The 236,330-nt window shown below is 39.6% G+C and overlaps 6 protein-coding genes across 13 annotated transcripts; 2 read left to right on the top strand and 4 right to left on the bottom strand.

Annotated features, from left to right (window-relative positions):
* Positions 1–13,575: 13,575 nt before the first annotated feature.
* ATM (ATM serine/threonine kinase) lies at positions 13,576–69,888 on the bottom strand. Of its 3 annotated transcripts, none has more exons than XM_088159440.1 (63): positions 69,797–69,888; positions 67,904–68,004; positions 67,699–67,811; positions 66,353–66,498; positions 65,754–65,918; positions 65,147–65,312; positions 64,625–64,863; positions 63,694–63,857; positions 63,294–63,463; positions 62,374–62,745; positions 61,637–61,831; positions 61,200–61,295; positions 60,486–60,711; positions 60,226–60,357; positions 59,501–59,626; positions 59,291–59,380; positions 58,177–58,345; positions 57,340–57,539; positions 56,728–56,810; positions 56,481–56,639; positions 55,964–56,039; positions 55,699–55,829; positions 55,217–55,337; positions 53,972–54,148; positions 53,060–53,229; positions 52,517–52,763; positions 51,818–51,936; positions 50,422–50,548; positions 49,013–49,212; positions 47,626–47,800; positions 45,906–46,070; positions 45,517–45,649; positions 43,548–43,643; positions 42,670–42,841; positions 42,120–42,261; positions 41,311–41,487; positions 40,791–40,959; positions 38,184–38,271; positions 37,667–37,825; positions 36,794–36,902; positions 35,942–36,030; positions 35,744–35,846; positions 34,571–34,719; positions 33,468–33,572; positions 32,854–32,973; positions 32,080–32,314; positions 30,534–30,701; positions 28,494–28,613; positions 26,919–27,136; positions 25,983–26,190; positions 25,340–25,453; positions 24,734–24,892; positions 23,450–23,588; positions 22,984–23,066; positions 21,579–21,719; positions 20,602–20,718; positions 19,310–19,459; positions 18,429–18,594; positions 17,088–17,174; positions 16,896–17,010; positions 15,354–15,417; positions 14,540–14,676; positions 13,576–14,410 (listed from the first exon to the last, which is right to left on the bottom strand). In XM_088159440.1, exons 2-63 carry the CDS (start codon positions 67,973–67,975, stop codon positions 14,227–14,229), a joined length of 9,207 nt encoding a protein of 3,068 aa, XP_088015566.1. In that variant the 5' UTR covers positions 67,976–68,004; positions 69,797–69,888; the 3' UTR covers positions 13,576–14,226. The 3 variants fall into 3 exon arrangements, 2 of the variants coding, with proteins under 2 accessions (XP_088015566.1, XP_014733085.2); XM_014877599.2 differs by having other exon boundaries at positions 13,576–14,407; XR_015801352.1 differs by lacking the exons at positions 13,576–14,410; positions 14,540–14,676; positions 15,354–15,417; ... (1 more) ...; positions 17,088–17,174; positions 18,429–18,594 and having other exon boundaries at positions 19,427–19,459; positions 20,602–21,440; positions 21,496–21,719.
* Positions 69,889–69,899: 11 nt separating this feature from the next.
* On the top strand, positions 69,900–93,071 carry NPAT (nuclear protein, coactivator of histone transcription). Of its 5 annotated transcripts, none has more exons than XM_014877643.2 (18): positions 69,900–70,077; positions 73,146–73,264; positions 74,838–74,898; positions 76,329–76,401; positions 76,883–76,926; positions 77,619–77,849; positions 78,345–78,429; positions 79,476–79,608; positions 80,106–80,197; positions 80,280–80,367; positions 82,062–82,158; positions 82,579–82,710; positions 83,471–85,174; positions 86,444–86,559; positions 86,653–86,818; positions 87,819–87,876; positions 89,932–91,093; positions 91,803–93,071. In XM_014877643.2, exons 1-18 carry the CDS (start codon positions 69,900–69,902, stop codon positions 91,878–91,880), a joined length of 4,617 nt encoding a protein of 1,538 aa, XP_014733129.2. In that variant the 3' UTR covers positions 91,881–93,071. The 5 variants fall into 5 exon arrangements, with proteins under 5 accessions (XP_014733129.2, XP_088015562.1, XP_014733130.2 ...); XM_088159436.1 differs by having other exon boundaries at positions 69,947–70,077; positions 78,348–78,429; positions 86,653–86,761; XM_014877644.2 differs by having other exon boundaries at positions 69,947–70,077; positions 78,348–78,429.
* Positions 93,072–93,525: 454 nt separating this feature from the next.
* Positions 93,526–107,260, bottom strand: ACAT1 (acetyl-CoA acetyltransferase 1). Of its 2 annotated transcripts, none has more exons than XM_014877646.2 (12): positions 107,194–107,260; positions 105,266–105,313; positions 102,617–102,734; positions 101,639–101,734; positions 100,752–100,852; positions 98,878–99,021; positions 96,954–97,104; positions 96,346–96,441; positions 95,556–95,669; positions 95,125–95,189; positions 94,320–94,477; positions 93,526–93,899 (listed from the first exon to the last, which is right to left on the bottom strand). In XM_014877646.2, exons 1-12 carry the CDS (start codon positions 107,251–107,253, stop codon positions 93,779–93,781), a joined length of 1,272 nt encoding a protein of 423 aa, XP_014733132.2. In that variant the 5' UTR covers positions 107,254–107,260; the 3' UTR covers positions 93,526–93,778. The 2 variants fall into 2 exon arrangements, with proteins under 2 accessions (XP_014733132.2, XP_088015564.1); XM_088159438.1 differs by lacking the exon at positions 107,194–107,260 and adding an exon at positions 105,468–105,521.
* Positions 107,261–112,529: 5,269 nt separating this feature from the next.
* Positions 112,530–143,092, bottom strand: CUL5 (cullin 5). The gene is made up of 19 exons (XM_014877640.2): positions 142,758–143,092; positions 135,218–135,327; positions 132,808–132,907; positions 131,260–131,436; positions 130,358–130,499; positions 129,168–129,313; positions 129,010–129,090; positions 127,727–127,820; positions 124,325–124,455; positions 123,473–123,580; positions 122,810–122,874; positions 120,670–120,802; positions 120,022–120,153; positions 119,236–119,359; positions 118,321–118,496; positions 118,042–118,203; positions 117,253–117,371; positions 115,819–115,942; positions 112,530–114,688 (listed from the first exon to the last, which is right to left on the bottom strand). The coding sequence occupies exons 1-19, from the start codon at positions 142,779–142,781 to the stop codon at positions 114,494–114,496; spliced, it is 2,343 nt and encodes a 780-aa protein (XP_014733126.1). The 5' UTR covers positions 142,782–143,092; the 3' UTR covers positions 112,530–114,493.
* Positions 143,093–149,247: 6,155 nt separating this feature from the next.
* On the bottom strand, positions 149,248–159,284 carry RAB39A (RAB39A, member RAS oncogene family). Its single transcript, XM_014877642.2, has 2 exons — positions 158,962–159,284; positions 149,248–152,877 (listed from the first exon to the last, which is right to left on the bottom strand). Exons 1-2 carry the CDS (start codon positions 159,282–159,284, stop codon positions 152,451–152,453), a joined length of 750 nt encoding a protein of 249 aa, XP_014733128.2. The 3' UTR covers positions 149,248–152,450.
* A 22,147-nt stretch (positions 159,285–181,431) lies between these two features.
* On the top strand, positions 181,432–202,041 carry SLC35F2 (solute carrier family 35 member F2). Its single transcript, XM_014877581.2, has 8 exons — positions 181,432–181,592; positions 187,638–187,813; positions 188,334–188,461; positions 193,494–193,653; positions 195,201–195,357; positions 196,119–196,171; positions 196,766–196,920; positions 200,680–202,041. Exons 1-8 carry the CDS (start codon positions 181,447–181,449, stop codon positions 200,896–200,898), a joined length of 1,194 nt encoding a protein of 397 aa, XP_014733067.2. The 5' UTR covers positions 181,432–181,446; the 3' UTR covers positions 200,899–202,041.
* Positions 202,042–236,330: the final 34,289 nt, after the last annotated feature.

Genomic DNA, 236,330 nt, shown 5'->3' with positions numbered 1-236,330 from the left:
TAATTTTGGATTTTGCTGTGAGAATAAGGGAAAAATGATTATTTGCATGTTTGTTTGAAGTAGTTTTAAGACATGTGTAGCACATTCCTTAATTGAGTCCCATCCTGTGAGCAGGAGGTGTACTAGCACAAGGCAGGTGTTTCTTCCCACCTGCCAGGCAGTGGTGACACTGCAGCTGGAGTCCTGTATTCAGTTTTGGACTCCCCTGTACCAGAAATATGTTGGCACCTGACATGGACCACCAGGGTGATAAAGGCAGTGAGGCACCTGGTGTATGAGGACAAGCTGAGTGAGCAGAGTTAGGCCAGCCTTAGAACAAGAAGACTTCTCAGAGGAGCACAGCAGAAATCCTAACAACAGACACAAGCTGCATCATGGGAAATTCCAATTAGATAAGGGAAAAAGAATCCTAAACTGCTATCCCCAAGGAGATGAAGCTTGGTCTATGCAGTTTCCAGATGTGCATTATTCTGTGAAGTACATTTCAGTCACACAAGAAGCATTTATCTAGTCACATAGCAGAAGGATGAACCCAGATCTTGAGTGTCTCCAGGAGGCAATGTAGCCTTTCTGTGCTGACGCTTTTGACACTATTCATGGTTTTGTCTCCCTTGATAATATTCACAAAGTTTTGCATCTATTTTTGTGTTGTCTTGTAAGACTATAAAGTTATGTATTAATTACACTTTTATAACATTAATATGTATAATATAATAATTTACCTTACACATTATCACAATATATCCTGGTCATGAAGTACACAGAAGATTTGACAGAAGTGAGATACATGGATTTGGCATTACAGACCTGGACTGAAAGTACAAGACCTGCTCTTTCAAGAAACTGAATATATACTGCACAGGTATGAGACAATTGTACAATATTGTGAATACAGGTATGAACTATCAAAGTAATTGGTTTTAAGCAGTTAATGAGAATATGAATGTATTTGTAAGTTAAACATTTGCTTAAATGCCAGCATACTCTGTAGGCCACTGGTGAATGAGCATGACATATTCCTGTGTCACTCCCAGCACTAAAAAAATCGGTCAGGATCCATCTGCAGCACAGGTTCACAGTGTAGTGTGGAGAGACTCAGCAAAATGCCAGAAGGGCCCCTACCCATACAAGACTGTGGAAGTTGATAACCTTCCTGCTGAAACCCTACAAGGTACATTATCCTGGATGGAACCTGTCTGAAATTCAGACCATCAGTTCAAGCTGTGCTTGTCAGACCTTAACTTGCCTGAATGCAACTCAGAGAGGTTGTTTACCATTAGCAGATGGTTTTGCCTATCTGTGGGTCAACAGTAGCCAGACTTCCAGCTATTCTTTTTCTCCCAAAGTGCCCAGCCAAGCTGTTTCACCACTCCAGCTGCAGAGATCTGCCTTCTCATGACTGATACCCACGATAAACCAAAATGGTTGCTACCACATTAATATCCTGCAGGTCCAACACCTGATTTCATCTTGCATGTTACTCTCACCAAATTTTTCACTGTTGCAACAGAAAGGTATTTGAGTATCTTATTAACCTTAACATGGAAATCTGCTCTCAAAGTGAAATAGTTTAAAATGAAAACTGGGTTTGCTTCCAAATAATGATTTTTTTTTGCTTAGGACCATCAGCTTTTACCTCGGGAAGAAGGTAGTTTTGTCAGCACAATTCATTTTGTTAATGAATGAAAAAAAGAAACATTATTATCCCAAAACAAACGAAAACCACTCTGCAGGTAAAAGTTGTTATTCTTTTTTAAAAAGATGCCTGTTACAGATACATTGGTATGTTCTTTGTAGTGAAGGCAAAGCGTGAACTGACCTTTATAAGCAAAATGAGTTTGAAGGAATATTTCAGGAGCAGGCTATCCTATATCACTTTACACTGATAGTGAACTCCAAGATAATTCAAAACAATGAAAATAAGATCCTAGATTTACAGTAAGATTTATTTGCTAAAACATAAGATAGAGAAGAATCAAGAAGACGATTTATCTCTGACGTAAGCTACTCAAGCAAAATCCTGTTGTGAAGAGATTCAACTTCTTCTGCCAAATGTCCTTAAGCTTATTTAGGCTTTTTGGCAAGGTGAGTTATTTAGAAAATGTCAGGAATGTATGTGACTGATAGGAGATGCATCTCTGCCTTCTGCTTTCTTCTGCCTTAGGAACAGAGGTATTTTAAATGTGGACTAACCCTCATTGAAAAAATTCCAGCATGCCTTTTCACTCTACAACTGTTCCATATTGTTTAGACTTTGGTATTTCCTCTATTCCCTGAAAGATTTATTTGTGTCTGTAAAGTAACCAACAGTCACAATGATCCCAGACTTCCTGTTACTCAACCTGAAATGTAGGTGTGAATTTTGAATCCTGATTTGTACTAAATTAACTTTTGACTCTTTCAAAAACACAAGCATTTAAAGGTAGTAGAGATAGCATAGATTATGACTTTCTAACAGTTGTAAGTATTTGGCAATACTTAAATATAGGTAGTACATAGATAAGATGCAGAATATTTCTCAGTATTTCTTGTGAAATAGTTTCCAAATTCCGATTACCTGTAGGACGGCAAGTTTCCCTGTGATAAAATGTTGTCTCAAATCAAAATATTCCCAAAAAATATTCCCAGAAAAACTGTGACTTTTTCCTGAATATTAATAATAATATATGTATAGTGAACTGTTCACTGGAATCATTAATGGCTATTGCCATTTACTCTTTTGCAAGATATAGATATAGATATAGATGATACAGATATATTTCCCTCATTGCAGTTTGATTCCAGTCACAGAAACAGACACTATCAATTGGATCTTTTATTTCAAAATGGAGAGAGACATGGGAAAATTGGCTTTTCCCTGTAAAATTTGAACTGATCAACTCAGAACAGGCAATATGTTCACTTAAGATGCCATTTTGAATGAGGTCTCCTCTAGGTCTCCTCTACCATCACATGCCTGTCCTTTGAATGTGAAGAAATAAAATCTTCTGGAAGTCCTCCATGAACACACAGCTCTGAGTGCCATCCACAAACTCAAGCATGTACTTGAATCTAGTGATGATTGAACTACCCTCATATGCAGTAGGTGTTTTCTCCATTCCAGTCCCAAGCTGGTGTTACCCCAAAGCCAAACAATTCTGCTCAGAAGTCACCACCTTCAACCTTCTCAGGCAGCTGTGTACTGTCAAATGTGTTTGCTATATTTAATATTAAGCTACACCCTGCCTTGATGACATGCAGTAATGTGGAATTGTTGTCAAACTGGATCTGTTAAGTAGGTTACTAGGTGCAGTTGTCACCAGTTCTTTGATGGATTATCTTGTTAAGGAGGCCATTAAAAATCACTTTTGATGGGGAATACAAATTATGTTAACATAGGCCAGACTCTGGTCCCATTAGAGTAAACAGCATTGGATTTTTGCTGAGCACATTCAGATTTGTAACAATAGATAAGGTCTTGAAGCTACCTGATCCAATGAAAAAATTAAGGGAAAAGCACCTACTGTTCACTGACAAACGAAAAATTAGCTTGCTTACCTTTAGGTTTAAGACCCAGGACATCTAAATCTAGCTAAGTAGTCTGCTATTGCTAAGAACTTGATAGCTTAACAATTTGTCCCCTCAATCACTTCCCTTGAATTTGTCAAGACTAGCTAAAACCCTAAAGCAAATCAGAAATTACATGCATAACTGGCAAAAGCTATTAAGATGAAATTTAGTTCTTTGTCAGTTAGATTTATTTCTCCTGGTTACACCATCAAGGACAATTTCAACAACCTCTGCCCAGAGATGAAGAGCCCAATGAATGTTGAGGATAAACTGTCATTTTCAGGGTAACATCAACACCCTCTGAACTCATTAAACTTGCCTTTGAAACTTGCATCATATCAGATTGTAGTCTTCTACTTGTTTCTGAGGTCAAAATGGTCTGTTCCTGAAAAGTTCTGAATTCCGTAGAAAAAGTGAAAATATGTTATCACACTGGTCACTTTAGTAACCAAATATGATAAGTAAAAAAAAAATTAGACATTTTCTGGAGCTTCTCACTTAAAATGACTTTTACTGCAAAACTGTGCTAATTAAGCATATTATTAATCTTGGACTTCTTGAAGTGGATCGCTATGCTACGTTATCCCAAGTTAAGAAATAGTTAAAATTTTCCATACCATCAATTGCATGGGAAAGAAATATTTTCTGATTCGATTAATATATCCTAATAGTGCTTAAAGAGTTAAAAGTGGTTGCCTGAAAAGAAGACAGAATAAAACTAAGCTAAGGCTCTCTTTCACACAAAATAATTGTATATTGAGTTGAATCTCAACCTTTGAAGTTTCTCCTCTTCCCCTTCTTGAAAAAAATCATCAACTCATGAAGGATCAGTAGTTCACTAACTGCTGAGACAGATTTTCCTTTGGGAAAGAAAGCAAGGAAAGAAAACAAATCATGAGTTACAAAATCAGTGTTTCAACTTCCCAGGAACACTTGCTCCCGTCATGGAGCCAGCAGATATTCCCTTGGCTGGTATCTCAAGGTCTGAGAGCTGGGACAACTTTCCTGGCCCTTCCCCAGGATCAAGCAGTCACTCACAGTAGGGAAATCAGCCCCTGTATTTTCAGTTAAACCAATGTTTATTACAGGGTCCCCTCTCTTTTTCTATGGAACAATGCCATGTATTTATAGTTATAGCAGCCTTATTTGTATAATATTGCACCTACATTTGTACTCTCCCTATATTGTCAGACTAATACTTGTCTGGATTTAGCTTTGCATTTTAATTTAATGTTAAATTACATGTAATTGCTTTCTGTAATAAATCTTAATTTGGAGTACTGATGGGGATGAAGGCCTCTGGCAAGAGCTGGCTCTTAAAACTGGCCTGAGTAGTTTCAAAAGCCATCTTGTGAGTGTAGCTGGGCCTGCTTTCAAACAGGCTTTATATTACTTTCACAGCTTTTTGATCACTGTTTCAAAGTCTTTGAAATCAAGTTGCAATATCATCAGCAAATCTAGGGTGTGTTTTCTCTTGTGCTTTATGTCCTCTTCTTCAATCAAGGATTTTGAAACTCAGTGTTATATAAAAGGCAGAAGGTTTTCTGGAACAGTATCTCCTGCCTTAGTCAGTCCAGGCATTAGCCCCTTTTATTTGCCTGACTTTATCCATCTAGCTGATCTAACAGCACTAACCATATATAAGAGGTTTATTTTAAAATAAAAAACTTTAGGGTTTGGTTTGAGGTTTTTTTTTTACCTGTGATAAAGCAAATAATACAGGATAATATACTACATGATATGAAGGATTAATAAATTAAAATGAAATAAAGTTTCTTCTTTCTCTGATACATTTAAAAATTCCTGTTACCTGGGGCTGGGTCAACAATGTGAATACGATTATCATCTCTCAGGTTTTCACGTTATTGACAAAGGAAGTCAAAGTAGTACAAATGCTGCTACCATATCTAACTGGTCACAGGCTATCCAGAAATAAATGTATTTATTTGCTTATCTGGTAATCTGTGGTTTAAGAAAAGAGATTCTGCTTACTGACCAAACTGCTGGACATTACATAAAAATACAGATGGACACACACATCCATTTTAAAATTGACCTATTGGGATATTCAGTTGCATGTCTTCAACCGTCATTGAAATCAGTGACAAAATCTACTTTGCTGGCAGTAGGTATTATTTTCTTCTTCTATTATTCTTTAAATAATTGGATATTCTGACTGGGAGGATACTCACCAATGTTGTCCTTCCTGAATATTCTTGATGCAACGTTAAATTAACCTCTAGAACTATTCAGTAAGAGAAGTATCATACTAAACAAATATCAGGTTTTTTTTAAAAAATGACCGAGAGTCACTCCCTGGCAGCCACCAGACGCCCCAGGCCTGGAGCAGACAGGGCTTGCTGTGGGAGTGCCAGCTCCCTGTGAGTCACCCTCTCCTCCTGGCTTGATCCTCAAAGGAAAAGGCAGATTTCTCTGCTCATTCCCAGCTGGTGGGAAGCACATTTGTCAAGCCATGACACGAGTTTCAGCTTGTGTTGCAGCTCACACCTGAGTGTCAGGCTGAGGGGGAAACAAGCACTGGGGAGAGATTTATGGACTGAGAAATGTAAAATGGGGTAGTTCCATTGTTCAGGGATGGCTTTCTGTGATCTCAACAAAAGTTGTTCACAAAGAAGGGACCCAGAAGGATCATCGAGTCCAGCTCCTGGCCCTGCATAGGACAACCCCAAAAGTCACACCATGTGCCTTGAGAGCCCAAAATCGTGTGTATTTCAGCCTCAAGGATGATCACAGAACTATTCCAAACTTTCACTGGTATCCTGTTCAGCCTCAGGTTCACCTCTCATCTCCTTTCTGCTCTCTCATGGTACCCAACTCTGTTTTCTGGACCAGCTCTTGTGAAAGGCCATTCATAAACCTGCTCCTGCCTGCTTTGCCTTTCGATATTCCTGCTTTTTTCCTTCTGTGCATGTCCTTTGTTTTTAACTCAGGGTCATGTACTTACAGAGGTCACTCTTCCAGAAGTGAGGACCTGTCCTGCATGCTTGCTTGTCCATCACATGACTCTAATTCATCAATCATACATTTATCCTCTCTTATTATTCAAAAAGGAGGAGGGAAAGAATTCTTCAAGGGTCACAAGTAGTTACTAACAGCTAGAAAAGCATTCAAGAAAGGATTCGGATATGATGACCTAATTTTATTTAAATATGAATTTGTGTAGGACTAAAACATTATTTTTTCAGAGTATCTCTGTAGATTCTAAGCTGGAGAAAAAGAGCTGAGTTTCACACAGTGTTTTTTTTCAGGAAAAATAAATTTAGGGATCTAGATGTATTTCAACCTACCTTCTATGTAGTGAATGTGGGACTATATACTGATACATACTTACCTCTAAAAGCTCTTTCCCTATTAGCTTATTCTAATATAAAAATAAACTATTTCTTCTAAAAATGTGCTCAGTTTCTCTTACATTAATGTGATTTATTAGACCATTTCAAGTTCTTAAATTCTCTAAGGTTGGAACAGGAAAACCTGTTCACAGCTTTTTTCTAGGACTAAGTTATGAAGACTTTTTCTTGTGTATTTGCACTTCTCTACAGGATGCCCATATATTTCTTTATAACTAAGAACTTGCAGGTGTTAGAGGAACCGATCTTACTCTTCTGGTGGGGAGCATTTACCCTCAGGAGATGAGGGCTGTACAAGTGAGGGAGTGCAGTGCAAAGTAAGATAAATTCTACTAATGGCTTGTTGGTTTCCACTGCTGGCTGTCTCACTGCTTTAGAGTTGTGGCACAGGATTGTAAAATAAGGCTCATTACAGTAATTTAAATCAGACAGTTATTTTTGATCGCCCCCAGTCTTTTCTGGGTCCCACAGTTACGGATGCACTGTGGGGTTGAAAACATCTGAAACTGTGATCCAAGGGAAAACAAAACTGAACATCAAAGTAAAGACAAAACTAAAGGGAAGGAAGAACAGAAGAAATTAAGCACAGAGAAGGTAGCTGTCTTTGAGAATTAATTACGATGGACTAGAATTCATTTCTTACAAGCCACTTGAAAGCTGCTTGACAATTATAAAAATATTTATAGGCCAAGTTGACTTCCTTTGTTTATTCTTGGGAGACTGTAGATGGTGTATTCTTTAAGCAGCTTTTCCTGCCTGCTAGAAACCTCACTATGCTTTGCAAGTTTTCTAGTTTCTCTACTAAAGGGCCTAAACCTGATCAAGAGCCTGTTTCTTCAAGTACTGCCAAATAATTGAAACAGAATATTCACAGTAGTGTACTTTCTGACCTAATTTCTCTGTAGGATGCAAGCATTACAGATCATTATCTTTCCACTTGCAGACAGAGTTGCTAGGTGTTGCAGCAGACACTGTCATCAAAATCAGGGTAGGTACTGCAAGCATCACTTTACCATATGGGGTATTCTCTGTGGTATTCATTCTGGATGCACAAAATTGCCACTGCATGAAAGCCTAAGAATATTTGCTTTCACTAAATGTGTTCAGCAAAGCAAGTAAAAGTGGATAAAATTAGATTCTTAAATCCACAATAATCTCTGAAATGCTAACCATTGTCATTGACCTAGAGATTTGTGAGGGTTCTGCTCTTACTAAACCACAGATTTATTTTTTTTTTTTTTTTTTTTTTTTTTTTTTTTTTTTTTCCCAGCTGCATCTGATTCTTATGGCAGACTTTTAGTGGCCAGATTTATTCCACCTGTCTTTGGCCCCTTGGCAGAGATACATCAGCAAGGACCAAGAGTTGTTCAAGGTTCTTCTGTAATTAGTAGGAAGAAACTGGGATCTCTGCAGGGCAATTAATGTCTTGGCTGTTGTAAAATTGCTCTGGGGAAGTGCCTTGACAGCTCTGGTAGCTACAGAGGGAGCCTGTGGTGTGTAGGCTTCTGACTTGGGTGCTACAGGGAGACTGGAAAAAAGGTATGAAGTGCTTAAATGTTCTTTTTACTTGAAATATCTTAGTACATGTGTCTGCTTTGGTTTAGGCATAAAATGCTTGTCTCTTGACTTTTGGTGTGTTAATAACTTGAAAAATCATAGTCCTATGTAAATATCTAATGCTTTTGGGGTATTTAACTAAGCATTATGGCTACCTCACCTGGAATTGCTGGAAGGAAGCTACTTTATTGTCCAGATTTACTAAATTTCTGCTTTCCTTCTATAATGATTTAGTTTCTGTCTCAAACCTCTTCCTCATTTAACTTTGCTTTGTGCACACAATGTCATTGGTATACCTCAATTCAATTATACACAAGGAAAATGAAGCATTAGGCACATCTATACTTCTGAATTATTCTAAGGATTTAACTGGTTTTATTGTGTTTTATCGTTAGCATAGGGTTTTGTTAAGCAAGATTGTAACACCACTGCATGTGTACTTAATTATTTTAGAATTAAGTTTATTTTGGTTCTGACTTTGCTTTTTGAAGAGACAAAGTTCATCAATGGCTGCAAATGCAGTCCTTTGTAGCACTTTCTTTCTATTTAACACTTCCTATATCAGGAAATAGCATCTTCTTGTAAAAAAATCCAAACTGACAAAGGCTACACAATACATGGGAGTAGTATCATGAATCTTTCAAGAAAAACGTCTGGTTTCTATTAGTCCTTAAGGATAAATCACTTTCAGATCATAAAAAATTGAGCAATTCTACAAGGGAGCTCTGATTTTCTTCTTAGTGGATGACAGTACATTTTCAGTAAATTCTAGTTACCTCATAGAGAGACTTGGAAGACCAATATCAAAATAATGAGTTATTCATAAATTGGATATGTTGAAATGCATTGTGGCAGCCAGCAATAAAAGAAAATTACTTATTTTATATAGAGAACATGTTGTAACAGCCTCCTCCTCCAGTTAAGAAATCCATTAAACTCCTTGGTGTATAGTCAATTGGATCACTCCTGTACTGACATACTCATATTTCTAATAAAGAGTAACTGGAAAATGCAATAGAAATGTAAAAATATTTTTAATACAATCATATTAGTTTGTTAAAATGGTTTTATAGACCTGCGATTTCTTAAAGCATTATTTAACTTTAAAAGCTTCAAGCAATTAAGAGATGAGTAGCTCTTTCACAGCAATAAGCTCTAAAAAGACCCCTCAGCTACAACTGTAATGCAGATGCTGTAATGAAACCAGAAAACAATGAGAGAAGCAGGGGAGAGATGGGCTGAGAGCCACATTCAGTAAAGGCTTTTGAAATTTAAAAAAAAAAGTGTACTTTATAACCATTAGAACAAAGGCTCAAAAAATAGCGTAGGAGTGAGAAGAAAAGTAGTTGAGAAGAACAGTGAGAAACAGGGAGCCCACAGGCTGACTTCTATGTTTTACATAAAATAAAACTGGTAATTTGGAACTGAATGATGACAGGACACTTTTGCTTTAAGTAATCATTGCATATCCTGAGGAGAAGCAGAGGCTCAAAGGTCTGTGTTTATCTTTCTGCACATAATGCCTGCCTTAACACAATACCTGGTGCATTGTCAGTGCTTTATGAGACCTTGTGTGTAAAAGACAGAATTAAGGTGAACAGATAAGAGATAATTATAATGAGATGTGTGTCACATGGAGGTTTGCACCCATAGTGGTTTTCACAGACCTAAATAAATTGATTTAAAACTGGTTTTAATTACACTGGTAGGACAGCTGTGTACTGATAGGGCATCAGTTTCTGTGTTTTGACATAGCCAAGGGGCTCTTAGTGTATATGATCTACTTACACATTATGCAATGCATAGGTGTGTTAACATAATCAACTGATTAGGGTAGTGAGGCAAGTCTAAAAACCAAAACAAAGTCATATAGAGAGTCAGATTCTCTCTTCCTCTATACTGAAATGACTGAAATGGTTTGATGTAATTTAGGACTCACACTGCTGTCTAGAAAAAAAATTGGCCAACAAACTTATTTTGTGAGAAAAAAAATTGTATTTTAAACAACAGAACACTATGAAGTGGAAATTATTAAGTAAAAAAAAAAAAAGGAGACTCAAACCCCAGAGCATTGATATCAGATGTCTCATAATTACAGAAACTACGTTGTTAGATGTGCTATCTTATGGAGATAAAAGCAAATTAAATTTCCCTTTCTGCAGCACAAATAGAACTGTCTCTAGCTTTTATTTTTATTTGGTTGTTTTGAAAGTTTTCATTTAGTGTTATAAGGATTTGTAGCAAGTATACATATAATGTAATTTTAAAGATGTAAATTATATATTTACTCGCTTTCCTACTCTTGTTTAGACTTTCAGTTTATTAAGTTACAACATGATCCATATCCACATCATAATTTCAGTGGAACAGAGGCTTTTACTCCCTTTCAAGAAAGAGAAATAGATTTTGCATCAGGATCGGATTTAACACCACAAAGTTCAGTTTTTCTCTGAGAAGGACCTTTTTCCAATTGATACAAATCCTAAGTGGTCATTTGTTAGCATTAGTTTATATTTTATCTCCTCCATTGTGATGTGGAGTTGTAATTTCAGCAGAAAAGCTGACTAAACAAGCATGGCCCGACTGAAAAAACAAATGTCAGCTGCTTTTATAGTGGACTCAGTTTATAAATTCCAATGTCAACATTCTACTCAAAATGCACTTGCAGTAATTCAGTTTTTCAAAATGCATTTCTTCAGAGCACAGCACAAGGCTTCTACACAGTAGGTTGCAGAATTAATGCTCAAACTATACTGAAAGCTGAAGAAGTTGTTGCAGTGATCCTTTATTTTTAGCTCTTATTAATCTTTAACCTGTTTCAGTAACATTTACATAAACACATTTTGCCTGTCAACTTCTCCCCTCTAAAGTGTGATTGCGTTCTCTCTCTGTCCAAGGCTGTTTGCGTTGTGACCTGACAGAAGTAAAGCAGAAGTTCCTGTGGAGAGGATGTTGTGAGGGGACATTTTGTCACAGTCAGTATTGCTTTTAGGGAAGATGAAGCCAAGCCACAGAGCTTGTCTGTAGCATCAGCCCTAAGCCCTAAAGAGCCATGGAATTCACCTTGGATTTTGCTAAAGTCTTTGCCTTTATTGCTAAATAATAAAGGGGTGAGGGAGCCTGAGGGCCATGGGTCAAGCAAGCTGGATCCCCAGTGCTCCACACTGCTCAGTCATAACCTACTTTATGGGCTCAGCTTTGGGCAGCACCACTTGGCTTTTTCTCAGCTTTACTTTGTCAGAGAGCTCGTTTCAGAAACAGAGGTGCAAAAGAGACACTGGGGCTTGGCTCAACTGCCTTTATATACATTGGCCTGGGGGTGCAGTCTGGTAGAAAAAGGAAATGCAAACCAATGTGAAGACAAACAGAGCGAGAGATACTAAATGAGGTTGGCCAGACATTGCTTCCTTTTTTTTATGTCTGGTTAGAGTAACTGACTTAACTTTTAATTGTTGAATAAGGGGCTATTACTTTCCATTTAAAGACTTACATCATGTGTGAGCTATTTCAGGTATCTTGGCAAACTTTGTGGAATGATAATCATAACTAGGGAGTACAGTCTAGTCCTGGTGTGTCAGCTGCCTGAACACAGGCCACTCCAACAATCTCTCCTCTATAAAAACGTTTGTTTTGGGAGCTGCCCATGAAAAGTACTCATTTAAGCAAACCATCTTGATTATTGATAAGTGTTATCCAGAACTTCCATGGTATGTTGCAGGACTGGAGACTTGAAGAAGAAACATAAACTAACAATGTCTAACAATGACTGATTGCATTGATAAAATTTATGATTTGTGACCTTGCTGGTAAGAAGTTAAATTCCCTTGAAGAACAGGACAGTGGCTTGGGAAGGTATGCTGAGGAATGTGCACAGCACAGGTCTCAGCTACTGCTCAACTATGTAAGTTCAGGTTTTCCTTTGGCTTGATGGGCCCAAATCCAAACAGTAGTGTCCAGGCAAAGGTAAACTCAGGGGTGCAATGACTGGAAGGTGTCTGGAAAAGCCAGGTGAGTCATGAGAAGCACAACTGCCTTATTAGTTGTTTATTTTATATAGTCTGAACTCTGTATGGAGCACTTTTTGGATAAAGTTTCCAAAGCCATTATTTTCTCTGCAGTGGCTTGAGAAACACCTACAACTAAACATTTGGTCTTCTAGAAATCAGAATCTATCTCTGGGAAATCTCAAGGACTCTCTACCACAGACAGAGGTAGTTTGGGCAAAGTGTATGTGAAGGCAAAGCTGGGTTTTGTATGGAAGTGCTAACAACTTTGATGAGATTCTAAAAGATCTGTATCTAGATGGAAAAAAAAATCACATAAAAGCAGGATCTGCTCTCCCTTAACTGAGGATATAATGTACAAAAATATTACAATGATTAATAAGAGTAACAATTTTAAGGACTTTTTGTTTAGTCCTGTCCCATCTGCCATTGCTTGATAGGACATTTCTCCCTTTCCTAGGTGTCCTTTAAATTTCATATAAAGAGAGTGTGCTCTGTCAGTTACTTTAATTTTCAGAGAACAAAAGATCACTGTACCCCTGGACAGTATTTCCTCCCCACAAAAAAAGCGAGGCTGCACTTTTGTGATCAAACAGAAATTTATATCAGCTGCATGAAAACATACTACAACAGACTAATTTTGCTGTGTAGATAATATCTTATAAAATAAAGGCACAGCATAAAAATTGTGGGAACATGGTACAAATAAAAACCCATTAAATGCTGATTGGAATGGAAGTTCTTCATTTATACTGCTGTAAAAATGCATGAAATGTAAACTAAGATAATGTAAGGGTACACTAACCTTTATTCGTATTTTTAAATATGAAGATGATTTGGAAGATTTATTAACTATGCAAGTTAAACCATTATTTGAATGGATTCTCTGATTATCCATATTCACTGACTACCCAATCTTTTACTTCTAAGAAGGAGCAATGTAAAACCACGTGCACTCAGAGTGAGATTTTTGCACTCAGAATACAACTTCAGTGTTTCTGAGAGGTGTTTACTGCAGATGAAGTGATTTTGCTTTACAGGAATCTCCAATACACTAAGTTTCATTGTATAGTCAATATGTCTTGTCAAGGAAGTTAGAACAACAAAAGCTAAATATTTTTTATTGTTTTATGCTATTAGAGTAATATAAAGTAGCAGCATAATTTAATTTACATCAGGAAAAAAAAAACCAGCCATATTATACTTGACCTAAAGTTGTCAGCTATATACAGAAGTGTCCATTTAACTAAGCTTAAAAAACCCCAACCCAAAAACCCCTTGATTGATTACACATGAGGTTCTCTGGTTTTCTTTTCTTTCACTGTGGAATTAAAGTATAACCCCTTTGGGAAAAGCAATTTAGCTGGTTATATCATGAGTCCTGGTTTTGGGATCATCCATTCTACACCATCATGGTACCACTACCAGATACGAGAGTCCAGCATTTTAGCAGATACAGAACAGTGATGAATCTCATGTTTTAAGAACACAACACATCCAGTCTACCCAAGCAAAGTCCCTGTGGCTCACAAGGAACATCAAAGCAGTGCAAAACAAAAAATGCTTCTCAGTAACAGGTTATTGAAAAAAAACCCCAAACCATCCACCAAATGCTAATATGTATAAGGCATCATGGTTGCTCCTGATGTAAATTTTGTGAAATACCAGTTTGAAATGTTGAAATGCTTGGTGCAAAAAAAAAAAAAAAATAGATCTCTTCTAAAAGCATGCTGGATCCTTCCAAGTCACACCCAGGGTTTCCATCCGGGAAAGAGACGGCTCAGATTTTTCGGGTCCATGGCCTGCTGTATGAGGAGGTTCACCTGCCCTCCCACACTGAGCACTGTTCCCTCCTCAACACCTTTCAGCTTCTCCTGAAGTCTCATCAGAACACGCTCAGCCACCTTGTTAAAACTCTGGTCATCACTGCTGGCAGAATAAAAAAAGAAAAAGAGGTGCTCTAGGTATGGATCCTGAACAACATGAACAACATCCAGTGAGAAAACCATAAAGCAGGGCAACAGTGCAGTAAGAGGAGAGTAAGAAAAAATCTTGCACCTGGCTTTTCTTTTAGGTTCTTGTGGATCAGTACCAAGTGTAGAGCTCATGTCAGCCTCATCCTCTGGCCTCTGCTGCAAATACAAAGCTTTCAAGGGGTTCATGGTCCAGTCGAAAAGAGGATCATAGAGCAGCACCTACACAGTAAATAAACCTATTTTTAATTTCAGCTGTTAATTACAGCTAGTTCAGTGCCCTAGTACTGTTGGAAATGCTCACACTAACCACAGTAGTAGGAGGGTGAGTGTTTTGTTCTAGTTTTCTTTTTTTTTTTTTTTTTAATCAATAGAATTGGGCTAAATTGCTTAGTAAATGATCCAACAACAAAACTGCCTCTGATCACTTGCAGGTATTTGTGCTGTTCATACTTCACAAAGTTTTACATCAGTCCCACCTCAGCAGTGAATAGGTAATTTTTTAATACACTGCTAGGCACTAAAGAGAATCATTAGCTTTTAATGCACAGTATAACCTGCTTTCAAAAATCAGTTTAATTCTCTTCTTTGTGACTTATGCAAAGAGGATTTAATTCAATCAGGATTACTCCTGCTGGGAATGTTGCACTATGGCTAGAAGCATGTAGGTATTGAAGAGAGAGAACTGCCTGAAGGAAACAGTTCCCACAGAAAATGCAAACTGGTTATAACTTTATCAAAGATTAAATGAATTAACAAATCTGACCAACACCACTATGTTCTAATTTAGTACAAAACACCCTAAATGAGTATTTGGTGCAGTGATGCATATGAAGACAAAGGCAAGAAATTGAAGACATTCTGGCAAGTTCTGTACAAAAGAACAAAAAAATGCTTACCTCTACAATAGTCAACAAAGCTTCTTGAGAATTTCTCATAACAGCCATTGTTTTCTCACAGCATCTAGAAAATATTTTACAGTATTTTAGGTTTATTTGGTAAAATTAAATTATATTTTTGTAATTTAAACAATGGACATTTGTACTCTACCTAAAGTTTAATTTCTAACATAGAAGTAACCTGATATTTTCACTTGAGGAAAAAAAAAAAGATAAATTTAGACATTTAAAATGAAGAGAAGACTGTATAGTTCACTGATTATTATTTCTCTGTTTCCCTGTCTGAAGGATTTTGATCTGCAGAATTAACCACTGAGTTAACACTGCCTCTTAGGGTGTGCCATGATGGCAGAATTGCTTGGCTGGATGAAAACATTGGAGAATCTTAGTAGGGTTTTTCCATGAAATGAGCAGATCCAGCAATTTCTGAAATCTCCCCAATGAGTTTTGATACCATAGTGGTTACCCACATTCACTCCCAAGCAAATTAAGGTCCTGGAAGGAATTTGGGGACAGGTATTCCTGTGAAAGAGGGATTTGGCTTCTTGTTTCCCTCAGGATGAGAACACACATTCCAGCCAAGGACTTGTTTACCACTCCACCTGTACTGTTAAGCACAAATCAGGGTGGCTGAGGCAGAAACAGCATCTGCACCAGTGCCTTTGATACTCTTATTTACTTCAGCTGGAGCCCAACAATTCATGTGTTTCTGTATCATGGTTTCAGAAGTAATACCAAACTGTGAATTTGACAGCATCAACTTTAGATTAGAAGTGGCACTGACTGCTCCTTCACAGGACAAAGGTGTACTAGGAACTACTTATTAACCTTAACTGCTGCCTTAGAAAGACAGCATCTACACGATGTACTTTTTCAAAGATGTGAAATTTGTGGGTTGTAAATATTACTTCATGAACCCCATCCAAGTCCAGAATGAGAAATGTCCTGCTATTTAGGAACCCCTTGGATCCTTCTCAGAAGGTAGGATGGAGGTTGACAGAAACTCAACTCGTTTGGGATTCTTCTGTTTTGCAGTCCAGATCTATCATGGGATTTAGATTTTGCACTTGCAAAGTAATATAAAATATATGATCCAAAAAACTCCAGATTACATACATAAAACTAAACAGAAATTAGAGTCAAAACAAATTGGTTCAAAGACATTTAACAGCTCCAAATATATAGTATGGCTCTGAAAGAAATACACAGTTCTGAAGGAAAAAAAAAATCATTCTGAACCAACACTTAGCTGCAGAGCCTTTGGAAACACTGAGCCCTCCCTGAATTCCACAAGAGGGTGACAATAACCCATAAGCAAGTGAACAGTATGAAACACTGAGCAACAAAAATGAACTTGCAGTTGGTTATATAAATACAAACATAGGAGTTAAACGTTCAGCATTTAGGTTTAGGTGTTAGCAGCAGAAATCTGAGGCTGTTCTCAAGCATCAGAACTACTTAACATGTAACATTTAACATGTAATCCCAAAGCTGGAAGTACTCTGCTGCCTCCCTCTCCCTGTGCAGTTCGGGAGCACTCACCTTCTGAAGACCCCTTCCACGCCGGTGATACCCATTCCATCCACAATGTCCCTGGTTAACCTGAATGGAACAGTCTCTGGTGTGGGAAGGATTTTACCTTGCTCAAAAGCAACCCCTAAATAAAAGGATAATAAAAAGTTTCAAAAAAAAAAAGTTAAAGAAAAATTAAGGTTCTCTTGTTGTCCCACTTACCCAGATCTATATGTACCAGTTCTGCTGTTTGCTCATCTATCAAGATATTCTGAACATGTCTGTCTCCAAGTCCAAGAATGTAGCCAACTGAAAGAAAAAGGAAAAATGCTGAAACCACGTCATGAAAAGCACAGAAAGCCTAAGAAACATTATAATTGTAATTGTGTAATTGTGTAATTGTAACAGGTGAAAAAAAATTAGAAGTGAGAACATTTCTTCCTCCACAGATAGATATTGCCCAAGGAAAGAGCAAATGCCAGTCCACAAATCCAAAAAGAAAACGTTGACTGAATGAAATTGCAAAAAGGTTATTCTCATACAGATGTGCATTGTTTTATCTACTCCACAGATTTCTTCCCCATTTCTACTTGCAGATCAAAGTTTAGCAAATAATACTGGAGCTTTCAGAAAAAATTAAAAATTAAAAGCAAGTGCATCATAAAATCAGGTTATTGTTATTGTAATTGTTGTTATTACTATCATTAGCAAACCCCCCTAATAAAACACCTTTTAGTGTTTTAAAAGTTTTAAAAATCTCCAGTGGTCCAAATTATAAGATTTTTCATGTAAGCCTATTTCAGTGCTTTACTGTCCTTATATGTAGAAAAACTCCAAACTACATTTCCCTTAATGCAATTTACATCTGTTACTATTAGCTGATGGACATGGACAGTAGTAGCATTTCCTACAAAAATCTTTTATCTGAATTGTACTAAATTGCAGATTTACTTCTTTTTTTTTTTTCAGTAAAAAGGGAGTGCATGAACATGTTACCTTCTAAAATGGGATCTAGTGCAATGTATATAATCTACTAACAAATGTCTTCCAGAGACTCAGTACAGAACTGAGTCATCCAAAAAAATCCACAGTACTTAATATTTAAGTACTTCTTTATTATGACAGGAGAATCAAAGGAAATATCCCAGAGCTTAAATAACCATTTCAGCCATGGACAATAATGCCAGTACAAAGACAGTAAAGACTGAGCTTTTCAATTCACCTAAAGCATCAGAGGCTACAAATGAAATGAATAAATGTTAAACCAAAACAACAGAAATAAAGTCAGGTAAAAAACAAACTACCAGAATCTAAGAAAACAAACCATTATATAAACAAAGAAACACAGAAATTCGTTCTTCATTCTGCAGCAAAAATGGGGGTTGTGGTGGAACAAATTAGAAATCTTAAATCACAAAAATAATGCTGATGTTCTTGCTGGCCTTTTTTGCCCCCTACAATGCCTTTTCTGACATGTGACAAAAGCAGGAGAGCCAGCATGTCTGACATGGTATAAACTCTTTGTTTGGGTAACCTAAAAAGCCACTGTAAATAATCCAATACCTATAGAAGATGTAGCCACACTGCGAGTGTATGCCAACCGTTTTTCAAACCACACAGCTGGGTCAAGGAATTTCTCCATGCAGAAATACCGGAACACAGGTTGAAAACGCTCACAGATTTCCATGAAAATTCTGTATTTCTCTTCAGAATGTTTCTTTTGGGCATCCTTGAAACACATAAGAAATGTTTTACCCATGACTAACCGTTTCAGAAGGAAATTACCTCTTCCTTTCTTTCTACCCACCTCCCTTCCATCAAATAATGTTCTCACTTCTCCTTCTGAGCTAAGAATTATTGTCTTTGTTTGCAGCAATTATTAATGCACCTGTTTTACTAAACAATTCTATTTTCATACACAACTCAGAAGCTAAAAAACATGGCAAAACCCACATTCCTATTTCCTGATGCAGCAAGTGCATGTGTTTATTTTATAGGCATGTAAATGGATCTCGTTGGGAGACCCTTTCTTTGCACTCTGTTCTGGTACCTCTGCTTATATGATGGTCTCAATGTCACTGTGAGAAAGTCATTCTCACTCACTCCCATGCAAAAGCTCCACAAAGCCAAAATTAAATACACTTTTATCCTGTTACTACTATAGCAGTTTGAAAGGAAATAGATTCTTGCACCATTATGGGTATATAAATTAACAGGTATACTTGTCTGCAATTTTGTAAACTGATGGTGAGGTGATCTGTGGAACTGAACTTAAAAGTCTGAGTATCTCTTCATTCCATGTCACTGGTCATATTCATTATTAGATATATCAAAAGTATAGTACATAGTTTTCTGTAAATTCCACCCCCCCCCCCCCACCTCCAGTATATTCTATGAATCAGCTGGTTTTGGTTTTGGGGTTTTTTTTAATTATTTTGACTCACCAGCATTATTTTATGACACTGATAGCTGGAGTAATCCTGTGGCCTGTATCTCTTGTGAGCTCCTTCTTCAGCATTCACAAGGAATTCTCCTATGGGAGTTGTTCCTGCACACCACTCCAGAACTCCACTTCTCTGGGAAAGGGGAACCACCTGGAAAAGCAAAAGCATGGAGGGGAGGTTATACATGGGGGAGGGTTATACACACTGAACTATGAATACACACCTTACAGAGCAGGGAGCCATGTTTCTGTTTGTTTAAAAAGACGAAGAAGGTGAAACTATGCAGATGACCTCAATATATCTTCTAAATACACACATATACATATATAAAAATCCACTCACATTTTTTCTATCTAATAATGGCAGCTTTTTCCTAGCCCAGAGAACCTTCCACTAGACATTTCAGCACGACCTAATGATTATCTACTGCCTGTTTCCTTCAATTTTCTTTTCTTATGAAAGTCTCTTTATCTGCAACACCCATTCTGTTTTTCCCTGCTATTGCTCATCTTTGCACACACAGAAACCTGTTACTTGAAAATTATTCAAAAAATGAGACTTTAACTCCATCAGAGAATTCTTGAAGTCACGCTAGCAATTCAGATAAGCACCTTTAGAGATTCCAGAGTGGACATTTCTCATTTGTCAAAGAGAAGAGCTTATACTTCCAGAGTACTTGCTCAGAGGTCACCTTCACAGCTATTATTATAATCCCAAGTACATAAAAGAGATGGAGGAAGGAAAAGTTCCTGTTTAAATACATTTTCAGCATTCACAATAAGAATTTATTGAAATTCTTATTCCCAATTCCAATATGACTTGGAATCATATTCCCAATTCAAAAAAAATCCAGTTCAAATTTTGCATGAAAGACCCTAGATGGGACTTCTGAATTCAATTGTAAGGAATGTGGCGAGACTAGAATTAATTATTAATTAAGGAATATCACAAGACAAATTAATGAGAATTCATAAACAAACTTGTATGTTCAAGTTTAATAACTAGCAACTTAAAATTTAATGACAGTGCATTACCTAATTTCTTTTCAATTACAAGTTCATATAACGAAATTTTTGAAGAGTATTTAAATATATATTGGGCATCAAGAAATTATTTTAATGATTTGAAAAAAATTAAATTGTAATAAATATATTGTTTATTCCATGCCTTAAGGCACAGTGACTACTTTAATAGTACATAAATAAAAATCCTTTTATATTGCTTTTAGGTTAAAAAGAGGAGAAGGGGGAAATAGGCTTTATTTCTCTGCTGCCACAGCTGTTCAGGGTTACCTTGTATCTTCGGATATTTAATTTCCTCTTTCGTGTTTCAGTGTTTTGCTGGAGCAATGTATTGCACATCTGGAAAACTTGCTGCATGACAGCGTCTTGTCTCAGGTCATCACGCCCCTTCAGCATAAACAGAAAAAGCAGTTCAAAACCACTTCTCAGCATCCATTTCTTACTCAGCAAGTAAAAAAAAAAATTTAAAAATTGCACAAAACCCAAGTTACATTTCCACAGTAATCACTTGCAACAAAATGTAATTAACAGTTGTTTTTTCTCTGTATTTGGTTTTCTCTTAGTGCTCAGCTGCTTAAGCAGAACCATCATTAACTTAAATCATCACCTTTCTCTTTAGCAACCCAGCACACAGGTGAAGCAGCATCAGTTGGCACTGCAGCTCTGATTGCTGGATGCAGATCTAGTGATTCATGCTTCTCTTTAATGCTTTCAAAACTAACCCATACTTAGCAGCAAAACAGAATTCTCCCAGCAACTGCCCAATGTTTGCATTCAAAGAAATAATGAAATCAGCTGAGTCTAAGAAGAAATAATTTTTTTTAGAAATTTTTACTTCTATAAGCATGCTTTGATTGTCTCTGAATTGCAAGTATTTTTTGTATGGGGAAGAAGAAAGGAGGTATTTAACACAATATGTTGATGGTTTTCATTTACAGTACACTTCACCAGCTGAGACATGACCAGGCAAGTTTGGGAGTTGTCAGGTAAGCTACTTTTTACACGCACTGCTGAAAAATAATTAGAAACATATTAAATACCATTACTTATTATTTATATTATATTACTTTTTAATACTTCACAATTACATTTACTAAAGCATTCCTCAACTGAGAAAACTGACAGTGAAGTGTGAAAAGTCTGCTCAGGGTATAGAAATGATACATGAGAAAACTGACAGGAGAATTTAAAAAAAAAACTCTAGCATGCCAAGTCTCTGAGATGTCATTACAACTGACAGAACCCACCTTAACCAGCTGCCTCCTTTCTTTACCATCTGATCCTACACAATCTATTATTTTAGGCAGATTCATGCCTCCTGCTAAACGAAATTCTTGCTTGAAAGAACTTATTGTGACCAAATTTTCATATTGTCCTGTGGGATCCACCTGAAATTAAAAATATATTTAAAATGAATGTAAATATTACCTCCATTTCACTCAGACAAAGCACTAATAAGTTGTTTGCAAACTATATGCTAAATATTAATATGAGCACTCCATCACCTACAAGGATAATACCACAAAGGCCATGAAAATATGCTGAGCAAAGGATTTTGTTTTTATTCCTCCTTGTTCACCTCACTGGTAGAGGGGACGTGGTACTGCAGGCTTGCACTAAACAAGCTGTGACACAATGTTAGCCTGTCCCAGCTAGCACTGTCCCAAGAAACTGCTCACATATGGCTGGGGAGCATTAGGCTTAGACTAGGCTGCAAATGGATCCAATCTACAATCCCAAACCTGCTGCAGGGTACAGGATCTGTACCTCAGCCACTCCCTGTATCCTCCTGCCCCAGAGCAATACTGCCCCAGGAGGCTGCATCACAGACCTGCAGCCATCTCAGCCAGTCCGTACCGGAGGAGAAAGGCAAAGAAAAGAAGGATCCAGCTGTACAAAGGAGCAACACCTAGGGCCAACCGGAGCACTACTAACAGATGTTATTTAGCATGGGTGGCAACTTCTGGCCTCTGAAGTCAAACACCTTAAAGCATTCCCTTACTTATTCAGCTTTATAGACATAACCTGAGGGATTTCAACACAAGGAATTCTGGCTTTGCAACATTTAAATTTAGGTGCTGGCCCCAAAAGCAACTCCTGAAAGTTGCAAACTGCAGAGTTTCCCAGGTGGAGCATGTGGCATCAAGAGATGAGTGCCTATGCACCCATCCAGTCAACTGCTTATTCTAGTGGGAATGGATCATTCTCCATTACTGAATGGTAAAAGCAGAAGATGCAAGTCTATTGATTCTCACACCTTTTGTGACATTCAGTGCCCCCCTGAAACTGAGCTAGCACCTACAACACACATTTGGGATTTGGGAGATTCACACTTCCAAATCTCCCGTGTGCATCAAGTAGTTCACTATGATATCACCTTTTGATAATGAGAGACTACTCAGAGGTAACAGTGGCAAAGCTGTCTTTGTACAATAAACTATTTTCCAGCACACATAACACTTGGGATCAAGGTTTTCTAAGGAAACCATCTCACCCTGTGCTTCCCACCTGCCAAGAAAGTATCCCCACAGGTGCACCTGTAAAAACCATGGGAATTGGATGAAGAGATGACTGCCATTACAAAAGCTTAAAGATGATTCTATGATTCTCTGATGATGGTATCATAGTGTATATTTTTTCAAATTCAGTCACCTTAATTTCCATGGTAGGAACAGCAACATCCTCCAAGTTTTTCAGTTTAATAATTGGCTGGTCAGCTGGAATCCTTATTCCGTCTGTAATTAAGAGGAATTAATATTTTTAAATTCAGAGCTATAAAAATACACCTGAATTGACAAAATCCATCTTACATTGCCTTTGGGACCCAAAACCTCACTGCATACTTTTACTGAGCTGATAAAGATGACCAAAGGACAACTGGTGATTTTGGAGTTTCATACTAAGGGTCTGAGCCCTACAGTGCATGTAATTACTATGACTTTTAATTCAAACTTCATTTTATGTCTATCAAAAATAGCACAAGATGCTAATGTATACTCTTTTATCTAAATTAAAGTACCTTTTAACTGAATATCATTATTTAGAAATACACTTTTTAATCTGCAAAAATAAAAGCTATCTTCATTATTGAAACAAAAATAGTTTTCCCAAGACTTACTTTTTTGAGATTTCCATGGAGTAGAATCTAAATTTGCTAATGTGATGTAAGCATCACAAAGTGCTTCGATGTCCCTAACCATAGCAGGTCTTCTTTTCCTCACGATATTCATTATAGTTCTAGCAGCTTCCATTCTGTCCTAAAAAACCCCAATGGAAAACAAACATCAGATCTTGTAAACTACAATTTTTAATATTAAAGATGCATCATGACATGCAGTCAATTAAGTACAATTGAGATATGTCCTATGAAAACAGAGCAAACTGCAGCAATGGACAGCCCTTTGTGACATGACCTGAAATAATCATAAGAAAAAATTCTGTGCTGTCTAATCTGAGATAATGAGTAATGTAAAATATTATTGGTGATGGAGAGGGAGCAAACCTGTCCAGACAAAGTACAAAAGACATGCAAAAATTCTTCAGAAAAAAGGACAGGCAAGTTTTTAGATGTTCTTCAACCATCTGCCTGTTTCTGTTATTGCACCCCTGCTGAAGAAAAAAAATCTTGTATGCAAAAGACAGAAACCTGTCCATGCATTCCTTCTGTGCCTGGCTCTGAGAGACTTAGTTTAGCATAATCCCACTCCTAAGGAGGGAATCACTAAAGAACTACAAATGTGAAAGAAAAGCAAAAAAAATAAGCCACCTGAAAATGTGGTGAAAAAATGTATCAGTGTGGGGGGATAAGAGGACAATGACAACCAACCATGTCAGGCCTACAATGATGGGGAAAAGAAGGGGCAATACTTTAGATGGGGGATGATTCCAAAGACAGATTAAACAAAAATTAAGCAACAACAACATTAACATGAAACCACACTTCAGTATTGCTTATCAGCATGGCTTTTAACATATCAAGGACCAAAAGATATACTGCACAAGGCAAATTGCTTAGATGGAACAGAAAGAAAAAAAAAATACCCAAATCAGCTTTCAACAATAAAGCCACTCAAAACTTTCTTGCATCTAAAGTGCCTTTTACAGAATGACACATCAGGGACTTTTACCACAAGAGTCTGCAATAATCAGGGTTATTTGTGGCACAAAATGTTAACTGTATTTTGTTCAACCCTGTAATGATTTCTTTCAATAATAATTACCTATGTATGCACAAAAGGGGGGGTTTAATTACTAAAAGTACTGTTCCCCTCCTACTGCTTCTTAACAGAAGTCTGCTGATGAGCTCTATACTAAAATACGCCTTTACATGGTGGTTTTTTTCCATTTTTTAACAAAATTTAAGTATTGAATGTGATTAATAGAATAGAAGTTTTGTAGTCACCACATCAAGCTGGGAGATCTCTTTCGGTGCATTTTTAGTTAACTTAATTCTTCTTATTGCATCTGGTTTTGTGAGGAGTTCATCTTTGTTAGCATTAGCCAAAGCTAATATTATAAACAAAGTATGATGTGGATGATCCAGTGAAATTCGAGACATTAGCTGCCAACAAAAGAAAAAGATCCCATTATTGAAAACAGTATGGAAGGGAAAAAACAATACTTAATTAACATTATAAATTCTTTTGAACTACTAAGGTTCCTAAGATGAAGTAAAAGGTAAAGCATTCCCATAACTTGGAAAGCATTCCCATAACTTGGAAAGCATTCCCATAACTGAAAAAACATTCAAGGTAGATTTCTATAGCTGTATAAAACTACTCTAATACTACAAGAAAATCAATTAAGTTGATTTTTCAAGTTAAGGAATGAGAAAAGTCCCCAATCCTCTTCCCTCACCATACTGATTTGGCATCACTCATTTTTAATACACCCTTATCACCTATGTAACTTCTTTAGCTGTAACTGCTCAGAGGAAAGTGAATACTGTTTAGAAGCAGGCACTACCAAGCCCACCAAGATATCTTTAGATAAGAAAAGCAAAAATTACATTATTCAGAACTTCGTGAAATCCTAAACCACCCATCATCTTAGTTCCCATCCGAGCAGCCAGCTGGTACATCAGAGGCAAGAACTTGTATGAAGGGATCTTCTGTGCATTTTTCTGTAGCAGAGAAAACTCAGTTAGAGAGTTGTGCTAAACACCTAACAAAAATTGCAAAAATAAAACGTATTTTTTTTTTAATTAAGAAAAATCACAGCTACGTGACCAAGCAGCAATTCAGCGAGTATCACATCGTCTTGGCCCGTGTCTCCTAAATGCTGCAAGTCCTTCACAGGAGAAGTACTGCTTTCTATTCTATCTTTTATGGCTTTTCATCTAAAAGTATATATAATATGAACAAGAATAATGTACCTAAGGATGTTGAAGTAGATTCTAAGGTATGTGAAGAACAAGGTGACCACATGAGATAGGTTTAATCATACAGACATCAAATTAAAATGCTAATCAAAATGCATTGAGAACGACAGGTCTCACTGATGAAAAACTAATTGATAAGCAGTGAACTGAAAAAAGCAAGTTTCTGAGAGAAGTTAAGGAGCTACATAATTCATCTTCTAGAAATACAGGAGAAGAAAGATGGATATTTATTTGTCAAAGGCATTAGGAAAAAAATGGAGCAAACATATACCGTCATCATTTCATTGACTCTATCAACTCCAGAATTTTCAAGCCATAGGGAACAGAGCCGGAATATCCACATATCATGTTCTTCTCCACTTAGTAAACAGCTGATGTAGTTCTCCACTGCTTTACACAAGAAGCGTTTACGATCCTCGGTCAGGGCTTGTATTGCCCCTTCATCCAGCTCAAGTTCTCGCTGAACTTTCACTGTGTATCTACGTGAACAGATGTCATGTTTAAACAACACATTTTTTCTTAATGAACTTACAGCCAGGCTTCCCTAGGTCTCTCACTTACTAATTTAACATTTTTTAAGTTGCTCTGTATGTACAAGCACAGTAAAATAAACAACTAAGAAACTGTATTGTGGCAGCTACTCCCTTGCTGTATGTTCACAAAGACCCACTGCTCTAAGTAAACTTTCTGTCTTCTGCCTTCTTGATTTAATCTCAACATTGGTATAAATAAGAATATCCAGTACAGATCATTTGTGTAAAGACTTCAGTTTCCAGCAGCTGAAGTTAATCCTTTTCTGCTCACTTGCAACTGCTCTTACTAAACCTTTAAGAATGCTGTATTAAATTTAATTCTACTCTCTCACTAAATGTGCAATAGAGAAAAATCCCAACTCATTTATTTACACTACGTAACACTTCTGTCAAATAAACTGAACAGATCCAGAGAAGAAACATGAATTCCAGGCCATGATCATCCACATTGTGTCCCTGACTTACTTTTGGCTCACGCTGTCCATCACAGGCCCAGACCAAGTCCAGGCACAGTTGAGAAACCATTCACAACAAGCACTATGGATCTAGCCACTGCTTTGTGGAGAAGGGAAAATGCAGCTGTAGAGATGTGACCCACACTGCACCTGTTGCCCAGAGAGTAGAGCTGGAGCCTGTGACAGCTCCCTAGTATCCAGTCTCCACAGAATGCTCACCTGTTGGTCTGAACTCGACGCTCCCTGATGAGACCGACCTCCTCCTTGGCCTTCCTCAGCAGTGCCTGCTTATTTTCAAACTCTGAGGATTTCATGTAATTCTCAATTCGCTGGTACTGATTATCAGAGAAACGAGCCAAGGAGAGGAAAGCCTTCATCTTTCCTTTCTTCAGCTCATCACTGCTGTCTCCACTGTGGCTTGCAGCAATTTCCACAGCCTAAAGGAGAAATTACAGTAATGGTAAGATTAATAATCAGATAAATAGTGTTGTGTAACACCTGATGAAACTCTATTATCACAAAAAAACAGGCTGGAAGGGACATGGGGAGCTCATCTTTTTCAACTCCCTCCCTGCTCACGCAGGGTCATCTGCCTGAATAGATTATTTAATATTGCCTGTGATGCAATAAATATGCATACAAAATAAATATAACAGGCGGAATATTTTTCTCCTAAGTGAATTTAATCTTTGAGAAATGTTTTGGTGCAAACAATCAAAAAAGATTATCCTGTATGAACCAGCTTTACTAGCCATACAGGAATCTTCCACACTTATCTATTGTTTAAAGTAACGAGGCATGAAGTTTTAAAATAGTCTTACAGCCTTGTATCACAAGATGGTGTGAAAAAATGGAAGACAGTCCAAAAAAGTGCCAAAAGTAAAGGAAATTATATACGAAAGTCATGGATTCAAATCATCAGAGTGAAGAAAGCATACAGATAGCAACAGAGAAAAGCAATTATGTTGAGTTTCACAAATCAGCATGAAATAAAGAAATGCAGAGTGGAGAAACATTAATACAGACATTTCTATTACTGGCTAAGAGTTTAAAACAAAAAAATTACAGTACTTTGAAACACTAGAACAAGACGTTGCAGCATCTCAGGGGTGAGCTCATCACCGTCTACAACTCTCTGAAAGGAGGCTGTAGCCACGTGGGGGGGTCAGGCTCTTCTCCCAGGTAACAACTGGTAGGACAAAACCTGAACCTTAAGCTGCACCGGGGGGCCCAGGTTGGACATTAGGAAGCATTTTTTCACAGAAAGGGTAATCAGACACTGGAGTGGACTGTCCAGGGAGGTGCTGGAGTCACCATCCCTGGAGGTGTTTAAGGAAAGACTGGATGTGGCACTCAGTGGTCTGGTTGACATGGCAGTGTTGGGCAACAGGCTGGACTCAATGATCTCAGCAGTGTTTTCCAACCTGATTGATTCTGTGGTTCTGTGAAATACAATGGCCATACTGAAAAGCTGGTGAGTGAATAACCTGTCCTGAGAAGGAAGAAGTAGGGATAGGGAACAGGAAAGGGAAACTAGACTAGTAGCTGTAATCACTGCACTTCTAAGCCAATAAAAGACGTTTCACTGTGATTTCTTCTACAAAGCCATATTCTGAACATTTAACAAAGTTACAGTGTTACACAATACAATGTGAAACCTTTACATTTATATAAGAAAAAATATTTTCAATACAGAAAAATAAAGACTGCACTGAAAAATCTACTTGACATTTTAACACTGTATTTTAACACTGTATTATCTCAAAGATTGTACATTTCAAAGACTGGATGCACCTTTTCTAAGTATTTCTGCATGATGACTGTAGGGTTCTCCAAGCATGTTTCTGCTAACCAGCTTCCACAGAGCCTCAGGCACTCTGTATACATCAATTTCAGGTGAGGATCTTTCTCAACCTTTGAAAAAGCAAGTTTTGGGAAAAAAATTAAAGAGAGGGAGGCATCAAACAAAAATGTATTTTATATAGGAGGCAGGAAATTTCTAAAGCTTTCAAACCCTGAACAGAATTCAATCACTGAGGCCTATTACACATAATGCATCTAGAGTCATTTTCCATACAGTAGTCAATAACCTTAAATCACATTCACATTCAATGTAACGCTAAAGAAGAGTGCACATTTTAAAATACCTAATAGTTTGAACAATCAAAAGCAGAATAAACCAATGACAAAAGGTAATATAATTTCTTAAAATCCACAGCATGTTTTCAGAATTGTATTGCATAATATCCCCATTTAGTCTGAAGTACCACAGACAACTCCATAGATAACAGTCAGAAACTGCAATAAACATGTGTGATCATCAAATTCCTCAGACAGACTTCTACATGGAAACTTGATTAAAAGTATTTTGAGAAGATAATGGAGCAGGTTTCCAAAGGACTTATCTCCAGACTAGATGTTCAGCTTTAACTTTAGAGGAGGATAAGTTTGCAAAATACTTCTAATATAGGGTACATATTAAAGACCATGTGACCAAGATGGCAACACTGACTGTGAAATACCTATGTGAACATCATAGGCTGTGAAAATACAAATCCTCCTAACATGGACAATGTAAATACAAGGAAGGACTAAATTTTTGGAGACCCTCATCAACTGATTGATGAGATGACAAAAATCAAAAGAACAGCAACTCTTGACTTTGCCTTGGCATATACAGAGAACTTGGCCCAAAATAATCCAGCTTTTCTGAAGTGTGATATTCTTTAAGAACATACATTGATTCAAAGCAAATGTCTTATCCTCCAGAAATTCTCAAAGAACGCTATCACAGGTAAACGTAAAGATATGGACATAAAGGCATTTTTACCACAGTGGTACACAAAGTTCTAGTCAAGTACTTGTAGACAACATTTTTACATCCATGATCCTGAGGGATCTGTAATGGCTGGATTGATGGGCCAAGGTCAACTGTATGAGGTTCAACAAGGTAAGTGCCAGGTCACAGCAACGCCAGGCAGTTTCTGGGAAGCTGCTGGCAGAAAAGGGCCTGGGAGTGGTGGTCAGCAGTGACTAAGCATGATGCAGGGTGTGCCCAGGTGGCCAAGAAGGCCAATGGCATCCTGGCCTGGCTCAGCAATGGTGTGGCCAGCAGGAGCAGGGCAGTGACCGTCCCCCTGTACTGGGCACTGCTGAGGCCACAGCTCCAATCCTGTGTTCAGTTCTGGGCCCCTCCCTGCAAGAAAGACATGGAGGGGCTGGAGCGTGTCCAGAGAAGGGAACGGAGCTGGGGAAGGGTCTGGAGCACAAGTGCTGTGAGGAGCAGCTGAGGGAGCTGGGGGTGTTTGGTCTGGAGAAAAGGAGGCTCAGGGGAGACCTCATCACTCTAGAGCTGCCTGAAAGGAGGGGGTAGCCTGGTGGCGTTTGGTCTGTTCTCTCAGGCTACAAGTAGTAGCACAAGAGGATATGGCCTCAAACTGCACCAGGGGATGTTTAGATTGGATACTAATCACTAAAAGGATTGTCAAACATTGGAACAGGCTGCCCAAGTAAGTGGTGGAACCACCATCCCTATTTAAAAAGGATTTGAAAGACATGTACATGTGGTGCTTAAAGACATGTACATGTGGTGCTTAGGGACATGGTTTAGGGTGGACTAATAATGAATTCTTACATTCACCAGTCTTGAAAACCCGTAACAAGATTTGCTAACACAGTTTTTCTTGCTCTCATACATTTTGAGAGTACAAACCAGATTAGTATTTAATACTGCAGATGGGCTTTTAATTTTCTTCTACAGGAAAACTTCTGAAAGTGGAATTAGGATCTTAAATAATATAATTCCTGTAAGTTTATACATTATGTAACACGTACCTGAAACCAATCTGCATCTAATTTTTTAATCATCGTTTTAAGTATATTTAGTGCAAGACTCTCTTCCTTTTTAGCCCAGAAAACCTGAGCTTCTTCAAGTTGCCATTCAGAAACTCCATTTCCATTTGGATTGTGTTGTTTGATTTGAAACATAGCTCTTTCCGGAAGCTGAAATTGAAAAAATAATCATGAACAATTCTTTAAGTAAAGTATCTGTCTCTCACGGCAAGTTTTGGTTTAGATTCTGTCTCCATTTTCCGTATTTGTGCAGTATAGTCTGCCCATCCAATGCTAAGAATTTATTTGCAGCAAAGATACGGAATTGTTTTTCTATACACTTGCAGAAAATCCTGATTTGCAACAAAAGTAGACTGGAATCAAACCTCACAAATTCTAAAATAAAGTATCTATGTTTAACGTTTTAAATTGGAGGTAGAGAAATTATATAATCAGGACCTACTGAATTAATGGATTTATAGCTTAGCAATTATTATTACATTATTACAGACCACACTGTGTCTGTGCATCACTGTGTAATAATGTATGCATCACACACATTATTACAGACCACAGAAAAATAATTTTTAAGATGGTACCACCATACACTAATTGTTTTGCACGCCTGTATCTTCACACAGATGACTGGTAAAGTACCATCCTCACTACTTAGTATCACTATGACAGCACAAGGAGCAAATTATGTTTTTAGCAAACTTGAGGCTCTTGCAGGACACTCAATGCCACAGTGACGGTGGCTGGGCAGGCATGAGACAAAACTGGCTGAAATCATTCTCCCAAACAGCTTCAGAGGCAACTGAGGAAAGTGCCTCTGCAAATCCATGAAATCAAAGACAGCTATTCATAAAAAGACTTAGAACCTTCCTGAAATCAAAGTTTAATTCAGTTTTGCATATGTGAAGTGTTAAACACCTTTCCAGGGTCTATATTTAGCTGGAACGATTTTCTGTAGAAGTCCTTGGAGGATACTGTTACTCTGTGAATTCTTGTGGAGCTACTCATCCAGATACACCAAGGACAAGACAAGGCTGACTCTGGACCTTAAATGCATCAGCAACTGAAAAAAACACTGATACTGCACATCCCAGTAAGCTGCTCACTGAAAGAGATTTACCACAGTGCAATGGTGTTTTGAGAGTATGAAACTTTGAAGACCACACTAAATACAGAGATGCGATGAAGTTATCTCTGCAGTTTTACTCTGGAGCACTACAACATATGCTGCAAGTGAAAGTTGGATAAAACTGCAGCAAAATGAGAAATAGAGCTAGAAGAGCATTCTTCACTAAAAATGTCATTTTTGTATTATCTACGTCATTTAGTGGCTTATATTTATGTACAAAATTCAAAAAACATGCCCATAAATACAATTTATTAATAAATTCTACATCATTTAAGTATCAGATTAAATGATTTATTGTACAAACTTAGAATACAGTTAACCATTAATACTGTTAAAAAATGAAGTTCTTTTATAAACTAAAAAAAACCTAAATGTCTGTTTCTGATCTTTCCTGAAATTTATTACCTGAGTATTTTTAGCAGTTCTTGCCAATCTAGAGAGCTCCACTAGATGTTTGGTGAGGAGGTCTTTAATACATTCTCTTTTGGTATTTTCACTCTCCTTTTCAAGCAAGATTTCCAAAATTACAGTGCGCAGAGCCATGACAGGTTCCTGGAAATGGAAGTCACTGTCCTTGAGAAGCTGGGACTGTCTCTGCCATTTCAAATAAACGTCATTCAATTGTTGAGTAGTAACAGATCTGCAATTGTTCCCAAAAGAAAATATACTTGTTATTAATTCTCACTAAATATCAGTGAAATTCTGGATGAGTAAAAAGTAGTTAGGAACAATACTGATGGTAATAGAGGTCCATGAAGAAAATGATTCAAACTGAAACAGCTTTCAATAAAGCTATGGATGTTATTACAGAAATAGAAAACATTTTTAGAAAATAAACTAGGTCTCAGTTACTTGAGTAAACCAGAAGCTAGGAGATATTACTGCTACCTTGGAGTATGAGAGAACTCAATATAAAGGAAAGAAAACCATTATTTAAAACATAATATTGGCATGATATCAAATAACTCAAACTAGGCTGTGAATTAAGCCAGTCTGGAAATAAAAGAGAATCTAAAATTGTCTTAATGTAGTGAAGCTAAAACTCTTGTAATTTTCAATATGAAGTTTAAGATGTTGATGAATAAAATCTGTTGAGGTCATGTTAAGTTCTGTGCTATGCTTGATTACTAAAAATCCTGAAAACTGAGGAAGTGGTGTGAAACAACCTTAAGAAATCACCTGGAGAACAGTAGACCTGCATTTTCCAACTCTCCAATTAGCTGTAGTCTGCAAAGGGTTGGATATAACGAATAAACAGACTCAAGACTGCCCTTGCACAGCTCTTCTACTTCATTCACTCTATGGATTTAACAGAAAAATAGTAGATTATTTTATTTAATATCAGTAATTCCAAATATCCATAACACAGTTTCCATACAGTGAAGAGAATTTAAATAGCCAAATTCTTCAGTCTAGAGTTACTTTTTATTACCATTAAAATTAAAAAACATTAAGTTTGTCAATAAATGAAAACACAGCAAGCATGTAGAAACTCCAAAATCTATGTGATAGCTCAGCTGAAGAAGAGCACTCAGCACTGGAATCCACTTAAGAGGTCCACAAAGTAAGGGATGTGTTCAGGAAATGTATCTTCAACTAGCACACAATTACATATACACAGATGACACACTGAAGTTAAAAAACTTAGAGTTGCACTCTCTAAGTAGTTTTTATTCTATGCATGGGTCTATTTGAGCCCATGATAGTCTTTCATACATGACCTGTGACTACAAACACACACATTGTCTCCATCTCTCTCTTTAAAATCACAGTATTTGCATACAATTTGTTACCTGGCATCTTTAAGACTGTCATGGAAAGCAGAGAATTCCTTATCCCGTAAAGACTGAAGAGCATCATACAATGACTCATGGTACCCTGGACTTCCTGCTTCATCTCTAACAAATAAAACAAAAGGTAACATAAAATAAAATGAAAACTGTATTTCTCTATAAAGAAGTCAATTTTGTCTTTGTGACAAGTATTTTCAGTTGTACATTTTCTAGAGTTTGATAGGTTGCTGTTTTGCATTACAAAAACAATCATGTGATGCCTTACATTTTAAAATTAATTTACTGTTTTATAAATTCATCTAGCTCGCCTATACGAAGTTTGTTCTGATCACGGCATAGCATATGCCCTTCAACAGGCTGTTTGTGAAGTTCTCCAGGTGTGTCTAAACAATTATCTTAAGACCATACAGGAGAAAAGAAACAAGCACACAAAGAGTACATTCCCCATCCTGCTGTAAGAGTCTTAGGAGAAAAATTCTCCTGACTACTAAAAACTGATGTAGAAGGAATTACTGAAGATCCCATCACGTGAGGCTTTTTTGGGTTTTTTGGCTTTTGCCAAAACATAGTGAGTCCATTCTGTATTCTTCCTAAATTGTGCAATGATGCAGTGGCTCTAAGGAGGGACAGAGTTCACACTAGATCCCTGTCAGTCATATCAAGTAAGTGCTGCCAGGCATCCAGCAGTATCCTCTCTCTAGGATGGTGCTCCTTATGAGGGAGTAGCCACGAATCAATACTGGTGTTTGCTTATCCAGGCCTTGATAACCTCTCATGCTTACTGAGTGATATTTTCCCTATTTCCTTATAAATTAGATACTGAAAACTATCTATCCCTCTCTCATACTTAAGATACAACTACTATATGAGTCCAAAATGGAAAATTTCAGTTTAGCATTATGAACAATCAAAAAGAAGAATCACCTGTGTACAATTTCCCACGAAAACAAAAAGTGGTGAAAAACACTACCTTTCAATTCAACGATTAAGATAAATTAGGTGACCTGCTTCACAGAAACTATATCCTAATCTTGTCTTTTTTGGTTAGATCTGACCCTATTGCCTTTTGCTTAAAGAACTAGCAAAAAGATAAGGTGGTTTACTTGACAGAAGAGATGTGGCTCCACTGCATATTCCTCCATGCTGCCTGGTAGCGTATTTCCTGGAGTTCTGCACACCACTCAGTGTTTTCATGTTCCAGTCCTTTTAAGTACATGGAAAGAGTGTGGCAAAGCCCAAAATTCTGCAAAGCCTGGAATTAAGAAAATTACTCAGAATTGATCCTTCTACTTTATTAAACTGAACTGGTATTTTTAAGGGCTTTGTTTTACTTTTGGAAACAAAGAACCCTTTGCAGGAAAGACAGGACCATAACAATTTATAAACTCTACATGCAAAATGAAAATTTTTTAATAAGACTACCAATCACACTATTGATATCTGCAGCTCCAGGAATATTTTACTGTGCATTCTTTGAAATAAATTTTCACACTGTGCTTCAAATTAATTATCAGTTCACATTTCTCCATTCCATCATTCCTGGGTGTTAAGTCAAAATGAATTTTACTTCTTAATGAACTCATTCTCCTGATGAGGATTTGAAAAGATTTCCTATAACTCCGATCTGTTTGAAGGCCATAATTTCTTTATAATTGTGACCAATTAATTAGATTACATGTCAAGCCAAACATATGTCAAGGACAAACACGACGGAATTTTAACAGTGATACTAAATAATTTGTGGTAAGAAATAAAAAGTACCATAGGAAAATTAAATGAAGGGAAACACATATACATCTGTGCTACATTTTTATAGAACTGATAGAAACATTTTTAGTCTAAAAAGACAATGTATTTTTAACAGTCCAAAATAACATTAATTCTTTTTATCTACTGCATCAGAAAAAAACATGGTTTCATAATAGAGAGGTTTAAAGAAGAAGATAGCAAAAATAACCAATTACATCACTTTCTATATCCTGTCATTTTATGAGCTGGCCAAAATCTGGAATAATGTTGAATATACCTATTTTCAAGTATTTCACAAAATTCCTTACCCATGATGAGGATTATGGGTGAGTGATAAGAGGACTAAGAACCCTAATGTTTTCAGAACAAATACTGACTTGTCTTACATTACACAGTTTGGATGCCTATGACAATGGGCTAGAATTAATGAACAAAGAGATCCTAAAACAATTTTGGACTCACTACAAATGACTCAATATGATGAATATCACTTCTTACACTCATTTCCTCTTATAAAATAATATTACCTCTATTATTCCTGCCTGGCGAGTGGATGGAGAGAGGCTTGTCTCGAGGTCATATGTAACAAGGGCTTTCTCCCATACTGCTTCATGCTCATATGTTCTTATCCTGTTGTCAGTGAAAAAGAAGTCTTCAATTGAAGTTCCTTACTAGTAAATGAAAGCAATGCCTTAAAAGAACATAAGAACATGAATAAAATATACCGTGCCAATGGCTGTAACATTCTTCCTCCACCACAGCCATAAAGACTGTCAGGTTCTCCAATGCTTCTATAGATGTCCATGAGAAGGTCCTAGAACATGCACCACAAAACAAAGAACTATTTTTCTGGAACCAGCTCAAGTTAGTTTTATCAGTTTATCAATGTTTTTACAGGTAACATCACTGCTTTATTTTCCTTTATGTAGTATCTGAGCCTGCTATCATGACAGGGAAAAAAAGTTACGCAGTCTAACCAAACTCTTCAGGACTACTTTCAATGCTAATTTATTTTTAAAAGATACAGAACTGGGCCTTAAGTGGGCTAGTTGAAAAGCAAAAGGCAATAGTACTGAATGAGCATCAGACACACCAGCTAAACAGTGCATCTTAAAAATTACACAAGCAAAGTTCTGGAATAATGAACTATGGAAAGAACGAGAGAGTAGACAAGGCTACTGGATCAGATTTGATATATCAAATAAACCTGAGGGAGATAATACTAGTCTGGTTTTGATAATTACAACTTCTACATCACTTGCTGATTTTTAATGAATATATATCTGTTACAAAACAAACCGAAAAATATTTGGCTAGCTACCACCCTGAAGTCAGTTCTTTTGGGAAACAAAGCCTGCTTTGCTGTGATTTAAAACTTGCCAGTTAGTGTTTTAGGTGAACAAATACTCTATTTAATTTGTCTGGAAGGGAACTGAGTTCACTTTGAATTAAAGTATGAGAACTTTAAAACACATTTTTTGAATTCACCTAGATCTACCTCAGCTCAGATGAAATGTACTGTTAATTAGAATTATACGAGAAGATCTGCATTCAGATTAGGAAGCACACACATGTACCTGTAAACTTAGGCCAGTTTCTTCTTTACTTTTTTCATTCAAAGTAGAAATAGGTGTTCCTTGACTTTCCTCTTCAAATGTCAAACTCTTAGCTGCTTTAAAAGAAGATCTAAAAGAAATGTTTCACTATGAAATTTCATATAGAGAACTAAAATAATTCTGAGATAACACTCAAGAAATAAGGGACACAAACAATAAATGCAAGATGTCATATATCCAAGTTATTCAGTAGGACTCTACATCAGAATGAGGAAGTGATCAGTTGAGCTGGGAATATCAGCATCAAGGGATTTTAACATCAAAGTGTTTTTTCTGGAGAAGCCCCTACACACACCTTGTAATTTCTAATCTTTTATTAAATCAAATTGCTTTTGTGAATGCCTGAAGTGTTCTTTCCTCTAAAAAGAAAAGCAATTAGTTAACGTATGTGTGTACAACCAAACTTTTGTTATATTTTCACTACCTTACAGTGGTTTGTCCCAAAATGTAAACTAGTTCCATATTTTGATCTTGCTAGACCAGAAAACAAAGATAATTGTCTGTCATGGACGAAAGCTCCTACAAAGATCATTTAACCTTATTCATACAAATTCTGGTCATCACTCTGGGGTTTTCTCTCTCCTCTTGATTAACTTCTGGCTATAATTTAACCAACAGTACTAACAAAAGTTTCTGATTACAAGTCAACATGACACTATTTTGAGGCTTGGATCACATTCAAGGACTGGAAATATTTTCCATGTCCATATGCACACCTAATGGAATATTTTTAAAGCTTCCTTGACTTTTCATAAAGTAAAACCAGACTACTGCTGGGACTCACAAAACATGATCCATTTTACCACAACTGTCAGGAAACAGCACTCCTCCTACCTTTCTTGCTGCTGCTTGTCCCTATTTATCTTGTCTGCGTAGATTTCTGCGTAGAGCAAGGCTGTGAAATGAGCAGCACAAGACTGTGCTGCTATAGCAACCTCCAGATAATTCAGATCTAGCCAAAAGCTGTCGTCAAAAACTGTACCTGAAACAGATCTGATTAAATAAAGGCTTTAATACTGCTGTAATAGACTTTTTCTCTAGCATTAAACAAAATAAATCCAGTATTAACTACAAAGTTTTCCAAAGGCTAGCTTTATCTTAGCCCCTGGAAAACCCATACCACAAGAAGTTTATCACACAAAAGGGTTTTAGAAAACTCCTTCAGCATAGTTAGAACCCTTTAAGGGTAGCCATATCACTTCTGTAACAAATACAAGGTCACTACTATATTTTTTCTTTTAATCAATAGCAACCTTCTCTACCATGTTCTTTTTCTTTAATCTACAGCATTAACAGATCTTTGACCAGTCACAATTAAATTAAGGCAATGTTTTAAAAAGCTTGAATTCACCTCTTTTGTCTTCTCAAGTAATCAACAACAGCAAGCATGGCTCGTCGAGACACTTTATCCAAACTTCTAAAATTATGGGTTTCTTGCTCTGGGATGTATATTTCAAAGGAAAGAATATAATGAACTTTTGTCATAATGTATCCATTTACAAAATAAAAAGGTCTATTTTGCAGTCAAGAAAATAACTAAAAACTTCCTTGAATTGCATTTCCAAAATTAAATTACTACTTTGCCACAAAATGTATTTCTTCTCTTTACATGATGTTACTGACATCACAGCAGTTTGTACCACAATTTTATGAAATTATCTTTGTGTTATTAGTTTATGGATTCTGCTTTTTCTTACAGAATTCAGAGATGAACTAACGTCACTGTAAAAAGCTCTGTAACAGACCTCTCCCATTAGGCTTCCGCCATTATTCCAAAGTCACAGAAATACTTCTTATTAAATTATTTGATTGCAGATTTTAGAGTGTGTATGGTGACACAAAAGCCCCTACTTTCCACACATAGGCACACACTTTCAAAGAATCTATGTTTCCAAGTGTTGCTTCTGGATTAAAATAAAAATCAGATGGCTACAGGTCATGTTCTTGTGATTGTATTAAAAACTTCTTCTTTGCTCTGGTCATTTTTGAATTACCAATTACAAGAAGCAAGAAATAGGGAACACACAAGCAAAGGTTTGATCACTACTACATTACAGTAAGATGCAGAAGTAGTTATTTCCCCTAAAGAAAATAGAAGCCTGGGCAATTTGTGTGTTTCAACAAACAGAAATAAACCTGTTCAGGAGCATTTAATTCTCCCATGTCTAACTGCTTGGTTTTTTGAAGTTTGGATCCTGGTGGATTGGAATGAAATTAATCTAGGTCTTCTAGGAAGAGATTTCTCCTTGTTTTCACAGGGCAACAGTTTCTACTTGTAGAAAATGCTAGTTTCACACCAGATAATTAATTTTTTGCTTCTAAGACTGATGTTCTATGACTCAAATTTTGGAATTAACATATCTTTGCTCTGTTGGCTACTGCACCTCCAGTTTATCTGTAAATGATCACTCATACAGGGAGCTGCGTACCTCTTCATGTTTGGTTTTTGTTTTTTTGTTTTTTTTATCCTGTTACCAGGTCAGCTTTTCATCTGGAGAACTCCTCCATTTAAAGCTTCTAAATGTCTTTCCATTTTTTTTTTAAATTTGTATTTATTGTGTCAGTAAGTATCTCTTGCATAGAATTCTTTATGGGAAGAATTTTTACAGGCAGGGTGATTAGATATTGGAATGGGCTGCCCAGGGAGGTGGTGGAGTCACTTTCCCTGGAGGTGTTTGAGGAAAGGTTGGACATGGCACTCAGTGCCATGGTGTCATTGATGTGCTGGTGTTCGGCCACAGGTTGGACTCAATGATCTCAGAAGTCTTCTCCAAACTAAGTGATTGTGGATGTGTAAATCACAGTGTTTCAAAGGACCTGCATCATTTGTTCACTGGTACCATTGAACTAACTGCAAGTCTATAAAACTTGGAAAAATCCTTTTATATTTTTCATAGAATATTTTGTGTCACTGTGTACATCTCAGCATAAATTTGTGAGTTGTATAAAGAGCTTGTTACCTTTCAAAAATGTGAAAGAATACTGTTCTGGTCTTTCAGTCCAGGCCAGTCAGCATCCACAAAAAGTACCTTAAATACACCTAGCATCATTAGGGTTGTTTATACCACTCTCAGTAAAAAGTGCAATACTAAGGGCTCCTCTTATAGTCTAGCAAGCTGAAGCTTGCATGACTTGCCTGTAAAGAGGCTGCAAGACAATGTACAGACTCTTTCCTTTGGTGATTTGCCACTGAAGAAGGGAGTTAGAAGATACAGCACAGTAGCTACTGCACAAAAAAACCCCCAATCCAACCTAAACCCAACAAAAAGCCTATCCTAGCCTGAAGTTACTGTATTTGTTTCAGCTCCTGAAAAAAAGTACATGTACCATTCTCACTGTTTAACAACAAAGATTTTCCTTTTACACAGATTTCTACTAACTTCATAATCTAATTGGAAAGGACATGAATAGTTTGATTAAATGGTGCTTTTCTTTAAAATGAACTTATTGCCTTTCTCATACACTGCTGCAATTCTTTTGGTTACAACTTCCTTTTATTTTGCTGGAATGGAACAGGTCTTCTGAATGTATAGGAAGACCATTATCAATCTTAGGCAGTAGTTAAAGCAAGGGCTAGTCTTCTCCAAGGGGAAAATTCTGGTGAAAACTGCTTTTTATTGCTCTTGTTTGAGTAAGAGGAATTTAACTGCCAATCAGTCATTTTAAAAGACAATCTATGACTCAGTCTTGCAAGCGCTTGACACTGGATAACATGTAAATTCAGCAAGTACTAAACATTACCCAGTCATGAGTAAGAAAAGAGGTTAGAAGAAACTTCTTGGGTGCTACCAATGAATAGCTTCAAAATTACTGGTACCTCCATCAAAAAAGATCAGTTTGGCAGAAGCTTCTAAATTCTGCCTGCCTACAAGTGCACATCATACATTTGATATCAGAAAATAGTTTTTTCACAACCAGAATTCCTCTTTTAGCTGAAGCAAAAATATTATGGCATTACCTGAATCAAGATTTGGAGTAGATCTATTAGATGAGGCAAATTTGCAACAGGCTGTAAAAAACTTCTGGATGTGAAGTGACAAAAGATTTCGCCAAGATTCATCTGAGTCATGAAGAAGGATGTCATGAATCAGGTATGGAAGCAGAGTTTGACACAAGTCTGTTTTCACCTAGAAAACGATAATGCACAGCAGCTGCTAAGAAAGAAATGTTTTTTACTTGTCTTTCTCAGGTTACAACCAAACTCACAATTGGCCAAACAAACATGTAATGCTTGAGAAAGAACACGCAAACTACTCAACGGGGATATGCTGGCATTCACTTAAAAGCAGCCATATAAAGTTTGCAATTATCTCTCAAATCCTGTATTTTGAGAGTATATTTTATGGGTATCTGCAATATATGATCACAAGGCCTTAAATTATTTAATAGCAAAAATTACTACTTGCTATCAAGATGAGTAATCGTATTTTTTGTGCATCACAGCACACATAGAAGTACAAATGTATGATTTAGCTCACCTCACACAGTGGCTTCATTAACTGGAGAACTTCATTTTTCACACCTCCACTGTCCAGTATTGAACTAGTTAGGTGCTTGATCCAGGTCTCATGACTTTCTCCCAGAGGAATCCACAGGTTTGTGTCGTCTAATTTTTCTAAAGGAGCTTCTGTATCATTAGCAGATACTTCAAGAAACTACAAGGAAAACACACATATTGTAAATGAAAAAATTCGATGGCATTTTAAAAAGCCATACTGCAATACACATATTAAAACATATTAACTATTACTGGTCCTTCAGTTGATTAACAATATAAATTTTAACAACATAAATTTTGTTCATGCAAATGTAAAGTTTTCCAAGGAAATCTAAAAATATTAAAAATAAAATTTTACTGGTGACATCAACAAGGTCACATTAGGCATCACATTTGATTTACAAATAAAAAGATTGAAAATTAGGAAATGTCTGATTTATGGTTAATTATGTACTTTTTATGGCTTATTTTCCACCATTTTTTGTATCAAATAACACTGAGATGCTGAGAAAGAATGTATTACATTATTGATTAGGAAATAAAAAATTGCCTGTCAGAAAGCACACAGCTTTCTAATGTCAATTTAGTCACTTCCTATCTGAAGGGAAAGCTGCAACTGGTCAAACAGAAACAAGAAACAGAAGTACAAAGCAATCAGACTTGCAATTATATTGACACTAAGTTTGTCTTTTATCAAAGCCTATCTCAAATATATTTTCAAATTCACTTTTTAAAAAAGATACATATTTCTTTTTTCTCTACTCCATATGCCATGTATATCAGAAGCACCTTTTTCCTAGATGTTCTGAAAGGTTGTAGGTAGATTAACATGGGATCAGCTTTACTTTTATAAACTTCCCAAAATTCATTGCCAGACTTGGTGGCTAGTATGTTTTTCAAACAGGAAACAGCAGCAGCTCTAACATCAATACTGGAAAAAGAACATACACAACATTGTAATTGTTAATTACATTCAGGTATTTGATTATCAAAATCACCTTTGTAAGTACACAAGACAAGTAACTCCACAATCAGTGGTGCCATTGCATATTTTATTACAAACCAAAGCCTGAGTATTCACTCCACAGCACTGCTACCCTCTACAGCACAGAGGAGACTCTCTGGCTTGCATTCTACTACCTAATCTACATCCAACTATTAATTTTCCTAGAATTTCTAGGAAACATCTAAGATTGACTGGGTAAATAATCTTGCTGGACACTAACAGGTCCAACCTTTCTAACACTTCCAGAGAGTTACTCTGAGATGATCTGAACAACACAGAACTTAATGGCTCCGATTTTGCTTTTGAGTCAACTAAATAAGTAAGTGTACTCACCAATTATCTATCAAAGCAGTGTTTATTTGAATTAACATTATGAAGACACACTGAAGTTTTCTATCTTCAAGTAAGTCTGCTGCTCTAGAATCCAGTGCATTTTCAGCACGCTGAAGAGCTGTGGTGGAGAAATCCATGGGACCTATTTCTCCCAAGCAACTTCCAACAGCCTCTGCAAATGCATGTAATTTTATTGTCTTTCTGTAGTCTTATGCACACTAAAACAAGGTCTCACTCTACTTTTAAAACTGAGACTGTTATGGGGTAAAAAGCAGCAAACATTTATAAATAATCACTTAAGGAGCTTTATGATTAAAATTATATGTGAACAAATGTTGCATCTTAAGACTCGTAAATACTACAGTTATGCTTTTTAATCAAATTTCCAGGAGTGCCTATGGCTCTGGATTTTCCAGCTTATATCAGGTATGTATTTTATGTTTGCTTCTGCTAGAAACTGGCAAAAGCAAAAGGTTAGAATCACTCATTTTCAATCCCTAAAGGGTATGGTAAATACAAGCAGTAGCCTATGTGAGCCCAAACAGTAGGCTGCAAACTCAGAAAGAGTTAATCTACATTTTACATATAAATGTGTCCCTCATTTGCTTTCCAGACAAAAGTATTTTATTAAAACACACAACTACTGAAAAAAGATAAAATACAGCAAAACAAAATTGACTTTGAAAAGAATTTTTAACAAGGGATGTTAAATATTCATCAGAAAGAAAACGAATTTATTTCCTTGCTCTTTCCTTCATACTGTGTGTTGCTGTGTTGAAGTGGGAAGCACAGTGGGAAGTAACACTGAGAACAACCACAGTTTCAGTCTGGTGTTTGCAATGACAGCCATAATTTGCCTGTGGAACTAATTAACTTACCCAGCACTGCTTTTTCTCCTGTGTGGTTTACTGCCATCTTGGACAGCTGCAATAAGCTCACCACCAGTTTCACTACTGCAGAATCTTCTGGCTTTTCTATCATTCAGAAAGAAAAACAGATCCCAAGCATGACAGTATATTTAGAAGTATTATTAGAAGAAAACATTGCTTGTCTTCTACATACAAATATCAATATGCATTATTAATGTTGAAGCAAGATGGTATTAAAACAGTACATCAACTAAATTACTGATTTTCTTATTCATCGTGGCTTGGAAAAATGTCTGTGCATTTGAATAAGTCAAAGAATCCCTCAAACTAGAATGCATCTATACACTATTATTTTTCAGTGTTTTGATGCAAAAATGATCATTAAATACATGAAGTATTAACATAAGCTGGTGTAAGAATGCTGTTTGAAATAGTGAAGTCATACTATGTGGCTCCACTGACAGCCCTTAAGCTAATGTCATCATTCTGTTCTACATCTGAACCCAAGAAATAACTCAAAATTAGGTTTTCTGCCAGGAATTTCTAGGAATTTGATTTCAGTTGCCAAACTAACTTCGCCAAATTACAAACTCTCAAGAAGAGTATTTCCTTACATACTTGCTCTCTGCTTGAGGTCTTTTTTAAAAATACACATTCCATACAAAATGTTCTAGGAAAAAATATGATGATTTGTCAGTGTAAGGAAGAAAAAAACCCCAAGAAAGCAGTACTTTTAAAAAGAGTACTGACTGGAGTGCAAACCTGGAATCAGACTTAATGTTTGTTAACATCTTTAGAAAAATGAATACATAGAATAATATACTTGTAAGTGCTTAACAGAATTTTATTCTAAGGCAAAAGCCCTATCAAGCTTGCCAGTCATCTCCAGCAAAGCAAGAGAAAGCACCTCTCAGGTTTTGCATGAGTACATCTTCATACCTAATAATCTCTATAAAATATGTCCAACTCCTTTTAAGGTCAGTTATACTGTTAATCTCCATAGTAAGTAGTTGTAAGTGCAATGATGAATATATTTTGAAGAAATTACATAGTTTCTCTTGTATAACTGCTCCCAGATTATTTAATCTGTCTTTGTACTGTGATAGAAGTGGCAACTATGATTCATCATTCCATTCATCAGTTTATACTGCTCTATCTATTCCTATTCAATCTCTTTTCCAATCTCACAAGGCTCTCCTCTGATGGAAGTTGTTCCACAGAAGCTTGTTTCCCTTTCACTAAACTCTGTTCAAAGAAAGTTATTTCAAAAATTGTAAATGATATACAGGACGTGGGGGTCAAAGTGCATTTGCACTGTGGCCTTACATTTGACATGACAATTCTTTTCCAAATTTTACTTTGTACTTGTTTACAATTAATCACATCATCTCTTTTCATCTTCCTGCCATGCACACAAGCTGATGAAAACTTGATGTAGAGGAGAAAAGTGAAATGGTCTGGCGCAATTATCTGAAAACTAAACTAAGAATGAACTGAATCTGGACTGAGGGCTGAAACACAATCCTGGGATGTATCAAAATTCAACTACACTAAATCCTACTATTTATTCTGAGAGTTTTATTTTCTAACATGCCTTTAATAAATTGAAGCTTCGTTTCATTTAAAACAGTAGGGAGATTCGTGTATATGAAAGCACATTAAGCAACCAGAAATCAATATTCTTCTACATTATCCTGGTCACTCACAGTCATACATGACCCATATCAAAAGCTTGAAGGGTATTTTATTCTCTCTGACATGTAACACCTCATCTATTTATTTATAATGCACTTTGCTACGGATATTTTTGATGTTGCATGAATCATAAATGTCAATCTACTCTGCATGTCAAATTATAACATGATACATTGTTAAACATGCAAAAAATAAAACAGTCCACGTCAAATTAGAATAGAGTACATCACTAAACACCTAAAACCAGGTAGAAAAGAAATAAAACACAATCAGATATCAGTACCCTGGAAAATTTTCAGGAGATCCTTCATCTGATCTTTATATTGCTCCAACTTTTTGCGTAAATCATACAGTCCTTCAAGCCGTGTTAAGGGCAGTGAATCACAAACCCCAACCGAAAGAAAGTGATTAATTTCCTGCAAAACAGCATTGTATTAAGTACACATAGCATGCAGCTAAAGGCTTCAGGTAAAGAAGTGGCTCTCAGCAAGTTCACAATGTGGATGCAAAGTAAAAATGGACACCTACAAGTATCTCGGTGGCTGAAATATGCAATGAAAAGAAACCACATGTCACATTTAAACTTAAACTGCAGTTAGAAAATTATTCTTCTGTGGAAAGTTTACATTACACAAAACACTATGCCTGAGATGTATTTTAAAATGTAATTACCTCCAAAAGAGAATATGGTCCTTTACTGTATTTTATTTTCTGTTGAGTTGCTCGCAAATCTTTAAAAGGTGGGTATTCAGGAAAAGGATCTAAGCACTTGATGGCTTGGTACAGGCTTTCATTATCCTTATTATCTATCACCAGGTACTTCAACAAGCCTAGGACCTGAACATACAAGTAAATGAAAACCAAAAGACAGATGAACATTTCTGAGCCATATTTCTTATTCAGGTTATTAAGTCTGTATTTCTTAAAGTTTCATTAAACTAGTAAGGTAATTTATTTACACTGCTAAAAGTCGTAAGACTTTTAGAGGCTTGAGGAAATCACAGACATACTCTAAAATGGTGGGTCATTTTTGCTCTTCCTCCTCCCAAACAGATATCAAAGATTTTACTATTTCAGCCTATAGTTTTGTTCTGTCTTTTTGATGAAGTTGATTTCAAATGCTGGCCAATATAATGTCTATGATGTTCACAATGATTTAACAACACACTGCACCCAAGCAGCTCTGGTGTTATTAGGACTTCATTGTCCTCACTAAAGTGCTGGTAATTTGGAATTTAGACAAATGCTTATATATCATACCTTACTACCCAAATAACTGAACTCTGACAGATTTTTTATAACAACATATCTACAACTTGCATAAATGTCAAAGAGGTACCATACTTTCTTTGGAAAAACATTGTTTTCATGCTTTACTTAAAAATCATTGCAACTGGATATTCAATCCAAGCACCTTTGAGGTGTTTTAAATCTAAATTATGAGGGTTTTATATGAAGACTTGAAAATTATCAGCTGAGAATTATCAACTAGCCTCCATTCAATGCTAGAAGGAAAAATAAAAAAGAAGAAACTGAAAAGTGATCACTAGAGGGTGGGCATCCCTGAAGAAGTATGATATGAGAAGGTTTCACATTTGACATCAGTTCCAATTCAGAGAAATTTCTGTCCTCCCCACTTTGTTCCTGCCCAGGGATATCCAGACAGGTGGCCTTTGCAGATGTGCATATGCAACTGTTTGCATAGACATGCTGTAAATCTGAGCACATGAAGCTGTGAAACAAGACTGCCAGGTTGTTTTCAGCTGGGTCAGTGGACAGTGCAACCATGCAGATGCCGATGGTACAATGGAATCAGATTAAGCCAGAAGGCAACAGGAGGACTGAAGTGCAACAGGCACAGTCTTGTCACCTACAGCTACTAATTGCAAGTCTCTGAATCCTCTTGTATTTTCACTCCCAGCAGGATGCACATAAAAAACCAGAAATACCAGAGGGGAAACAATGCTTGCCACACAACAGAAACAGCTCTGTTTCCTTTTTAAGATCTATGTGCTACATTTAGTTTTAATGATCATTTATTAAATAAATAGCTGAACTACTGACATCTATTCTCTGCACGCACTTCCTCTTTGTCCTTTAGATACCATCTTGTACCAAAGGTTTTCATCATATTTCCCATTAAATCATCCAGAGAGTTTTTCAAGGAGTTGCTTAGCTACTTGATGTGCTATTTGGCAAAACAGTAGTACCAAAAGTGAAGTTGCATTTATTAAAGGCATAGTATTACATCCAAAATAATAGTTTTTATATAAATCTCCAAAGCATAGGGAAAACTAATTGAAATTGAACATGAGTATAGATAGAGCCTTTAGAACAGTGAACATGAACAGGAAAACTAACAGGTAAGGAATAAGCAGCACCACAAAACTACCTGTTCCTGAACCTGAGACTGGTCCATGGCAAGAGGGATCAGGGTTCCCACAATAACATGAAGGTGGGTCTCCAGAGCATCGCTGCAACATGTAACTGCTGTGTGGCACACATGCTGAAGAAGATCACAGCAGAGGGAAAAGCTGCGCACCGATATGTCTCTGACTATGATGGGTCTGTCAGAGGAAACAAAGTGAAATTAAAGAAATACAAATTGTCACTGTCTCAAGTATCAACATTTTATACATCAGAGAATAATAAGGGAAAAGGAAATCAGGAGGAATTGATTCTAAACTTTCAGATTTATCAACTCCATGAATCAGCTCTTAAAGACTTAGCTCAGGAAACACAGAGAAATTGAAACGCAGTGAATTTGACCGATCACTTTAGAAAATGGCACAAAATTTTGTTATAGCAAACAGAAAAAAAATCCTCAAAAGAGTTTTAGATTATTATTTGTCACGACAATCTTGACAGAAGCAGAACAAAATGGAATACATGTTCTCTGATTCCTCCTCTACCTAAAATTACTATTAGTTTAAAAAAAATTAGGTCATACAGGACACCTGGAGATTATCTAGTGTAGCTTCCTCCATGAAGCAGGATCAACTTCAAATTTAGATCAGGTGAATTCTGAGGTCCCTCTGAAAGGAAGTGTTGCTCTCAGCGAGAGCATCAGCATCAGCGGCCCCCACCCCAGTTCAGTGCTCAACATAACAGCAGTAACACCGTAATAATGGCATTTACTATAAAACCCACACATCTCTTCAACATCTCAGGGTATGAAATGCTTCAAACCAGCCAAGAAATCCATTATACATAAACTCAGAGACATGGAGGTTAATAACTGTCTGGGAAACCTAAAGTTAAAGCTCAAGTAAGAAAATATTTGTGGTCTTCTTACTTAAATTTTAACCTGATGAAGGGCCAGTTTTCTCAATCTAAAGGCAAGCTAAGACAATGTGTACCAATTCTCACTTTGTTATAGGCACTCAGTGGTGAGAATCTAAATGTCAACACTCTTACTAACTCAATAAGCACATTTTATTTCAGATGTGCTTACTTTGCACTTAACTCCATATTTTGAACCTTTCTCCCATATGCTATAAACTCCTAAACACCCTGTCATCAAAATCGCCTAACCCTGCTTATTTCTACAATCTGAAGCCTATTACAGATACAAAACCTGCACTACAGCAAGCATCTAAACACAAGGCTAGCACAAAACATTCCGTATTTTAGTTAGAATTCTAAGTTTAAATTCTGAGATTATAAAAGAATAGCAACTTAATTTTTAATTTTAGCAAATTGGAATTAATATTAGGATGTAAAGTTACAGGAGCAAGGGAGCTCAGACAGGAAGAACTAGAGATAATTACTTTGTTTACCTGCTATTGATGTGGTGAATCAGGGTGTAAATTACATCTCGAAGGACAAAAGCCCAGGCTCCTCCTAAACTGTCTTTGATCTCTTTAAGTAACAGACCAACAAACAAGTGATAGATTGTAAGAACTCTGTGTTTCTTATACATGTTTTTTGCATCTGATACATGCTTACAAAGAGCTAGAAGGATTTTCTGGAATGAATCCTAAAAATGAGTAAAATATGAGTAAAAAAATTATTCATAATGTCAATACAGATATCAAGAAAAAACTGTAAAAACTTAAAATCTAACATGGGCAAAAAAGCTTCATTATTTTTATTGCTTTAAACAAACAAAAGACCTACACAGAAACCAATTCTCCAATCAGGACTATAAGCCATATACTTCTTCATTTTCCTTTCTTTATTCCCCCCACATGAGAAATGCTATGCACATTTTTCAGAAAGCCAAACAGTTACACCAATGTCTATCAACAGAGAAATATAAATTAAAAACCATGAAAATATCAGGTATGAATTCAACCTGTATTTTTTCAGACATAATGTTCATGTGTGGGAGATGCACTATTTCACAGAACACAGCACTACAGGTTGCAACTGTTAAAACTGTAAACTTAAAAAACACTAGGCAGGTTGTGCAACATTTAAAAAAAACTTATTCCACTGCCTGGCAACATTAACTTTTACACTCCAAAGATTTAGACAAAACATAGTTCAGGAAAGTTTTTTTCCTATTTTTAGATTATTTGTAAGCAGGCAAATGAAGCTGTTGATAACATATGCAATAATACAGCATAACTTTAAACAGATACATTTCTAAGGAACAAAGTTAGAAGACAGTAGTACACTTATGATTTATTGCAAGGCTGTGTAATTTTCTATGTCTTCATATTTGCCTTTAACAAATGAAAATCAAGTGTCAAAAAACATGCCTGAGTATAAAATTTCACATTGTCAGTAAAAGTAAGTAAATTTTACATTTTAATTGTAGGCTGTATTTAGTTAAAATTGACCAAATGAAATTATTTTAGAACAGTCTTCAGACATGTGACAAATATGCCACATTCTAAACTGTGTCTGTACACAGAGATTTCCTCAACCTTTGTAATAATACTCTCTACTTTAGATGTATTCAATAATGCACATAATTACATAATTTACATACTTATATAAAACGTATTACACATATAATATAGTAATTAAAAGTAATATAATTATATAATGCACATAACTCTTCCTGAATTTAGGACATCTTCCATTTCAGAAGGCAAACAAATTAATAGAAAAAGGGCATAAGGTTGTTTATTTTCCTCATATAGAAATGATGAAAATGTCTAATTTAACTAAAGAGTATCATAATAATAATCAAAATTTCGCATTCTACATGAAAAGATAATCATCATTACATACTTACAGGGCTTTTAGAAAGAACTGCTACAATACTTTTTAATTTGCTTTTATGACAGTTGCTAATATAGTCCAAGGTTGCCTTAATCACATAAGATGGAAAATGAGGAGGATTAGGAGCAGGATCCAGTTCCCTAAATGAATAAAAAAGAGATTTATATTTTTCTTCTCTAAAATCAAACCACTTGTATTTAGTACAGTAATTCTTAATGAATAAACACATAAATTCCTTGAAAATATTTTCTGCTTTCACCAAGAAGCTTCAAAAGCATCCAGAAAAGTCACATGCATCATATCTTGTAGCTGCTTGTTCCTCCTCTGGTAGCTCTCAAAACTGTACTTTCGTAACATTCTTTTTTTTGAAAGACAATATTGTTAAAATCCCACATATTTGTCTCATCTAAGGTACTTAGTACAAAAATCTAATTACAATTCATGGATAAATCTTCTGCATTTTGTAATTGTGGGAACAATTTGGTTGAGGAAAAACAGGGTAGTGAACTTTTCTGGGACCTCAAAAAGAAAGGAAATGCATCACGGTAGTAATAAAAGTGCATAATCTAAGTTTCATCACTCTTATTCTTACCATTTCCTTCTTAAAAGTAAGAGCTTTGTTTACAAGTAGACACCACAGTTTGTTAATAAACTCACTGCAAAAAAAATCTTTAAAGAATTCTTAAATTCTAAGCCATTTAACTTTTGGCAGATTTTCAGAGAAATGCTTTGGATTCCTTCAACTTACTATTTTTACAATAAAGGTATCTTCTTCAAGAATTTTACAAAATGCAACGTTTTTCCAAAAAGTTTATATTTGAACATAAAAATCTGGAAAATTATTATGCAAATAGGAAAATTTTAGGACAACAACAAAGACTGAAAAGTTAATAAACATGAAGACATTTATGCCATTAGGCTATTTCTATTAATTAGGAATTTGTTTATTTGGCATTGCTTAACCAATCTCCTTACCAAAGACAAGAGCTGCCACCACTGCAAGAACCACTAAGAGACAGTTCACTTTAGCTGTCCGTGACTTCTAGTTATTAAAGATTATTAAAATAATCACTATAATTTAGAGACTAAAACCTGACCAATTTTACAGAGGGCAGTGCATCTAAATTTGAACTGCTCTCAACTGGCAGTGCCACAACAGTGCAGCTCATCAAAACACAAGAGCACTCCCTTGCCCACTGTTCATCCCTTCCATTAGCTGCAGTATTACAGAGCTTCTCCACTGATCTTGGGGAGTAACTACCTGAGAACGTGTGACTATGATATATCATTACTAGTAGCAATAAACCCTCTCAGCTTCAGGGTTACCTCTCCTTATGCCTGAAGGACACATTTCAATGCACAATGTTACACAAACACACTAAGCATTTAGAGAATCTGCAAGTACATACCTTATGTATTTACTTAGATGAGACCCTTCTTCCACTGTGGTACCAGCTGGTTCATGTAAGGTCATCAACAGTTCAACCACAATCTCTGGCAAGTTACTATGAGATAAATTGTCCATTTGCTACAAGAAGAAAAATAGTATTTTAATTAGAAAAAGGTATTTCAGCCAGAATTATTTCTTTGGCTTCTGAGAAACCTACTTCTTGTCTAGATTGTCTACTTGCTCCATCATCCATGACATACAATTAATTCATAAATTAAGCTTGGTTAAGCTTCTCTATGGCAGTCACAGGCAGAACAATCTGCTTTCCTAGAGTATATAGAAAAAAAATATTTCCTTTTACTACTAGTTCTGAACATAGAGTCTGCCTCCGGAGAATATGGCTACTCATAAAGCACTAAAAAAATATTTTAAGAGGATAATGTGACAGATATATGACAGAGAAACTCAGGGTTGTAAAAGGAATGGTAAAAAAAACCCGTATTGCATTATGAAAAAAATTATGCTTCAATCAACTGTCTGCCTGAAGGTTTCTATTGAATAGTGCCTTGAAATCCTTGGGGTAAAAACTTGGCTAGCTTGAATTTATTAAAATACTACTTTTGCATCTATAAATTTCAACTATTTATATAATATACAAATGTTTCTTTCTGATCTGCTAAACACCATAGAACTCAATTTGCACATTTTAAACGGATACCTGTTTTCCTAAGCAGTTTTCATCCTTAAGCATGTCATAGACTTTAGAAGCCATTTCTCTTTGCTCTGCTACTTCACTCTTTCCATGGCTTTGATAGGCAAAGTACGGGAGGATATTGACAAGTAACTTTGGAAAACAGTCTGCCAGAACTTGTCTCCAGTCTTTTCCAATCTTGTTGGCAAGTGTTTTCACATCTTCAAACTGATTTCTAATCACCAGGTGTGGAACCAAAACTTTGTAACAAGACCTACATGTAGTAAATACATTTCCAAAATGTCCTTAAATTACTTTTTAAGAAAAATCTTGAGTATCATATAGTAAATACCATTCCTTTACTGTAAAACCAAACTTACAATTATTGTTTAGCTACTGCTACACCAAAAAAAAAATATCTTACCTGCATAAATATAATACATTTCAGAAGTTCTCAATATATCAACTTACAACAAAATCCTGATGCAATACTACATTAAACAATTTGAGACCTCATGTCATAATTGTACATAAAATCTGAATAATACTTTCATCATATAGCAAACTTACCTGTAAAATTCCTCAAGGCTAGTATAGTTCAGAAGAACGTAAGGGAAAGCAGACAGGCTATATCCACTGTCATTTATTTTCAGCCACTCCATCACCAAGTAGTCTAAATGTGATGTCATGAAGTCTTCTATACTTTTATAGCCAAAAATGTCAGACACTTTTTTCAAAACCTGAAATGCATGAATTTAGATTGCAAAAACAGCATAAAGTGTACATGGTATTATGGCAAACTGACAATATCACACCACCATGTGTTCTCCCAGCCTTTTAATGAATATTTGTATAACTCAGCCTCTGTTTAGGGTAAGGAATTTTAGTATTTGTATTGCCATATCTCAGAAGAGTGCAATCAAGAAACTACAATTAACCCATGTAAATCAAGAAAGGAGGGCTAGTACCCATTTTGCAGGGTACAGACAGTGTGCAAGAACAGGAAGCAGTGAATAAAGGATAAAAGGAAAATGTGCACTTAAAAAACTACTGGCATGAAAGGGTGAAGTATAAACAGCAATCATTTCAGTACACCCTTGTGAACTTCAAAATAGAATTCCACAAATCACATACCATCTCCCAATACACTGCATTTATTTTACATATTTTCAACATAGGAAAACTTGCTTCCACTGGGTAGTATGATTTTTTAAAATAAGATTTGCAATATTGTATAAAAGTCTATTTGTATTTCAGATCTGTGCTTTGAACAGACAAGATTTACCATTAAAATTGCCTTTCATGGTTTCATTATTTTTATGTGACTCATTAAATATAAAGACAAATTGATTCAGTTATATAAGTACATTAGTCATACCTTTACAATATTTAACAAGTTTTGATACTGAGGAAAGCATTTTGTAGTCTTTCAATCTTAACCTTAATTTATAACCTAAATATCAAATGAAATGTCAGACTTGCCTTCTTCACTAGATGAGGTTCTAATCCATTCTCTTTCACAGACTGGCAAATAGCAAACAGAGCTTGCTTTTCACACACTGGGCTGCAGCACAGAACCATGGTTATAAGCATCAGCAAAACTGCTTTTCCATTACTCTGTTTGTCCAAAAGATCTTCAGGACTTGTATCACCCCTGACCTTCAATAAGAAAGGATGAAGACATTGAGCAAATATTCTGTTAAAGCTATTTCCTAGTTAATAAATCAGCATAAATAATTTAAAATTAAGGGCACTGACATAAATACTACTGAACAAATCAAGTCTCCTTTTTTTACTCCATGATGCATATAGGGAAGAACTGCCTTGCCATTTAAATGCAGTTCTCCCCCTATAAAGGCATTGTGTTGACAAGTAATGAGTTTAAATAAAGGTTACAAGAAACTGCAATGAAAGGGGATAAGCTAACAGACACCATCAAGCTGAGGGGACAGAACAAGGACTTAACACAGAAACCAGATGATGACAAAGAGCTGGAGGTGACAGTACAGAGGGATGAAAAAGATGGCAGAGATGAGGCCTCAGCAGCAAGGCCAGGCTACAACACAGCAAAGGGAAGGGAGATAACATGCAGGTGGGTAACAGCAGGAAACGTAGAGGAAGCAGATGAGTTAGCATGGTAACAAGGAAGGAGGAAAAGTGAAAGACACTAAAAGAAAAATTAAAGAAATTCCACAGTATTACACCACTGTTGTTATTTCCAGTCACTGCACTGAAGTGTAACTTTTCCCTCATTTCAAGCTTCTTCTGAATAGTTCAAATTCCTAAGCAAATCTCAGTTTTGTAAAACCACTGTTCTAATACCACCGGAAAAAATGATCTTTCCAAAACTTACATATCTGGTTTCATGCTGTATAAACACATCATACAATTTACATTGTACCTTATTATTTATATGATTTCTAGATTACTGAGGCTACGTTTTTCTATGATTCTTAAGTGTTACAGCACCAAACCTGCAACAACTAGTAGTATGATACAGAAGAGCAGTCTGAAACACAGTTTACAAATTTACAAACTTCTAATGAGCGCAAAACTGTGAGTGACTCAATATGAAAGGTATTTCCTGATAATCACTTTCTTTCACCAGCTCAGATTACCAGAAGTCCAGAAGAATTAATGTTTTCAGAAAACTAAATATGATCATGTTCAAGGTAATTTTATTGAAAAGATCAGAACTAGGCAAAACTAATGATTAGATGTTGGTACCAGATTGCTCATTCCTTCCTGAACTCTGAGGTATGCATTCTCAAAAGCCTTTTGCTGGAGCTTCAGGGGAAGAGGTCTTGACATTCCAGAAGAATCTCTCTGTTTCACATCTTGAAACAAACTTAAAAAAAAAGAGAGCAATAATTATTAGTATAACACCACAGAATTACTGTATGTTGTCCATATCAATAAGATTCTGATTTTTTGAATATAATTATTTTTGTCTTAAGCCCTTATATAGATTTTTCTTTATTTTCTTATAGAGCAGTTTCTCTCTCTATATTGATCTCTCACATCACAGAATAATTGAAATACAGACAAAGTTTGAACACTTCAACATAATTTGGTAGGCTTTTATATTCTGTCAAGACTGCAGTTCCAGAAGTATGGAAAAGAATAGCTATGCAGTAGCAGAGGTGACATCCAGTTAAGTGAAATTAAGCATTATTCTTACAAACAGAAAAAAATATCTACATTATCACCTGATAATTGACTTTGCAGCAAGAATGCGAACTTGATGGTGACTGTCTGCAAGGAAATGTGGGAAAGCATCACTCACAGGTAGATCTTTATTTTTCACATGAAGGATTGCCCACTTGCAATGAGGATCAACCTGAAGAAAATTAATATTGTGATTTAAAATGTATGGAAGATACACTGCAATATGCAAAAGATCTTAGACACTGTTTTTAAGTACATCAAATAAATATTTAGCATGCTAATAAATGTCAGAAAATCTGGGATTACCTCAAGTAGGGCTTTCATGCAATTTAAAAGGGCCACTCTTACTGATGCTGTGCATTTCCCTCCTTGAGATAAATGCCTAAAACAAAGAATACTCAATGAACAGAAGAAGCTGCCCACAGTTTTGAGAAACAGTCTAGCAAGTTAGTTTCTGCTGCTCACAGTTGACTTCTTTGTGCCTCATGGGCATGTTTAGGAGGATTTGACATTTTTGTTGGTAATTGCAAACAATATTCTTTTTGGGCTGCTGAAGTTATCACTTGTTATAATTACTGATGCAATTCAGCATAGAATCAGTCTTTGTTTATATACAAGAGTGTACTGTTTATTATGCTAGTACTACTTTAAGGATTAATTTTTTGCTACAAATATAGCATGACAGAAAATCTGAAAAGTTAAATGCATGAAGATTCCACAGCAGCAAGACACACAACAGCACTACAATCTTCTTACTGACAGCAAAGATAAAAACTAAAAATCAAAAATAATGCCCAACAGACTCCTGCATTAAATAACATACCAAAAGGCTTCGACAACTGTCAAAAACTGTCCTTTGGCAGTCCCTGCCTCTTCAGCAGCATGTTCATCGAACTGGGCCAACCCTACTGCTATAGGGAGCAAATTATTTAGGATTACTTTACAAACTTCTTGATCTCGACGATGCAGAGAACACACAGTACTGTAAAGAAAAGAAGAAAAAAATTATCGAAAAAGCCACCAAATCCCCTGAAATAGATGTAAAACATGCTGAATAGTTTCTTTCTTACGAAAGAGGCTTAAGTAGCATATCAACATCAACTGCAGGCAAGAGGTGTTCTTCAGCAGGGAGCTCCTTCAACAGGATCAAGTACTGTGGAATAAAAAAAACAGATGGAAGAAAAAACCCAAATAAAACCAAAATGGAAAACAGTACTTAGGAAAATAAGTAAACAAAAAGAAAAATTAGGCAACTTTTTTGTTAAGTCTGACACAAAACCATCATCAGCTATTGCGTGTTAGACTTGTCATCTTTCCATGCAATCACCATCGTACAGTAATAGAGATCATCAAACTTTTAGTTCTGGCAGTAAAAAATATTTCCTTTGTAAACTTAGCCACAGATATTATTCTAATACAGCAAGTATTTCTAGTTCTTTGACAAATAATTAATTATAAAAGCAAGATATGTATTTTTCTCAACTCTTCCTTTTCTGGCTTACAAATTTGAACTGCTGTTTTCCTGACTACAACACACTTCAAAAACCCCAAATGTAGCCATTTTAAGTCTTCCCAGGGGACTGATGAGAGGAGAAATACAATGTATAATCGAGAAGACTATGTAAATTTGCTAACACTACATTTACAGAAGTGGGTCTGCTGTAAAAACCCCTCATACTCACCATGTGCAGATGCAGTGGCTTAGCGCTGTCAAAGACGCTGCTTTCAGTCAGCATTAACAGCCTCCTCCTAATATCAGAAGCTCGGAAGCTCAGTGCCTGAACTTGGACTGTAGTTACACTAATACATAAGAACCTCACAATTTCAAGGAGAAGTAAATCCTGTTTTGTCAACTGTTCTTCAGCTAATGGGCTCAAAGCACCTGGAAATAAGATTTCCATGTAAGAAATGTCTTCTCCAAAGACAATAGAAGAGGTGGTAACATTTTAGGTCTTTACAAAACTAATGTAAGTTCTCAAAAAAGATAGAGTACCAGCAACTTTCATGTTCATTTGTTATTGAACAGTTAGGGCATTTTAAGTAAGAAGTTGAAACCAAAGGTAATATCAGTACTTGTAACTCCCAACAGGAATGAACAGACAGATTCATGCTCCTGTCCCTCTGAAGGTCCAGACATATTGTCAAGAATTATTAATCAGGAGAAGGAGAAAAGTTAAATAGGACTATTTTAAAGAAAATTAAGCACAATCTAATGAGAGACAAGTACTCTATAGACACATTTTCTAGTCTTTTCTTTGCCAAAACTTCTGACTTAGAAAAAATTAGTGTCTCTTCTTACATTATTTGATTTTTAAAATTAAACTGCTCCTTTCTAAATGATCTCAAACACTTCATTAACATTTTTATAACACTGATGAAATTTATGAATGCTTAAAAAGTACGTGGTTCAACCATTACCTGCTTTAACTACTAATAAAGCAGCACAATTTTGTACCTCAGTATCTTTCAAGCCAAGAGGTATTTGCAAAAACAAGCTTTTGGAGGTAGAGAAGACTTACCTGTTACAGTTTGCGTGTCACCAGATTCATTTGTATCACTGACGTCAGTCACTGAATGATCATCAAACAAATCATCAGATGCCAGGTTATCTACTTCCATTATACTCTCCTCAGGATCATTCCTCAGATCCATTTTTCCCAGTACACTTGGCTTTCCAGTAACTGTCATCTGATAAAAACACCATATACTTTTAAAGTTTGCTTCTAGGGACAGAAGAAACATCTCAGACATAGCACGAGGAGAGACACTGCAGTTTTCCAGTGAACTAGAACAGGTGAAGACATAAGGGTGACACAGAATTGACGAATTTCATCCCTTGTGATAAACCAGTTTTCTAAATATGGTCTGAACTGCTTTCTTCAGGACAGAAGCTTCCTCAGACAGATACTAATTTCTGCATTTTAGATTCTGCCAAGGACAGTGTTAGTTTCTAAAAACAGCTCTCTGTAAGACTCACCAACTTCTCACCATACTTCCTAATTACAGAGAAATAAAAAGGAGGCATGTGACTTTCTGAGGGCAAGCTAATCACTACTTTCCCTACCAGATGACAAGTTAACACATGGCAAAACCCCCAGCTCTTCCTCATCTGAAAAGCAGGAACTTGTCTGCCTAGACCCGACTACCAGCATCACATGCCAAAGAAAAGTTTTAAGAATTGTGCTAAACACAGTGATGTGCCATACTTCCACTTTTCACAGTGGGAAAGGAGCAATTTATAGATAATTTAATTCCCACATAATAAACACAAAAAACCATGCTCCTTTACAAGTGCATTACTGTTAAAGAGTCATGTGGTATAGATTTCTTTTGTATATACATCTACTGTAAGAAAATATTAAAACCACAAAAAACAGCATAAATTTGTTTATTAATTTGAGCCAGAATGCTAACCTTGATCAAATGTTATCCATCTGCTCTTCTTTTCACCCTAAGCCTGTGTTCAAATGCTAAACAGAAATGTTTCTGGATAGGAATTCTCTACAAAACTCAATGTATTTCAATTTATTTTTTCAGTAATATGTGTCTCGTTTGGTTTGCCTCCAGATCATTGTGCTGTAAAAACAATCCTCTCACAGAAGAGCACTGCATTTAAAAACAGAATGTACTCACCAGATTCTTGCAAATATCTATCAGATCGTTCATAAATTTTGAAGTTAACAAACGCAGGAATATATTAGACAGCATCTTATTAGCACTGTTCTGTAAGGAAGCAAGATGTACAGATAGGTTAATTAATTTTTTCAGGAATTAAAGGTTTGATACTCAATTTCCCGATCTCATTAATGAAGAAAGAGATTTAAAGTCCTTTGTAAACTTTACCTTGGTACAATTGCACAAACATTTTGTACACTGCATTATCAAAGTCCTCAGTGTGTGGATATGGGTATCTTCATTTAGCTTGTTTTTAGACTGGGAAATGCTTTCGCCGGCATAATGAATGAGAGACTAATAAAGTACAACATAGTTAGAAAACCTCAGTGAAATGCTCTTATACATTGGTACCTACACAGTACACACATAAAGACAAAAATAAATGGTTTTCATTCATACAGCTTTTTGATATTCATCAATACGCATCAATACAGCATATCTCCATAAAGCCTAAGTTTTGGGTTTCTGTATTTAAGCAAGGAATCACCTCAGGTAGTACTAAAAGTAAAAATAGTAGCAATAGCTGTCTTCATATTGGTTTGAACCATCAAATTATCTCAAATAAAAGACCTATAAATGAAAGGACTTGTTATCCTCTAATTAGTCCTTTGTATACATGTCCATGACTTCCATTTTTTTTAAAGGTGTGACTCAGAAATGCATCAATATTTTGAATAATCCCCAGTGCAAAACTCATACATTGGTATACTGACATAATTTCAGTGACTCCTCTCTTTCAGCAGCAGTAACATATTTAAACCTCTCTAAGCTGCCTTTTTCTGAGGAGATACCTGTGCTCTGAAAATGTGTCAAAATGAACAGAATTTTATGAATTAACTTATACTCAATGCTTTATTTAATTTTTAATAGGTCCCAAATGCATTACTACTTACCTTAGCATTCTGGAACAATACTGACTTACAGGCATCCTCCTCTTTAAAAGTACCAGTGTAGCAATAGCAACCCAGAACACCAACCAAGAGACTGACACATCGGACAAGGTGCTCAGCAGTAACAACCTTAGACTAAATCAAATACACAGTATAAATACCAGCAGTTCATCACCACAAAATATAGAATCCATAGACTTTGCCTTGGAAATAGATTGTTTGGGAGCATAAGTGTAAGGATGTAACAACAATTTTTAACTTACCGTAGGGCCGCAAGCGCTTAAAAGCTTTTCTGACATTGCTAAAAGGCAGTTCTCCAGTGTTTCCCTAAGATTTTGGTTGATGGCAAGTCTTGAACCAGTCACATTTTTATCTGCAATATTTGCTGCAAAGTTAGTGAAAATATCCATTTCATCAAATGTAGTCTGCAGGTACAGCTCTTCAACATCAGAAAAATTGTTTTCTTCTTTCCCTTGCACATGTTGCTCACTTGAAGAAGAGATATAATTTTTACTATAGCAGTGAGTATACAACTTACAAGTCTTAAATACTATTATTTAAATACAGGAAATATACAAAGGCAAAATAAAATATTTTATCTTTTTGTGTTTCCAAACCCTGGCTGACCTTTAGTTTCTGACATGACTTTACTGTGGAATAGACAACACCATTCTAGCTCTAACTGACCTGTAAGGAAACATGAAGCCTGCACACAGATCATACCTTCTCCTGCAGTTATGCAGCAGCATGTGCTTTGTGTTAGTGTCCCTGACCTCAGCCTACTTGACACAGCTGAAGCAGAAAGCCCCTCAAACTAGTATTTTTAACTTCTAGTGGGTAAGTCTTATCTTGCATCAGAGTAAGTTACACATATTTCAGTCTTATTAAGAGGAAACTGGATACAGTCCAAAGCATTGGTGGACGATGCAGCAGCATTCCTAGCTTAAGTACCTATAATGATTAATTTAAAAACATACCATTTAGCATCGTTTTGGAAAAAGATCATGGAAGCTCTGCAGTTCTTCATTGAAAGGCTCACAAGAATTTTTTGTAATACAAGATGAGGAAAATCACTGTAAAAAAGAAAATGTTTTTGTATTTTCTTGCAGTCAGACAAGCCCTTGGGATTCCTGCAGCACACCCAAACATTAACCAGATTATCAGTGTATCTTCAAAGAAATTTTAAGTTTTCACTGAAGATTTCTAATGCTTACGTCACATATCTGCTATGATATGGACAGATAACCAAATTACATCCCCAGAGTGACATTCTACAGGAAACTCAAAAACCCTACAGACTCTGCTTAAGCTTTATTATAAGAGAATTCTGCATTAATATAATACATTTTTCCCTGTAGAATGTTTTGTGTTACAGAATGAGCTTACATGTAAAGTTGCGCCACAAAAACTTTACCTGCAGAGCACAGGAGGCAACTCTGCACATTCTTCTATTTCTTCCTCCAAACAGCTGGACAGGAGCCATTTCATTATTGCCTCCCTTAACACAGAACCCAGATTTCTTTCAGAACTATTCTGTTCCATTCCTAGGTCCAAATTTTCTGGCACTGAATAGGCAGACATCACTAATGACAAACAACATGCAGCAGAACTGCAACAAAAATGGAACAGAGGATTTGTGAGAAACCATATGGTATTTGTTGATCAAAGCACAGGCAGTATTTCTGCATGCAAACGAAGCATAAGCAAGTACATAAGCAAGCTAACAAACATGCATACTGGTCAACTCCTTCATGAAAATCTGTGCATTTTCATTTTTCTTGGCTATTACAGACATTTCCTACCTCTCTTAGAGACTATGTCAGAGTATTTATTTCAGAAGAAAAATTCAGAGGAAAACATACTTCCTAACTTCAAAAAATCAACATTTGTCTGTCAGTCAGATCTTTAAATCTTTAGTCCATTTTAAATTTGAGTATATTCTAAATGCGAAGATGCTTGCCTCTTCTGCTTCTGCTTTCAGTCTTATTACATATTTATGATAATTTCAAATGCCTCGAACACAAATGTGTGCAGTTCTTAAATAGAAATACAGTCACAATAACAGTAATATTGAGTAACAGAGTGGTTTTGGTAGCACAGTAAGGAGAAGTGTGAATCAGACACAAGACACTATCCTTGATTCCATTTTACCTTGAAGGTTTGCATGCAGGTCCTGAAAATATCTTCCAAAGCTCTTTATCTGTTACAACAAGGTTCCCTTGAATCATAGCTCCAAGCAGCCCAAAGCTCTCCGCTTCAATTTGCTGAAGGCTTACACTGCGAATGGTAAGAGTCCAGATCTTTGCCCAAGTTCTCTGGAGCTCTAACTTCTGGGTGCTTTTCAAATCAGTTTTCTGACTTTGACATAAAGCCACCTCTGTGAGACACTTCAGCACGTACGGGGTCCTTTCTCCTCGGCGCTGCTGAGGCAGTAACTGGTGAAGGACATTCAGTAAGGCAGGCAGCTCACTGTTAGGAAGACTCATGGGATACTTGGATATTAGCTGACTTGTAACCTGTAACCTTGAAAACACAAAGTGAAGTGATTAATACCAAACATACTGAAATTTGCATTTTCAGAAGTAAATGAACAAACAAACAAAGCCTTCTTCAATTGCCATTTCTCATTTATACTTTCCAGTACTGAGCTCATTTCTTTACTATCAAAAGTTAAAGATTCAGTATTTCTACCATTTTCACTTGTAAAGATTGCTCATCTAGCCTCACTATCACTAACAATATCTTACAGTTCAGAGGTCCCTTGTGGCAAACAAAATACCCCTCAATCAAGGTCCAAGGTAAGAAGTCAGGCCTTGGAACAGTTTTCAGGAGAGGTATTACAGGCAACTGTATGAATTAGTCCAAAATGGCCAAACTCTTAATACTTACTGTACTATGATAGCCAGCTTAAAGCAACTTTCCACATGCTCTGACAATCTAAGTTCACTGCTTAGATATATAATTACAGTACATCCAGACACCCAACTTAAATGCACAACATATTCAGGAGAATGTTAAATGTTAAAAGATGTCTGGAGTGATATACTTCTTTCATGCAAAGATGCTATTACCAAGGTATGACATCAAAATCCTTCTGGGATCTTTGCAGGTTGTCTCGAATGACCCCCCAGCTCAGCTCAATCTTCCTGCGCTTGTTTGGCGCCATGTCCTCACAGGACTCTCTTTGTGAAACAGCATAAGACTGGGTAATTTCAAGGATTTTGGTACCCTCTGTAAAGACCTTTCACAAAGAGAAATTAAAAAGTATGCAAATTAAAAAAAAAAGCAGTATTTACAAGAAAACTGAAATGCTTATAGCCTAACAAGAAACACTAGTGAAGTACAGTATATTTTTAAACTGTAGAGAATTAACAAAACACAACAGAACACAGACAAAAGATATGAATACTTCAGCAAAGCATACAGCTCAGTAATTATACAGTCAATCTTATATTCAAATAAAAATGTTACCTGATGACAAATATCAGCCATTAACTCAATTAAATTTTCCTTTACAGCAATATTACGTGAGCCTGAAGAATACTTCCCTCTGGTATTGATGAGATTTATTTCATTCACCAGCAGATCATACAGGTTATGTAAGATGCTTTGCCACTTCGTTAAGTCACAAGCACCTGTACATGCAAAACCAATAAAAAGATATTATGTATCATCCACTTGTTACAATATGTATACCCATCTAGACAATGCAAAATACAGCCGAAATCTGAGTGTGGCACACGAAATTCAACAAGTGCAGGCCAGAAAAGCAAATTCCATAATGGAGAATGAATAAAGTAAAAAAGGGGAAAAGTTAAGAGAGAACTTAATCAGCATGTAGAAGTAATTAGGGTAGGAATTAAGTTTCTAATAAACAGTTCTTCATCTAACTGGAAAGAATACAGTTAAAGGTAATGGATAGATTTGTACAAAGTATAAATAAAAATTATGCTAGAACTAAAATAGGCCATGACAAACAAATATAATTACCGAGTTATATTCTCTGAGCAGTTTTATAGCTTAAGTCAGACTTAACTGACAGTAGTGATTTCTGGGTTTAAATAGACCTGGTAAGACACCAATACATGTGGCACTGTAAACCCAATCTAAATTATTATTTCTTTTCCCCAAAGACTTTGTATTTTCATTTTGCAATTAAAACTGCCTTTTGATTAAAAGATGTCCCAACTTTTAAAGGGCATAACACAATTAATATGCTCATAATGGATACAATTTGAAAACTCCTTTTCACTTTCTCTCAATATTAACCCATAGCATGAAACTACTGACAAATAATCACTATCATTAATGTTTCCAAGACTCGGTATCAAAATTCAGAGTTGGCACAATAACTTAAACAATCGCATGCAGAAAAAAAAAAAATAGAAGCTTTTTATTGTACCTCTTCCCTGAGTTTTTGCACCCTTTGGATGATGAATATGAACTTGGAGACGAAATAACTCAATTATTGATTCTTTCAGGGAATCCTTTGGTCTGTACTGAGTCCAAATGTAAAGCACTGTAGGCAGAATTTCTTCTCCTACTTTGCAAATCTGTATGCGACAGTTGTCCGCAAACTTGTTGCAGAAGATATTCATTGCTCCAACAATATGATCCAGGCCTGCAGCATTCTTCTCCTGCCTGCAACACAAACCTAACACTCAAACTTCCAAAATAAATAATCTTCTTTATTTTTGTAAGTATCCTTTAAATGTAAACACTAGCCAGAAACAACATTCAGAACAGCATTTGCCTAACAAATGCAGAAGTTATTAGTATTTTAGAGAAGTTCTTTAATAGACATTCAAAGACAGAAGAAAACATATCTGAAGAATTATTACCTGTTATCTCTCTAATAAGTCTAATCCCAAATACTTAATATTAAGTTATTTTCTAGCATACAAAAGGAGCACTTGCAACATACCTTGCAGACTGCATTGCCTTTGAAAAGAAGACAAGCATGTCAGAACTCAACCCATCAGTTTGGAAGCAGTACCCTCTTGTAAGTGTGTGAATTATCCTAGCCACTAAGACTCTATTAATGCTCCCAGAAGGTTTGAGGTATAAATGGCCATACAGGGTCAGCAACTCTGCAAATGTATGAAAAAAAAAAAAAAGTATAAACATATATATTACAGAGGATTACATTAAGAAATCTTTACACAAAATATTGCATTCAAGATACAAAGACCACCATTCTGTGGTCAATAGCTGGAATCCACGTTCTTCCTTTAAACAGCAACAGACCCCTGATTTTATAAATAAAAAACCTGACTCCTCTAATGCACCCCAAGAGTTATAAGCAAGCATTAGGGTGGAATCACTAGAAAAGGTTGTAGTAACTTTTAACATAGGTTATATACCCCTCCTTTAATAAAAGCAACTTGTTTCACTTAATGGACTAAAATCTGACTTCCTCTGATTTATTTGTGTACTACCTCACAGAGCAGGGCATCAAACAAATTAAAACACATCTAAAACATTCTTCTATAAAAGGAAAAGACATTTCTAAGAAGGCTCAAAAATGTTACCTGACCATTGCTGCTGGGATATCTCACACCAGTATTTCCTTACTGAGAGGATATCCTTTAGGAGTATACTACTACAGTCAGAACCATAAGCAGCACAACTTGTTGGATCTCTTATAACTTCCATGACATAAATCAGAAGTTCCTGACATTTCAGCCTGGGTCCCCCTAAATGAAGAAACAACATGAGACTATTTATTTAACTCAAATTCTACCAAATAAATCTGTAATTAATTTTTTGTAAATGTTACTTCATTAAAAAAAAACAAAACAACAAAACCCCAAAACCCCAAAACCTACAGTTCTGAAACGGTTCTATTAGGAAGTATTTTCTTAAACTGTTTCTAAAATATAAATTACCAGTGGGAGGATACATCAGTTATAGACACATCGAGTAATTACAAAAAGGCATTGTGAACATCAAAAAGGACAGAAAAGGAGGACAAATGACCAATTCACAATAAGATATTTAAATAGTAAACGTCTGGAAGCAAGTAAGATGAACCACACAGTGGTAACTTAACTTCTAAGTAAAAATTCAAAGTTGACAGCAAAGTACCAAACCAAACCAGTATCTCTATATGATAATGTGTATTACTGACGTTTATTAGCACATCTGATGAAATATTTAACCAAGCTTCCAAATTCTTGTATCTTTTTCTGTCTGGTAGTTTGGGTTGAAGCTGATGCATTTGGTTTTGTCTGCTGCAGGTTTTTAAGTTCTTTCTGGAAGTATTTCTGCAAAACACTTCAAAAATAAAAGAGAGATTAGCCAAGGATTTGCTCATTTATAACTGAAGTAAAAAAGGAAAATGTTGATTTAGCCTAAAATGCCATTTCCTGTTCTTCTCACAATTCTAATTATCAAAGACTAAAACCAACTGAAATACACTATGATGAAAACAGTATATAAAAGGACATGCAAGTTTTAAAGATAGCCTGGATGCAACGGAGTAGGAACCAAATTTTCCTTTAAACTTTGCACAATGCTAAACATACAACTTATAATTAGGACAAAAAGCATTTCTAAGTCTTTTTATTTATGCTGCAACATTATAAAACAAAATAATAAGAAGTACTTATCATTGCTTTTATTGGGAAAGCCCTCAAAAATCCGGTTTCATTATCATTCAAAGTTAATATATTGATTATATTTTAGATCTACTTATAAATTAAACTTTTCACTGTATTTGTCACTATATTGCTATAGATTTTCTGGCCTACTATTTGAATTCAGTTTAGAGGCTCTACTTTTGTATTCCTCCTGTGCATTTCTAATATATTACTGTCGCTAAAGCAACACATAAAATTTATCAGGTATTTTTTATGAAACTTTTGGTACCGTGAGACAAAAACTATTCCAATGCTGTCCAGCTAAAAAACATAATGGAAAGCTGACAGGACACCATTCAATGGAAAATAATAATTCACGTGAACTTTTACCACGAAATTTAACAGTCTGAAGCTGCTGTAAGAACTTATCACACTCATGCTTAGTCCAATCTTAAAGTACACCTGAAGCAGATTGTACCAAAGATTAGCCTCTACAAACATGCCACAGTCCTTCTACTGTGTCTTGAGAAATTCAGCAACACAAGAAACTTTAACAAAGCTACCTGTAATCCACATAAGAGCCATACAATGAAATTAAGAAGCAAAGAATAATTTTCCATAAAAGAAAGTAACTACAATTTTTGCAAGGAAACGCATCTACCCAATTCAGGATGAGTTTCCCATCAGTTTTCTGTAAGTGGTAAGTGTGGCACTTTTGCCCATTTTAAACTTACTTCCTTTGGAGACTAAGGTAAGTAATTACTTGTTTTGTAAGCTGACAAGAAGTCTAAATCAATATATATAAAGATAAGCATTAAACTAGACCTAACGAACAAAAGAATGTTGTCCCCTTTAAGAATATTGTGACCATTCATAAACAAAACCAAGAAACTACCGAAATACAGCATCCCAGTTGAGTTGCTTTCCTGGTTTAGAATCAGAATTCCGGTCCAGTTGGAGAACTATTTCAGAATCACGGAGAAGTCGCTTGAAATTTTCAATTTCCTTCTGAAAATATATTACAAGAAGAAGAATATCTTATGTTTTACGATTCCCTTCATTGTTATTTGAGGTACACCGCCCAAAAGAAAACTTGTTACCCTTCGTTCCACAGCTTTCTCATTTTCAAGGCGACGACAACAGTTGAGCAGATCGTGTAATGCAAGATTCATGGCTCAGCTTAAAGAAGTGTCATTTATATCTGCACACAGAAGAAATGGATAAAACAGTAATTATTGAACACACAGCCAAGTAAAAAAAAAAAAAGGGATTGCAGTATGCTGAAAGTCCAGTATCAAACAGAACCATTATGTTCAACGTTTCACTGAAAAGCGCATTTATGGCTAGGTCAGTCTTATTGGTTGCAAAACTGAAGCAGTTTCATGTCAAGAATGGGATCTGCTCCCACAGACAACAGTCACAGAATAACTCCAGAGAACCCCTTCACATAACTCTGATTTCCTCTCTTTCTATGACTGCTAACTGAGAAGAGCTGGGCAGACAATTGGGAGTGCAATTATAGTAAGAATGACAGAGCTAAATACATTCTGGCAAGCAGCACTAACCTTCAGTAGCTCTCTTAACCTGATACTGCCAGAAGGCAGCATTTGGAAAATGCTGTCTCACATTGTACATTTTCATAGGTATGCACTATCTATTGACAAATCCCCAGGGACTCAACATGTCAAGGAATGATTAAATATCAGTCATATGAAAAAACAACTTTTTCCTTCTGTGATCACTCAAAATTATGCTTCTTTGACAGAGGCTGGAAGTAGCTAGACCTTGCATTACATACGATTATGATGCTGCACATCACAACCATGATGTTCTATTTAACTTCCCTGTTTCTACTTTTACACCCTTAAAGCAGACCTAAGAAGAAACCTGTTTGGAAAGGACAGATCACACAGGCTGGAAGTAACTCCAAACATATGCTGCTGCTGTAATAAGCAAAGAAGAGTAGGCATTCATGATGCACAGCACTGCATCTTGAGTGCTTACATGAGAATATAAAAATAGCCATTCAAATAAGTAAAACTTTAAATAACTACTGTCTTAGACTGCATTTATTTCCTTTGCCTTCAATCAAGATGAGGCTGGGAACTAAGTATGATCAGAGATTTGCTGACTCATAGATGTGGATGAAAAAGAAAACATTTTAAGTGTGAAGGCTGCCTGTACTGTGCAACTGCACTTATGTAAATTAAGTGTTCCCTTACTAACTTCAAGAACCATGGAATATCCTGAGCTGAAAGGGACACATAAGGATCCCCTAAGTCCAATTCCCGACCCTATGCAGGACACAAGATTCACATCATGTGCCTGGAAGCGTTGTCCAAGCAGCTCTTGCACTCTGGCAGGTTGTGCTGTGAGTTCTTCCCTGGGGAGCCTGTGCCAATGCTCAACCACTCTCTGTCCCTCTGGTGGTTGGGCGATGGAACAAAAAAAAAAAAACAAAAACAAACCAACCCAGCAGACTTGCTGTTTGTGCTGGAAACGAAACAGAAAGAAACTTTTCAAACACCAGTGGTTTCTGAAGTGCTTGATCCAAAACTGTAGCAACAGAGGTGGCCTGCTGTCGGGCCTGGGCATTCATGAAGGCAGCCCCCGTTTGTACTTATTGGTATTTCAACAACCGTAACAGTGGCAGTGAAAAATTCCCAAGAATGAATCCCATGAATGAATCCAGGTAGTACTTCTCTTACTGATTACAGTTTTCCAAGTACCACACGACGGCCACCGTCACCCGCTATACAAACGGCACAGGGGAAGGCAGGCGCACCAAACACCATGGCTGGCGGAGGGCAGCTGGCTGAGGCGCTGCGAGGTGCCCCGGCACAGGCGGACACAGCGCCGAGCAGCAGCTCCGGCCCCGGCAACCCCGGGCCGCCACCGCCCCCCGCGCCGGCGCCCGCAGCCCGCGAGCCGCCCCTCAGCACCCGCAGCCGGGGCCGCCCCGCCCGGACCCGCACCCGAGCCCAGCCCCTCACCTCGGCCGGGGGGCACGCAGCCCCGCTCCCGGCGGCGCGGAGCGGAGCGGAGCGGAGCGGGGCTCACGTGTGGAAGCAGCGGTGCGGGCGGACCTGGAAGCGGATGAGCGGGCGCAGCGGGTTCCGGCGGAAGGGGCCGGGCGCGGCGCTGGCTGGCGGAGTTTCCGCGCCTTCGCCTGGGTGGCGGGGCGGCCGGCTGCACTCGGGGAGCTGCGCCCGCCCGTGCCCCGCTCCGCCTCGGGCCATGCTGCTGCCGTCCGACGTGGCCCGGCTGGTGCTGGGTGAGTGAGCCGGGAGGGACAGAGGGATGCGTGGGTGAGGCGCGGACCGCCGGCCGCGTCGGGAGGGCTCTGCCGGGCATTGTCAGCCGCCCGAGGCGCGGCGGGACACAGAGCCGGCTTCGCCCTTGACTCCCGGCAGCGTCTCTTGGTCCTCTCAGGCTGGGATTGTCACTGCCCGGGCTTATCCCGGGCAGCCCCTGGGCTGGCCACGCCGCCCCCTGCCCGGCCTCTGTCGGCCAGCGAACGCAGCTCGCTCCTGAGGGATTCGGGTCCTGAGGGACCAGGCCGCTCCCCGGCCGTGCCTTGGGCTCGGACTCTTCACGAATCCAAGGAAACGTGGTGGTCTCCGGTGCCCACTTGCAGACTGAGAGCTGCTGAGCGTGGCTTAAACAGGTCCTGATTGCAGGAGGAGTTCAAGGGTGACCCGAAATGCCAGGGAAGGCTGCGTTAAGGGTCAGATGGTTTTCTTTCCGGCCGCGTTTCACACTCACCTTTGAAGGTGCGCTAAAAGTTCAGGCGTGGTCGGAGTCTGTGGAAAGCACAGCGTAAGCGTGTTCAGGACAATGGCAGCAGACAGTGAATTTTTTTAATGACTTTATGCTTTGGGTTATTTGGATCCTGCCAAAGGTGAGAACAAATCGATGGTAAGCAAAAATATGACCCACGTATTTCAGTCCCACACGTAAGTACCTATTGGCACAGGTTGCCAAGATTTCCTGGCGGCTTGCCCTGTGAGATTCAGTTTTCAGTTGTTTACAGTTTTTTGAAATCCAAAGCCGTTAAAGCTGAATCTCTTTTTCAGTGTTCCCCGAGCACAATTTATTTTTAAATGCTACCTGAAATGTTATTTGCTACTGTCTTGAGAAAAAGGGCTATTAAGAGATGCAATTTTTTTATTATTGTGAAGTAACAGGACTTTTAGAAACTCCATGGACTGTAAAGGAAGATTTGAAATCATACAAGTGAAATATCTCATTGCACTCTTCCAGATAAGATTGGTGAGGTTACAAATTTCCAGGTAGAATGTTTATCTTGTGTGCTTGCCAGAGACTTGCAGAGGTAGTACACAATCTTGGCAACATCCTGTGTGCTGAGAATGATCCATCCTGTCCTGGGTCTGTTGTGGCGTGGAGCATGCATCATGTCTGGCAAACCTCTGAGCAACTTAAGGTTGTAGAACAGGATATTCCTTGTAACCATTTCTCTTCTCTAATAGGAATTCCTCTTCTGTGAGGCATCTCTGAATTTCAGTGGGTACACAGGCTTCCCAGTGCAGCTCTTTCATCTTTCTCCCCCAAGCCCCTTCCCAAATCTTTCTGGTGCTGTGAAGGCCGATGAATATTTGTTAAAGAAACAAAACTAAAATGATAAGCTGAGCTCGTGCACAGGAAAACGCATTAAAACATTTATCTTTTCCTAGTTGATAGAGTGAATGTGTACTATAAGTCAGACAGTTCTTAAGGTAGAACAAAATATTGAATAATTTCCATACATTCAAAACATACGTCACCTTTTGTGCCTTTAATTTGATTTTGGCAACCTTAGGGACCGCATGTCATTATACAGTGTGTGCACAAGGACTTTGGGTCAGCTGCACAGGCATTTTTAGCCTTTGGAATGCTTTATTACCCGGAAATTGGTGCATGTAAAACGTGCCTGTACGCAAGCATTCAGTCACCCCTTGTGATACTTGTGTAGTAGTAGGTTCAAGAAAGTAAAACTGCAACTTTTTGAGTAAGTGTTCAGGTAAGTTTGATTGTAAGAACAGTCATACCAGCACAGATCAGAGCTCCACTGAGCCTAGTACCCCATCTTCCAGCCTGGACAACAGTGAGAGGTAATCGTGTTTACCAGAAATATACTTTCAACCACTTGTGGCTTGAGATTTTTTTCCAGAAAAACACATTTGAAAAATTAAATAGGATATTCTTTCGTTAATGTTTTCTGTCAGATAGGGCCTGCTCATACATTGTGATTAAATTCATGGTGGTTATTCCCAGGCTGTGTTTAACTTTCAAGTTTGCCTGCTTGTTGAAGACATGAACATGGGCTTGAACATTGGAAATATGATTTGTTTTCTTTAGCTATACTCAGATCTGCTGAAAGATACTTGTTTTCATTTAAACTTAAAGGGCACATTTTTCTGCAGACATTCATGAACTGAAGTGTACTATTTTGGGGGTCCACAGATAGATATGTAAATATATCCTGCATTGTATAGCTAGGCACATGTTTTATCTTATCTTAGAAACGTTCCATGCTAAGCTCTGCTAAGAATGAGAAAGAAGAAACATTTTCTTTGTGGTTCTTTGTTCTAGAATCCTTCATTCAGATTGGTCTATTTCTATCTTTTCGTGTTTAAGGTGTTCGAAGATTAAAGCAGGGTTAAAAAGTTTGATTAAAACAGAACATATTTGATGAGGAATGGAATTTTGGAAAAGAAAACTTTGTCAGTACATTTTCTGTGATGGTAACTACTGAATGTTAGGGTGTAGAGAGCACAATTTGCATCTTAATCTATCCTAAAATAAAATTATTGTAAGGGAGGGGGTAAAAAGCATTTTCTGTTGTTAATTTTTGTACAATGCCAATATTTTTAATAAATCTTATTCATTCTGGCAGCAGCTGTACGAGTTCTATTTTGAAACAGTACAATGTGTGGAGAATTACTCCTACATAGCAATGCATTTTATTAACAAAATACCGTCAATTTCCATTTAAGTATTAAATAGAGTGGTTCAGCCTATATGAGAGTTTGTCAGCCTTCTGAGCCAAGAACTTTTATTTTCTTGTGTGTACTAAAGATAAACCAAAACTTGTTCATATTGCCTCACTTCCAGTCTCGAATACTTTGTAAATACAGTGTAATTCCAATCTTTATTTTTTGCTCTTCTGGGTTTTAACTGTTAAATATCTGGTAGGACCATATGTTTTATCAAAATAACATCACTTTCCTTTTCTTACGTAGAAAATTTTATCTAATTACTCCAACGCTGCATGTGGATTTGATACCTATTAAGCAGAAGTAATGAATGAAATAGTAAAATTTTCCATCTGATTTGTTGCAGGCTATTTGCAACAGGAAAATCTTCAAGCTACCTGCCATCAGTTTATTCTGGAAAGTTCAGATTTGAAAGAATATGCAGAGCACTGTACAGAAGATGGATTTATTCCAGCCTGCTTGCTGGTGAGTTTGTATTTGCAAAGCAGAAAGTTACATTGTCTTGCATCTATGGAAAACAATACTGGAGATTTCTCAGTGTAACAATTAATTCTCAAATGCTTAAAATATTTGATATTTGATTTGTTTCTTGTTTTTTCATCCTGTGATATTAGCAGTTATTTGGTTTCTAGTATTTAATCTTACTGAGAAACATTTATGTGTGAAATATACAAACTGTTTTTAGCATATTATGCTTAGTCTGCCTTTGAGGTTGATTTGAGGTTGATTTACAGTAGGATGTTGTCACAAGGGTTTTACTGATTTCAGGGCTGCTTTTGTAATCTACTGAAGCTCACTTTCCTATTCTAGACATTGCAGCCGACAATGTTCCATTTCAGGTACATTGTAAATATTTAGGTAAGGCACCTCACATTTATCTAAGTCTACCAAATTTTATTGACAAAAACTGTGTTCAGCCTCCTCTGTTTGGTATCATCTGCATTGTTCTGGATGAAGGGTGTAATTTTGGGTGTGTATAAGTAGTGTGTAGACACATCTGTAGATACATGTGTAGAGCTAGAGCATAATTGGATAGTTTGCATTTTTAACAAATGTATAAAATGGAATTTTTACTGTACTATGCAAATTACAGGGTTTAGGTATTGCTGTGTATCAAACTTTTCGTGTTTATGTGTGTGTCCTCTTCATGTTTCCTTTTTCCTTCTTCTAGTATATCAGTTAATTTCATGGTCTGGAATTTTGTCCACAGTATTCGAAATTTGTGGAAGTCTTTTCTGAGATCCAAGGTGCACCTTCTTGATGCACCTATTCAACACCTATAAACTAGTGAATTTATTTTGCTTACAAGTGTTTAGTCATCTGCCTTTTGTGGTAGGGAGTTGAGAGCCAAGCTATGGCCAGCAAAAAGTAGAAAACCCAAATGTAAATAGATTATCCAGATTAATAAAGCATTTTTGTAATCATCCTTTTCTCAATAGAAATGTTTTTCCTATTATTCACGTGAAAGTGTTGTCATAGTATCTAAGATAAAATTCTTACTGCAGCTCAAATACTTGCAATAAAGGGCTGTGTTTGTCATGTCTTGTAGAGTTCCCACTAGTAAACAAGACAGGAAGGTGCAGCAGATGATAGTGGTAACTTTAAAATCTTAATTGTCTTTCCATCACCTAAAATAACAGGACAAATAAACATGATAAGGTTTAATTTGTGCGAGTATCAAAAATTTTGCTTCAGACAGAGGTTACTTCACATCTGCATCTTAGTTTCCAATGTGATACATACTCATTAGTCTGTTACAGCTCTTTATCATCTAATTTTCATGGTTTTACCATAATAAAAAAGGTGAGTGAGGTCAGATAGCTGGAACTACCGGTGTTGTGCCTTGAGATAGAGTACTTCACATTTTGGGTACATAATAGGATTTTGCTCTATTGATTGCTCTCTACCAAGTACAGTCCCTTGTGCTGAGGGTCAGCATGGTGTGGGCTGCTAAAGAACTCCTTAAATATGATGGGATACAGCAGATGAAGTAGAAGTTATTAGTGAGGATTCTAAGATCAGTTGTTTTTTTTTCCAGTCGCTGTGTGGAAAAAACTTGACAACTATTCTGAATGAGTATGTAGCCATGAAAACAAAAGGTAAGCCTTTAGTATGAGTTGTTGTTTTATTTTTATTTATCTTTTGTGAACTCCTTGAGGAAGAGGTATATGATCTAAAGGTAATCCACCATTTAGGCTACAATTTGAAGGTTACTGTATTACACAGCCACTACATCTAGTGAGCAAAAGTAGTTGATTATCTTAGTTTGCATATGGCAGCATATATTTTCACTTCAAATGTGAGCATTTCTATATCTCAAAAGCATAGAGATATAATAAAATATGCAAAATGTATGGGTTTATGCTTGTAAAATTATACTGTTTATTGTTTATACTACCAATATGAGAGGAAGTGCTTATCTCTCTGGTGACCAGCAACAGAATGTGAGAAAATAAAATGCAGTGTCAGGGGAAGTTCACATTAGACCTTAGGAAAGGGTTCTTCACTGAGAAAGTGGTCAGTGACTGGAACAGGCTACCCAGGGAAGTGGTCATGGCACTGAGCCCTGTCAGAGTTCGAGGAGAGTCTGGACAATGCTTTTAGTCACATGGTAGCCCAGTGAGGAGCAGGGAGTTGGGCTTAATGATCTTTACAGATCCCTTCCAACCTAAGGTATTCTGTGATTCCATTAAATAATCAGGAGGAGTCCTATGGTATGGAATAGTTCTTGTCTCATTTTTAAGACTAACTAAAATAGTTTCAAAACTACTTAATATTTTGTATGAATACTATAGACAGAGTTGGAGCATTTGCTGTTTTTGAAAGCAGTTGTCAAGCTTCTGAATGTTGCCAAATCTTACAGGTTTTTGATATCTGTTGTATGATCATATTTTAGTGGTGCTTTGTTTTAAAAATCATATATGGAACATTCTGAACGTTTTTTTCCTTTCACACTAGATTTGACCGAAATGGTAACTAAGACGCAGATGTACTTCCTTCAAAATGCTTTGTACTTGGCATCTTGAAAACTTAGTAAATTGAACTGTTTATTTACCTTTTCCATCACTTTAAACTTCTGTGCTTCAAAAAGACCAAATGTTTTTACCTGTTTGGGTAATATCATAAAATAAACTATTACTTTTTAAGGGCCTGTCTGCCGGGTTATAATTTTCAAAGGCAGAAAAGTGACTTGGGAATATGAATACCATTTCCAGAAGTGAGTTGGGGGGTTAGCAAGGGTTAGGTTAACATGTGTTTGCTGAGGAGTCAACACCATGTGCAAATTCCTCCAAGAATTATAGTCATTAATTCAATTTCATCAAGGCTTCTAAACCAGAACTGTATCAATCAAAATTCTTTAAATTAGGAATTAGGGCTCTCAAATTAATAGAATATTAAGAAGGCAACTAGGCACCTAAAGTTAGATGATGTCTAAAACACTCCACAATAATTATTTTGCTTGTGACTTTACTTTTTTCTCAGCATATATCAGTTTTGGGCATCAATTTCTTTTTATGGTTCATTTTAGAAACAACAAATGAAGTTCCAGCAATGATGTCATCTCTGTGGAAAAAATTAGACTATACACTATCTCAGATCAGGTAATGTAGTTTTGAAAACCAGGAAGTAATATTTCAGTCTTAAGAGTGAGTCCCTATATTGACCAACTCCCCTTATCACTGGATGAGAATGGTTTAGCTCTCTTGTTTCTTCTGAGAGACAGTGAAAAAGATGGGTATGTGAGAGTTGATAGTTGAGCAGACATTTGAAGATTTTAAGGTGGGGCTAGCAGATAAAGAGGGCGTTAGTGTGAGCATGTGGCCTTCCTGTAATAAAACAATATACAATGACTCATTTAGAATCTGATACTTTTGTGGTTACTTGATCAAAAATGAAACAGTAAGCTTCATTTGAAGGACCTGTGACCATTGTTGGAAACAGTAAAAATAGCAATCAATAGATTTTTCTGAAGGAATGTGTGGTTAGGACCAGACTGACATTAACCATGTGATAAGTACTGTCACACTGCGTAGCTGCTTCCATTATGCTCCATTAATTTATGTCACTTGTTTTATTTTTTAGGAGCATGCAGAATTCAGATTTCAGATTTTCTTCTAATCAGAGGAGTAAGTAACTGAGTCCATTCTATGGGATCAGTAGGTTTTATGTTAAAATTATCTGTTTAGCGAAAAATAGGAGTCTTCTGCAGCCATCAGTAACACGTCTGTTGTCTTCACTGTGGTCTGTGGATTACTGTAATGTTCAGGAAAGGAAAATAAGAAAAGCTGAGCTTTTTGCAAGGGGCTTGAATTCTCTATTATAGCATTTTCTCTGCTGAAAGAAACTTTTTGGAAATTTACATGGTTAAAAGGTTTAAAAAGTGCTGCTTCACTCCTGAAACTGCTGACTTAAATTGTGGTTCATAGGTGAACTAAGAACATAGCCAGTCTAATTCTAATGCAGTTGGATTTCTCTAGAAGAGGAACATAAAAACATATTACAGTCTTATAGCATTTGTTATGTATACAAACATATATCCAGCCAAAATACTAAAACGTACTGGTTGTATCTAGAGTTGTCTCTTTCATTACAAAAGCTGAAAATGAGCTATCAACAAAGAAAATTTGGCTTGCTTAAAAACAAGTTTTTCTCTGTAGTATTTTTACTGTGAGATATAGCTAGTGATTGTTCCTAGATTAGAGATTCACTGGATTGAGTGGTGTTCTGTTTTTTAATTTTTTTTAACAGATTTTGTGTGAATATCATCGGTCTTTCAAAATTCCTTTGTCATATATTTTCATCTTGTCTTTATTTCCAGTACGTACAAGAAGTGGAATTGTAGAAATGAAAAGGCAGAGAATGCTTCAGCAGTCAGCTCCTGCAAACTCAGGACTGTTGTCAGTAGCTCATCAGTCAGGGCCACAGAATTCCTCGTCTGTTGTACCTCCTCAAGTAATTCACAGGCCAACAATAAATCAAAGCATGCCACAGACAAGACTGAATACACTGTTTGTGAACCAGTCACAAACTCAAGAAAACAAGATCAACGGTAAGTTGCAAAAATTTTTGAACTTTTTTTCAGTGAAAAATCTATGGCTGTCAGTGGAAGTTTTCTCAAATCAGGGCTAATCATCTTCCACCAAAAAGTTCCAGAAAATTCATGCTTTGTTGCCCAGCTCTCCAGACTGGTTCAAGTGATTAAAAGAAAATAAGTGCCCAAAAAAGAGATGGCTCTTGCATACTTGCGTGCCAATGTGAGTTCAGAGATAATTTATGGTTATTCTGTTCTCTGCTCTCAATCTCACCCAAATAACTTGTTTCATCAGATAAGGATGATCCAGATTAAGTGGGTATCTCTTTCAGCATATGTTTAAATGTTTTAATGGTCCTTATTTCCTTGATAGTACCAAATTAGTTTGTATGACTTTCCAGGAATTGGTTGGAAGATAGAAAGTAGTGTGTAGATCTCGTAGTCCTGTAATAGTGTCACTGGAAAAGGTATTGGCATCATGACTTCTTTTTTTGTTTGTTTCCCTCTGTAAAGCAGGAGGTCTCATACACATTCAAGTTCCAACATCACAAGAACGAAAGCTAAATTCAAACTTGCTTTCTCCGGGAAGGCGAAAAAGGTAAACAGGGATGTGGGTTTGGTTTTGGGTGGGTTTTTTGTTTAATTGTTTAGAAATTATACAGTGTTCTAACCTCTAGTGTAAATTTTCTTCATTGGTGAAGTATTTCAAACTCCACCTGTAAGATCTGCTGAGGGAGGCCAGTGTATGATGTTCCACAAAGGAAAGGAAAGTCGAAGAGTTTAATAGTAGATTGATAGGAGGCTACTTACGTTTCTTTGTGTACACTCTGTCTTTACTCCAGTATTAGACATAGGCAAATAATCTTGGAGCTGAGACTTGGTATTCCTTCCAAAAGGTCCTTTTCAGTTATGAAAATTCTTAGTATTGATAAAGATGTGTGTTTAACTTTGCAAAACGATTGAGTTGAGTACATTTTGTCAGAAAAATATAAATATTTGCACTGTAAGTTGTGTGAAAAACTTGTCTTACACTAGTTTTGCATTTTTTATTCTGTGATTCAAATGTCCATTTTTCCCCAAGTCTTTCCTAATCGGTTTTGATTTTTTTTTAATGTAAGTAATAGAAGTAATTATGTAAGTAATTTTAGTGCCACGGCTGATAGATGTTTTCAGAAGAGCCTACACTGTCTCCTATAAAAACATTACGTTTCCTATTTATCATCTAAATTCTTACAGAACCTAATATTTGTTTTCTTCTTTGAAAATAAGTGCTCCTTGTTTTCAGTGGTAATGCCGAAATCTGATTTTGAGTTGCAGTTAATTAGGGTCCATAAACTGGTACCACCAGTTAGAGTAACATGTAGTGGAGGGGTAGTAAATGCTGAATAGTGGGCATGGAATTCAGTTTGCCATTGGGCTGTTTACCTGCAATCTCTAAATTTATAACTTCTGTAAAGGCAGACACAGTAGATGCATAAGAGGTAATAAAACAGGTATCAGCATTTTCAATTTGTAGTTAATTTTCTGGCAATTAAGATCTTTTGTTTGCTAAGAAAGAAGAGAAGCACTTGATTTACTCACCATTATTTCTACTGTTTGCAATTTTCTCATTAACTGCATCATAAATTTCCTGGAATGTTTCAGTGAATCTCAGAAGAGGAAAAGTATTGCAACGTCTGGACCTCTTTCAGCAACTAGAAGTTCTCAAGACTCTGAAGAAGCAGTAATAGAAAAAGAAAGTGAGCCGCTAGAAGAATTAATTGATGGTAACTTCCCAGTGAGTATATGCCTACAGAAGGTATTTACATTTGAGAAACAAATTCAAACTCAAGAGAACTAGTCTTTAGCATATTTTTCATCTTGGATTTTACAGAAACTACCTTTAGAAGATAAATATATTGGTTTGAATTTGAACTAGCTCTTGTGTGTACTAAATGCATAAAGTTGACATGGCTATGTAGAGTTTTGTTTTTCTTGGTTTACTTGCTTTGCTGAAATACCTGTAGGCTGTCAGAATACAGTAATTCTTTAGAGAATGGAAACCAGAAGGCACAATAAGCCTTGCTATACTTTAGGAAAGCAGAAGTACAGGAATGTTTTGGGTTGGTTTTCAAAGCAATGTAATGCAGTGACATATGACTCTCAGTTTGAATTGACTCTCTCTCTGAATTGATTTTTTAAAAAATTATTTTTTTACCGATCAGTCAGAAATTCATGCTCCTTTTCTAGTGATGTTTAAAATAGGGACCTGACCACTTCAAAACTGTTTTCCAGCAACTGGTTATTGAAAATGCCAGAGAAAAAATCCTGAGCAACAAATCTCTTCAGGAGAAGCTCGCTGAAAACATTAACAAAATCCTGGGGAGGTAATAAAAGGACCTTCTAAACTTCATATGTATTCTTATTTGATTTATTTTGAGTTTTGAACTAATGACATACGTGTTGCAGTGATGGCAGTGTTGCTCAGGCCCCTAAACAGACAGACAGTGGTCCCACAGAACAGGAGACTTCAATTGATGAAATCCTTGGACTTCAGGTAGGTGTAGATTGCCCTGTTCACATTATTTTTAATACCAGACATGTGAGAATGATCAGTTATGGGAACTATGCTGAACCTCTGACATCTGAGGATATTCTCTCCTCTTCCTATCCTTTCTTTTTGTTTGTTTGCCAGCACAAACAGCTGAGCCTCCCTGATGCTCCCTTCTGTGCAGAGGCAGCTCTGCAGTTTCCCTTGCTGGCTGGACACTGGTTCTGCAGGAGCTCATTTTGTGCCTGTTTAGCATTCTGAATTCATTCCCAGTGCCTGTCTAAGGCAGCATAAGCATGCAGCAGGGTCAGAGCCAAGGGAGTGGGATTGCTTCTGGCAGTAATTAGGTGGTAACCTTACACTCAGACTGGATTTAAGGCACCCTGTCCCAGGCATCAGCTGCCTGCTTCTCACTCTATCTTTCATACCAGTAATTGGCTCCCAGCTTCAGACTGAGGATCTAATCAATAGCCTTAGAGAAGAAAAAATAATATAAAATACCTTTCTGTCTCCAAATAAGTTTAGTCTGATCTGATTCTGTGATTTGCTCCAAGATAATCATGGATCATTTAGTGTAGCAAGAGAAATTATTTTTGGAGCCTAAATAATGATGCTTTTTCTTCAAATTTAGTGTTTTCTTGCTTTTGGAGGAAATGCGCATTCTGCTTCTACAAACTAAACATAATTGTAGTGTTCTCCCTTCATTCTTCTATACGCCTCAAGCTGACAATCAGAGAATTAAAGAGAACTTTTGATGAGGGAAATGGCAATCTTCACAGCCCTCATGAAAAAGGCATGACAGTAGAGGTAGTTCCCTGTTTATGAAGTAGAGGTGTCTGGTTTATACATGCTGTTCTGCTGCTTGGGGATTTTAGGTCAATTGTCAAAATAGAGAGCTAAAAAGCTATATTCCATTCTTCTGAGCAGAAATAAGTCAAAGCAACTTCTTGGAGTTACTGAGATAAAATCAAGGATATAACATGGAATATCCACCCTTGAAACCACCCTACCAAAGGTTGGAGAGTGCTTAGAGGGTCTCCAGAAAGGCAGGAGAAACTTTGTATTTAATAGCTTGAGTATGTTCTGGATACTGATTTTATTCCTGGGCTGCCACAGAACAAGTCGGCTTTAATCAGGAACCTTAGAGCACTGTCCTATGTAGCTGGGCTTTCCAAATGCTTTCCACAAAGAAGTAGGTGGAGGCTATATTACAGACCTTGTACTGGGTGTATGAAATAAAACTCCCATTTGCTTAGTGTTGGCTTCTAGATACATTATATATTCAAACCTAAGAAATTAGGATTAATTTGGGGATTTTTTTTTTACATGTGGTTTGTTTGTACAAGATCACAGCATCCCTACCATGTGCATGAGCTTCCAGTGTAGCCCGAGATTTAGTCCTCCTTTTTGGTTAGTGCTGGCCATTATGCAGAAAATACTCCAGTACACACATGGTGGGGTAATGTCTGACAGACACATTTGGGTTTTGGAGAACCTTCTTTCTTAAACTTCAGTCACTAAGATTTTTTTAACAGACATTAAATTTGTGGCAGAAATGTTCCCAGCATTAGTCTTTATGTTTCTGTGCTGAGGAGCAGTAATTGAACTAAAAACAATCTGAAAGGAAAACAATTCTTGTCTTTCTTTTTAAGTTATGGAAGTAACTGTCTAACAGTTCTGTATATCATGTCTTTTCTCAGGGTGAAATTCATATGTCAGAAGAGGCTATCCAGGACATTCTGGAACAGACAGAATCAGATCCAGCTTTTCAGGCTCTGTTTGACTGGTTTGATTATGGTAGGCTATATTGTACTCAGTTGTACTGTTACTGTAAAGCATCCTCAATAATGAGCTTCCCCAAGAATTGCTTGACAAAGCACAGAAATTCAGCAGGCCTTTTGCAAGAGAAATGGCATTGGTATGCCTTAATACAGAATTAGATTCTTAGATACACTTATACACAGCTATAAATACAGCATTTTCCTGTGGCTGGTATTCTGGGTTTGTGCTCGCTCAGTGATTGTTTTATTGCTATTATTTTAGACTCTCTAGGTCTGAAGGATGATAGTTTATACTTCTTTGCTGTTGTAAAATTTTCAGGAGTAGCCTCACATTAACCATGAGATTTTTACACTGTGGTTCATTTAAAAGGTAGCGATGACATGTATGTGGTAAACTACGTATTTAACCATTCTTCATGCTTTATTTTGAAAATAGGAAAGAGCAAGGTAAACAAGAACTTACCAGCTGGTATTTCTGGTCGGAATGGAGTAGAAAATGAAATCATGGTGGGTGAGGATAGCCTGGAAACATTTGGAAGCTCTTTAGGAACAGAAGAAACTAACAGATGTAGGTTTTTGTTTTTTCTCTCTAAGATTTGTCTGTTTTTACTGTGAAAATATTTTCAGACAATTTATACATTTCAGAATTTTGTTTTTTCATTGGTAATATCCCTATGAACATTTGCATTGCATGAACAGACAGATACACCTGGTTTATTACAAAGTTTCAATCTGTTAAATTTACCGGCAGTTCCATCTGTGTACTTAAAAGTTTTACTTGATAAGCTCCTTAATGCAAGGAGACTATCAGTAAATGGATACTTTGCAGTATCCATTGTGGAACACATAAAGAGAATATTTTCCATCTAGCCATATTGATCTTTTATCTCTATTCTGTAATGTATCTGTTAATTAATACACAAAAAGAGTGTTACTCTGGACAAAAAGCATGTTAGTCTGTCTCCACCATTCTTAACAATAGTCCATGAGTATCAGGTATTTAGTGAAAGTGTATGAGAAGTAGAGCCAAGAGGTTTTTATCATGAGGTGGTTTTTGTGCTTCTGGAAATCTGATGTAGTGACCTGAACTATTTACATGTTATATGTGTATTTATTAGTAATGTACCAACTGATTCTCCAGATTATCTAGTATATGTATGCTTTATATATATATATTCCATTCAGCTTGAATATAAGGATGAGTAATATTATTCCCACTTAGTTTCATGTGAAACAGTTCTCCATTGAACTGATAGTTATTTCTAAAACACTCTAAAAGGATCAGCTATTCTAATAATTATTGGACTAGTTTATTCTGTCTTTTACAGGTGATAATTCTAGAGAACCACTATCCTGTAAAGGCTTTCAATTAGGAGAAGCATCATGTGCCTTGAAGACAAGCATTAATGATGATGATATGGTTAAGAAAAATCCAGAAAATCCAGCCAGTGAAGAGCTGCATGCAAACTGTAGACCAAGGAAGCAGACTGAAGTACTTACAGCCATTACCCCTGAACATATTAGAGAATTTGAAATTGCTTTTGACTCAGTGTCTGGTTTGACTGAGCCTAACAAGGGACCGAGTTCTGATAGCAAATGTAATGAACACTGTGCAGACACTTACATTACGAAAGAGTCATCTACATTAGTATCTGAAAGTGAGAGTGCTATGGAAATTGAAAAAGGCCCACCAAGTGATAATTCTCAAAGTAGTCCTAATTTAGAATATGTTCCTTCTGGTACTCCAGAGATTCCTTTGATTTCAGTGGCAGGGGATACTACAGCTGGTGAAAACAAAACTGATTCTGGAAGTAAATGTCCGTTATCACCAGATACATCACTGTCTGAAAAAAGACTTCCTGGAAGCCCTTCTCATGGGAGCCCTGGCCACAGTGCACTGCTGAGACAAAACAACTCATCCATTTCTAGCCCATCAGCAGATGCAGGAAAAGAACAGACTGTAACCAATGATCCAGCTGCCTTGCCTGGTGTTTCACAGGAGAACTCCAGCCACCCCTCTGTCCATCAGGACCAGAGCACACAGGCAGACTGTGCTGCGGGATCTGCGGTGGACATCACGGATCTTGACAAAACCGAGTTGCAGCTTGAAGTTGTTGACACTGCTAACAAAACTTACTCAGATGATCAGCATACACTTGATAAGCCTTGTAAGAAAGATTTTAACCTCCCTTCAGGACTGTCAAACACAGAGGGTACACAAGGAGAGATGCAAGAACCTTTATCTTCTACAAAAGGAGACACTGATAATTTATATTTCTCTTCTGGTGATAATGCATGTACAGACATTTCTATAGTGTCCACTGAAAACAACCTTACTACCTCTGAAATATGCCACTCTCCTCTCCCTGAAACTGCATCCTCAACAGATGAGGCAGGTACTGAGGCCAAAAGTATAACCAGTGTGTCTTCTGGTAGTCAACCAATGGATGTTGATCCTTCTAATATAATGTCCCTCAAGATCATCATCAGTGATGATCCATTTATTGCATCAGACACGGAGTTAAATAATGCTGTTTCCAGCATCACAGGAGAAAATTTGCCTACTATAATATTGTCATCTCCAGCCAAATCCCCAACCAAAACTACAGGCCTACCCAAATGTCTGACTTCAGAAGACACAGAAAAAAATGTGGATTCAGCTCTGGCAGAGCAGAATCTTCTTGTGCTTAGACCTAAGGATCCTGTGGTCACCTCAGTTAACACTCAGAATGAAGACTGCACTGGATTTTCAGTTGCAGGTTCAACTCCTCTTTCCAACGAAGGGGGGTTTATACAGTTGATGCCAGCCACAAGCACAGCTTTTGGGAATTCAAGCAACCTTTACATAGCCACCTGTATGACTGATCCAGCAACCTTGGGCGCAGCTGTAACACCATCAAATGTAGTTGTATTGCCTGGCAGTTCTATGCCACTGGCTTCCCAAGCTCCAGCTGTACAACAGTTGCGGACTCCTCCCAGATCCAGCAATACATTTCCAGCAAACCAGACTGTCTCCCCAAACTTCCCACAGGGTAATCTCATTATTAGAAAATTAGTGGGAATGTGGTGTTTATCCAGTGGTCTTGTTATTTTTGTTTTTCCCCTAAGTGCATTAAAAGTAAACAATTTTTAAACTGCTCTGTCTACCACTTGAAACTATCCAGTAGTTACTTTTTTTTAAGTGTATCAGTTGCTAGTAGAAATGAAATAAAACTACCAGAAATTATTGATCAGGCTGGTTTGAATGAAAAAAAGCCTCATATTTCAGAAGTTTAAATTATATAATTTTAGCAGCATTAGATGTAGGAAACATATTTTGGTTTACACTGGAAAAGATTCCATTACTTTGGCTAAATAAAACAGGTTTTTATTTTAATAAGATTGCTGTTATAAATGGAATGCTTTGTGGTTTAGGTATCCCTATTTTGTGTTGATAACTGGTAGATGTATCTAGCCCTTCCCAAATCACTTCCTTGGTTTTGTTTAATTTTTCAAAACCTAGTCTGCATTAGTAGTACACTTAAGTAAATATGAAAGTATAACGTTATTTCTTTCCATGATTTAAAATATAGTACAAGCATTTTTATTACTACAGCAATAAAAATTTTGAGTGCTTTCTGAAATGAAAAAAGGGCTATAAACCAGCTGTAGACACCATTTAGATTTCTTTAAAAAAACTAAGAACTTTTTGGAGTTACCTTTGAATTTCTGTGTGTAGTCATTTCATTGAGGTCAGAGGCCAGTGCAGTCAGAGACCAGTACGTGCAAGGTCTTGGGGGTGACAGCCTTTTCTGTCATTAGGATTTCTTCATGAAACTGTTGCCTTCAGTGCGTTTTTTCATAGAGAGAGGAACAGTTTTCTTTCACTTTAGGAAATGTTCTTCCACTTTTCAATTAATGTGCTAGGATAGATTCCATATTTTGTAATTCCCATGTATCTGGCTGCCAAATAAGAAATTTAATGTTGATTTTACTGATTTTTATAAATGACTTTAAATTAAAATTTAAACATTAAGATAGCTTGAAGTTTATCATACTTCAAGCTTTATTTCGACATAACCTCTTACAAAGGAAAACAGACTTCAACTAAAGAATTCCTTATAAACTAAAAATAAAACTGGTGCTTACCCTATTTTCTAGTAGTAAACTATAGCAAGGACAGTGAAGTTTTCTAAAAATCCAGAGCTTTTCTTCCACAGGTTTTGACAACACATAATTTTAAGAAATCCTGTCTTGAAGCTTTTCTTTTCACTGAAGTGTTTTTAGTTTCTGTACAGTCTTAACACTTTGGTATTTTTTAGGTTCTGCCATCATAATTGCATCTCCAGTGCAGCCAGTTTTGCAAGGGATGGTGGGAATGATACCTCTCTCCGTAGTAGGACAGAATGGAAATACCTTCTCAGCACCCACCTGCCAGGTAGCACATTGCAAACAAAGATTGTCAGAATCAAAGCTGGAGTGATAAAAAGTGTTTTGGTAAATTGTAATAGAATATTTTTATTCTTTCAAGGTTCTTCACATGCCTGTGGCTAATCCAGTGTGCAATGGAAGTGTCCCAAAACTCCCCATCCCTCCCAAATCACAGAAGATTCCTGGAGCAAGAAACAAGACTAATACAGGTGCCTGCCTTGCCTTCTTGAGAGGGGCAGAAGAAAAGCAGAGGGTTCCAAGAACAAGTCAGTTCTAAGTAAAAAAAGTTTTATAAATATCTCTGCTTCTATTCCTGGCAACTGCTGGGCTGTCTTGAGACGGGTCTGTACCTGCATTTAGTGACTTTGTTTGCTTATTTTACAAAGAACTCCCAACATAAAACATAATTTCAGTTTTGACATCAAGCTTATTTCCAAAATGTAATGTTTCAAGGCTGTCATGGAGTTTTAAAAGTTTACTTTTCTTTATTTTTCTGGTTATTTCTCATCTTGTTGGTTTTAAGTAGTTTACTGCTGCCATTGGAACCAAGCCACACAGTAATATTAGATAGAAGATATTAGAAGAGCCAGCAGTTCTAAAAATTCATTAAGGAAAAACATTTATTAGAAATGTTACATGTTTATATAGAGTTGTACTGTACTATCTGTTTTCCTTTTGCCCTTTCAGGTATATGCTTCTATATATTCTTTTCATTGAGACCTTGCATCTTTAAATAGTTAATTTGAACAAGACTAGTTATGTTCATTTCTCAGTGTTGGGAAGGGGTAAAGAAAAATAATTGAAAATAGAAACATTGAGTTATAAGGACAACTTGTGCTTTAGCCTATCTGCCTTTTTAAAAAAGAGTAGGCTTACACATAAAAGTGAAAATAGAATGAAATTTCTCATTAAGGTAAAAGCTAGGATTGTATAGTAGCTTGCATTCTGGTTTGCTGATGGATAGCTGAGAGTTCCTTTTATTAATTTCCTTCTACTTGAAAATCCCCATTATGCATTTTTAAGTTCGGGATAGTTTGTTTTGTCTTGTCTGGGCTGTGTATTGTCTAAGTGTAGACAGCAAGCTGCTTCTTTGTTATTAGTTGGGGACCTTTGCTAGTCTAATAATCAGTAAAGTTTAAAATTATGAAACACTGCAGAGTTTGTTGTTGGGTTTTTCTTTATTGGTTCTCTGTCAGGTGAAATGTCATTGTACTAACTGTGAAATTATTTACCTGTTGTTCATTAATACTTCATCTGTTGTTCCAGGAAAACTGGTACCAAATGTAGCTGAGCCTTTGAACCATGCAAATCCTCGAACACAGAGGTCAGTAGTGCTAGGTATTGAAACTTGCTTTCTTTTTCCTGTCTTGAATTTCTTCATCCAGCATTGGTGAAGAGAAGAGGGTTTTTTTAGTAGTGGCATAAGCAGTACCCCCTTTCCTGCTGCCTGTCTGCTCGGATTGTTGATGCAGATGTGTGCAGGGATTGGTGTGGCCTGTGCTAGAATTGTCTTTTTACTGTTCCTGTGTTAATTTTGTATGGCTTTGTCTCCATTGTCTCATGTCTCAACTGTCAAATAAAAATGGTTTGAGCAGAATCTGAGCTAGGAGAATTTCCTGTTACATTTACTGGGAGATTTAAATTACAAAAACCTTTGATTTTTTTTTTTCAGATGAGTGGTACCCGTTGTTTTGTAGTGTAGTCTCGTTGCCTTTACCATTCTCTGACCCATATCCAGTAGAGTTTATTAGATTGAGTTCTGCATCTGTGTTTCAGCTGTGTGGGTTAGAACTATCCATGGTCATTTAAAAATTGAGAACTGAATGCAGAACAGCATGCTAACTTTATATGGATGAACATAACTTAATTTCTAACTGGGGTAGGTACTAGGTTTCTGTTGGGCAAATGAGAGAAGGAAGCAAGGCTGCAGTAGTAACTCACCATTAATGGACTTCTGAAAGAAAAGGATGTTGGAATGAGCAAAAGAGTGTAAGAGGAGATCAGAAATTCAGTTTAAATATAAGAGGTGAAATGATGTTTTTTTTGAAAAATAGCACATACTTAAAAAAAAAAACTTATTTAGAACTCACTTAAAATGTTGGACAAGTGGAGGTAAAACAGGAACATTAAAGTCAACTTATTAAAAAATCCCAACCATATATCAAGTTATACCATATACATGCATGCAAAAAGTACTGATTTTTAAAAACCACAGAGGCAAGATCTTGGATAATACCATTTCAATAATTCAGTTTTCTGTTAATTTTAATTGATCTCTAAATGTATGTTTAGCATAGCAAAGAGAGCAAAATCTTCCCCGCAAAGAGACATAATTTCTTATTTCCACTTTCTACCCTCTGTCTCATCTCAAATTTCATGGAAATAAAATAAACTGCTACCACTCAGACCTTCTGTACCATTTCAAAAGTACCAAAGTTAGCATTCCAAACAGTTGACTCTTCCCCTTAGAAATCATAGAGGTTTGTGTGCAGGGAGAGGGCCTTACAGGCATAGCTGAATGATGCCAGAGCTTCTCTTGGAAATGCAGCACAGGCCAGGCAGAGGGCACAGGCACAACAGTGGTATGAGCTGACAGAGCAGAAGCATTTTTCTTTCCACGGTGCAGTGATGGCTTTTTCACATGAACGGGGCAGGTTGTCAGGTGGAGATTACATCCCAGGGAGTTTGGGTGGTGGTGTCCAGATGCCCACTGGAAGCTTTTTGTCTTGCTCAGTATCCTGCCATGCACAGCAAGTGTGTAGGGAAGAGTACAATGCACACGATTATGTTGTCCAAAATATTCTGGCAGCCTCTTAGGAATTTCACCTCCAAGGATTGCAGAAGTAGGAGCCATGAGTAGTATTCTGGGATGGACTGTCCTGTCATGAATGTGCTCAGTTTCTTCTTAAAGTCAAGTAAACTACCAGCATCCACAAATATCCCAAGGTAGAAAAGTTCCCAGGTTTAGTTTCATGCAGTGTACAGCCCTCCTTGTTGTGTTTTGAACCTAATACCCGTGTTATTTCATGCTCCTAGGTTTTCTACTGGAAGGTACAGCAGGTAGTTTCCTTTTTGTGGGCTTTCTTCACAGAGTTCTGTTGCATTTCCCCTTGGTGATCTCTCCTTCCAGGCTGAAGAGCCCCAGTCTACCTAATTGTTCAGTGTACAGGCTCTGTTTCGTACCTTTTGCCAAGAAAGCCTTCTCTGGGCTTTCTGCAGTTGTCATTCCTTACTCTTGGTCTTTATGTGTTGATAAAATATTTGTATTTATGATGGAGAGAGCTTTTTTTGAGGGATGGGTGGGGACTTCCAGCTAGCTGAAATTAACTTGCCCAGTAAGAATAAACATGGCAATGAAATGTTTTCATCTGGTTTTCAGGACTGGAAATGGGGACAAACTTACCAGTGCAGAACCAGGAAAGAAAGTGGAAGAGAACGTACCTGTTGCACCAGCAGAGAGCACAAGCTTAAATTCAAGACAGAGTGAGAGTCACAGGAGAGTGCTTTGCTTTGATAACTTCCTACCCACTCCAGGAGGAAACGCCCAAATTCAGGCTACTAAGAGTTCATCCCAGAAAGAAAGAAACGAAAACCCTTTATTTGCTGTTGACTCTGCATCCTCCTCCACTAAGGCACAGGTACCAAAGAGAGAGAAAGACAAAACATTGCCCAGAATTCTGTGTAGGCCAGAAGTTGGTAGCAACAGAGGTACATCTGCAAAGGAGCCACAGCCTGAACGGAAGGTGGCAGCTGCGGGACTTTCATCAGATCCCTTCCACAAGACGACAGCAAACAAAGAAAATGAGTTACGAAGGGATAGTGATGAAAAGCAGAAGAACCAGGAGACTGCCAAACTCTCAAACGGCCAACAAAGCGTTGCCTTATGGAATGAGAAGGCTGTTGCTTCGGTACAAGAGCTGAACAAGAAGCAGGGGTCGCTGTCAAATGGGGCTGGCAGTGGCAAATCATCGGTGTCTGTTTCTTTGTCCTCGAAGGAGCAGAAGCGCGAACCTGCTAAAGCTTCCAGCCAAGGCCTCGGCCTGCCCAGCCCGTTCAGTAAACAGTGCATGGAGATGCTGCAAGACATTCAGTGGCAAAGCCCCTCTGGAAAGACAGTTGAAAACGGAGAGCTGCCAGTACCCCGGACGCCGTCTGGAGTCGGGGACAGGCACACGGATGACACTACGGACAGCGTCCGGACCCCGACGTGCCGGCGCTTCAACGAGGAGAGCACCACGCCCCGCATCATGGTGCCCCCTGCCACGCCAGACCTGCCCGCCTGCAGCCCGGCCAGCGAGACGGGCAGCGAGAACAGCGTCAGCATGGCCGCACACACCCTCATGATCCTGTCGCGGGCCGCCATCGCAAGGACTAGCACTGCCACCCCCCTCAAGGACAACACCCAGCAGTTCAGGGCCTTGAGGAGCACCGTCAAGAAAAGGAAACTGGAGGACTTAAATGAGGGGGAGAGAAATTCTCGATCCGCAAATAGAAAAGACCTTCAGAGCTCTCCAACACCAGCAAAAAAAAAGAAAATCAAGGCAAGTACAAACATCTGCTTCTTTTGGTTAGAATTCTAAATATGTATTGGGGTATCTTCATGTATACTACTTGTAATGGAATGGTCAGAGATGCTAGTGCAAAGCCCTGACATCCTATTTACATTAGCCAGTTTTTCCAACTTTGTCTCTTGAACCTACTCTGAACCAAGCTTTCTTAAGCTTGGTTCAGTCTTCAGATACTCACAAATAACTCCTACTTACTCTAAATAGGCACCAATGACAATTACATTATTTCTCCTAAAACATGAATGAGTTTCTGAGTTTCTAGGTGGAAGCCAAATTCAAAGAGTTCAGGCTGTTCTTGCATCCTTGTTTAGTACTTGCAGTCTCTGTCGTATGCAGCACTGTGCCTTTGACTTGAGTATTTAAGGGCAAATAGCCAAGGTGTGAGACACAAAAAGGTGTCTTCGGATATAAACAGATGTAAATAATCAAAAAGAAGTGTAACTTCGTAATTCCCATACGTAGTTTTAGCATGCTCCTGAAACACCAAGACTGGAAAATGCTCCATTCCACAGAGTGGGGACACATGTGAAGGGCACATGTCAGTGTCTGAGTCCTGGGGCAGATCTGTGCAGGGAACAGCTGCAAGGTGCATGGAAGGATGAGGAAGAAAGGAATGCTTGCAGGCTCTTCAGTTCCCCCAGGTTCTTTTATTTAACACAGTTGTTACTTTCCTCTCCTACAGAAAAAGAAGCTCCCAAATTCTTTTCCAGCAGGAATGGATGTGGACAAGTTCTTGTTGTCTTTGCATTATGATGAATGAACAAAAAGAAGTTGAAGTGGGGCCATTTGAAGCTCAGTGGAGCAGTGCTGAGGTATTGCATGGGAAGAGAAGTTAACTCTAAAGGGCAAGTTGCACTTTCAGTGCACTGAAGTTTCACTTTATAGCAAAGTTGTGCTGTTTCTGAAGCAGGTTGCAAAGTGTAAATATCATTGAGTTGGTATGTTTATTTTTGAAAAAGCACTTGCATAATTATAGAGCCATTTAAATTGCAAAACTGTAAATTGTGTAAATGATATGTAAGAAAGATTGTACATTTCCTGTTAGACCACGTTGTCTGTGTTCTGCTGCTTTCTCTACTTACCCCTCCAAAGTGCTCAGCCAGTCTGTGAAAAGGTGGTGCTTGTCACTCACTACTCTAAGATGGGGCAGCTACCTTGGCCACTGCTCATTGTTTTGTTGTATTCAGCTCTGACTGGCTTGTGCTCACACTCTCTTGTTTTGTAACTGTTAAACCCGTGTTGGAAGGCTTTGAACAAAATTACAAAAATACCAATAGCTGAACATAAGGCCAGAAAAACCTCAAAAAGCGTTTCTCATCTGGTGGAGCTTTTCCCAGCCAGAACTTTAATTTGGACAGGCCTCCTCTGTGTACAGTATTTGCTATATAGGCTGTCATTCAAATGCAAAAGCTGTTTTCAAGCAACATACATTTGTGTGGGGTCATGCCTCAGTATGAATACTCAACTAAAGCAACAGCTAAACAAGAACAACAATGTGTTCTAATGCAAAAGTCAAGTCCCTCACCTTTCAGTTACACCGCTGAGAAGTTCTACTATCAAACTCTTATATTTTTAGCCAGACACGGATAAATCTGCATCTGATTTTTCTGTTTAACAGAAAGGTTGTCATAGCTATTACACAGACCCTCTCCTAAAGGGGTGCAGGAGGAGCTCAGCCTACATTTTGCTGAATGAGCATACCTTGCTCCAAAACTGCAAAAATTTCTCTACTGGTATTTCTTCCTTTGTTCTCGAATTCTTGATGTCTTAAAAAAAAAATTGCAAGTTTTCTTGTAAGAGATCTGTACAGCAACAGGGCAATGTTTCAGATACAATACAAGGATTCCTAAGGAACCAAGATTATGCAGTAGATGTTTATATTAAACCCATCCAATAACTAAATACTGCATAGCATTTACAGCTTGAATAAATATTTTTGTTGTAATAAAAAGTTATGTGTCTTGCTTAATGTTTTTAAGTCCACTAAACAGCTTTTCAGATACTGAATGTATAAGTCTTGTTGGTCAGTTGTTTTTGAAGATAAAGAGTCCAGTATTAAACACTGAGTTGTAATAGCAATTGTCAGAGGGACTAGGGCAGGCAAGCAAAAAATGCTTAGTATTGATGGTGACATTTAAAATTAATTTGCTGTTTGAGACCTAAATGTTAATTCTTGCCTGGGGTATCTGCTACCCACCGTAATGTTACAGCTCAGCCACTCTGGTACTACAGAAGATGTGAATTATCCATTCCTTTCATAGGAAAGAAAGATCTTGAGCATGTAGCTGCTGTCACTACAGCAAATACTCTTAGAAGAAAACAGCTGTTTCCAGTAGCAGCAAGAGAATTCCTTTTCAAGGTCCTTGGAGAAACGGTATGAATGGTATGTCAGTGACAGAGGGAGCCATAGTTAACATTCTTTATTGTCAGGTTTCAAGCCAAAATTAAAATTTGACATTGTTTATTTGTACTGTATAAAAACTTGCACTGATAAAGCAATAAAAGGCCAGGGGTCTGGATAAGTAATCATTGATGCTTAGGAAGTTTTAGAATAGCAGTTACAGAATTCATCCACTGATTGATAAATAAGATGTAACAGCTACCATTCATAATTTTGATCAGAGAGCATTTAAGGCTGTGTTTCTGATGGTGCTTGGGCTACAGCTTCTGTATCAGTATTGCAGAAGCACCTCCTCCTCCATTGCAGATTCCTGCAAGACCATATTGTCCTTGTTTCAAAGCATGGGCCATGTGAACGACAATTCTTGCTCCAGACATTCTAAATATAAGAAAAACAAAAAACATAACTTAGTTTAAAAGGGATATGACCTACACAGGGCAGTTGGCAGAATACAGGACCAACAAAAAAACTGAAACAATTCTTTTGTCTGCAAGTTATGTGCGATATAGATTAAGTACTGGACCTATAACAGGAATACACAAAGGTTCTTAAACATGGAGTTTTTGTTTGTGTATGTATAGCTACAGTTTCTTTGGGAGAAAGAAATCACCTCTACATCAGCCTGTATATTACAGAATACCTCTACATGCAGCAAAGCTCTTTCAAAGAAGGGAATACATCTCCCACAACCAAATCAATAATAATGATTAAATTCAAACACTCTTACAGGTAAACAAATTTTAAACGAGTAAGACAATGCCTCTGTGCAGAGCAAAACCCAGAGCTTATTTAGCTTACCCTATTGGATGTCCAAGAGAGACTGCACCTCCATTAATATTTACTTTTTGTGGATCAATGCCCAGCATTTTAATATTGGCCAGCACCACAACACTGAATGCTTCGTTGATTTCCCACATTGCAATATCTTCTTTTTTCAGGCCTGTCTCACTTAGAATCTAGAAATAATAAAAGAACAATTACTACTATAAAAAATAGGAAACTAATTATAGAAATAATAGGTCTATTTTGAAGTCAATGACTCAGGCTGCCCATACTCTGATTCACAAATTCACATTTAGGAACCTCTCTGTCAGATGGGAAAAAAGCAAAACTGAGGGACTGAACCACAAACTTGAGTTTTCACCAAAGAAGGAATGGAGAGCAGCCCATGCCAAGGATGCATTTCCATCACACAACACTAAGACTGCTGCTACAGTAAGTCCATTTAAACTGACACAGTACTGCCTCACACCATACAATTCTCTTCAGTTCCTTTTAGAATGAGTCTATCCTTATATAACCGTCCTTATTTTGACTTCTGGCCATACAAGCTGCAAAACTTCAACGGTGTAAACAGGTCCAAAGTTGCTAAAAGCAGTACAAAACAAATATTCTCTTTCAAAATAGGTGTGAGAAATTTTTTTAACTCTGAAGATCTGCATTCTAGCCTTGGTCCTCTGTAAAACATCTATTCTTTGTATTGATGAATCATTATAATTTCAATCCTAATTCATGAAGACCCACCAAGAGGGCATGAACCAGCAATGGAATGCTAGGGAAGGTTGTTCTTTTTTTCCCCAAACCCTCTCAGTTTTATTCTTACCTTGGGAACAGCATATGCAGGTGCAATTGGAAAGTCAATAGGATCGACAGCAGCATCTGCAAAAGCTGAAAAAAGAAAAATTACAAAAGGTGTTAAAGACTTTTTATTCTACCATACATGATTTTCTTTCTTTGCAAGCAGCAAACAGTGCCAAGACAGAAAAATTCTGAATACCATGGTCCATTATATAGATACATCTAAAATGTAGTGCCCTAAGTAAGCCACACAATGTTTTCAGATTTTTATTATTATTATATATAGAAAATTCCATTTATGGTCAAAAGTCTGCTAGTATAACACTTGAAATTTCAAGGACTGGACTGGGAAGATGCAGCCATAATGTCAGGTAACCAACCAAACAGGATTCCCAGTTTGAGAGGACATTATGGGAGTGTTTTCCAGGACTTTCCTACAGGTAAGAAAAATCGTACCTACTATCCGTGCCAAAGGCTTGACTTTCAGTCTCTTGGCTGCCTCTGTAGTCATCAGCACCAAAGCAGCTGCTCCATCATTCAGAGTACTGGCATTAGCAGCTGTAACTGTTCCTAGAAATGGTAAAACATTCCTTAGACGGAGGTGAAAGTGTAATGCAAAACAGCTCACATATATCCCTTTAAGGATTGTTTTTCCCCGAGTTCATTGAACATGAAGTCTCGATCATTTGGTGAAACACGTTGCACTGAGTTAACTAAAAATGAGTTTCTTTTTGATACCTGTTTGATGAAACAAATGCAGGTATTTGTATCTTTATCCCAGTGCCACTTTAGATCATGCCTTCCATGGCAGCTACATCGCTGGCATTTTTACAGAATTCCAGCTCAGGAAAGGGGTTGTGAATGAAGGGCAGCCTTGAGTTAGCCAGGAAGTTTTATCAATTACAGATTCAGGAAAAAATGGCAACTCTGTAAAGCCACTCCAGCTCCACAGCAACAAGAGTCTGCACTTGGCAGAGACCAAAGCCAACAGCAAAGCAGAAACCCATCTGTCACTCTTGAAGGTAAATGTCCCAAACAGAGGTGTTCACTGGTTTAAGGTTCTTGGACCATCTTTTAGTCCAAACCAGTTAATGCAGTTGTGCAGCATGTTTTTTAATCTCAGCAGTCATTTAAAAATAAAGGGTCTGTTGCTGGGCATTCAAGCTCTTGTGAACAGTATTCTCCACCCTGACAAAGCATCCTTACACTTGGCAGGAAGTTAAGCAGTTCTTTTAACAATATTTACCATTTTCTTTTTGGAAAACAGCTTTCAGCTTTGGAACTTTACTGAAATCGACACGTTTGTATTCTTCATCTTCTTTCACTTCTGTATCTGGCTTCCCTGAAATTCAGATTTGGTTTAGTATTTTGTAGAACAGTTGACTAAATACTGCCTTATATAAATAACTTATTTTAGTAAAAAAGTGCAAATGCATGTAAAATGCACATCAAGAAATGTGCTTACATAAACTGGAAAAAAAGTTATTCCTTAATCAAATTTATTTACAGCAAATCCATTTATACTTCCCAGTGGCTGGACAAAAAGGACAAAGAGCATATCTTTAATGTAAATTAAAACAAATAGATGTCCTTAATCCATAACTAAATTCAATAGCTAACCTTTCATTTAGACAAAAAAGAAGATACGGTGTGCAACACTAAAGAAAAATTGAAAAACAAAAACCAGATGACAAGCTGCTGTTCACCAGAAAGTCTGCCTAACAGAAAATTCTTAGGTGATCGAAATTAATGTTCCTGAGATTTGCATGTTTAAACAACACAATTTGCACTGAACATAGACAGTGTTACAGCTTTCCATGAGAAAAACAATCTCATCACACCTTTCCACAATACCTTTTTTTGAAATAGTGACAGGAACTATTTCATTTTTCAGTACTCCTGAGTCCCAGGCTGTTTTGCTCTTGGTGTAAGAGCCTATGGCATAAGTGTCTTGCTCCTCTCTGGAAATAGTGAACTTCTTTGCAGTGTTCTCAGCACAGTTGCCCTTGGAGAAAACCAGGCCTGTTAGGTTTGATATTCCTGAAGATGCAAAGCACAACTACAACTGAAAAAAACTCAACCAGCAGATTTCCAGAACTGAATGTGATTAATATTTTGCGTCCATTTCTGATTTACACAGTCATGAACAGATTGTAACTTTTGATTTTGAAATACAATCGTCAGATTTAGCAAATGTTTCCTGGATCCACATGATCCAAGTCATAGAGGAACTTTGCTAATGAGGCTCTTTTTTTTTTTTCTCCAATTGAAAAACTGCATGCAAAAGTAAGTTTTTAAGTGCTTAGGACTGACATTTTCAGAGACTGAAGATCATTGTTCAGCTACAGAACCACATGTTCACATCCTTTTCCTAATGTTTTCACTCCATTATTACCTTGCCTTTTCCAAAGATTACAAGAACAGGTCAACACACAAGGCTTATTTAGCCTTCAGAATTTCTAAAAACTGTAGAATTAAAATATGTGTCCCCTTTTTCTAATAACTGGAATGGAATAAGTAGAATGAAACAACCAAAACATTTTTATGTAGGCAAATCATGACTGTAATTATACACTCAGAAAGATTTGCCCTTGAAGAAGCTTTTTTCCACCTCTCATTTCATTAGAAAACTCAATGAATCAACACAAAACCCTTTAGTACTGTGTCCCTCTAGTTCTTCAAACAAGCAAGTTCAGTTCTGTGTAATTAATGAATTTAAAGTCTTCAAACCTCAAAGCACCAGCAACTTCGGCTATTGCCAAAACACAGGTGAGTAACTTCCTAAAGCCATCCTATGGACTTTCTTGTATGCTCTCACACACTGTTAAGGCTTTCTAAACAACCCTCATCTGCTATGACAGACAAAAGGTTCCAACATACTGTCCAAATCTATTAAAATTCGGTGTATTATAACCAACTGCTAGAATTTTTCTTCACATGAGGGAACTACCTTTAGATTCCTATAAAATCCTCACATTCAAAATCCATTTTAGCTGAAATGTGGGAATGAATTTCAACATTCCCACATAGCCTAAGCACTAGAGTGCAAAAAGAATAAATCATACACAAGTGAGGTCTGTATCAAATCTATGGATCACATTAAATATTCTTCATGACATGTTTTCCTGTATCCCACCAAGAACACCAACTGATCAATCAACAATGCCCTACAGCTCTGAATTACCACTGGTAAAGATCAGAAATATTTGTAAGTTGAAAGTAGCTCTTCTCTTTTCAAACTTTTCTTCCCTAGTGATTGTTCTTGACTATCTTTGCATCAGTTGTTTTCCAAACCCATCCTAAAATTTGCCCTTGTTTGTCCAATTTAAGATACCCTGCTGATGAGTAAGCACACCAGCTGACTCAAACCTTCCCACAGGAGATATGAGATATGTACTCTGGGGGAGGAAAAACATGAGCCTACTGGATCCCCAAGAGCAGGTATCCTCAAAGACACCAAGCAACTTGATTGCTCCCTCCCTCAGATGGAGCAACAGCAACCTATCAGTAGCAGAATTCTTTTTTCTTAATCCTTGCTTTAGGCTATTCAGACTGCAGAGACAGCTAATTACTAACACACAAACTGCTGCGCTGTTTTGGTCTTCTGTCCAGTCCCTCCATTACAGTTACTGCAGGAAACCTGGAAATGGAAGACTTTTTCCTCCTCATTTCCAGGCTTGCTAGATGAAGCAGTTTCATGACAACTATTAGCAAGCTCTGCAGATCTGCATCAGGTCTATCTATGGTTGATACATGAGCACTGTGCAGGAACAGTTACCATATGGATATGGTTATAAGCATCTGTCAGCCCATCTTTTACTATCAGGTCTTCCAGCTTTACTCCTCCATAAGGTGTTGCCCCTCTGCTCATCGTGTAGGGAACGTTAGACATACTCTCCATCCCACCAGCAACCATGACATCCTGCCCAAAGGAAACAAGATAAAATTAATAATCATGCAGTGTGTTCTCCATGACTTTTTGCAGGAGCAATATTAGTAAAAGCTTAAGCATGGGCACTTCATATTTCTGAGGAGTCTTTGAGAAAGAGGAAAAAAACCAAAACGCTTTAAGCATTTAAAAAGCAGACAACAGGGACAGATGAAGATAGTTAATCCACCCTGGCAGAAATATGCCATGAAGTAATAAAGAAAAGAAAGAAGGCTGGAGACAAAACTCTTGAAAAGACACATAAATTGGAAAGGCAGTGGAGATATGGAAGCAGCAGCAGATCAGAGGAACAAGAGTCCCTGGCATTTCAATTCCATAAAGTGAAAGACCTGGCAAGAGAGCCAGTACAATTGTTTATATAATGGTGCACACTGACTCAAGCCACTGGGAACCATCACTGACCGTCATACCACAGATACCTCACAGCCCACAGCCAGGAAAAACAAACCAGTACCAACCCCCCCATAATTTATAGCTCTAAGAGACTAACAACTGGCTGAGTCTCTGCTTTTGCTGAGACTGGAAGCACAGCTTGTGTGATTAATTCAGCTGAAAACTCCAGGTCTATTCAGAGCTCATGGCCTACATCTGTCAAACCAACCAAAGGCACGAGCACTCTCATGAAGTCATTGGATATAAATGACTAAGTCCAAATGTAGCTGTTTACAAAGACATGCTGGGCCTGGTTCAAAGTCTGGTGACAAGATTTCCATCAACTGCAGCAGGCCCCAGGGCAGGGCAAGGCTGAAGCAATAAAGCAGTTGCTTAACTTCAGTTACACTGTGATTTCCACAGAAGGGACACCAAAACTTACTTTACTTTTGTTCTCAACACACACACAAAAGTATTCCTCACTTACGAGACACTTTTACAGCAAAAAATATATATGACTGAACTGATGATATTTTCACTTCAAAGAATGAAAGATGCTGCCAAAATGCTTTGGGTATGGAATTAAAAACAAAACTGAAATGTCTTCCTTCACATTCACACTTCTCCCACATTCTTTGCTGCACAGCATTTAATGGCTCACTGAAAATTATGTATTCTCCTATCCTCCCATCAAGTGACATAATTTTTTCCCATTTTATAGAAAATCTTGGAAGAAAGTTGACAGAGGTGAGCAATTCTCCTTCATGAAGCTCTTTAATGAAAAAGTTTATTCAGCAACAATAAATTCTGCTTCTTCTAAAACAATAAAAAAGCCTGAAAAATCTTTAGTGTACTTGGAAACAACATTGCTTGAATACATGTATTTAATTCATTTAAATGTTAACACTGTCTGAAAGTCAAGTCACCAAAAACTAAGTCTATAAAATTTTTTTCACCTTTTCAAAACTGAAACCTTGAAAATTCCCTTAATTATATTTTGGAGGCTGGACTGGTAGGTGGGGTAGGGATAGAGCAGTAGAGAGATGATGTAAATACCCCCCCGAAACAATCCACCTTATTTTCTCAGCTCTAAAGAAAGCCTGAATTTTCCAACTACAGTATTTACTATTTTTTCTGTTTTGAACTCAAACATACTTAAATGACTATAAAATTAGGATTGCATAAACAAAAGAAAACAAACCCTTGCTAATTAGCTTTATTATCCCAAGCCAAAACACAATCCCAAATCAAAGAGCACAGTCATTGGTAGGACAGGATCTACAGCATTAACTGTGTGTTTTTTTCCACAGAACAGCACAAAATGCACATACCTGACTCCCACACATCAAGCTTTGTGCTGCCATCATGATTGATTTCATTCCTGAAGCACAGACTTTATTGACAGTTGTGGTAGGAGTGGCAATTGGCAGACCTGAGTCAAAAAAGTTGTTTGTACAATTGTTATTTAAAGGGTAGACTTTAGTATTTTATTGGTGTTTCAGCAACATTTCATATGGCACCAATTTTTATCTAAGCCCAGGATGTCCAGCTTGCACTATTTAGCCTGCCAGGGCAATTTATCTACACTTATCCATAGCTACCACCCTTCTTGGGGACCCCTGTTGTGTCTCCCCTTCCAACAACTGACTTGTGATAAGGGGGAAAGCAAGGAAATACAAGATCAAGACAGGGACTCCAGAACTGTTCCTGTTCCCAAAACCCCAATCTCTGCCTCTAAGCAGGATCCAAGGCTGAAAAAGCATAAATAAGCTGCAGAATTCAGCAACTGGTAACAAGACAGATCTCAGGCAAGGTTGGACAGGGCTCTGAGCACCCTGGTCTAATGGAAAAGTGTCCTTGCCCATGGCAGGGCGGTTGGAACAAGATCTTTAAGGTCCCTTCCAACTAAAAAAAAATATATAATTCTGTGAAAGAAAAGAGCCATATTTATCACTTTGCCTGACATGGAAGTAGTTCCTTCTCCTTTAAAAATGTACAGGAGTAGATCCAAGGAAGTACACAGTCCTTCCCTGACCTACAGACTTCCCTAGAAACATGCTAAGGTAATGAATCCCACCTCCACAGAAGAAGGGAGAAGAAAATAATTTCTGCACCCAATAACTTTCATGTTACAGCTAATATTATACATTAAATACTTCCAGTGCTTCCAGCTCCAGAGACAGAAAACCTTCAGCCCCAGTGCCAAGAGAAGGAATACCTGCACCCAAGACTGCTTGTCTTGCTGGAGCTTGTCCTTGTCCAGCCTGCAGGACATTGCCCATATAGGCCTCTTTCACTTCTTCCACAGGGATTCCTACAAAACAAAATTGCTTTGATCCAGGATCCTTTTGACAAAGGTTCCCATTGAAGCTTCTGTCAAAGACTAATGAAGCTTGCCACATCCAACCCATGTGCTAACAGAGCCCAGGCCTCTGTGGGTGCACTCCAGACCTCCACCCTCATATTCACAGAGCATGGTGAACTGGTGACCCCACCAGAAGATAACTCCCCTGTCACCCTGCAGAACAAGCTGCAGTTATTTCACCGAAGTCAACATTTCCAAGTCTCACAAAACACCTGAGATGCTCAATTTTCATGGATAGTTTAATGCACAAAACTTTTTGTGTGCTAGAATTATGTCTAATGACAGTTTCATTTGTTTAGCAAGGGCAAGCCAAGGCCACCAGAGAGAAGAGGTCTGCTCTCCTGCTGCATCTCTTGCAACAAGAAATGGTGTTCAAGTTCTTGTAGTATTAACCCTACTCTTCCCTAAAAAATTTTTTTTGCTAGATTGAATCCATCAAAAGGCTGACAAGGCTATCTTTCAAGCACATGTGCCCACATAAAAAATGGGCAGGGAAAGGAAAGGCCACTGGTCTCAGCAGCACGTAGCCTTTGCATCAGCTTACACATGTCATAAAAACCCATCCCAAAAAAACAATTGCCATGTTCAATCACATTTGGACTAGCACAGATACCCCTAGGCTACGTTCTGCTCCTAGAAGCAGCATATAATTCAGATTGAACCAGAACCTGACAGTCAGCTTTACTTAAATGGCTTTTGTGGAAGACTTAAAAATGCCAGAGTGGCAAAAATCCCAGGACATTGCCATTTTTTTCCATTGCCAAGCCATTGAAAAGACACTGAGCCATTTGGGGTTTTCTTTGTCATAGGAAAAAAAATGTGTACACATACCTGCTCTGTCAATTGCTCCCTTAATTGCAATGGAACCAAGTTTAGTGGCTGGCAGTGATGAAAGAGATCCTTGGAAAGATCCAATAGGGGTCCTTACAGCACTTGCTATCACCACCTCCTAAATGCAGAAGAACAGAATAAAAGTCAATCTCTCTCACAATTGCATATATATAGCAGTATTTTTTAAACGTATCTACTTATTATTTCATTGATGTCACAGCTTCTCTTTCATCCTGCAAGTGTTTCAGAGCACTAAAATCTTTATTAATGCATGCAGCATGGACAGTAAACATAAGGAGATTGGTGTGCAGCTGCAGCACTGCAACCTTAGGATCACAGGGCTGTGGTGAGATGGCTCACATGGCTGGAGTGCTGCCATGCAGGGATAAGGGATCTCCAGGAAGCACAGGTCAAGAAGACAGAGCAAGAACATAGAACAGGTGGATTGCATTGAGCTCAGCCTTGGAATTGATGTTTGCAAGAATCTTGAACATCCTGGGGCAAAGGGGGATCAAAGAGAGCTGGTTGATGTTCAAGGATTACCCCTCCAAGCTCCAGAGCAATCCATTCCAACAGGCAGTAAGATGGGTAAAAATGCCAGGATGGACACCAAAACTCACTCACAAAAATGAATCACACAGGAGATGGAAATGGGGACAGAGAATCTGGCACACAGTCTGAGCATGCAGGAATGAGGCTATGAAAGCCAAGAATTGAATCTAGCAAGGGATGTCAAAGGCAACAGGAAAGGCTTCCATGAGCACCAAAGAACCAGGGAAAATATGGGCCTGCTGCTGAACTGGGCAGGGGAGATGGTGATAAAGGACAAGGCTGAAGTACTGAGTGCTTTCTTTGCCTCAGTCTTCAGTACTAAGACCAGCCTTCAGGAACCCCAGGCCCCAGAGACTGGGAGAAGGGTGGAGCAAGGAAGATGCATCCCTTGGTGGAAGAGGAACAAGTCAGGGCAAACTGGACATATATAAATCCATGGCTCCTGATCAGATGTCCCCATGAGTTCTGTGGGAGCTGGCAGGTGACTTTTTAAAGTAATTTTCAAGAATGTTGGAATGGCCACAGCAATTATGAGTGGTGCCCAAGGACTGGAGAAAAGTCAAGTATTAGTCCAGTCGTCAAGAAGAGTAAGAAAGGACCCGGGAACTACAGGTCAGTCAGATCCACCTTAATCCCTGGAAAGGTGATGAGACAATCCTAAAAAAAGCATTTATGTGAACAAGAAAATCATCAGGAGTCATCAGCATGGACGCATCAAGGGGAAGCCATGCTCAGACAAACTGCCAGCCTTCTACAGTGAAGTGACTGTTTTGGTAGAGGAGGGGAGAGCAGACCTTGTCTGCCTGGAATGCAGTGAGGCTTTCACCACTGTCTCCCATAAAATCCTCATCCAGAAGCTAATGAGGTATGGGCTAGACAAGCAGCCAGTGAGGGGGATAGGAAAGGGCTGAATGGCCAGGCTGGGGGTGGTTAGAGGCACAAAGTCTGGTTGGAGGCCAGTGAGCAGTGCTGTGCCCAGGGCTCAGTGCAGGGTCCCGTGCTGTGTGGCAGCTTCATTAATGAACTGGATGATGGTGCAGTGCACCCTCAGCAGGTCTGCTGGGGACACCAAACTGGGAGGAGTGGCTGAAACACCAGAGGGTTGTAGTGCCACAGAGAGGTTCAACAGAGGCACCTCACCATGAATATTAATACAGGAAGAAAGGGTGCAAAGAAGGTAGAGCCAAACTTTTCAGTCGTGCCCAGTGGGCACAAACTGACACAAAGGAGTTCCCACTGAACATCAGGAAACAATTCTCCACTGGGAGTGTGACTGAACTCTGGCACAGGTTACCCAGAGTGGCTGTGAAGTCTCCACCCTTGGCTATATTCAAAAGCTCAGGTGCCAGTAGAACATGTAAGCAGCAGTTTAAGACATGGTATAACATTCAGCCCTATACTAGTAGTAAAAACAATTTACTCTTATTTTGTCTCTTAGCTTTAGTGCTACATCCACGTGCACAGCTGATAACCCTGCGAGAGCAGCATGAGAACCTGGCACCAAAAAGATGCATATGTCAGACCCCTGGCTGCACCTGACAGCTGTCAAGAAGAAGCAGTGATTGCTTCCAGCTGTATTGGTTTCAGTGAAAATTAACCACAAAGCTTAACAGGTCATGTGTGGTTTTTTATTTAGACATACAGGCAAAGAAGGAAAACACTAGAAAAAATAAACAAAGACAAATGATACTTACTTAAAACTATGAAGGGCTGTCTATTACTGCAACCCCTTCATCATGATTGACTTCAAGATAGTAACAAACTTGTCCTCATCTTTTATGTTGTAACAGCAAGTTACAGGATAACACAAATAATTTCAAAGGGATCAGTTGATATCCGCTGTCTTTTCCCATTCTGGGTTGGTAGTTACACGAAGCTCACATCAGCTGACACACTTCTAATTTTGTCCCACACTTAGGAAATCAAAATGAAAATGGCAATCTGATTTATTTCAGATTTTGCAGTAAAATGTGGCTTGGGCACAAGTGACATTGTCTTTAAACCAGTTTTTTTAGTGATGATTTTCCTAAAAGTGTCAGTGATTAACAAACAAACCTAAAATAGCAGCTTATTAGTCAGATAGTGCTTTATACTTACATTTAAAGTACGCTGTGATGCATAGCCACGGTTTGTATACTTCAGAGCCTGAAAATAAGAAAGTCCTCAGAATCTCACATCAAGAAAGCCAATGCCATAATATTTCAATATGTAATGTACCCATTTTCTTTCATAGAAGTCATTATTTTAAAAACTCATATCTAAGAAACACTGAAAAAATATGAAAAAAATCATAACATGCCTTTGAAAAGAAGTGTAGTCTAGTACAGTCTCACCATAACATCTGTGATAATTTTTTTTCTGAAAAATAAACAAATACTCCTTCAAAAACAACACCAAATTCATTTTGTCCAAGTCTGTTATGCACACCTACAGCATATGTCTAAGCCAGGGGTGAGTGGTGTTATCTTGAAAAAGTTTACTAGTCCCCCTGTCTGCTTCCCTGGACTTTGTTCATTCATTCCTACCATTAACTCCTGTGCTTTTAATCAGTGGCAGTTTGCATCTACAACTTCCACTCCCTTGTTGTTTCATGAACAAAAGCAAAGATAATGAATTCAGAACGTCACACCAAGATAAGATAATAAAACAAAACCAAGAAAAAGGCATTATCTGAGCAGTCCAATTCACCAGCCAGTAGCTTCATTTAATTAAGCAGTGCAAAGATACAAAATTATATCTGTAGGTGTCGTTGCATATATTGACAGAACAATCCTTCCATTAGTGGCTTAAACCACTTTCTTTAGCCATTGCCTTAGACAACATTTCAGCACACTGGAAACTTCTGACCGTTACTGAATTACAGCTACATAAACACTAATTAAAACAACTGCTTAAGGACACCACAAGAACACCACCATTTTTATAAATTAGACAATGCCTTCTGGTTGTGTCTGTAACATGAAAATTTAGCCTGTTTCTCCTCTTCATTTAGCAACCTTCAACTGACAAAAAGCTGATTTTTTTTTTAAACTGTTTTGAATTAGTTGTTTTTGTTTTGTTCGGGGATTTTTGTCTCTTTTTCTTCCCAGCTCAAGTTATAATAGCCAGCAGGAAGTTTTAAATTAAATTTCTCCCTGGGAAAGAATTATGTCCCTTACAGGGCTTTAACAGCAGTGCTTTCAAGGGTTAGTGTCAAAAAACAAAGCCTAACCAAGCATAGCAAAATAAATACCTATACTACCATAAATTCTCTTACTGCACCAGGCCTGAAATTGAAACTGGACAAACCAGACAATTGTTTGCCAGGTGCAACTGGCGTCTGCCACGAGTATTCGTGCTCTGTCGTCAAGGAAGGAAGGCAGGCCTCACTTCCACAGTTGGTAAAATGCAACCTTCAGCTTCGCATATGGCAATTCGGATGTGATCCACCCGCCCTCCTTTTGCTCCCTGCAGCCGTGTCGGATGCCAGCGCCCCAGGGAACGCAGGCACAGCCAGCGCCTGTATCCAGCAGTGCTGCCAGGCACACAGGCTCAGTGGGCAGCAGCATCCCACCGCCCAGCTGACAAACAACTCATACAGCTGCAATCTTGTATCTTCACACTGCTTAATTAGATGAATCCAACCCGATGCAGGCCCCGCCCCGGCTGGGACATCCCGACGGCTGCAGAGGGTGCCGGACAGGGCTCGGCAGCCGCGGCATTCCCGGCGCCGACAGTGGAAAAAGCCGCGCTCAGGATCGCGGATAAAGGTCCCTCCGGGCTTCGTGCGGGGCCCGGCGCTGCGGGGGCGGGAAAGGCCGCCCTTGACCCCCAGCGGCTTCACCCTTCACCTCCCACCCGGCCGGGACCCGCTCCCTCCGCTCGGCTGCCTCCCGGCCCGGGGGCTTCCGCAAGGGTGCGGGGAGGGGGCGCAGCCGCCCCTTCGCAGGGGCGGTGTGACCTTGGCCAAGCTTTTCCGGGCCCGGCGGAGGGGCCGGGGCTGCGTAGGGAAGGAGAAGGGAAAGCGGGGCCCGGGGTCACCTCACCCGCAGCAGCCCCGCGGCCGGCCGCCGCCCGCACAGCATCGCCCCCGCTGCCGCCGCCATGTTCCCGCCGGCGCCCCCGTCACCTTCACCGCCGCCCCCGCCTATAGCCGGCGGCGCCCCGCCCCCTGCGCGCTGCCATTGGCCCCGGGCCTGCCACACCCTCCCCTGCCATTGGCTGCCGCGGAAGGCGGGTGGCGGCGTCGGAGGCGCCGGGCGTGCGGCGCCTGAGGGGCGCTGCTGCCGCGTGCGCGGGAACTCCGCACCCCGGGAGCCCGTTAGGCTGGACATCGGGAGGAACTCCTTCGGGAAAGGGTGACTGGACATCGGGATGGGCTGCCCAGGACGGCGGTGGAGTCGCCGTCCCTGGAGGTGTTCAAAGAAAGAGTGCACGTGGCACTCAGCGCCCGGTGGTGTTCGGCCAATGGACTCAATGATCCTGGGGGGCTTTTCCAACCGAGCGGATTCTGGGGCTCCGCAGCGCCGGGCGCGTTCCTCTCGCCGGCGGGGCACGGGGTGCGGGGGACGGCCCCGGGCGCGGGGCGGACAGCCTGGGATGCCGCGCCGAGAAGGAAAATCACTGGTAGCGAACCGTCTGGAGACAGCGCGGAAGATCCCTGCGGGAAAAGAGCCAGCCCCCGGGGGTGTGTCCTCTCGGTAAGCGAGGCTGCGCCCCGCCCCTCCTCGGCCCGGCCCCCGGCCCACGGTGCAGGTTAAGCTGACCTGGGCCGCGGACATTTAATCCCGTATGGAAACAACTTGCGCCCGACAAGGTCGGTGGGGATGAAAGTGCCGCGTATCGCTGAGCCCGGGGCGCTTTGAGTCTGACGTGCCCTTGTGCTGTAGCTGCGTGCTGTTTTCAGAAGAGTCAGCAACTTAACTCCCCCTAAACCCCTTCCTGTCTGGCCATGGCATAAACCCCTAACATTCTTACCTCCGAATTCAAATCTGGCCGAGAACGGTCCCGGCAGCTGCCTTCACAGAACGACTGACGCCAGCTCAGCCCCAGCTGAGTCTCAGGCTGCCCACCCCAGTTCCACGGTCTTTTCTGCCTTTGCTTTCCCCCCGTCACACTCTCTTGTCTCTGAACCTGGATTTCTAGACAAGGCCAGCCCTAAAACGCTACAGCTGTTTGCCAGCCTGACAATGCCTCTCTTCGCCCTGTCTCTCCAACATGCACAGAGCTAGGCCAGGAAAAGCCTGCTTCTTTCCCTGTCTCGAGCTTTGTATCCCAAAGGAACAGGTTCAAAAGAAAGTGACATTGTCTGAATTGTGCTGTTGCACACGATGTAGGACAAGCAATTCTGTATTTGTTTCTGATCAGTGTCTTCTCCTCAACCACTTTTTTTATCCCTGAAGGAGTTAGCATACTGTTACAGTAACCCACAAGTGAATGAAGCATTCCCCATAGTTGATGTCTACTGGTCACACAAAGCAGCATTTACTTGCACCTTTCCTTCCTCTTGTACCCCAAACTAGAAAAAACGCCAAGAACCAGGCTTTGGAAATAGCACCTAAAAAGCAAGACTATTTCAACAACTTGTTAACATCTATTTGCTACCTTGACTTTTACATTTTTTTAATTATTATTATTATTTGATCTTCACATTGTAGAACTAGCATTTGTCAAAACTACTTCAATTTTCTGTTCTACATCTCACTTACTTCCCTGTGAGAAAGGATTTCACTTTGTCTTTGCTCTGAAAAGTAAAATACTTCTTCTTTTCCATATATATCCAAAGATTCTCCAGACATGTAGCAAGAGGCTGATTGGGATGGGCAAGGGAAGCATTTGCAATCCTTTGCTTCCTTGACTCGTGGTAGTTGATGTCCTAAGGTGGTCTAGTCTAGATCTTTGATTTAGAGACAGAGTTTTCAAGTTCAGACCAGAGATAACACAGAAACTGACAAATGTTGTCTCAGGAAGAACTGAAGGGTTTACTCTGAAAATATATATGTACCATATAGCAAAAACATCCATGTTAGATACTTTTCAGAAATGAGTAACGCCAAAAACATGTAGAACAAAAACCATAAAGCTCTTATTTAACTTTCCATTTACTCCTGCAGTATAAAGCGCTTTTTCAGGGATATAACCTGCTAATGGACTGGGACTAACACGCTAATTTTTGCAACATCTCTTCTCACCAACAATGACTATAATGTACTAATTTCAAAGCCACTCATTTTTGGTGTCCAGTCACAGACTGTTAAAAAGTCACACTGTGCTGCTCTTCCTTAGCTCAGCATGTGGTATTTGCTTTGGCCATGCCCTGGATCTGCAGAGAGAATCAGCAGCTGCCATTCGTGCCTCCAGCCACTCTTTCTTAGAGGTGTTTCAGGTTGCATGCAGGAGCTGAAGTGCAGTATCCAACTGAATTTCCATTGTTAAATCTCCACCACTAAAATAAATGAGGATCAAATGCCAGGCACCATGTCTACCTAGAGATGTTGAGATATCCAGGGAGTGGATCAAGAGCACAAGTGCTGTGAGGAGCAGCTGAGGGAGCTGGGGGTGTTTAGCCTGGAGAAAAGGAGGCTCAGGGGAGACCTCATCACTCTACAGCTGCCTGAAAGGAGGGGGTAGCCAAGGGTGGTGGGGTTGGTCTCTTCTACCAAGAAAGAAAAAAATGGCCTCAAGTTGTGCCAGGGAAGGTTTAGATTGGGTATTAACAAAACTTTTTTCATGGAAAGGGTAGTCAAGCAGTAAAATAGGGAAGTGAGTGAGTCAGCATCCCTGGACTTAGTTAAAAACGTGTAGATGTGGCACTCAGGGACATGGTTTACTGGTGCACTTGGCAGTGCTGGGTTAATGGTTGGACTCGAAGGTCTTTTCCAGCCTAAACAATTCTATGATTTTATGTCAACAGGTAAAGCAAAGAAAAAAAGGAAGCCACATTCTCACTTTATCACAAGAATGAACCAGGTTTAGCCTTTTGTATTTAGATCAATGATTCTACCTAAACCATGATCAATTTACAGGAGTTTGATTCAGCCAAGGACCTCCTGTGGTAAGTGGCTTCTAGAGAACAACTTCTGATAAAACATTGTGAAAGACTATATATTGCCCTAACAGAGGAAAAAAGTTTAGAAATAATGGCAACCTGCCATCAAAACTCTGCCCACAAGAACTGCCAGTTGGCCAATTGTCATGTACAGTACTGAGCAGTCACTCAAAAATAGCTGTTTATTCCATACAAATAGTTCTAAACTCTGCCAGAAACCACCAGAAAAGCACAAAACACTGATGTTAGCTGGTGCACTTAAAGAAAGGAGCTGAAATGCAAAAAGAGATTCACATTAAAACGCAATGACAATCAGAGAAGAAAAGCCATTACATTAAAAGCACTCCTTCAGGCAAGCGACTGTTCCCATGTCACCATTTACTGCAGGATCACCTACCTGAAGGTCCTGGTGGCAACACCAGTAACTTTCAGTGACCCACACTGTAAATAACTTCAAAGACAAATCAACCAAAATATTCAGCAACCCAAGTCCATCCCAGTAAGTTGCAGAGAGACAATCTTTTTAAAAAATACCATTAACTAGGTCAGGAACTCCCAGCCACTTTTGGCATGGCAGGCTTTGATACACTGAAAGACTACAGCTCATCTTTAAATAGAATTTGGAAGACTAAATAGCTCTACATATAACCTTAAGTATGTAAAAAATTTTAACAAGAAAATAATTGAAAGTCTCCACTTTTGCTTTTTGAATTACTCTGATCATAATAGATGTTGGGACTTGAAGTCAGGCAAATTTCATACACTGGCATTTTTTAGGAGCAGCACCTGAAGTCAACTTTAAAATTTTGTGGAGTGAGACAGCAAAATGCCTTGCTAAATGAGTAGTCTTTTAAATTACATTTTTATTTTGCAAGAAAATAAATTATACAACTTAAAAAATAAAATTCAAAAATTAAGCAGTACATCAAAATAGTTCAGCTGGACTGCCATACAGAAACTACCACCATTCAAAATTGTACAGCATTATTATCTTGGTAGTGGCACACATTCAAAATTGTAAATACCATACGGAGATAGTTATTACAACTCAGGAACTCGAGTTCGCTCAACACTCCAGACTACATATAGTGTATATGACAGGAAAGCTTTCATGTATTGTTTATTTCACAAATATGACCTTAAAGAATTACAAAGATAGCATCCCAGTCATTTAGATGAAAATAGAAAACAGTTTGAGATAGCAAATCTTTCTGTAAAACTATCAAATCTTTTTGCCAATTGTATTTTTAAAATTTGCACTTTACAGGACAATGGCATCCCAATGCAGATAAATGCAAGATGTGAACATTCAGAACGTTTATATTAATTTTAAAAATATGAAAATGAGAAAGTCACATTGTCATTTGGAAATGTATCTGCATTACAGTCATAACAAATGAAAGATAAATGAGTAAAAGTAGAAGCTAGGGACACCAACTGTGGAAAGAGGAAAATGGAAGACTTCAGAATTGAAACTGAGATTCTCATCAAGTTGTTGGGACAGAGAAAGATTTAACAGTATTTCTTAATTAAACCCTTTAAGAGTGATTTCCCTCCCACCCCTTCTACACCAGATTTCATTCCTTAGCTATTCACCGTGGCAGTGTGTGTGGCAACGTGTTTTTCAGATGCAGCACCTCCTTAAGCTAGGTCTTTGGACATATATATTCAGAGCTAAAAATTGCAGCCTTAAAAGTGCATTGTTGCCATATTGCAAATGAAGAATAGTTTTCATTTAGATCTGAACTCTACCCTCCCTAAAAGAACAGCTTACCCCAGGTATCTCCCTGTGCCCCAGGTGATACTACTTTTTAAGTGCATATTGGTGAAGTGACCTGATGAAGGATGCTAAATGTGATTCTGCATCTTTAACAAATTTGCTGGTGTCTGTCTCAGATTTCATAAAAAACCCGACATCCATTTCTGGTATATATTTAAAGAAAAAATGACCATGTCATAGGCACATTACCAATTCTATTTCCATCCCAGGTTTTGAGAAATGTATAGGTAACAATTAAGTTGTATTGTATTTATCAGATGAGGGAATGTGTAGCTTCTTAGCTTTTAGCAACTTTTTCCTTTCAGCATACATTCCAGCTTCCTAAACAGCTGTATCTAAGAAGCTGTCTCTTAAACTTCTCTCTCAAATCTAAACCAATGGCTTCAAAATTAGCATTATCCCCTTGGCAGCTCTTTCCGTGTGACCATTTCACACTTGTTCTTCTCTGGTTAAGGGTTGGAATTTTTCATGTTGAAGAGTGTGCTCAGACTGTCATGTTCTCCCCAGTTATCCCAAGTAAGCATTCATTACTTTTAAGTTACAAAGACTGAAAGTCTTGCAGCACAAAGTTTTTTATTAGAATTTTGTTTTCTAAAGTTCAAATAGTTTCATTGGTTAACTACACAGAGCACCAGTTGCTTTTGATTCTGAATTGCAACACCACAGGGCCAACATAAAAGATGCAATATTTTTAAACAGCATCTACTTTTGAGTACCAATAAAAGCATGTAACACAAGCTGTAGGATTTCAATCAATTGTAATTGGCCAGGCCTTGATTTCTCCATCTCTTGGTCATGAAACCCTCACTACCAAAAACTTCTTACTCAAACAGATGTACAAGTACACACTGTTCTCAGGCAGTCACACTGGCATTTACATTAGTAACTGAGCACACAGCCTGCTTAAGGGTGCAAACGGCCATTCTTGGAGGGTTTGCTTTTAAACCACTCCTACTGCATACTTTACTGTAACCATGTGAAAGTAAAACTCCTCTCACTTACTGGAAAGCTTTCTTATTTAACTAAAGTTAATTGTATCCTCTTCCCTATTTCCTCATCAAAGAAGATGACACCTTTACATGTTCAACTGGTTAATTAAAAAGTAACTTCGCACACTTGTAATTTATAGAACTATTCATACAGAACTGAATAAAGCGCAACTTACCTTTGTCCCAAGACAGGCACTCTGCTCCTATGACTCATGGTATCGCTCCAGTAGACGCTGGGACATTTCAGAACAGCAGAGAGTAGGGCAGTGCCAAGTAACTACTTCAGATGATTGAGAATGGAAGAGGTAACATTAAGAAACTGAGATTCCTGATGTGTGTTTGGCACTCTCTACATACACTGAACAAGGTATTTTTCCTTAGCGTTTTATCATTTTCATTAATAGTGTATTTCCTACCCTACCAGTTAAAAAATAAAAAGCAGAGGGTTTGTTTTTCATATAAAGATGTTGACTAGTCCAATTGGATTAACCTTGCATGTGTATAAAAGTTACCACTGAGGAAACAGTACAGGGATCTTCAAGTGCTATTCTCTTTCTGCAGGAGTTGTGCATAAATTACTCTTTAACGCATCCTGATATACGTAGTCATACTGAAATATTTGGGATATAAATATTAAATGTATAAGAAAATACACTTAATATTTCTGTTCCTATAGCAGACTCAGCCATGAAAACTGCTTTTAGAGTGAAGTATCATTCAAGAAACTTTTACCTTGTCAAAAATGATTGTAGCAAATCACCCGTCCAAATAAGGTAACAACATATCTACTTGTTTACAGGAAACAATTTTAAAGCAATGATCTCTTGCTTAGGGAAAAATATCACCAATGACTTGGAATTACTTTTGTGTCACTTAATGTGTCAATTATTAAAATGCAGTTACTAGATTGAAGCACTGCTCTAGCCAACAGGTTTTAACTGTAACAAATACGTATCAGTTGTGACGCATGTGTTTGTGTCTCTCAAATGTTATTACATGAAAAGGATCAGAGATGGACAGTACATTACTCTGTTGATCCAAAACACAAAAGTGAAAGTGCTACTTCTAGTCCTAATTGCATTACAAAAAAAAAAAAAACAACAGAAAAAACCAACCCAAAAACCAAAACCAAACAAAACAAAAAACAAACCCAAAACAAAACTAATAGCAGTTCCTCAGTGCATGAATATTTGAATATTTTTTCCTTGTGCAAGTACTGGTCATCTAAAAACCCAAGCCTGTATTCTTCCTGGTGGGTGTAAATCAAATCTACTTAAAAAAGTTCACAATGGGCTCTTCATGAATGCAAGTTTCCCACAAAACAGCATGCTGTTAAAAGTGTGCAACATGAAGGGAATGCCATCATGCTAGCTGAATGAGATTGGCAAAATACAGTCCTCTGTAAGGTAAGGCAGGGATTTTAATATGTAACGAAAGTCAAAACAAGTCCTTCTGCAGCACAAACTGTTGCAGCTGTCTGTCCAAGCACCCTTCCATTTATGTTCTCAGCATCCCGCAGAGTCCTCCAATTATGCCATGTATATAAAGGTGTTGATATCTGACTCATCTCTTCTGATATATTTGTGCTCTATAAGCCATTCAATTTGCTCTTTTATCATCTTCTTTTGTGGCAAGAACATGTTTTTCAATATTTCTACCAGTTCAGTCTGAAGCTGGGCATTAGTGATTTTCTTCCGCATCTTCATTATTTGGATGATAGCCTCCTGGTGGGGGACAAGAAGAAAAGAAAAATTATTTTTAAATGCCTGGGTGAAGTGACAAAATGAACACAGCATTAATAGGAAGCTCCTGGTAAGGCAAGACAGCAAGGAAATCTGTATTTTTCCTTAGAAATCAGAAATATGCTGCATTTTTTAGCCTATATAGAACTGCATTTATGAAGAAGCTGATAAAGGAAAAGAATGAAGCACTGGTAAGATGCAAGATATGACTATTCCAGTCAAAGGAACAGTTAAACCTATATCTAGAGTGTGAATTACTCACTAAAACCAAATGTCCACTTACTCCCTGAGCAGTTTCCTAGGTGACTTGTGATATACCTTGGGAACATCTCGCTCATTTCATAAGTGCAACTAGGCATTAATCCTGCTGCTGCCAGAATGGTCACATCATAGTTACATCAGGTGGTACAACTCACAGTGTGCATGGCCTGAAATCCAACCTGACTGAACAGACCTGAAACTTGAAGGTAAAATGGGATTTTTGAGACTCCACTGTAGGTGATGATCCCTGATGCCAGAAAAAATTCAGGCTTTTCCAAAACTGTCAGCTCAAAAGATTTGACATGAGTAGCTGACTGAAGGACTATCAGCCACAGAGCAGGAAGCTGCAGTTTGTACAGATAAGATGCACTTTTCAACTTCTCTTAGAAGTCATAGTACTGTTACTAAAGCATGGTCCCACCTCTAAGATTATTCTCTTCATACATACATTCTCCTTCATACATCAAAGAGATATCAAGATCAACAATACTGTTTATTCATGGTGGTGGCCAGTGTCAGTCAACTTAACCAATCTTCTGCTGTCAACCACCCCACACTGTTATGCCTTCACCACTTGCTTAATACTTGCTTTGTCCTCTTTGAAGATGATGACCTGGTACTACAGAACAGGAAGCTAATAACTACAAGTGCATGAACACACATGCAAAATCAGATATTCATAGGGATTTAGAGTCATATAGCCGAAGTGACTTCCAATGGGATTCAAAGGCACCCATTTCATACATCAACATCTGACTGGGCAGCACATAATGATAATACAACAGATTACAGTAATGATAATGCAACATAAAAAACAAGGGAGTTTTGTATTCCTCTGGCAGGTTACTTGCCTGGGTTCGCAATATTCTTAGCTGGACTATTCCTTCGTTCTCCTCTTCCCGCATTCTCTCTGTAGTAAGTTGCAATCGACCAATCAAATTTATCTTGCCCCTTTTCTGAACTTTAGCATTTTTTCTGAAAAAAGTTGTATTGCACAAAAGTGAGAAAAAAAAAACAAAACAAAAAAACCAAAAAAACCCAACCAAAACCCAAAACACTTTCAATTACAGAATTCCTGTTAAACTTAAATTACAGCAGCAACAAGTACTATGACAGATCAGAAACTTATAGGTTATTAGCATTACAGCAGTGAGAAAGCTGTCTGACAAATCAAAACACAATGCCAATGTCTCTGCACAATGAAAGCTAAATAATGCTAATGAAACCTAAATAATGCTAGCAAGCATTACAAGTAAATCCAGCAGCTGAAATAATAGAATTTCAGAAAAATATACTTCAATTTAATTACATAAATTTAGGGATCTTTGGAGGAAGGTTTTACAATTAAGGTTAGGAAATTTGACTAGTTAATATTCCATCAAATAATTGTCTGCGACAAAATCCAGCTACTGCAACAAAGAAAGCTGATAGCATTCTTCAGTGGTCACCCACAAACTTTCTCTACAGCCTGTGTCTTCTGTCATGTCCTCTCATCATTTCCCAAAGCTCAGAATCCTGATGGCAGGAATAAGCATTATGGCCCTGGGCAACAAACTAAGCCCCAGGAAAGCAGACTCGTGTTTATTTCCTTCTCCACAGATCCAGATGTCCTGCTGCTGCTGAAAATGAGGCACAGAATCTGAGGCGCCTAGCAAGGAGCTAGTTCTCATCATAGTCACTGACAGCAGAGGCAGGCAGAAGCAAGTAAACCACGCTGTAGTATGCAACACCTAGACATTCTCTCTTGTGCTTGAAGGATTTCAAAGCACCAGTAAAAGAGCATTGCAATTCTCACAGAAATAAAGATCTTCTCTGGTGAGATCCACACCAAAAATCCTGGCTCTTGACAGCACACCACATTATTAAGCAGTTTTGCTTCCTTTTTTTTAACTTATCACTCTGTTTCTGAAATTCTGTGTGTGTAGTAAATAATCAATACAGCACTAGTGCTCTGATTACAGGCTGTCTTCCATTAAATTTTATGGACTTATTGCCAACTGGAACAAGAAAAGCCTCCAATTTTGCACCTCATCCCTAAGTGTGTAAGAAATTTAATTTCACAGAAATTAGAATTATAAAACCATTTGTTTGAAAGAGCTGCTGCAGGTCATCTAGTCTAGCCACCTACTTGAAGCATAACTATTACCAAAATAAGTGAGAGTAAGGCAGCAAAGCATGTGTCTAGGTTAATTTTGAAAACTTTCAAGAACAAAGGTTAATTTAAAGTGAATTCCTTTAGTTATAAAACAGTACATTGTTATTTTACTTTTCAAACATCATCTTACATTAAACTGAACTCCTGGTTCACCGAGAAGAGGGTTCCTTCTGTAAAGTCTTTGGGTGAATTGACTTGAGGTTCATATAATAAAACCTGACGTTTCAGCTTTGGAAATGCTACAAGAGACTACAGAGAAAAGGGGAGGGGGAGAAAGAATGAAAATAAAACACCAGACTTTCTAAATGGAAACAACTATTTTCTACAACCATAATTCTGCTGACTGTAGTGAAGGAAGCACATAGGCTTGTTTGGAACTAGTAAAGTCAGAGAGGGGACTCAGTTTACCAAGTCTCCTTCTGAAATGGGTTAGCATAAGCAAAATCATACAAAGTAGTAAAATACACAAACTCACAGCTACAGAAGTGGTGATAAGTCTGACTTAAATGATTTCTCTCTTTATTCGTGAGCTAAATAATTAGAAGTCTGCTAAAGCAAACACTGAAATTATTTTTAAGCAACATGTATTTTTACCAGGTGTCACTCATTTCCTAGAATTAGACCAGACCCACTTGACAAAACACAATCATGACTCTGTGCCGTAGGCAGCATATGTCAAAAAATTCTTGCAGTTTCCAAAAGCTTGTGAAGTAACACTGGGTAGAGAGAACATGTTAATATAAAGGCTGTGTGTGCTCAGCAGTAGTGCAAGGAGCCAGCACTACAACTGATTAATTGCCAAGAAAGGCGTTCACATTTCAGTTTCAAAGTGTTATCAGACAGTGCTTTAAAAATACTAATCCAGTATTTCAGAGTACAAAAATCAAGAAGCAATCTGTTTCATGAGAAAGGGATATACCCATAAAGTCCTCCTAAGTTCTGCATCAGGGAGTTCAGTTGCCAGTTTAAGATTTTCGAAGCTGATCTTCTCTCTGGGTCTTTGGTTCCACGCAAACAGCACAGCCAACTGAAATGTTGTTACCTCCAAGTCATACTGGCCAACTTCATTCTTAAATGTTATCTGTCAAGAGGATGAAAATTTTACTCATAAGCCTGTCTAGATCACAAGCTTTCTTACTAATATAAAATACACAGAGAGTGCAGTAATTAAGACTGTTACAAAAAACTAGACACTTACAATTCCATTGGACATGAGGTGGTGCCAGTGGAGTTTTCTACCACTGTGATTTTTTTTATAAAATTCTTCAACCTCTGGGATGAGATCTTCTAATTCCGTGGGCAGAGAGACAAACACTTTTTCCGAACTTCGGGACCAGGCTCCAGCATTTAAAATTTTAATATTCACGGAGTCAGCTGTAAGATTATATTGGATTATATGAATCTCCAGGTATAACAGATAGATAAACCAAAATGTTTTGGGTTTTTTTCCTAGTCTCAACACAATTATGAAAGACTGAATTTTCAGAAAGTTGCAGTGTGTCTACCTACTTAAACATTAAGGCATTCTATGCACAACTGGCTTTCTGCCAGCAGCACTGATTGAAACCTGCTTTTTTGGCTTGCTGCTGCAGAGCTCAAACTCTGGTGCAACTTTACAGCTGATGCTTATAATCACTACTTAAGAGTTTTCAGCATAGTAGGTTCAATACTTGATGTTCCTCAGCCTCTCTCATCAGTGAAACAATCTCAGAATGTGATTTAAGTTCTTCATAGCATGCATCCAGCTCTCCTGCTGGCAAATAAAGGAGGAGCACAGCATGGAGCACTTGAAGAATGATGAGGGCATAAAAGGAGGTAGTTCAGGCATTCACCTGGCTGATGCCAATTCAAGCCCATGCCTGCAATTTGTTTACAAGAGAAGGGAGTCTGTATCTACAAGGCTGCTCACAAGCAAACCCACAACAACTCACAGCAGAGTGATATAGCTCTAGTATAAACTGCAGGAGAAAGCAAAGTCTATAGAAACTTCCAGTCTAGGGATTGTGCACAGCCACGGAGACTGTTAAACCTGCAGTTGACATTATTTTAAACCTAAGATTTAACAGAGCTATTTTTCGCTAAGAGAAATAAAAGGTTAATTTGAAAACAATACCTGGTAAAGCAAGTTTATTATTTTTGTGCATTTCTTTGAAGGCCTGGTTCAAGTCTTCAGAGACTTTGATATCCTGGAACATTCTAGCCAGCTTGTTTACATAGTCTGCTGGCATTCCCACTTCCTACATAAACAAACGGAACAGTAAATGTGACAGAAAACTACGAACAAAAAGCTTTATTTTTAAAATAATAAGCTCGAATAAATTAAGAGCACAAAGAGCACTAATAAATTTTGCTCTTAATAAATGAAGAGCAAAAAGCACTGGTAACATCACTCGACAGTAACAATGAATCTGCAATGCAATATACAGGGTTTCTTGCATGGATCATAAGTAGTTATCCCTTAAGGACATATGATGATTCTTTTAAAGAAATTCAAGTGCTAAAGAACATATGCATGCATTAAAGAATCCATGAGTTCTGAGATTTGAAGGAATGTTTAAGGCATGCAAATAATATTCTAAGCTACAGAAAAATTCAAAATTAGAATGGATCTCAAATTATTTACGTAATTAAACAAGTACACTGCATTTTGCTTATTTGCATGTAGAATATATGAAACCTTTAGATAATTGTATGTGAAATATTTTAAAATCTATCACCACCACTATTAGAGAAGAATCAATGAGTTTTACTCTCATGAAGTATTGTGATAGAAGGGAAATGTAAGATGCCCTTCTATTAAAGATAAAACTCGCCTAAGCAATAAAGATGCTTAAGTTTAAGGGTGGAATATTAATCACAAGCATGAGGCACAACCAAAGGAAGATGTGATGCTACTTACTCTGAGCCATTCCACCATATTCTCCTCAATTTCACTATCAGCTGATATATCCAATATCAGACGTCTTGTTAAGTGAGCTTTGTGATATCGCATGAAAACATCTTTATTCTGTACATATTTAAGTACCAAAAGCTGTCAAAAATAGAGTTTAATATATTTATTTGCATTGTCAACCAGCCAAGTCTTTGAATGCTGATCTAATGGCACTGTAGACTATGACTACAGAAAGGTTACTTGACATTGCCTTAAGCGCAACTGTGTTAATACCATCACAGACATCAGCAATGAATGTTTCATAATATCACACCTTCAATTTCTTCATTTGTCAAGAAATTATCTTAAATCAAAAAAGATATTGCCACTGGTATGTAAAAATCTCCTGTATTATTTTCTAGACAAATATTAGTAATTGTAATATGCTACAGTCTCATATAGGCATTAATTTAATATACCAATTTTGTGAACTGACACGGAGACATGAAACACTGAAAGATTTACAATATTTAACCACACACACTTGATAACATAATAAACTTTTTTTTTCTACTATTACCCCTTGCATTTTTAAAGATCAAAGCCTCGACCCACATAAGGAAATAAACAAATTCATTCTTCAGAATAATTGAAAATTAGAAAGCAAAAACATACCACTTCTTTAAGCTTTGCTTCAATTTCTTCAGAGGTTAGTTTTTTGCTTAGTGGTGTTTTTCTTAGCAACATGTCACAGTAATTAGCAAGAAGCTCAGGGCATTTGGATTCTGGCTGTGTTTTCAATCCAACACTAGATAAAAGAAGAACAGTATTTCTTCAAACCATACAGAATCCTGCTATTCTGGGGTAGTCACATTGTTAACAAGACAGACCACTCTCTCCTGATCCCCTTGGCAAGGATCTTGGCAGTGAATTTATATCCTCGTTAAACTAATGAAAAATCAGGGACAACACTCTTTCTTCTTGAAAGAATAAATACTGCCAAACACTTTCAGACAGCTTCTACAGCTTATTTTGACTAATTAAAATTTTAATTCATTGTTACAAGAACTGTAACAATGAAGGATACAGGTGAAACCACACTTTGAACCCAACAGAATACTGCATGGAAAGAAGTACTGCAGTAAAGAATTAACAAACGCTACAGTGAAATGTTTCACTCATCTCCTCAGTATGCTTTAATGAGGTCTCAAGAACAGCGTCCTGCACCACACTTCACAGACTGCAAAACTCAACATCTAACACATAGTAACAGGATAAAATTATTTCATCACAGCTATAAAGCATGGACTAACAGCTAGGAGATTAAATGCAGACCAAAGCTGAACAAGATACTACAGTGGACAGACTATGGTTCTTCAAAATTCTTCAAGCACAGGTCATGGTCCAAACCTGTGCCTAGAATGGTGAATAAAACTAAATGGCAAGGACTAATCCTTAATCCTAGAGTCAGATGGCACCAACTTTACTGCTACTCAAGGGCCCACAGCAAGCTCAAGAATCTAGTTTTCTTGCTCATTATTACACCCTCTCATTGATTATAGACAGAGCTAACACTCTTCAGACAACTTGCCCTTTTTCTTAATTCATAAAGCAGTTTTCAGGCTATTGTCTTCTGCCCTCCTAAAGACCATTTGAAGTACAAGCAGATCACAAGTCTTTTGGCTACTACAGAAGACTAAGCAAGATGAAGTTTCATTTTGCTCAAACCAGGCTGCATGTCTAGACAACTTCAAAGTGCTTGTGAAAAATGCTGAACAGAAGACCATCACAATCACAGTGGTTTCTAAGAAACCGCTAGACCGGGTTCACTTTAGGAGTGAAACAGTTTGAATGACGCATCAATTGGGATGGTCCGAGAGGAAAAAAAACAAACACAAGATACCTAAGAAACTCCTCTACCTTATCTACATTTATGCAAAGTATAGAAAGCAGCGATCCAGTCTTTTGTGACAGCATTCCTCCAATAAATACAAGGAGAAAGACCAATTCCTATTCAGGCTTGCCATTATTCAAAACCAAACCCAGAATATGAACCAGGACACTGGACAGGTATTTATAACCATCCACCCCTAACGAGAAGCAATAGGAAAGGGAAACTGTTTCCATAGTAAATCAGACGACAAACTATATATAAGCAGTCCCAAGTACCTAAATATATACAAATTCCTACTCAAGTGGCACATCACATGGTAAATGTTAACAATCAATTAACTGACTGCTACCTTCTCTTGGCTGAGTTAGCAGAGCAGGCACTGTAAGCATGGTCCTTCTTCTTGAGTCACGCAGGTCTGCCTAATCTACTGGAAGTTGCTTAAACTAACCTGGTTAATCCTGCACTGAAACAAAAATGCAACATCTGGACAGGTCACACTCACAACTGGCACAAGAGGAGGTGGAAAACAGCTTGTGGATGGTTACACCTTAATCAGCCACAGTTATTCCCATGAAGATTATTGCCTCATTTTTCCCCAGGACCTTTGCTGAAGTTGTGGCAGAGTTACGCAGCTGAGGTTTTTGGAATTAAAAATCCAGGAAGCTATTATGAACTTCAGCTAACAAACTGACTCATAATATAAAAGAACAGATCCCCAAATACTACAAATAAATTTAAGTTGAACCAGGCTACCAGGCTGCTGTTCACTAATCCGTTTCTACATGAAGAGAGTCTTACCAGAGGTCAATAAGTAATCTGAAATTCCACAATGCAAATAACACAAAGCCCTTTTAAACACAGCATTACTTTTTGAAGAGACATTTTAAAAACTTTGATTCACATAAAGTTTACGTAGCTTACCCCTTTTGCTTCAATGGCAATTCAAGTTTAAATATTGTAGCATCATTCACAACTGCTTTGTACGCCTGAAAAAATAATTAGATTATTGGTGCTTCATTCCATTTCTCTCTGATATGAATTGCAAAGATTTAATCTCTTTTTACACTACTGTAACATGAAATTAATTCAAATTTTTTTAGTAGCCCAAAGCTTGTAGATTATATTTTCAGTTTGAGAGTTCAAATTGTATGCTTCAATTTCCCAATAAACTGATTTTTCCTCTTTTCTACTACCATACTAGTTTTCTCCAAACAACAACTTAGCAAGGGATTACATGGAGCAGGTTGCATGTCTGAAGTCATGAGACAAATACAAAGTAAATTCCAAACACAAATTATTATCTCTGAATCAGAGATTACAGTTCTCAATACAAAAGTCATCTTCTAATCTGCTCTACAACATTACAAAGGTGAATAAATGCAACTTAATGCAGCACTACAACAGAAATTAAAAGCTCCTCCATTGGTAGTAAGTTTCATCAATATTTTAGTCTGCATATTTAATACAGTAATAGCAGCTTCTAAATTTAACAGTGAACAGGAACGGGCTAAAGGGTTTTGGAGACATCATAATACAAATTGCAACAATTCTTATAGTGAACAAAAGACCAGCAGAAACACATACCTTATCTCTGGCAGTAAGAAATCTTGGATCATCTTGAAAAGCTTCTTTAACCAACTTGCTAAACCGATTAAATAGCGTGAGCAATTGCTCTACATACTTCTCAGAATCCTAAAGAGGAAAAACTCAAATATAAAACTAAGGCTCCCCAGAATTCAGTGTGAGCATACACATAATTCCCTAATCTGTAAAAATGCTATACTCTAAAAAACCTGCATACTGTGAATTTACATTTTATCTTCAGTCTCTGGATTGAAGAGCTCTACAGCATGTAGGCCTAAACAGAGATTTTCAGGATAGCCTTTCCAATATACAAAAAAAAACCCCTAAAAAATCTGTAACTTTCAAATACTACAGAATAACATTTTCTTTTAAAGAACCTTTTCAAGGATCAGTAAAAGACTCATGCCACATCCTAACTGCTGCAGACACCTGGGCCTCCTAGAACTCAAGATGATAAAAAGCTGAAGAAATACAGTGGGGAAAAAACCCTTATAATTTCCACACTGAACAACCACTCTTAAATTAAAAACATATTTCAAATTTCATCAGGAAGTTATAATTCAGGAAAAATTCATTAGGCTTTTTAAATTAAGATTGTAGCATAATTGTATTGCATAAGCATCCCATGCACTTAATTTATAACCTTTATAAAAATTAGATTCACTTTTTAAAGCCACAACTAAAAACAAAGAATAAAAAGTTATCCTAAGGACATTTAAAACTTTCAGTGGATCATAAACACAAAATCTTAAAAATTATTTCCATTCATGCATTTGTCCCAGAAATAGAGAATATTTCACTTCTGCAAAGTTGTTTTCCTGTTGCTATTTTACTAAAACCCAATACACTTACAGTAGTAATAGTTTCAGCAGCTGCTACCATGTCTGCAAGTCCAGCACTAACAATGTGTTCTTCCAAATCCTTTAGCATAGGCTCTATGCCATTCGGAACTTTATCCATCAGTGAAAACATTAAATGCAACTCTGAAAAGATACAAAGTCAAAGACTTGTATAAAACCCAAATATACTGCATTTCTCCTAGGCATGTCTCAAGTGCAACATTAAATACGTGATGAACAGATAATCCAATTCATCTCTTAAAAAAAGAGATGTCTTAAGTACTGTTCTAATTCTGGTCCCACAAGATTCTTTTGAAGGCAAAAAACATATTTATTGCAGCATGATACTTGCTTATGCATATAGTACCTAATATAGTATGCTAATGCATATAGTATGACAAGCTTGAATAAGACCCCCCTAAAACCAATGCCAATTTGGATTAAATCCAGGTTGTAACTGCCTTCAAATCCTAGGCAAGAATGTCTCAGTTGAAAGCCTACAGGAATTTATGCAGGAAACTGTATGGATTCAAGGCATTTTTTATTTTTAAATTAAAGCCAAACGCACCAATCTTTGTGTACGTTTCAACACCACTCACAATGCTTTGCTTTATAAAAGCTTGCAAAGTTCTGAAGTAACCAAAACTGACTAATGCAAACAGTGAACTCTTCTTCCCAAAGAGTTTACTTTTCAGAAAGTTACCAGCAGAAAAAATTCAAAAAGTGATGTGCTTTATTTGTCTACTTTTTGTCAAGATATTTCAATAACGCTTTAAAATATATATATATATATATATATATATATATATATATATATATATATATATATATATATATATATATATATACTGAAACATCAATAATCATTTTCACAAAGCTGTCCAGGAAGAACACTGGGATTAAGGTCACCAGATCATCAGGTCAAAGAGAGCAGAGATTTGTACTCAGCATGGCAAAGGACTTTGCGTCATGAAATAGAACAAATGGACTCTGATTCTTTTTTGATAGAAAAAACATTTATAGATTCGCTCAGTTTCTCAGTGTTAGGTCTACTGTGAAAGAGGAAAAGTCAGAGGCTCTGCCTTTGCTTTCTCTTCTGCATTACTTCTGTCAACAACAAATACCAAGATCCCACACCACTGAGGATGAAATATGCTACCATCATCTGTACCACAACAGCTGCTGCAGAGCAAATAGAAAAGCACAGAGAAGAAAAAAAAATCGTTTTAGAACATAACAATGCAAATTAGGGAATGGAAACTACAAACAACATTGAATAAGAACTTGCAACGGTAGTACAGACAACTCATAATGGGCTGAATGACAGCGTTTCAGGAACCAGGAAAAAAAAATAGTTGGAGGCATTCTCAGTGCAATTTAGATCTGCTGTAAAAAAATGGCAACACTGTTTTATATATAAAAAGTCCAAAAAACTCAGCTTTTACTGGATCTTTTAATCTAGGCTTTTAAAAAGAGTAAGAGGGAAGAAAAGAGGGCAAAAATAAGAAACAAAAAGATATGTTAAAGGGCTCTACATCTGTTTCTGTAGAGTAGTGATACCATAAATACAAAAAAATAAAAAAATAATCAGCTGTTTCTCTTAAGAATCAATAGCAAAGGAAGACTCCATGTGCATCTCTAAGACTGCAGGATCCAAAAAGCCATAAATTTTTCAAAGACAGATTTCCAAGTAACAAAACCAAAAGGAGTATTTTACTGGAATCTCTCTCAGAATACATCATGACACTGAAGAGTAAAGAAATCCATGGTGTAGTTGTTGGGGCACTTAAAAGTCTGCTTTCATTCTGTATTCATGAAAGCCAAGCATACTTTTTATTTCTGCTGCACTTCAAAAATAAAATTTAGGCCTCTCTTCCCCAATACTATAAGCAAACAAAAACACAGGAAGTCAATTCTGAAGTGTTTGCAAGCTATGAAATTTTTGATAGATTTTAGTTGGAAAACATTATTCCTTCCTATCTTTGCACAGCATGTAAATATTACTTAATATAACAAGAGTATGTGCCCAGCTCATCGCCAAAAATCCCCACCAAAACAGCCCTTTTTTGTCAGAGATGCTTAATAAAGAAAACATCACTGAATTCTTTAGGGCAGATACTATCAGAAAGCCAGATGCATAAGCAAAGCACAGCAGAGGACACTATCAGATGTATACGTTACTATGTATAGCTCCAGTCTTTAATTACATTTCAGTCATCTGCACCTGCATCCTTCATTGAAGCATTTGAAACAGTTCTTACAGACTGAACGGAAGTGCTCTGCAACCAAGCACTACCACAGGACAGGCACAGCCACAAGAGAGGGCTGTGTGAATATTTCAACAGCTTTCTAAAGAAAGGTCCTTTGGCAGATGAACCCTTCTGAAGCTCTGCATTTACATAAGCCTCCCTGCATTCTCCCAAAGGCTGTAACATATACTCCTAACAAGTTTCACTGCTTTCTACATTTAGCTCTGGATTATTGCCAGAAATCATGCTACTAGATGAACAGATCAGTATGACATAGTTTTGAGGTCAAATATTTTTTAAATGCTGGCTTTAGAAGTATTTTCTACAATATTTTATGTCATAAAACAGTTTTCTCATTTCCATAGAAATGAAAACCTCCCAAGACATACGTAAATATTCCCTGGCTTCAAAGAAAAATTAACACATGATTTCATTTTTTTTTCTTTTTTCCTACCTGAATTATAACATTTTAATAACATATTTTGCTTGTTTTATCACATAAGACCAACACAAGACTTATGAACCACACTAACTTCTCAATTTCTGGCAGCAGAGTTAAAAAAACTTCTGAAAATTTTCAATAGGCATGCAGAGCTAACTTTCAATACTCACACTGATATACTGGCTATAAAACCCCATGAAAAGCTTGCAGAGGTTTTGTTCATTTGACCTACAGGTCCTGTACCAATAATCAAAGTATGAAAAATTTCTCCCTGCCTTTCAGAAAAAAAATCTTTTATAAAGAGATGTTTCACTTTTTTCCCAGGTGTAAAGAGGTAGTGGGGTGAAACAAAGAGGAAATGTTTGTATCCAGAGTACTCAAAGAGAAAGTAAAGTCATATGGTGCATTTACCAGTGTTGGTCAATACGATGCAAGTAAGTGTAGGAAAAAATAAAGAAAACAGAGCACAAAATATTTTCTTTCAAGCAAGATTAGTGATCCACTCATTCAAATGAAAGTATTGTGCATATAGATTTCAAAAGTGATAGAAAAAATATATGAATCAATGATGGTAATTTTTGTGGGATTGTTCATGGGCAACAATATTTTTATATGAAACATTACCACCATCTATTAAAAACAGTAATTTGATATATCTACACAAATCTATTTTTATGCAGTTCATACAGGGTTCACCCTGCACTGCTCTTGAAGCTCCACTTACTTTCTGTTTCATTTCGTTTGATCATGCCTTGGCATTCAGCTAAAATAGTCTCTTTAAAAGATGTCACCAGGGCATTGACGCAGCACTCCATGAGCTGAAATATATTAAACACAGGATTAGCTCAAGCAGCCAACTGAACACCAAAGTTTAATGTGTCTCAAGTTTGCCATGACACAAAATCTAACCTGTTCTCAACAACCAGCTCTATAAAATAACTAACTTGTTCACTGATTCATAAACGTGCAGTTTGAATAGAATCTATGTAGGAACAACATTTCTTCAAAATGTTTAGGTTAGTAAATGTGGCAAAGTCTCCTCCCAGCCATTAATGAGTATTTCTGTCGACTCTTTTCTCCCAAGGGAGCCACCACTTTTGGAACAGTAACTACCCTACTTCATTTCCAAGTATACCTCCAAGAGCTAAGAATAGTTCTCATTCCAACATACCCTATTTGGATCAGGCTGGATGGCATTAGATCTAGAACAGAGACTGCCTGTACATGTCAGGACCATCTCTGCTTTGTCAGTCTCTTTATACAGGCTACAATTTATACCTGTGCAAAATGAATGACTCACAGCTTAACAAAAGGTGTAAAGCACATTTTGACCCACTTCAAAACAATGATCAGATTTAAAAGGTATTTATTTAAAATAACCTGTTTCCTGAACTAATTTCAACACAGACAATCATGACATATTCATTGCAGTTAAATCTTCCTCTAGAATCTGAACTGTGTAAAAAACTGCTGAAGAGGGGAGAAGGGGAAGGAAAAAAAGAAAATCCATCTTTTATATTAAATAACCATATTTCAGCCTAAAAGGAAATACATTACAGCTTTAATGAAATTTCTATTGCTCCTTTTGATTGCAATGAACAATAACTCTTTCAGGTGTTCTAAATGAGCACCGAGAAATTCTTTGCCCAATGGTTTGACTTTTTATTTTCAAACATGATTCTCATCCACTGTTAATCATAGGAAAAAAAAATCCATCATACCTAACTCAAAATGAAAGAACAAAAACCAATCTGACTAAAAACCTGCCCTTCAGTTTTAACTTTTGATCTACATGTACTATTAAAACACTTCCAGAAATTGTAGATTACCAGACTGAGAAGTAATACATGTTCTTTCAACAAATAATTTATGACTAAAAAACATAAAATAAACCGTTTCAATTTACTGCTATCAAATAATACTGTAACACAAAACTAAAAACAGTAATATAACACTATATCACTATATAACTATGAAATACATAATTTTTCTACATATTATACTCACTGCTTCTACTGAGTTACATTCACGTCTTGTTTCTAAATATCGTAGTGCTCTTTTCTCTTCTTCTTTTAGTTTAGCATCTGCCTGTGCAAAAGTAGAACAGCAATCATTTTAAGTACTAACATGTTTAGTACAAAGTTACAACCGAATTTTTTACTTACATATTTCATATAATTCTGTACACCATTTTGTTGTAAATAAGAAGGAGCCTGTGTTCTATAAAATCTCTCTGTTGAATCCAAATACGCTTTTTCAAAGTTATCCCGATATATCTGAAGTTTATCTTCAGGATTAGAACAAAGGTTAACTGCAAAGAGAAAGTCCAAACTTACTCTCAAATCTTGGAAATTTATGTGGCTAATAATAAGCAAATTTCAACGAGTGAGACTTGTATTAAAAGGATGCATTGAACAATTTGAAATATCTGATAAATGGACTCTGATCGCAAAGGTAACCAAATTTGTCCAATCTTTTCTTCCAGAAACATTCAGATCAACTATGGCAAACCGGAAAAAAATTTCATACTTAGTTCCAGCACTTCACACATTCAAATCTGGTAATCATAAACAGACACACAACTGCAAAATTGTAAGGAAGGAATAGAAAAGCTCTGAATAGTGCCTAATAAAGTGAAAAGTTCTCCACCTCACTAAACAAAAAGCTTCTCTTAGATACTGTTCCTGGAATCACAATGTCTCCTTTTCTAGACTTTTTTCACTGTTTTACAAGAATGGAGACAGCAAGCTTATTGCAGTGCTTTGCACTATTTGGAAAAGAGTTTCCACTTTCCTCTCAACTGTTACAGAGAAATGAATAGTCATTAAATGGAATATGCTTTAAAAAAAGTTAGAACTTGACTTCTATAAAAAGCTGTCTTAGCAAATATTAGCCACAAGTTTAGTTCAACAGGCTAGAAAGCTTTCAAAAGGGGCATGCAATGGGGAAATATCACAGAAGTTTCAGATACACAGATCTGTTCTGCAACAAAGAAAAAGACTGAAAGTCTTAAATGTAGCATGTTCAGCATTTCTTCTTCAAACTGTCTAAAGAATCAGAAATAGTATGTAAAAGAGTACAGACTAAATTATATGTGCAACCCCAAAAGGTCAAAAAGTACTCTTCTCTCTGAAAACATTGATTTTGCAGTAACTGATACACAGGTAAATCACTTAGAAGCTAAAGATTATAAACAAAATTTAATTGTTATCATGTATCAACAAACACAACAAAAAAATCAATCCAAAATGCTGAGATAATTCCAACTGTACCACCACAACTACCAACTCTGTATGAAGAAAACTCATTTACTAAAGTGAGGAGGCAACAGATCAGTGCGTGCAAGAAGCCATACCATATGATTCTCGAACTCCAATAACGAGCTGGGAGTCAAAAGCTTCTCCTAGTCTTTCAGCATGAACTAGCTTCATTGCACTGTCCTGAAGTCTATTTTTTATATTTGAAAATATGGATTCATTCCACGTATCTAGCATGAGCTGCATATCAGAAAGAAAAAAAAATCCTGTCAGAAAGGTACATGCAGACCTAAGTTTGTGAAAAAAAATACAAGATATCAGAAACAGAAATTGAGCAATTTATAATGTAATTTTCAGGTCATACACCACAGTTCAGCTACATCAGAACTTGATCTTGTTCTGAACTTGTTATAGGAGTCATATTCAGCTCACATTCTAAATCTACTTTATGTAACTGGACAGCTAAGGGAATCAGTCTTGAATTCAAGTATTCATTCCATAATTCTCTATTATTTCTACAGTTCTTGGTAATCAGTCAAGTAACCTTTCCAGCAATACAATGTGTCAGGAGTTGCAATATCAGGGGGTACTTTTGAGGCAAATACCCAAATATAATTCACCATTTGGCAGGCACAGTCTTAGACAAAACTAAAAACTCAACTAACATCACAGTTACATAAAGACTGATGGTTTTACATCGCTTTTATCCAAGAAGAAAGTTCCGTATGCAAGTAATGCATCTGTAGTTTACAAAAAACTCCACATCTCATCTAAGCAATGCCAAGTTTAAAGAGTTATGGAGGCTCTTACCAAAATCCTCATCACCCAATGTTCCTCTTTATACTCCATTGTGTGATTTATTGTTTTTGATGATTGCTACTAATTCTGCTGCATCACATTACAGGATTGGTGCAATTTCATCTCGAGCTACAGAATGCCCTCAGTGCTGTTACTGAGGCCAGCTGTGCAACAAAGCTCTCTGGCAGTAGAGCTCACTCACCTTTCGAACAATGCTGTCCTCCACGTTGGACTTCTTGTTGCTGCCCTGCTTGCCCATCAGGGTGATCTCTAACTGACAGAAGGGCTTGGGCAGAATGTCGCACTGGGTGAAGAACTTGCGCCACTCCACGATGTAGGCTTTGAGTAGAGCTGTATCATCCTGGTGACTCAGCACTCTCTGCAGGTGGGGCAAGCAGAGGAGGGAATTTATAAATCAATTTATGCACAAAACATGGGCTTTGTTTACGCTGAAAGTAACTCCTCATATAAAACTCAAATATACAGATATATCAGGCTGAGGAAGTCTACATATTGAAGTGTCATCTTGAAGTAGTTATTAATTAACCCGTGTCATATGGGTCATTTCTAAAGGGCAAAGAAAGACAGCAGCAAAAAAGTACTCAGTAAGTTCAAATTTTCTAAATTAAACTTTTTTTTCTCCTTTTAAGTGATATGCAAGTAAAAAATTAAAATCTTTGGTCTAAAGGCATGTGCTGGTAAAACCATATAAAAAAATTTTAATTAACATAAACCTGTAAGGACTGGGTTATATTCTATATAGTGACAAGTTTTGATTCAATAGCATCTACTAACCTTTCATTAGACCCAGACAGATAGTTAACATGTATATTTTATTAAAGCCTGAAAACTTAGCTACATTGTACACTGGCTATTATAATGCCAAAAAAAACCCCCTGTCTCTCAAATAACAGCCAACACCACATCAAAAGGCCTCAGTTCAGCACAGCATTTATGCATGTAAGAAGGTAAGCTGTGGAACTTAAAAAGCAACATTTATATGCCTGGTTATACAAAGACCTCGATAAAAAACTATTTTCCTGGAAGCAAAGCCTTAGTAGTGCAAATCACTTGACTAATAGGATAAAATAAAAGTGTACAGAATCGTTCTAACCCTTTGTCACAGGATGCTTTAGAATTTTTTTTTCATTTCACAACAACTCCCTCTTTTAAATTCTTCATAGCAAAATATGTTTTCTGTAGTATGCATTACAAACACAAGAACTTCCTTTGAGTCTATTGACAGTGTCACTCATTTGGAGAGAAGCCCATAAAACTGGACAGCTGAGCTTGCTGAGTCGATAGCACAGATATTTGTAGTACACTGTAGATATAGCTTATTTTAAAGCCATCCATGAACATGTCAAAATAGCACTGAAGCTATATGTATATATTTTTTTTTACAGACAGTAATTTCTTATGGAAAATTCTGCCTTTAGAAATTTTCAAGTAGAAGAAAATTCCATAAGTACTGTTGGATAAACAAAAATAATGCTGTGTTGTTATTTTTTTTAATATAACACAAAAATCACTGTTCATCCCAGCCTCAAGCACTGTGAGAAAACAATGAGCCAGGCAAATGCTCAAGGATCTTCTCTTTGTCAACAGAAGTTTGCAGGACAATTATGATCTCCAGAACATCACAAAATTTCAAACAAAAAAACAATGCACTTAAATTCAACAGAAGTCAGAATTATTTGGCTATTTTTCTAACAATGCAGATAGAAGTTATGAAAAATTAAGAACTTACTGCTTGTGCCTGTTTAATAAAATCAAGGATGTCTTCCTTCAGAGCTTGATGGATTTTTGCTGGACCTTTATCATCCCACAAGCAAACTGCATGTACATCTCTAGAAAACAATTTATCCACCTTTTAGTAACAGCTACTCAAAATTTAATGCTGTAATGTATGAGGCTTTAACAGTCATATTTTCAGCATGTCTAAGAAGTTAATACACTTCTCATCTGTCGCTGTTAAACAAAACACAACTAGACCCAGTGACACATGGGAGAAAGCATGATTGCAAAAGAGACTGAAGCTTTAAGAAAAGTCCTGGAAGCAAGTAACTGCAACATATCTAGGAGAACGCTATGGTCAAGAAGATGCGTAAAACAATTCTGTTTTCAGTACCTATTCAATAATCCTTATTAAGGACACATTTTAAACCTTTTCTTTGACAGAGACAGACATCACTTGCCAGTAACAGCATTACTACTCAGCCCATGCTAATCTTAAATGTTATCATTAACATGCCGCCTTCCCTGACAGTTTCACAATCCAAGCACTACAACATCCTACAATGGCAATAGACCTTCCTTGTGAGAAATTTGGACCCTGAGGGATCAGACAATTTAAAAGATGATTTAATTAGTTTAATAAGATAATTCAAAACATTTCATGGCAGTGGTAGCATTTGCAAATGCTACCACTTTCAACAGCACTGAGAAAAGTTACTAAACAGCACTGCAATGCAAAATTCTGAGTTTCAATCAACATTCAAATGAAACTTTTCCTACCTGACGGCCCAGCAAGTGTATCTTAACCCCTTTTATTTCCATACTGAAGACTAAATAAAGCAAGTTACACTCCTAACCATACATCATATATAACATGGCTTAGCAAGCCTTTTTTGACTCATTACCATCCTCTGGTTTTTCTTCCACCTTTCAGTAAGAAGGCCACATCTCTGTAGAAAAGCACCCCTATACTCTAAAGCTATTACTTTGTTCCTATTAAATGAATATACTTATTTCAATACAAGATCAGCTTTTTTAGTTTAACCGAAAAGACAAAACTCACAAGTTGCTTTAACACAGATTGAAGGTGCTAGCCCAAGGCTTACAGAGGTAACCTAACTGGTGAGACTTGCACAACATTCACAGGCAGAAAAGGTGTTACTGTATTTAGAATGTCATTGTTTCCTGACAGCAGTGAAAAAAAAGCAGTATCGGATAATTATATTAAAAGGGCATGCAGAAGACACCTACAGATTTTGCATTTTTATTAAGCTTAACAAAGAACACTGTCCAAAAATATAAGCCTAGGGAAGTGGGATCCTTTCCCTCAATAGCTTTAATTTAGCCACGAAATCACCTAAGTTCTATTTAGTAACTCAGTTACAAGGAAAAACAATAAATATAAAGTTTCAATTCCAATGCAGAATTATTGAACTAGTTATTAAAAATTAAAGCAATGACTCACAACTGAGGTTTTACCTTAACTATACCATGTCTTCGGTAACTACTACAGCAGAGATATAGTAAGATATTAAAACCCATCACATGTTAGATTACCTTTCCTCTTGGCTGACAGAAAAGTGTGACAGGTGCATTAAACTGGGTATAAAGAGTCACTACATTGTCCTCATCAAAAAGAGCAATAAAGACAGAGTGCAACAAGACCGCCATTTCAAAAAAACCCTGCTGTTGTGACAGATTTTAAAAAGCGAAAGAAGAGTCTGCAGATTTAAATTACTACTGTATTTGAGGGCAAATAACTCCATTGAGACAAAGACTATTTTAGGTATGCTTCTGATGTTTCTTTTGTAACTCACTGCCATATTATGTTTGCAAAAATCACACAATGTATGCCACAAAAAAAGAATCGCCTAAACTCCTGGAAAAGCAACTTCTTGCATTTTGAAAGGAAGAAAATGGAAGGGCTTATAGAAAGCACATTAATACCGACATTGTATGAAAATTCATATTTCATTCTTAGGGTAAAAAAGTATTCAAATTATACCAGTTAAACTGCACCACCCTGTTACTTCAGTTATTTTAGAAGAAAGCCATTCAAATCAGAATAATGTAACATTCAGCAAACAGCCTTTAAATGAATTTACTGAGACAGCAGTAAACATTTTCTCTCTAATTCTAACAAAAAATTTGTGGGCAGGTACAGAAGTTGTTTACTATGGTCAGCTGAAGTCAAAAGCTCTGCTGTTCTTTCTCCATCCTATTTCCAAAGACCGAATCTCAACAAAGCTCTACTTTTGCACATTTACAGTGATGTTGGCACACTTATCCCTTAAAACCTAAACTTGTATTTTTGTTCTGTATTTCCACACAATCTGTCACATAATTTCTGTCTGTATCAGGAGTAGTTCAGTAACTGTATTCCCATCATACAGAAGGAAGTAAGATACAAAAAAATTACTTACGAAAACAGATCAAACCATTGCTGTTTCGTGACAGACTCCTGACGAAGAAGTTTCAGAACGATTGGGCGCATGGAATCCCATTTGTCTTCAAACTGAAGTGAACCCTTATTCTAAAAGAAGCAACAAAAAAGTATTGTTAATAAACCACTATCTTATTTTAAGTTGTCTTTAAGGATTACAGTTTCTACCGTTAACATAAAAATATTTTTTCAGGTGCCCCGCATATGCTAGCATTTAAGCTACGCCACCACAGCTGAACAACACTTTTCACAATGAGTATTATTTTAAGAAGTGACAGAGCTACTATTTGTTTCAAAGAATATGCCAATTTCTTAATTTAATCACTGCATTAGCTACAATACAAAGACCTAGCAAGTGTTCTTCAGCTGTTAGTGGAATTACACACAGACAACATGTATGATATTTGGAGCAGCTTCATTGTTCCAATCAAAATACCTGCAGCAGAAGTCAGGAGGCAGCTGCAAACCTGTCTTGCATAGATTACCCTGATCAAAATGGCAGCCAGTAGTCGGGAATGGTATTGTGGATGCTACCATGTACCTTTTTTTCTCTCACTGTGCATTTGGCATCAGCAGCAAAGAGGGAGGAAGGAAGCAGAGTAATGTAGGAGCTGCTGTATCGCAGACTCCCTTCCTGTGGGTTAACTGGCCACAAGGCCAAGACTTCCACTGGTGCAGACAAATATTATTTACACCATGCTGAAAAATCTAATTCAAGGTGGATTTTTCAAACTTATGACACAAATCAAGAGGAAAGCTAAAGAAATTATGTGCTCCCATATAATTCTGATTATTCTGAAAAATCTCACCACACTATCCAGGCTAATTTCTATTATTTAAAAAACCCAAACAATCCAACAACTTTGAGAGAAAAACAGCAGTTCTACCACACATGTTGTGATTCTATTTGTTTAAAGCTCCACATTTTAAAAAGAAAAACCTGCAATTAAAAGAATACACCAATTGAGAGTTCTGTGGCAGAAAGACTACTGGTTGAGTTATCTGAAGGGTTATGTTCCAGCGCACTGTTTACTTTTGAACAGATCATTGTCTGGGCTAGAAATACTACATTTGACACAATTTACTTCAAATAGAGCAACTAATACAGTCTGTTTGAAATACTGATAAGTGCACTGTTCTGCGACTAACATCTCTTCAGATAAACAAGCACAAGCAGCACACCTCAATCACCTCCTTTTGATTAATTTCTACATGGAAATTTACAATTAAATCTGTTCTTTGGTATTCAGAATAAGCACAGTTTGGCAACCATATCCCCTGGTGTTCTCAGGTGCAAAGATACCTCATCTTCAAGCTATAAAGATGCAACAAGGACCACAGTAACTATTTACAGCCACAGCACCTGAAGGCCTCACAGCGTTGTGGTAGGTACTGAACACAGTTTTCATAGACTCAGCCCCTGTTGATAAAGTCTATAAATCTTTCAATATAAAAAATAAAATAATAAATTGTTTGCCTATTCAGAGACAGTTTTAACTATACTTTCCCACTGCAAAAAAAAAAAAAAAGAAAAAAAAGTAATTCGAGTGCATCATCTTTGAAAATCATCAACTAAATGCTTCCTCTGTATAGAGGCAGCTTTACAATTACTTCCTAATATTTGATGCATTTGATTACATGCTGTAATCTTTCCTAGCCCCGTGAAAATTGTTAGCTTCTACTTGCAGATACATCTGTTCCAAGTCCCTCTTTGAAGGATAATGAACATAAGACATCAGCTACCGAACAGTTAGAAGTTCAAGAAAAGGCATTATATAAAAAGTAAAGACAACTTCGTCAAAACTTTTCCTTTTGAATGAAACATCAGAGAAGACCGCTCAATTTTTTGGAACAGATAAAAAAATCTAGTCTGCAATTCTTCAGAAGTGCAATTCAGCCCTTCACCAAAACCAGCTAAAGATACAACCTGAATGCTCTATCTTTGTGAATAAGATTAGTTTTACAATAAAACATGGGGAGGAGGAGGACTGCCAACACAACTGCTTATATGATTTAGATTGTAATTACCTACTTAAATCTTAAGAAGCACAAATAAAACTCAACTTCATTGTAAAAAAACCCCTGTGTCCACTTGTAACCAGTATCTCCCTACTTAAAAATAATTCCTCAAATAAAGCTTATCCTGAAATCCCATTACAGAAGTTTAGAACTTTGTTTCCTATACAGAGGAGCAAATTTTTCCACATTTCCTTCTTTATTCTTTAATTAATCAGAAGATGAAATAAAATTAATGGATGAAAAATCCTACTCAACTATTCTTTAAGCTCAAGAAACAATTCACAGAAATATAGGATAAGCTGAGTTGGAAGGGACCCACAAGGCCTATCAAGCCCAACTCCTGGCCCTGCACAGGACCATCATCAGGAGTCACACCATGTGCTTGAGAGCATTGTTCAAATATGCTTCTTGAACTCTGCCAGGCTGGTGCTGTGATCACTGCCCTGGGGAGCTGTTCCACTGCCCAAACATCCTCTGGGTGAAAAACCTTTCCCTGATATCCAACCTAAACCTCCTCTGACACAGCTCAGGCCATTCCCTCAGATCCTGTCACTGTCACCACAGAGAAGAGATCAATGCCTGCCCCTCCTCTTCCCCTCATGAGGAAGTTGCAGACTGCAGTGGGGTCTTCCCTCAGCTTTCTGTCCTCCAGGCTGAACAGATCAGGTGACCTCAGCCACTCCTCATAGGCTTTGGGGGAAACCATTTCTCCATCTTTGTTGCCTTCCTTTGGACATTCTCTAATAATTTAATATCTTCCTTATATCGTGTCACCCAGCACTGGAGGTGAGGCTGCCCCAGCTCAGAACAGGACAATCCCCTCCCTTGCCCAGCTGGCCATGCTGTGCCTGATGCCCCCAGGACAGGGTTGGCCCTCCTGGCTGCCAGGGCACTGCTGGCTCATGTCCAACTTGCCATTGACCAGGACCCCCAGGTCCCTTTGTGCAGCACTGCTCTGCAGTATCTCATTCCCCAGCCTGTCCTTACATCCAGGGTTGAACCATCCCAGGTGCAGAATCCAGCACATTCCCTTCTTGAACTTCATCTGGCTGGTGATTGCCCAGGCCTCTGATTTGTCCAGGTCACTCTGCACGGCCTCCCTGCCTTCAAAGAAGTGAGCGGCTCTTCCTGGTTTTGTATCATCTGGGAACTTGCTTAGTGTTCCTTCCAGTCCTGTGTCCAAGTCATTTATGAAGATGTTGAAGAGCACAGGATCTAAAACAGACAGGTCTCCAGTCTGATATCACCCAATTCTCTATAATGAGCCAATTGCTCACTCATCACATGATGTGTTTATCTAGCTGTGGGCGGGACATTTTTTCCAGAAGGATGCTCTGAGAGACAGTATGGAAAGCTTTACTGAAATTCAAAAATATTACAGCAACATCATCTAGGTAGATTTAGGATTCCATGACATTACAATTTTATACAGTAATTACAGAAGAAAGGGTGCATTAAATACCACCTACCATGTATCATTCCCACTCATTAATTCCATCCCTACTAGTGCATGAGAGAAAACAGATTTTATACTAGGAGGTCAAATAGTGGCAATTCTTAGTTGTTACCAAAGTCACACATGCAATTTCTGAGCAGTGTTTCCTGGGCAATGTTTCTTTCCTACTTTGCTTCCAACCACAATTCCAAAGGAAAGGTAAACAGGACAGTAAGGCATAACTTTGATGAAATAAAATTACTCCACTTATCAAATCTTCTCTGAAAACATAGACTACAGCTGATAGCCACACCCTGGCTAAGTAGCCATTCTAGTGTTTAAATTTTAATCCTTTGAAAAATAACTCCACTTACGAAATATTTTGTTTTAAAATTCACTTCATTAAATTTGTTCACAAAGATTTAAAGTTCCATTTTGACACTAAACATTACTTGAAATACATACTACTTCACACATCATGCTTTTCCCTGTTCTCCAATTCTACGCATAAGCACTAAAACATAACAGATACAACAAGGCAAGGCAATACACCAAGACCTTCATGCTACTCTCCCTTTGAACCTCAAAAAGTCTCTCTGGAACTCTCTTTGTACCCTCTTTCAGGCCACACAGAAATTCAGCCCTGGTCTCTACCAGACGCTCTACATAGTACTGTAGAAAAGTAGCATTCTCTAGGTCTTACTGTACATCTGATCTACATCTGAGTAGCATCTTCACCTTTACGACTTCATTGTTTTCAGAGAGTATTTGTATTAAAGTCAGCTCACAGAGGGACGGAGTAGAAAATGTGATGTCCTAGACGGAAACAAGCACTGTCTGATTAATCTTTGCTACAAGTAGCTCTAAAAATCAGTGTAATGTTTGTAGCAAGTTTCTACTCAAAGCAGAAAAGTAGCCACAGGAAAAGCTTTTGTATGTAACTAACTAGTGTGCAACACTCCCTAGCTTCTTAAGTATATCCTAAATGGAAATAGCCAGGCAAAAAAAGAGAAACTTAAAATACAGATCTGGAAACATATACTTCAAGTCAAAAAATTGAAAAACTTCAAATGTGTTTCTAGTTGTCAGTGACAAACATTTGAAACTGATACAAAGGTAAACAGTGATTCTCATTTAATTTAAGCCCAGGGAAAAAAACTGTTGTTTTCTTCCGCTGCTTCTTTCCTAATATCAGGCTCATGCTGGAGTTCATCTTGCAGGGATAGACTCCTGCATTTGCTGGCAGCTCCAGTAAGGCTCTACAGTAGTTTCAAGATCTGCCAGCATGGATACAGCTACAGGTTTTCTCTGTGCTACAATAAGCTGAGGTGGTTTCTGCTCCGCAAACTGCAGAAAAAACTCAAGTGTCTTCATGTCACATGGGTGAACTTGTTTAGACTTGTTTGTATCATCACTGCAAAGAGAACAAGTTACAAGTCCTACAAGGCCCCTGAAATGAAGAACCTCACTTTAAAACTGTCACATGTGTGTTGAGACAAAAAGCTCTATCTAGGGGACCCTGCTACAAATGGCTTGGTCACCTACCAGAAAGCCACTGCCTCAACGAGGGAGAGCAGCTCTGATACAGGGAGGGCAGGCCACCAGCTGACCCTGCAGTGGCTCTTACTAAGTACTGCCATTGCCATCACATTACAGTTTGTTCTGTCTCACCAGGATTCAATACGATTGGTCATTCTAATTTTGCATTTAAAGAAGGCTCTCACTCTCATAAAGAATATGCTTCTCACTAAAAAAAAAAGCATTTACAATTAGGAAAATCAAGCACTAGTGGAGTTTAAAGGATGGCCTCTAAAATAATGACAGCCATTCAGATTTGGATTCAGCCAGTATCTGTTAATAGAATCAGAAAGGAATATTTCACTTCATTTTCTCAACTATGCAGAAAGCTGAACCAGGATGAAGGACAACAAAAGAAAATGCTCAGTTCCTGTTCATGCTGGCAAAATTAAGACCTGTCAAATTGAGATTTGATTATGCAGGCTTATTTGGAAAAGATACGGAAAAAGATTTTAACAGCTCTCCTTTCTTATCCTGGGATTTTTACTTTGTCCAGACATTGATTTTTTTCTCCTTAAAGATGAAAGTAGAAGTATTTTGGACAGACACAGATGGCACAAGGCACTGCCAGGCAACAATGACCTCGAATCAACAGTTTGCTTCTTGGAGAGCACTCTGATGAGTGGAACTGGGAAACAAAGGACCTTACCTAGTTCTAATTCTCACACTGGTTATATCCTTATAAACAAAGTCAAATCACAGTACAATCTTTCCTTCTGTAAAGTGGGAATCATACTTTATTGTCACTGGAAAACTCCCTAATTAGTAAGTTAAGTGCTTAATAACACTCTGAGTGACCGGAAAGACCTATTTTAGAAGGCCTTTTATATCTCTGCAGCATTTTTCCTAAAACATAATGTGCATATATATCTTACTGTCAATATAAAATATTGACAACTCAAAGGCCAGTGGCAAAAACATCACTTGTTAACACAAAGACTTCAGTTTGGCAAGAGCCATCTCGTCAAGTCAAGGCCTCTGTTTTTACTCCTTATTGCTCTTCCAAAATAGCTGAAGTGGAATGCTGACAAATCTTACAGGCCTATGTTTCTCCTATCTACTCTGGGCTATCCCACCACTTGTACAATCAAAGCACATGTCGGACTTTCAAGAAATACTCAAATGTAAATCCAAGAGATCATCTAAAACATTAACAAGTGGATAAAATTGTCTGAGCTCTGCTCTGAACACATGCTTTTCCGCAAAAAGGACATTACTTCCTATGGGACATTATTTTTTCCACCTGTGTTCTTGGCTTCCTCAATTTTAGATTTTAAAGTATTTTTAAGTATTATCTACTTAAATATCTAACAACCTCTTACAGGCATAAAATATATAGGAATTAATTAAAATTACTTTCAATTACATTTCAATTTCAAGGAATATTTTTTAAACATATTTTTAATACAGAGATTTTTTTTAATATCAGGAAGAAACAAGGGGACAAATTATAAATTATTTTTCATTTATTCACACTGAATGTCTCAGAGCAATAAATAAAACCAGTAGATTCAGGCTAGATTTATAAATCCAAATTAGGTCAAGTTAATAAAATCCAAGCAGCATGTCTTCAGGACCACAGTGAACTATAATACATAGCACTGAACACATGTTTATACCTATATTTATACATATCTTCAATTGTCAATTCCTCAAGTTAAGCAGGCAGCCTGACCTAGGCCTATCTTAGCACTGTAGTTAACTGGTGGTGTAGAAACACTTACTGGAGGCATTAATAACAGTGGTTTCAAGCAGGCCCATCTTCCCTGTGCTAGCGTGGCCTCAAAGGCCACACGGTCTCCTCCTCATACATACCACAAAGATCAGGACAGGCAGTCCTGAGCTCTAACACTGGACTGTCCCACTGAAATCTTCTGTTCCTACCTGCGGCAGCTTGGGGTGACTGACATCTGCCATCAAACGCCGAGAAAGTGCTTGAAAACATATGACTACATAAGCAAAGCTGCTTAACGTAAGCGAAAGGCCTCCAGGAGTTTTCCTTTGCACGAAAACTGCAGTTAATAAAAAAATTGGAGCACGGCAGCCACCCCAATAACGGCACCTGCCCTCAGCGAAGACATTTTCCAACTCTTTGTTTAACTTAAAACTCATTTTCCGTACAGCCGGACTTTCTTAAATAAACAAAGAGAAGACACCGTGCCCTGTCTATCCGCACGACGTAACGCTGTTTCCCAACGAGGCGTGTTTGGGAAGGGAGAGCCGGGGGCAGGGAACGAGCGCGGGGCTGGCAGCAGGCAGCAGCCGCCGGCGGGGCCGGGCCGGGCCGGGCCAGGCCGAGGCCGGCAGCCCAAGGCCGCTCACCTGCGGGGGGGGACTGGCAGCGGCAACTCCGGGCAGCGGCAACCGCGGCCTGACCCTGGCCCTGCCCCCGGCCCCGCCGCCCTGCCCGGTTCGGCAACCCGCAGGGCCGCCCGGCCCCGCCGTCTGCCCCCTCCTCCCGCAGGACTCGGCCGGGCCCCGCTCTCACCTTTAAGAGATTAGACGTCGCCATGATCCCCACTGCGAGGCCTCCCCGGCCGGCAGCGGCGGCTTCTCTGCTCGAGCTCGGTTCGGCTCCCACCGGCCGCTGCCGCTTTACATGGCCCCGGGCCGCCCGCCCGCCCGGCCGGACCCGCGGCGGCGGCAGCAGCAGCAGCAGCAGCAGCAGCGGCGGTGGCGGCGGCGGCCTCAGCGTTGGGCTTCCCTGTCCCGCGGCGAGGCTCGGGGAGCTCGGCAGCGCTGGGACCGGCCGGGCACTCCGCACGCAGCCGCCCCTCAGAGCCTCATGGCGGCGTCCGCCCGGGCGGCGCTCGGCGGCCGCGGCTCCATGGAAGGGGCCGGGCCCACATGATGCGGCGCCGGGAGCGGCCCCGCCGCCCAGCGCGGCTGCTGGCCCCGCCTGCAGCGCCCCCTGCCGGCCCGCCGCCCGCGCCGCCCGGCCCCGGCGCCGCTGCCGCTGCCCTCACGGCCCCGCCGGACGGGGGTGCCGTGCTCTGTAAGCACAGAAATAACGTGACATCTAACTAACTAACTAACTAACTAACTAACTAACTAACTAACTAACTAACTAACTAACTAACTAACTAACTAACTAACTAACTAACTAACTAACTAACTAACTAACTAACTAACTAACTAACTAACTAACCCCGTCCCGCCGCCCCGTCCCCGCGGGTGCTGCGGCACCGCCCCCGCCCGCCGGCCGGCACGGCCGCCCGCGCTGAGCCGTGCGCTGCGGAGCCGAGGCGCTGCCCTGCACCCATCTCCGGCTAAGCCGTCACTCTTCGTGCCGGTTGTCGCAAGTGTTCTGTTTACAGAATCGTTCAGGTGTAAGTATCTGAAGGAAGGGTGTCAGGAGGATGGAGCAGGCTCTTGGTGGTGCCAAGCAATTGGGACAAGAGACAATAGGCACAGAAGTTCCACCTGAACATAAGGAAGAACTTCTTTTACTGTGTGGATGACCGAGCACTGGAATAGTTTGCCCAGAGAAGTTGCAGAGTCTCCCTCACTGGAGAATTCAAGAACAGTCTGGACACAATCCTCTGCTCTAGGATGGCCCTGCTTGAACAAGGAGGTTGGAGCAAGGACCAGATGACCCCCTGTGGTCCTTTCCAGTCGGAGCCATTCTGTGATCACCACATCTTCAGAGTTGTAAGGGACACACAAAGTTCGTCAGAGTCCAACACAAGGGAATATTTAGTAGGAAAAGTTTTCATTTAGGCACCTTTTGAGAAGGATTTGGAAAATTTCAGGGTTTTTTTAATATAAAACAGAATCTCACTTTTCTCTTAAAACATTTAGCCTTCACCTAAAAATTTACCTTGCAGAAAATGTCACCAAGTTTTTCACACCAGGCTCAGAGCCCTGAGAACTGATGCTTCCTGTTCAACCTGGCCTGCCCTGAGTCATTAGTGTGGACAGTCACGCCACTGGCCACCAGCAATGGCAGCCCTCCCTTCATCTTTCCTGGGGCACAGGATTTGAAGATAAATTCATATTGCAGAGGATAGGGACTCTAAAGTGTAAGAAAAGTTGTAACAAAATATTTAAGAAATATGTATACTGTTGTGGAAGTTTTGATAATACTGACCAAATGTGGCCTGCAGCTTTATTAAATGAATAAATTATGATAGTCATATTAAGGCCTTCTTTTAATTGAGAAGTGAAACGGACGTGTTGAATAATCTCCTATTTTGACAAAGTTTCCAGCTTCCAAATGCTCCAATTAGTTTATGATTTTTTTTTAATTTACTGTTATTATACGTTCTATACTATCAGTATTTAAATACATGGTATTTTTTGCACACATAATGGACATGATTCTACAGTTTTGCATATAATACATAATTATGCAATATAGATCTAATTGTATTATGCACTTTCCATTGCACATATATTCTACAACAATGCTGAAATTAGGAGGCCTCCAGCAGGGGCAGTAAAATGTGTGCATTGTGCATTTGTGCTTCAGCCTCTCTGCTGCCCAGTCTGTGTACTATGATACAGGTATGTAAGTACCAGAGAAGCTGAGATACAGGTAAATATTCGACAGAATGTGACATGGAGGCAGCCATTTCTGTGAGCCACAACTCTATGAACTGATTCATTCTCTTCTGTCCAAACCCTTAAAAAATGTGAGCATTTCCAATTATTTGATTTTTTATCTTAGTTTCATTTTCTATTAGTTTCTTTTTTAATACATGTTTGCTATTAATGCCACAATGCAGTGATGTTTATAAACTGCTTTTGAGCCAGAAACTACTTAGAGCCAGAAAATGAACTACTATAGAGGACTTCATCTCAGATCCCTTTGATGCAAAGCTTAGATTACAAAACCACAATACAAATCATTAGAATGCTATAACTGCAAATTTTGCTTACCCATCATTGAAGCTAAATGAAGTTGGTCAGTGTTTTAAAACACTCTATTTGAAAATGATGGATTTCTCTGTATTTGCACTTTTCATCCAAACTTACCAAATGTTGCCACAAAAACGTGGGAGTACCCAGGATGCTGGAGCTCCAGTGTACTTTTCATGGTCTGGTCTTCTCTAATTCCCCTTAAGCACCTGATAGACATTATGTAACATTTATTCTGCTGGCCTGGATGGATCAGCAACAACTGTACTGAGTATGGGAGTTTGTGCATCCTGCCCAAATATGCTCTTATGCAGTAGTTATGAATAGGCTAGCCAAGGAATAAAGAGAACTTGAACATCTGAGAAGCAGAGAGACAAGGAAACACTGCTACTTTTTACTGATACTAAAAATAGTGTACATCTCATTTTGAATGGTTTACACAGTGACTGTAATTGTTTTGGTTTTCTTCCCTGAAGATCTGTGCATGAATTTTCTGGGAAGTAAAGACATTTATGAGTCTTAAGGTCATATAGTATTTTAGTACTACTTCAGGGTGCTTTGATAGTGCTAAGTGTTATATAATACTGTTTTATTTGCTTTAATTCTATTACAAATGGATTATCATTAAATTCTGCTGGTAATGAAGACATTAATTATTGATTGGTGCTACATTGGCCTACAGTTTTAATCTCTTGCATGGATTGTAAAATGCAGAGAGAATGACAATCCCAGACGTGTACTGCTTCAAAATGATTTGCAAGGAACAGCTCACTAAGATTTGGATGATCAGTGAATTTCATACCGTCATAATATTCTAGATGTCTTGGAGTGAACTGATTCCAGGCTTTGAATGAGTTGCATCAGAAAGAAATATGGGTTTCTATGATCTGTTCTAATGCCCTGAAACCAGAAAGATGAACATAGTTTCTTCTAATCTTCACTTAGTCCATGAAGGAAAAAAACGTGTGGTGCCTGATTAGTCCATTTTAAACTCTTCTCCCATCAAACTAGTTATATTCAGTTGGGATACTAAAACTTGCAGTTTTTCTTTCAGTGAGAAAGTCTTGTTTATCACTGCTGTAGACTGTCACAATGATCTCATTGCACAAAATGTGCCATGCATCACCAAAGACAATCCTTTTAAAAGGGCAAGAGCACTCAGACATCTACCTGTAGCTGAAAAAAGAAGCACTATCAGGGACCAAACTTCTCCTATGTTTGTTTTCTTTTCAACAAGTAAGCAAACGTTTCTGGTGTTTACTATCTGGGCTTCACATCACCTTTTCAGTTAATAACAATGGCATTCTGGAGAAATTGCCTGTATGTGGCAGTAAAGATTACTGCTGCTTTCACTTAAAGCGGCCCAAGGCTTTGCTATCTTAGTGTCACCAGAACCACCTATCCTGTGCATCTCAGTATGACCCCTTTGTTCTCATGCCAACATTGTCCTTTGGCTAAAATAACCTCTCTCCCTGGTGTTTGCTTTCCTCTGATGTATTTTTTAGACTACAGTGCTATTCCCTCATAGTTTCCTTGCTGGAAAACCTTACACTTTTTATCCTGAGTGTCACTGAGGTGTGGGGTGGTACAGTGACTGTTTGCAGGCAGAACCTGCGGGAGAGTTTTTGTTGAGGCCAAATTCCTCCTGAGACACAGAGAAGCACATGGCATGCATTAGGCAGAATGTGGCCATTGTTTCTCACCCAAGCACAGAGTTGTGGAGAACTGCTGTGGGGAATTACATTTGATTTCCCAGTGGGTTTTGGACAGCTAGAAATTTACTGTTCTATTCACTATGTGCTCGGGGAAGTACAGCTGGGCTGTGAAGCATGGTAGAGTGAAAGAGGATACCGCAAGAGAAAACATATTCTACTTTTCTGACACTTGTTCACATATGCATCTCTTTTTCATTGCTCGGAAATATGTGCCTCTCTTTTGTTTTCAAAGCTTCTCTGACAATCAGACTCTTTTCCACAGAGAATTGGGCAGAGAAAAATCCCAATAAAATGAACTGTGCATTTCAATTGTCTGATTGATGGGGTTTGAGACTTGTGTATTTTAAAGTTACGTTCTGGCATCGCTTGTTCTTTTAAGACATACAACACAGGCTGTCTGTCAGCAAAATTACAAAATGATCTGTACAGAGAAGGCTTTTCTCCCTGAATAATATGCAGTAATTATTTTTAAATGAAAAAACTAATATAAATTATTACTAAATAGCTGAACTATTTCCTTGGAATCGAAAACTTAACCAAAATGGACAATTCTCGAAAGTGCTGCGGAGCAGTGCCAGCCCAAAAAGGTTTTTATTACTAAGATTATGATTGCAATATTTTCCACAATTCCTCCTCTCAGTTTTAGTACCTTAATACTTAGCAACTACCACTAAAATTTTCAACTATTGCCCTGCTCACTGTCAAACCTTGGTGCCAGATACATCTTCTGGCAGTCCTTCCCTGTAAAGAAACCACATGGGGAGAAGGTGAAAAGGGAAAAAGCCTGCAATGTAGGCATTTGCCTTTATGCAATGTAGACACCATGCAATGTAGCCATAGTGCCAGCACAGAGTTATTCCCAACACGTTCCTGCAGCTGTGCCACAGAGGTAACCCATCCTTAGGGAGTGCTGGAGTTAGGCAGTCAGTAGCCTGCATCTCTGTGCTGACTCCAGGTCCTTGGTGCTTTCTTTCATCCCACAAAGTCCTACTACAGTGATGGATATTTCTAGGGTCTTAAGGGCTCTGGCAGTGGTTAGTCTCACTTCTCCCCCAGGGCAGTGCAGGGATGGAAGAAATGATCTGTGGCCTCCTTCCACTCTTTATCTTGTGCAACCCTCTCCTTTATTGCTACAGGAGGCTCAGTTTGTCCTGCCACAATTTTCATGGAGCAGGAAAACTCAGTTTGCATAGATTGCACAGATCTGAAGCCACAGCAGTGAGGAATGGCAGTAATTGAACTGTAGCTGAAATGCCAGTTTCTTTACTTAGACATTGCTTTTATTTACAATGCACAGATTTTGGGTTTGCTGCTTCTATTATTACATTTCTGTAGAAGCTGTTCAGCTGCAAGGTGAGCCTCTGGCAGCCTGTGATCAGGTAATCTCGGATTGTACTGACCGCCCTTGTAGCCTGTGAGGCTGCTGGGGGCTGCTGTCAGCTGGCTCCCAGCACTGCTTCCAGGGAGCAGTCATCCCTCTGCTGGTTACACACTGAGCATCCATCCCTGCATAACTCAGGCCTAGCCTAAAACATTGCTTTCTCTGAGAAGTAAATAAGTTAAATTCTTTCAAAGACAGTGATCCACTCTAGCACCTTGGGATTGGGGTTTTGAGTTCCTCAGTTTGAGTTTAAATTAAGATTTACCTACTCATCCATAAAGAGCCTGCTACTCCCAATAGCCTCTGTGGGTGATGGGCAATTCCTCTTTTAGAATTTTAATTTCATTCACTTATTTGAAAGATAGTCTCTAGACTCTGAGAAATGAGCAACGCAAATTATTGCTATTGACAATTGTTTTTTGATATTTAACGATTTCCTAAACAGTCCAGCATGTTTGTGATAAGGTTCCATGCCCATGTAGAGAATAAACCCTCAGCCTTCTTTCTTTTTCTTCAAGGCTACTGAATAAAGGCCGCTGAAATTGCTGTGCAGCTCTGTGTAAAAAGCAAAGGTGGAGATTTGGAGGAGCTCCCGTTGTGCCGGGGTCTTCAGTGAGGGAAAAAGCACTCTTTCTGGATGTTAATTATATAAAAAGAGGGCAATGAAGCATGTACTCCCTAAGGGAGCTGCAATGCTAAAACTGAAATATCTGTGATCATGGTGCATGCACCCACCCTCGCTTTCAGACAGGCGGCTTGGGTACCAGCAGCCGTTCATCTGAGGCAGAAGGGATCTCAGCACAGGGCAGCACAGCGTGCCTGGGGGCTCAGTCAAGCCTGCATCATTTTCTGTGAGCACAGGACAGTCGCCAGATCGGTGAATCTATTCCATACTGAAGGCATAAATGAACTAAAACATTTTCCACCTCTGCGTTTTTTCCTTAGTTCCTAAGGTATGAAGCTAGTTTCTGCTTCTTACATGGGACAGGTACAATTATGAACAAGCCAAAACATCTTAAGAATTCATGTGTAAAGTATTTTAATGAGTAGATGAAGATATTTACTCTTCTTTATCAAACTTAAAATAAAAGCAATGAAAGTTTAAACATTTTAGGAGTCCAAACCAATACTTTTTATCCATCCATTTTTCAGGCCTATGAATCCAAATAAAACCTTTGTCAAGGTTTTCAACATTTTCTATCTCCTAACTTGGATTGGCCAAATCTTAATTTGCAAAGTTTATGTTTTCCTATTAAATATTTTTGATTTTTAAATTTGGCTACCAAGGAAGATTTATCTGATTTCTGTAATTTCTGGGAATTTAATTCTGTTATCAATATTCGTGCTTCCTTGGGAGGAAAAAGAATATACATGCACTGAATTATAACTCATTCTACAGCTTATTCAAGCTGTTACTGACATATCATGTTGCAAAGCATCTGAAAAGAAAGTGATGCATTTTTACAAATTATCTGTTTATCACACATTTCTATCAACTGCAAGTGTGTAGTGAGAAGATACAGTAGTGGTTTAATATATCATAAAGACAGACAATGTTTGAAAGTACATGTTGATCTACATTTTTAGAAATTACAAATAAGACAATCATGTGCACAGTACTTCAAAATGCAGTGAATTTCTCTTCTAGTTGCATTGCCAATACCAGTTCCTTACACAGCTGAATCTGGTTAAAAGCTCTATTCCCAGTGTAATAAATGTGACACCACAGGTACAACATTGACAACAGAGATTAAGGCTCTGCTCTGATGATTTGTTTATTTCTGTGCATACCTCCCCTACACTCCCCTCTTCTCCCAGCACTTTTCCCCCCACTACAACCCATTTTTTTCATACAGAATGAAAAGCTCATTGGCTCCAGAGTATTCAGGAAGAAAAATTTAAGATACAAGATTTTAATCTAAAAATAATGAAATATGCAATGATATGTAGATTCACAGCAATACCTGGCACTTATAAGGCTGTTTTAATTTTTTAAATTATTGTTATTTGGGTATGTCAGAAGAAACCAATATCCCCATCCCATTGTGCTAAGCACTCAAAAGCAGGTAGCACACAGAGGATAGAGTCCAGGACTGAAGATCATATAGACTGATTTGGTCACAGCAGTCTTTGTGAATTCGAGGAAGAACAATCATCTCTGTATTTGAGATACAGAAGGTGAGGCACAAAAACTGCAAATGCCTTGCTCAGAAACACACAGTGAATCAGTGGTAGACTTTGGGTCTGTTGACTCCCCAGTCACTGATTTATTAAATTAAATTAAATTAATTAAACAACAAAGAGATCTTCTGAGATATACAACATGAGCCTCATATCATAAGGGAATCAAATGCACATAGCCTGATTCTGCACTACCTTTTGGCATCTGTAGTCATGTTCACTTTTTAAAGAACTTAAATATATACTTAAAATACCCTCCAAACAAAGTTGATTTGGTGTCAAGACATGTAGTTAAATAGAGAATTGGGCTCACAGCAATTACTCTGTAGCATGCTGAGAGAAGAATTAACTGTTCTATTTGCTAATGAATTAAGGCTGATTCCTATTTATATTAAGGCCTCTGTATCCTTCCATGATAGTGTAACTGTGCCTCAGTGCAAGTAAGACTCAGGTTTTAGAAAAACTTAAATTTTAGTTCCCTTTGAAGTCAATTATTTTAGTTGCCCTAAATGTATAAAGTAACTGGAGCCAAACAACCTGTCTCCATACTACAAAATATTTGAAAAAGGACTGTAAAATAATATAAAAGTAACCTGAGAGAAAACCAATCATATGCTTGTTGAAGAACAAAATTAGATTCAATAGACTTGTTGCCTGATCTTGAAAAAGGAGAATGGTACATGATGACACACTTTTATATGAAGATAACTGGCTTGATGTTTGGTGGTTATGAGTATGCCAGATAATTTGTAGATGCTTATTAACTCTGGAGATCAAGTCATCTTTTATACTACTACAATAAAATAGAAATAGATTTATTTGGTATTTGCGTGCTAGACCTAGTTTGCATAAAGCTAGTGTGTGTTATATTCAGAAGAGTAGGAAGATGACTCCAAGCTCAATAAAATGCTACATGTTCACAGATTTCTCCTACTGTTGTTATTAAAAGCTATTATGGGTTTCTTTCTTAGGAGTTCTCTAACTTTGCTCTCTGTAGATGACCATTAGTTTAGAAATTCTTTCTTCTCCAGATGCTCTATTTGCAACAGTTTTAGTTTAAAACCTTCTGTTTTTAAACAACAGTTTAACATTTGGTGGCTAAGAATAAAACTGTCATTTCTCTATTCAAATTTAAGGCCTGGGTTCCCATGGGTTGCAGCACTTTTTAACTTTTTTTACTTCTAGTTAGAAGTACGTTTATTTTTTAAAGCTAATATGGAATTTGTTTGTGTAAATTAACAATGTAGGCATCAGTGTGATGATGACAATTACCCAGCTGAGGATCTAGCCACTGAAATGTAACTCCAGTGGTTGGGAAAGCTGTTTTGCATACAAGTCAACAGCTGGATCATATATGATGTTATGTTTAGTCTCACTGCAATTCAGAAAATATTTAATAATAAGTTCCATTGTTTCTATTCCCCATTTTTGTATACAAATAAATAATCTTTTCTAAAACATTCTTTTTCTTTAGTAAGGCTTGTATCCATTGTCATATCAAAAGTGTTCACTATTGGAGCAATCTTTCAGTTTGCTTTCCTTAGGGTTATTTTTATTATCAAATTCTACAGCATTCTAAACTTTAATGGTCATTAGCAACCCTGCAGTCGAGTAAAGAATCACATTTAAAAAGTATAAGGTATAATATTTTCTTGTCCAAAGCTAAGGCAGGATGAACAAAAGTAATGAGCTCATCTGATCCTCATCTAACAAGACCTGATTTTAAACAGTATTCAAAATACAAAGCGAGGATGTTGTCATGATGATTATTGCACTTTCTCAGTGTCTTGCTATAGAATTAGTGTTCCCTTTAGCAATATACAATTTCTTTTCTTGAAGACCATGTGAAGTTATTGTACTCTGCAAAGAAAAAAAAGCACTTAAAGTGTTATGGATTATAACCTAGACAGAAGGATACAAAACCAAATTACTGTTCTATGATTCAGCTATGCCATGATCTAATATTGTTTCAAATTTTTTTTGTTGTCATTTAGATTGGCATCATCTTCTAAACACCCCATGGGCTCTTTGGCATGCTACAAACTCAGCAGATGCACTGTCTCCTGGGCTTTACAGCTTCTTCTGATGAATGTACAACGTTTGGAACAAAGCCGCTCTTGACACCTTCCCATCCATCTTGTATTGAGATTTCTCCATTTTTTACAAGTTCGTAGATGTCTCGTGTAAGAATTGTAAAGGACTCCTCAACATTTGTGGCATCTTTTGCTGAAGTTTCTATATATTTCATACCACAGTCAGATGACAGTTTTTCAGCTTCTTCTCTCGTAACCTCGCGCTGTGACACTAAGTCACATTTGTGTCCTACTAAGAGGAACACAATCTGAAAGGGCTGCACGTGCATTTTTGCTTCTTCCAGCCAGTCCTTCACATGTTCAAAAGATCGTCGATTTGTGATGTCAAATACTAGTAGGCCACCCACAGAATTGCGATAATAAGAGCGTGTTATTGATCTATGAAGGGGAAAAAAAGCAAAAGGAAAATTAAAATGCATTTTCACTTTATTCATAAAGCAATTACTTTTCCAAGATGCAATGTATTTTTATCTTTTGTAAGTTTTATTAAATAACTTCCCTTTTTTAAAGCTGATTGAAATGTATTAATTTGTCTACTAGACTACTTTTTTTCCTACATTCAAAATTCACTTTCTAAACATTTCTGAATCCAACACCTCCAGGGCAAATATTGAATGCTGAATTATTCTAAAGTGGTCTTTATTAGCAAACTCTGGGACATGTTCACAGAAGAAAAGATATACACTTCTGGTGTAAAGTCTGAGTCCTTCAGCTTCATATAAGCATGCACTTCACTTTGTTCTAATTAATTATTTCAGACTGAAATATTACACATACGTCAAGAAACCTGGAGCCCAAACTTGCCAATGTTCAAGCATCTCCTTTTGCATTCCTGCAGAAACATTATTTAAAAGAATGTTTATATAGACAATCATAACTCTTTGTGCTTGCAGAAGTCAACAGGTAGCAAGCAGAGAAAGGAAACTCCCTGAACAAAGCTGTCCAAAAGTTTTGAGTGAGCTGGGCAAACACACACTTACTACAGGCAAGGGACTCATCTTCCTCCAACATCTCTCTCACACAGAGATTCAAAAGCTCTTTACATTTTATAAATTTACAATTTTTTGGCATGAGGGCTTGGAAGAATTATTTTCTATTTTTGAGCCCTCTAAGCTCCAGAACATTCACTGGAAGGAATTTTGGAAGTAGGAAGCTCTTCTTCTGGTTGAAAAAAAACTAATGTGCTCTAGAATAAGGAAAAAAAGTTACAATGTAGAGAGAGAGAGAGTGAAAGATAAAGGAACTAAACAATTATTTTAAGTCTTTAATCATGAGCAATAGGAGAGCATGGAGAAGGTGAGAAGAGACATTTTGAAGGAAGTGGCAGCCTACCAAGGAATATATAGCACTAGTTGCTGGCATAAATATATAACTAGGAAGCAGGATGAACTGTATACAATAGCACAACTTTCTATAACAGTAGCTCCCTCCAATTTTCAGTTCATCACACTTCATAGAGTTTTTGATAACAATTTGAACACAGAGGTATGATTAGCAGCAATAGTCCTATTACAGATAGCTAAGTGCACAGATAAAGAAGACTTAGATTTCTTGGCATGTCTAAATTCATTTAGCCACAGCAAACAGCATTTGAAATGGTTTTATTTAGATAAGAGGGAGGGACTGTTTCTCCTAATGCTTAGAAAGATCTTTTCTACATTGCCAGCAATGCAGTCCATGCAGTGTCTCTCTGAATGTGAAGACAACAGGATCTTAACCTCAGATTAATTCAAAAGACCTGGATATGAAAAATGGCACACTGTTTCACAAAATTTTTTGAGACCATAAGTGAAGGGTGTCACATTTTGTGAAGTATTAAATACAGGTGCCATAAGGATCTGTTTCTGGTTTTTCTTAACCATTTTTTTCCTCTAAAGTGTCTGCAAACACAAATGAAAGCAGAAAAATAATTCAGGTAGTTCTAGTAAGAGCAAATGTGGATGACAAAAATACGATTTGATATGGAGAAGTGAAAGCTAATACAACCTACTTTTAGTTAAAAAAAAACAAAACAAAAAACCTGAATAACCCTGCCCCCACCCCAAACCTTGAAAACAAAGAAATGCATTAGCCAGGAAAGAAAGTAGGTTAGAATTGAAAATGCAATGCATCATCTGCCAAGTATTTCTATATATAAAAAAAATGTTATATAGTGTATCTATGAACTGGAGTACTGAAACACAGCGCTCTGTATGTTTTTGCATGCTTATACACAGCAGCCAGTACCCTCATCTCTTGCAAGTCCCTGCTTCAGAGATGTGCTAATTTACAGTAGCTGATGATCTAAGCCATTATATTGAATTATGTACATGTATTGCTTTTAATGAAGATGGCTAAAAAGTATCCTGTAACTTTATGCTGTACATCACAAAAGCTGGGGGAATATATTGGAGAATATAAAAAAAAAAGCAATACAAATTTTTTAAGGAAACATTGATACATACAATATCATGTTATATGGTTTTCTAAAATCTGGGAAAAGGGTAATTGTTGCCTTGTATTTCAGCCTTCTAATTGTTGACAGATTCTGTTATACTTTCTCACACTCTTTTTTGTAAATAATGATTGTTTTACATTCCTCTTTAGAAGAAGAAAGAATTGATAAACTGTTGATAGAACCAATGAGGTCAGAAGGAATTATCCTCACTGTCCAATCCATGGTCATTGCTAGAATTCTATAAATAGACATGGAATGTAAATAAAAAGTTCTTTTCCTGCTTAATTCTTCGAAGTCACTGAGTGTGAGTGTCTTTCCTTTTGTGCCATTAAGCCACAGATAATAGAACCACAGAATCTTTTAGGCTGAGGAAAGATTTTTAAGACCATTGACAATGATTGTTAACTCAGCACTGCACAGTCCACCAGTCTACCACTTCTTTGAGTTGACACAACACATCTTTTGAATAACTCCAGGGATGGTGATGCCACCATTTCCCCATGCAGCCTGTCCCAGTGCTTTTACATTTCATGAGTCAGCAGCCAGGAGGGCCTGGGGGCATCAGGCACAGCATGGCCAGCTGGGCAAGGGAGGGGATTGTCCTGCTCTGCTCTGAGCTGGGGCAGCCTCACCTCCAGTGCTGGGGACAGTGCTGGGTGACACAGCATAAGAAAAACATTAAATTATTAGAGAGTGTCCAAAGGAGGGCAAGAAAGGTGAAAGGCCTTGAGGGGAAATCGTATGAAGAGTGGCTGAGGTCACCTGGTCTGTTAAGCCTGGAGGACAGAAAGCTGAGGGAAGACCCCACTGCAGTCTGCAACTTCCTCATGAGGGGAAGAGGAGGGGCAGGCATTGATCTCTTCTCTGTGGTGACAGTGACAGGATCTGAGGGAATGGCCTGAGCTGTGTCAGAGGAGGTTTAGGTTGGATATCAGGGAAAGGTTCTTCACCCAGAGGGTGTTTGGGCAGTGGAACAGCTCCCCAGGGCAGTGATCACAGCACCAGCCTGGCAGAGTTCAAGAAGCATATTTGGACAATGCTCTTAGGCACATGATGTGATTCTTGGGGCCATCCTGTGCAGAGCCAGGATTTGGACTTTGGATGATACGTGTGAGTCCCTTCCAACTCAGGATATTCTATGATTCTTTGTATAATCACATCAGACTATGGTTTTAGGGAGGCTTTAAGGCAGTCACGGTGTTTCTTTTTCATTATGATCTTACTGATCTTTACCAGATGGACCAAACTTTCACTAAAAGCTTTATCTAATTTTGAAGAGTTATTTTTATACTATGACTAAAGACTACATTGTAATGGTATTAATTTTGACAATCCATATTGCTTACTGAAAAAGAATAGGATAGTGTTTTATTTTCAAGATAAAAAGTGGGTTAATGGAAGCATCCCCACAATATTTTGCCCCACTGAAATGAACTCTCAGTCTTAGCACCACTACCAAGCACTTTATGGCATTGGAGATTTCATTATTTAAAAATATTATTGGATTTAAATACAGGAAAATTAAACAAACAAAACCCACAGCAAAGTAGATGATGTAAAACACAGACAAAGTAGCAGATTACTTTAAATGACTGATTTGAAGATAGAAAGAAACTGATAATGCGCCCTTCATTTACATTAATCTGCATTATAGACCTGAGTCTATAGTAAGCAAGTCTGTAGGTTCTTGTTCTAGTAAGATATTAAAGGTGTTACTGACTTTGTTGTTACTGTACATCTGGCACCTCAGATAATGGGAGATTCTGCTTAGTGATGCCTGACTGATGTCAAAATAAATATATTCAATAGCTGCTATTTCAGGGCACTTTAAAGACGACTTCTACGTCAAAGCATGAAATCCAGTTCAAATACGGAATCGTCAATGAGCTAGAGACATACAAGAATTTTTCCCAAACAATTCCTCCAAGGAAGTACATGACATCTTTCAAGAGAGTGTGATGGCAGGTGTGTCACACCTTCCTTTTCCCCTAGGAATGTCCCTAATGCCTGGGACAAAAAGAAGGGGGTTATTATGTAGCCAGTAGTTTGCCCTGCATGCAGGGAACTCCCCAGGGAGCTTTAAAGACAGGTTTTACCTCCTCTAAAATCCCAGTGCAAGTGAGCCAGGTCAGAACTGGAAATCAGAACAGCAAACTGCCTGGTGTTCCCCAGTATTAGATAACTTCTTGGATGAATTAGCTCTTCCCTAAGATTGTCTTGCTTGTGATCTGTAGTGTTCTCCTGTAGTGTTCTCCATTGGCAGAGAACAGAATGCAACATTGTAACCTGTGGTGTAAGGTAGTAAAATATTTATAATTTATTTGACTAAATGTAAAACAGACTATACAGTAAACACCATGATATTTAGTACACCAACTGACAAGAAACTCCTAGCAGAAAAACAAATGCAAATATTTAAAACTGCTTTCTTCAGGCTGTATCTTCTGAGTATTAGAAAAAACACAGAGGTAAATTTAAGAGCAGCTGACTGCATGACTCATCAGTATATATTCCCTGAGCATTCCAGGGTTAAAGGATTGCCATAATTTGATTTTAAATATATGCAAGGTTCTGTGCATTTGCATTTCTTTCAGTTGAGTGTCTTGTCATTGGCAATCCTGGCTATTTGTCAGCAAATTCAAAATGAAGAGATTATACACTCTTAGTCACTTATTTACAAGTATTCTACATTCTGTCTGGAATGCACAAAGAGGGTGAAAAATGCTCAGAACTTTCCATTAACACTGTTAATTTCTTTGCTAATCCTTCAGAAGCCTACCTGCAAAAATGCATCTGAAGTTGTGATGCATGCAAGCCCAGGAAAGATGTTTGTTATTTCACTCTAATGCTTATTATAAAGAAAAAAAGTTGCTGTCCCCTAGTAAAACAGTGCAATCCCACCTCTGGGATTGTGTGGGAATCTGCACAACTGTTGCAACAGAAGACAGGGAGTACATTCTGGCCAATGAAGGAGCCCATTTCAATCCTCCTGCCAGCATTCCAGTAACAACAGGCGTGTGGCTCAGGTACATGGAGAGGGGCTATGCGTTTGCCTGTGCCATGAACTCATATCTATTGAACCCAAGTCCAAACTAAAATCCTGCACAACTTGCCTGAAGTGACAAGCACAACAGAGACACAAGAGTGAGTGAGTGACAGTATCAACTTATAAACTGGGAAATGACTGAGACTTTTCTGGAGGAGGAAAAGAGGGTAGTTTTGCTACTGTTTTTAACAGAGGGGAGAGAGTATTTAATACTCAGCGCAGCATTTGAGCTAGTTTAGCTACATTATAAATGGTAGCAGTATTAGTGCAGACTCCTGGCAACAATAAGTGCACAGCAGGTGCAGAAGGCAGATAAAACACTAATAAGGGACTGTAGCTGGCTGCCCAGTGGCTTCCACACTGCCACAGCTGCACCGTTGCTGTGCTGAAAGGAGGAAGAGCTAGGAGGTGGCCTGGTCTCCAGATTGCATGGGAGAGTTAATTGGCAGAGCAAAATACTGCAGCGGAGGGTGAGTTTGGAGGTGATGACAAAGTAAGAAATGCAGAGTTAGGCAGAGGCCTCTTGCAGCACTGAAAGAAAAAAACGTGGAGGAAGGATTGCTATGCTAGGTCCGGGACTTCAGGGGAAAGATGAGGGAGGGGAGAAGAAACAGGATAAGGCCACTTGTTACCCTATAGTGAGATCTGGGAGGAGAAGGGTAGCTGTTCCCTGGTGTGTCTGAAGGGAAAGATTGGGGAAGGAAACTTCTGGGAAGTAACTTGTGGGCAGTGGGGCAAGAAGGATGGTGGGCCACAGGACTAGGACCACTGGCAGACAATGGAGTGGAGGACTGTTTGTGGCACAGCACCAAACGGGTGCAGGGAAATGTGCTGGGGGAGCAAGACAAAGTTCTTGGGGCCGGAGATGTGTCGGATGAGGAGGGTACAGGGCCGGGAGGGCAGCAAGGTGTGCCCGGAGGTGGGCAGGTTTGGGGAGCGGGGGCGGGAGGGGGTGTGGGTAACATCCCAGATCCTGTACCTGAACCGCTCCTGCCCCGCCGTGTCCCAAAGCTGCAGCTTGACCCTCTTGCCGGGCTCGATCTCCACCAGCCGGGAGAAGAAGTCCACCCCCACGGTGGGGTCGGAGTGCAGCGGCCCCGGGAAGCGGCCCTCGGTGAAGCGGTGCAAGAGGCAGGACTTGCCCACGGTGGAGTCGCCCAGCACGATCAGTCGGAACTGGTAGATCCAGATGGCCGCGTCCATGGCGGCCCCGGCCTGGCCCGGCTCCGCCTTGGGGCTTTTCCTGGGGCTCCTGCGCGGCCGGTGCCTGCACCGCGCCCCGATCGCCCCCACGCCCGGCATCGGCGCGGCGGGCGGGCGGCGGCGGGCGCTGCGCGGGGCCCGGGGCGCCGCTCCCGCGGGGGCAGGACGGAGCCCCGATCTCCCGCCGCTCCGGGCGGGGACCGGCAGTCGGGTACCCCCGCCCCGCTCCCGGGGCTCGGCGCCGTGGTCCCCGCCGGCTGCCCGGGCGGGGCGGGGCGGGGCGGGGCGGGCGCTGTCCCTTCAGCACCGCGCTGCTGCCCCGCTCCGGCCGCGGCTCCGCGCCCCTGGTGCTCCGGCTGCTCCGGCTGCTCCGACTGCTCCTGCAGCCCCGGCCCTGCCGCCGCCGCCGGTGAGAGCTGGGGCCTCCTCCGCCGCCCGCTGGGCGGTGGCGCGGCTGAGCCGCCCGCCGGGGCCGCCCTCCCACCGCGCCGTCATGTGCGCGGCCAGACACAGGGCCCTCCTCCGCCGCACCGAGCGCCCAGGGAACGCTGCCTTGGGGCCGCAGCCCGTGCCCAGCGTCCAACTCCCCCCGCGGGCAACAAGTGCAGGGTTGGGCCGGGAGAAGGGGGCTGCTGGGGCAGGGCGCCAGGCCGGCATGGAAAATTGTGGGAGAGGCTGTTAAAGCATCGCTTTTGCAAAGAAATTGGGAGCAGAAAGGAAACACTGGGGGAATGTGGTGGAACCAGGTGAAAAAGGGGCACGGGCCTGGAAAGGAAGGTGTCCGGTGGGGTGGGAGCTGGGCAGGCCAACAGATAGAGAGGAACAAGTGCCAGATTGCAATGATGTGCTGGGAAAGTGGCAAAAGGGAAAAGGAGAGTTAGCAGTCTAGATATCCCCAGAGAGAATCATAAAAACTGCAGAGAGAAAGGACATAATACTGGAAATGACAGGGACATGCACTCTTCATTTCCCAGTGGAACAAATTGTATGTATTTGGCCTTGATGAAAGTGTCCTTTCCCAAAGTAATAGAAGAATTGTGTCAGAAGAGATTCTTGTGTCAGAGATTTTTCTTTGCCCTGCTGGGATCTTCAGCTGACTATCATGTAATGATAAATCTGCTGAGCAATAGATTCCTCAGACTTTTAAGTCTCAGAACCACATGGGATAACAAACACTAACAGTCCTCAGATGGCTGGTAAGGGCATTAGAGCCAAATAAAAGGAAATTGGTGGACTTCTGGTAAACAGAATTGCATTAGCTTCTTCTGTAGTTTGAGCTGGGGTGAGGGAGCCATGGGCAGTGAGCCTGAAAACCCAGCTGAGTAGGCTGGGACAGCTGGGAAGTAGGTTGTTTCTGGCAGAAGGTCAGCAGCAAGTGGATACTGGTATGAATAGGCACTTTGACAGTGAAAAGGACAAGGAGAGAAGATGGGTGAAATTTTTTTTCACACAGGCTGTTTTCCTCTGTCCATGTTGGGCACAAATGCAGCTGAACCCCTAAGTACCTGAGGCTGGTTAGAGGCGTATCTGAGACCACATTTCTTCTGTAAGTCTCTGGGGCATTTTGCTGTGACGAGTATACTCTTTGCCTGAGTCTGATATTGTTACTGTAATGTGTTATTTGGTCACCACTGTGAGACAGGTAAATTTCCCTCATAGGCTTCGGTAGATCTTGCAGCTCCACAGAGAGGATGAGTGAGACTAAGGGCAGGGTGAAGTCAAAAGAGGAATTGCATGCGCTGCTCGGGAGATGATGCCTTCCAGCCCCAAAATGAGTTTGTCTGGGATATGAATGAGTGGCTGGCCCTGGGGAACAGATCTAGATGACCCCAGAACCTTCCAGCAAAGATGTGGCCTGGCATTCCAGAAGCTGTAAAAGGCACAGCCAGGAGCTGCCAGAGGGATTTATCTTTCTGTGTATGCTGAGTTGAAGCTGCAAGATGCTACCTGCTCCAAGAACCTCTTCTCTCCAGGGACCTTTCAGTCTGTCCAGTCAGTCCCTGGGACATAATGATTCTGTGTCTGCATGTATCTCTGAGTGTGTTCCCTTCTGACTTCTGTACATTTCTCCCTTGTACTTTCACCAGCTCTTCTTAAAACAAAATGAACACAGCTTGTACTTGACTAGTTGCTCCTTTAAGTAACAATTAAAATAAAACTGTGTTAATAATAATAATAATAATGATAAATGAACCCTCATAAGGCTGAAATCAGTAAATTTCTCGCGGTTCTTCATGGGACATGATTACAGGTGATTCCTGGGAATGTTTCCTAAGTGTTCTGAAAAAAGTAGCACTTATATACAAGAAGTATTTGCATGTGAAACAGACGTTCAAAGGTACATGATATCAGCAGCTGTGATACTTGCCAAATGTGAAAACTGAAAAATTTCAAGTGGACTTTGTTCACTGTATAATACCTACATCAGATGCACAGCAGTTTGCTGTCCTTTGCACATCTGGGCTGGAAGAACCCCACACTAATGAGTTACACAGCTCATTTCATTCCTAACAGCTGAGCAAAGTCAATTTGCCTAGGGCATTTACAGTTGAGTTAAATATGTCTCCAAATATTATCAGGCTTCCACAGTCTGGTCTGTCTAGTTAAGCTTGTCATTGTAGAAAGGCTGTGGTATATACATATCTAAAGCAAAAATTTCTATCTTCATTTGTGATCTTTTGAGTGTCATATGATAAATGCTGCCTAAAGAACCTGAATTTGTATTGTCTGTTTTGAAGAGAACACGGTGGGTGAATTTTATGTCCAAGTCATTCAGTTTTTTTTCATTTACCAGTGAGTACAGAGGCCCTGACAGCATGCACTTCTCACAAAGATCTCAGACCAGCAGTCAGAAGAAGCAAGCAGAAACTGGTGTTTTGAGAAGCTGGGATGGTTAGATCAGAGTGGTTGAAACAGCAACACGACCCTGACTTTCCCTCAGACAGTTTCTGCCACTTGTACATTGGCAGGTTCAATCTGCTCTTCCCAGGGAGGGTGAATCAAACCTAAATTCTGTGATAAAAATAAGAGCCAAACAACCCCAAACTTCCAAATTTTCTCCTTTATCACCATTATGACTGCACTAAGCTGGAAATCCAAGATGTTTCAATCTAAAAAATTCCTCATTTCTTGTTAGATTTTTGACCTGGCATGGATTTTTCTCCAGCCTTGGTAACTGGGTAGGTGACTGCATAGATCACAGCACTCCCGAAGAACGTGCTCATGTGCTTACATAGAAGTTTAGAGAAACACAGATGAAAGCAATTGATTTTTAACCCCAGACAGCCTGTGACTGAGAAATTATGCCTTCTGCTGCCACCCAAGGACCTAAGAGAACTGAGGGACCAGTCTGGAAGCAAGATGCCATCCATGCCTGTTTTAATTGTCTAGGCTATTAATCTGGAGGCTGATGCAGCTGTTCACTTTTTCACAGAGCAAGTTTCAATAGACACAAACTATGGATTTTTTTTGCTGGAAGCTCTTTTCTTTTGATAGAGTAGTCTGGAGGTGGGATACTCCCTACTAATGAGCAGTGACTTTCATTCCTCTAAGATATCATCAAGCCAGTTAGGTCTCACATGATGGTTGGAAAGACATGTCTTAAATTACAACCTCTTAAAAGATGTCCTTGTTTGATGAGGGTGTTCCTTATGTTGTTGAGATAAATATGTGCATAGAAAAACATTGTACAAGCCTCAGGAAAACAGCAACTTTCACAACTGAGTGATCAGAATACATGAATGGACTTATAGAAAAATATATAAATACCTAAATAAATAAATATCTACATACAGATCCACTTTGTGAGGCATTAAAATGGCTCTGTGGAGATGATGTAAATGAAACTACTCCACACCTGAATGAACTCACAGAGGCAGTTTCAATGAAGAAGAAGAACACCCATCTGGGACAAGAAAAACTTCTCCTAACTGTCAGACCTGATCTTCCAGAAGTACCTACAACATAATTTTGAAGACAAGCCTGGGGAAAAAAAATTCCTAACTTAAGAGAGTATTAAAAATCAAGGACTGGATATTTACTCAACAAATGCTTTATAACCATTAGATATTTTTATGTTTTTCCTCACATCTCATCGACTCTTATGCCCTCTGTGTTACACACAGTTAGCAGTGTGTACCTGAACTGTAGGGCCATCACTGTCTCACCCCTTTTGGCCAGCCATCTCCTCCCTCAAAATGTTAGGAATATTATGTTATACTCTGAGCAATGACTCACATCTTGATCTTTGCTGTGCCTAGATAAGATGTACTACAGAAGTGTATTTCCCTCCCAAACATCTGTGTATTCCAGGAGCAATAGAAGGTATCTAGCTCTGAAAATCTTGCCATTTTAGACATCTAAGATGGCATCTTAGACAGCCACAGTTACACAAGCACATCTAACTCAGTAAAGTGTCAGGAAAATACAGGAACATGTAACCCGCTCCACTAAAATACTAAAGTGAATTCATGCTCATGGACATTTCAGAGATAATGGCTGAACTACCTGAGAACCTGTCTTTAGGCAAGATTAGATTGCCTTTAGGTGAGATTAAGAACCAAACCCTAAATGGAAATTTATTCTATGACACTAAACAAATGAATTATTTGTTCTCATGTCTCACTCTTCCATTTGCCACTTGGAATGGTTCCTTCTAAGATTCTATGCATCTTTTGCTCTGATAAAGTCTGTCTCCTACATTTCCTTTCTGTATGGGAAATTCTGGTGTGTGAAACAATATAGATTTCCACTAACAAAGAATGCTCTTTGTCTGAGATTTGTATCATGGACCCCTTGGGCACACTGATCAAGGAGATACTTTCTTCTGTTAGCACTGCATTTCTGAAGGGATCCTACAGGTCATGGCCCACTATCACGGTCATCTGTTTTTCACAGAGTCCCACTTTTGGTCAGATGCAATTTCTGATAATTTCTTAAAAGGTGTATTATTTTTAATTGCCTTCATGAATGTAATTGCTGAGATAAATCGGGACAGGCAAACAAGTCCCCCTGCACTGCTGGCAAATATTAAACAAAGAACTTCCCTGTATGGTAAGTTCTGCTGAGTTTAGCCTATCTGGAAGAATAGCCCAGACAAATAAGCTGTGATACATCTGCCAAGTTTGAACTGATGAATCCAGTATGACCTGGTAGCACAGGTAATGCTACCTCTCTTGTACATTACTTGGATGGAGGGCTGGAGGGTTATAGAAACTCTGGTGGGAATGATTAATTTGCCTCTGAGATGGAGGAAATCAAAGATGCTTGGCCTCAGGCTCAGGTATGATTAGCAGAGCCATTGCTACCTTTGCTTGATTTAATATGAAAGGTATTAAATTGTTAAAGTAATAGTCCTTTGGGAGCAACACCACATGTGATCATCTAATACCATGTAGGAGCTGAAGCACAAGAACTGCGATGCATGGAAGCTAAACTGTCATCCACAGACCCAGCACATCGACCAGTACAAATGAGTGACCTGTTCCTCCGGAATTACCAGTGTAGGACTGGTAGGGCTGAAGCTCTGACCTGTGTGGGATGTGTTTGCAGATCAGGAACCATGATTACCCACTTACCCATCCACTCAGGCAAGATGTGTATCATGCCTCATCTCCTCGTGACCATGGGATGCATGGTGCAGATCAGAGACACCTTTTATTCAAAAAACACTGACAGCTGCCCTGCATTCCTACTTCTGGTATAAAGGCTTGTCTTAGGTTTTGCAACTGGAAGTAGGCCCCGTAGTCTTTCTCCCAGAACAACATCCCCTATGCTTCCAGTTGAAGCCCCATCTTGTTCACTCTGGAGGAAGACTGAATGCCTTTAGGACAGGAAACCTTCCCCCTGTCCCTGGGATTTTAAAGCCTTTTAAAAATGAATAAAATGTCTTATAAACTTAACAGACTGTGCTCAAAAAGCATGCATCACATGAGGATATTCAGAACAAAGAAGATGTTTGTAGAAGGGAATTAGCAGAAATTAGTGGACAAAATTTTCACAGTTAAGGCAATCATCGGAAGGAGTTAGACTACTGTCTATTCAGGGATTTTTAACCCCAAAGAACTTCAAGAAGTGAACCTAAATGAGTACAGCATTTATGGACTAGGTAAAGATTAGGTTATGTGACTGAAGCCTCATTCCTATGAACACAAAGGAGTAGAGAGAGACACAATACAGGTGGGGAACCCCAGTAACTGCACCAGAGCTGAATGAGCTCCTGACAGGATTGTTCCAAGGGCTGGAACAATGGAGCCACCAGCCCTGTGGGTTGGGCGTCGCACCCCCAGCTGGGTCAAATGAAGACACTCCCCATCAATGCCTTTACAGACTCAGAGAGAACTACTGCCTACAGGACCACAGGACTCACCAAGGGAACTTGAAAAGAACATTTTGGGTTTGTACAAGACTTACTATGGGATGTTTAGGGGAAGGATCAAAGACAGGAGGGGGAAAGATCAAACTGGACCTGGGAAGAATGAGAATGAAAAAATAGAGAAAAAAGAAGACAAAAGGAGCTGGACCTATGTAAATAGCTTACTGGTCAGTATGCTTGTGCTGAAGGACAGCAGTGGCTGGGGCCTTCACCTGGGCTCCATTCCTGGTGGGGATGGCTTTGGTGTGCTCAAGGACACAGATAGGCAATCTATGCTAATGATCGTCCGGAAACGGAAAAGCATCCAGAAGTAACTGAAGCAAGAACTGGAAAACAACAACAAATCAGAAAACAAGTGGTAATCATCAGTGAGGTACTGTCTAACCAATGCTATATATAAGGACATGGAAGGGTACTGGGGTAACTGGAGGGGACTGAAGAACGACTCTAGGACTCTGTTCCAGGATGCAGGACTATTTCTGTAGCCTCTGAGTTCAGGGAGCTGAAATGAATGAGGGAAATCCAAGATCCACCCATGTTCCTGTGCTAGAAGCCAGAGCATGGCAGGAACAGCCACACTGACCCTCTCATGCTCCCTTCAGGATTGCACCATGTCTCCTGTAGAATGAGGATCCTGTGAATGAAACCACAATGCCAGCCTGCCCAACTGCTCCACTTCACTGCACCATCTCTCCCATGGCACAGGGAAGTAATATAATTTGTAAAATGTCATATATTTGTCTACTAAACATACTCAGTAGGCTGGGAGGGGGCTATAGGGATGAGCTTCTGTTGGAAGGTCATAGCCACACTGGACACAGCCAGTCTTCTCCTGAGCCACTGCAGGCCACAGCTGAGCACATCAGCCAAGCTTCTTGATGGCTCTGAGCCACTAGATGGGTTTGTAGCACCTCGAACATCTGTTTCAGAAAGAACAGAAAGCACCAGCAGGGAAGGAAAAAATGACCAGGAGTATAGCAAAAACCATGTCTGAGCAGGGCCCACCAGGCATGGCTCTAAAGGGACTGCTGCTGATGGAGGAACCACTGCACACTGATCCCAGTGTGCATTGCCTCACTGAAGGGACTGAGTGCAATGCATGGTGTGAAGGAATGGGAGAACAGAAGGAGAGAGGACAGGAGTGCAGAGGGAAGAAGGGTGTTTTTCATCAGGGTTTGTTTGCAGCCCAGTTAAGAACTAGCTCCTAACCATCCTCTGAAGAGCGTTTCACTTCTGCTATTTCTTCTGAATCAGTTAATGTTACTGTCAGGAATATGCCTGTACCCCAGACGAGGCAGCTCCTTAGGAAGAAATACAGACAAGCCTTCCATCAGTGAAGTCCTGCTCCTCATCTCAGTAAAACACACTGTGAATTGAAACAGAACTCAGCAGACATTCTGACACCAGGAATGAAAAGAAAACCTATTACTAACAATCAAACCCTCACCCTAACACCTCTCTGGGATCTCTTAAATATCATTCGAGCATCTTTGCTCTCATGCCCTTAGTTCTTATTCCCCAGAATGCGTCTGGGTTCAAGAAAAAAAAATGATTTTGCAGGAATTAAACAAAGACCTTTAGGGATTCTCAATGTTCAAACCTGGAACACTGCCACTCACATGCACGTTGTTCTTTTCATTTGCTAACGGATGCGGTGTGGAAGGAAAGGAAACACCTTAAAGCTGCCTTATATGCCATGGCAGACAAAGCTGACAGGCAGCACTATCCACTGGAGGGCAGTGGAAGGCTGGGGAAACCTGAGATGAGGCTGAGAATGCTTCTGCCTGAACAGCTCCTAACTCGACAGATCATGAGTTGCCTCAAACGGAAAGAAAATGCTACACTGTGCTACAGTGCATAGCTGGCGGAGTTTTGGTAGCAGAGGAGCTGGAGGGGCGAGCTGTGTGGGAGAAGGTTTGCCCTCCAGTCACAGGGGGCTCCAGCGGGCTTGGCAACAGATACTATCAACCCACCACATGCCAAAACCTAAACCAATTACAGAAACATGCAGCATCTCTGTGAAATACATTTAATAAAGAGGAGTGGCTGCTGGGTACAAGCAATGACACACAAGAAGACATAGGTACAGAAACATCCTGAGATGACTGCAATCCATGAAGGCATCCCTGCAGGAGCAGGTACTACACTGAAGGGAACTATGGTCTGGGGAGGAATGCAAAGTGCAGCAATTGAAAGGTATAAGAAACATGAAGTGACAAGGAAAGAAACCACTACTAGATGCTGTAAGCAAAAGGCAACTCCTCTTCCACTGATCTTTGTACAGCCCACCTGAGAGGTGTGATTTGAGCAACTGCAGATGAAATAAATTTGTACCGAGAGAGGATGCTGCTTTTTTGGAGAAGACTGTGTGCTGTGAAGGGATGTATATCAGTGTGTGCACACCTGCAAATATCAAGCTGGATTAGTTGGTCAGAAGGAGGCTTGGAAGCTGTAAAATGGAGAAGCCATAGGTCTAGGCTGGATACCAGGGGGACCAGAGTGATCTGACAGTTGACTCCTGGAGGGACCAAGAGGTCCAAACCAACCACTGGAGAGGCTATGAGGTCAGTGGTCAACCTGAGACCCATCTGCAGGTTTTTGGCTCCGAGTGTGAGTCAGGGGGAGACAGCAGGAGCCAGGGACAGTTACTGGGAAGATCCATAGTGCACACATGTAGGTGTTGGTTTGTATGTGGTCATGCAAAATAAAGTGGAAGGCCAAGGGTCCAGAGTCAGTTACTGAACAGAGTGCCTGAATTGTACTCATTCCATGGCCATAATAAAAAAATTATTTCACAATAAAAAAACCCCAACCCTTAACTGCCAAAGAGGAGGCAGGATTATGACGTTTGTGCTTCTGCTTGTGATCAGCTGTGTATAAATATATGCACACACACTCTGTGGGACTACTGGAAATACAAGCAACAGCCCACCCCAGTACTCACTGCATCTGGCAACAGGGAGCTACAGCAGCGTCACCTCTGTTGGACTACCAGCTTCAGCAATCCTCAAGCCAAAAGGTTTCTCTCACAACACACAAAGAAGCTCCAGCACTTGCAGGTAAGTGGTTCTGCACAAAGTGCACCACACTAATGCTAGAAGTGGATGCACCTGAGCCTCTATTCAGATGCATTTTTGTCTGTATTGCATGTACAACAGCCATTTAATCCACCAGCAAAAGGTCACTGTGAATGACTTGCAGCAGAAAAGTGCTGAAGCTTCAGTTCATAAATTTTATTTACAGTGTGGAAGTGCAGAGAAAGAATTTGTAAATTTAACTAACCTGAGAAATTAAAGAAAAAATCTCTGGAGTATGTCCAACATCCTCTCAGCTCCTAAAATATACCTATTATAAAACAATAGTGTAACATCTGTGTATCTGTAATGTTTCCATGTGTGCCCTCTATTATTAACTTGGCAGAACTCACATCTTAACATTTAGAGTATGACAGAAAATGTTAAAGATTTTCCTGGAAAAGCAATCAGTGAAACCACTTTTTCTTCCTCAAAACATATGCTACGGTCTGGCACGCCAAATAAGTATGATATATATACAGAGGAAACTGCTCTTTACTCTTTAAAAATCAAACATTACCAAAGAAATAGTTAATATTTACCCAGAATTGCAGAGAGAGCTTTTTAAAAGAAGAGCACTTGCCTTTCCCCATCCCCCCAGTCATTGTTACAGGAGCTTTAGGATAGAATAAAATAGAATAGGACTATTTTTATTGGAAGGAACCTACAGTGGTCATCCAGTTCAACTACCTGACCACTTCAGCGTTGACCAAAAGTTAAAGCATATTATCAAGGGCATTATCCAAATGCCTTTTAAACATGGACAGGTTTGGAGCCACCAGGAAGTCTTCTCCAGTATTTGACCACCCTTTTGGTGAAGAAATGCTTCCTAATGTCCAGTCTCAACCCCTTCTGGCACAGCTTTGAACCATTCCCACACACCCTGCCACTGGATACCAGGGAGAAGAGCTCAGCACCTCCCTCTCTACTTCCTCAGGAAGCTGTGGAAGCAATGAAGTTGCCATTGAGCCTCCTTTCCTCCACAACAGACAAGCTCATTCAAAGACCTTCACATTCTTCTCAAATTGTGGGGCTCAGAACTGCACATGGCACTCAAGATAAGGCTACACCAATCTGGAATGCAGTGTAATAATCACCTTTAAGCCAAATGCTCCAATCTATCTAGATCCCTCTGCCGGGCCTCCTGTCCCCTGGGAGAGTCAGCAGCACCTCTCAGTTTGGTATTATCAGCAAACTTGCTAATGGTGCATTCACCTCCTGCATCCAGATCACTAACAAATATATTGAACAGAACTCACTCTAGAACTGGACCCTGAAGGAGCAGCACAGGTGACCAGTGGCCAGACAGATGTAGCCTCATTCACTACAACACTTGGAGCTCTGTCCTTCAACCAGTTCTTCATCCAACGCACCATGAACCCACTCATCCCACAGCTGGACAGCTTCTCCAGAAGAGTACTGTACCAAAATCCAGGAAAACTACATCCTCTCCTTCCCTTCATCTACTAGGGAGGTAACCCTATCACAGAAGGATACTAAATTCCTTAAACAAGAATTTCCCTTTGGGAAGCTCATGTTGACTAGAAATTCTTCTTTAAATGGCTTTTAATAGTACCCAATATAAAAATCTCCATATTTTTTCCAGGTCTGTAGTCTTCCCTCACGTTCTTTTTTGTAGGTGAGACTAACATTCCGCCTTAGGGACTTCCAGAGACTCCCAAGACCCTTGGTAGATGATCAAAAGGGGTCCTGCCATAATATCTGCAGGCTCCCTCAGACCTCTGGTGTGAATCTCACCAGGCCCCAGGGACTTGTGAGCATTCACCTTGTGATAAATGTGATTCGTACTAATTAAGTTGTAACTATATTAACAAAATTGTATTTAGATCAATAGAAGACGATTGTTACAGAGTGAGGGGGGAGATGGGTGAGACAGGGCAAAGGCCATCTTCCAGATGCTGGGAGTCGAAGAAGGAGGTTGGAAGAAAGTCAAACATGAACAGTAGAAGGACGTAGGTCTGACAAGCAGAAATAGAAAGTTTTGACCTTGAAATGGGCCAAAATGGGATGATTCCAAGCATGGGACTCAATTAAAATCTTGTTATGGAAAACATCTGCTCAGTCACAGAGCACAGAGTGCGCCTGCACTACCTGCGGGTCACACCTCGGTCACTGAGGAAGACGATGAGCCTTCATCGGAAATAAGACCCTCAAAAGGATGAGAGACCCCCTAACCCATTAGTAGAGCATGCGCTGTACACACAGTGACGTAGATTTTAGGAGTAGAAACTAGGAGGAGTTTTCTAGAAACTTCTGTAGCCTACAGTATATAAGTGGGATTGTTAGCCTGGATGCTTTGGTAGGTGAGGAATGGGAGCCACTCCCCGTATCCCCGGTCGGAGGGGGGCCCCTCCCCGGTCGGTTTTGCTTATGCTTTATACGAACCTCAATTATACTAAATTACTTACTGCCAAATTTTGTATATTCTTAAATATATGCACTTTGATTGTTTCATCTCCAATACTTTAATTGTCATCTCCAATACTTTGATTGTATTCATTTTTTTACTATTAAAAACTTACTATTAAATTTAATCTTGTTGCTTGATAAATTGGAAAAATAGAACATCATTCATAACAACCTGGTAGAGCTCGTCCCTTGCAATTTCGGTGCCCACAAAGGGAAGGTCACTATTCCCACACTCCTGGTCCTTAAACTCAGAGGACAGAGCAGCCCAAGGTCAATCACTATTAAGGGTTGAGGACAAAAAAAGCTTTGAATGCCTTAATTACCGCTGAAGTTGCCATGCATGTTGCCTTTGTTGCTCGGAAGGAGCGGGGATTTGTTTCCCCCCGGCTCTGAGGGGCCTTTGCCGCTGTGGCCGCTGCGGCCCGCGGAGGCGCCGCGGAACCGCCAGGGGGCGCCCTCCGCCCGCGGCGGCGCGGGAGCGCTCGGGCTCTGCCGGAGGGCGAGGCCTGGAAATCTGGGAACGCCTCATGGAGCTGAGCGCAGGGCTTGTCAAAACAGCGCTTCCTGGGGCTCTGGAGACCTTGTCAGCCTGGCCTGGATCAGCAATGGTGTGGCCAGCAGGAGCAGGGCAGTGACCGTCCCCCTGTACTGGGCACTGCTGAGGCCACAGCTCCAATCCTGTGTTCAGTTCTGGGCCCCTCCCTGCAAGAAAGACATGGAGGGGCTGGAGCGTGTCCAGAGAAGGGAACGGAGCTGGGGAAGGGTCTGGAGCACAAGTGCTGTGAGGAGCAGCTGAGGGAGCTGGGGGTGTTTGGTCTGGAGAAAAGGAGGCTCGGGGGGACCTTACTGATCTCTAGAGCTGCCTGAAAGGAGGGGGTAGCCTGGTGGGGTTTGGTCTGTTCTCCCAGGTAACAAGTGATAGAACAAGAGGAAATGGTCTCAAGTTACACCAAGGGGGGTTTATACTGGATATTATGGAGAATTTTTTCCTTGAAAGGATGGTCAGGCATTGGAGCAGGCTGCTCAGGGAAGTGGTGCAATTGCCATGTTTTAACTTACAAATCTACAGCTTGGCTTAAAACACATTGTCTTTAGCCTGTTGTGTTCTATGGAACACACTAGATTAATGTGGCTGCATTAGCAGTAATTAAACTTGGTAAGAAGTTGTAATGGCAGTTGTACCCATGATGTGCTATGCCAGAGATGTGTCTGCATGCACCAAGGGCATTTTTAGATGGGAAAAAACCCAAATGATTTGACAAAGGTTTTTTTGCTGAAGCCAAAGGAAAAACCCTTGGTCCTGAGGAGATTCTCATTGATTTTCAGGATCATACCCACAGTTAGGTTTCTAGATGGATACTTTTTATAAAAAACTCTTTTTCTGGGAATAACTTCCAGTTGCTGTGATTAAGATGTGTTTCCTACTCTCTCCTCTGTGATGTCTTTGGAAATGACATCATGTTCACTGCCCCAACAGAAACACTGTAATCAATGTTACGTTGAAGCAGTTGTCCATACAAGATTATCAAATAATCTAGAAGACAATTCCCAGCTTCTTTTAAGAGGGAACACAGGCTAAACATGTTCAGCCTGTCACTTTTTTTTCTGGCAGGTGCTAAACACGCACAGGTCTCTTAGCATTACAAATCAATCACCAGCTCTCTTCAAACCAGACCTGAAGATAAAATCTACTTACCTTGGTCAACATTTATTAAGCCTCATTAGTCTTTTTAAACATTCAGGGTTTTGTATTTCATTCAAGTACATGCAGTAGTTGTAGAGGCAATTTCTGGTTTGGTTTTTTTTTTTTTTTATGCCTACATCTAGTAGTTATAGCTAGCCAAAGCCAGCTGGCAGGCTCAGCTACCTGGTCCTTTGATTTGAGTTCTTTTTCTACACAAGGAAAATAGGGTGTGGCAAGATCAAAGCTGGAGTTCAGATGTATATGTACAGTCATGGCAGCTACCCTGAATTTATCCCACTCTAACTCAAATAAAAATCTGGCTTGTGATTTCCAAATAGCAGAATGCCTTGTTCTTTCCTTTGGTTCTTACTGACCTGTAAGGAAACAGGAAAAGGTGTGACAGTTCCAGATGGATCAAAAGACAAGTAAGTGCATATTTGACTACAGATTTAGGAAGTTTTTTTTCTTAAGTGTGCATTGTAGAAGATATTGTACTATTTACAGCTCCAGGAAACACAATGGCCTTTTCATAATAATCAGAGCTATTTGAAAAAGTCTTCAGTGCACTGTTTATGCAGTGGAGATAACAGGACTGCCCTCTTTAGCATGCTGGGAGAATGAAACAACCATTGATTTGTACATAATGGTTATAGAATCAGAAGGTGTCTTGGAAGTGGTCACTGTAACCTGACATTTGACTTGACTACTGAAGTTATGGCTGATATCACTGGTTTGGAGGGCTGGGCAATCTGACAAGGGGTTTCGTGGTATAAGTGGGCTGAGTAGTAGTGGTGGACTAAGAGATATTGATGGATTAAGGGTTGCTGGGGAGGGGGGACATGAAAAATGTGTGTGCCAAACAGAGATCCCACATAAAAGAAAAATGTAAAAAAAGAAACGGGGCACACAACAAAAATAACTTTAACAAAAATAATTTAAAGTTTTTATAAAATAGTGACTTAGTAATAAAGTCGTGCAAGTGATTCCTGTAAATCACTCTAGCCATTCTTCCTCTTCTTTCGCAGATGTAATGCCAGTTTCTGGCGTGGGATATTTCATTTATCATACCCCAAGAGTATGAAAAAGCAACAATCATAACACCCTGTTACACCATGGTTGTTTAGTCTTGGACACACACTCTTTGCCTGTGTATTTCCTGTGGAAAGGAAAGACCTAATTTGTAGCTTCTAGGACTGAAGACCAGGTAAGAAAAAGTTGTAAGAAAAAGACCAAATAAAATTCTGGTCAATGCTATGATTCACAAACTTATTGCTACCTTACATTGTTATAAAGAATATAAAAATCTGGAACGCAGAGCACACTTTATCATAAAACATCTAAGCTTTCAGATAAGTGCATATATTTTTAAACCTTCCTCCTCCCCCCCCAAAAAAGAGTCTTTCTCCTCTCATTAACTCATGTTGCAACATAACACTGAATTTACTAAGGTTAATTGTATATTAAGACTATCACAGGTAGAGAATTCTGTGTTCTATCTTAGTCCTAAAATATCTAAATCCTGTGATGGAATCATAATAGGAATAGGAATGACTAAAATGATCTGGTTACACTTCCTGGTGAAAAATGTTTAGGAAAGCACTTCAATTCATAAAGCTAAGTGGGTACTTAATATTTTCCTAATCTGGCAACTAAGCTCTGCAAGTGTCTCAAATGTCAATATTTTCTTACAGTCATACTGAAAACAAACAAATACGTCATTGAAATTGCTTATTTTGTGTTAATTTTCGAGAACAACTAAACAATTTCCCTAGGAATGTATATTAAACCGTAGGTTCAAAATGTCTTCCAACATCTTCCCACAAGGTGAAAGTACAACTAAAGTAATGCAACAGTCAAGGTGCAGCTTGCATCATTTACTCATTAGTGGAATGCCTTGCCAAGATTAAAACAGAGAGTGGAATGCAACTCCACAGGTCTTGTTGACCTCTTTAGCTTTTATCCTGCTTTTGCAAAACCTTCTCCTCTCTCTTCTTGCTTAAAGAAAATGTTTGGGAACTGTTCTGAATAAAAATAAAAATGAAAACTCCTGAACTCCAATATGGGTAAAAGAGCAGAGATATTTAACACCCCCCTCCCTGACTAATATTATATATACTTATTACTGAAAAAAATGTTCTTGAAGAAAGATAATTATTTTTCTAAGAAGGAATTGATATGAGACATGAGCATATTATTTAAAATTTCTTCAAACTAGAAATTTCAATGAAATGGCTTTTGGATATGTAGGAATTTTAGAAAAAAAAAAGAAGTAAAGTTGTTTACCTCTGCATTATTTATAGAGTATCTCTTCTCTACATTATCTTTTTATATGTAGAATAGTTTTATTTTACACCATTCTTATGTCTGGTATTACTTGTGCTTTGTTGGATTGCCAAAAACTATAAGGAAGAAAAAGAAATTTGGTCTTGGTTCCACACTGAAGTTGATACTCAATTTTTGTTTTTCCTTGTGTAAAACCTAATATGCTTCTACAGAATGCTTTTCCTCCAAGTGTGATTTCATGAAGACATGTTTTTATTTCAAGAACAAAGCCTATCCTAAGAATAAGTAACACTTCTTTCAATGTAGATATGAACACAAAAATAATGAAGAATCAACAGATCAGTAAGAGAATGTGGGTCCCTTCAGAAGGGACCTGGAAGAATCCATGTTTCTGAGACAATAAATATTAAAACTGCTGAAATCACTCTGCATGATCACCTTCATTGCTGTGTTCAAGTTTGGCCTTTCCAGTACAAGAATGACTATGGCATTTAGGAGGGTGTCCAGCAATGAAGATGGTCAGGGGTCTGCAGCATATGACAAACAAGGTGAAGCTGAGGGAAGCTGGAGATGAAAAGGGGGATCTTTTTGCAGTTTTCACCTTCCTGATGGCACACAGCATAAGGAAAAAGGCTAACAACAGGAAATTTCTGAGTAGGGAAAAGGATTTATTTATTTACTTGTTTATTTATTTATTTATTATTATCTATTGTTTTCTGAGGATACTTAGACACTGGAACAAGAATACAAAGGATTGTAAAATCTTCAGCCTTGGAGATATTAAATTTTAACAGGCCAGGATCTTGAACAACCTGCTCAAGATGACCCTGCTTTAAGTGGGAGTTTGGGATAGATAGCCTCCAGGGATCCCTTTCAACCCAAGCTATTCTGCTATTCTATGAATTTTTTTGATATATCCTAAGGGCCCTGTCTTAATAATATTGCATTGATACAGCTTAAATCTGCAACAGTGCAAATCTAGTTCGATAAACTGTTGTGTGTCTGGCTTAACTCTTTTCAAATTACACTAGTTGATTTAATTAAAGAATTTCTTCTGCCTGGAATCCATGTTTTGTTGTGGTGGATCATGGCAATGCTGCCTTAGATGATGTTACCTACAACTTTTTCACCAAGGTGTGAAGGAAAAGTGCCACTGCCAGAAGGTGTAAAAACAATCATGGAAAGATTGTCCCAATTCTTCTGTTAGGTTGGAAATGGAAACAGGGTAAAATACTATCCTATCCTTAAACCTGTTTTAGTTGGGATGTCTTTCCAGACCTATTCTGTATGTGAGTGGTAAGATTTAGAGATGTACCACACAGTGCAAGGTCTAGTGTTCACACACATATAGGGAATTGTGGATTCTGGCCTTCACTACTCTAAGTTTAGTCTCAATTACTCTAACAATATCCCACCACAGACAAGCAAGTAAACTGAAAGGAATACTACACAGTCTTAATCAAGAAAGATTTCTGATTAGCAAGTTTTGCAATTAAATTTACACAGATTTTATTTTTCATGTAATAGCAAGGCTGAAGACTATTTTGTTTGTGATTTTCTTTTTAAGACTAAAATCCCAAAGTATCCTGTATAGTCCAAAGAGCAGAAGATGCCTGTTACAGTGGACCTGCTGGATCCTGCAGATGCAGAGTCAGAGGTATTAGATGCTATCCCATAAAACCACCATGAGAACACAATTCTTTTGAGAGAAAGAAAAATGTCAGAGGGTTGAAGAACATTTTCTTTTATTTCGGGGACAGAGTTTTGATTTAAAAAAAAAAAAAGCCTTCAACATGTGCTAAATAGGCTTAATTTTTGATGGTCCTTGGGCTTTATTTTGTCTGCCTTTCTGATACCCAGCTCATGGTTTGAAATTGTAATCTCCAGTTGTCCCACTAGTTCTTTCAATATTATATATGTTGTGTCAGTGCTGGAAGGTTAAAGATTTGAGGGAGCTCTGTTTCGACTGAGTGCAAAACCAGAGATGTTCAGATTTTGCTAGTTATTACTGAAAGCAACACTTATATTGGTTTATTTTGGCCTCGGAAACACTAAATTTGCACAAAACCCCACTCTTTTTTTTTTTGTCTGGGTACAGTTCCAAGCAGGGGGTCACATTTCAGGTGAGTGGGAAGTGAGGATAGTGTGTGAGATCAGAATTACAGATACATAGGCTTGTGTGACCTCATACTGATTGCCCCCAAAATAAATCTGTCTTACCACTTCTGTTGGCTTTGGTGATTTTCAATGACAATCAAGTACCTAAACTCCATTCTTGATATTTTCATATAAATAAACCTCACCACATATTGAAATTCTCACCCCTCCTCATTCAATTGCTTTTGCTTAGTAGTTACCTTCTTTGACATTACAATGTGAAAACACATCTTTCTTCACATTTCCTTCTTGCTAGAGACAGCAGAACCACCCATGCACCTCAGAATATGGCAGTGCAGACATAAGGTGTGTTTTTCCACTGAGTATCTTACTGTGATATTTCTCAGATTAAATTTTTTTAGACAATTTTAGAGAATGTTAGAATATTTTAATTTTAAAATAGTGATTTCCTTAATCTGCAGATTTTTTTTCCCTTAAGATAAAGGATAGTAAGGAATCTTTTGGCTATTAAGGCCTGTAATGAACCCATGATGTCCCACAGATCTTTTTGCATGTTTCTGCATATTTGTCTCAAATTGAATAGCACATACCCTACCTTTCATTAAAAGTTCCCCCAGGACTTTGTAGAGTGTAACACATCTCTGTCTTGATTCTAGATGATGCATTCTCTGAGTCCATTTGCCCTTTGTGCAGCTATCAGACTTTTCCAGCTCATGACCATCCCAGGAACAGCAAGTATTTCTTTGTCTTAGTTCCTAATGATTTCCAACTAATGAGCTATGAATCTTTGTTACTGATTTCCCAATAAATTACATTGTGTTCTGTAGTGATAAATTTAATGTCAGTCCCAAGGCTGCACAGTTATTCCAAACAGCGTTCAGACATTTTAAACCAACTTCTAACAAGAAGTAAGAAAATAATGACACAGCATAGAAAAAATATCTTACAGTTTGTTTTATTGTTCCAGTTGTTTATCCTAATTTCACTCATTAGTCTGACATTTATTTCCTTCTTTTATTTTTCTAAGAGAAAAGTGATTTTGCTGAAGACATGGTATAAGACAATGAAAAATTGGAAATTTGAAAACATGCAGTTATTGAAGTAGAAATAAATAACATTTATTATTTCATAATAAAAGAGGAGCTTTTACTGAAGAAATGCTATCTGAAAAATCGTATTGGTATCTTCCCAGAAAAGGCTTAATCACGATAAAGTGATTTATTATTCTAAGAATTTAATACATTAAACAAAGAAAAAGATTTAGAAATTATAATTCTCATATATACCATGGATAAAAGAATAAAAAAAAACCCCTCCTAAAACGCTGTGGAGGAAAAGAAAATCTGACCATGAAGGACCTCTAGTGGTGCCATCAAAAAACCCTTGACATTATGCTTGCTCAGCATTTTAGAAAGAATCACTTCTGCAGTTTCAGATTATGACTTATCATTGTTATCTACTTTTATCACCTATTCAAACTTATGATTTTCTCAGCGAGGAATAGCTTGATAAGATACACTGAAATGAAACTGTTTAGCAAAAAGGAGTTGACACCAGATGAGGATACCAGAGCTATGTCTGTCTCTTATTTGTTATGTCTTTGCTAATTCTTTTATTTGTTCTCAGCTCAGAAGTTTGGGTTGTTGTTTTTTTTTAAGCAGCAAAAAAAGCTATGCTGGTACTTTTAACTTATCCTTCACCCATTCTAGAGATATCCAACTAAAAGAAATACTTGGATTCTTAGTTCCTTTCAGTCACACTTCAAAATAATTTGATACTTTAGACAAAACTTTTGAATACGAATAATTAATTTTTAAAGAACATAATAAATGTATTGCTAAAAATTCTTAGTCAAAAAGGAGATATATACCTACTAGTTAGTCTAGGGGCCCATTAAGCTTCCAAACACATCCTTCCTGCAGATAAACTAGAGTCATTCCCAGAGATTTCACTCATCCTGGAAAAGACACAGTAGACTATGTTTGTAGAGCACCAGGAACAGAGTTTCTGTTGCACTGGTGGGGCGGCACAGGGGAGGGGTAATATCAGTTCTGGGCTGAAGGAAGGGTGTGTGCAGGGCCCGTCAGCCTGGCTGGCACACACTGCAGGCACCTGGGTCTCTTCACTGGCAGGACACAAACCCGGGGGCCAACAAAGATCCAGAAAGATACGGCCACAATCACACACGGGACAGACCCTGAATTATAGTAAAGCAGCAGCCTGAAGCAGGAGCAGCTGAGCATGAAGTCATGTTTAGACATCTCAGATATCTCTGCATTCATGGCCATGTTGTCCACAAGCCATAAAAATTGCCTGTGATAGCAAAGTTTATTACACTTTGCAATGAACTTAGTCCCCAGAGTCTAACTGAGGGCACTTTTAACAGCTATTGTTGCTGGGGTTTTTTTTTATTTTTGTTGTTGTTGTTGTTAAAATTTAATTTAAAAAGAGATCTCAGCCTATTTAAACTCTTTATTTTGTTTCATATTTTTAGAGTTCATAGACACCCCTCTGGCATTGCAATCTTTCTGCAGTTGAGCAGCTCCAGGGTAAGGCTCTGGCCTGGCAGTGTCTTTCTGGTGTGAGGCTGCTGCAGCCTTCCTGTAGCAGGAATTCCAAGAGCTGAGCTTAAATGGAGATAAAAAGCACCAAAGACATGATTCCCCATCTGTGGAAAACTGGCAGCAGATTGCACACATAGGGTGAATAAATGTGAAGACTATAGTACCCAGTTGTGGAACTCAGATATGACTAAATACACAGGGCCTGATAAGGCTGCTTCTTTTAAAGTTTTTTTAGTTTAGGTTGTGAAGAATCAGCATGACCTGATTCATAACTATCATAACACTGAGACTAATCTTGACAGACCGATTTCTTGCAGGAGTCACAGCAGGATTTTTATTGGATTAGGAATTCAAAATTAAAATACTAGTAAACTATTCTGTTATAGAAGTGAAGGGAAAATACATAAAATCTCAGTGTAATAAAGAAATGGGTACATATATGAAAAATATAGAAATATATTTATTAATTCTTTTAAAATATATAATTATACAGCTTTTCTTTCATAATCACCTATAACATGACACCATCACAGAGTCAAAGAGGGTATTTGGGGTCCTCTCCCATGTAGCCAATACCTTAGTGGTTACTTAAGCCTGAGCCGTTGGGGTAAGGCGAGACTAAAATTCATCTTCGTTAATGACAAGTATGTGGAATTGTAAAGATAACCTGAAAATGAAACAGTAATGACTCTTTGACTCTCCTAAATCTAATCCTACGAGGATCAATTTGAGTAGTAGCATAGGGAAATAAACGGAATTTGGATGAGAGAACCATGACAGAGAAAAACATGTCTGAAAAAAAATGTTATGGTGTTGGGACGAGTAAGATTGAATGTGGTGCTGTGCAGGGAAAAGCTGAGGGTAGAGACCAATAGTGTCTTGTGGCAGAAAATCCCTTCTGCCGGCTCAGCGAGGACACTGATAAATATTTGGCCCAATGAGGGCAGAAGATTTCTCTTCCTGGAGACACCTTGGGGGTTCAATTCCATCATCTGTGACACATACATCACTAGAAGTACTGTTAAAAAACCCACCAAAGTATGCAAAATGTCACCAGGTTCTCCAAGTGAGTTGGAGTGTCCTGAGATGTGGGGGAAGACAAACAGGATGTAAAAAATCCTGCGGATTGGGAAAGAAGCAGCAAAGAAGTGGGAGTTGGAACGTTAGAAGACTCGAGGCTGCGCAGAAAGCTGCGAGAAGTTGAACTTGAAGAGTATACAGTAACTGTTACTGCTGTAACTGGCAGATGCGCCGGAACTGCCCGCACACCAACCACCTGCTGCCGGCCTGCCACAGCCCTCGGGCTCGATCCCTGCGCAAGGGATGGGGTAAAGTAGCCCTGCAGGGACTCGCACCGGGGCACCGGGCTGGGCTGCTGCTCCGCGGGAGCCCCGCGGGAGAGCGGGAACACTAGCTTGGCGTTGGCGCTGCTGAAGGCCGTCACTTGTGCCACCTAGACCCAGCGGTTGAAGGAAACTCCAGGGCCGGAGCGCGCCCAGAAGCAGCAACATCGGGAGAGCTCCCATCCCACGCCCCAGCACGAGCCGTGCCCCTCCCGGGGGCGGCCCCTCGGCGGGCACAAAGCCGGGCTCGGCCGCTGCCCGGGGAGCAGTGTGCCGCTGTCCCGGTGCTGTGGATCATCCCTTCCTTCCGCCGGGTACCGCCTTCGCAGCGCCCGCCCTCCATCGCTCCTTGCTCGCTGCCGGCGGGCGCGGGGCCGGGGCAGCGCCGCGCCATGGAGGAGGCGGCCGCTGCTGCCGGGGCACAGCCGCCCGCGGTTGCTGTTGCTGCTGGTGATGCTGCTGGGGCCGAGCCGTCGCCCGGGGCCGCCGCCTCTCCGCGCCGGCTGCTGGCGCTGCTCGGAGCCAAGCTCTGCACCTGGTGAGTCCCCGGCCTCCACGTGGAACCGCGCGGCGCCGGCCTCCCCGCCCGTCGGCTTCCGGGCCGCCCGCCGGAGCGGGGGAAGGAAGGGAGGAGAGGGGAAGCGCCCTGGCTGCTCGGGACGCTTCGGCGAGCAGCGCGGTCGGGATGCGGAGGCCGCTCTGTGCCGCCGTGAGCAGCCGCGGGTTGCCTGGGCCGGAGCGGCCGCCGCGGTGCGGGCCCGGGGTTAGGGCCGGGGGACGCGGGGCTGAGCAGAGCCCGCACCCTTCGGCCGGCCCGGCATACGGGAGCCCGGGGAAACTCTGGCCCCTGCCCCCGGAGCGGGTGCTCTGATGCTGGGGCTGCTCCGGGAGCGCCGCCGGGCTGCAGCCTGCGGATGCTGCTGGGCGAGAGCGCTCCGGGTAGCCTCGGCTGAGCGTGGAATTAGCGAGTGATGTTTTGGCACTGTTGAAGTAGGACTTTGCTCTCACACACAAACACGTGTATTCATCTTTTTGTTCTTCTGTTTTCCATTTTTTTCCCTGCGCTTTATCTGTTTTGTAGTCTTCGATCAGCTTCTTTATGAAGGAAGGATAGGTCATGGGGGATAGCGGAGGTAATAGGACAAAATAACTGAAATGAGGCGTGGAGTCGAGAAAGACCAATATCCTCATTTCCTCCTTCTATGAATCAGCTTATGTTAGAGACCCGTTCAGGTATATCTCTTGAAATATGAGCACTAGTTAAGCATGGAAAACTTGTGGAAAAAAATTTGCCAATCTGTGCAGACAAGTTGGTACTTAAGAAGCACTGCCTTCCAGGAGAGCAGGACTACATCCTTAGACTTCTAGGTCACTTACAGTTTCACTTCCCCTTAAGAGGGGAAAAACAGTTCCTGTTTAAAAAGCTTTTTTTGAGCTGTAAGTTTGGTCACTAATAGTTACTGCATCGGATTTGTCAGCCAAGGATGTGCTGGCTTTCCTGCCAGCCTTGTGCTCATAAACTGTAATGTGGTTGCTGGACTACGTAATGGTGTGTGCTGGCCAAGCAGAGCCTTAGTCCAGTGGACGAAGCCTCATCTTCTCTTTTGGTTATAATTTTTTCTCTTTTCACTCCTTCTGCCTGTCAGGAGAGACCCAAAAGGCAAGACAGAAACTTGTTGAGTTGTTCAGTAACCTCACTTATACCATTAGTTTTGCCAAAGGGCTACACTAAGTGAGTCTGTGGGAGGTACTTGAAAGAAAATCAGTAGCTTTCACTGAATTTTATGAAGTGTTGTCTGAGATACTGAACTGATATTTTTCTTTTTTTTTTTTCCTCCAGGTGATAGCAGGCTCAGCCACTTCAGTTTTGTTAGAGGCCCTTCTGAGTCGTAGGAAGGTTTAATAGTTATATTATATATATATATATATATATATATATATATATATATATATAATAAACTAGGCTGGGTCTGGGTTTTGTTGTGGGGTTTTTTTTTCCTTTTTTTTTTTTTTTCATTTGAGTAGAACCATTAGAAAATATATCTCTGGTGCTTTTCTGTTTCTTACCTCTTGCAAATTGAGTTGATGTCAGTTTCAAAGCAGAACATGGAAAAACTAACTTCTGGTGATGTTAGTTCTTAAAAATATATTCTGCTGTTATTAGTTAATTACTAATTAAGTTGCAATATGGGTTCGGTCTGAACCTGCATTTTCCTTTAACCACTAGCATGAAAAAGTGAGATCATTGGAATTAAAAGGTCACTTCCTCACCTGTTTAGGAAGAGTTCAGTAGTTAAAGCCAAGTGCAAGTAAACTCTGTGCATGGACAGTGTTGCCAGGCTTTGTCATGACAGTATTAGATTGGTGGCATAAATAAGATGAATATTTGAAAATCTGCATTTATTTTAAGTTAAAAATTCACATTAAAATTACAGGATTTGGTAAATTAATTGCCATTAAAATTGTTGGCTATGGTCTGACTAAATTTTCTTTTAACTTCCTCCAGTATAGACTCTGACTGTATTTTCGTATCTTGGTGTATTTCTTATTCTGCATTTCACATGGAGCCAAGGAAAGCCAGCCTGAGTTGCTCATGATGTTGAGAGCCGCACATTGTTCAGTGTTCATTTTAGACCAATTTGTGACAAACTTTCATGCTCTAACAAGTCCCAAAATGACTTTAGTTTTGCTCAAAGCCATAGATACAGCTAGCTAAGACAGGGTTGCTGAAGGGAGGGGAGGAGTAATTACTTACTAGCTTGCTACCAGGCATTAAAAGCCAACAATAACCCTCCCCCCACTATAAAACTAAAGGCCTTTTCAGATCACTTACTTGCATCATCCGAGACTCTAAAGTGAATTAGTCCTTTCCAATGCATTAAAAAAATAAAAAGGCAAAAAAGCAGAGAGAATTAAATTCTGGCATGGAAAAGTTAATAATTAATATATTTCAAAGCCTGATCAATTATTAATAAGAAAGTCACTGTCATCAATACTCATGTCAATACCAAAATGAATGGAAACTTGTGTCTTTAAAGTATTTTTCTCAGAAGAAATTGTCTTGCAAAATGCAAACAGTAGGATTTAAAGTTTGCTCTCAAGTTTTACACAGGATCAAACATATTTTTTAAGATAAGCTATGAGCCCATGCTCGTAGTGGATCATGCCAGGAGCATGGTGATATCTTCTCAGAAGCCTTGGCAAATGGTGTGAGGGTGAAACCATTGCTGCTTCCTGCTGAGGCTTCCACCTGGCATTGGGGAGCAGTCAGGGCAAGAGGCTGTTACCTTACATGCAGCTGAGAAAGCTGCCAGGTATGGAGCATTTTGGGATTCACAGAAGACATTTTGTGAGGGCAGCCTTCCACAGTTGTGGACTAAGTCTTTCTGTGTGTTTTTTTTTTATGTTAACATTTTGAATCTGTTCACGCAAGAAAAAAAACTCCCTAAATTAAAATAGACAAAAATAGAGAAGGGCATGAAGTGTGATGAAGCCTGCTTGCTTTGTCAGATGCCTTTGTTATGTAGAAGTAAACACTGTAGCACTGCCAAGACATATGTTAACTGAATAGCAATGATTGCTAGGGCAGTAACCAAAAAACAAACAGCTCTGGAGGTTCTGGACCTGCCTCTCTCCCTAAATACAGAAATAATGCAAGGAGATAATTCCTTAGGTACTTTAAACTGGGGAAATTTGGTTATTAGAAAAGCTGAGCATCAGCTTAGCAGAGTTACTCCATGGCAGGAGAGCAGATGGGTCTGTCTTGTTTTCAGTAAATGATGGTTGAAGCAGCTCAATTGTTTACAGATTTAAATGGCAGCAGGTTTTCCCCATTTTATGCTCTCATTGGAAGGTGGTTGCTATCCAGTTTTCCAGAACATTGCATGTAGAGTCCAGGCCTTTGCTGTAGAGAAGGTGCTGTGGCACGGGAGGAGCAAAGTTGTCGCTTGCAACTCATATCCTAAACAAAAATGTTCAAAGCCCTGCCATACAGAAGTCCATGTTAAACGAGCCTCCTTAAACAAGCTTGTGGGGTGGTAATGCCTGTGCTTCGGCCCTTCTCTGTGACAACACCCAAGAGGTGGGTGAAGGGGAGTTTGTGTCCAGATCAGGGCTTTTGCCAGCCAAGGCAGCTTTGACCTCTCCTGGTAGTGTATTGAAGAGTACAGATCATTTTGTGTAGCACACAGGCTTTGCTCCAAGTTTGCAAAACTTCTTTGCAGCAGTTTTGCCCAGTCATGCCTCTATTCATGTCTGATCTCTACCTCCACACTCTCCCAGCTAGTCCAAGTGCAGGTTGAGTTTAGTCCAATAAAATGCTAAAGGCTTGATGTGTTCTTTGTGTGCTGATGGTGAAGAAGAAATTTTTTTCTGCTAGTTTAGGGCAGGAAGCTTTATTTGAATAATAAAAAGTATACATGTATTTTTTTAAATGCCTGAAACCATGATTTTTGTATGTTGTTCACCACAGTGTATCTTCCTCTGAATTTCAGTGGGTCTTCTGTCATTTTACCTGCTGCAAAAGAGACAGAGTTCACAAGGCTGGCAAAGGGCAAGCTGGAAACCTCATCAATGCCTGCTTGAAATTTTAGCTAACCTACCTCATATTTGTTCTACTGGCAACTGATTAAATTCTTTACGTGACTATAAAAAGATATTTCTGCATCATCCAGAGTAATTGGCCAGAATGTGTCTGATTTGCTCACTAAATAGCACAATCAGATCATTGACCAGAATATTAAGAAACAAAAAAGAAATCAGTTAAAATATAACAGAAGTGAGGTAGCTTCAATTTTTTCTCCTGCTATTTTTAATGTAAACCACCCACCACTGCGCCATATGTATTTTAGAAATCTGTTTTGAAATTAGAATGTTTTTCTTTCACACACTAGTAAGAGTTACTTAGATGAGACTGGACAGTACCTTACAAGATTGTCTCATGATATATGATACTTAGAGTGTGAATGTGCACCATTCCTGGGATTGGCAAGGGAAGCTGTAGTAAAACATGGATTCAAATCTCTTGGAAGTCCAGCATGTCTGGACTTTGTAGAGATTTGCTGTCTCATCGGAATGGACTTGAAGAGAAAAATGTGCCCAGCAGCATTTTCAAAGTCAGAAGAGCTTGGTGTCAGGCTGAATTGAAAACAGGATTCATGCAGGTTCATTAGAGTCTGTGCATGGAAGATGCCCCTCTTCCAAAAGGAGGGTTTGATTGCATGATTGTAGTCGGGTTTAGCACATCCTTGCCTGGCAGCTGGATCGCACAGCAGGGTGAGCTGGTATTTACTGCATTGGGATCACCCACCTTGGGAAAACAGCCATTGTTACTCTCAGGTGGTGTGCCTGACACATAGGTGTCCTGCCAGAAGTCAGCATGGAGAGATGTGGGCACAGGGTAGGTGCAGAATCCTAACGGGGTCCTTTCTTCCCTTGCTTGATTAATTTGAGTGGAAACAAATTAACTGATTGTGCAGACAGTTAAATAGTCATCAGTAGTTTTCAGAGTAAACAGATTAAATGTGAACTTGGCAGACAGGTCACTGGAAATTGTGCATGTGCAGAGACTGGGGAGGTACAAATCTGCACAGCTCCACTGGCAGGAGAAAGAGCAAGCCAAAAAAAGCCCAAAAAACCATAGAGTTACATGTCTCTGTTTGTCTAGGAGCATCTGGGATAGTTCATCTTACATTAGGTGAAGAATTGCTACTAAAAGAGCATGAGCTTTTTTTTTTTCTTTTGTTTCCCTGCTGGCTGTGGGTGGGACTTAAGAAGAGCTGTAAATGCAAACATGATCTTAACCAAAAGGCATTCTTAACTCCATCCTCATTTGCAGCAAAACATGATGTAATAGAACTGAAAAAAATCCACAATAAGTGTTAATTATAATAATTATTATTACAAGAAAGATTTATTTTAAGGTGAGAACAAGCAATCACTGGAACAACCTCCACAGGGATGTTGTGGGGTCCCCATCACTGGAGGTTTGCAAGATGCAACTGGACAGGGCACTAAATAGTCCCATTGAGGCTCCCTTTCCCATGAAAGGTTGGACCAGATGATCTTTCAGGATCCTTCCAAACTGAGCTGTTACTTGGTTTTACCATTAATACTTTTTGTTTCTTTAGCACTGCTCATCTTAAGGTCTCAGCTCAGTAAAACTCCGGTCTCAGACGAGCCGTAAGGTAATTGTGTTTTATCTCCATGTTGTAGATCTTTGTTGACCAAAGTAAGGATGGAATTCAGTGGAGGACAAACTCAAAACCTGCTTAATAAGAGTAGGACCTGCTGTTGGGTAGAGCCTGCCCAGGTGACCTGTTTGAAATCCTTGCCAGTAACTTCAGTGTCCATGGTTGGTGATTTGAGCTGACCTCACTTCTCATGTGGCAGTCCTGAGGCCAGACTAGACCTTCTGTGTACACAAAACTTTGCTTACCTGTAGATCAGGACAGCATTGGCAGGGAGTAGGGAAAAAAAGTCAGTCTAAAAAATGGCATTTTTCCTGTAAAACTAGGGAATAGTTTTTTAGAAACTTGAATATTTAATTTAACTAAGCTTACTGTTTTTTCTTTAATGTTCACAGGTATGTTTGGAAAACTGTAGTTCTGGGCCAGGTGCTCTCCTTGTTGATCTGTGGGACTGCTGTTACAAGCCAGTACCTGGCAGAAGTATTCCGTATAGCAACTCCAATGCTGCAAAGTTTCATCAACTATTTTTTGCTGCTTCTAGTTTATACAACAATGCTGGCATTTAGGACTGGTATGTGAAATACGGGATGGGAGATTCTGGTTCATCTCTTTTTTTCTTTCTACATTTTCCTTTCAGAATTTGAAAATAAAGACCTCAATACTCATCCTAGTTTTTAAAGTTCCTACTTTATAGCAACACATGGAAATTAATTTCACAGGTTAAATGTGCATTTAATTTGATATAATGTCATATCTGTATAGAGTTTTGTGCTCTTTGAATTGAAGTAATGTGTTATATTAGGAAGAATAAGCTTTGTTGTAGCACGCTTTGCTACCAGAGGCTATGTAGTATTCCTTCTCTTCTTATTAATTTGCTCTTTAGACAACTCTAGTCTTGCTGTGTTTTGCTTCATGTGGAAGAATTTCTGTGCTTTTCACCATTTGCATTGTCTCCTCCCAGGCTGTGTTTCCTGTTAAACAGGGGCAGGCAAAGTCAATCTTGGTATTATTTATGCTTCTAAAAAGCAAAATTCCCGTGCAACATTTTGTTGGAAAGAAACACATATTGATTGCTGCTTTCTTCTAAACAGGCAGTAACAATCTTGGGCAGATTTTGAAACGGAGGTGGTGGAAGTATATTTTTTTGGGACTGGCTGATGTTGAAGCCAACTACATGATTGTAAAAGCCTACCAGTATACAACCCTCACAAGTGTGCAGGTAAGGACTGATCTCTCTTTTTGAACTGTTGCTTTTATTACAGTTTTGGACTAGTTTCTAAAACGAGATTCATAGGACAGATGTGGAAGCTATTTAAGCCTGGAAAGAACTGTTCAGTATCTATTTTCTCTGTGCAGTACAGGGAAGAGCATATTGTATCATGAATAACCTTTCCAGGAATCAGAGAAGATTGGCTGGTATTACCCTGTGCCAACTCTTGAGTTGAACTCTTAGTTATTTTGATACAAGCACTTCGAAGAGTTTGCGGACTGCCACTCAGTTTTTTGTCCTGACACAAAATAAAGATTTATGACCAGGTAGCAGTCACTCAGTGCAAGTTCTTGCTGATAAGAGTGAGGTGGATCTCTTGCCTAGTCCTAGAAGCTGCGGGAGGTGTTGTGAGATGTAACCCCCACCTGTGAGGATACACTGAATGTCAGTGGTGTTGCTGCCCGTGCAATGAGGGACCAGCCTTGTGGCTTTTGGATATGGCAGTTCAGGGCCCTCTCTGGAAGAGCTGGAAGGAAGGTCAGCAGAAATAAAATAACAGTAGACATCCTCTGCAACACCAGTGTTTGATGGTAAATTGCTGCACTAGGATAAATCTTGTGTTCTGAAAAAGCTCTATAAACAGAAGGGCTGAAGCTGGAGTTTCTTTGTCACACTACACAGACAGAAGCTGCTGGAAGAGCCAGTGCTTTCCTGCCTCCAGCTGCTGTCTCCTGAGCTTGCAGCGCCAGTTTGCTTGAACAAACTGACTCGGAACACTGAGCAAAGTGGGAGTAAACCCTGACTTTGGCTGTAGTGTTAGTGAGCTTTGTCAGGCCCGAGTTAACTCACTGTGTGACTTCACAGCTGCTGTGGGAACAAGGAGAGGATGGTGCATGAGCAAGTAGGGAGTTTGTCCAGGTTGTGCCAGTTCATGCCTGCTGTTACCAGTGGTGGGGATCTGTGGCAAGGGTCATGGCCCCGCTTACCTGAATAATAAAAAAAAAAGTCATATGAAGACTTGGCTGTTAGTTGGGAAGGAGTGTTTAGGTGTCAGTGTTTTACAGAGTCAAAGTAATAGGGGTTAATATTTAAGAGAATTACCTGTAAAGCAATAAATTCCTGAAGTCGGGGCTCCCTTTAGAGAATTTTCTTTTCACTGCTGAAGACCAGTTGTGTCTCTTGGGTTGTTTTGTCACATTTCCATTTCATACTTATGTGTTACGACTCATTAGGTCTTTAATCTCCTTACAAATAATGCCTAGGAAATCGAAGTTTTAAGAGTCACTTGTTTCAGTCTCAAGATCAAGTTAAGCTGTTGAGACACTATTTGACCTTATACTTAACAGCTGAACAAGCCAGGACTTTGATCCAAGCTCTCAGAAGCAGTTAAGCTATTCCCATGATTTCTTTCTTAGAAATTAAGAAATAATAAATATAATAAGATTGTCATGTCCAAAAACGGTTGCCAAAAACTCAAGTATTTTCTGAGCCTTTTTCCCTTTTGGTAACCTTGTGACTGATGCTGCTTTCTGTCAGTTCAGTAATTGCGATTGCCTGTTGCCCTGAGGTTTCTTGCACATTTTCTGAAGTCACCAATTTCTCACCATTGTCAGAAGTGATATACAGGTTAAAAAAAAAAACCACAACAAAAGTCTGTGATTTTTCTCTAGTGCAAGGCATTTTCTTTTTTTTTTTTGGCAAGCAATTTTGGAGCTACATCAGTATCTGTGGTCCAGAGCACCCCAGCCTGATGGCCTCTCTGCAGAACTGGCTGTGAGTGAGTGGATGCCCAGGGACCATAAAAACAGCACGGGTTTATGGCACCGTTCCAAATGCAGTGTAATCATTGTTAAAATGCTGTCTGGCTGGAGCTTCAGCTTCCACTATGAAAGGTAGCTTCAAAGATAAGTTTTTTTCAGCTCAGCAAGGAACTTCCATGTATTTTCTCAAACACGCACACACAGGCAGAACTGGTTTCCCTTTAGTTATCGAATACCAGCATTTTTCAGGACGAGTTGGGAGATTTTTAAGGTGATAACAGTGGAATGGCAGCTCTCATTTCTCAGTAAATACAGAAGAAGACTTTGGTCCACAACTGAACTGTTTGGCTGTGGCTGAGGCAGTGCCAGGATATTCCTTGCTGCCAGTATCCTTTTTTTCCTGTGGCAGGACTTGGCTGTGTTGCAGTTTGACCACATATTATGGCACGAAGCTCTGTCAGGGGAGGTTTAGGTTGGATATTCGGAAAAGGTTCTTCACCCAGAGGGTGGCAGGGGACTGGAACAGGCTCCCCAGGGGAGTGATCACAGCACCAGCCTGGCAGAGTTCAAAAAGTGTTTGGACAACGCTCTCAGGCACATGGTGTGACTCTTGGTGTGTCCTGTGCATGGCCAGGAGTTCTACTTAAAGGTCCTGCCTGATAGGTCCCTTCCAACTCAGGATATTCTGTGATAACAATTCTGTGATTTATAGCAAAAAACCAAACAGTATAGTTGTGGTTTGATATTTTTCACATGTTGTTGGACACATTTAGGATTTGCTCTGTAAATAGTTCAGATAGAAGTGTTTTTCAGGCAACTGTTGACAGATTGTCAGCTGATGGAAGAGTGCTAGCCTCAATATGAGAAAATACCGAATGAGCCCCTGGGGCTCAGCTGGAGGCTGCCCTTAAGGAGCCTTGTGAGGAATGAGCAGGATGAGCACTTTCTTGCTTACAAAGCTGTCTGAAGCTGGCAATTATAAGCAAACCAATGACCTCCAACTATCTATGATAATTTATTAACCATGTATTAAAATATCGTTTAATAATTTACCCTCCTTTTAAAACCTCCCATAAACAGTGTGGCCAAAGCATGGCTTGAGTCAAAACATTTGTAAATCAAATCACTGGTTATCTTACCAGATTTCCCCCCACTTTGTTAAAAATGCAGGCTAGAATTGAATAAGATCAGAGTTTGAAGAGGCTCTACTGGAAATAGTAGTCAGCACCACAGTACTGCTGTAAATGTTGTAAAACCTCAATAAATAAACTTTATTCTTTTAATTGGTTCCATTGACACAATTCATTGTGATATTACATCTGCTTTGCACCTCTTTGATCTTGATCCTGTACAGAAGAGCTCTATAATGTATTAGATGAAGGAAAGGTAAGATCCAGTAGTTGGAAATCTGATTTCATCTGTCTGTAATCGAGGGTAATTGTCTCCTGGAACAGATTACCAGAGTGTATTCTTCATCATTTGGTGCCTGTTGTCCTGGCTGCAAGTCCTCTACCATGGTGCTCTGGTTCTATAGTGTGTTTTTGATCTGGATGCAACAATTCCCCATCTGACATTACTGAAAAAGCTTTTGGCTCATTATATACTACACCCTTACATCCTAATTAAGATGTTTTTTAAAGGGTTTCTACTCTTTCTCTTTGGGTTGAAAAACTGCTTGGGGGTTTGAAGGCTACATGCTAACATCTCAGTTAATGGGTAGTGAAAGCTTACTTATTAGTAGAAGAGGTGTAAAAATTTTGCTTTCTAATGCTTGTAGTATTTCTTGTTTGATACTAGTCAAAACAGTCAAATTTGCAGGAAATATTAGAGGTTTTCTTGAGTCTAGACTAAAGGTAAAATAGAGAACAAGACCTGTGATATTTTCCATGGTGTAAAGTTATATTGAAATACTTGATATCACATATTGGTGGTTGTAACGTCTCATAATAAAGCCTGAAGAACTTTTACACTTCATAGACTTCACAAACTGGACAAGCTGGAGGCAATCCAAGGAGTAAAGACAAATAGATGGAAGGGTTAGAGGCACTGTTAGGATTTAATCTTTAATAGCTGCTCTTAGCACTATGCTTGTAAGACTTTACTATGTATAGTTATGAATAAGTAGAACCAGATTTATCATCAAAATGTTAACAAGTTTGGTTGAAGCCCTTGGGGACAATGGCACAGCACAGAAGTCGACTGCAGTGGTGCCCTGAGGCAGGCAGAGTCTGGAAATAAACATAGGAACTAAGGGCTTTTGTCTTGATTGTAGAGATTATGCCCCAGACCTACTAATCTGAATATATTTTGTAGGGGCTTCAAGAGGCCAAGTTTTAAGGGCTGACATTTGAGAGTAATTTCTGAAGAATATTTGGGAAATTGACTGTATAATCTGCTGTAGGCTGTTCCCTTATGTAGTTTTGTGGCACTCTACTGAGACTTTTCTTTCCTTCGACAAATTTAAAACCAAAATCTATTTCATTGAATTAAATATTAAACCAGTTGTGATTAGCACAGTGGTCTTGATGGTATTTGGTTATTTTAGAACAATATGCTAGTCTTATGCTGCAGTTTGTATTCTTCTGTGTGAAGTATACAGCTAACTCTTGCTGCTTCCTGTACTCAAGGAGAGTAGATAGAAGATCCTTGGAAGTGTCCAAGGCCAGGTTGGAGTGGTTGAGTGGAAGGTGTCACTACACATGGCAAGAGGGTTGGAACTAGATGAACTTTAAGGTCTCTTCCAATCCAAGCAGTTCTGTGATTCTGTGGATGAGTCTAACAGTGAAGCAAAGATACACAGACTCTTTTACAGAAAAAAGAAAGAAAGGAAAGATAAATCAGAGCACATCAAACCCAAAGTTTCAGTGTCAGGTCCTTGTCACAGTCATGTCAATGTAAAATCAGATTACTTGTACCCATCAATAGTTCCATATTTTTACTTTGTGTACATGGAGCCCTGGGGAACAATGCTGTTTCAGAGCAACATCCTGGCATTCATTTGTGAAGCTGCAAAGATTGCTTAGATCCATCATTAGAAGAGTTCCTAACTCAGTGCTTTCCTACCAAGAGAAAGTGGACCCCTGTTGCAGCTCCTCCTTCACTTGCAAAATGCTTTTAATGGTGAAATATGGGTCTCACCCCTCTCTTAAGCAAATCTACCGAGGCTGCTTTGTTTTCTTAACATCTGATGATTGGAATTAAGTTCCTGTGCATTTGTTTTCAGGATGTTGCAGTCCAGATTTGGGGTGGGTTTCTAACTCAAACAATTCTTCTGTCCACAGCTCCTGGACTGTTTTGGGATTCCTGTGCTGATGGCTTTGTCCTGGTTCCTTCTCGGAGCAAGATACAAGCTGGCCCATTTTGTTGCTGTTGCCATCTGTTTGCTGGGTGTGGGAACAATGGTGGGTGCAGACATTTTGGCAGGGAGGTCGGAAGGTGAAGGTAAGGAGCCCTTTATTGTGGGGGGGAAGAGTAGAGAGATGGTTCCTGCTGTGAGCAGGAACTTGTAAAGCAGAAATAGTATCGGATGCAGTTCTGTTTTAAAAGAGAACATGTTGCTATTTTTATTTCTTGTCCAGAAAGAGGAGATGATTTTTTGGGGAGCCGTGCAATTTCTTTGTTTGTATGTTTGGATATTTCTACCACCTTAAAAAAAAACCCACTAGTGTTAAGTTTAAATTTTGCTGCTGTTCATTCGGACAGTGTGATGACAAGTCTCATTCCTGAAAGCTTTTTCACTCTGACTGTCATGTGAGATGGTTTAGCAGAAGAAGCTGCCTCTCCCTTGTCTTGTTTATACAGTATCAACCTGCTGGCAGCCAGACTTTTCTGATTTGCAGTTTTCTTTGGGTACTAGTTTCGCATTAAAAGTTGCTCACAGCAGCTGACTTCTCAGAGTTCTCTTTGGCAGACCCAACAGGAATGCTCCATGAGTGCAAGAGGAGGTGGGCTAGGATGCCAGGATTCCTGGGATCTCTGCGAGGGAGGCTGGGCCCTGGGGCCAGGAGCCAGCTGGGTGCAGATAAGGGCAGGTCTTCTCTATAACAGATGCCTAAATCAACCCATATCATAGCGATCTTATTTTGAATAAGAATTTTGAATTTTCAGAGCCAGAGGCTATGAGAGAAGGTAAATTTCAGAGCATTGCCTTCATCAAGCAGCTTAGAGATAAGACTGTGTGGTGTTATTTTGGGGCCTTACTGTTGGTAAGACATCAGACAAACTGAAATACAGCTTTACTGCTATGTGGTACGAGTATCCTGAAGGGAGAAGAATATTTCCCTGAGACATTAGGAAGTTGTGCTTTATTTGCTGACCTGGAAGTCCTTACTGCTGCTTACCCTCACATCTTAGACATATTTTCTTAGTGATTGCTTAGGGAAGGAAATTTTAAACCAATGGAAGGATTTAAACAGCAGTGATCCTCTTGCTATTTAGCTGATGCAAAGAGACATTTAATGATGAGTGATGGTAGCACAGTGAGTCCTGTTTGCAGTGTAAATACATTGCAGCAGGACACATGGTACCATCGGTCTGCAGTGCCCACTTGGGACATGTGATAAACCTGGATCTGAGTCCAGGTCCCTCCAAAATCAATAGACTGAATTTTAGCAAGCCTTGAATCAGGCCTTACTGCAAAAGTGGGAACAGTATTGTCAAAATGCAGAGAGCATCTCTAACTGGGAATTTGCTCAATTCCCTACAGTGCCTGAGGTCAGCAGAAGTAGGATTGGAGCAGATGATACAGCAGTGTTTTGGTGGGGGATGAGATGTAAATGCTGGGTTTAGCTCACTCCAGAGTGCAGGGTGAGGTGAGCAGGCAGCAGAGTCTGTGTTCAGACAGTCCTCTGCACACACAGGAAGGGTTTCCTTCCCCTGGAATGAGCTAGGAAGATAGAGATGTTTAAGATAAATTTGCTTGCTTTTTTAAGGAAAGTTAAAAAGTGTTTGCGGCATTACCCTTATTGTGGATTAATATTTCTGTACAGGTAGTCACGTGGTGATTGGAGATCTCTTAGTGCTTCTTGCTGCTTCTTTGTATGCCATTTCTAATGTGAGTGAGGAATACATTGTGAAAAATCTGAGCAGAGTGGAGTTTCTAGGAATGTTGGGCTTGTTTGGGACTATTATCAGCGGTCTACAGCTGTAAGGATCTAATATTTATTTTAAAACTAATTAAGAATATACTACAGATTATTGCTTCTATACCCTGAAATGATGTTATTAAATTCTTTGTTGCATCTGTATTTGGCATATATGGGGATCCTTCCACTTGAATTGATTTTTGTTGCTGATCAGCATCTGTTTTATATCGTTTTTATTTGCACTACTCTTATTACAGCAGTTCTAAAGCTGAACTCCTGCACTTGAACACATAGGATACTTGGCTGTATTTTTGATTTTGTTGATGTTTGTGAGAACACTCAGTATGCTGAGGACTGTTCATAGGAATGTAGCTCTTAAATAATTTTCTCTGTGGAAAAGGAGATAATTGTTAACAGGAGATCTTCCATAATGAAGCCATGTATACTCTTACAAAAACCACATTTGAGTAACAGACCAGATGCACTTAAGTCTGTCTAATGAATTATATAGTCCTCATTTCTCATCATTATAGTTAATAATTTCCTCAAATGGTATATCAAATAAAACTGAATCACTGAAGGATTAAAAAGCCTGTGAAGAAGGCATAAGAATTAAATAACAGTGCTCTTGACTTTCAGGCACTTTAATTTTTGTCTTTTTTCGTGCTTATTAGATGTTTGAGCTAGTGTCATTCAGTAAAATTTGAAACAAAAAAAATGAATGGCTTATAGATCAAAATGTTTCTTATATATTTGATAATTAATTTTTCTATTTGAGTATGATTTTTTTCCTTTTTTATTATATTATATCTTTAACTCTAGAGCCATTGTGGAACATAAGGAGATAATGAAAATTCAGTGGAACTGGAAAGTTGGTATGTGTATGATAAAATAATGTGCATGTTACAGAACACTGGAAAATTATAATAATTTAGACTTTGAATGATGGGGCTTTTTTTTCTGAATAACAAGCAGCATTAATACTGTATTTCACAAGCTTATTTTCTTCAAACTTTGAAGCTCAGCAGAGAGGGTGTGCAGGATTGAACATTAAACCAAGTTTTTCATTTTATATATAACTTGAAATAATTTTTCAAAATAAATTGAAATAAGTAAAAATAAAACCTGTTTAATTACTGACGTGTTTGTTGTTGAAACATCACAAGAACATTTTTCTGTTGTCCTTCCAAAATGAAGTACAGGAAAAATTGACACATTTTGCCTTGAACAGAACTAAACGTTATCAAGAAGTTTGACTCTAAATTTCTTCAGTCATCTCCTGTGTTATGTAGGAATGAACAAAAACTTTCTTGTATAGATACAGTAATTCTTGCCATACAAGGTAATCTCCCATGCTTTTCTTACATGTACATTCCCATATCTTTTAGGAGATAAAAATGCATGGATTTAAATCATCTGGAGAACATCAGAATTCTGCCTGAGGAGTAACATGTCACCTTGTTTTGCAGCACTACTGTTCACAGGCTTTGCCCTGTGCATGTTTGGGCTGTACAGCTTCATGCCAGTTGTGATTAAAATTACCAGCGCAACCTCCGTCAACCTGGGGATTCTCACTTCAGATCTCTACAGTCTCTTCTTTGGGCTCTTCCTGTTTAAGTACAAGGTGAGTACATTCATTCCTTCACTTTCACATTCCTTCAGTTATGTTTCTACTCCAAAATTATAAATAAAGTATAATGTTCTTAAATGCCCCAGAGCAGTCGTTTGCACCTGCACACTTCTGCAGCTTCTGTCATTCATTGTTGGCAGGTGTCTGTCAGGAAGAGTCAAGTTAGTAAATGACAGAGCCTCGCACCATTAGCCAGGGAGCCATTTTCAAACTATTTCACACTTGAAGGAATAAGTTAAGAGATAGTAAATAATTTCCTGAAGTGTTCCAATAATAGAGTTCTCACTGAAAGCCCTTTGTGGAATGGTATGTTAGATCTGGTTCATTACTCCAAGTGTGCAAATAGAGGGTTTGAATCTCACTGTCCTGAAAGGCATTTGGTGTCTGAAAGAGGACCAGTTTGATTTTCAGAAAATGTTTTCTTTCAGAAGTTTAATCTGTTCATTACCAACATTTTGGAATGAGAATCAAGCTCTCTCAGATCTCTTGCTAAGGGGAGACTAAAGGATCTGAAAAAATACAGATAAATGTATTATTCTGTACACTCTCCAAAAGGCAGTTACTTTTATTGTGCTCTAAAATATTTTTGGCGGTGTCTGCTCAAGCTAAATGACAGTGCTAAAAGGATTTCATTCCACCCTCCACTTTTCATCCAGAATCACTTGTGAGAACCTAGCTCATTAAAGTAATTGGAGTAATTGAGTCAGCCGCTTGGTGACTGGAAGGGCTTTTGAGAGTGAGAAGCTTGTGATCTTTGCTTAGGATCTTAATTTGTATTATTCCATGTGGTTGCTTTCTCTTCAGCCAGAAGCTTTTAGGTCAGATTTGTTTTCTGAAAATGAAGGCAGTGCAGTGTCTGGTAATGGTAGGGTCTGACAGCAGCTGGATTTTCCTTTTCAAGAGTCTCTTAGCTCAGCTTTCCTCCCTGTTTTGGGTTCCAAACTTTGCTCCAACTACAAAGCATCCATTAAAAATAAATGCAGGAAGCAAACCATATTTATGGTCTAACAACTAAATCCTTTCTGAGTCGCTTCCAAATGTGGATTTTGGCACCCAGATAGCTTAACTCAAGATTATAAATTTATATTCATTATAGTGAAGAGCAAGAAGAGCTTTGGAAGGGATATATGAAAATTTTATTTTTCAGGTTTTTAGCTTATTTTAGGAAGAGCTTTCTTGGGGAGCAGGCCATCTCATAATTGCCAACAGTGAGGTATTCTGTTACCAAAAAGAAAAATGAATAAGCAAAGGCTTTGGGATTGTGCTGAGAGAACTTGAGATATTTATTGAAATAGGAACTGGCATCTGGGGTTAGAAACAATGAAGTAGCAAAAAGGAGAGCAATAATAATGCCACATCTTTAGTAAGATCAGACGATCTGAGACAAGTTATCTCATCTGTTATCTGAGATAACCATGAACTGAGAGAGCCTAATTTTGACATGGCTTTTAGCAGTAGATCTTATTGCCAAGTTAACCATATAGTTTCTTTATGTATGGGGCAAAGAAACCAAGTAGGATGTTTGCTGGATTAAAAAGCACTCTGGATATAGGAATCTACAAGCAAAAATACGGGGAATTACTCTGTATTCCCCATTATCAGATGATATTTCACAACAAGCTGCTGGAGGCTTGGGTGGGCTGTACAGTGGAGAGAGCTATAGAGAGCTCTGAATTTCCATGGTCTGAGCCTGCTCTGAAACAAAGAGAAGGATCACAATCAGTGGCTACAGCAGAGACCAGCCCCAGGAATTGATAAAGTTTTGACTTGTGCACAGTGTTTTGCTAATGCACTTAACTTTTTGGCCGGCCCCAGCCATGTTTTAAGTGAAACGTAAATTTTTCATGCCTGTTTTGAGCTCTTTTTAATTTTTTTCCTTTTACTCCATAATGAATCCTTGCTGTGCTTCCTAATGAACTCATTATATAGATACCTTTAATCTCTCAAGAGATACTGAGAAAGATCTTCACATGCATTAGTAGTATAAACTGCAGTAAACTGCACAAACAGACACTAGATGGAGATACAGTCCTCCAGTAACATTTAAAGTACTCTCAGCAGTGGGAATGAGGATATCAGCTGCACAAACTATGGCTGAAATCAGTGTCTGAAGCAATAAATTTCTTGCAATATTTGAAATGTAAAAAAAAAAAAAAAAGAAAAAACCCAGGAAAAAAACACTTGAGTTCTCCTCGAAAGGAAAAAAAATAGAGTGTAGGCCTGATGGAGCAGCATGGGTAATGTTCACCTGTGTCAATAAAGGCAAAAATACAGGCAGGCCTTGAGTCACAGCTACACTGCAACAGCTTTGGCACCCTGCCTTGGTGACTGTATCCACTCCTGGAGGAATTGACTCATCAGGATCAGAGACACTTCCAGCCTTGTGTGCGCTGCACTGCGAGAGGGAGCTGCAGTTCCTGTGACTGCCCAGCCACAGGTCCTAGCACACAGGGCCTTAGACTGGAGAATTTGTGCAGGTGGTTGGATACAGCCCCAGGCTCTTCCCATTTGCTGGGAACAGGTCAGGGAGAGGTGTGGCCACGGGTGATCCTGCTGCCTCTGTTGGGATAGTTCAGAGCTTGACACTTCCTCCTGTGTAGGGCGAGCACTTGAGTCTGAGCTCCTCTGGGCAAACAGCCACAGCCAGGTGAGGAGAGAGGGCACTTAACACAAGCCACTCTGTTTCAGTCTGCTTTTCCTTTTGTGTGTTGCCATCCAAGAATTTCCCAGCCAAGTGACTGCCAGCTTAGGAATTGCAATGCCTTAATTGTAGATGCCTCAATCTTTTTTGGAGGAGAGTCCACTGTCTAGGTCCTACCATTCATTTCATCCTGATAAACTAGCACATATTTTTCAAGCATGTCTAAGGAAGCTCAGGAAGTTAGAGGACACTGACAGAAGTATGTAGGATATGCTGTGTCCTTCCTCGTAGTGTTCAATCAGTGTGGTTTGACAAAGGGAATATGGAGGATTTTAATAAACCTGCTGAAAAGTGTTCCTGGCTGGTGGATAACTTCAACATTTGGTATTATTGAATCTGGTGTTTCGAAGTAAGTATTTGTCTTTCTGTCAAGGTGGATGAATCTTGGCAGTTACTGGAATTTCAACAGGCAAGTGGACAATAGAGTGCCTGATGTACCTCTGCAATTTGTACTCTTTAGCCCTCATCGCTCTTGACAGCTTGCAAATGCCAGTCTTGTAAAAGGACCCCCAGCCTCTGTCCCCTCAAGGACCTGTTGAGTGTAGAGAGCAAACTGGTTTTGATCCAGCAGTAACACTCATCTAGCTTTGCAGATGGTTAAGAGATCTGTGCAGAGACCAGCTGCTCTGATGACGTGCAACAGCACAGATTCATCTCTTGCCAGAACCTGAAATACTTGCATGTGCTGGATCAAAATTCTCTTGGGTGGTAGAGTGTTTCAGTATTCATGTGTGTATACAGCTTTCATTCAGTATGACTGTGTTCATACCTGTTTGTTCTCTCTGTTAACATTCTTATATGCAGACCCGAGGAGACTTCCTGTCCAGCAGTCTTGGGAACGGGGTGCAGAGAAAAGCAGCCAGTGGCCCAAGTCTTTAAGTAAATAGAGCTGTTGAATTTTGGTTTTCAGACCTGAATCCACCTCGTGGTGATAATCCTCATTAAAATAATTTTTGACAAGGAAGGGTAGCTTTCACATTCTAGAAACAAGGCAGTGTTGGCATGTTCTCACATCAGCAAGACTTAATGCATCTCTTTCTCTCCTCTGCCAGTTTTCAGGTCTTTACATCCTGGCCTTTATTGTCATCATAGTGGGCTTCACGTTGTACTGCTCTGCTACTGGTTGGAAGGCAGAGCCCACGGCCGTGCCGCAGCCGGAGAGCTCCGGCCGGGACAACGCGGCGCTAAAGCTCGAGGAGAACGACAGCGAAACCCCGGCCGTAACTGTGCACTTCACACCAGGAGAAACCGTGGTGGTCAGCACTGATTAAACAAATGGCAGCACTTCAAAACTGAGCTTTTTTTTTTTTTTTTTTTGATTGCCAAATTTCCCTCAAATATTAATCCAGAGAACTGTCCTACTGCCAAGGCACATGTCATACTGTGCTGGGTTTAGTGCACTTGATAGACTTTTAAGGCCAGATCCTCAATCAGTGAAACTGTATTGATTTGCCCTTGCAGAAAATCTGGCCTTTACACGAAGACAGATTAGTATTTATGTGGAGTCTCTGGAAAGTGAGAGACTGTTGTTTTTAAGTGCTTAATTAACTTAACAACAAATGCTTGGGGGAAAAAACTAAGCCAAAGCAAGCTCCCAGGTTACTTAATGGGGAGCGAATATGTTTTATATTGCATTAGGGACCTAAATCTGCATGATGCTGTCTGAGGGCTTCATGGTTTCCGCACCTTAGTGCAGGGTGCCCTCAGATAGCATCTTGCAAAAGCTGCTCAGCTTCTCACAGGACCTGGTTCTGCAAGCCATAGTACATTCATACACCTTCTACGTGCCAGTGGACTTCATTCCTCTACAGAAGGATTTGCTGCCTACATTCCACTCAAATGTTCGTCTCTTCACATTGCTGCACTCTGTTGCAGCTGGGGCTGCAACGTATATTTTATTTGAATTTTGCTAGTATAGGAAGTTTGATTATGTGTTTTTATAATTCCTCCTGTTTCTTTCTGTGGCCTTTCGTTTGGTGCATTCCTATTAGCTGTGGAGGAGGCAAAGGCAGGCTCTTCCACTCTTCAATAAAACTGAAAGTGGGCATTTTTTCTGGATGAGAAAGCAAAAAGATTTGAATGGAAGTTCATTTCTCAGTGAATTTTTCCCTGAAATGGGACACATTTCTGCTGAAAGAGTTGTAATGAAATTGATATTTCTTAAAAAAATTGAATAATCCAAGCCAACTGTCATGGCAGCAATAATGACATAATATCCAAAAGGTTAGGTGCTTTCAGTAGATACACTGGCAGTTTTCCTACCCCTCTTTATATTTACAATAAGTGATGAAAAAATACAAGGCTGCAGTTTTAAGATTGGTAAAACCATACTGGGATTTTATTTTATATTTTGTACAAGCCTTAAGACCTCAGGTGTATGAAGTAAAAAAAGAATAAAGTATTCAGCAGCTGGACAGTTGGTCTTGCTTTGCTTATTTTTAAAGGATTTCTTTACTGCTCAAAATTGTTTTCATTATTTTTGCCAACTAAATAAACCTTTTACTGGCTAAGCTTTGCTCTAGAAGGAAATATGACATTTTCTGAAGATACTGGTGATCAAATGACACAGACTGGGTTTCTACTTCTGGTGTAGTTTATTCAAGCAAACATTTCCAGGAAAAATCTTACCTGATTGTTATTTAGCGATAGGAAAACAAAGGTTCAGCAGACACTACAGCAGTGATCATGGCTTTTTCACTGTGTAGTTCATGCACAGAATGGTGAACAGGTGCTGATGTTTTATGGAAAGCATTTTTGTCCTTTCCCATGTAGAATGCTCCTTTTGAGGGGGGACGGTATTTATTTTATTTTCTAAAATTATGTGGCGTATGATCAGTGTAACATTAGGTAGATTTTATCTGAAAGCACAGGGAAGCGTGCCTTGACTCAGGCTTTGGCTGATCTTCAAAACACAGGATCATCTGGCGGCATGGTGTCATTGCTCACACAGTAGCTCATCCTCTCAATATATAGATCACTGAAACCAAAATTGTGTACAACATGGGTGAAATTCTAGGCATAGCCTGGATTTTTAGTTTGAAGGCTTTTAAAATCTGACTGTAATAGGAGGTTGGAATCTGATTCAAGCAAATTGGGCCAGACAGGACTTCTGAGCTGCAACGAGAGGGGAGCAGTGTGGGGCAGCTCAGGTTTCCCAGCATGGACACTGGGACACCTTAGTGATTTGACACTTACATCCTGAGTTGAAAACTTTAAAACTTTTTCACAGATACGGGCTGGGATTTAATTTCTTATGCTGTGATTTTATGCCATGCAAAAGATTTCCTGGCCTATTGTGGGGTAACTCAGGTTCATGTGTGCTAATGCCATCAAGAAGGTCTTTCAAGCTCTCAGTGAGGACAAGGTTGATATTTTTTGCCAATCCTGTCAATGACTCTGTTCTTGCCATCCTCATGGTGGCTCTCATTTATCTCCTTGTGATCCTGTTGGATGCAGGGGCCTCCTCTGGCAGCCTGGGTTGGTGGCCAGCCATATGCTGATGGTCATGCACACCTAGAGTCCTGCCTTTAATCACCTTAAATTTCTACTGAGTCCTTACGGAATGGCTGTCTGCGTGGAGTGGAGGCAAAGTTGTCTTACAGAAGAGTTCTGCATCACAAACCAGCACCGTGGTGTGGTCCAAGCTCTGGGCACATGAGGTACTTGAAGCCTGACCTTGAAGAGTTCTCAGCATGGGGTGCTGGTCCCTTGAACCTGCTTTTTGTGGGAGTGGGCCAGATATATCAGTTGTCCTTGCTGTCTGTCCCATGAATCAGAAGGAAGTGGGTTCAGACGGTTAAAAATGCATTGCTTCAGAACACAAGTGACACAATATTGCTCATGGGGTAACAAATGCTTGGTTAAGGAAACATCTTCTCTTACCTCTGAGACAAGGTGCCTGGGTGAGTCTTTAACATAAATCTTTCTAGAATATTGGAATACGCTCGAGAAAAAAAAAATCTGTCTTGCATTAAATACAGAATCAAAATGAAAATGTGTGACATCCAGCCTTCCTCCAAGGTTCGGTTACAAAACAGCAAAAGTTATCTGGCATCAAAATTATATGGTGTGTTGGGAAGTAAGAAATTAATGTGTCATTAATTGAGTCCTAACATCTCTAGAGCTTGAGGGAGAGGATGAGCTTGTGGACATCAGCTGTTTTAAGGTTTTTGACCTTTTCTAGGTGGCACATACTCAGTTCTGTACTATGTGATGTCTGGAACAAGCACATCAGTTCTTGTCAGCGCCATTCATTCACACTGTTTATTGTGGGATATTTCATTGTGTTATATATATGCTTGTTTTGGAACTATCTATTTCAATCAATTTAGGAGGTTTGACAGAGAGAAGCTGCACATGCTCTGTGATCAATCATGAACAATTTTGAGCAAGCAGAGATTCCAAAAAATGCAGATTGAAGGACCCTGCAACTGATTTGGTCTTCCAGCAAAGTACAGCCTCCTGGCATTTTCAGTGCTATACCTGATGAGAATCGAATGAGCTATGATGTTGCAGATTTAATGTTTAACTTGAGGATACATCTAAACATAGATTCATCAGGCAAACAGCATCCAAAGTATAGGAACCTCAATCTCTTGAGCTCTCTCTTTGCAGTCTTCGGAAGGAGCTGTTCAGCTCTCCCTTGGAGATGCCAATATTTATTTACTGAGTTTGCTTGTTTTGGGTGGAGTCAAGCCAAACCTAGAGATCCCAAGCAAGTGCAATGTCCCAGTCTTATGGACATTGGTGTTTGTAGTAAGGAGCTATACAAACTGAAACTTCTGCAATTTATGTGAGAGATGAAAGAGGCACAGAGATCTTCTTAGAAGCTATGGGAAGCCCATGGCTGGCTCAACAAGATTTTTGTGTAGTGGTATCTAAAATGTGCATCCTTCACTCCTATCCTGATACAATTTAATTTTTCTCTTGTATAAAAGCATTCAAGACTGAAAGTTATAGATTTTACAGAAAAGAGCCAGAAGGAAAAATCTGATTTCTTGTACAACACAGGTCACATATTGCATCTGATTGCTCACAAGGAAAAACAATAGCACTGTACCAGCTACTAGGAAGAATATTAACTCTATCCCAGCCAAATACAGAAAAAGGTATGGGTTTTAGTAATGTTGCAGCATTTATTTAAAATCTTGATATTAAATTTTCAAAGCAATATTGAGTTAATCCCTTCTGGAAGTAGGATTGATTTTATTTTCATGAACTGGCTCTTGGATATATAAAGTATGAAGAAAGTTACAGTTCTCAGAGCTCTCTGAGAGTAAACAGCCTCCAAAAGCAGGTTTCCATGCCCTTTGAGACTGATGTATTTTTGTTAAATTGCCAGCTGGGAACAGTTGTGATATTTTCGTCTTAAATATATGGCCTGGGGTCAGTATCACAGAACTCAGGCCCATGACATCACCCTATTCAAAATAACCTTTGTTTCACCAGCTCATCTCCAGCCCTTCTCCCTGTGTCAGTACCAGGAGCAGAGTTTGTGCAGCAAGGCAGAAAGATCACTGGCACTACAGGTGAAATGTGTGTTTCTTCCCCATAAATCACAGTATCACGGTCTTCAGAGTACTCCGAAGGAGCAGACAACATGAATTGAGACTGCATTACAGACAACTTCCAAAGAAGACTTTAAAGAAGATGGCTTTAAAAAATTAGACTTATTATTGTACAAAATGAAATGTTTATGTGAGGTGTTATGATGTTTTCATAGAAATACCAAAGTTTATTATGTACTGATGCCTGTAAACAGTGCAATATCTCCAGAAGTACCCGTCATTGGAAGTTTATGTAATCAGCAGCTGGTGGCAGTGGTTGCAGTTCTCTGGAATATTTTTGATCTTACAGCAGTCCAGGGCGATGTTGCTGCTCTTCAGCACCATCTGTTGATGCTGTCTCTAATTATTTTAATTAGGAACAGCAATCATACAGGCAAAAGTGCAGCTTCTCCAGCACAACCATGTAATTCAGTAAATGCATGACCAAGGGGGTGATTGGAAATGGGGTAAACGCAGTAGAAAAAGGCTCCACAAGAGTATGGCTGCTTGCCAGTAGTCCAGAAAAAAATTGGTTTTGCTCTAATCCGTTATTTAATAAACTGGATCACTCATCCATACACAGATCATTGTAACAAAAGAAGGGATTGTTTCAAATTCTAGTCTCAAACTACTTTCCTTGTCAAAAACCATGGCAAAATTCAAACTGACCGAGAAATCTTGCTCAGAGTAAAATGATACCACCAACCTCTAACAAGCCAACGCTTCATGATCTGATCATAATATATGTATATGCATAATATCTGTGCCCCTGAAAAATCCATGAGTATTTGAAAACCTGCACAGGTACAGGATACAACTTGTGTTCTTGCTTTGCTCTATTGTTTGTGGCAGAATTCCTTCAAGTCAATTGCAAAGAGCCTGTGATGCTCCTCAAAGCTCAAAAACCATTGCTGTTGGTCTCCCTCTGCCATCAGTGTAAGTGCTTCTTTGACTTCCCTGGAGAAATTGCTTTCATTTAATAAAGTTTATACATTGCATGTGTTAATAAAAAGAAAATCTGCTGGGCAGTCCTATCTCTTGAAACATCTGCAAACTGATTTGCTTCTTGAGAGCAAGAATGACTTGTAACTCACAACAAAGCTAAAGTAACTTGACTAAATTAAGATGAACATTCAAGCAGCTGAAATGCAATTACAGCATCAACGCACTTGCTGTGTTAATGTGATATTAAGGTCATGAATGTTGATGTGAAACAGGAACCAGTATGCACAAAGATGCCCTTCCTTCCTTCCTTCCTTCCTTCCTTCCTTCCTTCCTTCCTTCCTGCCTTCCTGCCTTCCTGCCTTCCTGCCTTCCTTCCTGCCTCCCTCCCTCCCTCCAACATGGAAATGTCTGTGTTAGCTGAACAGGACCCAGGCTTTCGTGTGTGCAGATGGGAGATGCCACCTGAGCCCATGGGCAGCGACACACTGTGCTCTGTCAGAGAGGTTTTGCTCTTGTCCCACTTTTTTTCCTCATTCTAAGGGAGGCAGGAGGTGAGTTATTGTTGACAGCCGTTGCTGTCTTTGCACAAGACCATCAGGAGAAAGGGCAGGGTGCTGGGCACCTCTCACCTTCACCTAACTCTTCCAGGAGCTGCTGTGGGGCTTCCCTTGGGGCAGCAGGAAGGACCTGCAGGAGTGCAGCCCTCTGGGCTGGGATGCACTGCAGCTGCAGTGGCTTTCTCTGGTCTTGGTTTCCAGTGGAGCATCATTTGCCAGAGATGAGTGTCCCCTGGTCCTTGCAAAGAGAATTTACTGCAGCTATAGAGCTGCCATAGGCCCGTGGGCAGCTGTGCTCACAAGGACAGAGTGAAGGTGTGGGGTCCCAAATCATCTTAACTGCAGTGAAACCTGGGTCCAGCCTCACTTTCTGGAGCCCACTTTGGGACACACAGGTGATGACTTCCTGGAAGGGATTTGCAGCAGGGTGTGGAGGAACACGTGGCAGGATCTGGAGTTACCTCAGCCCTCCACTCTGGTGAGGATCTTAACCAGACGCCAAGTGCAGGGTTGGTATGTAAATCTGGGATGGTTCAACTCTGGATACAAAACACTGTATGAGACACATTCTGCAGAGCCAGGTCACTGACACAACTTTATGGATGTGTTTGCACCAGTCAATAGAAGAGGCTGCTTTCTGGCCCCTAACCAAAACTGCAGGTTCAGCCACAGCTGAGGTCTTGCTTCTGCAAAGAGGAAAGCATCCCCATCTTCATGGCCGCCAATATCACGAAGATCCGGAGAAACACCATGGAAACACCATGTTTAACTTAATCCTTGCATTTGTTCTCCCCCTTCCTATTTTGCTTTATATTAATGTATTTCTTAGGGTTTCTTGCCATGAAAACATTTCTCAGCAGAAAGGAGAAAACAGTGGGAACAAAAGAAATCCTTTATCAGGCTGGCTCCCTCACACCAGACTTGCAGTAACAGCAGGTTTTTCTGTGGATCATCATGGATCCTGCCTGGAGCTCAGGCTCTGGTCTCCTGGAGTGGTGTGGAGCTGTAAGCTGTGCTTACAGCTGGCAGCTGCCTCCCCTTCCATGGTACTCTGCCCTCATCCTCTCTGGGCTCAGGGGTAATCTCTGAGATGCTGGCTGTCATTTTAGGGATTCCTCTATTGCACAGTCTGAAAAAGCATGAAGGGTGAGTCATTGTCAACCAGCAGAATGGTCTCATCTCATGGAACTGAGCTTGCATCTCACAGGCCCTGGCAGGCAGTAGGAAGTTCTGTCTGAGTCCCCCATGAAAGTGCTGGGGGCTGCAGAGGGCTGTGGGAGCCCAGACCAGTGCAGCCTTATCCATGCTGTTCACCTGGAGCAACCCTTGGCAGGGTTTGGTCTCAGAGGATGCTGATTTGGGTGATCAGAACAGCAAGATACAGGAGCCAGCAAGGAAACTAAGATGTCTGAGACCCATCTACTGGCTCTGCATGGAGGTGGTGTGACACAGCTTGTGTCCCTACACCTACACTTCCTTCTTTAAAGGGTGGGACTTCATGGATCTGCCTTCCAGGATGAGCTGCTGGTCTGTGCTGCTCTGTGCTTGTCTTCCCTGACTTTGCCTGAGGAAGTTCAGCCAACACAGGCCACAGTTTGCCAGCCCTTATTTTATTTTCCATATTTCACCCAGTGAAGACCCTGGCAGAAGTCAGCTGCACCTTTGGTTATCACAAGCAAAGTCAGTAGGGAAGGATCCAGTAATTCCTCCACATCCTCATATGCACCATGGTCCTGTTGTGACACATTTTCAGGAGACTGAGCAAGGTTAAATGTGTGAGGCCCACCTCACTTATGCTCCAGATTCCTTTTATATTCCATGGCTGTGTGATTTCTGCAACAAATCACTTGGATGTCAGGAATCTGCACAGATTTCACCCAGGAACAGCCCATGATGACCATTAGTGCAGACTCCATTAGTGCTGGTGTAATGACAAGCTCTCAAATGTCAAGTCTGTGCACACGCCTGGGCCCTGCTTTCTTTCAGCAAGGTCTAGAGTCCTTTTAAAGCAAGTGTCCTTTTAAAGGACAGCATGGAAATTTTCAGACTGCACACTCTTCATCCCCTTAATGCTGCTCTGCAAAGTCAGGATTTTCCACTGTGATGGGCTGCAGTGTTTGGGACAAGGGAGAAATGATTCACCCAGAGGAGTGAGCGAGCTGTTCAGAGGCTCCAGTGAGCTACTACAACTGCTGCTAATAAAACATTTAATGTATCACACACCCATCTGGGTTTTCTGTAGATCTTTTCAAAACTCCTTGGAAGTTTGAGGTGTCTGCTCTCTTTTGTCTACAATTCCTTCACAGATTTTTCATTCGTTTTTGACTGGCTTCTGGGAAAAAAGGTACTGCATTGAGGGAAAGGAATGATTTATCCAAGCATGAAAGACATTTCAAAAGACAAATATCCCAACCCAGGCTGTTAACCTTAAGACTCCAACATGAGGATTATGGGCTACTGAGAGCTAGTAACTTTTTTTGTAAAGAAAAGAGCCTTTCATCTCAGTATTGAATGAGGAGAACTGAAGAACTGATTCCCTTTCTTTCTGCAGCAGAGTATGACTGTCTTTAGCAGCATTATCAGGCTGCTGGCAGAACTTGGAGTCCAGTTCATAACGAACTGAATTAGGACTGTTTTAAAAAAGACCTGCATTTTTCTTTTTAAGTTGCTTGTGATGCTAAGAAGTTTTCCACAGGGACTGCCTTAATTTGCCCCAGGTCATTTAACCACAATTCAGTTAGCTGAAGTGATGGATTAATTAAAATTGGATCATTAAAATGATCCAATATTCAATTTTGATTATAATTTGGAGAAGCTGCATGTTGAGTTAGTTCCTCATTACTGGACTGACCTTTAGCCTCACAGAAGAACTCTTCTGAGGATTGTGCCCCACATCCTCCAGACAGCACTGACAGGTTTGTGTCCATGAGGCACTGATCATGTACTGAAAACATGCCAGGTGTTAAAGTCAGTGCAGGACAGGTGCTGACCTGTGACCAAATTCTTCACACTGCTTTAAGGGAAGGGAAAGCAGATGACAACTGCCAATTTAACTTCTTACAGTAAGGAATTGTCATATGGATGCTTTTATTGGATGAATTTTGGTCCCATTCCTGGTTTAACTGACTAAAGCTGGCTAAAAAGAATCTGAATGTGTTAGTCTTCCCTTTCTGCCATCAGCCACAGCAGGGTCAGTTTTGCCCCACAATGGACATGTCCCCAGCAGTGGCTGCTGGCAGCATGGTCTGGCAGGGAACGTGAATGGCCCTGTGGGCCCAGGAGGGAGAGCCATGGGCATGGTGCCCACCCTGGTCTTCCTCCTTCCCCCTCAGCTGCTGAAGGCTGCACAGACAGCTGCACACCGAGGTGTGATGAGGCAATGCTGAGTGGCCTGAGCAAGAGCTCTGGCAGCCAGCCTTGGGCATGTGCCCCACCTGAGGTGTGCCAGCATCCCAGCCCCAGCACAGTGCTGTGGAACACCTGACCATCCTGTTGCTGAGAGGTAAGCCTGCCTCCTCCAGGGCTGGCTGAAGACCCTTTTCATTATGAAGGACACACTCTGTGCTCCAATGCCCTGGTGCTTGCAACGAGGGCCCTGCTGCCAGCAAAGCCTTGCAACTGCATTTGCAGCCACGTTCACGGGGTTCCAGTTCTGCCCAGCCCCTGGCACATCCAGCACAGCATCAGGATGCAGCAGAGTTGTGTCCTTCTGGGACTGCTTCCCATCCAATTAAGTTTCTGTGTGCTGTGATCTCTCTCTCAGTAGCAAACTGATCCTCTGACAGGGTATTCGATCAGAAATTAATTAGTGGGAGCAAGATGTTGTGAATACATACACTGTTAAGTTTTTATTCTGATAACCTAGTTAATCATTTTGCTTTTTCAAGCAAAGAAGAACGGTGTGAATTCCAGCGCTTTCATCAGGCAGTGACATTTTGATGCTAAATTGCCAAGATAAGAATCCAGACCAGTAGTATTATACAAAAGCAATTTGAAAGCCTTTTGGTAGTTTTTAAAGTTTCCTTTCTGGAAGATGGGCCAGACACTCAGAAAAATGTTGGTGCCCTACAATGATACCAAAGAATATTGGTGCTATATGAGGTGTGGAGGAAGTTGTGCATTATCCATGGTAACTTGATTAAACTGCAAAGTACTCAAGACTTTAATTATTTTCCTTAGGCTCTATTTGTGAGTGGATGCAGTGAGTGATCTGCATCTTTGCAGTGATGCAGATCAAGCTGCAGGAGAACACCCTCTCTAATGCCACTGCTCCTTGCTCTGCTATTCCTGTCCAGCTAAAGCAGAACATGATTTTTCCCGAAGTTGAGCGACATTTCATTTTTTTTCTGCTTATTCTTTTTATTCAAATTCCTCAAAACTGTACAGGGACTTTATCTACTTGGTACAGATCTTCACCATCTGCCAGTGACACTCAATATTCTCGTTTTGTTTTAAAGTGGCCTAATTGATGAGAGATCATGTTGCAATGACAGGTCTGCAGACAGGCTGCAGGAGTCAACAGAGGCAGCCCCTTCGAACTGAAACAGACAGAGCACCTTCCTATGAGGAAATAATGAGTTTGACCATTTACATTGCTATTTACATGAGCATTTAAGGTAAACATCAGGGCAGATGGGCTCCAGCATTCCAATGCCTTGCAGCCATGAGCAGCAGGAGAATTCCAGCTCAGCAGATAACAGCACTAACAGGAGCTCCCTGTGTTCTGTAGGACAGGCCAGCAGTGCTCATCTGCACTAACAGGAGATTGGCATTTTGAAATTGGTTGTTTTACTGTGGTGGCACAAAAGCAAGGATGTGGGGCTGGGGTGAGGTGAGGTGCTTTTCCACATCTAGAGCTCTACTGACAAGCTAGCAGAATATTCTTTTGATTCTGAGCTTAGTTTTCCATCTTTCCTTTCATGAAAACCTTTTTATTTTGACACGAAATCACTAATGCAATCCACTGGGGCACTTGCCCTTAATGGGCTGTCATCATCACCAGAGTGCACAGAAATATTAGCTGTGGATCAGCTTGGAGTTTCTCAGGGCAGAGGGCACGAGGCTCAACAAAAATTGCTCATGGCCAAGTAGGATCATTCTTAGCAGAGTGAGCTTAGACAGGGATTTTTATAAATCTGGCACCAGAGCTGTGACATTTGTGCCTTCTGCTTGGTGGAGGTTGAGACTGGAATACTCCAGGCTTCTCTATGCAACCCTTCATCAGCTGATTAGAAGCCTCAAATCTTTCTGAGCAGAAAAATAATTGAAAAACCTTTGTCATATTTCTCCAAGTTCAAAAATACAGTTCTGATAATTTGCTACATCATGGTAGCCTCCAGAAACTGGGATAGTACTTGTCTGTTAGATACCATCTGCCTTGATGCCCTTAAGCTCTTTCTAAATGGAGGGGAGCTGCAAGGAAAGTGATGTACTGCAGTCTCGTACCTGATTTCTCAGCACCAGAGTGCCTTGAATAACCACTTTTAATGTTAGTTAGTTTGGAAATAATGTCAATTATTGCTTCAAACAATTTCTGTCTAGTCCATCGTATTTCTGGTAGTGGTCTTAAGCAGTGAAACTTCTGTATTTTGTTAAGTGGCTGACATTAGCTGGTCAAACACCAAATAGACTTGTTTGCAGTGACTTTACTGAACTCTGTTTTGATCTTTAGATCTTCCTCCTTAGGAGTGCTGCCTTGCAGACAGCACAATTCAGTTCAAGTCCCTGTCTGGAGAAAGACTTTCAACTGCAAAGGTGTTACAATATTTTCAAAGCTTTTTTTCCATCACAGATAAAGATTTATACTTGCCTACAGTCAACACCTTTGAAACACCATAAGCAAAACAGAAGCCATCAACAACTGCATTAATAGTTTAGAAAGGTATTTAATTATTTATGATGAAGCTTCAGCATATTCTTCATATAAAACTTCTGTGTAAAGGAGTTGCCTTCAGATACACTTCTCTCTGCTCACTACTGCACCACTGGGAACAGCTTATAGGGCTTTTGCTTATCAGAGAACATCAGCAACATTTAGTTAACCTGGAAGAAGTGTATTTAAGGCATTTTGCATCCAGGGGTGTTGGTTCCTGTTTGGGTAGGCAGGAGTCAGCACAGGCTTATTTGGTTTCTGCCTGCAATGCAGGAACAGAGGGGGTGCATGGAGTACAGGTTACTTTGAAAGCATGGAAATAAGGTATTTTATTACAGGTTCTCAAATAACACAATGAAACTGCCATGGTCTGAGCAGCTGTACTGATAGCTGAGACCCCAGGAGCTGAGCCAGGAGACTCAGTCTGTCACAGCTCTGGTAACTGGCTGAGAGTAGTCATTTGATCTTCCAAACTCAAGTTTTCCAGGTATTATAGCAGCTCCCTTTGTAAATGTTTCTGGGGTTAGAAACAGCTTATAAGGGCTTTGTTCCTCAACAGTCTTAAAGGGCTGGGAGCTAGAAATGGATTAGGAATACTAATATGTAAATATTATTATCTAAAAGTTAATTAATCTAGCCAGACAAGAATGTAATTCCTCCCTGATGTCCATTAAAGGACCCTTTAATGTGCAACATTGATTTTATGTTGTAGCACCAATGAATCCAACATTTTAATCTGCTCTGCCAGAGCAGGTGTCTCTGTGTCTCTCTTCTCTGCATATTTGGCTTTCTTGGGGAAGCTGGAGATGGCATGAGTCATGGACACAGAGTTTGTGTTTCTGTCCTTGGCTTGTCTCAGCTTTAAATGAAATGAGTGGCACAAGGTGAGGGCAAATAAGGAATATGGGCTGAAATGGTAAAACAGATTTTCAGAAGATAAAAGCAGGTTTTTCAGAAACACTCCTCTCACCACCAGCATCTCTCCTGTTACGTCTGGATCCTCTTACTTTGCCTTTCCAGGTAAATTTTTCCCCTTTGCAAAAGGATCTTAACATTTCTTGCATTCACAGCATTGCATCCAAATGTATAATTCCAGAGACTATCAATGAACTTTCACAAACCTCAGATTTACCAAGGCAGGAGATGTTAAATGCTCACTGATGTATCCAAAGATCATTCCTACACATAGAAGTTGAATATTGCCTTCCTGAGGTCCAAATTGGTGCCTGCTCACACAGCCCTGGGGTGTGCTCCACCTTCTGCAGAGGTGTTCAGATGTGTCACCCCTTGATGGAGCTTGGGTCACTGTATGAAGTGGCTGGTAGTCTGAGTCCCATCCTCAGAGAAAACATCATAAACAGCAGGATAATTAGGCTAAGAACACAGAGTCACAGGCAGATTTTTTGCACATTTATTGGTAGAACCAATGGATAGGAAAAGATTAGAAATAAAGAATGGTGTAGTCTTATACAGTAGCAGAACTAGAGAGAGTGAATTTCACAGCTTCTGCTGGGAGTTCATCTTTTCTTTGACTACTGCTAGCCTATACCTGCTGGGCATCACTTTTATCTCTGACTCAAAGGACACTTCTGAAGAAATTTCCTTCCCTGGCAGTTTTTAAACTTGAAAATATCTCATAATCAAAGGCATTTCAAAGAGGAAAAGGGAGCTCTGGACTTACTTGCATGAATGTTATCATGCTACCCTCTAAAACACTGCTTTCCCCTCTGTATGTGAAACAAAAAAGTGCTGAAGAAAAGAGAAGAAATCCAGGTACCAAGTCAATGTGCTTGGAAAACAAAGCAACATTTGGGGACAGGTTTATATAGCACTATGCCTGTGATGCTTTTAGTCACCTTGGGAGCTTTTAGACCTGTGGGTTCTGAAGATCTGAGATGAGGATCTTGCTTTTTACAAAAAATAAATTTCTTGCCCTTGTGCTTCCAAAGGAATAATAACAGCCTAAGTCAAGAGAACAACTTTTTTGTTGTTGTTGCTATTTAAAGAAAATTTTGGGGGAATCTGGCTCATGATGCTTAAATATTTGAACCTGGTAGTAGTTACCCCACCCTGTTTCTCCATTTAAACTTCCACAGGCTCTTCAAAAAGTAATCATGGTGGTGACAACACTCAGGGACCTGAGTCTTCCCTATTTGTGCAAGAATTCACAGTACTGGCACACCTTTGAACTTTGAACTCTGAAACAAGAGCAAGAGGAGAAAAAGGAAGTCAAGCTCCACATCCAATTGTTCATTCATTTAACTGGCTCGGATCCCTTCTCCAAGAAAAATCCTGCAAGAGCAGAAACCTGGACTTGATGATCTGAAAGTTATACTCATATTTCAAATTAAGATGCAGCTCTTCTAGCAACATGTCTATTGTGTAGTCAGGAAATGAGAAGTTTCTCACATTTTTTTCAGATGGAAGCACAATTATTTGTTGTTTTGCAGGTATCTTATTTTCATTCTACAAGAAATGTGTACCATTGATATTTCTAGTGCATAAGGGGTCACTAAAGTATCATATTGAGATGCAAGCTTCTTGAGCAGGCTTTTGTTTCTCATATGAAAATCCCATATGGAAAATGAGATGTTATGGAAGTCTTTTCTTTAGGTAGGGCATGTCTCACATGGCAGATTGCCTATCACCATCTTGGGCAAATAAGCTGCTCCAGAACAGCACTTTCTGTCATCAATGTACTCCCAAATAAAATCACCTTTCCCGTGTGGACAAGTATGAGGGAGGTCAGCTGTCTTTCTGTTCACTGTGCACCTCGTGCACACCCATGGCAATCCTTTGGCATGTGGAAATTTGCTCCAGAGCCCTTATCACCTAAGAGACAAGTTTTTAGACCAGCACCACTGCTATGAGCTCACTAGATGTCCATGCACTCCCCTCGATTCCTGGGGCTCTTATTTGTCATCTTGCTGTGAGAGAGAGCCTGGTTAAATTAAAACCAGGGAAGAGCATTAGCACAACCTCAGCTCTCCTGCAAGAAGCTGTTGCCTCTCTCAATATCATCAAGCTCTGGCAGAGGAGGGGCTGTGTGTGTGTGGCTCAGCTGAGCAGCTGAGATTTTGGGGCTGTAAATGAGTTTTAATCTATGTTGACAATTGCGTGTCTTTTCTGCAGAAAGTGTGCAGAAAGTCCTGCAGAAACAAGAGCAATTAGTCTGATTAAAAACAAGGCTGTAGAGCAGCCAAAATGGGGTCCAAGAAAGCAAGAAATTTCCCATTAAAACAAGTGGCATAATGTAGTTCTATGAAGCATTTTCTTCATTTCCAATGTTATTTTCATTCACTGAGCTCCATGTTACTTGCTAATTAAGGAAAAAAAAGAAGAAACAGAACAAGCGTTTTAATTTTGAAAGCTTCATCTGCCTTTTTGAAGTAAGAAGCTCAAAGCAAAGCACAAGTTGGTAGCTTAGATTCAGATCTCAGTGCAGATCTCCTTCCTATCAAAGATGTTTGCTAACTCAGGGGTCACTGTCACTGTAGAGGGGACACAGGGGTTGTGCAGCCTGTGAGATAATTCTCTGGTTACCATGCTATGAAATACCTATCAAAAGCTTAATGACCACATTATCCATACCCTCACTCTGACCTGGATCTGCTTCATTCTGGAGCCAAAGTAGGGTCAAAACGGATGTGGCAGAAGTAGTAAAGTTAATGCTTAAATTTGTTTTGGTCCCACACACATTCTGCTCTGAGGCTGATGCCTTACTCAAGGATTGGATGTTTGCCATTCTGTGTGTTTGCCTCTGTTCCGTGTGCTTGGACTTCATGCATCCAAAACATCATCAAACAGAAGAAGAATTAGCAAATCCTTAGTGTGCTCTGGGTTGAGTGGTCATATCAGCATGCAGAAGCTTCTGGCCATGGCAGTTGCCTTCATTTTGGGGAACAAGGGAGGACTGAATGCCCCCTTGGTTAGACATAGTGGAAAACTATTGCATGTGGGCAAAGTGATGAGGATGAGAAGTTATGGATGCCCCATCACAGGAAGAATTCAAAGTCATGATGGACTAGGTTTTGAGCAACCTGATCTAGTGAAAGATGTCCCTGCCCAAGGTCAGGGGTTTGACTAGATCTTTAAAGGTTCCATACAATGCAAATCATTTTATGATTATATGACAAAGTGATGAGTTTGAACTCTGGGGCCCAGGTTGTTTCCTAATGCTCTGATTGAAAAACCTCAGTAAGAAGGAAAGGTGTGGTAGGTGCTGTGTATTTGTGAGAGAAGGAGGGAAACCATCAGGGTTCAGCTCTGCAGGCAACCAGAGAAGTGCTTTCTGTGAAACTATGAGGAAAAAAGAAACAAGGCATGAAACTTTGGACGGAAGGAATCAAGGCCAGAGACAATGTATGTGCTTGGTGGTCTCTTACTGTATACTCAGGGGAAAAAATGCTTTACATACTTGGAAAATAACATACCTCTTAGCCTTTCTTCCTAGGAGAAACATTTTGCAATTTTATTCAATTCCTTGTCTCAAAAGAAGCAACTACCCTGGCAATACAGAACAAGTTACAGTCCACAGCCCTGGTTTCCTTGTGCACCACAGCAGGAGGATGGTGATTGCTCTGGTGCTGCTTCCTGGCTGTCCTGAAGATGAGGACTGGGTAAATGAAGCTGAACAAAACCAACATGGAGAATATTATCATCAGTACACAGCAAATGAGTCACACAATGTTGCAGGTGTTTGAGTGCTGGAGTTTTCTCTGCTGGATTATTTGAATTAAGCACATTATATTTGATTGTGTCAGTAGAAAAGATTTTTCCTTAAGTAACATTTTTAGATTACTTGTTCTTCCTCACGCATTTATTTGCAGTAAATACAAAGAAAACCTATATGTTTGGCTATCTCTTTTTATACTGTTGAGTATAGACATAAGTTCTTTAAGACAAGGATATTGTTATTTAACAGCTTGGTGCATCCTGGGTGGGTCTGATCTTGAAACTCTACCATTGTAATAAAACATGATGATAATAGTGTCTTTGGAAGGGCACTTACTGAAATGACTTTTTAGGTGTTGTCAAGCACTTTTATTTACCAAATGGATAATAGACTATAAATTAGAGGTTGTAATTAAAAATTGAACTTATCTAAATGCAATTTCTAAGGAGATAAGAGTATTCCTGTTCATAAAATCTACAGTGCTCAGTTGGAAAGATGACAATCGTGTGATTCAAGTGATCCATGGCATTCTAAAGCAGCAAATCACAAAGCTGTGGCAGTTACTAGCAGCTAACTGGTGACAAAGAAAGATGGATCAAAACATGTTTCTACAAAACATGTCCATTATGAATGACAAGTATTAATAAATACCACTGATTTTAATGCAAATAAGCATCACATTAATAAACATCATATTCCTCTGAGAAGCCTTCATATTTGAAATACAGCCTGCCTTTTTTTCATTGTCTCAAAGGCTGAGAGCGTACAGGTCTTAAATCTTCTAAGTGTCGATCTCTCAGTCAGGATCAGTTTTTGGCCATGCCCTGCCACAGCATGACCTTGGCCAGCCAGTTTCCACAAACTGAAGCAAGTCTCCAGCTGAAGCAAGGAGAAAAAAAGGTGGTGGAGACCCATCCTCCACCTCCTGCCTTCGGGGGATCTGTGAATGGAGTTGGATAAATCCTATCCTCAGTCTCTGAAGTTTTGGGGAATGGAGAGGTTGGCTCTAACTTTCTGTCAGGCACTTACTGTAAATGGTTAAATTTACATGGTAGAGTAGTTGTTTGGGAGGCCAGAAAGGAAAGGGCTTGGTGTGCACCCCAGGGACTGCAGGGGAGAAGATTCCTCACAGCCACACTCCATGGTGGAACGCTGCCCAAGAGCCATCAAAAGAAGATTCAATTAACTGGGGGCCCAGGCTCACCCCAGTGAATGTCCTCTGCTTGAAAAGGGAAAGTTAATATCTCACAGGCAAACCTGTGGGAAGGGGTGATGCTGTAGCTGGGGCACAGAGAGCTGGCACAGGGGCAGCAGGGGAAGGGGATCTGCCCAGGCTGTGCAGGGAGGAGAGGATAGCTCTTGTCTCCCACACAGGGCTGCCCAGGGCATGCAGTCACCTTTCCCTTCTCTCAGCTTGGCCCTCACTACTCACCTCGGCACTGGGGCTCTGGTCTAAAGCACCACAAAGCATCTTTCTCAGGCTGGGAGTGTGGGTGTCCATGCAACAAAGACCCCCATAGGGGCTCCCCTACGATTTCCCTGGCTCTCCTCCCCAGTGCTCCCTGGGCAAGGAGCCATTTGTGTCTCCAGCTGCAGCACTGAAGCACGTACTTTGTCCCCAGGACCTGTCAGCTGCTCTCTGTGGGGAGGAACGTGCAGTGTAATCAGCACTCAGCATCCCAGAAAGCACCAAAGGTGGGCCCTGGCATGGCAAGGCACAGAGCCAGGAGATGCCTGCTGCTGCTTTATGGCCTCCCTCACACTCCCTGTGAAATGCACCAGGGATTTGCATGACTTCACCACCCTTCAGTGGAGAGGGAGTGGAGGTTCCTCCTTTGCTTTCTTTAAAATAAAAATTCAGGCCTTATCCTCACCCACTCTGCCTTCTCTGCAACTTCTAATAGTTGCAATTAATTATTTTTCAGTTTCAGTTTTGTAAAACACTAATGTTTCTCAGGGAGAGAAATCTGACAGCTCTTACCTAGAGGGTGCTCTATAATCCTAAAAGTAGGAAAAATTAAAATTAGAAATAAAAGGAGAAAAAAAATCAAAGATATTTGGCTGTTACCAGAAACCCATGAGTGTATTTGATCTTGGAGAAAAAATATGTTAAAATGAAGTGGAAAATCCAGAATAGGGAAATGGAAAGACAGGTGTAAAATTAGGGCCTGGTGCAGCCTGCAGGGAACCAGGGACAGCTGAGTCCTGAGCACCATGAAGAGGTGGGATGAGTGCTGCTGCAGGGACAGGGAGGGTGAGTTCTTGCAAGGCTTATTTTAGGTCACAAATACTCTGAAATTTGTATTTTTTCCCCCCCATTAATAAGTGAAACCTAAAAAAGGCAGAAGGCATCTTGTTGATCTCCTTAAGTGGAAAACACCCTTTCAAGTATGTTTGATGGGGATCTGAGACACAGCTGCCAGTCCTGGCAGGCATCAGCAGCCCAAACACACTATTCTTAGACTTGGAAAGCATAAGTAGGTCAAGTTACAATTGGTTCTTATAAACACCATCTCCACTAAAATCAGAAATCAATATGAGGTCAGAAATTTGCAGTATGTTGAATCAGCAAGATAAAAGGGATGGGGCTGGTTGGAGCATGGTGCTAATGGCACCAAGGTCGTGGGTGCCATCCCTCTGTGGGCCATTCATTCAGAGCTGGACTTGATGGCCCTTCTGGGTCCCTTCCTGCTCAGAACATTCTGTGGGTTCATTTAGCCTCCAAATACTTTTGGTTCATCCCCATTTTTACCAAATGTGGTTTTGCTCCATATGCTATCAGTAGTTGGGGACTTCTCCCTGGATGGGGAGGTCCCATGAGCCCCCAGAAGGTCTGGCAGATACAGGACAGCAGTACAGTTGAGGGTGCTTTTTATTTACACATCCTAAGGTAAAGCTAAATAGTTAAAGAGATTAAAAAAATAGTTTCAACTTGTCAAGTGCTCTCCCCTGTCTGTGCTCTTGCCTCTTTTTCTTTCAGGGACAAAAACATTTAGACATGGAGGGAGTTAATATTTAGGCTAAAAAGAAGGTTTGGTGTAAAATGTGGGTAGCAAATCCAGTGTAGGTTTTAATCTTACATTCCCCCCCGCCCATTTTCATCTGCTCAATTTTATTCCGTATTTTATCCAGTCTTTGGGTTTTGGTGTTACAAATTTGCTTCTGCTCTACTCCACACAAGTGTTACATTACAGCTCAGGGACCTCCTTCACATCCAGTTGAGCACTGCCTAATTATAGCTTAAGCCAGCCTTGTAAATAGGCACAGCATCTTTTCCAAATCACGTTCCTCTTCATCCTTTTCATTACAAAGGCAGATGGGCTGCAGTTGTTTACAGCCACCTTAGTGGAGGAACCAAGACCAGAACAACTTCATCAGCATTGAGCTCATACTAATCATGAAAAAACATCCATGCTTGATTGCAGACAATGAGAAGGGAAGAATACACCAAAAGGAGGCTTTCAGATAAGCCTGATAGGCAGGGAAATGTCTGGAGACTGATCAGTGAGCTCTTAACAGAAAAGACTGAGGCTTAGCTGAAGCTGAAATGAAAGAGGGATCTCTTAATTGTGAGTCTGAGCCCTTTCCCTGATACTGCAACTGAGTCAGTGGACTGATTTAATTCCTTGCCCTTCTTGAAACAGATTCAAAGTTCTGACATGTTAGAGGTCCCATTATCAATCAAAATTCAGGTTAAATCTTTTAGAACTTCAGTTTTCAGTTGGTATAAATGTGTCAAGTCTTGTGATTCCTAATGATTTTCACAGTGTCTTTGAAGTGCCCCTTGCAGCTCCAGCATGAGGAAGCATATTAGCAAACAGGAATACTCCACTTAAAGTGAAAATCATATGTGCATGTACTGTAGTTAGCAGTGCTTGAGAAGAGGAGTCTTGAGGTGCAAAGCCATCAGGCAAATGACCTCCTAACCCATCAATTTGTGTTTCACCTTTCAAGCAAATGTTCTGGTTTCCAGGTCCTAATTCAAAGGGCAGCAACAAAATCACTGTTAAGTTCATAAGTAGCCCTTGGCTATACTGCAGCTCTTAATGTGGGAATAAAATTGTACTTACATATTAGCTGACACAAGATACAGCCACAGCTTGGGTAGGTCCTGCCTGTGTAACTGAATATATCTTTCATTATATCCTCCAGGCTGCTCAAGACCATGGATGGCAGTATTTGGAAGAATGGCAAATCACACCAACTTAACTCTAAAATGAAATCATCCACTAAATTTACTCATTAGCAGCACACTTGCAAAGGGGTATTTCTTGAACCATTTTAAGCACTGCCACTACATAGAGAAAAGCCTTAGTCCCTGACAGCCATAAAAGAACTGTGGCTGTATGATACCACAGAGATAACACCTGCACTGCTGGCTGTGGTCTTGATCACTCATAATCACCGAGCTCCTGAGAGCTCATTGCAAAGAGAACTCAGGGCACAGGCAGTCTCTCCCTCTCTCCCTCTCTCCCTCTCACTGCACCCCTGGAGAAACCCAACCAATACTCCCTCTGCAAGGACATGCACTTCAATAACTGAAGTGTTAAAGAACATGGTACTGAAGAAGTCACAGCAAATAAAAGAACCCCAAAATACCAAATGCAAAATAGAATCAAAATGACTGGATTAATAAAAACCAGCAGGGGCTAAATCAATAAGAAATCATTATTATAATTTTTTGGTAGTAGGTTCAACCTCCTTCTTCTGGCAAGGCCAGCCTGGCTGCAGGAGTTTTGAGCTCATTGAGGATTCCTGGGAGCCTTTTCTCTGTACGTTTTTATGGAGTACTTTGCCCTCACTTTGGTTGATTTCTGACAACCTCCTGGAGGTTTCCAGCAGGTACCAATGCTACAACAGGCAAAATAGTGGTCCAAGGGACACCACCTTCCTTTACTGACCCTCCACCAGGACAAGACCCTGAGCAAAGAATGACATTGAAGACTTGTGGGAAGATGGCCAATGATCCCCAAATTAATCCTGTCAGACTAGCTGTGATAATGATCATTTGGATCTCAAAAGGGACTGAGACAGAACTGAATCGCCCCAGATCCAATGTATCTCTTCAAACGATTCAAGCCCAAGCCACAGTATATTCCTGCATGCTGCCCATACTCATCATGCTCCAAGTTTGGCTCCAGAGTCTGAGGAGGGAGCATGGGTTGGCATCACATCTCACTCAGAGGTCTCCAGAGGTGCCACCTGGTTCTCTTGGAGCCCATATATTCATCTCTGCACCTGTGTCCCCACGACCCCAGGAACAGGGTCCTCACTAATTTCAGTGGTGGCACTGATGACTGTTGTGATAGCTGCTTGTCTGGAGTTTAATGAGAAATGACTGCAGCATTCACATGGGAAATTAAAGACCTGGAGTCAGTTCCCTCAGCCCAGGGAAGACCAGGTTTGCTTCTCCCAGTACAGCTTGTGGGGGACATTTTTCATCCAGTGCTGTAAAATGCAGCAATGAATGCTCATGGGATGATAGAGACTTGGGTTAGGGGAAAATGGGGACAGTAGCTGAGGCACAAAGTGTCCTTAACCTGCCTTGGCTGAATATGTGGGACCAGACTGCAGGAACACTGGGCCGTGGTACATGGTACCACCCTGCTACACACAGAGCAAGGGTTGTGTCAGTACCATCTCATGTCCTGCCTGAACATGTGGCTTCTGGCTAATGGAATGGAAAGCTTCTAAAAAGATTGAACTGGTTACACTTCAGCTGTAAGCATTTTCATTACATTTCTTGGACTACAGAAAGACCCTCTATTGGTCCGTGGCAAAATCTCAAATGGCTGGAACAAGACTAGATAAACTTTTTCATTAAGGGCATTGCCATTTGAATATAACACCCCTGCATAACAATTTGCCTGTGGCCTGATTCAGCAAAGCTCCTCAAGTGCACTCAACTCTGAGTGAGAAGAGCTATTCTGAAACCAGCAGCTGACTCACAAAGAGCTAAACATGCACTTTAGCACTTGTTGGGATGCCGCAGCACGGCTCCTTGCCTGCAGGGATCTCGGCACCCAGCCAGGCTGCGGGTGGAGGGAACCGACAGCCCACACCCCCCGAGCTGTACATTTATTATATTGCCACTTCTTTTGTCACTAGCCAGAAAAGAGTTTGGGATCCAGGAACCAGTGGCACTGGTGAGTTTTTCCTTCCCCGTCCTGGCTTCCTTCAGTTCCAAATTGGAGTGTGGCTCCCAGGAGACCCTGAAGTCAAGGTGCCCTCCTGTGGTGCCAGCTGGGCTGCGAGCGCTCAGCAAATTAATTGCACACCCACATTCCTTCCACTGTATAACTAAGGCACTTATTTAAATGTCTTATAACACTTTGCTTGTATGTGAAGAGGTATTTTTTCAGGCCAAGAACAGTTACAGGATTTCTGTGTTTTTGTTGCTTACTTTGATTTCATCAGCAGCGTCCATTTTGGGATTGCCTCTTAATAGTCAGACAAGGGCTGAAGGTGACAGTGGATTATTTAATCAGTGCCCTCAGTGAAGAGTTATCTACTCCTCCTAATCCTTCTCTGTGTGTTCTCTTGATTTCCATGCCTGCAAGAACAAGAGCACCAAACTTTAGCTGAAACATTATACTGCAGGATCCTCACTGTAGAAATAATTCATCCAAACAAGTCCTTCTGGGATTAGATAATGCCCAGGCAGTCCTTAGCGAGATTTTGAAGCAAGAGCTGACAGATGTCCTGTGGCAGGGATGGATGTACATTCCAGGGACAGCTGTGTGTGGGAGCTTTGGAGCCCCAGAGCCATGGGAGCAGGGGCATGATGTTGCCTTGGCCACGCTGTCAACAGCAGGCTCTGGCTGAACCTTGTGCCTTGGTTGCTGGAGACCACACAGCTCGTCCCAGGAAACCTGCCAGGTGCCAAGACTGCCTTGGAACAGGGCTGGTGTGGATGTATAGAACTGTAAAGAATTAAAGAATTTACTGCGAGCTGTAAAGAATTCTTCAGATGCTGCAGCAGCAAGGACTAATGACTGAAGAGGCAAGCTCTGCTGGAAATTCAGTGCCTGTGAAGATTAGCCTTCAACCCTCTATAAACCATGGGAATCTATCCTTTATCCTGTCCATAAACACCAAAGCCTTCAGATTATCTCCTCACAGGAATGACAAGCTCCAAAGGTCTGGTAAAAGACCCATATTCCCAATCATAAAATAATCACAGTACTAGCAGGAAAATCTTGCTACCAAGAGCGAGACCAGGGAATTTGTGGTTAGTATATTTCCTTTTGAAAAAATAATTTTTGAAATAGACTTTAAACCCCGCAACTTTCCTAGATTGTTAAAGAAGATAAATATCTTCTTCTTCATATCTTGACTCCCTTTGCTCCTTGCTGAGAGCATCCTGTGCCCTGGCCATGTTCCTCCTGTTCTCAGGAAGCAGGTTTGTATTGGAATGAAATGCTTATAACAGATGAGTGATGCCCACGAGTTTTCATCTTCTGATGTTGAGACTTTCATGTTACACTTTCTCACACTCTCTTTCTGATAAACAGTGGATTGTTTGCATTCCTCTTTGGAGGAAGAGAAATTGACATTCTAACAAGCCAATTGGAGTCAGAGATTCTTTCAGCATTGTCCAGTCCATGGTCATTGTTAGATGTCTTTAAATAGACATGTCATGTAAATAAAGTTCTCTTTTCCTGTTCATCTAACTTGGAGTCAGGTGCGTGTCTGTTCTCTGTGTGTGTGTGTGCATCATAACAGACCACAGATGAGGGTTATTTTGGCATCCTTAATGGTGTCTAGTTATGAAAATATTTTTTTCTGGTTCTTCTCCCTCTCCAAGAACAGCAAAATAAGTTACCAGTCTAGTTCTTTGGGCTACACTAGAAAGAAATGTGAATGTCACTGACACAGCTAGTTTTTCACTATTCATTTCCACCTGAGACTGAAGCAGTTGGCCTCTGAAAGTTGGAGAACTCAAGCTGTATTAAGTAAAAGCTGCCCCAGCCTTTCAGCACTCTCAGGAATTTCTTCTCGGGTTTTCTGGCCTCTGCAGATACCACCAAAGCTGTCCCAGTCCTGTGTAGAGCTGAACTGCAGCACGACCCTTCCTTGAAAGTGCTGGACACGCAGGGATCCTTGTGCTCCTGTGAAAGGCTTGGCACCAATCTCATGGGGTTGGCTCAGGAAGGCTCATCCCCATTGCTGGGGGGCTGCAGGTTAGACCCTCCCCACAAGGGGTGGTTAGGACCAAGGCAGACATCTGCCCCAGCACTACCCTGCTGTCCACAGTGGCCTGCACTGCCTGACATCCCACAGGAGGGTCTCCAGAGATGCTGAGTTTGGCCTTTCTCTCCACTGACTGCTGGGGCATCTCAGAAACATTGGCCTTGTCAGGCTGAAGTTGTGCTTTGGCTGTGTGCACCTAAATCTTCATCGTACAGACAGGTGAGCAAAAAAAAAAAAAAAAAAAATCATGCTGTCTTTCTGTATATGCCTTTCTCATAATTTTTCCCCTGTTCTTTCCTCTGGGTTTATCCAGGAATAAAAAAGATTCAATGCAATAGTTTCATTGTCCATGAATTGCTTACAGCAAACAGCTTTCCAGTATGCCCTTTTTCAAATGGAAACACTATAGCTTGATCTTTGGTGATCCTCAGCATTGGAATTGAAAGAAAAGGACTTGCTGTCTATAAAGTAAACAAATGATGCTTTTGAATGGAAAAAAACCAACCTTTTTTTTTCCATTTTTTTCTCCTTTAAATAATATTTTCAGGCATTCCTCTTTCTGTCTCTTGAATGAAGCATCCAGTATTTTTTCAAAAAAATTGTTGTCCAAATGAAATAAGTAGACCTGAAAATATTTTCAATTTTTTTTTGCAGTAGCTTGTCCTGCAGGTCCCTCCAATTTTCACAAGACTGTGAAAGGTCCAAGAGATGGACAGAATAAGCATTGCTTGAACTAAAAACATGACAGCATCTCTCTGGATTTCCTGGGGTTTAAATCAGGCCCTAGAGGGAGGTTGTTTTGCCAGCTGTGCTGTTTCTCCCCGAGTTCACTGCAGCTACAATTTGCAGTAAACATTGACTGCTTCTCTACTGAAATTTTCACGTTTGTCCAGGAACACATTATAGGAAAAAACTAAGAAATAGTACAGTATTCACAGATCAGATGAATTTATGTAAATTCATCACCTCAGTGAACCATTCTCAGGAAAGATAGTGAGAAATAAACTGTGGATAATTCCTCCCCAGTCCTACCAAGAGGAAGATGGGACAAAAGGCATTTTAAAATCTCACTCAAAGTGTCAATGACTTTCTCCAGGCTTTCTTAGCTAAAATGTTTTTTAGCATAATAAAAAAAAAATTAAGGTGTTAAAATAAACTTCTTTACCAGAAGTTTTCAGGGAGTGTTCCAAATGGAAAAAGGTGCATACAAACCCCAATGCAGCTAATCTAATACTCCTGACATTTTCTGGTAGCTGGATTATACAGAATGCATAATTGCTATGCGATTTCCATAGCATGAGTCAGGAAAAATCCATTGAAGCACATGGACCTGTCTCCTCTTACTGCCTTCCTGTGACCAAGCTGGTTTTAGGTTATAATGTGCTAGCTAGGCTGAAAGGCTGGTGAGAAATTGGGGGTTGCCACTCTGCTTGCATTATCTTTCTATGGCAGAAACCAGGATATTCCTGTGGTGAGGTGTCCCTCCTATCAGCAATTCCCACCTGTACAGCACACTACCTTGCCTGCCACAGAACTGTGACCTTACAGTACTTCTAGTGCTTCATTAATTCCAGGAGGTGACATCCTATCACACCTTCTAATCACATTCCAGACGTTTATTTCAGAAATATTTCATGGACGGTAAGTGGGACAGCTGCTCCCTTGTGACGCTGTTAATAGCATGGATCCCCTTTGTCAGGAGTCCCAGAGCTGCTGCTCCTCTCCCAGGCTCAGTTTAACACTTTGTTTTTAATCTCAGCCCAAAAGAACTCAAATGAAGGTCCAACAAGATGTGCTAGATGAGGAGGCTTGGAGTGCTGGGCAAGGGACAGGAGTGAGGGCAGGTCAGGCTGTGCTGAGGCTGAGGCTGACCAGCCTGGCACAGTGTTAGCCCTGCACAGCTATTCAGTAGCCCTGGGCTACTAAATAGAACAAACCAGGGCTATTATTTGCCCTGAGAAGGGGAGGCATGGCCCAGCTGCCCTGCCCATAGCTCTCTTCCCTCTTAAGCTGGAATGATCATACCCAGCCTGTCCCAGTAATGCTGCACAAACCATGTGTGGGCACATGCCTCTGTGGGGCTCAGCCTGTGGGTGGGCAAATGGTACCTTTGGGATTAGTGGGAAGCACAGAGATGGGGCCATCTGTATGGCAAAGGGAGGAATCTCTGGGGTTTTAGAGGGGAGCAGAGCCCTCCACTCCTCCTGTGTGCCTGGACACTTCGCTGAAAAGACAAGGAGCAGTAGAGACACAGTCCTGACAAATTTATGGGTAGGTGAATCCTGTCACATCTTTTTTTTTTTTCTTTTTTCAAATTGAAGCTTAGCTAAATTTTCAGCAACCCAGGAAGTGAGGATTTGCACCTAACCATGTGTGAAGTGTGGTAAGCTGTGCATTGTTCCATAAAAGAGCTTGCCTCCTACAGGGAATGCTTTTGGGTTTATGGCAAACCTGGTGGGACTGAGATCAAATAATACAACACGCCTTTTTCCTCACCTGCTTATGTCAGGTGCAACCTGATAACCTGCCATGGGGATCTGAAACTTCTGAATAAAACACAACAGGAAGGGAATACAAAATACAGAGCAGTGAATGCGAGAGACATGCAGAGCTGGTGGGTGGCTCCTGGATCTGATTTCAGAACAAATTTCCCTCCTCCATAGGGACAGGGCTCAGTGGGTACCACACACATCATGAAGTCCCTCAGGGTGGGTCTGGGGATGCTGCAGACAGATGGCTGCAATTTTTGTCTCTGTTGTGCACTCAGAAGGTGGGTCAGAAAACTCATCACCTCCTGCATGTCTTCTGTGATGTGTTTTGGACAAGACATGCACCAATGAGATTGCAGCCCAAATCCGAGGTTGGGTTTGTAGGTGGGATCAGCAACACTTCTTGCTGAGATTATGGTTATTTTACAGGCATCAACCTGCTAAAGTACCAAAGGCGTTTATGAAATTCATAGCTTGAACAATTAAGATAACCTGAGTCTGAGCTGAGTGGTTATGGATTGAAGAACAGAGGAGTATTGTGAGGGAAGGAAAACAGCCCAAATAACCTGATTTTAGAAACAATTTCTTATTAATGAAACTGGGATGGGCTTTTTGTGGTCTTGCCTACTGCATTTTTAAATCTGTAATTGTCTGATTTTCTGCTGAAGAAGGGATCTTAAGGTTAGTTGGTAAAACCCAGTTATTTTTACTGTCATGTTTTTATTTGCAGTTTTCTGCCCCAAATAAGATGTATTTCCCTTACATTTCTTACATTAATCACAGAAAGTCCCATTCCAGATACCACTCCTGACCAAGTGAAAACTGATGGTGGGGTCAATCATGCTCAAAAATACTTGTTGCTGGATGCAGAAAGCTCTGTGTTGTACATCTGTCTCCAGCTGTGTTCAGCCCTGTTCTAACTGGACGTGGTCTCTGAGTCTTGCCAACCTCACTGTAAGTACTTGGGGCCCAACAGCATTTTCTAAGTCACTGTGACTTGTCTGTCACCATTTTCCCTGAATTTGAAATGGGCTCTGCTTGGCCACTTTTCCCTCCAACCAAGTTGAATAGACTGTATTTCTTGAGAAATACAATTCTCTCACGGGGCCAGACCTTCTTTTTTCTTCCAAGTCAAATGGCTTGGGGGACAGTAAGCATGCAAAGGCACACAGTTATGCCCTGGGGGTGGGGAGCAAGCAGGCTCCTTGGCTGCTGTCCCCTTGTGTACCACACACACTCCTCCATTACTCCTTGGCTGACATTTCCCCAGCACTTTCTGTTCTCTCAGGCTGGTCATATCCAAGCCACATGCTGGCAAACCTCAGAAAATAATTGGCACAGAACCAATAACTTCTTACTACGAGGAGGATTGCACATAGAAAACAACATAGGCTAGCAAGGTTCTTGTGCCCTTATTGCCCAGGTAATCATCAACAACTTCAACCCTTGTCAGTGTGCTGGGGTGGAAAAACTGAACTTTAGCTCAAGCTAATGAAGCAACATCCCTCTAATGCTTCCTGGAATAACGAGTTCCTTGTCTGACCTGGCACAGATCTCTGCTTCTCTCCAAAAGCATAACAAGCCCCACAGGATCCCTGCAGAGGATCAGACTGTGGTTCCCTGGCTGTTCCTGCTGGATTAAGAGATACTTCTATTATCCAGAGTTGACACAGGTCAGTGTCATGTCATCCAGCCTGAGCAGTCTATTAGGTGCTTAGATGGCTGCTTAGGTCCTATGGGCAAAGTACTGATCTTGTTAATATTATCAAATCAAGCCAAAGAGTGCACTGACTTGCACCCCTGACCCTCTCTTGCAGGGAAGAGTTACAATCACAGAATCATTTAGTTTGGAAAAGACCTCTAAGGTCACTGAGTCCAACTGTTAACCCAGCACTGCTGTTCACCACTAAACCGTGTCACACCAACCCCTGGTGACATACCTACACATTTTCAAACACCTCCAGGGATGACAACTCCACCATTTCCCTGGGCAGCCTGTTCCAACGATTGGCAATCCTTTCAGTGAAGAAATTTTTCCTAAATAAGTTCTAAACCTCCCCTATGGAAACTTTATGCCATTTCCTCTTGTCCCTGTCACTTGTTACCTGGCAGAAGAGGCTGACCCCACCAGGCTACCCCCTCCTTTCAGGCAGCTCTAGAGTGATGAGGTCTCCCCTGAGCCTTCTTTTCTCCAGACCAAACACCCCCAGCTCCCTCAGCTGCTCCTCACAGCACTTGTGCTCCAGACCCTTCCCCAGCTCCGTTCCCTTCTCTGGACACGCTCCAGCCCCTCCATGTCTTTCTTGCAGGGAGGGGCCCAGAACTGAACACAGGATTGGAGCTGTGGCCTCAGCAGTGCCCAGTACAGGGGGACGGTCACTGCCCTGCTCCTGCTGGCCACACCATTGCTGAGCCAGGCCAGGATGCCATTGGCCTTCTTGGCCACCTGGGCACACCCTGGATCATGTTCTGCAATGGGTAGGAACTCATTCTTGCCCACAGTTTAGCCAGACCACCTACCTGGAAAGTGTCTCCTGTGATGCAGAAAGGTCTGGAAGATGGCAGATAACACATCTTCCATTAAGAAAGAACTGGAAGATGCTTCAGGGGGGCAGATACCAGAGGTGCACTGAGCCAATGCTTTCTACACAGCACTTTCAAGCAGAGCATCTTGTAACCATGAAAGGTTTGTACTGTGCAAAATGGGTAGCAGTGAGGAGCACACCCAAGGGTGAAGGGAAGGTGGGGTGTCCTGCTCCAGCTGCCACAAACACTGAGTGCACACTGGCAGGTGAGCTTTACTGCTGCAGGATTATGTCCACCACCTGATGCAAAAAGAGCCAAGCTGACAGCTGGTTTGGGAGTGCACAGGTTTGATATGAGCAGCTGCCTAATCAAGCCCTGAGAGGGCAAAAGAAGTAGTTTCCTATTCCAGGGCAGGCAATGAAAGATAATGTATTAAGGAAGTGAAGGAAAAGTATGATAGCTCAGCTGGGAATGGATCTCCTATTTGCCCCTTAGCCACATAACACTTAAGTCTGTGGGCATAAGAGTGGGTGTCTGTGTGCTGCTCACTTTGTTCACCCTCAGGTAATGAAGCCTCCATCTGCTCATGCAGAGATGTGTGAATTGATTTTGCAGAAAGCAAAAAGTGGATTTAACTATCCATCAGTGATGTACAAACTGTGATTACTAAGACAAGAAGAGGGCAAATATCATTTATCACAAACAACAGAGGAAGCTTAACCTTAGTGATGCAGCTATCTAATGTTAAAAGACTTTGCTCCCAATATATTGCTGGTCAGTAGTTCTGTTAAAAGTTATTGTTCACTCTTAACACTTGTCTTTCCAAGACCCAGAACATATGCCCATCAAAACAGACTGGGAGAGCAATGATAATAGATGTGGCTTTTGACTAAGTAAGAGGAAAGAAGAAGCACTAGTGGGGGGCTCAGGCTGAGGGTGCTGTTGTGGACTGTTCCACTAATTAATTTGGCTGTTCAAACTTTTTTTCTGGATTAAATCCTGATAGTCTCAAAATTTTTTTCAGGTACATTTTATAGCCTGGAGCAATCATCTGGGTCCTGGAGAGGGAAGGGGTTACTGAATTGTTGAGAGTAGCTGTGTTTTACTTCTAATTTATTCCATAAAAGTACATTCCTCTGAGAAAGAATAACAATTTATATTCATCAATTGCTACTATACTCTGGTCTGCATTGTCTTGAGTCAAGCTTTATATTAGATTTCATCCCACTCACAGAGGGTCAATGACTGCTGTGATTAGAAAGTCATTAGAGACCTCTTGACTCTCTTTGGCTGTTTATAAACACCTCAGAAATGAAGGGTGCTGACCGAGAATCTGCTCCTGCCTTCCCCCCATTAAGTCAATCCAGCCTTACTAGCTCTGTTTTTCCTAATGAACACAAAGTAATGCAACCCAATGCTTTGGGTTCAGCTCAGCCCCTGCTAAAACACATAGCAAGATTCCTCTGGAATTCAGTGAGAGAAAGATGAGATCCTTAATGAGCTTTTCTTGCTAAATAATACTGGCTTTGGATTTGTCTCAATGGATAACACTGAAAATGTGAGTCTCAACATCTCTGAAAAGGATATTTGAGGTCGTAGTGGGCCAGAAGAGATGTTTTAGGTCCTGTTTAGTGGCAGTTTATCTATTCATCACATGCATTTATATTTGTAGAGGAGACCTAAATCTTGCAGAAACATTAGGTCTTCCAGGTCTGTTGGCTTCCCCCCATTCCAGGCATTGTCTGAGGCTCCTTGTCTACAGCATCCAGGAACTCAGACTCCTGTAAAGCCCAGTATCTAATTGATGGTGAGTGCTAAACTGTGCTTTTCCAGGGCTTGTGCCACGAAGCATTTATAGAGATAAGCTTTTATTGTTGTTTAAATCAAACAATATTCCTGGTTCTAATACAGATACCCAGAGTAGTGTTGTTTCCTCTCTGCTAGTCCTAAGTCAGACCCAGAGCTCACCACACACATTCTCTTTTGTAGACCCCCAACTCTTTTTCTTGATTTCTGGATGAAAGTGTGTGGCTTGCTATGTACCTCTGAGCTCCACAACTCCAGGAGGAGGGCAGTTGCTTTCTATTTGTTTTTCTTAGTGGTTTTTTTCCTCTCTCTCTTTTTTTTGTGGTTTTTTGATTGTTTGTTTTTGTTTTTGTTTTTGGTTTTGGTTTTGTTTTTGTTTTTTTTTGTTTGTGTAGTTGGTTGTTTTTTTGTTTTGGAGTGGTTTGGTTTGGTTTTTGTTTGTGGTTTGTTTTGGTTTTCTTTTTTCCTTTTTTTCCCCCCAGACAAGTTTCAGGCTAAGGCTTCAACTTGCTGGTTCTGTTCACATGCTTCTCTGATGTCCCTAGGGAAGGACAGTTCCTTTCCATGTTCCCAGGAATGGGTTCTCTGTCTTCTTACTGGGGATGGTGGACCATATAAAATCCCAGCCTATTGCTGGTAGTTACTTCCTGATAATCTCCTAGCTGAGAGTGAGGTCCCACCATGGTGCTTTTTGTTTTGTTTTTTTTTTTTTTCCTCATTGAACCAAGTGCCCTGTTCTGTCAGAGTTTGCTGTTGGTGTTTGTAAAGTAGTAAGAATGTGAGGGAATGAAAGCCTGCACTAACAAGTAGGGTGTAGCCAGAATTTCTTGCTTCTTGGAGTGGTATTTGAGAACTCAGTTTGGCCAAGGTTTAGTCAGAATTCCAGGGTTTTTCCTTTGTTGGATTCAGGTGGGACTGTCTGTTGGGCTCAGGTGGGGCTGTCAAAGGATTTGTTTCCCAGGTGCACGGAGTGGCCCCTCCATCCCTTTTGGAATTTGCACGCACAGGCTGCTCCCCTGCCCCATTCTCCTTCAGCAGTGCCAATCCTTCAGGACAGCCCCCACCACCCCTCTGGAGCACACCCCTTTTTGTATTCTTATTGCAACCAGCTGCCACAGCTTTGTCACGAGGTTTTGGGCAGGATGTTGCTTGTTGAGGGGAAATGTGCTGTTTTGCTGAAATGCAGCACGTGTTCCATGGCATCTGTGTTGCTGCTCCATGGGGATGCTCCATGGGGAAGGTGTCAGAGGCGGAGGGACGGCGCAGCACAGCGGGGTAAGGGCAGATAGCTGCGGCAGAGCTGGGCTGGGAGCCGCCAGAGGCAGGTCCATCAGCCCACAGCCCTGCTAAAGCGCTCAAACACCGCTGGCTGGACGTTCCAGGGTGTGTTGGCACAAGAGCTGGTGGCTGCTTAGTAACCAAAGGCAAACCTCCTTCTCAGGGAGGGGCTGCTGGCTGCCTGTGAGGGACTTCAGAGATGCGAGAACACACACAGCAGCTGTATGGGTCAAGCTGGAAGCTTGTCACATACCAGTAGTGCTGATATTGTTGCTCCCAGAGATAAAAATTGTGTTCCTTCATGGTGCCAGGACATAGTTTATTGAAGACTCACTTCTTTCCATGGAAGAGATCAAACCGTGCTGTAAGTGCACAGATGCCTCACTCTGTGCTAGAGTAAGGGGAGAACCTGACTGACATCAGTGGAAACTTGTGGCCAAACTCCTGCTCAGGAGTTACTTTGCATTTACTTACAAATCTGCCCTCACCCCCCCTTTTTTTTTTTTCAGAGATAAGCACCCTGTCTTTGCTTGTATGCTCATTTACCAGGATGCAACCAGCAGGTTGTAGGTTCACAGCCACCCTTGTTGCTCTGTGTCCACACCTGTTCTGGGAGAGCTGAACCCTTTGCAGGAGACTTGTGACATGTTGATAGCTACAAGGGCATCAATAATTCTTGATGCAAAAGCACTGAACACCATGGCCTGAGTACAGAAATTTGCACTTGTCTGCCTGAGCCTCTGACCCTGCTGCACCAGTCTCTCCTCCTCCAGCTGTAGAAATTTCCTGCACCACTAAGAAATTACTTTTAAAGAGATTAATTTTGTCTCTGGTTTGAATATGTTCTTCTTCCCCTGCATCTTCTGCCATCAATCCCTCTCATCTATTTCCTTATTAGTCTGCAGATTGTTTTTTCTTTGAACCAGTGCTGACTAGATTTTTGATCTGTTCTCCTATGCTTGTGGACAGAAGTCTGCTGATTCAAGCATAAACCTCATAAACGGCATTCATCAGAAGACAGATGTGGCAAAGGTCACAACAGGTGCTTCTGAAGATGTTGCCAATGCAGGGGTTCATATTCCCAGGGATTTAATGTGCTCCTGCCTACTCTCTCTGCCCAAACTGCAGCTCTGCCTGGCAGCACATTTTAAGGTGGTATGGAAGAGTGTGGCCTCAGTAATCTGCATGTCGGTGACCTTGATCCTGATTGCTGAAATCAGCTGTACAAGCATTTAAGCTCAAAACCCTCTCCATAGCTTCCACCAGTACTGTCTACACAAGGAAGCACAGCAATAGCACATCCCAGTGCATAGCCATAAATTCCTTACTAGCCTTTAGTTATCTTCCTGGAGAAACTCATTAACTTCAAGGTCTGACATTTAACATCATGGAAGGAAGTTGGCTTTTAATGGTTTTCTGTAAAGCCCTGTGAAAGACAAAAGCTGTGTCCTAGAATTCAACTCCATTCAGAACAAGTGGGATGCAAGAATATAGGAGCCAAGATGTAAAATATACCCATTTTTGTCTAACTTTTTTGCACAATTTCGTCTGTGTTATTTAATCTCCTAATGCTATTTACTGCTTGATTGTCCCTGGAGTGACTGGGTCACTGCTATTGAAGGTGAATTGATGTTTTCTTCACTCTTGATCTGATATTTAATTTTTTTTTATATACAGCCAGAGATAAAAGATTAAAATTAAGGCCGCCTTTGCTTTATCTTTCTTATCTTACATCTCATTTGTGGTGTTTTAGAAATAATTTCAAGTTTTCTTCTTTCCCCTCTGTGCTTAGGTTTGCGTGTGGTCTTTTACTGGCCTGAGTACATTGCCACAGAGGGTGTAGTTTGTCTCACAGTATTGAAACATTTGGCCAGTTGAAACCTTTGTAGGGAATAAATGGAGTATCTTCTTAAGTCTAAGATTAACAAAATGACACCCAAAACCCAATAAAAATATTATAAGAACAAGTATAAAAAAATCAGACTCTAACAGAGAACGAGGAATTATGCTGGCAACAATTGTAAACACCTATGTGACTCATGGTCCATACTCACATATACTGCATTTGGTAAGAAAGGTAATGCTGAGGGCAAAAATGAACACAATATCCTCTAATTGTGTAAGAATGGCTTTGAAAGATGATATGGTACTTGATTAGTAGGCTGGGGATAACGTGAGATAGTCACAGCAACTTTAAATATAGACTGGAGACGTAAGTTTGAGTATGCGAGGCATGAAAATGTAGCTTTGGCATGGCCATATGAAAGCTGAGAACATCCAGATCTGTCAGAAAAAGAACAAAAAGTGACAATGAGGAAAATATTCAACACTGGATCTAAACCTCCAGATTAGCATTTAAGGTAAAATCACTGTGTTCATTCTCTTCCTCTCCTTTCTGCTTTCCTAATTAGTACTGAATTGCTTGGATAAATAAATCAGCTTCTTAAAGAAACAGCCTTTAAGGTCTTTATGCTTTTTCATAAAGAGTAGGAATAAGTGTTTTGGGTTTTTTTGTGAGGGGGCTGATATGGAGTGGAGTGGGCAGAATTTTCAGTCTCTGGCAACGTCAGGCTCTAATCTGTGGTGAATTGAAGTCAGATGTTCAGACTCTCGTTGGATTCATTGATAGCATCCAGGCACATTCCACAACTCAGGGGTGTTTATTGGACCTCCTGGTCAGTGCTAAGCTCTTTTTTTTTCACAAGTCTCTGTGTGTGAGTGTGTCTTTGTGTACCTTATGTAATATATAGGTAAAGTTCAACTATGAACAAGTTGCCTGATCTAGAATTATTCATGGAATGAGCAAGAAAGTGCCA

This window comes from Sturnus vulgaris, chromosome 2 (genome assembly GCF_052056855.1).
Source record: "Sturnus vulgaris isolate bStuVul1 chromosome 2, bStuVul1.hap1, whole genome shotgun sequence".
NCBI lineage: Eukaryota > Metazoa > Chordata > Aves > Passeriformes > Sturnidae > Sturnus > Sturnus vulgaris.
This window is presented reverse-complemented; position numbering and strand designations above follow the sequence as displayed.

Excerpts from the sequence above, each read along its gene's own strand:
- ATM (XM_088159440.1), bottom strand. The coding sequence starts at position 67,975 with ATGAATCTTGCATTACACGATCTGCTCAACTGTTGTCGTCGCCTTGAA. Across the intron at positions 63,858-64,624 it reads TGCAAAAACTCAGGGAAGAG|GTGCTTGTGACTTAACGAAG; the intron begins GTACAATAAAAA and ends TTGCATGTACAG. Across the intron at positions 36,903-37,666 it reads GACAAGCAGCAGCAAGAAAG|ATCTTCTTTTAAAGCAGCTA; the intron begins GTAGGAGGAGTG and ends CATTTCTTTTAG.
- NPAT (XM_014877643.2), top strand. The coding sequence starts at position 69,900 with ATGAGCGGGCGCAGCGGGTTCCGGCGGAAGGGGCCGGGCGCGGCGCTG. Across the intron at positions 76,402-76,882 it reads TATACACTATCTCAGATCAG|GAGCATGCAGAATTCAGATT; the intron begins GTAATGTAGTTT and ends TTTATTTTTTAG. Across the intron at positions 86,560-86,652 it reads TCTCAGCACCCACCTGCCAG|GTTCTTCACATGCCTGTGGC; the intron begins GTAGCACATTGC and ends TATTCTTTCAAG.
- ACAT1 (XM_014877646.2), bottom strand. The coding sequence starts at position 107,253 with ATGGCGGCGGCAGCGGGGGCGATGCTGTGCGGGCGGCGGCCGGCCGCG. Across the intron at positions 100,853-101,638 it reads ACAAGCAGTCTTGGGTGCAG|GTCTGCCAATTGCCACTCCT; the intron begins GTATTCCTTCTC and ends TTTTTGACTCAG. Across the intron at positions 99,022-100,751 it reads GCTTGATGTGTGGGAGTCAG|GATGTCATGGTTGCTGGTGG; the intron begins GTATGTGCATTT and ends TCCTTTGGGCAG.
- CUL5 (XM_014877640.2), bottom strand. The coding sequence starts at position 142,781 with ATGGCGACGTCTAATCTCTTAAAG. Across the intron at positions 135,328-142,757 it reads CGACGTCTAATCTCTTAAAG|AATAAGGGTTCACTTCAGTT; the intron begins GTGAGAGCGGGG and ends TGCTTCTTTTAG. Across the intron at positions 131,437-132,807 it reads TTATTAAACAGGCACAAGCA|AGAGTGCTGAGTCACCAGGA; the intron begins GTAAGTTCTTAA and ends CCCCACCTGCAG.
- RAB39A (XM_014877642.2), bottom strand. The coding sequence starts at position 159,284 with ATGCCGGGCGTGGGGGCGATCGGGGCGCGGTGCAGGCACCGGCCGCGC. Across the intron at positions 152,878-158,961 it reads GCGGGGCAGGAGCGGTTCAG|ATCAATAACACGCTCTTATT; the intron begins GTACAGGATCTG and ends TCCCCTTCATAG.
- SLC35F2 (XM_014877581.2), top strand. The coding sequence starts at position 181,447 with ATGGAGGAGGCGGCCGCTGCTGCCGGGGCACAGCCGCCCGCGGTTGCT. Across the intron at positions 187,814-188,333 it reads AATGCTGGCATTTAGGACTG|GCAGTAACAATCTTGGGCAG; the intron begins GTATGTGAAATA and ends TCTTCTAAACAG. Across the intron at positions 193,654-195,200 it reads AGGGAGGTCGGAAGGTGAAG|GTAGTCACGTGGTGATTGGA; the intron begins GTAAGGAGCCCT and ends ATTTCTGTACAG.